The following is a 273,377-nucleotide window of genomic DNA, read 5'->3' on the forward strand; positions in this document are numbered from 1 at the left end:
CACAATCACTGCTCTGAGCTGTTGTACCCTTCAGTGACGGATGGGCAGCAGTGCTGTGAGGTTGTCCTGCGAGGACTAATTCTTTGCTGCAGCTTTTGGCTGTCATTGCCACACACGCTGACCAGGTACAGAGCCAAGAGTCTATATAAAGTAAGGTGAAGCTCAGCCTTGCTGAGGAAAAGCATAACCACAGCTGTAGTTTATGTCTCTGCATACACTTACCTATTACGCATGTGCCTGGTAGGTAGGTATAAGTCCCAGTAAACACTGTAGTACAGAGAAGAGGTCTCAGCTTCTTCTTCTCACAGTTCTGGAGAAAACTAAGGAATTTTACTTTGATTTACATGCAATTTTCAATGTAGTGGGCAAATCCAAGTAACAGCAGCAGCTGAAGTTACAATGAGCATGGTAAATGGGATTTACTTGATAATGTGCTGCTTAAACTCCGTTCCTGCCATAGGGACGTGGGACCGGAGGACGTTAAAATAACGGTGATTGAAAACACCTCATTGAAAAGAGAGAGGAAAAGAGAGTCAGAGGAAGGCCTGGGGTAGGGCAGACCCAGTCCATCTCCCCTAGGATCTTGCTCCAGGTTACAGCCTCCCTAGTAGCTAGATCAGTACAAAAAGCTCCAATATTCTTCCAGTTGTCACAATTCACTGGGTGTCCCGTTGTGCGGGTGTGCTGTAAGCTGTATGCGTGAAACGACCCGGGTTATACATGGCCCTCCACAGAAAACAGGCAAGTTACACTCTGGATTATTTCACCAAACTATTTTACACTGAGCCCCAGAAACAGTTGTGCTGGTGCCACTGGCAAGGGACAAGGGACTATGGGGATGGAGGAGGCTCCCACTGGTGGACAGGGAGCATTGGACCCTTTCCCACTGGCTCTGAAAAGATTGTAATGTTTTTGGGTGATCAACTGAAATATTGCTTTGCTTAAGTTTTTGGTCCCGGGAGCACCCAGCCCTCTTAAAGTCGGTTGGCAGACGGAGATTCCGCAGAAGACCTGCAGAGGGAGATCCAATCTGTTCTGCTTTACCTCGTTCTTTCCTCACGAACAGTTGGAGGTTTGGCACAATCTCAAAAGGCAGTCTAGTCTGTTCCTGAGAGGTGTCTGTTCCTGTGATGTGTCACTCTCTGCTGTGAGTACAGGGATCAGCAGATACCATGAGGTCCCTCAGCTGTAACTCTGGCCCGTGCAGTCTTCTACGGGCAGGCACCTGCTGTACAGGTGCTGGTGGTGGTGGTAGTCTTTTGTGTAACGCTCTGAACATTGGAACCAGTGCCACAAGGAGCTATTTTGAGCACCGGTGCAAATAAAAAATTGCTTCCATGTCTGGAAAGAGTCAGGTCAGGTTGGGAGGGTGAGTGGCGTGAGTGGGATTTTCCAGGCTCTTTATGTGTGCCAGGTCCACGGGAACTGTCCAAGCGATTCCTCCCAGGAGACTTGACTAAAGCCTTAACTCAGGATGTTCAGAGTGTCCTAATTCCAATGGGGAGTAGAATCCACAGCCTCAGGACGTGTCCCAGTGACTTGGCTAAGTCACATCCGTGTTGAGGGGAGTCTCCACCCCACCTAACTCTTGAAGCCAGACATGCAAGAGTCATAAAGACTGGCAGAGAGCAGACAAGAGGCAATGCCCTGGTTAAGTATTCAGCTATGAAAGGTCCTATGTGCTCAGGGTGGTGTCTGTGTTTCTCTGCAGCATGGTAGTCTGCTGCTCAAGGCGGACCCAGGAGCTGAATGCCCTGATTACTCATCTTTTCAATCAAATTTCCTATTGCTCATTTTCTATGTTGTTCCAATGAGTCCTGTTGGTCAGGAAGGGGTAAGGGATGCATATTGGAGAGTTGGTGCTTTTGCTGCCTGACAACTTGATGATCTTAGTGTCAGATCTATGGGTTGTTCAAGCAAAAGGCTTGGTAGAAGCCATCTTCCTCCATGGCAGGGTAAGATTCCACAATACAAAGTACTGCTGGGCTGCAAGTGAACACTAAAACCAGACGTCGTCTACTGCGAAGGCTGTTTCTCCTCTGTCTTTTGCAGCTTCTGTAGAATCTGGAGATTGAGCAGATGATCAGCCTTGCAGCAAGGATGTTTGCCCGATATGTTTCAAAGGAGTTTTACTCTCAGCTGCCAGATTTGGCTAATTTCCCTTCTGGTATTTAGTAATAGTCTTTTTAACAAATGCTAGGAAAAGGAAATTTCCCACTTTTCAGAGCTGAAGGGAACATAACAACAGTTACATATCCTTTATTCTAAGGATAAAAATTGCCCACACATATGCCACCCTCGACTTAGCATCGGACCAAGGCCTAAGATTCTGGTATGAAGAGATCATATTGCCTGCAGGATGGACATTTGCCTGGGACAGGTCAATGACCAGCTCCTTAGCGTTCGTTTGGCCATAGTGCCTAAACCATTCTTCAGAATAAGTTCTCGCCCTACTAGGTGTTGCCAGTTACATGGTATTACACAAAAAAATAAGATCAAATAGGTTCCACGCAGCCCTCCCCTTCACACACACACTGTCCATCTGTCCAGATGCTTCAACCTATGTGTTTAGAGACGCCTTTCATTCAGTTCCAGGCACAGGCTTCTCACTGTACCTTCATTCCGCTTTTTGGGAATGTCTGCTGCCTCTTTCTTCCCCGTATCTCACTACTGGCGTCTTTTCAGTCTCCATATGTCTTCTCTCCCAGCTTCAGCACATGAAGAGCGATGAGGGGTTAGGAGCACACCTTCAGGTTTGCCCTCCCTGGTCCTCAGCTCCCTGGGTGGATCGGGAGCTGATGACATCCACTGGAGAAGGAAGAAGGTATGTCTTGCCAAAGCGCTGTGGTCTTTGGAGGGCCATGACTGAATGCAGCTGTGATGTAGGAGGTGCGAAGGAGGGTGGGGAGGAACTGGTGTGGCACGGCTGCTGAGCTTGTGATGGGGCCTGCATCATCTCAGACTCAGCACGTACTCAGCACTGGGTAGGTCAAAGGCAGGGACGTACAGTTCCCTTAGCTCCTTCCACAGGGAGCCCTTGCTCCTAGGGGGTCTGAGCTGTCAGGATGCCCAGTGTCCCAGTTCTGGTTGGTTTGTCCTCACTGGCTGACTGTTTTCCCAGCTGCTGTCCTCTCCACTGGAGGAGCTGGTGTTTTATGAGTCATCCCCTTCGGGAAAGAAACCTCTGGGTTCTTCCCCCCACGGTGCGAGCAGATGAGGGGGAAGGTATCCATAACTATTTTATTTTCAAGGTCTCGGCTGGGGGCAGGAAGGTTGGAAAATGCAGGCTTAGATTCTTAGCTTAGGGTGTCACTTATGAATAGGAGTCGGACAGAAGTGTGCAGGAAATATTCTCACAGACTTTAAACTTGAAAGTTAAACAGTTCTCAAGTTAAAAACAACACCAACTTCTCATCTTTTTTCTTGCACAGGATGGTCTGGTGGGACACAGGAGATCTGAGTTCTATTTCTGGCTCTTGTCCCCAGCTTCCTATGACCTTGGACTAGCTGCCTAATCTCTCTACGTGCCTCCATTTCCTTCGCTGTAAAGTGGGGGTGATCACATTTACCTGCCCCGTGCAGACACTCTTGCGACTTATTTCATAGCATAAAAATATAGGAAGGGCCATACCAGGTAAAACCAAAGACCTGACTCACCCAGTAGCCTTTCTCTGGCTACACAGGGGAAAAGTAGAAACACGGGGCTTGACTTTTGCTGTCACGGGCTCTCTTCTGGTCTTTCACAAAATAAAACACGTACGGAAAACGTGAGGTAAGTGCGTAGGGAGGAGGAATTCATTTCTAGGCTAGTCCTGGATGGCACAGGGTCAGGGAAGGCCAGCAGCCGCGCTGGCAGGGCAGATTCCTGCAGCATCCTTAGCCAGTGCTGCCCCTTCCCGGCTTCCCCGCCCTGAGCGCTCCGTGCTGCCGGCAGGGAATCCGTGCTGCTCCGCCTCAGGCCCCGCACAGGGCAGGCTGCCCCGCCGCTCCCCCTCCCCGGGGGAAGACGGAGAGGGGACCACCGGGGCACGACCAGCTCTTTGGGGCGCTCCGAGCATCGTACCCGGCAACCGGGGAAAGGCTGTCGCGGCACCGGCCCGACCCGGCCCCCGGCCCGGGAGCCGGCGACGGCATGCGGGGGCTGCCGGGGTCTTCTTGCGGAGCAAGAAGCGGACCCCCCCCCCCCCCCTCCGCCCCAGCGCTCAGCCCTTGGTTCGGGAATCCCAAATCCGCTGCTCGCCTTCCCCGGAGGAGCCCGGCGGGCGGGCGGGGGACGCGTCCCGGGGAGGGCGTGCTCCCGGCGGAGGATGTGGGCCGGAGTGGGGGGGCGGAGGGGTGCGCGGTGAGGGGTGGAGAAGTTATAAATCAGCGGAGCTGGGGCTGCTCGGTAACTGATGTCCGCGGGAGGTGAAGCTGGCAGGGCGGCTCGGCAGCGGACACTCCCTTTCCGCGGACCGGGGCGGGCGGGGAGGGCTCGGGGGCTGCTGGATGCGGCTCCCCCGCCGCTTTGCGCCGTTATCTCCGCCACCGCCGGAGGAGCCCGGTACCGAGGAGAACCCGTCGGAGCCCAACCGGCGCCTCCGCCTCCGCCTCGCTGCCGTCGGCAGGGGAAGAGCCCTGCGTTCCCGCGGGCAGGACCATGCCCCGCCAGTTGCTCTCAGGGACCGTGCTACTGGGAGCAGCCCTCCTGCTCGCAGGTAAGGGTCCGCCGGGACCCCGTTGCCCCATCCAGCTCCCGTTCTGCGCCGAGCTCTCCGCGACGTGCCCCTGCCCGGCCCCGCCGGCCCCGGCTTGTCTGCTGGAGCCGGCGGGCACCTGCCTCCCCTCCGTCCATCTTCCCCGGGGCAGGGTCGGGGGTAAGCGATCCCCGCTTTTCAGAAGGTGGCGAAAGCCTCCGGATCCCCGGGGGGGGTGCCCGCTCTCCTCCGGGCAGGGCGGAGGTGCCCACGGGGAGGCGAGCCTCCACCGGGCACGGGGGACCAGCCGTTCCGGGAAGATGTCCGAACCGGTGCATCACGGAAAGAAAGCAAATCTTGCCTGTAGGGCAGGCTTCTCTAAGTGCCAGCCTCTCCCAGTTCTGCCCGTGAAGCGGAAAAAGTGCTCTTTTCTTTCGCAAAAATCCAGCTCCTGCTGCCTCCCGCCCGGGTAGGACGGCGGAGCATCGGTGGGGGCTGCCCGCGGGGGATGACCGCTCCGGTACCCGGCGTGGGTCCCCGCGGAGAGCGGGATGGAGCTGCGTGTGCCGGGATGAATCAGCTCAGATTTGCTTTTCTTAACGGAGTTTTACTTTACTTCGAGCGAGGAGCCGGCCCGGGGAGGGAGCGCGTCCCAGCCTTGCGTGGCTGGTCACCTGGGAGCAGGGCTGCGTGGGGGGGGGGGAAGCCGGGGAAGGGCCGGTCCCGCGTGGGTTCATCGGACCCCATCGGATCCGCCGACCTGTGGGGCTGCCCCGCGGAGCGGAACGGCGGTCTCGCCCCCGCAGCCCTTCCACGCTGGGCTTCCCCGTGTCCCACACGGGACTCCCGGGGGAGCGGTGGTCCTCGTTGCGCGGCCGCGGAAAGCTTCCGCGGGGGACGATAGGCAGCATCGCCGGCCTTGGCGACCGCCGGCTGGCAGCCAGAGCAAATCCCGGGTGGGGAAAAAAACACCCGAGCTCCTCACCGCCCCCCCCCCCCCCCCCCATCCCCGCCCCGGGACAGGCTTCGAGGCCGGCGGCGGAGCAGCGCGGTATTTCCGCGGTTAGCGGTGCGGCCGCGGGACCCGCCGTCCTCCCCCGCAAAGCAAGAGCCCGGGGGCTCGGTTGGCTCCGCGGCGGCGGGTCGGTCCGCGGGGGCGGCCCCGGCGCGGTGCCCGAGGCTGCCCGGGGCGGAGAGCTGGCGGGGCCGCTCCGACGAGACGTTTTCCTGCTCGGGAAGTGCTGATTCATCAACTTTGATATAGACATATAGGTATTTTTTTTTTTTTTTTCCCCCCCCCCTTTCTTTTCCCCAGGAAAGTGCTAATTTCCCCACATTATTTGTCTCTGCCAAGGAGGTTCTTATGCCCAGGATGAAATAGGCACAGGCATGGGACACCCACCCTGGATACAGGAAATGTGGGTTCAAATCCTTGCCAGGCTTCCTTCACAGCTTGAGCTTGAACTTCGGCGTCCCGCTCCCACATGGGCTCCTGCGGTGACCAGCTATGCTTGGGGACCGGCTTCCTCTTTCCTGTTGGAAAGGTTTTCCATTGTGCAAATCGTGGCAAACCCACTGCCCAGGGAGAAGGTGGACTCTGTGAGCCAGGGGCTGTAAAAGACCCCAGTTCACCTTCCTGTTCCAGGGACTGTCAGGGACATGCGCACCCTAGACCAATTCCGATGGGAAAAAAGTGGCTTGTTTAGTGGAAAACCTGGAGCTCTGGGTGCTGGGAATGTACATCCCGGGGTCGGCACCGGAAAGATGCTTCTCTGTAGTTGGGCTGAGTGCCTTTACAACTGTTTTGCTGGAAATTCATATCCCCCCACCTTAAACGTACACAAGAATTTAGACTTTTTCAAACTCTTTGCTTTTGTTCCATTTTCTTTTTTTGGAAAGAAAATTATCCTTGCATGGCTTCGTTGGGACAACCCAGATAGGTTGATCATGCTTCTTCTGGGTCAGTGGTAGAACTCTCCATACTTGCATTCGCACGGAGAGTTTCAAAGTTATTGGTGAAGCGGTGGGATGTTTTGTACCATGCATCTCTCTATGTTTTTCTTCCCATTTCACCCTCTTTCACTGCCTATTTACCTAAAACCCTTACTCAGGCTGTCCAGCACTTCCCGTTTCAAGTGTTCTTGATGAAACTAGATTCATCACCGCCGTATGGTCCACTCTTGTAATTCAGTCTCTGCGGGCGTCTGCTGAGCTTCCATTTAGTGACAGGTACTAGAGGAGATTCACAGAAACAGTCAGTGGTTCGGGAGTTACTGGAGAGAGCTTCATAAGGAAGCAACAGAAGGAGAACTTTTAGCTTATATATGTCTATTTAATAATTTAAATTTCCCCAAAGCAACATGCAAGCTACAAGCTATGAGAGTGCCCATTTGAAAAATGAGATGAAGAAAATTATGTTTCTTTGACATGTGAGTGTTGGGCTCTTTGGCTCTCTTGTATTTCTGTGCATGTGCATGTTTTGGCTATCATGGGAAAGAGCAATACTTTTTTCTGGTTTTTGCATAGTACTCGCATATGTTTCCTTTATAGCATGTATATATTTATTCCACAAATTGTATTGCATACATTTATGCTGAAGACTGTACATATAATGGTCAACATGCAAAATGTTGTTGCCGTATTAAGTTCAATCTCCCAATCCTAGACTTTGTATGAAAATAATTTTAATTGGTAGTGTTAGGGAATGTGAAGGACTGGGTTGAAACCCTGAAAAGATCAGATTCTGCAGCCTGGATCGAGGATTATGTGGCCACGTTTCCAGAAACATAAGCTGATAATTTGGCTGTATTTCCAGTTTTCCACACAGAAGCAACACCTCACAATTAGCGGCTAGAAAGTAAATAGACTCTATTACAATCTTATCTGTGAACAGTGCTATACAAATCTCAGTTATTCCAGTTGGAACTAGATCATCAAAATCCCCAGCGAACGATGGACTTTTCAATTTCACGGTCAGCTGGAAAAAATGAAGGAAGAAATTCCAGGTCAAATCTAATCAGCACTGAGGTTAATTTCTTGCAATAACTCACCTGCTTCTCTGAAAGTGCTATTCAGACGGAAGTTCATACATTAAGGTTTCAATTTGATTTGAGTACTCACTGAAACAGCCGCACAGACACACAGCTACAGTGGTCTAATTCAGGATTAGGGCTGGAGATCTTAATGGAGTCCAGAAAAACTGGTTTTCCCACTTCTTCTGGATCTTTGTGGAAACTGGGCTCCCTTCAAAATTCCAGACTACATTCAGATAAGGCAGACGAGTTAGACCCTGCTGTATAACACAGGTTTTTAGAAAATGTATACATGGGGTTTAAGTATCACGCTTTCTGGCATTGCTAAAGAAAATCACTTACATCACTTACTGATGTTTTACCAGACAGGTGTTTTGCTCGTATGCTCTACACAAAGTTAGATTTCATTCTCCTATAGCTGGTGTAAATCTGGAACAATTCTATTGGGCTAGGCTAGCATCTTCTAGATTTATGGTTCATGCTGGAGGAAATCAGGGCCTGTGCCCTAGAAAAGATCTTCATATCCAGAAGCACCTGATACATTTAAAACCCTAAAAATTTGCCATTGGGGAGATTTGAGGATTTTTTTGGTGGTGGTGAGTTGGGTTTTTTTACATATGAACAATAACAAACAAGCTGAGCCTATTTTTTGTCAGATGCTTCAAAGACTGAAACCAGTAGCCCTTCATACTGCGTGGGTGTGTAGGACAAAAGGAAATTGTCCAGATTTTCAGGACGGTTGCTAAGTCCTTACACTTTAATGTGGTTTGGAAACTTCAAGCACAATGTTTATCAACTTGCTAGTTTTCATGTCCGACTGAGATTGGGAAAGGAAGAAGCTCAGCAGATGAATGTTAAGGTTTGGCATTTCAGAAGCCTGTGTCCAGCAGGGCTGTGGTGGGGCTTTATCAGCAAAATTGTTCCTTTGAATCCCCCAAAGTTATGGGTTGGGACTTCCTGCTGCAGCCCCAGAGGGAATGGAAACCGAGACTGCTGCAAGAGTAGCTTTGCCATGAAGCGTAGGATGCCCAACCACAGTCACTTCTGCTCTCGGAGTTAAGTCTCTCCTATTGGTATGAGACCTGCAAGAAGCAAACTGCTCCCTCCACAGACATGCTGTAGCTTTAGATCTCACTTTCCCCCTAGCAGTCTCTTTTTTCCTCTGTCAATATTTGTAAGAATGTGGGGAAACGTTTCTGTGTATATTTGAGTACGAATTCCACCCATGGACAGCATCAGGCTCTTCTCTCTTTGCCCTTGTGCGCCCTTACTACACATATCCCTGCAACGGAGAAACAACCTTTCCCAAGCATTCCCAGCTGGGAACGGCCTGATTTCTTAATCCACCATGTGGGAACTGCTCATCCTGAAATTGGTCCAGTGATTGTCAGGAAGGTGCCCACACAGTTTTCTCCTATCGAGATGCCGAAGTTCAGTTTCATTCCCCCACAGTTGGAGGTCAGCACTGCATAAATCCTGCTGGTTAAAAGAAGAAGAGTTGCTGCAAGCAGCAGTTTGAAAAGTGAAAATACAGACATTAGTTCTCTCTCCAAAGCCAAGCGTGGCACAGTGTCATGCCTTTTGTGACTGGCAGAATGAATTCATGCTGGAACTAAGCAAAGCCACAGCAGATTGAGAAACACAAGGGTGTGGGGGAAGAGATTCGAAACTACATTTCAGAGGTACTTTTGCCTGAAACTGAAGTCTTGAGCCGTTGAGATGTATGGAGAAACTTGGACTGGGAGTGTGGATGACTGTTTCTTCTGTAATAAGTCATGTTTGGTATTTGGGGTTTTTTTTGTGGCACGCTGGGTGGAAATGTGCCGTACTAAAGATGGAGAGGAGGATGATTTTGCTTGTGATGCATCTGTATTATTCAAGACCATTATAGATGTTTGTGAAACAGTTAACCGATTTATTCATCATCTTTCCCAGACTTCTGTTTGGCTTGTGTTAATGGAGAAGCAAAAGGTTCATGTTCACGATGACCTGATTTTACTACCTCTTGTTGTTTTTCCATCAAATCCCAGTTGATTTTCATTACCAAAATCAATTTTTCCGTATCCACAATGTTAAGTCACCCTGTAACGTATTTAGACAGAGCACAACCCGGCGTGATGCGGTTGACGCCGATTTCTGTTTGCATGACTTTTCTAGATGGTGGGGCTGCTCTTCCAACATTCACTGGTACGTGGCACTAAGCACTCCTAAATGCAATCCCTTTCAAGTCGTGTTCCCTCTTTTGGAGCCATGGCCTTGAAACAAGGTGCTCTTTGCCGTTGGAGCAGCTGAAGGATGGGGAAGTGGTTAGAAGGAAGCTGTTCCTAGCACTTCAGTGGGTTGAAGATGCTGTGGCAATGCAGTGACATTATTTCCGCGCCGTGCCCAGAAGCAGGGGTGGAGCGGGCAGGGCACGGTTGCCCTCACAGAGCCGGGGACCCGTGAGCAGATGTCTCCGCTCCTCCGAAGTTCCCTCAGGAAGCCCATGCTCTGGGAACGGGACCCCCTGCTTAGTGCGTGGGGAGCGGCGAGGGATGAGCGTGAGGGCGTTTCATGAGAGGCTTTTCACAATTTCACATAGTTCGCTCAAGCGTCCTTCCTGTGGGATTCTTCCCTGCCACGGAGCGAAGGAATTTGCCCCTTTTGTTCCCATTGTCGTTCCTCTGTGGAGAAACCTCTCATCAGGATCACCGTGGACTAATGTTAACAGAAGCGTGAGAGTTGCCGTCCTGGATCAGACAACGGCTCTATTTAGCTGCGTGTCATGTCTCCGGCAGTGTCCAACATCTGATCTTCAGGGGAGGTTCAAGGAACCTTGCAGGAAGCAGTTATCTGATAAAATTCTCCAGAGAGGAAATTTTTTTGTAGTATGATCTAAAATCCACTATTATTTACTGAGAAACCGTGGGATTGAGGGTCAAGGAAACTAAAATTAGTGTCTGCCAAAATTTAGGTGTTGTCTATGCAAATGGATATAACATAGTGGGATTAAATTGCATTATATTGTATAATACTGAGAATTTTCTTCGTCTGTTGTGCTGGTAGCGTTTGGGGTGAAACCCCACCTTTCTTTGTTTCATGCAGTGCTGTTATTAACGTTCATCCTAATCTATTTTATAAGTATTAAGGATTATAATTCCCCAATGTAAATTGAGCCATAGGCAAGCTTGCCAGAAGCTTTCTGCACGTGCACCTACCTTAGACTTTGTGGTTTAGATGTCATTTAACTGTGGAATGGATTTAGCCTCTTGAGCCATTGCAAGGGATTCCTCTGTGCAGACTGTTCTGGTTCTTCTCACCTCTCTAGTTTAAATTGTTGCGTTGCGTTAGTTATTTTCTCTTGTTTTGAACCCAAGGCGTTTGCTTGTAGATCTGTTTTACAGGTTTAAGTAGGTTGGATGGAAAGTCAGTTCCCAACTTTGTCTTTTTTTTTTTTTTTTTTTTTTTTGTCTTGGAGCATTACAGGACAGTTTAGCCAGACAAATGCATTACAGGAGCATCGGAAATAGTATCGGCAGCCTTCAGCGAAGTGGAAATACTGTGAATTTGCTTTACATTTTCTTTTATATAGTTCCTAATTTATTTCTGTGTGCACAGCTTAATGAATAGTATAGCCCTAGATGAATTTGACAGGCCTGCGTAGCTGGCTGAGTGGGCAGGTTATGGGCAGGTAGGCAGTTTGTCTGTCTATATGAAATAGTCTTCCAATTCAATCCTATTATATTACTGTATTTGTCCTGCCAGGGAATCTGTAACAAATCTTAAGTATCAAGTTGGTAAAGAAATTTAATTTGGTCAAGAAAATGTACCCCTTACTCTATATAGGAATTCTAAATTATGGCTTACAGATGTAATATGGGTAGGGCTACCTATACTCCTGTAAGCAGCACAGACTTAAATGTGTGTGGAGGCACGAAACCATACTCCGGGATGAATGCCAGTGGCCGATCACACGGCGTCATTTTTGGATGGGCAGATGATGGAGTCACGACCACTTCTCATCTGCAATGGCCTGAGCAGGATCTCCCCGTAGGGGCCAGGACAGGGACGTCAAGGTGGAGGGGTACGTGAGCCACACGGACCCATGCCGAATGTGGCTGTGGAAGTATTGCTACAGCCTAGCTCTGCTATAACCAGTTCTTGCTGAGAACAGCCTCAGCAGACCTGTTTTTTTTTTTTTTTAAGCTGGGCATTCACTCTGTTGGAGTGATATTTCTCAACGCACACCATATATATGTGCGCTTTGCCCCCTTGGTGTAGTTTACCAAAGTGATGATCCCATGAGGGTTCATAACGGATGCGTTAGACTGTACATTTGGATTCCCATTTACAAATCCATATGCTCAATGGGAAATAAAATGTTTGTGATTATGGCTGGTTTTACTTCTCTGTAATTGCTTTCTCCTTGTATAGCTAATGAAATGAGCACCTTCGCCAGCCTAGATAGTGGCAAAGGTGCTCATTTCAGATGCTAAGTTTGTAGAGTCATTAAAATTGCATGGTTAAGAGAGGAAACTAAGACTTTTTTTCCTCTCAGGTTCTCTGAATGTTAAATTTTGAAATTTATTTTTAACTGGCATTACGTAAAGTGCCCATGCTCATGCCCAGAAGTCACCTGGTGACTTTAGGGCAGACAGGACACAATCTTCTGATGAGCTGGTGATGCAAGTGCCTTCACGCAGGTGTTGTGTGGGCACAACGCGCTGAACTGCATGGCCTTGGCTGCCCAGGTATGATGGGAAATGGTAATAATTCCTATTGGCAGCAACAGGAGCTAAATTTATTTCAAATAACCAACTGCGATTTCAGCTTGTTAGACTTCTACATCTAAATTTTTAAATGAACAAAATCCTCTGCTCTTTAATAAAATGGCTTTATCACAGACTTCTGTAAGAACAGCCTGACTTAGCTAGGGCAAATACTGGCAAAACATTTGGCAATTATTGGGGAAATACATATTTGTTTACATTTACAGCTATTGACCATATTCGCATGATAGCGTGTACTGCTCAGAGGTGTTAATGAAGTGCTATCAGAATTGTACCTGCTCTGTTTTTAGCTACGGGGTGCTTTGCTTTGCCTCTATAGCATCTATTCTTATATCGGTGTGTATACACATCTAGGGACAGCAAATACATACAGATAGTAAATAAACTCTTATCGCTTGCTCTGAGATCCAGAACTGAGAGGGAAAGGATGCACTTGCTCAAATAACAGACGTACATATTTTTCTGTGCCTGTGAAGGCCTTTCTTGGGCAGTAGCATACCCATTTGCCCTGCTGACTGATTTTTAGTTCCAGGGCATGGGGTCAGGGTCAAGGCCTGCCCAGGACTCTTCTAATCTACTGTGATAAACCTTATGGTGTTGAGACTCTGTTACGACGCTGTATCACACAACAGCCCAGCTTTCTCATCCATTAACCTATCCGTTTTCTTGGCTGGCTGTTATGTCCTAATGGTACTTTAAATTCTTAAATTACAGTTGAGATTAATCAGACTTAAGCATTTGATCCAGAAACCACTTGGCATGTGTTGTAGAACGTCAGACTGGATAATCGGAATGTCCCTTCTGGACCTGAAAGGGACAAACCAATGATTTGATGATTTTTATGCATCGACGTTGTAATAGCTTCCGACAAGTTTCTTGATCTTGAAAGCAAACGAGAACACCTTTCAGTCACAACAGAGGCACGTGTGAGTGATAGATCCTTTGAGGAGTGAGACAGCTTGAGCTGCTGCTTCTGCCCGGAGTGTGTTTCTGTTTGCCAGCGGTGTATCAGCACACGTGGTGCCTCTTCGCACAAGAGCCAGCAGGAAACAGGGACAAAGCAACCTGGCAGTCCAAGGACCTATGTCTGTTAACTCTTGCAAGTCCCCGTGGCCCTTAGTTGCCCTGCAAAGTTCTGCTTCGGCAGCAATAGTGGTTACATTTTGCTGCTTCAGATCATGAGCTTGTGCATCTGGACAATTGTCAACGTCAGCGTGGGACAAAGGCATACCTCCTTGTTCTCTCACAGATAAGCTGTCCTGGTTTCTCTTCTGCGGGCTTCAGGTGTGACGCTTGGATTTGCTTCAGAGAAGTGGTGTGAAATTAGATGTATGAAGGACCGTGAGCTCCCCTTTAGAATGGGGACCTAGGTGGCATGTGAAAGACCTGGAGATACTGCTTTGAATCTCAGGATGGCTCATGGTTTGGCACTGTAGGTCTTTCCTAGGGGCTGTTTCTAAGTACAGGCAACGGAGATGGTGCTTTTACCTCTAGGTGCAGGAACCAGACTGCGCTGCCTGCTTTGCCTGTGCCTGAGCGCTGGAAATCCAGGTGACATAGATGAGACGGAGGCTATTGCTGCTGTGGAGATAGAAGACTGTCTTCTTCCAGTAGTGGTTCTCCCCAGCCACCAGCAGTCACAGAAGTAAACAGTTTCGTTATCCAGGGTGATCCCTTCTCCCTCTAGTCCTGTGGCAGGACCAGACCAGACATTCACACTTAGAGCAGGGAAAAAAAAAAATTTTTCCAATCACCACCCAAATTTTGAGATAACTCTGCCTAAAAGGTTTCCTGTCTTATAAATGCAAGTATTGATGCTGATGAGAATCTCAGCGTTGATAAAACTAGGAGGACCTGTTGGTCACCATTACTCCTTATGGTCAGATGTAAATCAAAACTTTAAATGGCCCTTCAGAGTTGACCACAAGTTCCTTTTTCGCTCTTTTTTTTTTTTTTTAAATAGAGTGATTTGGTGTAATGATGCAATTGGAATTACTATAGATAGGTACAACTGTTTGACCAAAAAAAAGTTATATTTACTTGCAGAGTGGCCTGAAGTACCTTTAGAAGAGATGGTAATACAATAGCTTGTCAGGAAGAGCTCTGAAATAAAGAAAACTACTGATATCCCAGGTTTCCTTACAAAATGGAGTAAAGCCGTATATCCCATATGAGGTTAGCTGGTGGCCATATTCTGGTTAAGGCAGTGCTGCAGATCAGAGTCAGCTCATTTGCGCTGGAGACGCACTGAAGCTCAACTCACTGGGTATTACCACGCTCCTAAGCATTTCGTCTGGATTCTGCAATTGCTTCTTAGTTGCGCGCCTGTGGGTATTCCCATTCCCTTCCATGGAATGACTCATAAGGAAATGCTTATAAGCAAGAGTAAAGTCCTGGGCTGCATTTGAACTGAATGACCCACGTTTTAAGGAGCAGAGGGAGGTGAAGACCCTATTAAGACATCACGTGCGCTCTCTTTCCAGTGCAGGAGTGTCCTCTGCAAAATACATTTTTGCTGAATGTGTTTGAATCAGGAGGAAATGATATTTGATGGTAAAAACCACAAAGGGTCGGTTATGTTTAACAAGCCTTAAAACATGTGCAAATCTAACAATGACTGAAACAATTACTTCATGATGGATAACTTTATTGCCCACAGATGGCACTTTAAACCCAGAAGGTCAGATTCCTTGTATACACTGAAGTAGCAAAGATAAACTGATCATTCTCCTTAACCTCTCATTGTGCAGGTGAAAAAAGATTAGTCAACATGTTCAGGATAACTGGAGTGGTTGGAAGACAGTCACTCAGCCTCAAATTATGAAAAAGATGTTAAAAGTAAAAAGCCACCAAGCCTGTTAACTTCAAGGAAATTTCTAATAACTTCTAATACTGTATGTTTTTTTTAAACTAAGTCTTAAAGCTAGCTTTTGGGTTTACTTTCTTTAGTCAAAAGTAGCACAAATTCAGTATGAATGAAAGGAAATTTAAAAGTAAAAGCTGGAGAAATCAGAGTGGGGATAATAATCCAGAACATGGTCCCGATTTTGAGTTCAGCAGATCTATACTTTTAAGAGGAATCAAGATTTAGCTGAAATCAGTGGAAGGCTGATCATGTGTGCATGGTTACTCATTTGTCTGTAGAACTGAACTCACATGTCATATTGGAAAAATGAATGCATGTTAATTTATTTTATCTTTTTTTTTCCTTAATTAATTGTAATCAGTGTTTTTGATTAACAGATAATTCAAATTTTTGTTTACTTCATTCAGGAAGAGGATCACCTTTTTTTGCAAGGCAGAAAATAACTGAAGAAAGTTTATTCTTTTGTTCCCTTGTAAATTACAGATTATACCCTCTGCTTTCTTAAAAAAAAAAATACTTGACCTTCCCTTATTTTAGACAGAATGGCTAACTTTCGCAATCTAAATTAATGTTTGCCCATTAATTAAGCAACCCTGTTGACTGACTTTCACATGTATCTAATAAGCCTTCCGAAACAAATAGAATATGCCCCCCCCAAATCACCCCTTTCCCTATGGGAGGAGATTCCTCAGTTATCAGGATTAATTAGTTCTCTTGTTGTCACATGAAAAGAAGTTGCACCCCCCAATGTAGGTCAGTGTGAGGGTAGGCTGCTGATGGTCGCTTAGTGACAGGCACAATGATAAGTGAACGTGTCCTGTTGAGCCATGACCCTTCAGAAAAGACAGTGTCAAGTAAAATGCCCAGAGAAGGTACATAGAAGGCATAATCCGCTTCTAAATATTGACAGTAGGAATTTCCCTGCTATTCTCCTTCCTTTTTCTTTCCTGGTAAACATGTCAAACTCTATCGCATTTGTACTCTGCATCAGTTTTGAAGCATTTAAAAACGTAAGGAAGCTAATGACCCATGAATAGATAGGATGTCAAATAAAGCTATTTTTCTTCAAGACTTAGCATCTTGCTGGTAAAAGCGTTGTCTCGCATACTTGTAAAAGCATCAATATTGGCTTGAAATAAGGTCTTTTACTTCAGCTTTTTGTCAGTGAAAAACAAAATAAATGAATATATAACCAATCTGATACATCATGCCAAACACATTGATGTTAGGTCTTGAATATTAATATGATTAACTACTGGAGTTAAGTGTCTAAAATGTACTTGAAATCAATTATAAAACTGGCTTTTATCAGTGGGAGCAAAGTTAGACAAACACTAAGCACTCCTTAAGATCCCACCCACAATATTTGCAAATACTGCGGTGTCTTTTCGATATACGTAATATGTGTAAAAGGGCAAAAGCTTGAATATGTATCCAGTATATCTGGGTTTCTTTTTTCCTGCAGGATGGGATGAAAAGATCTGGGTTGGTTTTTTTCATTTGATTTTAATAACTCTGAGGCAGACCTTCTGACATATGGGCTTCCAGGCTGTCTTGGTTTGTATGCTTAATTTAAGATGGATCTTGAGATTTTCATGGGGATGTCTTTGCTTACATCACTGTAGAGTTGTCAAGAGAAAAGTTTGTAATATTTATAATGGTTTCTTGCCCTTCACCTCTGGCAGACTTTGAAAACAACAACAGCCCACATTCCCAGGGCTGGTCTCCTGGTCTCGGCATGGGGCATGGTGCTGCATGGCTGGCTTTGCTCCTGGGCAGGGTGCCGGTGCTGGTGCTGAGCAAAGCCAAACACTCAGCACCCCAGTCATGACCGGGCACCGCAGACTTGCTCTCGTGGCTTGCTCTCAGTGCCTGTCACTCACAAGGATTTTCCACCTTTCCATCAGTTTTATGCTGGAAGCAACCTACATGTTGCTCTCTAGCAACTGGGTTGAGTGTTGCAACTCTAAGAGCTGGGCTTTGATCCCGGTGGGTTCCTCTGGCAGACCATTACTGATGTTTTTTTCATACATATTGAACTGTTTGTAAACATCGTTGCATGCTTTTCAGCTTTTCTAGAGCCTGAAATAAGGAACAGCTCAGGGAAGCTTGAGGCCAGGTCCCCCCCTGAAGTAAGGAAGAAGGTTCATAAAGCTGGATATAAACGCTGCCTTCTTGGGAGAGCATCTGAGCCTCTAATTCTGGGATGAGAAGAGGAATATGAATGAAATGCAGGAACATGGTAGTTTCATGAAACTGTCAGATTGTTTAGTTGGAGGACATTGGCAAACCCTCTCAACCAAAGTGCTTGTGTTGCTCTTCAAGAAGCTGCCTAAGCTCTTGTAAAGTCTTATCTCAATTTCTCAGCGTTTAGCCTCAGGGACATTATTTCAGAATGGCAAATGAGTAGACTCAGAGGCTGTAAGCATCTGTGGGAGACTATCCCATAAAATCACGTGCACTCTTTGGGAGACCCAGTGTTTCAGAGGTGAGATCCGTAAATGGTGGGTGAGAAAAATGTATGTTTGCAATATATCACATAACAAATTGCTTCTTCAAAGATTTCCTGCATATTTTGTCTCCCCTCTTAACAGCTGGCAGCATATATTCATTTCTCGTTAGAAGTATGATTGTCTAGACAAATTGCAGAGGAAGTCTGTGTATTTGTATGGTATCACCATTCAAATTTCTAGTAATATTTGTGGTGCAGTTCAGAGGACCTCTTTATTCTGAAAACTTCTTACGCCCTTGCTTGAAGCCTGTTCAAGTGAGCTATAATTTAGTTTACGTCTATGTTTAAGTGTACCCTTTAAATCTTGTTTTGAATAGGGATGGATGATAGTATACACAGGAAAACTATTTGAGCCACAACTTAAATAAGATATACAGGGCTAAAAAGAAAAATGCAGATAAATGTAACTAACCTAGATGCCAAAGGTTAGTTAAAAGTTAGTTAACTCCTACAGTGTACATTTCCTGTATTGCTAAGGAAGGGAACAGGTCTCTGAAGACCTCTAGCAAACAGTTTTGCCGACCTAATCAGCTCTTTGCTTCTTTTCATGGATTGTGCTAGGTAGTCCCAGATGGTGATTTAGACCTCTTGTCTCTACCAATATTACAGGGAATCAGTAGGAAATACAAATGGAGCACAGCCGGCTCTTCAAAAAAAACCAACTCAAAAACCAGCAGATGAGGGCAGTGCCTCTTTACCTTTTGTATGAAACCCTTGTACTTTTAGCATCTCTTTCCATAAGCGGAGACTTGGCTTCTAGGCCTTTCTCGGACTGAAGGAGTTCAAGTCCACATCACAGAACAAAGTTTTGATATTCAGCCTCTAATCTGAGGCTACATCTGCTGCTGGGTGAAAGCTGCTGAATTTGGAGCAGCCATTGACTTTGGAGGGTTTATACAGCTGAAATTTAGTTGCCAATCTCAGCCGGAGTTGGTGTCCAAAAGTTCCTTCTATAGTCAACAAAAGAGGGAGGCCTTTCCAGTGCGTGATCCATAGCAGCCAAATAAGGTTCACGTATTTCTACTATGTTTGGTGCATACAGCTGTTCATATTTGGCTGTGGCAGGGACCTCCTGGAAGGGCTTAAAATAGCTAAACTGAAACTCTGTTTGACTGAGTTCTAGTGGAAAATCTGCATTACCCTTGTTTACATGATGCTGCTTCCCTCGTATGTTGACAAATACTTTCTCTTGGAGTAAAGTGATCTGAGCTACTCTCTGCTCCTCTCTCCCAACACTGAAATCTTCACACATTGCACTAGGGTCCAGATTCAGACTTAAAACTGGTTTTCAACTTCAATTGTTTCAAAATATTTTCTTGTTATGTTCCTAGCTTCTGGAACACTTCGCTGTCAGTGTGAGGGCGATGGGATGGATCGAAGACTGTTTCTTCCCTAAGGCATGAGTTTCTGTCTGCTTGCCATGAAAGCTTTTGTGGCAATAGCTATTATGGGGCAAAGATAAAACATTTTGCCTTTTGAGCACTTGCTGGCTTGATGAGAGGGAAGGTCTGGTGTTCCTCTAGTCTTCTGACCATGGGTTTTTTTCATGGAATTCCTAAAAATTGCCTTCACATGGCCTGTGAGAAGCCTGCCTGGATGTTTTCAAGTGTCCTAAGCCACCTCGTGTTATACTGATGCCCTGGGTTTCACCCATACCAGAATGGTCTGGCCATGACTGGGGCCATGTTGGCATACTTGCCTTCTCAAAAAGCAGCAAATCTGGTCTGGAGGTGCCTTGATCTTGTTCTCCAAATTTATTGTAGAGCTGTCCAGTTACCTTTTGACACCACTTCACTGGAAGGAAGCCTGCAGCTGGTGAGGGACCGTAGGTAACAGTGCTGTGACCTCCAGTCAGGAAGGGAAGATCCTCAATCCCCTTTCACTCCTTCCAGAGCAGTTCCAGCTTTGCAGCAAGTTGTTTGAGTGAGAGTTCGGTATCTTAGAGGTCAATACGTGGCTCTTGCCGTGGAAGAGGCTGACTTTTGCCCTTCCCATTGAAGGGGCTGCCATGGTGGTGTTTCCTAAGGAAATGCAGCCAGTGGCGCTTGAGGGCACGCTTCCTTGGTTAGATGTGTAGCCGCAAGGTCCTGAACTTTCTTCATGGTATGCTCAGTGAACAATTTGAGAGCAAAGTGTTTGACCGAAACTTGCATAGCTTGCTTTCTACTTTCTTTCCTGAGTAGTTCTCATGGAAGATTGTGTGAGTCCTGAGTCAGGACAGCGGGATTTTGCTCAGAGGAAGAGAGCATGTATGGGTGGGGGGGCAACCCATTTTCTTTGCTTTCCCCTTCCAGTATAACATCATAAATGTGAGTGGACTGGGAACAGGATGATTTGTCATTGTTAATGGTTTTTTTTTTTCTTTGTTTTTCTAGGACCTAGTTCAGGATCAAAATTAAAAGTTCCTGAGCTGAGTATAAATGGCACACAGCACGTTGTTCAAGCAGGCCAGACTTTAAATCTCACCTGCAGGTAACCAGCTGAGTTGGATTCTGATAATTTGGCTGGGAGTTCATACACCTGACACCTTCTTTTTTTTGTAACTGAAATTAGAAAAAAATGAAACCTTATGTTGTGGGGAAAGGTGGGGAATGAACTTCAATGGCAATTGTTTAATAGTTCTTTGTTGTTTCTGTTGTTGTTTTTGGAAAACAAGATAAAAGAGAACCCCAGAAATAGCCTGATATAATAAAAAGAAAGCTTGGGAACTGGAGCTATATAATTGCAGCCCAGCATAATTGTTTCTGCTTCCTTATCTGTATTTGCAGGGGGGAAATGGTTCATTCATGGTCTTTGCCTGAAACTCTAAGTAAGGATAGCAAAAGGCTGAAAGTAATTAAATATGCCTGTGGAAGGAATGGGAAGCAGTCCTGCAGCAGTCTGACCTTGAGCAGAACTCAAGCAAGTGACACTGGAAACTATAGCTGCAAATACCCAACAAGTCCAGCGAAAAAGAAGAAGGAATCTACAGTCTATGTATTTATTAACGGTAAGATTACGTTTTTTAACACTTCTTGGTACTTGCACTTCAATACAGCAAAATGGACAAATAAGGCAGTTCAGGGTTTTGAATGGTATTTTCAGCCTTGCAAAATGTCATGATAATTTACCAATTAATGTATAAAATCTGCTTTCTCAGAGCTTGCAAATACAGATGCTAGAGTTTTATCTGTTAGGAAGAAAAATGAAGAAAGGAAAAGACCCAATCCAACCAGTTTACTGGAGTAAATAGAACTCCACATGGAAGTAGACTAGAAGTGAATCTGTGAAATGTGTATCAGAGAAATCATACCTTACAGAATCAGATGATGACTGATGAAAATCATATAACTGGTACAACATCCACTTTAACCTGTCTGTGTAAGATTCTAGGTTTCTAGGCAGCTGAAGGATGCCAAAGCTGTCTATCCAGATCACTGAATTATCTCATGCTGTAGAAAATTAATATTTGCTTACTAAGTCACATTCCAAAATGTACTCTGTAGTCCACGTTACACAGATTGTAAAAATCTAGAATAAATGGAATCAAACTAAACACAGAATTGTGTTCAGCAAACAAGTATCATGTAATGTATGGGAAATGCTGGAATTAGGTCAGTTAGGCTATAACAGAAATTTCTTTCTGATCCTGTTTTCTTCCAGGATATTAATCAGACACTTCCGAGAACAGTTGAATGCAATAGACACAATAATAAAAGAAAAAATTATAAACACGTTAGGGATTTAGTTTAATTTTATATTTTAGTTTTTCTTCATTTTTACAGAATAAAATTGATAGATTACTGCAAGATATCAGGATTCACAGATTTTGAAAGCCCATATTACAGAGAATGTGCAACTGGAAGTTCTCCAAATTATGTGTCTGCTGCTTCTAACGAGTTCACATCAGAGTGAATTAGCCTTTGTTTTCATTTTGTGACACAAAGAGTGGGACTGGTGCTGTGAAAAAGCAGAATGAAGTGGACCTCTCACTACAGTGATAGGAAATAAGATAGCTCCCCCCATTATTGTGTGTTGCTTCATTGAGAATTATTGAATAATTCATGCTATTCATCCTGCTTTCCTTCATCCGAAATATACCGCAGTGTTTTTCTCACCCAACTATTTCCATATAATTCACTGGATATCCAACTACAGATGCATCCATAGAAGCATAACCAAAGTAGGTTATTCATTTAGTGACCAACATTTCCCGCTGCCTAGGAAAACTTACACTTTTCTCGGATGACTTTTGCAAGTTTCCCATCATGGGACCTTCTTGAACCTCCCACCTTGGATGTCATCTCTGTCTGAGATCTACCCACGATCCTCTCCATTCACCACATGAGAAGAGCAAGGATGGTTGTGTCTCTGACTGAGAACCTCTCTGTTAAACCCACTTTATGATATAAGAGATTCCTTTACGTTCTCTTGATCCCTTTCCTGTTTGAAGTGTTAATTTTTCTGGATCCTGAATTTTTACAAATGGAAGACATAACCAGTCTTTCTAACTCTTGACTGCTTCCCGAATTGTATGTAGCTTGGTTGCATCTGAAAGAGATCCTCAATTAGATCTATGTGAACCAAGGTTATCTGCCTAATTTGCATGGTGATGGAAGAGAAACATATCATTGGAGAAACAGGTTTTTTTGGACAGTTGTCTCCCCGCCCCCAATCAGTTAAGTAAGACCGCCCGGGTGTTCTCCTCCTACCTTAGTTGCCAAAAACCAGTAAAATATTTAAGGGACAAACCTGTATTAAGCGTAGACCTCTTTGGCATCTTAATTTTCTGAATTTGACAATCCTTTTGCTTGAAAACCAATTTCTTAACACTTAAGTGTTGATTGTGTCCTACTAAGCACGTATGAGAGTTAGGGCAAACCCCTGATGATGAGGGAGGCTGCAAGGTAACTGCTCATTTAATGCCTATTGAAAGTGTCACTCTGTCCTAAGGTGGGGAAAGGTATACTAGTCCTCCAAAAATTTACAATTTCAGGAAGAATTGTTGAGTAAGTTGAAAAGAAACAAGATACCAAGTACCCAAACTTACCCTTTCTGATCAGTGTAGTGTTAGCATTTGGAAAGGAAATACTTAAGGAATCTCTTAATGTAAGTCATTGTTCCTGTGAACATGCATGAAATTCAATTATCTGGCGCAAGTGGAGGTGAGATGGGAGTGACAAAATCCTCTGTCAAGACTACATTTCTTGAGTTTAGTTTTATTTTAAATGACTTTGTGGGTGCTTAGGAAATAAACATTTGTAAAATTTGGGTCCCTCCTAGTTTTGTATTGTTTCCTGTGGCAGGACGTTGTGTCAGTCCATTTCCCATATTAGCTCCATGTGGATCACCGAGGTGCCTGTTTCCCATGTCTTAGCATGCTGCAGATGAGAACAAATAGTTGCTATTTACAAACACAGAATCCGAATCAGGAAAGTTGATATTGTTTGTACAGGAAGTCATCACTTATTGTTTTAAAAATGTTATTCATTTCCGTAATTAGAGTGATACTGAATATGAACTGGATTTAAAAAAAAAAAAACCAAACAATAAACCCAGTAAGTCCTTTGGGTCGGTAAGGAGTGTATGCTATGGCAGAAGATGAGCTTCTATAGACAAAACCAAGATGCAGGACGATGAGAAGGAGAATGCAGGTCCCAGTGCCCCAGGATGACTTGAAACGTTCCTGAAGAAGCCCTGTGTTTGGGTGATGGAGAACGGGCAGGCTGGTGACTTCTCTTGCAGGAGCTACTCCTGACACCACCCTTCTTTCAGCTGGAGAGGTCACTACTGAGTTGCACGGGGGAGTGAGCGCGCAGTATGTGCTGCAGCAACTCTTGACCACACACAGCTCAGGAATTGAGACATCAAGTGAGGGAAATGAATTCTCTTAAGAGCCTTGGACTTTGCTCTAAGAAAACTGATGGCCTGACTTCCACCACAAGGCATGGGAAAAAATCTGAAATGAAGCAAAGCCTCTTTGCCAATTTCTCCACTATCTCGGACCCAAAACTGCTCAGATCTTTGTTTTGTTACACAACTGCAGCGTTTAGTGGTAGTAAAATGGAAAGATTTGTAATGAACACTCACTGCATATGTTGGAGTGAGGCATGGGGAATTTTCTGCTTGAAAAGAGATAATTATGGAATAAAGACATTCAAGAAACACCAAATTATCAGCAGGCTGTTTTGAAACCTCTGTAGATTTCCCTGGGGACAGTGCTAAAGTCTTTTATTTCTGCCTGCCTGGTATCTCCAAGACACTCTTTTCCAGTTGCTGGAGTTCATTTGCTTTCTTCAAAAATGTGCATTTCTCTTCATTCTCTCATCATCTCTTGCCTTCGATCAATTATTCCCATGGTGTGACAGAGGAAAAGCGTATAGGTTCAATTACATTGATATATCAAGGTTAGATTTTTGCAAGAATTTAAACAAACTTTGATTCAAGTTGAAGTGTTGCTACTTCCTGTGCTGAAGACAGCTTTCAGCTATTAATATATAAGAGTAATATCTTCTGCTGCAACAGAGAATTCTTCTCTAAGTGAAGTTGTACTAGGGTATTAGCTCATTTCTTAGTGAATGTTCTCCCTCTCCTCACACTCCTGCTGCGCAAGCCTTCTGACCACACACTTTTCCTTGCAAAATGAGACATGTACTGGTACTTCAATCAAGCACCGTTTAAAATATTCCATTTTAAAATCAGACCTCTAGGCTGAGTGAGTTGTCTATTCTCTTTCTGTGCTTAACAGAGAGAAGAAAGGACCTTCTGGTACGTGTTTCTCATCACTGACTTTACAAGGTGTCTGGAGAACAAGCTTAGAATAGATGTCTTGCTTTGAGATGATTTAAGTCAGGTGACAAAAATCAGAGCTGGCTAATTAGAGGTACAAGTCCTGAGAGTACTTGTACTCACCAATGCCTGGAATGTCAAACATGTCCACTAATTTTGGATATTTGGCCTGAGATGTGTCTCAGGTTGGACAGTCCAGAATGAAGGGCTTTAGCATTAGTGAATGGTTCAAAATGTAAGCCTTCCAAGTGCCAAAACATCTGGGGTTTTGAGTGCCTTTTCGAACTCTAGAGTTGTATTCTGCAAGTGCTGACCGTCTGGCATCTCCTTGGGAGGTCCACTTGTTGACAGATAGCTGGATCCAGCCCCAGAACTGACAGGGATTTAAGATTTAGCTTGGATGGATTGACTCCTGTAACCCTAAAGGTACTGTGTTGCAGAACAGGAAGGGTATCAAAAGAGTTCCCCTAAAGGGTCTCTTAAGATCAGAAGCATCAAAATCAAAATAATTCAACAGGTGAAAAAAGCAGTAAGACAAAACACCCTGAAAGCCAACAGAAAGGGAGATTTTCTTCTTCTTTTTCCTTTTTCTTCTTCTTATTCAGAAATAATGTACTGACAGAAGAACCTGCTGAGGCCTGGGAAACTCTTCCTCCCCTGTGCCTTTTTTCTGTCTTTGCTTTTGGCACAGTTTTAGTGTATGAGCGGTACGGTTTTGGCTTACACTGTCAGAGTCAAAAATATGATAGTGCTCCTGTTACGAAAAGGAAACTAGTTGAAATTAAACTATGCTACAGCTGTATCAAGTATGCGGACACATTTTTAGTGTCTAATGAGGTTCCTGTTACAAAACAGAGCCCTCTAGGACTTGCTGACGTCAATCACCTATAACTGCCATGCTTTTGTCATTGCGTGTATATGGACTTCACATCATAGTACACGGTGTTGAGCAGAGCACGTGTGGATGTCTTGGCAGCATCAAAGGCCATGCACTAAGCCCTCCGAGGTCCTTCTTCTTCACCAAAGTTTATAGCTCCTACTGAAACAGAAATAACATTTCCAAGATGAACCATCATGAGGGAGGGATACATCTGAAAAAGTGTTCCTAATGCCCAGTAGCATTTCTAGACATCGCTTTCTGGACATAGTAATTGCTCTAGGGTGGATTTCCTGGCTTATGTGGGTAAGAAAGTTTTTCCTTAAGAGTTTTAACTGTGTTTTTTATGTGTGTTATGGACCTACATTGATGATAGCATAGTATAACTAGCCCCAAAGGAAAACAAACCAACCCACCTAAAAATCACTGTACAATTATGCTAGCAATGCTTTGTGTCTGAATGTGCTCCAGATATAAAGTATTCCACGCCTTGTTCTTTTTATTTTTTTCCTGGACTTCTGTGATTATTAATTTATATCTCAAGCCTTCCTTCGAGGTTTAGAAATCGTTTGAATTTGAAGAGTATTATTTTACAGGCTAAGAGGCAAGAGTGGAAAAGCCCTTCTTGCACATAGGTGGTGTGCTTCCAGAAATACAAAATGGGATTTTTTTTTTTTAAGGAACATAGAAGCCTATATGTGAGCAGGTTGAATAGGTGTGTTTCCTAGGGCATGATTAATCTCATTGTAAAACAGATGTCTAAAACAGGTCAGATGACTCCCATGGTTTTCCCCGGTGACAACACTAACAGTTTGGCCACGTAGCTTGGTGAGAAATGTCTATATTTTAGATGTGTAAGTGGGATGAGAGCCACTCTTGGTGCACAAGGTTCTCCTGAAATTATTTCTAAGCAGCCCTACTAATTTAGCTGGGATAAATAAAGTTAGTTAGGGTGAATCCCTACAATGGAAAGGGGAATTTGGCAATTTGCCTATTAACTTTAATGAAGTTTGCATGTCTGTACTTTAGTGAAGACTTTGGTCCTCTTCACGTGCATGAGGGAAGAGAGTGGTATGTGAATGTGAGGAAACTCTTTTGGCTCTTTTAGCCTGAAAAAAATCTTAATGATGAGCCAAGTGTAAGTAGGTATTTTGGAAGAACTTCAGAAGACAAACTTTCAGAGATTTCAAGGAGCTCAGATTTTCCTGCAGAGACTTTTCTTCTTGCAAATGTATGTGTAAGTAGTCTGACTCACATAGCTCAGATTATTAAAAACAAACCAAACCCAAGAACAGTAGCTGAAGCTTGTGGAAATAAAGAACCTCTCCACCTTTTCTGATTTTGGCATTTCAGTGTTGGCTGATTTAGTTGTTTGTGCAAACCCCATAAATAGTCTAGACAGGTTACTGATACCAGACATAATATTGCTTGTGTTAAGCCTCCTATCAAGTTTGTATCTGGCTGCCAACCAGCTTAATAAAAAGCTGCTATTTATGTTCTTTAACAATATAGCAAGTGACCTTCATGGATTTTGTGATTTCATGAATGCTCTTTGTGGTTTCACATTGATTGTAACTGAGAGATATTGTAAGGAACACAGTCAAACCAGCACACAGTCATTAATTCCAGGCACAATTTAAAAATACACTAAACTGACTTTTAAAGTAACCTTTAGCATATGCAAATATTCTGGCTGTCCATCTTTCATTTTGCTACCCTTGCAGGCAGCTCTGAAGCAAAAAAAAAAAAAGCAAAAGCAAAAGCAACCAACCAACCAAACATTTTTTTTAAAAAAAGGTCAACCCTCTTAGATCTTCCATTCTAAATCCTGATGGACATGAATGTGTAACTTGGATGTGGTCTTCAAGATAGGTCAATCCATGATGTTCCTTTTATGTCTAGAGGTTTCTGAACATAAAAGCGAGTGAAGCTGGCCAGAAGACTGCTGGCAGGAGGTTAGGTCATCCCAGATGCGCTGCCAGCCAGCTGTTCAGGGAAGGATGGCATTTACCTCCCCTCAGGAAGGAATTGGGAGGAAATGTAGCAGGAGCCACTGGCAATACCTAGGACTATGATGGGAGGGAAAGAGGGGAAAAAAAAGACGCAAGAGTGCTATTATTTGGGGGACAGAAGGTTTCCACATTGTTGGCATACCCTGCCAATGTGGCATAACCTGCCCTGGTTCTGCTGTGGGTTCGGCTTTGCCTGATCCAGGCTGGTAGAGTCTGCACCAGATTCTGGTCTTGAGGCACCGAGAGTATCCCCTTATGGCCATTAAGACGGAAGGAGAATAAAATCAAAGGGAATCAGGAAAAGCCTCCACACTCATTATGAAAACAAAACTGTGCTAGGAAACATGATGCGTATTTCTTTTAATCAAAAGCAGGAAGACATTTGGAGCACTTGGGGCCATCAATTGCCCTCCGGCCCATGGCGGAAGTCCCCGGTGATGTCAATGGGAGCTCTGCACGCGAATAACAGGGGCATGGAGACGCCTTGGCGTACCACCGCAGGGATTCTCCCAAGAAAGGCTGTGACTGAGCTTTAAAGCCTACTGAGAGCAGCCAGGGCTTTTAGTTGACTTTTACAGAGCGCTTCATTGACTTCTCCAGGCTCGAATGTGCATTTCCATTGAAGAAGGAGGAAAAAAAAAAAGCCAATCGTGGTGTTTTGTGCTTGTTTCCTGTCCCTGCCTTCGGATGGGCAGGAATTCTGCGAGGTCTGAGCCGCACAGCCCCCACTGCCTCAGTATTGGCATCAGTCAGTGGTGACACTGTGTCTGCAGACAGCACCGGTAGTCCCCAGAACAGCTCTTCCTCACGCTTGTAATGATCTGGAGATTATGATACAGGAAACTACTTTGCAAAGCTTGCTGGTTTTGGGCAGGAGCTCTTAATTTTGTGACAAAGACAAACGAGTCTTTGGGGAGTAGTAAATCTGTTTGTCTGGTGATGTTAAGGGGTAGGTGACCTCTTCTGTGGCTGCAGCCCCTGAAACAAAAAAGGTTCTTTTCACCGTGCTACAAACAGGTTCATTCTTGGTCTTTCCTTGAATCGTACGGCAGAGGAAATGTCAACCTAACAAGTCCTTAGGGTATTTTTTATTACATACGCATCCCCTATTACTCATAAGTTCCTTTTGCGATTTCAGTGGACATTTAACACCTATTATTAAATAAAGCATTGCGGCTTTCATTTCAGAAAGTTTGTGTAACAGTTTCATTAAACCCCTTTAGGAAAACTTTTTCTGTATCCTGGGGTACACTTGAGATCCTCTACCTTAGGATTCTCCCCAGTATAAATTAGAGTAGACTTCGCTTCTCTTCCTGTTTGATATCTCAGACAAAAATATTATTTCATACAATAAGAAAAGGAGATCCTAAGGGCACGACAGCTTTATGACACTGGGAAGTGCAGATCATACTTTTGAAAGAGAAGCAAAAGTAATGTATTTGGAGAACTACTTGAGTGAACATAGGTCAACATGCAGAAGTCTGGGACCAGAACACTTGAATAAAGTATTACAATTTGAGGTTTTATAAAGGGTCAGTTCTTGCTAGCTTTACTCATTTCTTATCCAAGAAAGATTTCCATTGTTTTTTGTAAGGTTTTTGACTGATTGAAAATAATAGGATTTGCCTGAAAACACATTGGAGCTGTAGATAAGGGCAGAACTAAGATCTGAATGTTCCACTTTTTTAAGAGTTAAAACCCAAACCTTATGTGAATTTTGAGGTAGTCTATCTGCGATGTGAGTCAAACCGAACCTTCAGATCTGAACACCTGCAAAGAAGATTTGGAGCCAGAGCCTGTGGCTTGAGCCCCTCTTTGTTAAGTTGCCCAAACAATAGCAGCAGCAATGTTCCCTGTTCCCAGCGCAAGCTATTTATGACAATGCCCTTTGTTACAGGGATTGTTCAAGGGACGGTAAATTACTCTGCCAAGCTTTAGTTATTGAGTCAAAAGGAATTAATGTTTTCCTGGCATTTTCATTTACCTTGTCACTTAAAAAAGAGACATATAGGTATTGTGATAGTGGGAAGGAGGAGAATAATTAACTCTCGTTAGTTCATATTCTCAGAGTTGAAAATATGGCTGGATAATCACAGTAGATTCTTTCTCCTGGTGAAGTCAACGTGAGTTTTCCCCATCAGTTTCCTCGCAGAGAGCAGGAACGTGTCCTGTGTAGCAGTTTCCTGATAAGTGAAGTTCAGCTCACTTCCCATATAATTACTTCTCCTGGTGATAATAAAATAGAAATGCCCTGAAATAAAAAACATATATCTCAGCAGTAGAGATGATGCTGTAATGGGAGAAATGTACTTCAACTGTCCTGGATTTTAAAGGAGATACCAAAGTACTGCTATTGATATTGAGTGATAAACTTATTTTCAAATACTTAATAATATTTTGCTGAACTTGTCTAGATAAAAATAAACAGAAGATTGATTGGAGGACTTTGTCTAGTTTTCATCATGGACAGGGTTAGTCTGTTTTTTCAAGGCTGTATGCACCGTTACAATTTCCGCACACTGTCTTAAGATTTCAGATATTAACCTTTTCCTTTTTCTTCTCCTGCAGATACAGGCAATCCATTTGTGGAGATGCACAGTGATATACCTAAAATAATACACATGACTGTGGGAAGAGAAATGATCATTCCATGCAGAGTCACAGCACCAAACATTGCTGTTACTTTAAAAAAGGTACCTCAATCCAAGCATGCTCTGGAAGTGTTATTGTGGATGATGCTTCTTTTGTTTGTTTGTTTACAACTACTGTCATTCTTTTGAAATATTTCAACAATTTAGTATTTCTTAAACAAGGTTTCTGGGTGTCAGTGTGTTTAGAAATATTTCAACCCTGGAGGCTTCATCTCATATCTCACAGAAGGGCTTCATCAAGTCTCTTACACTGGCTGAGAATTTTCTGAAGAAAATGAAACTTTTCATACCATTTTATTAAATCTTCACTGACAAAGGTTTCTTAAGCCCAGGAAGGAATTTCTTGTTAGGAGAAGAGATTTCCTCCCACCTCTTCCCTTGTCCTTCCTCCCCTTTCCTCTTCTGTCCTCTGGAACAGCCGGTAAGTGCAGTCCCTGGAGATGTGCTGGGGCTGTACAAGGATCTCTCAAGCCTTTGCCCTACCTCACTCCCACCAGCGACTTTGCTGCTTTCTTTTACATGTGAGTGCACTTACCAGGCAAGGGATGGCTTCTCTTTGTAGGGAAACGTGCAGAGTTTGAGGCAGTGTGGCCAGTATTAGAAAACCTAGACATTTTTCATGTTTTGGGGAAACCATTTCTTTCCCAGGTGCCTTGAGAGTTACGTGGACAGGTAACTGACCTATATGTACGTAGTGAAGTACCTGGTATCAAGACAGGGAATGGTGCTCCTTTTTTTAAAGTTCCTTTGTTTGCCTTAAAAATTAGGTAGAAGTGCCAGTGATGTTTTGTTTCTAAATAAAGGGAGTTCTGTACATAGTGGCATAAATGCTCATCATTGTCACAAGGAAAAGAAACTTGTCTTTTTATAGAATAACATGCAATTGCCAAATCGTACCACTGTAAGATGCTTCTCTAGATCAATACAAGTCTTTGATTCCTCTTTGAATATAGACTTTTACACAAGCCACAGATTTGATCCTGTGTTTTAACTTGACCTGGAGGTTTACAAATTCTATCCAGTGCTGCTTTGCTAATAGAGATACAGATTTTGCCTCTTGGTTTCCACCTATTAAATCACATGAAAGAAAGCACAATGCAGAGACAAGAAAGTAATCTGACCTAGGATGTTACCATATGTGTGTGTATAAACACACACACACACACTTCTGCAAGAAGTGCACCAGGGGTGGATGATGCACAAGATTCTGTGGCTATAGAATCAAAAGTAAATGAGGTTTGGCTTTCAATAAGGTGGGTGTTGTAAAGTGGGAACTTATTTGGACACTGTAGTGTTGCATCTGAAATCTCAGCATATTAAATTCCTAACTGAGAAAATTCCTGTCAGGTTTCTCTCTTATTGAACAATATAAAAATAATTTTTTTCTCCTTATTTGGAGGAGATTGAGACATATCTACTCTCTTGTTTCATATCAACTTGCCTTTAGCTTGAGGTTGTGGTGTAAGGCACATCTTTACACCATCAAAACCAGATGTAATACTCTGGGAAGGAGAAAGAGGAGGTGGAGCCAAGTCTTGAAAGAAAGGATTGGTTGCTTACATGTTTTGCATTCCAGGAAAAATAAATGTGTTCCCTTATTAATCGCAGAATTTCCTGAAGCATGTAAGCTACAATGCATTACATCATATCTTACTTTATTATTATCTGTGCACCCATATATGAAGATTCCAGCAAGTTTTTGCTCACATAGCAATTAAGAGGTGTGGTAAATGCATTTCACAGCTGCAGGCATACTACTTCTGGAGAGCTGGCAAAAGCTATTCTGTTTTCCATTCAGCGATAAAGGAAGAAGTCAGTGTCCCCATAATGCAATCCCACGGAGCTGGAAAGAAAACCCCAGCATTAGAGTCATTAGGTTCTGCATTCCCTATTGCCGGGAAATAAAAATATGAAATACTTTTTGGTAATCTCTCTCTTCCGGAAGGACTTGTTACAGATGCATGAGCACTGCCTCCAGCATTTTGTTCCTGTGGAGTGCTACTTCTTAGTTTTAATGGACCGATGTGGGAAAGGTTTATTATCCATCTTCAACACTACAAATTATTTTTTTACTAAAACTGGATCTTTACCTTAGTCAACCCTTTTGAGATACTGTGTTGCTCTTAACTTCCAGGCTGAACATCTGTGCAAATTGTATTCTATAGCATGGCAATCATATACAACATAGGAGGAGTCTTAAAAATCAAGCAGCTAGTAAAACAGGGCTTGGGAAATGGGGATGGAGCTTTTCATTCCTATTTCAAATTCAGGCTTCAGGTCCTGTTATAACCTATATCTGCAACAGCCGTTGGCTCTTTCTCTTCCTCATCATATGAAGACCTGTGGAATCAATCAGTAGATTTGATCTAATGCTTAATAGACAGATATCTAGAGCCTCTGAATCTATCATTCCTATCAATATGATTCTGGAAGCCTCGTTCAAGATCATTAAAATAAGATAAACCTTATTGCAAGTAAGGCGTGCACTTCTCTTGCCTCTTCATTTACTCTTATCTTGCTAAATAGAGAAAGCATCACCTTTTGGTACAATGGTTTGATCCCTCTGTTTATTCTCCTTTTGGATTCTCTGTCATAAAGTCAACAATGACATTCATGGGAATAGAGGTAAACAAGCTTCAGCATAAGGAATAAAGAGAGGACAAAAACCCAAGGATGTTGAGAGTCACACATGTGGACAGTCTGAATTCTTAATAATGTCAGTTCATCCTTCCCAAGTTGATGGAAGGGGAAACGTGAAAGAAAAGACAAGCATTCAAAAGTCTAACGTACATTTTTACTATACTTTCAGCTACGTCTTTCCAATACAATCTGCCTTTGGAGATGTGGGGAACCATAGCTTGACTATATACTCTTGACCATACGTATTGCCCCAAACCTTGTGGTAGTACTGTGTTAATGCCACCAGGTACCAAAAAGGCTCAGTGGTTGGTGCTGAGCAAAGAAGGAGGCACAGCCTATACCAAAAGAAACTGAAGTCTAGTTTGAAACAAAGTACAAAGAAGGTAAAAGGCCAAGACTGCCTGGGAGCCACAGCAATGTGGTTCATGCAGATAAGTATGTAGACAATAAATTCAATGTTTACCGCAGCCATCGCAACAAACTGAATCTTTGAATGCTTCTATTTGCTGGTACCCATCTGTAACCTATCATTTTGGCTGGATTTATCCTCTGCTGCTTCAGTGGAAATCTCACTGTTCCAGCACTGTGTTTCTTCATAGGTTTTCTACTTCTCTCAGTGATGACCAATTGGCCAAGTTTTTTTACAAGACCCTGAACTACACTGGCCCTGCTCTGCATGGGGGATGGACATCTAGACGTCCCTTCCAACCTAAATTATTGTGTGATTCTGGGATTCTCTGTCCTGTACCATCCATGCAGTGATCATCATGGCGATGATCCGTGTCTCTAGGTGGTGGCCTGGAAGCTGGTTTAGGGCAGAGCAAAGCAACTGTGTTTCTCTGAGAATGGGAAGCAGGTCATCTGAACTGGTGGGGCTGGCAGAGGAGAATGGCGTGGAGGAGAGCTGGGTAAGAAACTGAAGCAAGGAGAGAGGGTAGAGCTGTGAAAAGCTGTGAGGGTGAGCACCCAGCCACTGCCCTTGTTCTCTTCTGAGACAAAATCCTGGTATTTCTACCCTCTGAAAGGGACTTGTTGCAGTATTTTGTTTCCCCACCCCCTCCCAAAAGACTTAGCCACAGACCGGCTGTGTCACAGTGGTCTTTTGCTAGTCATAGACTTCAGTTTTCTAAAGTTTTCCTTACAGTAACTTAAAAGTGTCGAGTTATGCTTTCATATGTGACTGCATGCGACTTCTTGGTCTCGAAGCTGCAAAAATTTACACTGAAAAGTGTAGCTCTAGCTGTTTTTGAGGAGTGTCAGATAAGTAAACTGTGCAGGCAAAGACTTGCCTCCCGGGCAGGTGAGCCTGTTGGCTATACAGACAACTCACAACATTAGGTGTTGCAAAACAGGATCGTATTTATGAGCACTTTATTTCCAAGACCCAGACACTTCCTGGGTCTTTTGGTTACTTTCCCATTCCTGGAGTAAGGCTAATACAAATTCAGTTATCCATCAATTAACTAATTAATGTGAAGGGAATGCATTCCCTGGGAAATGTCAATCTAGGGAGGCTCTGAGGCTCTGACTTGACTCTTTCTTCATGGTATATATGAAAACCTGTAGAGGAATATGCGCAGAAACAGTTTGGCTTCTACCAACGCAGCAAGAGGATAAATCCAGTTGAAGCCCTTGAAAGCATAACTATGAACTAGTTAAACCAAAGCTTGAATATTTGTTTTATTTAAACAGGAATGGCAACAGAGCTCTTAGAGTCCAAGATATTGTTGAATGGTAGCCAGCAGGCTGTAATGTAATGGGCTTTACTTGTGTGTGTAACACACACTTCCCCTGTGATTTGCATGCTTATTATAGCGTCTTATCAGTTGTTGTAAAGATAAGGAATTCTACCACAGCATTTTCTGTTCTCTAATTATTGTTCATTTGATTCATCATGCATTTCTGTTGGAGGAAATGGCATGAGATGAGTGGAGGTGATCTCAAGGGTAGCTTTAGGCGTGCGCTGAGCATGCAGCGTCGAGGATGCCGGGTTTTGGAAAGCAGCTGTACCACGCAGGAAAGTGCCGGGCAGCCACATTTCCCCCAGCCTCTGGCAGCCACCCATGTTGGCTTTGGCCATAGGAAGGAGAGGGCTGGCCAGCGTACAAACCCTCCGCTCAAATAAAGGGGAAGAAAGAGATGAAGGGGCCATAGTGAGAGGTGATGGGCTGCAAGGTGCTTAGTTGTCCCAGAGGTCTTTGCTTAGGGCATTAATTCACTCAAACTCTGCTATGTGCCATTTTTTAAAATATATTATTTTTACCATAAAAGCAGGCTTTATAAAAGTAAAGTCACATCCAGGCTTTGTACTCATGGCTGATATCTGTGTTGTCCAAATGGTGGCATTTATTCCGTTGATATGGCATAACAACAAAACCGTGATGTGAAAAAAAGAGGTCTTGTCTGAACTTCAATGCCTATGTCATGCTTTGCCTTTTCAGGGTTTTCTTGATACCTTATTAAAATGGGGCTTAAAACTCAAAGGCTCCTAATGTAAAATATAATTTGTACTTCTGACAAAGTGAACACATGATCACACATGGTAATATTTTAGTCTGTATTAGATTTCAGGTCTCAAGTTTAAAAACACCAGATGGCTTTATACTAATTACTTGTTGGGCCCTCAGCCTCTGAGGGACTTACAGATGCTAAATTTTTAAAATGTACTGAATACTTTTTCTGTGGAAATGTGATATATTTAGTGTTTCAAGGCATCCTTTCAAAATCTCTACTCAATATCACTTTTGTCATTTAGTATGATCAGTAGTTCTCAATAAAAATGCCCAAGGAAGATTCGTGGCTTTAAAATTTTCACTTCATGTCATATGTAACGACTTAGAGACATGTACTCTGTGACCTGTCAGCTTTGGAACAAGCATTCATGTCCTTAACTTTTTTTTTTAAAAACAGTCCAGTCCTTTAGACAACATAAACGTGAGAAACATCAGATTGAATCCTGGCAGGAATTTGTTAAAGCCACAAAATGATGGCAAATTAAGTCCATTTGTCACCTCCATTGAAAAACGTGTATTTGTGTCTCAGTGGTAAAACCAGGATACTTAATTGCAAAGGTTCGCCAAGATGAGCACTTTAGCTGCCAACCAGGAGCCAACAGAATAGCAGCCCAAGTGCTGAGGCTAATGATAGTGTCAATCTATTGTGTCATAAATTACATCCTGTTATAAATAATGAAATCTTGGAAACAAATAAAACATTCACATTCTTCACCCAGATTTTTCCTCTATTTTGTGATGAAAATGTGACTTGAAAAATCTGCATAATTAAATGTCATCCTTTCTAATTTGATTGGCATTTTTTTAGGGTGTTTTCTCCCATTCCTTTTTATTAGGCTGCTTTGATTAGAGAGTGGCATGAGGATGAGTTGTTTTTATGATGCGTGTTTGACACTTCCAGATTCCACGCGAAACCCTAATTCCTGATGGCAAGACAATAATCTGGGACAGCATGAAAGGCTTCAGAATACCTAAGGCAACCTACAAATTCATAGGGCTCCTGAGCTGCGAGACAACCGTCGGTGGACACAAGTATAGCACAAAGTACCTAACGCACCGAGAAAGTAAGTAGTGTTCTCCACTCCCCGTCTTTTCATTAAGCACTCTGCCCTGGTGACATTATTCACTTTTCTTTCTCTTCGTCACGTGCAGCCAACACAATTTTTGATGTTCAGTTAAGCACCCCGCGTCTTGTCAAGTTGCTGAAAGGAGACAGCCTGGCAATTAACTGCACCGTCACCGCAGCCTGGAACACCAGAGTGCAGATGACGTGGACTTATCCTGGAGAGGTGAGTGCTGTGGTTGAAATGAAGAAACTGGGGGTTTCCCATAGGTCACTCTGCATCTAGCAACCCGGGAGGAGTTCCGCCTCGAAATGCTCGCTGTGGTTTGCATTCCATCGTTTTGACCCTTGCTGACATGTCTTTGAAGGCTTCTTTTTTTCTTTCTGGTACTTAATTGAAGAAGTAAACATGTTTACACAATGTACTCTGGTTATATTGCATAATCGCAAGCAAACGCTAGAATTGTTTCATCCCTGGGAGCTTCCTTTTGACCTGCAGAAATGGTAGAAATTTATCACCCAGTCCCAGGCAGGGGCTCACTCTTGTGACAAGAAAGTTTTCAGCGAGGCTGTCTTTCTCAACACATCCATTTAAAAGACTGGCAGACAGTCAGGCACCCGACTCGAGCATGTTTAGAAAAGGTATTTTTATTTAGCTAGCAAAAATCTCATTTGTTAAGTGTCACATGAACAATCCTCTTGTTTTGACAACTACAGGAACGATCTTGAATGTGCTTCACCTCCCCTCACATTGGGGGCATCCTCATAAATATTTGTCGCTCACAGAATAACTGCCAGGGAGTCCGTGTAAAGCTGATAAGAAATTTGACATTATTTTAAGGTTTACAACTCCCATTCCTTTCATGTCAATTTGATTTATGCTGGTGATTCAAGTCAAGCTCATTTATTATGTCACTCATTGTGCCTAATCACAAGCTGAAATTATGATTACATTATATAGGGAAGATTAATGCAATTGTTTCTTGCATACTGTAACCATTTTCCCTGGCATTTTTTCACCTCAGAAATAAACAACTTAGCAACAAGAAATGCTCCAAATATATTATATTGCTCACTGCTGCCTTACCAAGCCCTAGCCAGGCACCACACTTGTGAAATTCGGCTTTGTTTTCATTTGGATGGCAACTGAAGGGTGCTCAGTGTTTATAAGACACCAACAATGTCCTGGGTTAAATAAACTTTGAGGCCAAAGGCTGAGGGGGAGTTGCAGGAAATAACTCCTCAGACTCACATTATCTTCAGTTCCACCCTGTTATTCCCTTGCCAAATCTAGTCTCTTTTCCATCTATAGCGTTTCCAGAATTCTCCCCCTCTTGTGTTGATGTCCTTTTCTTCTATATGTCCGCTGTCTATGGACACTGAATCCAGGCACCAAACCATGTGCTGCTTTTCGTATCGTGGCTTCGGGGATTTTTACAGGCAATGCTGGACAAGGCGCAACGGGGATCTGGGCATGTTGGTACGGCAGGCCATATAGAAGGGATGATCTTTGTCTGGAAAGAACTAGTTTGGATGCTACTACAACTTTGGTGAAGATAATAATGAATTGCCATGTAATGTTACTTAAAATTTTTATTGTTGACCCTCTGGAAATGTTAGGCATCTTTTGCATGTCTGTGCTGCACAGAGGGATATGGATTTTTTTTTTTTTAGGTATGGTGGCAGTACCTTAAAATAAAAATCTTAATAAGCATGAAAATTGGTTTGATTAAGCTCTTTCTTGTTCATTTTTGCTTTTATAGGCAAGGAAGAGAGGTTCTGTAATGCAGCGTATTGACCAGAAGAATACAGAAGCCAATATTTTTTACAGTATCCTCGTTGTTGACAAAGTGCGTGATATTGATAAAGGCCAGTATACCTGCCATGTGAAGAGCGGGCCATCAATCAAAGCTGTTAACACGACAGTCATTGTTTATGGTAAGAAGTGTTACAGATTTGTACAATACCGAATGCTCATGTACCAACTTCAGTCATACGATAGCTTTACATCTTGACACAAAATGGAAGTGAATTTATAGCACGTTTGTCATGGCCAGAAAAAGGAGAGAGACCAGAGAGAATATGTACCTTTTGCTCCATGACTGTTTTGTACTGTTGGCGGTAGACATGTTAATATTCAGTTTGATCACTCTTGTCTGCAAAACACTGTGACGACCCTGTCCTCAGTAGTTCTGGCAGAAGCAATCAGTTAAGCTATATTTTGCAAAAAAAAAAAAAAAGTACAAGCTGAACTTAAATAGAAGAATCCCACTTCCTCTTCTGTGGTACTTATGCATTATTTTCTATGAAAAATGAAGAATAAATAGGTATACTAGCTCGACATGGAGCAGGTAGCTGCTAGACCATTCAAAAAAATTAAACAAGCACAAGATACTGCAACTCATTAGTATGCTTTTACAGTGGGAGCTCATTTAAAATGAGCTCCCCATGGTCTGCCTGGACCTTCTGTGAATTCTGGAAATTTCTGGTGTTATTTCAATTTTATGTGAACTAGGACTTTTGTGTGTTGGGCCTCTATGAAAAGCTACCTTCTTTGTGCCATCCTATTACAATTAGGGCTACCCAGGATCTTTGGAGCATCATCGGTATTAAAGACCAAGTGGTTGGTGGGTGTCCTCTACGACAGATGACTCTTGGTCAGAATATTGATTTGTTCTGTGCTTTCAGTGGTCTACCTTTTCTTTCTCATCTGGATGTGTGGACTAAGTACCCCATATTGGTATTCTTAGAGAGTATTTAAGTCCATTTTCTCTATTTAAGCCTTGTACTAAGTCACTGGGAGCACAGGATGAATCATGATATCCACTTATTATATTCATAAACAGATAAGCTGAAGCTGTCAGAAACTAAGTTTTAGATTAAAATTAAAGTCAGAGAAGCTGGAACTGTTGAAGATAGCCGTTAAACTCTTATTCATATAAGCAGCCCTATCTATGAGATACCCATATTAGAAAGAGCCCGTGTGAATAAGGGTTTGCAGAATCAGGGTTGTATCTTTATAACTTGATTTGTGTAATCAAACTACTGGTTTGCCATGTGCATGTTATTTTCAATGTACGTGGCAAGTGTGATTAAATATTGCACTTGTTTAATAGATACCCAACATCCTTATGCAGCCCATAATGTGAGTAAATATTGCACCATAGGTACTATCAAAAGGACACTCAAACAATTTTTCATGTTTTGAATGTTTTATTTTGCGCAAGTGCAGTTTGAGGGAAAAAAAAAAAAAGAAAGAGATTTTCCAATGTGTTGTATGAATATTGTGTTTTATTGCCTGTGGTAAAACCCATCAACTTGCCAAAGAGTTTGAAATATGGGGCAGTACAACTGGAAAAGAGCAAATTCCGGCAGGTTGAGATTGTTCCAATGAAGTGATAAAGACTTGTTTGTTTCATGAAACAGCTGTTTACCAATGATGCAGAAAGTTTCTGCCTTTTCCTTTGCTGTTTCTCTGAAGGTCCCTTAAATCCTCTCTGGCAGAATATTTTCTTTTGGAACGTTTGTTGATTCTTGGCCTTTAGGAGTGGAAGGGTCATCTGATCATCTAGTTCAGCTTCCCATGTACCAAAAACCACCTTATCTCTTGTGCCTTTTTTTCTGACTGAAGAACAATGTGAATTTGGCTAGAGTGTATCTTCTCCAGGCAGATTCATGGCCTGGGAACTGTATCTCAGTTTCTTGTATATTTGTGGTATTCTTCTCTATATATTTTATACATCTCTAGGATGTTAGTCTTTATTCTTGCTGTTGCCATGTAAGAACACCAAAATTATTGAAGATAATTTGTATTTGGATTCCTGTTCTCTTTAGTAGAACAAATCTTTTTGCAGGCTGAAAATCAGTAATACAGTACACTTTTTTTTTTTTTAAAGATAAAATGTTCATTAATTTGAAACGTCGAAGAAAAACTGCGCTGGAGGCTGTAGCTGGGAGAAAATCCTATCGTTTGTCAATGAAAGTGAAAGCATTTCCCTCTCCAGAGGTTATATGGTAGGACAACAGTTACTTCCACATATACATACTGGACGTCTTCTTAGGTGAAAAATAATATATTGGTAAAATATTCAGATAATACCCCTTGAACGGCAACAAACCGGAGACAATACAGTTGTGGAGTTTTACTGGAAGTTTCAGGGTTGTCCTGGGTTTTAACAATTTATGGGAACATTATCTCCATTTTGCAGGTGCAAAAAAGAAGATCTGGAAATTTTAAAGCCCAGATCCTCAAATATGTTAGATATGTCTTCTATTGAAACCAATGGACACTCTACAGCTAAATGTCTCTACCGACCTCCACTGAAGTGTTGCATCCAAGTTCACTCAGAACTAGACATGAGACCTGAATTTGCTTTTCAGACAGTAGGAGAAAGAAAAGAAGGTTTTCATTAAAATAGCTGACTGAGTTGAGTCATACAGACATGAGCTATTAAAAAAACAATGGAAGTTGGTTTTATTATATGGTAATCTGCAGGTTGTAGATCTACTTTAGTGACTGGAGCATTCACTTTGGCTCACACATGCTGTGCTAAAGTTTTTCATATTAACCCAAAACACTTTTATATAAAACAATGTTATCTCTTCAAGATCTCAAGGGTTTTTTTGTTTAAATCATTTTAAACACCAGTAGCTCTTGCTCAATTCATTGCACTTTAACAAAGGGTCTATGACAAGGCTGATTAAGAAAACAAACCATATATACAAGAACAGTGAGAGTTCATGTTACTCACAGCCAAAAATTACTTTTGCTCCAAACGTTTTGTTTTTCAAAACCCTTACATTTATAGCTCCACATGGAAAATTAAGGGGTGAAAGCGGAGCTGATGCTAGCCATTTATACAGTGTTTTCTGTTTCTTTAATGGTTGGCCTTGCTGACTACACATACAGATCCAAAACTTCTAAAATACAAAAAAATCCATTAAACCAAGAAATTTTATTTATTTATTTATCTAGTTAGTTAGTTAGTTATCACTGTGAGGTTGGTCAAATGCTGGAACAAATAGTCCAGAGAGGCTGTGGAGTCTCCATCCTTGGAGATATTCAAAACCAGACTGAAAATGGTCTTGGGCAAGCTTCTGAGCTTGCTTTGAACAGGGAGTTGGACTAGGCAATCTCCAGAGGCTTTTTCAGCCTCAACTATTCTGTGGTTCTTAAAAAATACAGGTACGGTGAAATGCCCAAATCCATAGTCCTTAGACCCAATTTTTAGTGCCCCTCTAATAACAGTAATAGTTGTCTGTAAATACTTGCTAAAACCTGTGAATCATTTTAATCAAGCCCATCATCATAGTGAAACTCTTTTGCACTCTTCTACTAGAATCTTGTCAACCTTCATACAGCAACCTACCAAAATGTGCTTTACGCTGTATTTTAGACTTTGAAGAAAAATGTTGTGCTTCTTCAGGAATCTGTGTGTGAGCAACAGTTAGTACTTTCTATGTTGATTTTCTGTTATCTTTAAAAACATTCACATGATAGCAGGATATCTGATTCTTAAGCGCTTATCTAATCTACTTACTCTTCCTCTTCCTAAAATCACAGCTGTGCTGAGGCTACTGTAATACTTTGTCCCGGGATGTATTCTGAGGTCATAAAGAAATGGTCAGTGCTGGATGATGCAACCTTTATTTCTGTGAATGACTTGGCCAAAACGGTTGCCTTCTAGACTAAATGGTGGCACAAGCATGGAAAACTGGGATCTTTAGAGACAAAGTTGCAATTTTCAGCAACTCTCCAATACTATAGAGCCCTGTCAGATCCTTATAAATTTTGATATATAGAATGGTATTCTCCAAAGTGCTTTATAAGTATCAGCAATCTTATTTGTAAGGGAAGGATAAGCCTCTGGTAAACAGAATCTCGGACTGTAAATTCAATTATTGGCCAAAGATTGAGAAATGTGAAATGAAATAATGCAGGCAGTTTAAGCAACATCATTTTTCAAAATTTTGATTTCTGGAATTCTTTTAAACAGGTTAAAAGATGGGCTACCTGCTGCTGAAAAGTGTGCCCGGTACATGGTTAAAGACTATTCGTTAATCATCAAGGATGTTGCTGAGGAAGATGCTGGAAACTACACTATAATATTGAGCATACGACAGTGGAACTTGTCTAAGAATCTTACAGTCACTCTTACAGTAAATGGTAGGTTTACAGCATGTTCCCACACTTCTCCTGAACATGTAAATGCTAAATTTTCATTGAGCTAGATTTTCGTTGATCTTGCCCAGTTTGGGTCACTGTGGGTTTTCTTACTGACTTTCATGGACCCAAATCCAAGCCCCATATGCATGGTGACAGGCCCATCTTGGAATCAGAAGACGGACACTGTTTTTCATTAGAAGGGTTTCTGTCTTCCATGGTCACATACTTGTTCCTGATGACTTAAATGTTTTACTAACCGCTCATCTGACTTGACTTAGGCCTGCTGTTTTTCTTTGTTTTCCTGGAGATTTTTCTTATTACTCACCCTGCAGGAATGTAGTATTTTCATGATCATGATACATTGGAAATGAGCTGGTTTTAATTGCTTTCCAATTTTTACCCTTTACAGTGAAACCCCAGATATATGAAAATGCCGTATCATCATTCCCTGATCCCAATCTGTATTTACTGAGCAGCAAACAAGTGCTGACATGCACCGTGTATGGTATTCCTCAGCCTAAAATTACATGGATGTGGTATCCCTGTAGAAAAAAACATTTTAAAACAAGGTAGGACAGCTTCCTTACTTCTATTTAGCATGTCTTCCCTTACTATTACATTTAAATATTTACTTTTTTACAAGAATAAAGCATGCCATGACCATTGCTTAGTTAGTAGATTTTGTACACTTTTAATCAATGTATTTTTTAGTCAACATGTAGGCACAGCGCAATTTTTTCTGCATCATTATTTGAAAATGGAGGGCAGAGTTGTTACTTTGTATTGCTACTTAGATTTATTTACAGTTCACCACTATTATGCATGCAATGTCCAGGGATGATAATTGGTTTTTAATTTTTATGAGGGAAGCCTTGCAGACAATGTCTTGCAAAGTTCACATGCTTTCTCATGGAGGAGGTTTCCATGCTTTCCCCCTTGCTTTCCTCCACTCACAGTGATTCCCCTGTGTGGCTTCTTTTGAAATTCAGCGGAAATAATCTTAAAGACTTTTTCCATTATGAAGGTCAAAACTCTCTTATGATATGTTGACTCATAGATTCAGTTCAGCAAACCAAATGTGTCCACCGTACAAGCTTACTTGATGCTGATGTGGCACTTAACTAATCCTCTTTTATATTTAAGCTTTCTTTTGAACTCTGTTTCTTACGATCACAAGTTTGTGTGTTGACTCATTTATCCAAAGCTCTTCCTGCATCATGAAATCTGACACAATCTTAATGATTAACACTCAACCTCCACAATGGCATTAGCGTTAAGCTACTATTGGAGGGTTCAACCATGGAAGGTATTTGGATCACGGCACAATGAAGATATTTAAAAACCTAACAAAAGTTTAGGAACCAACACTTTCTCAGTTTCAGTTGAAGATAATCACTTCACATAGGATTTAACTTCTTTAACGCTTTCATAGAATTGGGTTTTAGTGCCAGTCCAGCCAAACATTTAAGCACATGCTTAACTGCAGGGATACAAGACTCCTCATTCAATTAAATAGGACAAACATCTTATTTCAAATTAAGGGTGCTTGTAAGTGCTTTGTGATCAGTGAGAGAGTGGTCAGCACTTCCTAGAAGCACACAGTTTTTCCAGTTATGCCTTGCCTTGGGATTATGCTAATGGGTGCCTTTCTGTGCCTTTCTCACCAAGAGGTGGCACTAGCAATCTCTCCTTTTGCTGGAATAGGTATACCCTGAAATTCTCCATTTCAAGGACAGGTGAGGGCTGCATTTCCTCTATCTGCTATGTTACCTTCGAAGGACAAGTTGCAGAATTCTGAGTATTAATTTATTTTTGCTTATAGGTGCAAGATGTAAGAGAAAAGAAATCACAATATCTTAAGTAGAGAAACCCTGTGAAAGGCGTATATGAAAATTTTCAATCTTTTAGTTGCTTTCAAGGGTTTATACATCTATGCGTACTCTGGATTGAAATTACAGTGTGGCACTGATAAAACAGTTGGTTCTTCCTTGGGAGTTGGGGTGGTGCTTGTCCATTGTCAAATATTTCCTTCAGTTAACAAGCACAGATCTGCACTACAGCACAGGAGAGAGTGTCGTCAGAAATAGAAATTAATATCCGCAAGCAGGTGTTTAATAATGTGCTAAACTGTAGACTCAATTAAATGCTAATTAGAAGTGTGTTTCAGCAGGTGATCAAAGGAGAAATGTAACAATTTGAATCAGCTATTGGCTCTGTTACAAGGTTGTTTCCAGACTTGCTTCCAAATTGCCTTCATAATTGTTCTGTGACGATTCTCTTTAACCCCCTCCCCTTCCTTCTCCTTTAAATGCTCATTGAAGAAGTAGTCTGGAGAACACAGTTTTTAATGCTTTGCTAAGAGGAGTGGAATGACTCCCTCTGAATAATATGGTGACAATTAACTATCGCAGAAAGGCAGAAATACCTGAATAATTACATTTTTTTCTCCTGCTCGGGGAAGGGAGCAGAGCGGACTCCCTTGGCAGCTGGCATGCCTTGCTCAGGCTGATGTCTGTGCCAGTTCAGGTGTTCGCCCTGAAGAACTGGAGAATCCTTTAATCCCACGTATTTCCCTGTAATTTCCTCTTTGTGTGAGGGAAGGTTTGCCTAAACAACAGATTTAAGGTGCGTGTACCTTGTGCAGCAGATAAAAGATGTACCTTATTCTGCCATTACAGCATTTCTTTGAATTTACCTGTCCAGTATTAGGTTTCCAAGGCTAAAATGTTGCTTTGTGTGTGCTCAAGTAGTGCCTATTTCTGTGCACAGATGTATCTTGTACCTTAAGTTGATAAACCCCCACAGGTTACCATTATTCAGTGTATGGCGGTAGGGATTCTCATCAAGTTTCTGAGTCCCATGCCATGGGACAGAGCATGCACTCCGAGTAAAAAGATGCTGTTGCTGCAAAGACCTTGCAGTGCACAGATCCATTTGCTCCAAGATTTACATATGTGCTTAACTTCATATCACTTGAGTACTATCACTGCAAGCTGGGGAATGGCGCATAGTGCATAGATTAGATATTTTTATTTTTGAAGGACTGTTGCCTATGGGCTCCTTAATAGAAACGATTAGGTTATCTGGCTGCTTCTTTCAATTTCTGTTCCAGACAGTATTTCTGCTTCAAAAATCTAAAAATATCTCAATGGATTCCATTGCTTTTAAATAAAATGCAGATAAATTTTAATGCTTTGTGATTGATACAATCAATTTGCAAAACTCTCCTCTCTACTTGTAATCTCCAATTACAGGAGGCCAGCCAAATCAAACAGTTTCCATAGTTTCCTGGTAGTAAATCTAAAAAAAAAAAAAAAAAGCTGTAAAATTGCTCAACAAATGTGACTTTTTGGAATGTGGAGTCACCGTCATTAAAATTCCCCGTTCTTTTTTTTCTGTTAAAATTACTTTGCTTAAACCAACTCTATTGCCATTAAATAACCTTTTGTTAGGTAGCTAGCTAACTGGATGGATAGGTGGAAAGATTCTCTTCTGATATGCTCCCCAGCAAGCAAACATAGAAGAGTCAAGAAAAAAACTGTCCGGGGCAAAAAGTAATTTTTTGGGGGTTTGTAAAGCTTATGCAGGGCTAGTAAATTCGGAGATAGCAGGCAAAAGACAATAGAAGAGGCAATGAGAGTTAAAATAAAATGCAATTAAAAAAATTGAAAGACTAATCTTTCTTAAATGAGAGAGGAACTTTTTTCCAGTGCTGTCTGAGTCCAGCTTACTGTGCTGCTCTGTAGCGGAGACATACATTCCCAAGCTGGACAGCCCCCAGTCGCTCAGCGGGTATAGCAGAAGACACTTATCGTGCAGCGTCCATCAGCCTCCTTGGCCTCTTCCCTACCCCCCCGGAGTTATTCTTTCTGGCCTTGTTTTGGCTCAGGTTGGGCTGTCAGCGGAGGCGTGCGGAGGGGCCGTCGGCGGCAGGGCTTGCCGAGGGTCTCCGGAGCCAGCCAGGCTGGGCTCCACCTAAAACTCATCAGCTCCGAGGCTGGCGAACGAGCGCCGGCACGCTGGGAACATGCTTGTTGTTAATGGTTTTTGTTCCGAATCTCTTCGGCAGATTTGTGTTTTGTCTTAAATGGCCTGGCAGAGATTGCCAGGACAGACACGTGGGATGCTGGGGTTGCTCCGTGGAAGCGCTGGTTTCCTCAGCGGTTGTGCAGTGTCGTTTAGGGGCAGTTTCTCTCTCTGGGCATTTCCATGCGGGCAGTTCAAGAGATATCTTCATCGTGCTCTGCCCAAGGTTTGACCGATTTGCCCTTCAGAAACTGCAGACAGATGCAACACTGAAATTTTACCTTTGGTGTTCCAACTCTCCCATCACCTTGCTGCCTCCCTCTCTCCTTGAGCTATCAGTTTTGTTTAGCCTCAGACTGAATATCAGATTATTATTTTACAACCCTGCTATCACATCAGTCTGCATTTTGGGGCGGGGGGTTGTTTTTTTCTCTGTGTGTGTGTGTGTGAGTGCATGAGGGAGAGAGAAATGTGGAGATGCCTTAAAAAAAAAAAAAGTAATTGGAAAAACCGGTACCTGATTCTCTGCCCCCCTGACTATGGTGTCAGGATATGAACTCTTCTTGGTGGTAAAACCACCTGAACGGTGGGATTGGGAATGAAGGGCTGAATACATGACGTCGGGGACAGAAGCAGGCAGCAGGGACCAGAGGCTGTGCAGCAATGCCTAAGCTGGTGCTGCTGCCAAAGACCTCATCTCAGGAAACCACGACATCTGCAGCGCTCTGATGCTTGGGGGTCCTCATTGAAATCGCTGCTGATTTAACACAGAGTGATAAGAAGGGAATATTACCTCCCTTCGAGGCTTGTCTGCAGCGTAAAGGTAAGGTCACATGAATGATTTCCTACGGAAATAACTCTCCAGCACTACAGAGGGAGGAAGAGGAGTGTGTTGTGGATCTCTGCGAGGCAAAAACTGGAGGTTTTCCTCAAAACTTCTGCAGAGATATAGAAAGACTGAAACCACCGTAATGATAGTGCATGGCCAGACTCCCACCAGCTTCAGTGAAAGAGGAGGCAGACCCTGTGTGCATAGCAGTCTAATTGCATTTCTGCATTGTTTATGTCACTGTATTAATAAGGGATTGAAAGGCAGAATCATTAGGATGTGCTTGGATAGATTATCAGGGGAAACCAGATTTGGAACATCAGTGAGGTATGTAAAATGAACAAGTAAAGAACAAATGTTAATTGCACTTAATTAGAAATGTACTGAACCACCCAAATTTAATTGTTGGATGTCTGCAAACATTGATGCCCATTAGTTTGTCCACAGTGACTGTTTTTGTTCCCCATGCCACCTTCTATTTTCGGGAAGGGGAAGTCTGAGTCCTTAGAGCTGGTAAAAGTAGGTCAGATGCCATTAATAAACAGGTAGTTCAAAAATGCCTTTGTTTAATTTGACATGTGGCCAGATCCTCAGCTCTAAATTCACACTGGCTGAGGATCTGGCTGGTGGCCTTCTTGCCTTCCACTCTCTGCTACGAGAAAATCTTACAGCGATCTAGTAATGTAAAGGTACTTAAAATGGGTACATCAAAAAATACGCTAGCTATTCCCTTATTTTGCTACGGTTGGGGAAATGGATTAGTGCAAATAAAAATCAGACTCTATCTTTTTCACATATCTTTCAAAAACTGCAGAGGAACAGACATGAGAGTACTTTGCAGCAGCGTGGACTTGCAGAGAATTTGAAGCCAAAAGAAAGAGAGGAGTGAAATAGCATCTGATCTGCTTCAGCCTGAGCAAGCAGTGTGCTGAAGCATCTCATTCTGCACTCCCACTGTGAGCCAAAAGTCAATGCTTGCTTGTGAACACCTTCTATCCTCTGAAAACAGCTAGTAGGGCTGTTGTACCCTTGCCCTCAGTCAGTATTCAGCATTTTTTTATGTTTTTTTAAGATTTTACTTAGAAAATGCCATATGAATCAGACCTGGCATATACACATGGATAAATAAGCTTGACACATACATGCTATACATTGAGTTTGCCACAGTCTGTCCTCAGGGTAACACACTGATGAATTTATTCTGCAAGCTGTAAATGGTTTGATTATGGGTCTTAGCTGAACCAGAAGCTCAAGCTTTCAAATTTTGATATTGGTAGTTTTCAAATCACTTTAAATAAGTTTTTCAAGTTTAATAGGAAATGTTTTAAAACAAAAGGCATTATATTGCCCAAGTGATTTTTTTAATTGGTCAGTGATCAAACCTAAAGCATAAGGACTAGAGTAAGATTCAGATGATCAGGGGTGTTCTGTTTAGCATCACACTTTTATCCTCACTCGCCTACCTTTTTTTTCACTTGCTGTCCCTCATTCCCCCCGCCCCCCCAGTTTCTTTTTTTCTCCTTTTGTTGCCTTCCCAGGGTGGTCTCTTGCCTTTACAAGGCGCAGTGTGACACCCAAGCTTACGGAAGAACACGTAAGGGTCACGCAGACGGTGGGACGTTATTGCCTGATCTTTTACCCGCTGCGGCCCAGCCCATAGAAACTGGAGCGTGTGACGGGCTGTCCGTGGGGACTGCACGTCGTGAGCGGGGCCCCGCGCGCCGGCAGTGTCCGAGCCAGTGGGACGTCCCAGCTCGTGGCCAGAAACCTGCTCCGGCGCTAGCAGGGGCTCTTGGCCAAAGGAAGGCACCAGGTCAAACTCTGTGTGTGCTTAGGAGTGATTATGAATGGAGTACTATTACTGGATCAAGTACACCTTTTACAAAAATATACAAACTTTAGCTAGCATCCTTTTTCCTTTTATGTGTACGCCTTTCAAAAAGCCTTTGCAGAAGGCTTTGAACAGACACGGCGTATGAGGTAAGATCGTGCTCAGAAAAAAATATTCAGTTAAAAAATAGAAAACAGAGGTTAAGAGGGAACAGCCGGTCCTTGCAGCGTAGGGAGGTGACCAGTGAAGTTTTTCAGGAGCTGGTTCTGGGGTCTGTACTTGTCAACATGTTCAGAAATAACCTGGAAAAGGTGGTAAGGAGGTGACAGAGTTTGCTGATGATACTAAGTTATTCAGATTTGTAAGGATGAGGGCTGATTGCAAAGAAATGCAGAACTATATGAATCTGGGTATCTGAGTGGTAAAGTGGCAGATGAAATTCACTGAAGATAAATGCGCATGATGCGAAAGCGGGATTGTTTTTTCTTATGTACATGTAAAACGTCAGTGTAAAAAGGCTGTACGTGTAAAAAAGGTTGTTGGCTGATCATTGCTAGCACAAAGAGGGATCTGGGTGTCATGACACATAGGCTTGTGAAAGCGATCACAATCATGAGCAGCTCAAAAAGCAAATCAAGTGTTAGGAATTACCAGGAAAGAAATAAAGAACAAACTAGAGAACACCATGATAACTCCACATAAATCAATAAATTACTGACATCTTTTATACTATGAGCATTTCTGATCCTTTCATCTCAAAGGATGCAGCCAAACTGGGAGGCACACCAGGAGGGGCAGCAGAAAAGATCAAAGGAATTTCAGGGAATGAGAGGAATGTGTGAGGGACGAGTGAGGAGGGAGGTCAAGGCTCTGCAGACCAAAAAAGAGGTGACCTGGGGGCTATACGATAGAGATCTACAGACTTGTGAAGGACACACATGTCTGACGATCAGTTGTGTATGTCTTTTCCAGTTCAAGAAGTAGGGGCTGTTAAATGAAGCCAGGAGGAGCACAATTTGGAACAGAAAGAAGGGATGGCTCTTCATGCAATGGGTAGCAGATCTGTGAAACTCCTTGCCGGAGGATTTGGGGGGTTTGAAAAGTTTGCACAAAGTCTTGGAAGAGAAATCCACTGAAGTGTAGAGACGGCCTCCGTTGTGGGAAGTTCCTGAGCTGATAATAATTGGTGACTGGGGGAGTATTAGGAGGAAGTATCTGAAGTTAGTCCTGCTCTTACTCATCCCCAACCATCTGCTTATGGTCATTGTTGAGACAGGATATGGGGTAGATGGATCCTTGGTCTTATATCCACATCTGTCAGTATTTTCTCTTCCTGTTTTCCCTCTAATCAACTCCCCTCTCCCCTTAAAAATGTTTCCCTCCATTCTTTCTCGTCCCTTCCTTGTTTTCTGCCTGCACTTCCAGTCCCTCGCTCCAGTCAGCCCAGAGTTGCTCTCAGACCCCTACTTGCAGTGAAGCTGAAAACAAATCATCTTGGAAAACACAACCTCAGTGCAGAAATAGCTCTTTCATCTCCTCTGCTGATCACTGGAAAATGGAAAGGGAGTTCCATTAGTTGTGCTTCCAGCTTATCAGAAAGACAGGGAGTATTAAAAACTGCATAAATAGATTGGTAAAGAGTCACTCCTTTCCAGAGCCAAGAGGATCAAGTCAGACCAGAAAAGGAAAGGAAGGGAATTTCGGCATTATGAGAAGGAAGGTCTTGGGGATACCTGGATCTTGGAAGGCTATAAATGTGAGGTTATGTCTAGAAGTTGAGCGAGCTGCTAGGAGTGGCTTGTGCATGGAAAATAACTTCTGCTAGAAGGGTCTGAACAATATCTTGGACTTTATATACAGGGAACATAGATTGGAAACAGAAATGGAGCGCAGGAGTGGACGTTGTATGTAAAGGTTTCATGGTCTTTCTCTTTAGGTTTCTGACTGCTCAGCCAAATCAGAAAACACCTCTTCCTTTCAGTACTATAGACTATTAAAATCACACACTTTTTTCCCCTGAAAGAAATTCTAGGTGCTTGTGGAAACCTCGTGCTTTGAGTGATAATTCTGTAGGTCCAGCCAACATCCAGCTCCTCTGTGGAGGACATGGTTGTTGCTTTCAGACGGAGAAAGTGGAGGCTGAGTCACAGTGACTGCATGGGAGATGAGAGTGATTGCAGTCTAGCAAAGGAGGGAAAGGAGACGGACAAGAAGGAAGGAAGGAAGGAAGGATTGGCTGAAATACGATGGTATTGTGTGTCCATGAAGAATGCTAAGCAGTGTGAAGTGGGAAATTGAGGATCAAGAAGCAAAATATAATTATCTGATAAGAAACTCAAGGTGAGAAAATTTCAGGTCACCTCAGGATGTGCAAACACCTGAAAAATTACTTTTAAATGCTGTTATGTTCCCTAATGAGCAGGGGTCTCAAGTACTGGCAAAGAAGTTGGAAGCAAACCGTGGGTTTTGGTGACCCTCAGCCTCAGGCATTTGCCTTTTTTGCTGTGAATAGCTGGTGTTGCGGGGTGTTCAGGTGTGCAGATGTAGAAGTGATTTTTTTACTGTGGAATTGTGAGCATGGGCTGATGAAGGGTTGAAGGGTGGAATAGGTAAGACTTCTGTTGATCTTACTGCTTCTTTTGAGATAGTTCGGGTCAATCATCTTTCTGTGGTAGCATACTGGAATAGTTCAGGGCAAGCCATGTTTGGGAAGGATGAATGTGAAAGGGAAACATAATCCATTTGTCTGGTTGCATGTAGATAATAGCAAGAAAGGCAGCGTGCATCTGTCAAACACTTTCTTTTCCCATAGAGCCATGGCAATAGGCAACAAAGCTATGAATGCCACATACCCTACTGGTTTCAAAGACGCTCACCAGGAGGATGAGGCATTCAGGACATCGGGCATCTCCCCTAGAGATTGTGCTTTCCCTCTGAGTATCTCCCCTCAGTGGGGACACAGAGCATCCTACAAAACAGAAAACAACTCAATCCTTACTCTGGCAGCTGAGAAGTTCACCAGGGCCCCAACCCAGCCTAAGGCATGGAGGCCACTGAGAAATCCTCCAGCCACGCTGCAGCTTGTCAGTGAATAACTTCTCAGCACAGCTAATACTGTCCTTGGTCAAAAGTTGCTCCCGCGCTGGAAACGGAGGTTGAGGAGTGGCAATGGAGAGTTGCTGCTCTTTGAGAGTCATGAGCGTGTCTGAAGTGAGATGGGCTGGTGACGTCCCATCTACTCTTGGTGGGCAAGTGTTGACACTGCAGTGGGAAGCAGTAGGGACCAGTGACAGTGAGAGCAAAGATGTGAATGAGACACGCACCGGAGGAACTTGCACCACTTTCACCAGGATTTCTTGTTTGGCATTCCTCGCTAAGCTCCTAAATAAATATAAATAAACAAACTACAATATATGATGTAAAATGTATCCGGCTCCTACCATTTGTAGAAGATTTCCTCCTAGGCCCACTAACACGTGTATCAGGGAAGGTGCTTGGGATGAACTCCCAGCTGGCTGCAGCTTTGCCACCAAATGCACTGGGGCCGGCATTTCAACCTCTAACTGATTGTTTTTGACCTAGAGCAGGAATGCTTGGCCCGTAGCTCCTTAGAATCATAGAATCACATCCACAGCCAAAGCTCGTGGAGCATGCTGGCGGGGGGCCAGCACACGTTCTCCCCTTCCACCCCCATAAAGCACGTTTCACAACCTGTACATGCTCCCTGCTACTATTTTCCCCGCTCTGTTTCCTGCCTCAAGTCGACTCAATATTCCCCAGGACACGTGGCTACACCAGCCCCGTGCTACCAATCGCACGGCGCTGGATGCTGAGGCACGGAGCAGGTGAGGCAATGTCATTCAGATTTTTTTGATAACTTCCAAGTGGAAAACAGTTTCTATATATTCTTTACAATTCCAGGAATTTCCAGAGTTCCTGTCTTAAAGTTAGTGTTGTCACCATCGCCTCTTGAAAGGCGTGAGTCAGCCCAACTTGGATTTGTAATAACATTGCCCTAATGCTGCTAGAAATTGATTGCTGCCCTAAAAAAAGGATAGATGCTGAGAAAAATACTGTGCCTGCCATTAATCACTCTCAAAAATGGTCACCGTCAGTGACAGGATGGTTTCCTCTTGCTCCTAGTACTGGTGCAATTGCCAAATACTACCTCAGTAAATGAGAGTGTGATTGAGGCTGCCAGTGGCTTTGCCAAGAGGAATGCTTAGAGAATTGAATGGGATGTTACACGAGGGAAAGGTTGCGATGGCCTCTGGCATCACACAGAAGGGTTTGGGAGGGAGGAGCTGAGAAGGTGAGGAGACAGAAGATGAGGATTTTTCCAACTGATATGGGGATCGAGGCTGCTCTTCTGGTATTTGTCACCGTACTACTTGAACTGCAAATTGCAGAACTGTCTCCAGGATGGGGAAGAAGATGGGTCTGGACAAGCTGGGTCTAGGGCTTTCATTTAGGACTGTCTGATACAGAGGGTCAAATCCACCCTGTGAATAATTAGATGAATCCCTTACCTCAGCTCCTATGCTCCACTATAAATCACTGGGGTGACCGCAAAACCACTTTTCTTCTGAGACCAGTGGTTTCATAGGCAGGACTTTAGCTTGGAGCTGGTTTGTAGTTTGATTTCAGTAAAATACATCAAGATGATGACATGAAGTACACTCTTACCCTGGAAACTTTTCCCCGTCGACAGTTATAAATATACCACGCTATTGTGCTTGGCATGCTGTATGCTAATAGAGGTGAGGGCTCTGAAACTCATTAGGAAAGGGAGCGGGCTGCGGAGCAGAGTGAGGACAGTGTGAAGCTAAGGTTGATAACCACGGCCTTGTCCAGAATAGGCCATGGGAGTTTTCTTATCTCACTTTGGCAGGAGGTGCTGCTAGCTTCCTGTGCGAAATCAGGAGCATATGCTGCTTTCCTCTTGTTGTTTGGCTTCCTCCGCTACACAAGACGGTTCCCAGCACTGTGATTATCTTTGCATCTTCAAACATGGCACACTCTGCTTCCTCAAGGGCTTGATGTATTCTTGAGAAGCGGGCTGGCTCCCCTCCCCCAGGCCACTTCTCCAGGGCCCCCGCCGGTGCCAGCTCTGCACATCACAGACCTTTTCTAAAGCTGAACTGACTTCTGCTTGCATAAACCGCTCCCAGCCCTTCCAAAGAATCGTAAATTCCCAAAGCTAAGGGCGGCGAGCAGGCAACGCGTGCTGCCGGCTTCCCCCGCGCTGGGCTTCTCTCGGAGGATTCTACGGAATTCTCCCGTAGGAGAATGAACGGCTTCTGCTGTTAGAAAGGAATAGCCGATTTGCCAGGCTCTCGACACGAAGGACGAAGCCTGCCTGCGGGTGCGTGCGCGCAGGCAAACGCGCATGCGAGCACGCACGCAGGCACACGGGAAAAAAACGACTTGGGGGGTGAGAAATCTGATTACTCGGCTTCTCCCAGCGCTCAACTAAGACAACAGAGTCTGATTACCTTGCTCTGAGGTTGCATAATGTTTATAAACGTACATTTGCACACCTCCCCCCCCCCAGCACTTATTATATAGGATCTCTACACGTGCCTAGTCTTACCCACAAAGTAGGGACGTGAAAGGATCCGCAGGGAAACAGGTGTAAGAAGTGCTTAGAAATGTGCTGGCAGGTTATCAGCTTGTTTATCAATCTCTGTGCACACTGTGTGCTTTTTCATTAACCTGGCAGTAACCCTGCTGTAAGCTTTGCTGAAGATGAAAAGCAATGCAGCTCATCCCACAACAAAACATTTCAGGAATTCATGCGCTCGGGAGATAACGAGGAGTAAGATTCAGATACCCCAAATTCAGTGGAATTTCCCTGCAAACACAGGCAGTTCTTGCTACAAATAGGATACCCTTGCTATTTTACCAAGTGGATAGTTTGAAGTAACTTGTAATTTCTTTACAAAGCAGAAAAATATGTAGCTGATGTTATCTGAGGACACACACAACGAAACATCAATTGAATTAATGGGAAGATGATTGTGTATTTTAATCCCAGCCAGAGTAAATTTTTACATTTTCATTTTTCTCTCTTTCTTTCCAAGCATCTGTACTTAAAACAAACATTTGGTTTGATGACTACATCTAAGTTCAGCAGAGCCTTTTCTCTTTCTGTTGTTACAAAATGCCTGTCGTTAGAAGCTGAAGTTAGGTTAGGAGGCAGGACTCTGAATTACTCCCATTTGTTCCCCATCTCTACCCGATGCTGCTGGCTTAAGCAGTGGCTTCACGTGGCACCGCTGGCAGCAGCAAGAGGCAGGATGACTGAGTACTGACCTGAGTAACCAGCTCCGGAGGCTGGAGGTGGCTCGTGTGCTGTCCCTAAGCCGCGTTAGTGTATTTGAGGTTAAAGTGAGACCGTTTGGCAGCTGAGGAGAGAAAGCATCTGGTTCTGCATCCAAAGGGATGAGTCCGAGTCTTGTCCTAGACTTTGCCTGGCAGCCACGCTGCAACTGATTTCTAAATGTTTGCTGATCCAGCAGACCGTGGAGCCGAAGCGATGCGTATGATGGTACTCGCATCTCCCGCTGTGTACCGTGGGCTGTCGGATAATGTATTCTCAGCTTGATTGTGACTCCTTTTTCTCCTTTTTTATTGAAACCATGGACAACAGCTATTAGGTGTATTCGATTTTCTACTATAATATTGTAATCGGCAGTTTGGAGATAGTATGGTATGTGAAGTCAGTAGAGTTCACATATATGCCTCCAGGGCTAATATTTCATCTAGGCTTTTACATGTGTTTTTCTTGTTATTGGGATGTTATTGTAATTATGATGGTGGTTTGTATTATGGTATTAATGGGTAATCAGCACCTCATTGTGCTAAGCATCAACAAAGACGTAACACTGTCCTCATCCATAAGACATTGCAACCTAAATATATAGTCTTTTTTTGAGGAATTATGAGGAAGGGTATAATAATAACTAAGCCTGGGGCCTCCAGAGCTGCAAGAAAGGAGATTGGAGATGCCTTTCAGACATGCACAAGCAGTTTCTGAATATGCATTATACCTTCTTTCTGTCCTTTACCAAAATAAGTGTCTCTGTAAGGCCTTTTATAGTAAAGAGCACAAATTTTCAGCATTGTAACAAAGAAATATAAATTCATTCTGTGGGGAAAGGAAAAAAAAAATTTAAAATTACTTTTTAGTACGGGTGAAATGAGATTTTGGGGTCCCTGTCTTCCTGTACAGAGATTGCCCAAATATCCAGTCACAAGACTGTGCCTTTGATGATGCCTGTTTGTGTGCCTACAGTACTGGCATCATTAAATAAGTTCTGATATCTGCTATGGCATGAAAATGTTATCAGCTTGCCAACATTATCATGTCTTCTGTGTTCTAGCCTTGTTACAGAACCAGACTTCTTAAAGCATTAAATGTGCAAAGTAAATGGCATCTACATTTCTGAGTAATTTTTAACCATTTTTTTCCCCATCTGAATGCATCAGTTGTCTTAATGCAGCTGTCTTTCATCCACTCTGGCGTCAACAATCATGTATTAGAAGTTGGCTTTTAAACCAGAGTCTGGTTGTGTAGATACGGCTTTCTTGCCATGCTATTGCTCCCTGTCCTGCCTCCATGCATGAATGACCATGGCCTGCTCCTGTTTTCTGGCTTTTTCAGCTCACTGAGCCTCTCGATGCACATTAAGAAATTTGAGCAGACAATCATCTGTCTGTGCTAATGATTACAGCCCAAGTTAGTTTACATATCATCATTTCTTTAAGCTGTAATATCTGCTAAGACACTGGCCAGTTTTACGCAAAGCTACACAATTAAAAACAAGCACGTAAAGTTAGTGTACCATTGATATTATAAACAACACAAAGTTGAAGCAAACTGCACAGTTAGCTGAAGGGAAATGAACCTCATTCTTTGGTCAGGATTGCATCACATGCCGTTACCCAGTCACTGGGCTTTAAAGGTCATTTCTCCAAACAACTGATATACATGTCAGAACTATTTGATTACAGATACTACAGTCATTATCTTTCAAATCCATGGAAGATCAAAGGAACATATTGTATTTGAAAGAGCTTGACCCTGCTGAAGGGTTAAGCTCTACTGATGAAGCTGGAATTGAACAAGCAACAGCTAAATTTTGGATGAAAAGCAAAACTAGATATCCCCACAGAAGAATAGGGACAGACAGCATTAAAAATGCATTCCAATGTGTTTATTTCCATGTGTACCAAATTAGGCTTTGGGAAACAAATTAGCTCTACCATGACCACACCTGAATGTTCTGATTACAAGCCAATTTGTTGCATAAGGCAAAAATATTTTTTCCCTGAGATTTCCATTCATTAACATGACTTGGATTTTTTTTCAGATTAAATGAACATTTAAATCCCTTTGGCAATTAGGTATAGTTTTGTTTAACTTTGATTTGCTAATTTGCAGGATTATGGTTATTTTTATTGTGTCTTGTAATCATTGAACCCCACTATTGATATTTTGCCATTTTGTAAACCGAACTAAAGAAAACATTCAGAAATGAGAACTTGCATCATTTTTCATGGTAACAAAAAGAACCCGCACATAGTGCAACAGCATCCAATACATTACGGAATGAATCTTGAAACAAATATAACTTGGCTTGAATTCAAGGCTGAAAATAATATGAACTCATGTTTGAAGCTGAGCCTGAACCATGACAATGGCTGCAAACAGGAGCATTGGAAATAGAATGCTGGTCTTGCAGAGCCCTATAATTAGGCTCTGACTGTAAATTCTGACCTCCCAGTCCTCAGTGGGTTAAATGTTAACACTGATTTCAGAGAGCTAATATTCAAGGAGGAGCTGTAGAAGTGGATCCAATCATCAGGCCCCAAACCTCAAGGTTTAATTAAAAGTAACTATACTTGCCTGGTCATCACAGCACCTGCAGTTTCCCTGACTGATCACTGTTTCTAGAAGAATTGCTTTGTCTTATGTGTTGAATGTTTCAGTCTATCACCAAAAAAAAATTTCAATTTTTGTTGTCTTCAGGCATGGCTTTTGCTCTTATACTGAAGGATCTTTCATCCTGAAAGCTGGCAGCAACATAGGAAACAGGATCCAGAGCATCACTGAGCGAACAGCTGTAATAGAGGGCAAAAATAAGGTATGACTCCTAGGAGCAGATAACCTTTCTGTATGACAGCATGTGTTGAAAAAGCACTGTAAGATGCTATCGAGGTGACAGTGAAGAAGCCAGTATTTTTATATTGTTTAGATTTGAAGAGTTGCATATGTGCAAATAACTTTCATACTTGGTATTTATCTGCTGAGATGTAGAGATGTACTTATTTCTGCACGCAGTCATATTAAGGTAAGTGACATGCCAAGAGAGTGTATCAGTGGGATTCACCATATCTGCTCTCGTAGAGCTGGTCTGTAGTATCTTGGGGCACCTCAGAAGCACAGAGGCAGGGTTCCAGGCCATCTTTACTTCATTTTGTGACATTGCACAATTTCCTGTTGTTTTTTTCTGTGATGTGAATTAAACAATTTACTCTCATTAGAGACTTTATTCACAGATGTAGTCCTAGATTATTAGATGACCAGGTCTTTTCTTGCAATAAAAATTTTATAGGGCCAAATGAATCCAGATTACAGAAGGATAGTTTAAGAGAGATCTCAGTCAGAGACGGCATGGTGGGGTTCATCCCAGTGGCATTAACCGTCTAAATGTTAAGTGTCTAGTCCAAGTCAAGCATCCCTTTATGGGCCGTGGGGAGATGCAGGCACTTCTGAAGGACGAGCAGGCCTGTAGTCTGTTCGTGTCTAATGTGGGAGAGAAAGCCAATGAGATTAACTTGCCCAGGGCCATGGAGGATTGTCTATCATCAGCTAAAACCTTCAAATCAAGATGTTTTACTGAAGGGTGCCCTAGATCAGCTGCACTTCCCTGGGTTAGACATGAGACTGATTTGGTGGGGTTGGGTAGCCCGTGCTACAGAGGAGCTCAGGTGAAGATGCACGATGCCATGCCACTGTGACAGCATCTGGTTTCACAGGTAGTTCAGTTTGTGGCAGTAATGTCGGAAGAGATTATAAATTTTAAAGCCTACCTTATTCTAGGCTTGTCATTTTAAGGATACTGAAATGCTTTTTGTAATTCTAAGGGCACTGGGGATATAGGTCTCCTTTCCTGGATGGCGGCCTTCAGTCTTCTGCATATGAAAATGGGTATAAACTGTAGTTATTCTCATCTTAGGGCCCTTTCACACACCGCAGAATAAATAGGGCTTTGCGTGCAGCCAAGAATGAGGCCTGGGACTGCATTTTCTCCTGCTGTTGTATTATTTAGAAAGTACCACAGGTGTTCGTGGCGCCGTTCCAGCGCATGGGAATGGGCTGGATCCCAGTGAGGCATTTGCTCTATTTAGCTGGCCACCTCTACGTGCTTCAAGATCAAGGCAAAGATGGGAGCAAACAACTTCCTAGGGGAGACTATCGTAGGAAAGCACACGAAAAATGAGACATAAGGAGGGATTTGAAGGAGGAAAGGGAAATCATTTCAGGCACAGGAAGACACAATCTATTCCAAAGGGGGAATGATGAATAAAAGATGATAAGAACCAGTTATTTTCCAGAAGGTGTCTAGCCATGCTATGGGTAAAGTCCTACCTGCTCACAGGGTGCAGAAGGAGCTGTCTAATACCAGATGTCATTCTCCTTGTGTGCCATGCATTTTGGAGACAGCGGAAGAGGAGTGGCTGAAATGTCAAAGCAACTTCCAGTCAACAGCAAATAAATTCCTCCCTGGAGGAAGATGCTAATAATGGGTCCTTGCAGCAGAACTGCAGGTTTTGTTTGAAGTCTTTGGCAACCAGCCCCTTTTTAAAAATGTGCCGAGAAATGAACCAAGGAATGGTCTCTCCATGTGTTGCGTGGAAAGTTTTGCAGTGAAACTTAGCGGTTCTCCTTGGTATTCCTTGTCTTCGTGCTGTTTACTTCAACTAAGAAAGGTCTACCTCTGCATTGCTTTATTCCTTTCACTCCCTATGGGTAAGGGGAGGTTAGCGAAACAATCTCTTTGCTCAGCTTTTTCACAGCTTTTTGAAGGTTTCTTCATTTCTGCTGCTCTTCCGTAGCTTTTCAAGCACAGCTGGATTGCTATTGTAAGTAGAAAATGCTCTCTAAGCTTGGGTTCCTGGCCAAATTGTGAGTTGCATGATTTGTGCACACACAGCTGCTCTAGAGCATCCAGGATTTTTTTTTTTTTTTCCATGGGAGTCTATAGCTTTTTACTCTTTGCAGTCAGAGTCATTCTTGGTCTCCTGGAGTAAACTCAAAGGGACACAGTTCAGACAAAACCCTTCCTCATCTGCTGGGATATTGTAAGACTGTTAATAGCGCTGAGCTCACTGAATGCAGCATGTCATCACAAGTGTCTGGCTCTGATGGACTGCTACTGTGAGCAGTTCTGCTACTGCAAACAGCTATGAACAGCTCTCTGAGGCACTTCCACATCAACGGAGTCCTGCAATCTAAACAGAGTGTCTACCCCACTTCCACATCCAAGCATAGTAAGCATGGTAAAAACAATCTCAAAGCTCAATGGAAACAACAAAGACATAGGAGACAAAGCAGTAGGAAATGGATGAAGAAACTCAAAAAGTTGCACATGGGTTAGCATGAAAGGAGAAATGGGGGTGACCACAGGATGAGATTACTGTAATCAAGGGAAGAGATGAACAAGGAATGGTCAAAAGATTTCTTTTTTAGCAATCAAGGTAGCTGTTTTCACCTTGCTTAAAGACATTGTGCCAGTTCCACCCGTTTCCTGTATGTGCAACATCTGAGTCCCTCCAGTTTGGCTTTTCGCTGTGGTAGGTTGATTGGTTGTTTGTTTGTCTGTGGTTATCAAGGTAGCCACAAGTATATTTTTAAAGTTAGAAAAACCTCAGACCCTGTGTCTGTACGGTTAAAGTAGTGCAGGAAGCCTGTGCTACATTATTCTTCTGGTGACAGAGAAAACGTGAAAACAACAGTGTTTTAGTAACATTTCCGTTGAAGCCTCTCTAAACGAACATTGAGAAACTTGCGTGGTATAATGGAAGAACTTTGTAACATGAGCCATAATACTTAGTCGTAAGACAACTTTTGAAGTGATTTGATTCCCCCACCCAAAGTGTTCATTCTCATTTTGTTGGACATTTCAGTGACTTTCTACAAAGTTGGGCTGTTCTTAGGCTTATCATGTAAACAGCTCGCAGACTCCCCTGTCATTCAGCTGCTAAAAAACATTACTTTTCAGTGTTCCCATCTAAAGCCAACTGCCATGTATAACTCAGAGCTAAAAATGATTATTATTATTAATCTTAGCATGATCAGCGTTCATTAAGATGTCAATCTGTGAAGGATCTGCAATAATGAGGTACAAAGAGCTGGTGCATTCATTGGTATCAGTGCATACATATTGGGCATGTGTTCTCTTCTGCGTGTGCAGGTACGCGCTGGTTTATCAACAGCTTTGAAAGGAGTCAGTACTTCTTGTTGGGGGGTACAAGGGACAGGTACCTGCAGGAGAGGTGGACAAAGATCCTGGGCATGGAGAATGTGCAGAAGAGTGCTAAGAAGGCGAGTTCAGATGAGAGAGAGTAGAAGGTGTTGGCCAAGAAGAAAGGATGTTAAATCCAAGGGAAGGGGACAGTAGACAGGAGGGCAGTTGACTACAGGGAAAAGTTGGCAGGAGTGGGACAAACCCACCTCGTTTTGGGGAAATAACCTACTAGAGCCACGTTCTTGAGAACCTGAAATGGAACAGAAGGCCCCTGACTGCCCCATCCCTCTGCTGCTAGCAAATGTTGGGGTCCCACTGACAATAACAGGTACCATGAAAGTTGGGTCTGTGCCACAGCACATGCCTTCAGGAGCTGTGTATAAAGAATAGTAATGCATGAAGTTGTGGTTTATCATTCATATGTGTATGTGTGTATATATATGTGTATGGCCTTGTTTTCCACTGAATAAATACCTTACTGACACAAGTTTTTAGTGGCCCCATCCCTTGTGAGTGACAAAGCCACCTGACTTCAGGGAAAATGGAAAATAATGGCCTTGTAACAGGATTCTGCAAGACCAAACCTAGGCTCGCCCTTGTCCATCTCTGGTTTGGCTGGCAATGATGGGTCGACCTGACACGTGCTGACTGTGGGTAGTATTAAAAACTGTGACCATTCGACATAAAGGTGGAGTGCTAGGTAGTCAGAAGAGTCAATCCTTCTTGGACATGACTGGTAAGGTGTGACCATGCAAAATAGGACGGGTCCAACTCTCCTGCATCTTCTCTGCCAAGCCCTAAACCTCTAGCTCTCTTCCATGTCCCCTAGTTACTGATGAGACGAGGAAGCATGTGTTGTGTCTGTTCTCAGTCCCTACACATGCCAGCTGTCTGGCCAGTACATCTGTGCCGATTGGCCATCTGGAACCCAAGGCAGAGAAGAAAGCTGTTTAGTTCACTACAACAACACTCATTTTGATCTTTCTCCTCTACTCAACAGCTGGTTTTCATGAAATGTATGAGATTTTATGAGCTTTGAGTTGCCTGTCAATTTTGGTTGAAATTGGGCAATAGATTCAAAAATTACTGAGCGCATTGGGGAGGAGAGGATACTGGCAGACAGATGGACAGACAGTGTGATCTTCCTAGGAAGCCAGGCTAAAGATAGAAGTGGGAGCGTAGCTTGCCTCTCTTTCAGCACATTGTAACATTGGGGCCTTCCTGAGTGCTACTAGAATCGCTGTCAACACTATTAAACAGATCGCTGGGAGGTGCCGGCCCAGCCGAGCCCTTCGTGGGATGAAAACCAGCAGAACTTGGCACCTGTCTCTGCCGAGCTGCGGCTCCCTCCAGCTCCTGAAATGGATCCCCTCCCTCGGCGCGCGAATCGAGCTCTGCCTCGCTCTACCTATGGCCCTGGGGAGGAGGGCGGGGGGGGGTCCACGGCACGGTTCTCTGGAGCATCATCTTCTCACGACTCAGCTGGCTGCATTCAGTCTCATGGCCTGTTTGAGCGGGACGACACGGGATGCAGAGGGAAACCACAGCTCTGCTTGCTAAATAGCAGTGACTTGCCCTTCTGCATGTATTCGTGTCCTGCTCTTGAAGATATTTTGGTGTTTGCTCTGTGGCGGTCCTGAAGGTGAAGCATGTTGCCCAGATGTTTTGCGCTGATGCTCCTTGCCAACGCGTGAGGCATGCAGATCATACGTCTTTGGCATAAGCAGACCAATCCAATGGTGTGCTGCCAATATTTCAATATGGGTCTTCCTAAATAACATATAAAATAATAAATTCAAGGGGTTGAGAAGAGCATATTTTCATTTATTTCTGTTAGTTTTTTTTTAACAAATACATCTTCAAAGCATAACTAGGAGAGAATCAAAAATATTTGGCAGACTTGCACTAACTTGCTCAATGTTGATAGGGCAGTATTTTGCTTTTTAAATGTATGGGCTGTTTGGAGAAGTTAGGACAGCAATCTCTGAAGGGAGCGTGTTTATGTCAATGTCTGCAGAGACCTTCTAGAAGTCAGGCAACAGTCAAGTTGCCAACCATTTTCTGAAACCTCTGCTTGCTTCTCTGCCATCAGCTGGAGCAGTGGGAATCCTCTATCTAATCTACTTTGAGACAAGAGAAATTCAAGCAGACCCACCAGGGGAAAGACCAGCCTACCCTGGCTCCAATCACAACAATCATGCCAGTTGCTTTGCACTCTCTTCCCCCCCCCAGTCTTCTCGTCATCAGTTTCTACCACAAACAAATCCATAAATTCCTCTTCCATCTCTCAGGTTTTCTGCTTTACACCTCTTTTATTTGCCAGCAGAAGCAGCAGCAGTATGGGATCGACTTCCCTAGCCCCTGGCTTTGAGAAGAGCCTGTAGCATAGTGCTTCAGCTTAGATGATGGGTGCAGAAAGGAGGAATCAAGGATCAAAGCTCTGGTGGTAAATGCGGTTTGTGGACAGATGATGCTCAAGATGCCGAGCATGCCAGGAAGGATTTGCCCTGTTCTGTCTGCTCATGGCAACTGGATTCAGACTTTCTGTGTATAATGTGGCTGCAAATCCAGGGCCTGAAACCTTCTGCTGTGAAGACAGATGATACAAGGCTGTGAGAATTTTTCTCTTGCTCCTTTTGCAGCAATAGCTGTATAGAGGAACTATGCAGCACAGACTGGTCTCAAACAGCCATAATTGCTCAATAAACAACAACATGCCAGGCTTAGTTTTGTACACATGTCTTCTCTGGTGGGTTTTGGCTGGTATCCACAATGCAGAACACAGACTGCACCACTGGAGGGCTCACAAACTATGTAAAGAGATGTTATCTTATCCTTATGACTAATTTATAAGCTAAAAGATTTATGCAGAGACATGTTGTCTCCAAAATACTCTGTTCTGTTGCAAAGTCAGTCTTGCTTTTTCCTAGACACTAAGGCTTTCTCTGCCTTAGTCAAGTAAACATACCAATGACTGCTCTCTGGCACTAAGGCCTGTGTTCATAACATTTATCTCCCTCGACCTCCAAAAGACGTTGGTTGCATGGAAATTGCCTGTTGAAAGTGATCCTTGGCCTGTGCTAGAGGAGTATTTGGGACAGTGCAAGTTGGTCAAAACCAAAACAATGCTGGGGAAAAGCTAACAGTTTAAATCACTGAATTTCAGTGCTGAGGAATGTTGTCTAGAGCCATTCAATACACAAGAAAAGGCATAATCCGTAAGCACTGTGGTCAGTAACTGCAGTCATACTGCTTTAGTGTAACTGTATGTGCCACCCTCAGTGTAATAAAAGTAATAATCACATCATAGTGAGCTGGAGCACTAAAACTCAGGTAGACCCATTTTTTCATTAAAAACTAATACCTGATAGTGTCAGGACAAAATACACTTTGATACTACCAAAAGCTTTCCAAACCATTGGAGTAATTGTGGGAGAAATAACTGAAATGTATTTTCCAGGCTCAGAAATGCTCTGGTTTTGGGTATAGTAGGATAAAGACAAGGGTCCTGGAGTCAGAGGATAAGAGCTTCATTCTCCTTCACTGTGCATTTTAGGTCACTGGTTTTAGCTGAGCAAAGTTGCTGTAAGGTAATACCAACTAGTGCAAAAAAGGCTAATTTTGTGGTGGAAAGTCTGGGATGGCAGAAGCAGTGTTTAACCGCCCATGTTAGCCCTCTGGCAGATGTTATGGGACTTCCTTCCGTTATGAGTTCGTGTTGATAAAACGGCTGCAGGAATCCTGGTGCTGGGCCCTGTGTCCACACTTTACAAAATTATGTTTAAAAACTGGAAGGAATTCAAAGACTATGACAAAATATAGACAGGGCTGGACCCACGCTTTATAATTAGGAGTTTATAGAGGTCAGCCTACTGAATTTAGCAAAAAAGGATGAAATTTTTTTAAAGGGCTGTAATTATCTATCTGGTATTACTGAGCCTCTTTCATCTTACAGAAGAGCCAAAAAGGTAGGTTAGAAAAATTCTAGCTAGAGATAAGGTGTAGTTTGTTAGCAGACAAGTAGCTGACCATTGAGACAGCTTAACAGGGTAGAGGTGTTGTAGGCTTGAATTTACCATAGGGCAGCTTTCTAAAAGAAATAAGCCAAAATCAAACTACATGACTCCACTGTGTTTTCTCAAGTAGTGGGGAAAGTAATAGACTCTCTCTACTGAAGAATGTTTTGGGAAACCAGAAGATCTGTATTATTTTGGGGTTCAACAAGGAGCTTGGGAATAGCCATGAGGTCTCTGAGTAGGAGACACAGAAGCAGTGCAAATGTTCAGCCAGTGTTTACATAGAAATGAAGATAACTGGTCCTTATTTATTACTGACTCACCCTCTTGTGTTTGTCTCTGGACTCCAGCGATCAGGCAGACTTAAAAGAATGTATTAATTGCAGAAAAATGATTTTGAAGGTTTTTAGAAAAGCCAAATAATTCCAAACCACGGGATTCTGCGGCCACACAATTTCCCTTCGTCACTGTCCCAGCTCTGCCTGTAACTGCAGCCAAAGCATGTTTTACAGAAGCAGTAAAATGGAGACAGAAAGACAGAAAATTAAGCTACCAAGTTGTATCTGAGAGCACCTCCCATTACTAAGCTCCATGTGCATGCCCCATGTCTCAGCTCCATATCAGAATGACACCTCAGTTGTTTCTGCATAACTCCCTTCTTTGACTTAGTGCTCAAGCCATTAGACCATGGCTTTCCATCACTGTGAATGTATAACTCTTACTATTTTGATGGGTTTTATTTTTCTGAAGGCACATCAGGTGTTGTTGGTCCGTGGCCTTCCAAGGCCTTATCTTGCAAGTCATATCACTTTGCGAAAATATTTAGTGTGCTGAACCTCTTAAGGTGGTGTTAGAATACAACATAAAGAAAACTGACATATTATTATTTAATAATAGAAATATTAAGTCCAAGAAGAGGAAACAGTCCAAAAGAAGATGAGTAAACATCTCTTTTGCCTCTGTCCTTTCTCACATGATACGTATGTGAGAAAATTAAGGAGAAATAAATGCACTTAGTGCCAAATGGAGTTACCTTTTCCCCAGCATTATCCAAGTGCCTGAGGTACACCTCACCTATTCCCTTTGCGGTCTGGCTCTCCTACAGGCTGCTTATCTCCTCGGGTGCACCCCGTTGTGTCATGCTTCATGTTTTGTAGCTTATCATTACATCAGCAGCAAGAGATAAATCAATCTGAAAGACACATTCAAAGATTTTTGGTTATGATGGTTCTGATAATATAAAGGTCACCCAAGGAGCTTGTTTCCTGTTATTCTTCCACCCTTTCCAAAACCGTATATGGTGACATCTCCTTTAAATAGCCCCAGTGGTGCCCATCACTGAACGAATGGAGAAGGTGGATCATGGGACTGTCAACGGTGACTTAGCAAAAAGAGAAAGGAAGCTTTAACCGAGTTCCTGAGCCAACAAGAGCTAAACCTCTTCTTTCTTTCACAGACTGCTAGCACTCTCATTGTAGCTGAAGCCAAATCTTCTGGGATCTACAGCTGTGTGGCATCCAATAAAGTGGGAAAAGCTGAAAGAAACGTCAGTTTTATTGTAACAGGTAAGATCTAGTCCCCACTAGACCCAAACGTGTTTCCTGGTCCTGGGATTATAACCGTTAGGCTGTTGTGGCTTTTTCATATACCACAGTTTGAGAATTGTTGTAATGTGTGCATCTGTAAACTCATACCACGCTTTTGGGTGATCCTGGAAGGGTTTTTTCACAGCAGCTGGTCTGGATATCTAAGAAGGATGCCAAATTTGGTGAATGACTCATCACTCCATCAAGTATCCTGCATGACACAAATTACTCACAAATATAGCAACCTGTAATTCCCCCTTTTAAATCACCTAGTCTCTGCAGTCATTCCATATGTGAAATTTTACTGTAGTTTCATATCACCAGTAAGCCAGTTTCATGTGTGATATTGACAGTGTCTACAGCCTCATCCTGCTGCCAACCAGGAGGTCTCACAGCGTAGTGTCCAGAGCAGCACCAGTGTCTGCAGGCAGTGTAGTGCCAGAGGAGAGATGCCTGGGGTACCTGGGCAGCCCCTCGCAGCAATCAGAGATTATGGCAACTTGTAGTTAGAAAAGTGGCAGGGTACAAACTACAGAGTTTTGTTCCCTCTACTGAGAAAGACAACCTTGGATGTCATTTGGGCCATGGCACTGAGAAGACTTGTGTTAGCTGCATGTATGAGTATGCTTCCAGTTATTTTTCCATTACTAGATGTGTTTAGATGTTTTCAGGTTCAGAAACAAATTATTAAATGTTTGACTTCAGGAATTACTGAAAAAAACCACAATGAGATTTCGAGAATAACTACTGCATGACTTGGCAGCATAATGTCTATACATGCCATTACAGAGGATTTGTTTTCTGGTGGAGGATTTTATTTTGGTTTTGTTTGCAAAGTGATAGTTTATAGAGCACTTAGGCTGATGACAACTTTCAGGGTAGGTCATTAAAGAAATGTAATTCATTTGGAAATATGAGACAAGACAAAAAGTTTAAAATATTCTGACTTTAATTCCCAAATCATAATCTTGAAGCTGAAAAGGAAAGGTAATTTTAATGGATGCCTTTTAATTTTTGCTTTTTCTTATCTGTTTTTTTGTTGTCAATCTCTTGCTTATCATTCTTATGAGTGATTTTAGTGAAACTCATTCTGTTACTATAGTGAGAGATATCAAAAGAGAGTAGACACATGATCACTAGATTTGTTTAAAAAAAAGGAAGAATACTTCTTCGAAAAATGTCCACTCTCCCCATTTTGTGGACCAAAATTTATATTTTTTCAATATTCTGACTAGCTGCAATAGCATCATAGAATAACAGGTTGGAAGAGACCTCAAGGATCATCCGGTCCAACCTTTCTTGGCAAAAGCACAGTCTAGACAAGATGGCCCAGCACCCTGTCCAGCTGAATCTTAAAAGTGTCCAACATTGGGGAATCCACCACTTCCTTGGGGAGATTATTGCAATGGCTGATTGTTCTCATAGTGAAAAATCTTCCTCTTGTGTCCAATCAGAATCTCCCCAGGAGTAACTTGCACCCATAACCCCATGTCTTTTCCATGTGACTCCTTGTAAAAAGGGAGCCTTCCATCTTCTTTGTAGCCACCCTTTAAATACTGGAACATGGTGACAAGGTCTCCCCTAAGCCTTCTTTTCTCCAGGCTGAACAAACCCAGTTCTCTCAGCCTTTCCTCGTATGGCAGGCTTCCCAGTCCTTTGATCACCTTTGTGGCTCTTCTCTGGACCCTCTCCAGCCTGTCCATGTCTCTTTTGTATAGTGGGGACCAAAACTGAACACAGTATTCCAGGTGTGGCCTGACAAGCGCTGAGTAGGATGGGATAATGACTTCTTTATCTCTGCTGGTGATGCCTGTGTTGATGCAACCCAGCATTCTGTTGGCTTTCTTTGCTGCAGCAGCAGCAGCACACTGTTCACTCATTGAGCCTGTTGTCCACCAGGACCCCCAGGTCCCTTTCCACAGAGCTGCTCCCCAGCTGAGTAGATCCGAGCCTGTGCCGCACTCCTGGATTATGTTTTCCCAGGTGCAAGACCTTACCTTGTCCTCGTTGAACTTAATAAGGTTCTTGTTAGCCCACTCTTCCAGCCTATCCAGGTCTTCCTGCAGGGTGGCTCTCCCTTCCGAAGCGTCCACTTCCCCACTCAGTTTGGTATCATCAGCAAACTTCATCAGGGTACACTTGACACTATCATCCAGATCACTTATGAAGATATTAAACAGCGTTGGACCCCACTTGTGACAGGTCGCCAGTTGGAAAAGGAGCTATTTACCACCACGCTCTGGGTGCAGCCTGTCAGCCAGTTCCCCACCCACCGCACGGACCACTTGTCTAGACTGTAACGCATCCATTTCTCTAGGAGGAGGCTGTGAGAAACAGTGTAGAAAGCCTTGGAGAAATCCAAGGAGACAATGTCCACTCTTCACCGCGCATCAGCTGAGCAGTTATTTTGTCATAGAAGGCAATCAGGTTTGTCAAGCGCGATTTATGCTTGGTGAATCCGTGCTGGCTTTTCCCAGTCATGTGCTTCATTTGACTTGTGATAGCCCCCAGGAGGATTCATTCCATAACTTCAGGGACTGAAGTAAGACTGATGGGCCTAATTTCCTGGATCTTCCTTTAAGGCCTTCTTGTAGATGGGGGTGACATTAGCCTTCTTCCAGTCTTCTGAGACATCCCCCAGTCTCCACGACTTCTCACAGATTATGGAGAGCAGCCTTGCAACGATGTCAGCCAGCTCTCTTAACACCCTTGGGTGGATATTGTCAGGGCCCATCGATTTGTAGGGGTCAAGCTCCTGTAATAGTTCACGTACCAACTCTTCCTTCGCTGACAGTGGGTCTGTGTTTGCATCAACCTCAATTTTTGTTCCCAAGGTTTGGGGCCCAACAGTGCTAGTAAAGACAGAGGTGAAGAAAGTGGTGAGAACCTCTGCCTTCTCAGTGTTGTTGGTGACTAATTCACCTCTCCTGTTTAACGGCAGACCAATATTTTCCTTCTGTTTCTGCTTGTTGTTTACGTACTTGAAGAACCCTTTCTTGTAGTTTTTGACATGCCTGACCAATTTCAATTTGAGCCGGGCTTTTGTTTTTCTAACTGCATCTCTGCACACCCTGGCTATGCCCTTGTAGTTCTCAGCGTGTGTTCATCCACTTTTCCATCTCTGGCACGCTTCTCTTTTGGTTTTGAGCATACTCGGAAGCTCGCAGTTAAGCCAAGGGGGGACTCTTGCTCTGCCCTCTGCCTACTTTCCTTACCTTTAGAGAGGATGAACAGGTTTTGTGCTTCCAGGAGAGCATTCTTGAAAAACTCCCAGCACTGGCTAGCTCCTTTATCCTCCGTAGAAGCTTCCCACAGAATCTCTCCCAACTGAGCTCTGAGCTCTTCTAAAATCTAAAATCTTTGTCTTAGTACTAACCTTCAACTTGCTCAGCAGGATCCCAGACCACAATATTGTGATCACTGCAGCCAAAGCTATCACTAACCGAGATATTACAAAGCAGGTTTTCTTGGTTTGTGAGTATCAAATCCAGCAGTACTTCATTCTTGCTTGGCACATCTAACATTTGTATGACAAAGCAGCCCTCTATGCATCCCAAGAACTTGATGGATGACAGGTGAGCTGCTGTATTGTTCTTCCAACAAATGTCTGGGTAGTTGAAGTCACCCATAAGAACCAGGTTCTGTTGACCCAAATATTACTTCGTTGGCCTTATCATCTTGGTTTGGAGGCCTACTGTAAGATCCCCCTTGGAGGCGACCCCTCTGATCTTGACCCAGAGGCATGTGATAGGGCTTCCACAATCACTGTAGTTGACTTCTATACATTCAAGGTTCTCCTTAACGTAGAGCGTGACCCCTCTTCCTCTTCTTCCCTGCCTGTCTTTACAAAAAAGCCTATAGCCATCAATCACAATCCTCCAGTCATGTGAGTTGTTCCACCATGTTTCAGTTATTCCTATGATATCATAACTTTCTGACTGGGCATGGAGCTCCTGTTTGTTCCCCAGGCTGTGTGCATTGGTATACATACACTTGAGGTGGTTGGTCTTCTGGTTCTCATCTTGGGAGGCAGCTAAGGAACATTTGTCACTGCTCTGGTTGGCCTGGCTTATTCCCCAGTTGGTTGCAATGGCGTGGGCATTGCCACTTTGGATCCCACCTCCTGAGTCCTTCAGTTTAAAGCCCACCTCACCAAGTTGGCCAGCCTGCTGCCAGAGATTCCCTTGCCTCTTCTAGACAGGTGGATCCCATCCCTCCCTAACAGGCTATAGTCATCAAAGAATGTCCCGTTTTTATAAAAGCCAAAACCCTTACAACGGCACCAGCCACAAAGCCAAAAGTTGATTTGCATAATATGTCTATTTCTGGCTGCACCCTTTCCTCTAACTGGTAAAATGGAAGAAAAGATAGCTTGGGCACCAATACTTTTCGCTTGCACCCCCAGGGCTTTGTAGTCTTCCTTGATTCTGCCCAGGTTCTATCTGGCAGTGCCATTCGTGCCCACATGAGAGATTAGCAATGGATAATGGTCTGTGCTCTTGACAAGCTGTGGCATCCTCTCAGCAATATCTCCGACCTCAGCTCTCAGAAGGCAGCATACCTCTCGTGACTCCCTGTCAGGCCAGCCGATGGGTGCCTCAGTGCCCCTTAACAGAGAGTCACCCACTACGAGCACTCATCATTTCTTTTTGCAGTATCCACTGTGTGCTGCTGGTACAGTTTCTCCTTGCAGACCTTGCTCGTGGGTGTCTACAACTGTTAAAGCTTCATATCATAATACACTTCCACATTTAGAAAGTGCCAATTATCTGTAAATATAGAAATTTGGTAACAAGCATGAGACGTGTACACAGATAAGTGACACATAAGCAGGTTGGTTGTTAAAATACAGAAACAAGAAGAATATCTCCATGTTCTATTAATGGATGTGACAAGAACATTTGCCACCTTGAAGATGACTGCTGTCCCCGCTCTCAAATCACAGATTTGCTTTTGTCCTATCCTTACGTTGTGTCTGTTTGGACAGAAAGCTAAACAGCAACGCATAGTTCTCCATAAATTAATGTGCCAATGGCACTGTATTCTCATCTTTATGTGGGGACTTCACATGTAACTTTGAGCAGTCACTGATAGTCACTCACTGAGGCTATTCCTCTTCTAATGTGCAAGATGCTGAATTTGGCCTTCTCTAGCTCTTAGTCCTCAGTCTTCAAAATGCCACATGGAAGATCCTGAAAACAAATGAAGCAGTGTTTTGATGGGCCCCATTCACTGTATCCAAATCTCTCTTTCAAAGTTTTGCTGGTGGTTTCAGATATTTTAGTGCAGTGACGTGAAGGGGTTAGTTTCCCTACTTAAATCTCACATTCTTAGGTCTTGACCAGGGATAGAAGGAAATCCCTCTCCTTGATACCAAAGCTTGCATGAGAACATACAGAATATTATGACTTTCCTTTGAAGACTCTTGTATTGGCTGGTGTTCAGAAAGAGTAGTGGCAGCTTTATTGTGGCTTGGAAATCGTTAATATCTTGACTGGTGGCAAACTTTCTGTATAGGGTGGTGAACATGAAATGCACTTGTCCTTTTCCTGGAGCTGGACACTTCAGTTGTGTGACATGGAAAATCCTGATCATCCGCTGATGCTCAGTTGCACTGACTGAAGGCAGTTGAAACAATACTGCTGTTTTGTCCTTACAAAAATCAAGTTAGGGTCATTCTTCTGTTTTGTGCACAATAGTGCATCAGTTGGGCTCACATGGTGTAATCATAATTCTCCCCCACCAGCCTGAGCCCAAACTGCTGTGGCTGGGTAACAGCCTGTGTTTCACGTCAATGAAACAAACATGTCGAGCATTTGCTGAAAAATACACTGAGGGAGTAAAAAAATGAGACCCCTAAGTTCTGATGGATGTGAACAGGACACTGCAAAGTATTTCCTTCTGATGAGTCCAAAACCAATACTTCAGGTCTTGTGTGACAGCTTGGGGCTAGTTTATCTTATGTTGTTGGGTCTGCTGGCGCCGTATGAAGCCAGCCTGAACCACACAAAAGTAAGTGTCTAAGAGAAGTGTCTAAGCAGGACGGTGATCCCTTGTAGGAAGAGAGGCTGCTGCCCTCTGTAAAAGGGACAAGCCAGAAAGGACTCCAAAGAGCAGATGGAGACGAAGCCTGTCCTGAACAGGAAGAATCCCTTTCCTCGGAGGCAATGTCCTCCAGGCCTTGTCCTGGGGGTGACAAAAAGCACGTGCTCCAGTGAAGTGGCTCTGGTGGTGTGAGGAGTAGGCAGAAACCACTGGGAAGGTGGTGGGAAGGCAGAGCTTGTCCCAGCAGCCCTAGTTTGGCGATGGCATGTTCCACCCCTTCAGGGAAAGGTAGATGTGAGGAAATAAGTGCAAGAAGGTATAGTAGAGAGGACCCAGGAAGAACAAGTCCTTTCTTAAGTTATTGTAAATCTCATTATTTCTGGGCTTGAAGTGCAACTTGCGTATGTGTTTCTGGGAGGTTTGAGAGTGGTAGAATTCTATACGCTCTGTGCCTGAGGGTGTAGGGTATGAAGTCCATAGGCTCCGGAGTAGCTTTTCTTTCCTATGGCCTCTGTCAGATGAAGGGCATTTTGGGGGTATTGTCACACTGACTTATTTCTAAAAGCAAATCTCTGGTCAGGGCACAAAAGTAGCTGTGAGCCTTATATAAAAGCAATGTAGAAAGGTGATTTCTGAAAGCCCTCCTGCTTGCTGATACAGAAACAGTCTCTGTAACAACACCTTTATGCCAAATTTAACTGTGATAGCCCCCTTCCCTCCAGCCTGCCCCTTTCCCTACATTTTGGGCTGTTTTGCTGGCACACAGCAGGCCTATGGGTGTGTTTGCAATTACAGAGGGTGAAACAGGAACAGCTCTGCCTTATCTCCCTGGTTTCCCAATGTCACTAAGCGCATTTTATTTTGAGATTCCTGATGGTGCTTGGCAAAGATAAACAAAATCTTCCATCAGGAAACCTGGGAGCTATTTCCACAGGAAGCTTCAAATCACTAAAGTAAATAAAACCCTTTTACATTATTCCCAGCCACATTATTTAGCTAGCCTGAGCCTGTAACAATTGGTGAGAGGTGTCATATATTAGGGGGCTTGTAGCCTTTAAACAAATGATTCTCTTGGAATCCTGTGCATTTTGCTTTTGTCCCTGGATTTATTCAGAAAATAGTCTTTCTTCAGAGAAGACACATCTAGGAAGAGCTCCAGACCTGACAACATGGAAGTAGTTGCAACTATATTATTCTGTTGGCACGCTATCCTTTTACGTTAAAAATAGTTCATTTGCCTCAGTCCCAGAGGATCTTCAGTTTCATCTTAAGAGTTTTGCTTGGCTCTTCCTAGTTTTTACTGAGTACTGGCATCTGCGAAAGCCAAAAATTAGCACTATTTCAGACCCGTGCCCTGGCTTTCCCAACACATATCAGAACAGTTTGAGATGTACTGTAAGACGCAGCAATTTCTTTCACCCAAATACTTACTCACGATTAAAACTTTGGAGCCTTGATTGGTTTTAAGTGTGTCTGAATTCAATGCTTTTTAACAGGATCAAGCATAGGATTCACTTCATCTAACTTAAGCCTTCAAGTTAGGTATCTAAGCCTAAGCTGGTCATGTAGAATCTCTTCATAACTAAGTGTGATGGATCAGGTTCTCTGGAATTTGACTCATCGTGAGGCGGTGGGTTGCATTGCCCTCTGGAGGTGCCTGTGTCACTCCACGGGCTGTAAACTTTTGCCCATACACAAAACAACTATATTAAAGTAGATGTCAACATTTTGATGGCTTAGGCTAAATATGCTGTACCCCATGTAAGGAAAGGTTTCGTTTTAGTAGCACTTCCAGTCAACATGTTCTTAGCTGAGATCAGAATCTGGCATAATGCACTCTTACATACCAAAAGGATGCTGATGATAGTCACTCATAGATGAGTTCACTAAATTTAAAGATTTTTCTTATAGTTTTGTTTGCTGGACAGAGGGGAAAAGGGGGTCCCAATGAAATGTAAGAGGAACAAGTCAACACAGGCTTTAATATCCAATTCAGTATGTTAGTGTCACTGCCTCCCTTAGGTTGATCTTTGGACTACACACGTGAACTACAGCTGATGACAGGCACACACATTGCTCCCACTGCAAGGGCATGGTGAGTTCAACCAACAGAAATCAGGCCTCTCCCTGGAAGGCATCTACAGTCAATGGAAATTTCAATCCAGGACTTGCAGGAGCTCGTTTACCCTCGGTTTAACACTCAGGGCTAAGTGTGGAAAAGAGGATATTAAGGGGAGCAACTGATGCCAGACCCTCAACAGGCAGAACTTTATTTGAAAGGCAGCAGTGAGCAGGTCATGTTCATGGTCCCCCTGGGAAGGCAAGGCAGCTCAGTTTGCATTGTGGGCATTTAGGGAGAAGCTTTCTGGTGGATTGGTCAACCAATGAAAGAGGTTACTGAAAGAAGATGTGGGATATTATGCACTGGAGATCTACTCTTTATGTGTCCCTGCTGATGTGACATTGAACCCAAAGCGACATTGGTAAGCCTGGAATGGGATGAAAGTTGGCATTGAGCTGTTCATGCTCTAAGAGACAAGAAAAGAAGGCATAATTCTCCTGTATGAAAGACAAACCCATTCTTACAATTTTGAGACAAGTTCACAGCCAAGTGCTGTAGCAATTAGCAGTGAAAGAACAATTGAAAATGGCCAAAGTCAATGTCACTTGACCGAGAAGAAGGAAATGACTTTATCAGAATATTGGCTACAAATAAACCAAGAGAGGTTGCACTCTAGGAGTAAAACTTGGAAGTGCTTTCTCTCAGGAACTTGCTTCTACTTTCACTGAGGTCAGTGGCGTAATTCTCCCTCGCTGGAGGGATGAGCCCCAGGTGGAGGCACCGCCACAGGTCTGCGCCGCTCCCCAGGTGGAGGAAGCTGCGGTAACCTTACAATGAACTGCAAACATGACTTTTTTCAAGTATGACTTTTTACGTGCCTGAACTCTCTGCTCTGAAAAATCCTTGTGAAAACTTAACTTAGTAAATAGTTAGTGCAACGATCCTTGATTTCTCTCAGGTGGAAATGTTGTTCACCTGTGTTTAATGCCAAGCAGCCTGAATAGAGTGATCTTCATCTTAGCGCTTGCCCACACACAGCCGACCACCCAGGCTAGAGGGTACTGTTTCTGCTTTCCTCTTGGGTGGCTGACACACTTTAAATGCATGGAGGGTAAATACCTCTGTTCCAAGGGAAATCTCAGGCGTGTAATCACAGATTCAGTAATTTCTCAAGATTTGAAGCATTTTTAAGAAATAGACATAATTTGTCTGAATACTTATAAATAACAAGAAAACAATATAACCAAGCGTGATGAGCTGCAGTATTTTTCTACTGTGCTCTTGAGATTCGTTTTCTCTCATGCAGTTCACAAGCTGGAGCTGAGATCAGAATTTTCCTCCTTTTTCATAGTCCCACTGTGCTGTCTTTAAATAATTCTGCTTCTGGTACCTTGCCCCAGTCTGTCTTAACTTGGCATAACATTTATACAAACTCATTACTTCCAAGAGCGACTTCAGTTTACACCAACTGATGTCTGAGCCCAAGTGTCTCATAGCTCCAAGACAAATTACAAGAATAGCTGGAGCCTAGCATATGAAAGGAAAGATTAGAGACTTCAGCAGGAAGACAACGACATTGATCAGTTCAAAGGCTTCCTGATAAAGGGGAAAATATACGCCGTGTTAATTTTGGCTCATTCATTTCATATAAACTAAAAAGTGTTCTTGATTTTTGACAGATGTACCAAGTGGATTCCATATTAGTTTGGAAAAAATGCCCATCGAAGGAGAGAATTTGATATTGTCCTGTTCAGCCAACAAATTCCTGTACAAAGACATTGCTTGGATTTTACCGAGGACGGTCAACAATCAAACGAAAGCAAAAAGGTCACTCAACAAGGAGTACTCCATCACCCTCACTCTGACCATCAAGAACGTTTCCCTGGCACACTCGGGCACCTATGCCTGCCGAGCAAGGAACATATACACGGGGAAAGAAGTGCTTCAAAAGAAAGACGTTACAATCAGAGGTGAGCACTGCAACAAAAAGGCTGTTTACTCTCGGATCCTCAAATATAAAAGCACAAGGAATGATTGTACAACACAAAGCAATGTAAAACATTAAAGGACTCATTAAACAGTAACAGGTGTCTCATATCATCTTGATTTTTTATTACTGTTGCTACCTTTCAGGCCCTGAGGTGGTGCACATTCCCCCATGGGTTGGACGTAGGAGGAATAGCAAACAAAATCGTAACGCGTGAGCTTCCAGTTGAGTTCAGACGGGTGTTTTCTGCTTTGACAAGGCACGTGGAAGCTGGGGTTTGGAAGATCCCCTGTGCTACATTTTGCATGTTGTTATTTTTTCTCTTGCTGTCTCCTACTGAGCGATAAGGAAACTTTGGATCAATCTTTTCTTCCACTTTGATATCGGCCTCATCAAAAGTGTCAAAGCTGAATAAACTGATTAACTTTAAAAACTGCTGTTTTCAGTCAACAATGGACATTTAATAAGTTAACTTGAATGTGCGGAATGAGCACAATTCAGTTTGAGATTGACTGGACTACATATTTTTTATTTTAATCTGATCTTGATGGACTTATAAATATTACCTGCTGAGCAAGTTCTAATGCTTATTTATTTGAAATTATTTTCTACACTAAAGTACATTAATCTTAAAAAGTATCTTCTAAAAGAAGTATGCAGGGAAGAAATAAAAATGTTGATATAATGCACAGACCTATCATATCATTTATAATAATGATGATTTTAAAACTGACAGACGTGAACCATGTTTCTCCAAATAAATCCAGGTAGACTTCCGGTTGCTGTGTTGGTCAATTTTTAAAGTCAGTTCTGCACTAATGTAAAAAGCTACTGATAAAAGTGTGAGTATTGCTCCTGGCCTGAAGATTCAGGAATTTGTAATGTTGTAATTATTTTATTAAATGAGAAATATTACACTAACATGACTGACAAGGTTGCAGCCAGCACAGTGAGTTGTTTAATATGTTTTTTAAAATACAAACTCAAAATTGAAGCCATTAAAAATATTCACTGCTTTTGGTATGCAAATGACAATTGGATTTATTATGGGGATTAAGAACCAGCCAAACTGCTGAAGGAGAATTAAGGGCAACCTAAGACTTCCTTGTGAGCTTTTCCCCTTTTTTTTCCTTCGTCATGATTTTGCTATGAGATGTTTCTGTGTATTATAAATTCTGTATAAGGAAGAAGTTACTATTTTTAATAGATCTGATAACTTTATTTTTTTACAATACATAGCTTTTATTATTTTTGGTTACATTTATGATTGATCGTTTATATAGCATTTACATACGCCATAACAAAACAGACCGTAGTGACCAAAATAGCTACAGCAAAGGAACAAAGTGGCTGTGCTTTTAAAATAGAGGGTGACAACATGACAGTTTCTTGCGCTTGGGAACTCACCAGACTATTTCCTCCTTTAGGTATCGAGCCTGTGTCCCACGGCTAAACTTGTCTTTCACGTGGGAATTGCTTTTGTCAAGTGTGAAAGGGTAAACAATAGCATTTCCCCATAATGCCAGTTTCATGGAGCCTAAAATGCTTAGAAAACAATTGATAACCTGGAAGTTGTCAGAGTAAAGAAAAGAATAATCATTTATATCTTGAAATGTCACCTATAGCCTGCTTGTATACAGTAGCTCTTTTGTTCATTATTAGTGTGATGGCTTCCAGAAACAATGTGTTCTTGCAAAGGGATCTGGCTCTCTTTTTTTCTAAACCATGCCTAAAGAGCAAGCGAAATCATTGGTGACTGCTTAAAAATGGGGCAAGTGCGCTCTTTAGCATTTGCAAGTCTTCAGAAGAATTACAATACCGAATCCCCCTTTTTATGAGGCTATTTTGTGAAAAGACATTTGATGGCAAGGTGGGTGGTGATGACAGGACATTATGAATTTTCCATGGCCTTGGGAGCCAGAGCGCGATGACTTGTAGCAGCCAGTTGCCAGGCAATATGAGTTTGGGTCAAAAAAAAGAGACGTGGTGATTAGTGTTCCTCTGTGAAATTGTTGTGAATTTGTGCATCACTGGTGGGTGGACGTCCTACCAGCCTGGTCTCAACCAGCGCTCGGAGGGCCACGCTGTGCAAGGGTGTCGTAACATCCCGATGTGGCTGCCCGTGTTGGGAGGCACAGAGAAACCTCACTGGAAACGTTTGAGGAAAGCAGTTCTTGGTGGCCAGATAAAAACTGCTGACGTCACTTTTGATGTCCTCAGATGACTGGAGAATCTCATCGGTTTGGGGAGTTTCTCTGCCTTCTGTTGTGTAATATATTATTTAGGGAGAAAGGTGTGAATTATATTTCTTTTTTTTTTTTTAAGTGTTAAAACTAAAGCTTGTATTTATATTTTTGTACTGATTAATAAAAATAAGCGAACAGACAACATAATCATAACAAAGGGCAAAAATGGACAGAACGCAAAAGTAAACCCCCAAATGAACAAATTGTAATGTTTTCCCCTTGTTTGCCATTGTTTGCTTTTGGAAATGCAAATTTTCCCTCCTTACCACCCTGGGTTGGCTGAGTGCTCTGACACCAGCAGCCCCTTCTCCCCTCTGTGCCCCCCCCCGTCGCTCCCCTGGGCCAAACTCTGCCTACAATGAAGTTCCTCGGTGTAACTGAGAGCAGAGTTTGGCCTGGCAAGGCAGCATTCACGGGCAGGCACGAGGGCTGGGGACGAGCCCGGGGGGCTGCCCTGGGTGCTGAGCCCTGCACTGTGCACCCTGGTGGCCAGGGCAGCCCCTCGGGTTTGGGGCGCACGGAGCCGGGCGTTGGAAACTGCCCCTCTTGGCTTCACTGCAAAAATGACTGGGAGAAAACTCAGGTTGACCAAGTCCTTGAAAAATCAGCTGATTGCAGCAGGGAAATTATTGAAAGTATGTGAATGGTGACTTAAGTTTTAAGCAAAAAAGTTTTTCTTAATATGAAAACCCATCTTTAGTGTATGGCTATAAACAAATTAAAATTAATCACAAATAACTCACAGAACGTGTGATTTGCCTTTGTTGTGTCATCTTGTCCACCTTCATTTTGGATGTCTGGGCTGGGGTGTCCATCAGGGACTGCTGATAAATGTGAACTGTGGAGCTCTTCTCAGCGTGCATATGTGGACATGCATCAGAGGGTGCCTGTTTGTAGACAGTGTTGTGAAAAATGAGAACGGTGAAAAAATTGAGGCGAGGTATCAATGAGAAGAGGGCAGTCTTCTTGGCTGCAAGGCAAATATTGTTGACCATGTCATTGTGTAGGTATGTGATGAAGAATTTACTTTACAGCCTCTCTCATGAGCGTTACTGTTTGGGAAGAGAGACCAAATTGTCTACTACACTGTAAACAAAAAATAGCATTGCCCATGGAAATTACAGACTTGCAGCTCAGGAAAGCCCAAACTGGTCATTGCAGGGTCATGACTATGCTGGAGTTGATTTCAAGGGGTAAGAGCATAGCAAAGATAGCCTGCTTTAAAAGTGCTTTTAGTGCCACGGGGTTCATGCACACTGCATAAGCTGGTGGTACATAGGTGCTTAATTTTTCTGGAGAGTTTTTATTTACAGCTGGTAACAGAATGATTGTGAAGATGGAAATGTCTGATAGTTTTTTCCGAAAGGATAGAGAATAATCTTCCAAACACAGAATGTCAGAAGCTCAGCTGATACAATACTTGAACTAGGTGTATCAGTATCTATTGCCGTCTAAAAGAAAATATTTGAAAGAGTTGGTTCCTGTTTTGTTTTGTTTTGGTTTGTTTCATATTTTGTAATGTGTGACTTACTATGTTAGTAACTGCTGATCCTGGCAGTGTCCTTGAAGGGAAAGATTGCAAATAATCGGTTCTTGCAAGACCAGGGAATTTGAGGGAATCGGCAGAGTATCTGCATCTGTGAGATTGCTCAGGAGCTCCCTGGATTCTCCATCACTGCTTTAAAGGGACCAAAATACCAAAAAGGATGATGTGAGAGTTGCAAATGTGACAGAAGGATGTTGCCATATAACGTGCATAAACGTTGCAAATACCTTGATCTTTGTCAAAACAGCCTTCGGCTCTGTATGAAATGGGAGAAGGAGTGGCAAAGGGTTGAAACGAGGATGAGAAAGATTCGTTGTTTTGCTTCTTTCAGGGATGACTTTAACATGATGTTTTTAGAGTGTTTTTGAAATGCCCTTCTGGGAGGCCCTTGAGCAGAAGCAGAACAGATGAGATGCGCTTCCAATACTCATTGTCACTGACTGTCACGGAAATGTGTTTTATTACATTGCGTTCGTATGAATGTCAGTAGATAAAAGTAAAACAGGAGCAGTGTTGCTATGCTGTGCGGCCTACTAACACTCAGCTTCGGCCCCTGCCGTCAGGGTTTTCAGCGTTTGTGGGATGCCAGAGGACGTGGGTGCACTTCTCACCAACGCAGTTTTGGCAGGTGGGCTGTGGTGTGGTTTGGCCAGGCCTTGTTACGTTCAGCCAAATATGTGAAATGCAAAAGCGGAAGAATTCATGAAGACTTTGGGACATGTAACACAATGCTTTGGTGCTTATGGTTTCTGGTTTTAGATGACGTGAGTTTACTGAATATGATTTGTAACTGTACCCTTTAAAGTAAGTAAATGATAAAAGTCACATTCACAGGTATCGTGGTGTACAGAGCCGCATGGTGCTATCAGTGATGCAGAGATACTCTGCTACAAGGGTGTCCTGCTAATTGTTAAAAACTTTGGTGTCACGGTTTGTTTCTCTTGATGCAAAACTCTGAGCTTTCATAGAAACTCATTGTTTTCGATAAACAAATGTGGTTGGTAATGGAACTGAGGAAAACTTTTAAACAATGTCATCATTGGGTCTTCACTGGTCATCATAACCTGCTATCGCTGAGTAACGGGAGTACTCTTTACACACCAAACACTGTTAAGAAAACTGGAATGGTAAATAAAATCTGTGAACAATGAACTCGGTAGAACAGCCATAGCAATCTCTAACATCAGTAAAATGCTGGTAGGAAAAATAATTAAACCCACACAGTTACAAGAATGTAAAACGGAGGTGTTGTTTTGTCTTGTAGCTCAAGAGGCACCAGCCTTGCTGCGGCACCTTATGGATCAGACCGTGAACACCAGTAACTCTGCCATGTTGGAGTGCCAGGTTCGTGGCATCCCCGAGCCCCAGATATCCTGGTTCAAAAACCATGAGGAAATACAGCAAGAACCAGGTGAGAGCTCTGTGTACTCGCCTACCTTTTACAGCCTCTTTATTTACCCATCTGCCTTAGGTAGCCATTTGCAGAGTCATTGGCATCGGTACCCAGGCGTAAGGAAAGAGTATTGCCCGGGTATTACCGGCAGGCAGCAGCATGGGTGCTCTGGGTTATTCTGTCTCACTCCAAAACCTCAGCCAGGCTGGAGGTGTAGACACAACGGGTCTCTGTGGTGGAGTCAGTGGAAAAAATATACCTCTCAATATGCATCTTAGAAGAGTCATCTCCAGAGAAGCATATTTCTCTCCATTTACTATAGAGGGAGCCTAAGGATCAGGTGTCTTGGCCAGCGTATAAATAGGCAGGAGAAAACCAAGCTTGCGTGATGTGCGTAGGAGTACCAGGGTGAGTCTGTGGTCAGGCATGCAAAGGCTGTTCTTGATTCACAACCTAGCCACCAGACTAAATCCGTACCTGGGGTGTCCAAAACCGAAATGCGTCTGCTGGCAGCAGAGGAATCCAGGTCTCACGCAGCAGAAGGGAACAGTTTCCCAGGTGTCATGCTGCAGCTACAGGAAAATTCTGGGAGATGTTTACAGCTGTGTCTGGCATGTGGTTTCAAAGATCAGCTAAGGCTACATGTCCAGCTCTGCTGTCACCACGGTCATGGAAGTGTTCCTTGGAGATTACAGGTGGAGATGAATGATGGGGGAAAAGGCAAAACCTTTCTCATGGGAATTCATCCACATTCAGATCAGAAGCACACAATGAGCTAGTGTTACAGGGTCAGCAAAAATGTTCAAGGAGGTTTGGTCTGTAGGAACTTGAATCTTAAGTGTAGTCTTCAACAACAACGTTTTAGAAAGTTTGTGTTTGTGGTTCTGTCCTGCATTACTGGAAATTACTATAGCATGAATAAAGGCAACTGGGAAAAATTCTGAGGAATTCTCCAAGTGAGTTATAAGCCCCTGCAGACTTGCAGCCCAGGCACTGAACGTAATCTAGAACCAGATTCCATGAAGGTTTACAGTGACCATGTCGTTGTAATGTGCATTATTAACACTATCTTCTAAAATGAATGTTGTGTCTAACTTGGGTGTAATGTAACACATAAAGTTAGGAGCCAGGAAGATATCTCTAGAGGGTAGGTCAGAGCACTTTAGTTAGGTGCCTAAAATAGCTGGTGGGAATACATTTTGATGGGACAGTAGTTTTGATGGAGCCAAACACACAAGTGTGTACTTGACTACACATTTCCTGGCTGCACAGTGCCTTAGAGGCAGTCCTGAGGCCAAATCTGCTCCTTGCCTCTTCCTCACCTGCTGGAGCATTGCCCAGGCTGGCTTCTGCGTTGACCTAGCTGGAATAAACAAGATGTTGAAAACTTTGGGTAACAACTCCTATGTTTTAAGGTCCACCTCATGGGACCTCTCTTTGCACTAGCTGGGGTCCTTCTGCGAAGGGGCCCGTTGTTCCATGCCACATGGGCAAGTGAGATTTGAAGCGAGTCTGCTGCCCATAAGGCCAGTGTGGATGCACAAAGCTGCGTCTTGGAAGTGCTTTAAGCTTGAGCTGCTTCTGGGGCAGACGTACACCTGCAAGTGCGGTAATCAGACCACCCATTTTCCAAAAGCTGGAGACATGCTGAAGAACTCACCAGGATGAAAGTCTAGGCACAGCACTAATCAATATACAGAGTACCAAGTGCTCCCAAGATCACTCCTTTAGGCTGAGATTTTTCACTCGCACAATTGCTTTGTAAACACTGATTTCCAAAAGATTCCCAAAACATCCAAGTGTATTTGGCTTTCCTGCAGATAACATTGTGCTGTGCAGTCTGTGGCTCAGATTTCTTTCGAGAAGAACTTGAAGCAGATATTATTACACAAGGGCCTGTTTTTGTTTATATCCTGGCTCCCTCTCATTGCAAAATATTTCATTTCACAGGAATAATTTTAGGGCCCGGAAGCCGAATGCTGTTTATTGAAAGAGTAAAAGAGGAGGATGAAGGACTTTACCAGTGTATAGCTACCAACTTAAAAGGGTCCGTGGAGAGTGCGGCGTATGTCACTGTACAAGGTAAAGGACGACATTAAATGGGAAGAGCAAGCTTGCCAGGGTGATGTTCCTACTGAGGCTGGAAGGGCGGGGGTATGACTTGGGGCTCATGTGGTGATCTCTGAAGGCAGCAATTTGAAGTAAGTCCTAGCAAGGGAAGCATACCAGGTTGGAAAGGAAGCTTAGCAGGAAATGCTAACTCAGAGCATGTTTACACTGACCTAAAAAGAAGAATTGCTTCAACCCAACAAAGATCAGGTCAGGGTAGAAGACAAATGTAAATTTAGTATCGTCAAAACAAACAAAAAACAGAATAAGGAGCACTCTCCTACCCACTCATTTTCCCAGTTCAAGTTACTTCCATAGAAGTTAGAGGCCTGGGATATTTTCATTTGTTTATTTTCAATGTAAAGTGAACTGCCAAATTGGACTAGAAGATTTTAGCCTAGCGATAGCTACACATGCATTTTTCAAAGGTACTTGTAAGAAGTAGGTATGATCTAGTTATTTCTGTAACCATTGCTTGAGTTATTTTGCTATTCATTTAAATGTCCAGTGTTGTTCTGCCTTCTGCCAAGCTTGACTCAGGCCTGTGGCAGTGACTTCTATCAAGTAATTTTACATTGCATAAAAATAAAGTTTATTCAGTGACTTTTCAGTTTCATTGAATACCCTTTTGGTTCATATACTATGAGATAAGAGAAGTAGGTTGACATTCTCCATGTAAGTCAGTGCCATGTATGAACTGAATTTGACATAACCTTTCTTATTGGTCTCATGTGTTAAGTAAAAGTCCCAAATACATTTAGTTTCTCTTTATAGAAGACAATTTGACTACCACCAGGTCTCTCAGGCTGGGATTATGTCTTTGTGGAGGTTCTCATACAACTGCTAAATGTATATGAATACTACTGAGTATTTGGATACTACTCTACAGCAGAAGACAATTACAGCTGGTAAATCAGTATTGATTTTCTGCCACGAGTGTGTTAGCTGTCTCAGTTAATGGTGATCACTGGTGATACAATGATGTTTTTGCTTTAAAAGGTCAGGGGTAAGTATATGTACCTGTGGGCTGGCCTAACTTGTGTAATCAAGGAGTTAAAAACACCTATCTCTTTATGGATAATGCTAAGGTTTTTACAACTGTTATAATAGCTAAACTAATCCTACCAATTGATAGTCCTGGACAATGGAATTCATTATTGTATTGATTTTTAACATCATTGTAGCTTGGCTATTTATTACAACCACAAGCATTCTGTCAGATGGCTTCAATGAAGTCATATCTCCCGGTGCGTGGTCCAGAGGAGAGAAAAGGGAGCAGCCAGGAAGGTTTCTTCTCTGGTTACATGTCCTGAGGGACCACTGGCAATGTTCTGGTGTGACTCCCGTGGGAGCTCTTAAATAAGCAGGAGATGAAAGACTACCATATTAAAATTATAGGTTTGAGACTGGATGAGCAAAAGAGAGAGAGTTTGTCTTATCTACTATGATCGAGGAAAATGTCTTTCCACCCTTTCTCTTCCTACCACATGAAGGGATGTCACTGGAGGGTTTTTCACTCATTCCTACGCTGATCTGGAGTGTCTGTCCCTCTCCCAGGGAACGGCAGCCTTTCACTCCATCCCCGAGCCTGGCGGGATGAGACCAGGGCTCAAACATGGGGCTCTCTCTAGGCTTTGCCACTTGCTTGTCTTTCTGAGAAATACAGACCCCGCGACTGCCTCTGCGAGCACCAAAGCCTTCCCTCTGTCCCGGCAGCTCTCGGAGCGTGGGGCCGCAGATCAAAGGGAGCGGAGCAAAGCCTCGTGTCGATGGCCATGTTTAGCAGATTGGAAGAGTAGTTTGTGAATGAGTCAGGAAGGAAACTGTCTGCTCTCTTTATTTCCTCTGAAAAAACATTCTTATACTCACAGATAAAACAATGTGTTATTTTTGTACCCAAGATGGATGAATGGATGGTGGAATCAAAGGGCCGTCTTTAAATAATCGCAGCCCATGTTTGGTTTGGAAGCCACGCTTGCCGGGCTGTCTGAGGAGGAGAGGGGCCGCGTTTGTGGACATGTCAGAGCAAACTGTCCGCTTGCTCTTGGCTGAGGAGCTGAAGAGGGAGTGAATCTGCAAGGACAGAACGGGAACGGCAAATGGCTGCCAGAGCACCCAGCAGATGGAGAGGAGCGTGTCCCTAAAAGCCTGGGGACACAAGCTGCTGGGCACAGGGGGAACACAGGCTGTCTTGGGCAGCTCTCCTTCGGGGGGTCACCCTGCTCGCAGAGTGGATGACTTGCCATGAAAGCCTTGCCCTGCTTCTCCTCCTGGGGACCCTCGCGCTCCCCCTCAGCGGGAGCCAGTGATACAGGTAGTTCCAGAGGTGCTGCACCATTTGAAGGGGTTGTGTTGACCAAGGAAGGCGCATCTTTTACAGCTCACGCTCACTGAAATGCGGATGTATAACAAGCAAATGAATACAGCAACATGCTCTGTCTTAAAGCCGATGCTCAATAACTTAACGTGATCCCTGCTGATGAAAAGGAAAGCATTGCATTTATTAAGCATCCACCGAACTATTCCAACACTATGAAAATGGTGTTTGCTTTTTAAATAACTGCCTGGTTTTCTATCTAGCTACCTTTCTGACTTTGTATCTCAAAAAGTTGTTGCGCCTTTTGGGTCAGTCTGACTCTGCAGTCATCAGGAATGTTTCCATGAAGTTTAACTGGAATTTCCTCGGCTACAGAATGAGGTTCAGCCTGGGTTATGTGGGTGACCGTAAGAGAAAATTTGAACATCAGGGGACACTTAGACTCGTGTTACCTCAGAAGACCACCAAAGGGGGTTGGAAAGGAGTCCTGGAGGTCTCTAGTTCAACCTCAGCTCAAACCAGGATCATCACCAACACTGCATCCAGTCAGTGATGGCTTTGTCCGGCCAGGTCATGAAAACCTCCAAGGATGGAAATTCCTCAGCATCTGAGCACCCATCCCAGCGTTGCACTGCCGTGATCATGGGATCACACGGATTAAGCAGGGTAGATCACGTTGGTGTAGGCCTGAAGGATGCTTCGGGTGCAGCAGAGTGGTGTTGGTGCCCCAGGCATTGCTTTTTCCCTGATTGACACCTGACGCAGAGCCGCACCTCGATCTTTAGAGCTGAAATTCTAATGACAGAGCCCACGCCAGCCCAAAGCTTGAGCTCGTGCCTGGAGGGGGTCAGTGCATTAGTCCAGGGCTCTCGTCCCCATGCGCCTGCACGGTCCTGGTGGCTCCTGTGGCTGCTGGGAGAGAGAAGCTGCCGCCGGTGGCACTTCTTCCCTCGCCCCCTCCTCACCCCTCTGCAGCACTGCAGAGACATGGGGTGCTGGGGGGGGGGGGGCTTTCGGAGGGGCTCTGGGGCAGGGAGGGGGCTGCTGCTCGCCGCAGCGAGGCAGGCCGATGGGGCAGAGCTGCACCCAGGGGAAAGTCTGTGTCTGATGAGGTGGCTGGGGGGTAAAGGTCTGGGAGGGGTGTAAGGGGGAAGCCAGAAAACTTGGGCTACCGGGCAGAGAGAGGGGGATTTAGTCCTGCTTACAGCCTCTCCAAACTCTGCTAATCCTAAAACTTCTGAGTGTTCCTGCCTGTTCTGCCTCAAACCAAACTTTTTCCTACCCAGCTGAGAGGCACGCAGCCAGCTCTGGCTGCAAAGCTGTTAGCAAGACTAGGAATCTGGCATTTGATAACCCAGCCCAACCCCAGCCTGGAGAAATGCTTTCTGGTTGCCTAAATTTGCTCGGACATTTCAAAGACGGCACCTTCGCGTCTCTTCGCTAGCTCCTGGGCAGCATACAGTAGAGGTTAGGGAGTTGCTGCCTTCTACTCCAGGACTGGCCGTACTGTGCCTCACGTGTTTTCTGAGGCCTGCCATATGGAGCAGCAGCAACAAATGAACCTTCAGCCCCTCCAGGTTTTGCTGAATAAATGTCAGAAACTATTACTCACCATCTGCATGGGTGCTGCTCAGAAGCAAGAGAAGAGTATCCATATGTAAAAGGAAAACCTGATGCCAGGGGGTAGGCAAGCTGTATTAGGCTGTATCATTTATGCCATCACTATTGTCCCATATCTAAATCAAGCCTTTAAAAAAATAATTGTGAAAAATAAACAGTCTTGGTATGTTTGAGAAATAGATACTTTATATCTCCATTTGTAGTTGCGGTCATATTTTTCTTCAACGAGCTTTATTCTCAAAGCTCCAGAATACACATGCCAGAGGAATCTTAGATATAGGGCATGAACACAAGTCTGATTATCACCTTTAGAGAGGGAAGATATTATGCTAGTTAAGCTACAGCTACAGGAAGCAATTCAACCTCTGAGAAAAGCTCTGTAGCCTTGTCTAAAACGCGGTAAACCTACCAGCGAGACATCAATCATCCCTTTTTCATGTGTCAGGAGTAACACTGAGCTGCCTGGGGTCTGAAACTGCTGCAAGTGCAGTTGACAAAACTACTGTGAAATCATGCTCAGAATTACTCCTCCTTGTCCTCTCCTGTCTCTCTGGAGGGTGTATCAGAATAAGAGGCAGAGCATCGGGGGGGGGGGTTTTGCATTTGCTACCAATCAGATGGAAAACATATTGTGGAAAGTGTGGTATTTTGACACAATCACAATATTTGCAAAACAGACCGCTTTGAAACCATTTTATGAGTCCCTAAATATCGGTCTGAAGTGAATTTTATTTTGGCTGCTTTTTTAAGATCTGTCAGTGGGCTTTAATACTCTCCAGATTTCTAATGTTCATGTTTTCTTGCTGCTCCATTTTCAGTCGTCGCCGTTGTTTTTCCCTTTCTGTGCTTAATCTGTTCCCTGGTTTGGAGAGCTCTCCCAACTCCTTGACAGCTGGGTTCTGCGAGGGGCTGCTGGGCAAGGAGAGGGTCCCGTGTCCCCTCGGCGAGCCTGGCCCCGTGCTACTGGTGTGACTGGCAGGAGACCTGAGGGCACGGAGCCTTCTGGGGGACCAGCGGGTTGGGGGGAGCACTAGACCCTATGGCCCAGGTTCCTGCCCGGTGGGGATGGGGCTGAAGACCCCCATGCCACGCTTTGCATGAGCTGAGCTCACAGGTGCCACAGCGGATCCATCCAGGCCACGTGAAGAAGAGCTCACGGATTCCTGCTGGTTGCACCACAAGCCTCCAAGGGAGCCCCCGGCTCTCCCCCAGCGAGGTTTTTGGTGAAGGCTGGTGGGTTTCCAGCATAACTGGGTTGGAGGTGCGGGCTGCAGGGCTCAGCCATCAGCACGGAGGAGCTCGCTGAGCTGGGGCAGAGCAGGCGCTGTGCCCGAGGAAAGGCATCAAATATCCTGGACAGCAAAATCCAAGCAGCAGGACCTCTGCTCCTCTCTTGGACGTGGGCTTGGCCAGATAGGTTTTGCTTTTGGGGGGTGGGGAGGGGTGTGAAACTGCATGCACAGGCCCACGCACATTCTTACACAGAGAAAATTTGGCTAAAAATACCCTGCAGCTGAATTTCCACCTCAAAAGGAAATTATTGTCTGACTGGCTACCCTCAACCTGGTTTGCTTCACATCCTGCGCCCCAAAGAAGAGCTGACTTTTTACTGAAAAACTTAGGGGTGGATCAAATGCAATTTTGCTGTGTTCAATACAACGGCTTTGCTGGGGAGACCATTTTTTTTTCCAGGCTCTGCAAGCCAGTCCAAACAGAGATTAATACCCCATTGAAAAGAAACTGGTCCTTCCTGGTATTTTATTTTAATGGCAAAGAAACATAAAGTGCCCTTGCTTTGCAGATCATTTTCTAAAATGTTTGCCACTTGATTTTCCCAGGCACATCGGAGAGGTCAAACCTGGAGCTAATAACCCTGACCTGTACCTGCGTGGCTGCGACGCTCTTTTGGCTTCTGTTGACCCTCTTCATTCGCAAGCTGAAGAGGGTAAGAACAGACAGGGAGCTCCTGGCAGCACCTGCATCTCCTTACCAGCCCTTTGCTCCTGTGAGAAAATCCTTCCCAGGCCACTGGGATTGCTGAGTCTACAAAAAAAAAAAAAAAAAAAAAAAAATCTGATTTACTTACTGGTTGCCTTTGTTCCCTGTGCAATCGCCAGGCTGCTGATGGGTGCCCAGGAAAGCATGACTCACAAGGCTGAGTATGAGTAAGCCAGGAAGAAAAGCCTGGGTGGGGGCAAGGCTCTGAGACTCACAAGCATTTGGGTGCCTGACTCCCACCAAAGGCATCCCCAATCCTTTAAAATCTGCGGGGGTTTGGCATCTTAATGTCTTTGAAGATCTGAGTGAGTGGGAATGACAGATCTTCACAGGGCGCGCTGAGGTCTGGTTTGCACACAGTGTCTGCCGTAATTACATCACTTCCAAAGTGATATTTTACTGAAGTAGTTTTGGCGGTGCAGCCTCTAGAGCAGATGATCCTGTATCGGCAGGACAACGTGAACCGCCCCTGCGGCTGACCCTCCTTCTTGTCCAAGGCTGACCTTGATGGTTTAAAGCCCCTTTTCGCCGACAGCACCGTGTCTGCATTGCGTGGTGCGCGCAGGTTAAACCACAGCAGCTCTCATAAGCAGAAAATACGGTTCCTCAGCAGCGCGAAAAAGATCTCGGAGCAACTTGCAGGAGCAGACGGATTGGAGGGAAGGGAGGTATCGGGGCAGCGGGGTGCACATGCAGGACATGAGGTGAGGAATGGCCGTACGTCCCCCTGTCCCCTCCTTGTCCCATCCCGCGCGGTACCGCAGCGCGGCGATGCCGGGATCAGCTCACAGCCACCGCGGCCGAGAACGTTCCGGCTGGCCGAGCGCCGTGACGATTGCTCAAGGTTGGCTGCAGCCCGCCAGACCATTTTATCTCACCCTGCATTAAGGCCTGCCTGTGTCTTAGGTTTTACACTGAGAACTTCTGTTGACCGATGGGAAAGCAGGGCCAGACCTCCGAACCAGGGCGGCATGGCAGCAGCCGCTCTGCCTGCCTTCCTACTGCCGCAAACTTTCGTAAGGAGAAAGGCGTGGAATTTTTGGGGGTGGAAAGAGAAGTAGAGGTCAGCTGAAGCTGTGGAGAAACTTGGTAGCTGTAAGAGAAATTACAAAGCAAGGGGTACCAGTTCTGTATTGCTCACCAGTAATGATGAAGCAATTCATAACATGACTGCAAACCCTTGGGAAAATATAAGTTTTAAACGTAGCAAAGGGCTGCAGATTTTTTACTTTATTTTATTTGTCATGATACCAAAATTTGACATGCGCTTGTTAGATTGTTACAAGATATTAAAAATAATAATCATTGCTGTAGAACAAGGGACTTTAGATGACAGGTGAAGGTTTCTTTCCAGGTGAGCCTTTCCAGCTAGAGCTGCTCAATGTTTATGGTCTTCTCTGTGTTTCTGTTACAAACCCTTACCCTCATGGATTTGTGTCTGGAATTAGCTCTAAATTAAATTTCATATACAAATTACTTTGCCACAACAGAAAAAAATACTTACGTGCTTCTCTGAGAGCATTTCCTTAAAGCCTGCCTGTTACGCATACAGGGATAAACAATATACTTAACAATTCTTCATCATTCAAAATATTGTTTCAAATTTCTAATTGTGCCAAAGATTTGGTATTCAGTGTATCTGAATAATGAACCATAGGAAGCTCTCCACACCTTCGCACTCCCCTATTGTTTTTTCTGAGATGGGTACACTTAAAAACTCTTCTAAAGTGACTGGTAGGAGCAGTCTGATACACAAGTCTCTATCAAGAAATGCTCTTTTTGGAGCACCACATGCTTCTGTTTCTATCCATATCCCACTTATCCATGTCCTGTCCAGGGTCAGTGGATGGTTTGGAGCCAGGCTTTATGCCACCTGACTTTTCCCCAAGCATCAGTGCAATCCTTCTTGAGACTAACTTTCTGCTTATTTGGGATGGTGAAATGCAACTGAAAAAGGAGCTATTAGCTACTGCCATTTTAGTCTAGTTATGTTTGTAACTAAAGCATACACACCTAGTAATTTCCTTCTCAAACAAATGCCTGGAAATGCATATATTGGGGACATATTTCCAAGCTGTAGAGAGGAAAGTTGAAAGTCACAGGAGGCAGTTAAAGCAACAAAAAAAGAATATGTAGATATATCTGTGTGTTTGTATCTGTGCCCATGTGCTGTTTCCATGAGTTTAGGAAAAGCAACAGAGAGTCTTAGTTCAACAGATTTCCCATAAATTCCAATGAATAGCCAGGAAATCAGAGCAAACACTAGACCTTTTCTATAGAAATATAAGTACTCCTGTGTCAAGAAAAGTCCAGCGGATTAGCATGGCAATCAAGGTGATCTTTGAATGAAAACATGTTTCAAAATGGAGGGACTGCAGAGAACTTTGAAATTACGTTCATCTTTCCTTACATTTTGCATGTGAAGTGGATAATCCATTTGCTTAGTAGCAACTGAACTTCTGGCAAATTAATTTGAAATTATGTGTTTGAAATTATATGTTTGAGTCAGGGTGTTTATGAATTCCTCCAAACTCAAATAATTTCAGTAAATTTGTCAGAAATGATACCAAAGAAACAAAAAATTCTGAAAATTTGTAAACAGTTTCTGAAATGTATAATGTCTAGTCTCCTGACAACTAGTCTTGCACAACTTCTAACCACGTATGACCTATCTTTGCTGGGTATATGGAAAAAATAAACACTGGCAGTTGAACTCCATCTGTTGCATATGGCCACTTCTTGCTTTGCACAATCATGAAGGAAAGTTATTTTTATCTGCAGTGTTTAGTCATTTGCCGAAAATATTTCTCGACTGCACAGAGGGCCTGTATCATAACACCACATGTTAATACAGATCCACATGTATTTCATTGAAGAAACCGATATGTCACATAGCAGGATAGCTAGAGGAAGGCATTTATTTTACATAAAAAGTCTTGCAATATATAAAAAAGCCAAAGGGAACTTAACTAAACCATCTATTGGACTGTGAAACACTCAGTCCCATGGACAGAATTAACTTGGAGCCCTTGATCCAAACAAGAAGATGCTGACAGATACCCTTATCCTCTTTTTCATTTTGCAATATTTTTTGTTTTCTAGCCTTATTCCTCTGAAACGAAGACCAACCATTATCTGTCAATCATAATGGATCCTGATGAAGTCCCCTTAGATGAGCAATGTGAACGTCTGCCTTATGATGCCAGCAAGTGGGAAATTGCAAGGGAAAGGCTTAAACTAGGTAATATTGGCATACTTTACATTGGGTTTGCAGTGACTGAATAAGATGTACCTGTAACTACAGGTAAAGAGGAGGTGGGTGTGTTTTAGACACACAGCACAGCGTACTGCCAGGTTCAGTGTGAGCTATTCCATAGCAAGTGCCCTGGTCCATGACTGAATTACAGCATTTAGGACTGACTGACTGTGTCTACCTGACTTTCCATATGCATATTTTGACTCCAGGTAGGAAAACCAAAATAGAATCATAGACTTATAGAATCATTTAGGTTGGAAAAGACCTTTAAGATCACCAAGTCCAACCATTAACCTTACACTGCCAAGTCCACCACTAAACCATCTCCCTCAGTGCTACATCTGCATGTCTTTTAAATACCTCCAGGGATGGTGACTCAACCACTTTCCTGGGCAGCCTGTTCCAATGCTTGACAACCCTTTCAGTGAAGAAATTTTTCCTAATATCCAATTTAAACCTCCCCTGCCGCAACTTCAGGCTGTTTCCTTTGGTTCTATCACTTGTTACTTGGGAGAAGAGACCAACCCCCCTGACTCACTACAACCTCCTTTCAGGTGGTTGTAGAGAGCGATAAGGTCTCCCCTCAGCCTCCTCTTCTCCAGACTAAACAACCCCAGCTCCCTCAGCCGCTCCTCATAAGACTTGTGCTCTAGACCCTTCACCAGCTCGGTTGCCCTTCTCTGGACACGCTCCAGCACCTCCATGTCTTTCCTGTCGTGAGGGGCCCAAAACTGAACACAGGACTCGAGGTGCGGCCTCACCAGTGCCCAGTACAGGGGGACGATCACCTCCCTGCTCCTGCTGGCCTCACTATTTCTGATATGGGCCAGGATGCCGTTGGCCGCCTTGGCCACCTGGGCGCACTGCTGGCTCATGTTCAGCCGGCTGTCGACCAGCACCCCCAGGTCCTTTTCCACCGGGCAGCTTTCCAGCCGCTCTTCCCCAAGCCTGTAGCACTACATGGGGCTGTTGTGACCCAAGTGCAGGACCTGGAACTTGGCCTTGTTGAACCTCACACAGTTGGCCTTGGCCCATCCATCCAGCCTGTCCAGATCCCTCTGTAGAGCCTTCCTTCCCTCAAGGAGATCAACACTCCCGCCCAGCTTGGTGTCATCTGCAAACTTATTGAGGGTGCACTCGATCCCCTCATCCTGATCATTGATAAAGACATTAAACAGAACTGGCCCCAGTACTGAGCCCTGGGGAACACCATTCATGACCGGCCGCCAACCGGATTTAACTCCATTCACAACCACTCTTTGGGCCCGGCCATCCAGCCAGGTTTTTACCCAGCGAAGAGTACACCCGTCCAAGCCATGACCAGCCAGTTTCTCCAGGAGAATGCTCTGGGAAACAGTGTCAAAGGCTTTACTAAGTCCAGGTAGACAACATCTACAGCCTTTCCCTCATCCACGAAGTGGGTCACCTTGTCATAGAAGGAGAATACAGACAAGAATGCTGCACTATTTTTTGCAGTCTGATTTACTTAAAATACAACATAAAAACAGCGCAACTAAGGCTTCCAAATCAGATCGCTGGCTTGGATGCTTCTCTCTCTAGACTCAGGAGCCTGACCTTTGCCATTTGCTGTAATTTTTCTTCCCTTGTAACCTGGTTATGTACTCATTTGGAAAAAAGCCTGTGCAGAAACGAGTCCTCACAGTCTACCCTGTACCCCTCCCTGTTTCTCCTTTTCCTCCTCTCTCCAGCATACTCTCCCTGTTTCCCCTCTGTGCTGCAGATTTATAAACATTCTCGTCGGTGCACCATAAAGTGCAAGAATGTGACAAATGAGCCCACACATAAATAAATAAATAAATAAATATCCATGGAAACTTTGACCCTACAGCTAGCTCGCCTACAGATGCCCCAGTGAAAGGCATGGGTTTGGGAGCGTTCCTTACTTCTGTAGCCTAGTGTGGGGCTGACGACAAGGGCAGGGGGGTAGGGACCAGATTTTGAAGTTGAGGAATCCCTCCAGAAACCACACAGATTTTAGCAAGAAGGTCAACGTTGAAATATCAGTGATAAGCTCAGCCTGTTGCTATAGTGCTGTTTGTTCTTTCAGGCATGCACTACATTTGTCTTACAGCAAGAACTTACTAGAAAATCCCTACATTTTAGCTAGGAGCTGTAACAGATTCCTTCTTTCCTCCAGAGATCCAGGACAGAGGGTGATTAAAATATGCATACAATTAGGATCACACTTAATTCACCTGCTAGAAGTCACAAGGTGACCAGCTGTGGATAAGCACAGCTGGAATAGATTGCTAGCAATTTATAATTGTCATACACAATTCTGGGAATGCTGAAACATAACCTTATGCTGGAGTGTCTTCAATCTTCAAATAGTTTTCTTACAATGATGGAGCAAGAGCCTGATGTACAGACAGTGTGATCACTGGTTTATGTGGTGCTTTATTTGTGTGTAAATCCCACGGAAAGAATCAAGCAGAAATGGAATGTAAATACCAAGGAAAAACTCACATTTTGCAGTGTTGGTGTTTGGAGTCTGGAGGTGGGGAATGATGACCCAGAGAATGAGTTAAAAGTGGAAGAATTGGTGTAAACAAATAAAGAATGCTGACAATGAATGAGAACCAGATTCAGAGAAGTTGGGTATGTGCAGTAGGCTAGATTGGCTCAGTGCAAGTCCTGCTTACATGGCAGTTGGCTCAGTCTTTGAGTAACCTTGGCAGTCTCTGAGGATTAGCGTCTCACAAACACAAAATGTACTTCTATGGTTTTTACAAATATTTTTACTTAGAAATGCAACCTCTTCCAGCATCAGATATGTCTGTTTTTCTCTTTCCACCTACTTATCCTCCAGGATACATATTTATTGTAACTTTTGCAAATAAATCTCTCCTTTCAGCCCACATCTCCTTTGCTATGTGTTCCTCCAACATGCATGCATATAGCCCACGGCTGTGATGCAATGCATCTATAACAGGACTCCCTCTTCGTCTCTAAGAGCTACAGATGTTACAGGAAATTTCGTATGGGCACCACTGAAGTCAGGATAATTAACATTCAGTATAGATTAGTCTGACTGAGAGCAAAATGTCATCTTTTCATTAGGCAGAAAAATGCTGGTGCTATAAATCACTGCCAGTGTGGTCCGTGATAACATTGCAGTCCAGCGTAAGTGTTAGCTGAGCTATCGTGTATTTCTCACCTTATTCTTGGGCTTGACCTTCCTAATCTATGAGAGGTCACACACTGCTGATGCTGTGGTGCAGGACCCCAAGGGAGTGTTGCCACATGGCTCTGGTGCAATGACAAACACGCTGGTGGCAGACGGCTTCCGCAGCCCCGCTCCCTCCTGTGCACTGCAAGCCCACAGCACTGGCACCGAGCAGAGCGCTCTCCGTTCTCCTTCATGGGCAGAGCTGTCGTACTTAACGTAATGGAATACATGAAGCCACGTGCGGGGAAAACCCAGGTGACAAATTGCGGCAAAGGACCTGAGAAACGAACACATCTTTGAGCCTCTGCCTTCCCACAGACTTGCAGTCTGCAAGAGCTTTTTGCTGATGCCCCAGTCCAGCAACTCACATGCTTGAAGGACCCTGCTAAAATGGGACTGAAATGGAAACCTCCCGATCCAAAACTTCTTGACTGAGGGTTATGTTTGCTTTAATGAGTTCTGAGTTGCCCCAAGAAACCAAAGTCAAGTGCAGAAAATTTAAATAGAGCATTTTGCTTCCTTGGTCTGGATGTAAATGCTGCAGCATTTCATACCTGAGCACTACCCCAAACATGGCCAGTGTGGCTGCTTGAAGGCTGTGACAAGTCAACTGCTCAGATGGTTGGGCAACTTAATATTCCTCTCTTTAACAGCTCCATATAATAATTTTGCAATTACTTTGTCTGTCAATACAAGGGGCTTTTGCAAGAGCGATCTGTTATAGTCATAGACACAATGTATGTACTAAACTGTGGAGTTCGATCTATGGGCTGAAAAGGTAAAGCAGCCCTATTCTGCGCTAACATTTAGCACGGTACACACAATAGCGAAGCAACAAAGACTAATACATCAAGTGTTATTACAGTTTCCCATTAAATCACAAGCGTTGTTTAGAGAAGGAAGTGTTGTTTCCAGTGCTCATTCTTCTTTATGAAAGGTTAGCAGCTTTGTGTAGCTTTATGAGCTAACTAACTGGTGTGTTTTCCAAGTGGTGACTAAGTAGGTTGTCTCAATGTGGGAAGTGAGTTAACAGTGATGGAAACAGATTAAAGCTATGGATTAAACAAAGGTATGATGGGTTTTAAAGGACCTCAAACTGCACCTTCATCTTGTAGAAACCATGAAGAGTCAATACATTAAGGACTAAGAACGTCAATTCACAAAGAAAACTGAGACCTTAGTCTTTAAGTTGCTTCCCTTATACATCTGCTAAATCAAGAAGCTATATGCAGTAACTGAAAAAGGTGACTGTAGATTTTCAAAGATGTACGGTGATTCACCTGTATTTGCATGTCAAACACTAAGCAAGACCTTCACAAACCAAGGCTTAGTCTGTTGATGCCTTTCAGTCACGTAGAATAAGTTCTTCGTTGTTTTTATTTGTTGTAAAAAATGCAACACTTTTGCACATCTAGGGGGGAAATACATTTCTGGGGGTTTTTTTGGCTTAGCATATTCCACTGCATGTTTCCATTGCTTTGATAACATATGCTATTTGCTTCTTCTGACAGACATACTGAGAATTACAGTTTAGAAATGTGATACACATATAAAAGGTAGTATCCATTTAATTTAGAACTGACAGCGGCTCTTTTTCTCTGCTGGTGAGTGTCTGGGTAGGATTCAGCTTTCACTTAGACATCAACAACGTAGATGTCCAAGTGAGAGGTAGTCAAACAGATGTCCATCATAGGAAAAGGAAATTGTCCTACAGAGATGGCTACATCACATGTGCATATCTGAGAAATAAATATATGGCACATGTTATCTTTTGCTTTTATATGAAAAGCTGGCCTTTATTTTCTGTTCTTCTCCTCTACAGCACAAAGCCTGCTGCTGTACTCTTGCTAGCCGCTTAGGTGCCTGGGTTCTGCTGAAGGTGAGGCACAAATACAATCTGAAAATAGATACTTGGAAATAAAATTTATTGCTGGCTGATATGCTGATAAGATGTCTCTGATCAAAACTCTGCCAGCCGCTTGAGAATGGCAGGGGCAGCCAGGCCTGTCCACGTGAGCACAGTGTCAAAGAGGTAGACAATACTCCGTGCTTCAAACACTAACAGATCATGAGGGAGGCTGTGAAGATCATAAGATTTGCATAAAATGTCATGAACTCTAGAAAAGTTATAACAGTGCCCTTGGAGTCTTACCTGGTTCTGAACATGAAGGAAGAAGACACTCAGCTTCTACTGCTGGAGAATTTTATTGATGCCCACTGATTTATCTCAAGAACCTCTGGGTGCTCCTCCTGGGGTCTGCTCAGCAGCAGCAGGATGATGATACAGCACAAACGTCTGCCCTTGGAAACCTGGAAGCATCGTACCCACCATGAGCAAAGGCATAATTTGTCACTCCAAGTCCCCTCTTGCTGAATCCCCCCCGAACCTCATTTTGCAAATGTAGAAGTCTCATTTGCACAGATTTGCAGCTTCTCACCATTCCACGATCTCAACCTACAAGGGCTTGCTAGGGAAGAGCATCAGGGGGTTGTGCACGTACTCCAGGGGTTGTGATGCAAAGTTGCTGCTGCATCCCTGGAATGAAGATAATTTGAAGGCACGTTATTTGAGAAGGAAGAATTTAATTTGTAAAAATTACCAAAGTCTGTGGCAAGCTGCATCTCAGTGTGTGTGCGAGATTAGGCAGAGGCCCTGTGTTATTGAGAACATAACTAGCAGCATCACAGCCTGCTGCATGGTGCTGTGTGCTCAGGGAAAAGAGGAGCAAATCTTTCTCTGGCAGAGCTAGACTGAAAAAATTGGGTCAGAAGCCAGTGTACCTCCACTAAATGGTTGCATTCATTTAGCATCATTTTCAATTACATCACTTATTCCCTCTGATGACTCTGTCTTCTGGTTTGTCTGCTTACTCTTAAAAAAAAAACCAATCCAGCAAACTAAAAAAACTAAAACACCTATATGTTGGAAATATACATGTGGGACTCATTGTAAAGCACATTTTTCAAGTTACTATCTATGAATCCATTTGCTGACAAGATTTCTTTTTTACCAGAATGTATCTCTCCAATTTATTTTCTTTACAGGAAAGTCCCTTGGACATGGAGCTTTTGGAAAGGTGGTACAAGCATCTGCTTTTGGAATTAAGAAATCACCAACGTGCAGAATAGTTGCTGTGAAAATGCTGAAAGGTATCTTGCTGCAAAGCTGGGCTGGAAAAAATGATGCCTTATGTAGTTTCCCTCTTCTAATATGATTCTGTCGAAAGCAAGAGTGTGTGATGTTATCCCCCCACCAATAACCCTCTGAAGCTTCCAAAATACGTACACCAAATTTCAGCTCCACCACAAGTGAAATGTCAGAAGTATGAAATAAAAATTACATTCACAGTAAAAAGGGTGATAAATAGTCACATGATATAGGAGAAAGTTTCAGATGCAATGAGAACCTGATTGCCTAATTTTTTTGAAAACCTGGTTCCAATTCTTCAGATCCCAGAAAGAATGAAAGAGTCACTTTTGTAGGATCAGAAGGGGCAATTAGATTTCTTGCATACCCTACGTTGTACCATTATGCTAGACTGACCCTATACTGAACATCGTAAATGAAATTTAGCTGAAGCATAAAGCATCCACCTTAATGTGAAGACACTCCGGTGGAAGCTTTCATATTTTCCTTGGTCATTAGTTCCGATGGTTAATCATCTCATTGTTAAAAACAAATGCCTTATGTCTAATTTGCATCTGTCTGACTTTCACTTTTCATTCTAACCCTCTCCATTAGATTATGTAATGATTTTTTTTTTCATGAAGGCCCTTTTATTAAGCTAAACAGATTGAGCAGTATAAATCTTGGAGCTGTTGTGCAGGTGTGTCCCCTCTGAACCATCTGAAGGCTCATCACACGGTGCTTAGGATGCTGACACCCGGGTTGTGTAATGGATTTGCCAGCGCTGTTCATACACCAGCGCTCTTCCCAAAGTGAAATCATCTCCCAGCTATTCACTGCCACTTTCCTCATCGGAGCAGAAAGGACAAAGACCCTCATCGATTTGAACAGGGCGCTTGGGAAGTTAGCAGGCAGGATGATACTCAGCCATAGCCTGCAGCAGCTGTGGCTGAAGTCCCTAACCCAGAGTCCTGGTGGTATCCCTTCCTATGTATTTAGCTTTTCCTTGTTTATATATCTAAGGATCATAGCAGGCTTTTTTTTTGCATTGCCCTGGGAACTTATGCTGAATTGCTTCTCTCTCTTAATCTCTGAATCCTTCTCCGTGTCATCCTCTGCCAGGACACATCCCCTGTTCTGCCAGCGAGGCTTGGATCCCTGATGCTCTCAGTTGGCTCCGTTCAGGCACAGTTTGAATACATCCCTCTTACCCAGTGGCTTCTAGCTTCACAGCTGCTTACTTATCAGTTATCGGGAGATCTGTACATGTCCCTTCCAGCCCTTAGAGGGGCACGTGCGATACTTTCAGACCTACAGGCTGTCCCTGCAACACTCAACCTGAAAGAGCTTCCATTTCTTGCCAGCGATGACCTGGCAGCTGTACTCCATGTAGGATGTGCCCTCTTGATATTGTCCTCGCCAGGCTTGTTCTGCAATAGAACGTCAAACGCTTTCGCAGGGGGTGGTACGTCCTACTGTGATATCCAGGATCATCTCCAAGGAAGGAATTTGCAGCTGAGAGGGTTGCGAACCTTTCTCCTCTCTCTTGTTCCAGAAGCACCAGAAATACCCTGTCGGCCAATGCAAAATGAAAAACTACCCTGCAGCAAGCATGTCTGGGAAATGGGAGGAAACTAGAGCTTTGGTCCCTGTCCAGACCTTCTGCAGCAGTGGGCCAATAGCCATCTGTGTCACTGGTTTCAGTGGATGGCCTGTCACCTGGGTCATTGCCTAACCCCTGGTTAACTGAGCTGTTTTGCCAACATGCAGACATACATGCTGGCAGAGTGGTGTGCCAGATTCAATGTTTCTTTATGTACATCAGCAGGCTTCTTGTGCCAGCCAGCACTATCAAGGCACCAGGCGCTGCTCCTGGAATAGATGGGAGCAGACGGCAGCTGCGAGAAGTCTTCATGGTGGGATTCACGTGTGCGTGTGCAGGGTAGATGCTTGTATCTGAGATAGTCACTCAAATTCCCTTTATTGTCAGTGGTGAGAAACAACAGTTCATGCCATCCTAAGGCAGATCCCCGCGTATGGTGAGCTGAGCGTTTGTTTAGCTGTGCTGACTATCAAGAGAGCCTATGGTGACCAGGTCCTCTGTAGGTATCTTCACTATGGGCACCTAAAGTTAGGGGAGATCTGCCCCATTCCTTGTGTCCTCATTAGATTACCCAGGAACTTTGCAGTCATTCCTGGGCTTTGTCCTCACAGAGTTCCCATGAAGTGGAGGGAAAGTGTCACCACCTATACAGATGAATAGTGGGTCACTGGGTAGATGGCAAGTTTTGTGTGGGGCCACCAAGAAAATCTGTTTCCATTCAGATGTTGAAACCAAGCCCTTTAAGACCTAGCTCTAGGTTCTTTCCACTGGACTGTTCTTCTTACTCTTGGTGTCACTAAACTGAAAAAGTCCTTTTGGGTCTACACAAAGCAATATGTTTTTTCTTGCTTTCATACCAAAATAAAATTCTGCAGAAAAAAATTTTCTCAGAGGGAATTATAAGTTTCACTCAACACTAAGTAGAATCTTTTGGGTTTAGTTGTGGGATTCTTGTATCATTCCTATTACTATTATTATAACTATTGATCATAACTAGTAAGGGTGTGATGCAGCCGTCTAACTTTAACCAATTAAAATATGCTTCCCTCGTCTATCTTAATACTCTAGGCTTCCTCTATACTGAACGGAACCAGACAAGCATCGACAAGGGGTGGCTCATCTCTTCCCTATACAGATGGCTAAAGTTGATGGCTGCATCAGCCTCTGGAAATGCTTTGCTCTTGCCACCGACTCCTTGAGACGTTGATTAGTTCAGGCTAGTACATAACCCTTAGACAGCTGAAGTCAGGTCAGCTGAAACCTACTCTAGATAGAGTTAATTATAGTCTTGAAATCCCTTTTTATTTGTTCTTTCATTTTTTGGCTGAAACGACAAAACTATTCATGTGAAAAAAATTTCTCTCAGTTCTAAATATAACAGAGTCTACTGGGAGGAAGTTGAGTGCCTAACTCTTTTTATGGGTTTTATTGCGAATAAGAGGATGCTGAGCAGGGAGGAATAGACAAAGAACATCAACACATGAAGTACATCCAGTAATGGAGGTTATTTCAATGGAAAGTAGCAAGAAGTGGTAAAGCCCAGCAGGACCAATTCTTTGCCATTTCACATTGACTTTATTTTGCATTTACAGAAGGGGCCACTGCAAGCGAGTACAAAGCACTGATGACTGAGCTGAAAATCCTGATCCACATTGGTCATCATCTCAATATTGTGAATTTGTTGGGAGCTTGCACGAAAAATGGAGGTAAAAAAATCTACGCTGCACTGGAGATGGGTTTGGATCACCTCCCAATAACAGTCAGTTGGCCGTGTTGTTTTTCATCCAGAGGTCAAGCTATTAACTTGAAATATTTGAGCTCGTCCTGTGCTTGGTGAAAAAAAGAGGAAGAGAAAAAGAGATTTTTAGTCACTTAATGAAGTGATTAAACATTTTCTTTACTTAAACTCTCTTTTAGTACTAATACGAGAAGTGTGATTTTAGGGCCATGCCACTTGTTGTCCTTTATCTCACTCACTTCACTGCTCAAGCTCAAGTTAAACGTGATCTGGAAAGGCTGGGAACAAGGGATATCAACTGCTGGGCCTGAACAATGAATCACAAGGCAACTGTTGTAAAATCCTTCGTGATATTCCACTAAGAAAATCAAAGGGCCAGTATGAGTGCTTGTTTGTTTTAGATATGTCACCTATTTTAGTTCAACAAGTGTGTGTGGGCTGCGGGACTCCAGTCTGAACGCAGACTGCCCGAAGAGGAAACGGAGGGTCCCTCAGGACTCAGGTTCATGACCCAGCTTTCAAAAATTAGGCCCTTCCCTGATTTCCAGAAACAGTATTGTTTTGCTACCATGTCCAGTGTCCTTCAAGCAGCCTTCTCCTTCATTAGGACACGTTGTTAGTTATTCTGGTCTCGAGTTATAGCTGCAGGCACGAACAACTATTCTTCTCAGAACTGATGCCGCCTTGTATTGCTTTATGCTGTTCATAATGCACTTTCCTTTTGCCCAGGGCCTCTGATGGTGATTGTTGAATACTGCAAATATGGGAATTTATCAAACTACCTGAAGAGCAAGAGGAATTTTTTCTGCCCTAACAAGGTGAGGCGACAGATGCCTCTGGTAGGGTTCATCTTACCTAACGTAAGTGTCGGTAACGTAGATGTCAGACTCTGAGCTAGTCTCCTTCTACCGAAGGAGAGAAACGGGTTTTGGGTGCAGTTCACTTGACCTATTTTAATATTTGGTGTGGGATGTGTTATACCGAGAAAGGACTCATTTCTCTCCCCTGACTGTGCAAGGAGACTGCTGGGAGTAATTTGGACGGAGCCATCTACAGCGAGAGGAAGTGAATCCTATCCAAAGTGTCCCCGCATGCTCTCGCCCCACTGCTGACAAACCCATTCCTCGTGAGCTTGGGGTCACTTCAGAGGCTGGTGTCAGCGAAGCCGAAGGAAGTGGTTTTGCCCACTGATTTCAGTACTGCTGGGAACGCAACTGAGATAATGCCATTTACAGCTCGTGTTCCAAGACACCCTAATATTCTGAGATTTGCAAATAATCTTATTATTGTGCGAGGAGAAGGGCTATCAAGAGGAAAAGAGATTAGAGTCTTGTCCTCAAATCCCACAGCCCTCTGAATCAAATCTACAGTGTGTTTCTTATTACAAACCTGAACCCAAATATGCCAATTATATCCCCGCTTTTGCATTTTCAGCGAAATCCCCTAAAGGATTAAGGGCTCTGAAGTGGGATTTAGGAGCCTGGACCCAGAACGGCAGTCCTCAAAACCCCCGCTCAGCTGTGCCAAAAGCTCAGCAGCATCTCAGGGGTTTTTTGGGAGGGCTCTGCAGGAGGGCACGCTTGGCAGGACCTCCCCCTCCAAAGGGCTTTGACTGAGTCTCTGTTCCCAAGACTGTCCGTGTTGGACTCCAACGTGTGGTCGTTGACGTAGGAGGCTCAGCGGGGAGCATGGCCGTGCGGGGTCCACCCTCGGGGCAGTCGGTCACATCTTCGCCGGCGCTCCGGCACCCTTGGGAAGGGCACCCAGGCCAGAGGGAGGGAGCCCGGCTCTGTACCAGGACACACAGGGGAGAGAGACGGCTGCAGGACAAGAGGGAAGAGGGGGCAAGAGCATGGCGAAGCAGCTAGGCTGCTCTCCGGGTAGCAGTGGGAAAGCATTTTCCAAACAGCGCGTGTCCCATTAAACCGCCGTTGGCCGTACCATGAAAGCATTGAATAAAGGCATTGGGGAAGAGAGGCAGTCACTTCCAACAGGAGCTGTGTTTCAAACACGAAGTGCCCTTGCTCTTCGTTGGAAGGGCTTACAGCCCCACGCCGGGCACTGTGCAGGGACATAGAGGCAGGTGCCTTAAGCAGCCTGGGACAAAAAGCTGACGCTTTAGTTTGAGAAGGCTGTGACACCTGCACTGTGGGCACATCATTCTCAACTCATCCCACCATGCTCCTTCTCTGGCCACCGGAGAGAAACAGGCCTTTTCAGATGTCTCATTTCAGGCTGAGATGAGCCACAACCCAGCGGACGTGTCCTTCCACGGACCTTGCAAATCCTCACCACATCAGAGGTAGCCCACCCCCCCAGGTTGCCCCAAAATCATGTGCTGGTGCTCCCAAGCCACCATATTTCTGCCCTCTGGGGATGGCAACCTCGGTGGAGCGCAGCCCAGCCACCAACCCCCGGCTGCCCCAGTGGCACCGGAGACCCGCACCCATGGGAGACGTGACCGCGCGTGCCACGGACCAGCCGTTTCTCCCGGCGGAAAGGCGACACAAGTCTGACTCGGTTCCTCTTCCACCCCCTCCATCGCTCTGATGTAGCACCTCTTCTCCTCTGTTTGTTTGAAGGACTCCCCTCTGCAAGGAGAGCCAATGAAAGAGAAAAAGGATATTGAGCCAGTGGAAGGCAAAAAACAAAGGCTGGCCAGTGTCACCAGCAGCGAGAGCTTCGCGAGCTCTGGGTTCCAGGAAGATAAAAGTCTGAGTGATGTGGAGGAGGATGAGGAGGGTAGGTATTAATTCCTTCCTGTCCCTACACGGTCTGTGATATTTTTACAACATACTGTGCATCCCTGAAATTTTTTTCCTCATTTATCACCCTAATAAACATCCGTGGGAGACGCTCACAGGGTCATGTCCAGAGGGTAGAAGATTTAAAAAAAGATTATTTCCAGGGTTACTAAATCTGACAGGAAAATGTGTGATTGTTTCTTCTGACTGCTCCTTATCTTTGGGGAAAACACAGCAGTGTCCGAAGCGCGGGGTATAAAGCAAGCATTATTTTTGTTTCCAGTGACAGTGAGTTGACCTTCGAATACTACTCTATGAAGACTGAATTTATGGGAGTAATAGGGTCAGTAAGAGAGGGGGAAAATAACTGCTTTGTGAGCGATCTCAACAAACCGCATTTTGCACCTTTGCAGATGCTGATGAGCTCTACAAGTTGCCCCTCACTATGGAGGACCTGATCTCTTACAGCTTTCAGGTGGCCAGAGGCATGGAATTTCTCTCCTCCAGAAAGGTGAGTTTTGCGTTGGGGATTTTTTCCCTGCAGAAGGATGGGATTCAGAGGTGAAATCACGTCTACGTTTTAGTGACACCTTCCTTGGGAGAGCTCCCAAAGGAAGAGCCGCTTTCCTCTTGGCGTTATAAATATAACGGCGTGTTTATCCAAGTCACCATAGTCCATAAACACAGGATCATGGCTGAAGGCAGTGGGTCAAGCTCATTCATTCAGGGAAGATCTTTTGGGTGTGGTGGGTTTTTTTCTTCATTTCAATATATATTAGGTAGGGAGCTCCAAATGAATCAGCGCTTTCCCTGCAAATGTCAAGGATCTTAAAAATTTATCATTTCTGGACTTAGGAATTTTTTTTTTTTTTTAAAGAACTGCCACTGTTTGCAGTAATTTCATGTAAACTATAGTCAACTTCCCTAAAGAAATATTAAATTGATCTCTCAAATAATAATTTTTAAAAGGATATGGGAGACAGTCAGGAAATTTGTGGGCAGGATTAAGGAAATGCAGTTTGATTGTGAAACTGTTTTGTTATAGTGCATTCATCGTGACCTGGCAGCCAGAAACATCCTTTTATCTGAGAACAATGTCGTGAAGATCTGTGATTTTGGCCTCGCAAGAGATATTTATAAGAATCCTGATTATGTGAGAAAAGGAGATGTAAGTCAAGATGCTGTTTATTTACCCAAATGTTTATAACATATCATTTCAAACTGTCCACCAAAATGTTCTGTAGACATTCACATTTCCTGAACTTAAAAGAGCTTGAGAGCTATCACGGTTTTTATGTGAAGATGAGCTATCCAGATGCGTTGTAGAGTTGGAAGGCATTTCTATCCTCAAGCACAAGGCTTGGACACGCTAACGGTTTCACAGCTCTGCCCTGTTAATACTTTAGATATTTTTTAGGCACGTTTCTCGGCTGGCTCAGCATAACGCCCTTACTCAGTAAATTTCCTTCAAGGAAACCGGTCCCTCCGAAACAAGGTGCGTGTCCCCACGCCAGGACCAAGCACCGCTTGTGGTGCCTCAAGCAGCCGACCTGGACTCGCTGCCTCCAGCACCTACTCATTGGGTTTTTTTTTTTTTTGATTCTGCTGCAAACAGCAGGCAGTAAGCCCCCTGCCAGGCCTGCCGTGAAGGCTGGGTCAGCAAACCGTGCCTGTGCCCACGGATGCTGTGGGAATTTGGTGTGGGCATTGGGGTCACACAGAAAGTCTCCTGGAGGTCTCACCCACCTGCCAGCTATTCCCTTGGCCATAAATAGCTTTCAAGACTTATAGCACTACATACTAGCTGGGAAACGTTGTTCACATAACTTGGGTACCGCTCAGGAGACCCTAACAGGCTGCGCTGAGGGGACTTCAAGGGTTGCTGATATACTCCTGCAATTCAGGCTCTGAAAATTTCCCCGAGAACATCTCCCGGCACCATCACACAATGATTTGCGCTTGGATGGAGGGTTTTCTCCCCTGTCTCTACGATGCCGGCAAGATACTTCTGCTCTTGCTTGTCCCCACATCCCCGTAAAGAAAAGGCCTGGTCACTCTGGTCACAAGTTTCCAATGTCTGCTGTTTTGTGCCACACGTATTTTAAGAACAGCCTTTTACTCCGACAATTTGTTAAGAAAGTGTCTGAATGAGTGTGGGTTTATCTTGACTGCCTGTAAGGAAATCCCACAGGTTCCTGTTTGAATGGTAATTATTTACATAACAATATATAGTTGATTCATCTATGATTAAATTCTTTTAGGCTTTGAAAATAATAGTCAGGTTTGTCCCTTTTACTCCAGGCTCGACTTCCTCTCAAGTGGATGGCTCCAGAATCCATATTTGATAAAATCTACAACACAAAAAGCGACGTGTGGTCCTACGGAGTCTTGCTGTGGGAGATATTTTCCTTGGGTATGTTAACTCTGCACCCCGGGAGCTGGACTCAGCAGCGGGGACTTCAGTCGGGGAAAAAAAAAATCCATTACCTTCAACGAGCTTTTGCCAGGTCTTTAATAAGGAAAGACCTAAATCAGGCAGAGGTGGGGTGTGAGGGTAGAGGGGAGAACTGTGTGTATCACACCCCTGTGAAATGGAAATTTTGGTGCTTGTAAGGGCACTGAAAGCTGACCTGCCAGGCTGAAAGCCTTAATGGATAGCAGAGCTATCTGAGAATTTTACCACGTATTTCTGCCATGGGCAAAACCTAGGCTTCCCTTTTTTCCTTGTAGAAACCCTCGGTAGAGATGCAGAGCAGCACAGCCAGAGCAGTCACGGTGTTCTGTCTGACTGATGGTGCAAACCAGGAAAATCGAGCAAATATTTAAGTGTTTTCATTAAATGTGGAACCCTGTGGGATTACCCGGAGCTGTGGGCCTGGGTCGGCAGCTGCCAGGGACGGAGGCATCGCCTCCTGTGCCGCAGATAGCATTCCACACGCCGAGTGCCATGGGCTGGGTGCTCCCTCAAAAGCTTCTTGCTTCTTTTGTGGGAGCAAGGGAGCTGAACGTACACAGAGGTTTTTGCAGGTCTCGGACTGTGTCACCCCCATTTCCAGCCTGAGACCAGGGGGTCCCCCCAGTCCAGGAGGGACCCAGCACCCCCCTCACCCCGGGCCGCTGGACGCAGCAGATGAACAAGCATCTGCACAGATGCCACAGGATGAACTAGAGCATGCAATCCAAAATTAAAACCCAGTGAAGCTTCCCCCCCCCCCTTTCTTTCACGTGGAAAAGGCAGGATACAAGATGTACACTGAGTGGAAACAACAATGACCATCAGAATAGAAGAATCTTAATTGGGTTCAACATAGAGGCTGACAAAAGAGGCGAACAGCAGAGGAAACAATACTATACAATTCTGAGGACAATCAATCATTTATTAGTTCAAATACGTGTTACTGGTCAGCCTGCCAACTCTTGTAATTTTATGGTCAGCCTCATAATACCTGCTATTTTTTTCTTAAAGCCCCAGCTCCTTGAACCTGGCAACTGTCTGACACTCTGAAAGGTCTTTTTTTTTTTTCTTTCTTTCATTTTCCCTTTCCCTTATGTTTTTCTGTCTACAGAAAAAAGACCAACAGCACGATCAGGCTGCATCTTAAAAACACAGAAACTAGAAAAATAATGCAAATGTACTGTGATCTGATTTAAAACCATGATTTTATTATTTTCAAGGCGTTTTGAGCATTTGGGGTTCGTTAATACTCTGCTTACTAGAATTTGGGGTGGTCCAAACCAATCGACGGATCAGACTTGGCTTTTCTTGAGGGATACTTTTCAAGTCAAATTCATGTGTATTTTTTTGCATTCAGGCCAGGTAAGCACCGCCAATACCGCTGGGTTTGATCCTGCCCCGCCGCTCTAAGGAGAGGGCTGGGAGCACCAGCAGCAGCAGCTCCCTGCCTGTGGCACCCGGCAGGGGCCAGACCCTGCAGGGGGGGACACACACGACCCCAGACTCCCAGCTCTGCAAGCAGATGCTGCACACCCCAAGCGTTTGGGGGGGTTGCGTGGGGCCAAGGCTAGGTCACGGGTACCCAACCGAAGGCACGTACGACCCTCTTTCTCCCGATGTCGCCTTCAGGTGCCTCTCCTTACCCCGGAGTCCAAATAGATGAGGATTTCTGCAGCAGACTAAAGGAAGGCACAAGAATGCGAGCCCCGGAGCAAGCGACCGAGGAGATGTAAGACGCCTTTCTCTGCTTGCCTTGTATCTTCTCGCTGTCGTCAGCATTTCTCGCATCCCACCCCGCGCTCCTTGGCCCCAGCGTGGGGTAGGAGAGGGTGAGGAGGGACGTGGACCCGAGCGCAGGGCATCGCCGGGGCTGGGCTCCGAGGGGAGCTGAGCGAGCAGCCCGGAGGAGGAAGGTCATTCGTTCCTCTCCAGGTTTAATATTTACTGACGTGCACACAGATAAGTGCTGGAGGAATGTGACATTATTAACGTCGTCTTGACTTAGGAAGCGGCAGCGGAGGCTTCCTCGCAAACACTCGGGTGACACGGGTACACCCTTTCCCGGAGACGGTGTCTGATGGCAGAGGAAGGTGACGGGGACCCGCAGCCTCCCAGCCCGCGTCGCCTGCGGGGTTTGGCTCAGTCCTTCCACCGCAACGTCAGTGTTCCTCCCCGGTCCCCTGTCTGCAGGTGCTGCTGCGTGGCCAACACCTTTTTGGAGGCCTGGGGGGGGGGGTGTCCGAGGGAGACCCCTGAGTTTGCAGCCCTTCTGCCCGGGGAGGCACCTGCAGCACGCCAAACGTGCGACCCGTGGCACAAAGCATTCAGGAGCGTGAACGTATCCAGGGTATTCTACCTCTGGAGGCAAAATCAAGTATGTGTAGGTGTCTTTGGTGCTTTTTTTGAGTGCTATGTCATGAGTCTAAATAGCAACACTTACCAAAAAAATAGTTCTGGAAGAAGAAAAAGGATGCGAGCCAGCCATGCCTATCTGGGAGTATTACCCACTGGCTAATTTTATTATCCTAGTGACAGTAGATAAGAGCTTTTTTTTTTTTTCTCTTCCACATATTTTATTGCAGGAAGGAAAGCTTGACTCAACTAATACGAGGAAGTGACACATTCATACAAGTCATCTTAGGATGCCTTAACTTAAACTTTGCCAGTTAATAGATGTTTAATACAAAGGTTTAATGCTTAATTAGGAATAAAAAAAGAAAGTATGACTAGTTGGCTAAATTATTCCTTTGATGTGGTCTTCCCAGTGTCTTGCGGGAAGAAAGTTTTTTTCTTTTTCTGAGAAAGTTTACTCGTTTACTTTTAGTAAGAGGCCTCCGTGGTGTTGGAGAGCATCTTTGTAAAACCAGGCGGGCTCAGGAGTTAACTCTAGCGACGACAAGCCGTCAGAGACTGCGCTGCCTTGGATCAAAGCGAGCTGTAACCCCACCACGTGCTCATTCTGCTTTTGTCCTCGCAGCTACCAAATCATGCTGGACTGCTGGCGAAGCAATCCCAACGACAGACCAAGGTTCTCCGAGCTGGTGAAAAAGCTGGGCGACCTGCTGCAAGCAAACGTCCAGCAGGTACTAACATCACGACCACGTGCTGCAACCACGGCGGGGGCGACCGGCCACATGGTCCCAGGAATAACGCTTTCTTGTTTGCATTTAGGAAGGCAAAGACTACATACCCCTCAATACGATATTTACAACGGAAAGCGGGTTTCCCCCTGCATCTGATCCTTTGTGTAATGAAAATTTTTCTGTTACGAGCTCAAGTTGTGGAAGCACTGAAAACATCAGGTGAGATGAGCAAGACTAAGACCGAGTTTGTTTGTTGGGTACTGTAGCTTGCTGCATAGGCTGGTTTGCACCTGGATGGAAGAAAACACTCAGAGACACCCCACGTGGCTTGAGTGTCCCTCCAGCCACCGAGCCGCCACCGCCGCCATCCCGTTGGGCTGGGACAGTTAGGCAACTGCTTAAAGAAACAGAGAAATACCCAGTGCTTACGCACTTCACGCTCTCACCAAAAATTGTCCCGCTTTTCTTGTTCAACAGATACATAAACACTTTCAAAATAAAACCACCCCAGCGCATAAAGACGTTTGAAGAGCTTCCCATCAAGGAAACGCTTATATTTAATGTAAGTGACTCCTGGGCCAAATGGTACGCCATTCATTTCTTTTTATTTGTGTGACAGATTTATACAGAGAGAATCAAGATGGGGTTTTACTGCTTCGTCAGCTCTACTGATAAGAGGTGGAAGATTAGCTGTGCTTGCAGCATAGCGTTATCCCACCGCCCTACAAATTGGGGTCAGCAGATCCTCGCTGACCATGCCATGGGCTACGAACACTCCTTCCCTGATAAGAAATGGCCGGTGCCAGTAGGCGTACAAGGTACAGCTGCCAGAGTCCCACCTGAGTCCCACTGGTGTGGGAGAGCCACTTAAAATCCCTTGGATTTGTGTTTTCATCTGAATAGTAGTGCGCAAATGCGAATTGTGAGTCACATTTCCATCAGAGGTCCCCAGTAGGAACAAGTCCTGTTATCAGGTGGACGAGCTGGGGAAATGTCTACTAACGGGGCACACATACTGCCCTGGTGGGGGTGGGCACGGGTGAGAGGTTGGGGGAAGCTTTTAGTGACCCAGTTGTACGCATTAAGCGGTGCAAGGCGGGAAAGGCACGGTTGTGCTCGCAGGGTTGAATTAGCGGCTGGCCAGAACCTCACCTTGAGGGTAGACATTTTTTTTTTTTAGCACTCTGTATCTGTGTTAACAGCATGTGTGTTTGCTGCACCCCAAAGCAAGGACAGTTTGGAAAGGCACCATTAAATACCTGGGCACTGCAGCACCTCCAGCAGCACAGAGCCGCTGCCTCCTAGAGCTCTCCAAGTATAAATGACCAAACAAACGCTGGAAATCAGACCGAGGAGGAATTGAGTCCATTGTAAAAGTAACTTTCTACAATTAACACCTAACAGGATTGCATCTTTCTTTTTTCTTCAAGGATTATCAAGCAGACAGCGGGATGGTGCTGCCTCCAGAAGAACTGAAACGCTTCACGTGGACGGGCAGCAAGCAGAAACGGACGCTCTTTGGGTCTGTATTTTATGTTTCCCTTCTTCTGCTTCATGTTTTAGAGGGCAAAGGAGGATTCAAGGTCCTTGTGCTAAATCATGCCTAATGAAAGTAGCTGAGGCGTCCCCAGTCCCTGCAAACACTCTTGCTGAGGTGTGTCCTGATGGGTTGAGTCAGCAATCAGTCACCTCCCACACCTAACCCTCCATATGCCTTTGAGGAAACAAATAACACTCAACCCCTTCAATACACATCACCACACGACTTATTACCACTCTGTTGATCAGCCTGAGCCTCAACTTAACGCCAGGCTGGACAAGTGAGTGCCAGAGAGCACTAAACCAAGGTAGAGGTAGATAAGTGTAGGAAACAAGCCCTTGGCAAGGGGGAGGAGGACGTGTGGCTGTGAAGGATTTGCGGTTGTTTCTGCAAGTCCCCAAGGGCACCCCAGCTGAGACAAGGCTCCCCGTGCTTGTTTTTGCCCTTCTTTTCCATGACTCAGCTAAGCACGGCCCATTTAACACCCATGGGCTCAGGATGCTAAAGTGGCAACTTTACAATAGATGGATGTGAGAGCCTCACTTCTCTTCCTGCCTTTAAGCACTGTAATATATTGGCCACCTTCCTCCACCTAATTCCTGACAGCTGCCCAAGCAGGGAACTAGGGCTGCTCTAAGAAATACGTTGCACTGACATGAACTCTCTGTAAATGGGAAATGTTTGTTTTCTAAACGCTGGCGGTGTCTCAGTTCCCAGCCGCTGTGAAGCTGGCAGTGTCCGCGGCTGGTTTCGGCTCACGGCTCTCAGCCAGCCCGGGGACTGCCCGACCCAACCCATCGTTCATCTTAACACTGGCAGGAGGTCAAGGCCATCCCGCCATCCTGCCTGTGCCGAACTTGTCAGCAACTTGCAGCTGGGCAAGCTGGGAGGTGTAGTATTGTCTCGATGAACAATTGGAGCTGGCTGAAACGTGTGGTCAAGGCAGAGAGGGCTCGCTTCGAGAAAAATTCCAGTGACTAAGAGGGCGTTGGTTGAACGCACAGAAATACATCTACGAGAGCGTGCACGCTCACACGGCCAAAATACACGGCGTGCGGGGTAAACGTGCTGCTGGCAGGAGTCTGCGATGGAGCACTGCTCACGCGTGGCAAAGCCGGGGCGATTCAAGCCACTCCAAACGGGTGCTGGAAAACCCTTTCTCCTGCCTTGACGACTCACATTTCAGAAAAGAGGCTTGTGAGCAATTTTTTGGTACTTTGACTTTATCGAGACAGTTTTCCATACTCTCTTTTGAAGAGCCGGGTATTACAGAGCTTGGAATGAGTGTGGATATTAGATGGCTCCAAAGGATGTGATGTTTCCTACAAGTGGTTTAGCCTGTCTTTTTTGTGTAAATGTGACATTTCTGAAGGCTGCTGTCAGCCGCAGAGACAACATGGCAAAATCTCCCCAACTGAAATGTATGAAATGCCTTTTTCTTTGCGTGGCACGGAATACATGGAGTGTATCCCAAGCACCACTCTGGAACTACTTTTAAGGAGCATTTTCAGCTGCAGAAGGAAAAGGAATGCTTGGACAGGAAAAAAAATTGAACTCAACAGTGGCTGCTACAACGTAAATCCTTGGGGAAACAGAGCAGTTGGCTGAGAACATACAAGGTCATCTGGTTGCAAGCTAAATGAGTGGTACTGTACTGCTATGCCAAAAAGCAAAAAGCACTCACGTATGTGAATGCACGCAGTGACCCTTTAGTCTGCACACATTGCTAAAAGTGGTAGCTTCTTAGCTAAGCATCCTTTACTTAGGCTAAATCGGAGCAGTAAATAAATACCCCTGAAAGTAGCAGTAAAAAGGTAGAGCCCGGCGGGGTTTGACACACGTAAGCTGGTCTAACCAGATGCATAATTCTGCTTCCTCCCTCGCATCTCAAGCATCATTCTCTGTGGTCCTGCCCCCTCTCTTGCGCTGACATTTCTGCTCGGCTTGCCTTGCGGAGAGCTGGTTCAGGTCGCCGGATTATCGGAAGAACGGCCCCCGAATAGGTTCTGAGGGAGCAGCAGCAGCTGGTGCCAGCGCCAGGCTGAGGAAGGGGTCACCCCCCTCTTAGCAGCAGCTCGCAGCTCCATCGCCTTCCCAGTAACGCCCAACCGCTCCCAGAGCACTTAACCATCAACGCTGCAAACCTCAACGCTGCACTTTAGGACAGACACGCAGACGCGTGCCCTCGCACCAGCGCCTGGGTCCTGAGCCGAGTTCTCGTGCTGGTTCCCCCCCTCTTCTCGCCTGCGTGGTCCCGCATTTCCCCGCTGCCCAGGGCAGAACGATCGGGTTTTTTTTCTCACTTTGAAGCATCTGAAACCCGACGCGAGCCAGCCGGGGGGGGGGGATGCTTTCGGACCAGCAGAAGGGCGCGTGCGTGCCCTGCGGCGCGGCGTTAAGAGGATTCGGGCTTGGCGGGGCCACATCTGCCACGGCAGCGCGGCAGGACCGCGTAGGGTGGAAGGAGCCAAACCCGGTGCATCCTACCCGTCCCCAGAAGCGCACCCAGGGTCTTGTTTCAGAGGAAACTAATCGGTTGAGCCCAGAAGAGAGCCAGTGCGTGTACCGGTCCTTACTCAGCGTGACCAACCCAAGAGCCAGGCCCCGGGGAAAGCGGCGCGGGGAGCCAGCTTACCCCCCGACCCTCCCCTTGGATTTCCACTGCTGTGGAGGGAAAGACCAACACATGAAGCTCGCCCTTGGTTTCACTACAGGGCACGAGCATCACCCCGAACCCTGGGGAGCCCCTCAGGCCCAGGTGGTGGCCAGGAGCACAACAGAAATGGTTGCTGCATGTCTCTGACTTGCTATTGCCGTTGAGATGAAAACAAGTGATACTGTGACTGGCATAAAGAGAGATAACTCTTTACTAATGTAAGGCCTCAGGTAACAAGATCCCAAGATCCCAACGGAAAGGTTTGGGGGCAGAGAAAGAACAACCTTCCGAGCTCTGCTCCTCTGCAAGCAGAAAGGATCCCAGTTGCAACTCTCTTCTAGCTTTTCAGTATTGGCGAAAAAGCCCAACCCAAGTAAGCCAAAATCTTTGGGCTGAAGCAAACCCCTGAGTCAAAGCAAATTGCTAAGCCAGAAAAATGGCCAAGAACTGCACCACTTGTGAGCTGGAACAAGCGTCTCAAGAGCTGCAGCCAGCCTCTAACCTCACTCAGTTCTGGAATCTGTCAGGAAAGCAGCAGCCGTTTCCTTCAAGAAACGATCCCAATTAAAAACCAACTAGACAGAGTTTCTAATTTACATTCCTAGAGTGCAAAGGAGATAATCCACAGCTAGAGAAGCCTTTACTGACTGTAAGCTCAGTCTCAAAATGAAGCCTGACCATGCACGGGCTCCCTCAAACCTCTCTGTGGGAGCGTATGCCCAGTGCACTCAAGGTAAAAATGAGTAGATGCAGCTCTACTGGTATAAAGGTTTATTAATTAAAGTAGAAGCCAAGTCTAGCTCACAAGAAAATTCTCAGAAAGCAAAAGCCTGATGATGAATAAAAGGATCAAAGCATGATGATTTTAAGGCTCATGACTTCGCACGCACACTCCACTTTTGCCAGCCCACTGCTCCCTATGACTCAAAATTACAATGTACATCACAGAAGCGTTTCTCTTTAAACCCATCACAAAAAGTCCATTGAGTCTGTGACTAACCTTGTCACACAGTTATGGAATTTATCCCAAGGCAGTTACTTGTCCATCTGCCAATAGATGCAATATAGAATTACGGGATGCATCTGCAGTCCTCATCATGAGGGCTCCTCATGAACTCCATCCATCTACAAACAAACGTAATGGGCTGGTCTTCTTGGGAGGACCCTCCAATTTCCTACAGTAGGACAGACGACAGACACCACACTCCTCAAAAAGCACATAGGCTTGTGAGTTAAAGATTCAAGAAACTGTGAAATCTAAGAGAAGCTGTTACTTCTCCATTTCTTAATCAGGAAAGGCCCTGTGCACTTCACTTAAAGATCTAACAGTGCAAATTAAAATGAAAAGCAACAAAACCCTGGGCTCCAAAAGCCTCAACAGATGTTCTGACTGTCTTCTCTGGAATTCAAGGCTAGTGCTGCCAACGTTCCTGACCTTATAAACGGAGAGGGGTGGAGCATCCATGAACTTAGAAAAATACAGAGGAGGGAATCTAATTTTAGGCGTTGCGGTCCAACATATGTTTACATTAGGATTTCACACGTAATCAATGACGGAAAATGCCCTGGCCTGTCCTTTGTCTAGAGATCAGTCTTTGGTATCTAAGTTCAATGGTGTGAAAGTTCTTTGCCTTAACTTTCGTCATTATTGAAAGGGCCCTTTCAAGCACTGCACTCTGAATACGGGTGAGAAAGTGCTGCGAGACCATCAGTGTCTTAAGAGTGGCTCAGCTGAGATGACATTAAACCCCTTTCGTAAAGGGCATCTTATCAAAGGCAGCCTACAGGATAACTGGTCCTTTGTGGGAAAGGAAAACTCTAATTCAAACCAGCAGTTCACGTCTACTGCTGAGAGAAGGCTAAAAGAGATATCCAGACGTTGTGCCCTTCCTCACAAACAACAGCCATTTATCTTAAAAATGCATCCCAGCATTAGGCTTTGGGAACACCTACGCTAGCAGCTTTCTGCTTTTGTGCCAAGGCTCGAGACCTTTTATTACTTCGCTCCTGCTCAAAAAAACCCCAGTTCCCTCAGGAAGAACATTTAAGGGTGGGGACCCAGAGCCCAGCAGCAGCAGAGATGCCAGACACTCCACACTGCCTTTGCCCTGCAATGACATTTCGCTCCCTAGCACCTGCCACAAATGAGCAACAGATCTTAGGCCGAGTGATCAAATATTCCCTGTAAGCGCTAAGGCTCAATACTTAAACACAGCGCTTTAATATGAGATGTTCAGTCACAGCATCTCTGGTCAGAAGGGGACTCGAGGGAGACACAGGAGGGCTCTTTCAGTCCTCCGTTCCGCTCTCCCATTGAGCAATCCCGTCTGCATCGATGCCATTCCCATCATCTGAGAATAAACAAAGCTGCTCGTTGTGATGTGGCTTTGCTCAAGTCATTAAAACAAATGCCTGTACACATTAAATACGCTCACAGTGATGCTGCTCTGTTACAGCGTGAAAGGTGCCAGCAGGAGCAAGGAGTCGGTGCTTTCTGGAATAACCAAGCCAAGAAGCTTCTGCAGTTTCAGCTGTGACCAGCTCAGTGACGCCAAGCAAAGATACACATACGGTAACGCGGTGCTGGAGAAAATGAAAGCGTGCCATTCTCCCCCTCCTGACTACAACTCTGTCGTCCTTTATTCTCAGCCACCCGTTTAAGTACTTCTAGGGCAAGATTTAAATATGCATTTAATACAAAAAGGTTCTTCCGAAACACTGTCAGTTTAAAAACTTTGACCCAAATCATTTTAATTATCCTAAAATTTAAAAAGATATCATTGGCTTAATCTCAATGATCTGCTTTTCTACAGACTGCATCAAGCGTATACAAAATATAGCAAAACACTAATGCTTAGGCCTTACCTTTCCCAATGCTGAACATCAACAGCTGCCACTAAAATTGCCCAGTGCTTCTGAAAACCTGAATGGTCATCATGACAGAGAAAACCAGTTTGCTGTTTGGTCCCTGGCAGCAGGATGGTATTTCATGCTCTGGTCACCCAGCCTCTGCTCAGCCCCCGCGTCAGGCACCAGGTGAATTTGCAGCTTATTGCTGGGGCCTGCGTAGTGCTGGAAAATAAAGGACTCTCCAAGAAGAGAGAAACAAGAAACAGACCACGCTCTGTGGTTTTTAGCGAAAACTCTACTTTGAGAAACTTGAGGGAAGGCTAATGCTCCGGGGAAGCTGGATTAGCTAGCTGGGGATGGGGCGTTATACGGCTCTTACCGCTTTCGATGGCGAACGCGGTAAGGAGTCTTGCGAGGCAAGCATTTCAAACGTGTGTTGCAAAACATAATTGGCAAGGATAGAGGAGAACTAAGATCAGAGCCAGGGCTGCAACAACAGGGAATACATATCAATTCAGTTTGGACAAGCCTGCTGAAATCAAGTAAACGTTCTTGAAGTTTTGCACTTTGTCAGTATGCCAACACACACACACTGGAACCAAACCACAAGCTAGATATGTTAAAGCCAAGCTCTGTCCACAAAACCTCGTGGACCTTCTAACACTGCACTGATTATATTTTATTTATGGGAATCTGTCTGAAAAGACAGGATGGCTACTAAACTGCATATACTTTAAAGGAATTGATCACTAGAGAGTTTGAAGAGATTAGTTAGAAACAAGAAGACGATCTCCTTGGAAAGTTAGGGCAGCTTTTCTATGAAGACAGTTGAACTTCCAGGTTAGTTACCAGTATACGTACAGGAATAAAAATGTATCATGCATTTGCAACCAACTTTTGTATAGCGTCTCAGAAAGGGCATGAGCGTTCTTTGTTCAAGAAACGTAAGGATGCACCATCCCCTTTCACCTTTGAATACAATATTAAAATGAGTTGGCCATTTAACACAGTAGCACTGACATCTTCCAAATCAACAACTACTGCCCAATATCAGTTTCTTGTGGTCCAATATAAATATATATTAACTAAAATGCTACCTATAATATGGTTCTGAACTCTTAAAACTCAGCTTAGGAGCTGTGAATTTAACCCACTAACCGACTTGAAGGTAAATGACCTTTTAAGTATTTACAAAGGAAACTGTTCTTGGATATTCAAGTAAAAGAAATACGTTCCGCTACTTCTAAGCTAAGTATCAATTCCAGATCTTCCTGGCCAAGAGATCATTAGTTTTAAGTATCTATTGCACTGTCTCTTGCTGGTAAAGTATATTTGATCTTCATCAAAACAAAAGGAAAGTTTAACTTTTTCTTAACTCCAATTGAGCAAAAATAGTTATGGGATGATGCATCTCAAAGGAAATGTTTGCACAGTGTAAATATATAAATATGCTTTTTGTGCATAAATATTTAAGAAAAATGGACTACAAAGATTACTTTTATATGAATCCCATAAGTTTCTTCAGATGTGAATAACTCTTATTTTGTCTTGCATTTTCTGTCTTCATATAATGTATTTGACTGCTAAATTCACATAATAAAGTTTGCTTTTGAAAGAATCCAAAGAGTTCTGCCAAATGACTTAGTCCAGTGTCAGAGACTTGCTGCAGCAGATGATTCAGCACTGGGCAGCACTAACACATCTGGCGAACAATCCATCCCATGGGTCAGTTTTGTGAGCAAGGAGAACATGGAATAATTGCACGGAAGGCACACTTCTCACACAGCAAAGCAGATACAGTGATGGACACTCGTACTGCTCCCTGTGTGAGTGACATCCCCTAGATTCAGCTGATCTAAGAAGTGCTGACTGCTGTCTAGAGGCAAAAAAATTCAGCTCTGCCTCTAGAAGAGGCAAGGTTTCACGGTGGGGGAAGACAAAGCAGCCCACTGACGAACATCCATTCCACTGTCCCCCACGCCCGGTTACTTCTGCAGCTAGAAGATCTGGTACAGACTAAAGGGCAGCCAACAGAGCCGAGGTGTCCCCAGCAAAGCCTGTTCTGAACCGTGACACCCGTTAGCACCTTAAGCCTGGTAGATGCTGCTGCTTCTTCAGAGAACCTCCACATCCCCACCCCATCCATCAGAAGCTGCGGATGCTGCCTCCAGAGGTGTTCAGCTGAGTGCTCTCTGCTACACAGCATTTTATAATCTGAGGGGAGCTCCAAGCCACACTGCAGATAAATTACGCACAAGTGCTGGAAGGAAGCAGAGATGAAAATTTCTCTGGGGAGGCAGAACGTAACGGGATCGCCTACTGCCGCAGGAGTTGTGGAGCTGTTGCTGCACATTACTAAGAAGGAAACTGGAGACCAGGCAAGTACATCAATCAAGCTTACTGCAGCTTATGTAATAAAAATCCTAAACCACTGCAATTTAAGGGATAACGACTCCATGTTAAATGCATGCAGGGAGTATTGACAATTTCTCATATATTGCACAAAATTTCACGTTACTTAAGCGTGGTCAGGATTGGATGGCTATAGGAAATTTTACCCCGCCAGTAAATCATCTCACCTTTGCTGGTTAACAATACAGAAAAAAAATTCTGGGAAATGAAGCTGTCAGGACTCCACATGCAAATTCTCGGAGACCTTAACATGCTTTGTTATTGGGCCAAAAAGCTCAATAAACATGAAAGTAAGGGTACTTCAACAGAGTGTTCAAAATTAGGGCTTGTCTAGTAAAGCAGACCTGATCCGTCAGAAGCAGATGGGACTTGGGAGATAAGGAAATGTGTATTAGTACGATTCTAGTCAACAACATCTGTAAGTTTTAGGACATCCGATATACTGTAAGTGGCAAGCACTAAATGCACTTTGCGACTCATGATTGTTTAAACACTGCATTGCAGACAGAGTGAATACAAAAGAAATATGATAGAATGAAATACAATTCCAGCACCAAAGTTGAAATGCCCTGTATCCAAATTCAGAACTTGACATTGTCAAAATAAGGCCACATTATTTCTGGTATTCTTTATTAAAAATACTGCTGTACACATGAAGAATGAAAACAGGATTAAAGATGAGTAACACATATTGGGATCATGACATTAGAACTTAACATACTGGTGCTTTTTAGGGGAAGCAGTTGACACCTGAATTACTGAAACAAGGGCAAATCAAAAATACATAGGTACCCTCAACAAAATATTTACAATATAGTAAATACAGCAACAGAATTTAAAACAGGTACAAAAATTAAAATGACCAACATCAGATGATTTCAAAGGTTGTCCCTTCTGTGCTTTTAGCTGTAAAAAATAGGAAGGTCAGAATTAAATTTCCCATCTGGGAGGGCACATCCTGGTGGCTCTTCTTTTTAAATACAGATACACAGCTCTTCCTATGAATGGATCAAACTACAACTTTAGGACAACCTTCTAAATGGAATTAAAATGGGGTAGAAGGGCTCTCCCCAAAAAAACACCCAAGCTGAACTTCAGACTGTTCAAATCATTCCCAAATACGGACCAAATGAAATAAATAGAAAACAAAGCTCAACTTTTTTTTTATGTATTACCTGACACCAAATATTTTCTGGCTGACATTATGTATGAAAACTTATTAGCTGTCTACCTTTTTATTTTTAAACCAAGTCCTGAGGTTACTAGGGGCTGAAGCAAACTGACATTATGCAAATACACACAGGTTTGCAATTTAGACATGTCTTGCAGAGGGTGGTTTGCTGGTCTAAAAAGGATGAGAATTCAAGCCCTATTTTACCCCTGCCTTACACTTTCACAAAATATTGGTCCACAAATTAAATTTTCAAAGGTTCCCAAACCCCACAACTGAACAGATGATCCCCTTTCATTTTCAAAGAAAACAATACTGGAAAAAACCTCAGCCCGCTTATAAATTAAGCATTTCATATTTCTTCTAGAATACAAGTACTTCTTTTTTGTACAAAAGAATTACAATATGATTTGTCAAAAAACATATAAAAGACAGCTGCTCTTCCTCAAATACATGAGCTAATGATAAAAGACTGTTTTGCATGTTCACTTTTCAAAGTTCCTGTTCCTTTTATATTAAAAAGAACACTCTGGCAACTGTTATCGTTTGAATATTAAACATTATGTTCCTTTTAAAATTCATTCGATCAAATGCAACAATAATCGTTTTTTAAACTCAACAACTGATGCTACCTAATGTGGATTCAACCACATTTTCTAAAATGTGTAAAGCATGTCCCTAGTCTTCAAAGCTTTCGATGTGAAGAGAGTTGCTTTTTTCTTGATGCAAGTCTCAAGGCGGAGAATCATTTTAAAGCTTATAAAAGTGGACAGAGAAATATTAAAAACTTCTCTGAAAACTACAAATATTGAGAATTATTAAAATTGATGTCAGTAACATCAGTTGCAAGTGCTTAGAGTCTGTCCTGACCTTTTGAGTTTCCACATTTTCTTCATGGTGAGCACCCAGTGCTATTAAAACATTCAGTGCTGGGAAAGGATAGATACAGTCTTCACTACTGCTTTAAGAAAGGAAATTCCTACATATTTGGCAGTCTTCAGTATCAAAGTGTAGGTGTTTAACTAGAAATCCCATGAATACCCAAGTTTGGAGACAACTGCATGTCCAAATATTAGAAAGGTAATTGAGGAGGAAAATTCCAGACTTTTGAGACTGAATTACTTCAGGAATATTCATGTGTTGAGTATTATCAAAAGTAATATTACTTTGGGCTAAGCAGTGACTGCAAAGGCACAGCAGATCATTATCCCTCCAGATTCAGGCTGTAAAACTTGAAAAGCTCTTGATGCCAGACAACTGCTGTGTTTAGTTAATCTTCTTTTAACAGTGTCTTTGTATCTGTATCCAGTGTAGCGTACCATAATAAAGCTGTGGTTCAAAGAACAGAACTTTATACAAAAATTATACTGTAAATAACCTAAAGTAATACACTCCTGAAACTTCAGGCATTTAAACAATTTCTTTAAAAAAAAATCTATTAAAAAAATTGCATAAATGTAAATGCTTCTGACTAGCAGGAAAACGTACAAACAGTTTTTAAAAGGCGCTGGTTGTGTTTAGAGCAAGTTTGATATGCTCCTTAAATTATAGATGTTTCCCATTATGCTATTTTCGTCACTTCGCTTAGACAAGGTTTAAATCAAATGACAGGGGACTTTCTTTCCTTTTTTGTCAATTCACCAATACTTCACTTGACTGGTTTTAAAAAGTTTCCTCTTCTCACATTTCTTTGAGCTAACAGTGGGTGGCATACAGAGCGCATACAACACACTTTTACAGAGGTTACGAACTAAACGGTCATTAATAGAACACAATTTCTATTAAATTATTTACCTGGTCCTTTATGCTATTCTGGGTGCAAATAATATCAAAAATGAATAAATTTTGCTATATCCTCAGTGACAAAAATGTATCCCAGAAATGTCCTTGCAAAGAGTTTCCCTTAAGTATACAATGTGGCAAAACTTCAGAGATCAGAAAAGTCTTAAAAAAATTAAAATTAGTGCATATACAAGTGGAAAAAATAAAAGCAGGAACATCATGCACCTGATGTGTTCCTTAATCTAAAATAAATTCTTCACAGATAAAGCCTCCAATGGCAGCCTTAGCTCTAGGATAAGTGAAACATTCTTCCCTTCAAGTAACAGTGTACCTGACTGAAGTGCAAGCAGCTTTGCTCATCTCCTGTTTGTTTCCCAAATGTGAAATGAGATGACAACAACAATTCAGCTGTAGTGCAATTTGCTATTGGTTAAGTTCCTCAGCAATGTCCTGCATGCTTTCAGCAAATACTACAACTGACCATTTGCGGCTGCAATCAGTTCTTGAAAAGTATTTTCAAAGCAGCGTTTTAAATCGCTGTAAGTTACCACAAGTACACTCTTCTCATCTCTGGAAATGAGGCTTATTTTTTCTGGCACACCAGCATCTAACTGCAACAAGAATGCAAAAGATAAAATAAAAGAAGTGTGAAAGAAATGGCAAAACATTTCCCCAATAACAAAAGCAATCAATTTCTTGGCAAGTACATTGTTGTGGTGCAGTTCAAATCTGCTAACAACACAGAAAGGAAGGATCTGAATCGCACCACAACACTGTACTTGCCAAAAAATCGAGACATTTTGGTCTTAACCTGACGGACTTTTCAGACCTTTGGACTAGGTTACCATTGTTTTCTTCCCTTTCGACAAAGCTAATAATCCTGCAATACTATCTTCCCCTGTGTAGAAAGCCTAGCAAAATTTCCACAGAGCTCCTGACGAACAAAACCACGTTTGACATGACATTTGCACATAAGATCCACAAGCCTCCACGTAGGGTAGGTAAATTACTTCTTGCCCACTCTAAAATGAAATAATGGATGGATCAGCCCCAGGTAGTCTGAAAACCGGTAGAAACCCAAACCTCACATTTTTGGCAGTACTGGAAACAAACTAGTTCCTAAGCTGTATGGTACATTTCATCCCTTATGCTAAAAAAAAAAAAAAAAAAAAGAAAAAAGAAAAAAAGAGATTACCTAGTTATAATCCATAAATAAATAGATAATTTGAGGTTAAAGATTAAAGTCTGTTCCACATTCGCTTTCATGTTTTGTTCTGACTTCTCTAATTCAATATTAAAAAAAATCGTATGTTACGCTATGTACTTTAGAGATGTACCACTAAATCCTAAACTGGAACAGAGGAATATCCCACTTTACAAGCTGAAGTCCCTTCCAACACTGTGTCTTATGTTCTCCTCACTTTGCAAGAAATGTTCATCAATGGAGAATTGTCAGACTGTCTTATAATGCAAAACTTTTGTAGCTCTGTTTTAGTTGATAGGTATTTAGGCATTATTTAGGTATTTCCAAATACTTGACACTACAAACTTTCTTATTCCAATACAGAAGGTGGGGCAGAGACAAGTGGGTATGACACTACCGAGACAATCTTTGGAAATACAACCCCAGCAGGATTAAATAAATGTATTATAATGTTGTATTGAATAGCAGAAGAACTGTTAGATTTGTCACTGAGGTGTTCCACTAGCTGCTGTCTGGAGCAACACAGCAAGTTAGCAATTTCTTGCATTTGTCTTCTAAAATAATGTTCTGAGTATAACCTTAAAAGATGGAACCTCCCCAATTTAAAGTTCCTGCTTTGTGAATAGCTTCAGAAGGACAAAAGCAAGCCAATTAGCTTTTAATTATTGTAGAGTAGGATAAAACCACCAGTCTCTTCCAACATCCATTACAAACTATTATCACAGGTAAGGTGTTTGTGAAATATTGTCTACTGTTCCCATTAGCGTCATACAGGAAATCAGTGAATGACCTTAATGAATGTAGGATATGGAAGATCTGTATTAAGAAAGCCACACAGCTAACTAGAAACATTAATATTTATGGCTTTGTTTCTCTCCTCCTGTGGAGGCATAAATCAGTATTCTCAGCTGAAAAGATCCCCAAAATGCCACATTGTCCAATCGAATAATTTTCATTCAAAAGGAATGCTTTTGGAGTGTACCAGGAAAGCCCAAATAACCGCTTCTAGTAGTACACACTACAGTTTCAGAAGTGTTTTTTAGAGTGTATTTCCAAAGTAGAGCTCTGTAAGCCTTACATTTTTTGTGTGCTGAGCCCACAACCACAGAAGAGAAGAGCCTCTGTTTAAAAAGGTAAGCCATGAACATTTATAGAACAAGGCATTCTTTGACACCATCTCTTACCTGACCTACGAATTCAGGACTGTCCCCTCTTGCTACAGTACTGTACGGGTCACTGCTTTCAAATCATGATGGCATTTCACTGCCTATTTGAATATCAACATGCTTTCTTTTTGATTTAGCCTCAATCCCTTTAATGTCCTTTTTAAAGTGATTACAGACACCAACCAGAAAGATAAAAAGGAGGTTAAAGAAATGCACAGCAGTGGTCTAATAGGAGATTAAAAGCCTTGACAATTTAGAAAAAGATTTAACTGTAGTTAAGTCAGTTGTTACATGTCAAAGGACCTGTATAAATTCAATTTCTTCTGGAACAGAAAGTTGGCTATCCTAATCCTAGAAATAAAATACTAGCCACTGAAACTGTATATTGTGTCTGCATCACCACCATTCTCTACAGAGTGAGTGGAATGACCCAGCAGCTACAAGAAAAAAAAAAAAAAAAAAGAAAAAGAAAAAGGAAGAAGTAGCATCTTAGTCTCCTATGAATTACTGAAGTCTGGCAAAACAATGTAAAATAAGTTGAAAGCTGATCTGCCAATTAAAAAAAAAAAAAATCAGCTCACGCACGTACTTTTTTAATTTATGGAGCAAGACAAGTTCTACAACTACTGAAGATCCTGTGGTCTCTCACACGTCTCCTGCTATTAATCATGAGAGTGCTCAGCTAAAATTTTGCTAGTGGTGCAGCTCTTGGAAAACTGCAAATAGCTTTGTTAAATCAACCTTGGAAAACAAAGGGCTGGAGAGGCTACTATCAGAAGCTGACTTAACTTTTGAAGTCACAGAAATTTTCCAGCACTGTCCTAGATGGTAAGGATTTTGCACAAATTTCTATCGCAGTTTCCCTCCTGTCTCCTACTCTGGTCAGCACAGTTTAGGAATGGATCCTTTTGCCTTATGACCATCCTCTGTGATAACTATATCAGCAGAAACCTCCCCCAGTTAAAGGGGTTTTATGGATCCTTTATGCTGTGTTGAAAGACCAGAGTAGCATAAAGGGACCAGCATTGCTTATCCACAGTATTCAGTGCATTCTAGGATGAAAAGTTAATACTGTATCTCACGCTATATTACCGAATTCCAAGTTTTAATATTAATGTACTAAGTTTATTCAAAATATCCATAAATGTTTGAATATTAGCTTAGTGAATACATTGTGTTCATCCAAAACAGGGGGAATATAACCATCAGTTAAATCAACAGAATTAACCCGCCAATGCCAACTTGCTTTGAAGTGGAATATTATTTTAAAGGAAGTTAACCCAAACAAATTTTTAAAAGCTAACCCAAGTACAGTGTACCTTGTTAAGACATGAGATAATGTGACTGAGGTCAATCCAAGGAGTACCCGCTTCTGTCACCTGATGGAAAAGGTGATCTCGAAAGAGCTTTAGTAAATACCTGTCTCCAGTTTCAGACCACGTTGGGTCCTTCTGAAACCTGGTGTAAAACAAAGGCTCATATTAAAGCTCAGAAAGTTAAGAAAAATCAAAACCCACAGATATACATGACTCTTCAAACTAAACTGAGTAATCTTACTGGTCTGCTAAGCTACCTGTTACAATTTGCAATTAAATTACAGTCTCCCTCCTGCCACAAACAGAAGATAACATATTCAAAGTTTCTCAGCTGCTGAGGCACCCAAAGCTAATGCCTACAAAGGGCCACAGAAAATTAATGGAAGAAAGCAAGATTTATCTTCAACAGGTTTAACATGTAAATGTTAGAAACCAGCATTACAAATAGAACTCAAGTCTGTTGAATAGGATGGAAAACAAACCATGAACACTTCATTTTTATGTAGCAGTCAATAAAAAAAAGCTGAAAATTAACTAGCTTAAAACCAGTATCTACACCACTTGCTACAGTTAAAGCAAGCTACGGATTTCCTCAAAAACTACTGTCACTCACAAGATACTGCTAAGAGAAACCATACTAAAAAAAAATGAAGCAACTTTGGCATATCTATTTGTAGGCGTCTCTTTTATTTAAAATTTTGGTCAAAGTTGCTTATCTTATTTTTCTCAAGGCTTCTTAAATACTCATTTATTCAGGGGAAAATATGGGGAAAATGTTTAGCTTAAATTTATGAGGGAAGAAACCTTGCATTGCAAACTGGGTTTTATATACTCTACACCATGAAAACAAGCATTTCTTACTCTGGCCTCTCATTGATTGTTCCCAATTTTGCTAGAAGCCTAAACAACCTTCCATTTTGCACCTCCTAGAAAACAAGAAAAGTTATTAAATTTCTGAAACATAAAATTAAGACACTTATTTGCAAAAGATATACAGTCGTAATGCCAAAGAAGCACTATTCATTACAATGATTTATTTATTCAAAGAGTGTATAATTTTTTCAGAAAGAGATCGAATGCATTATACTGTGTATCAGTAACCCAAAGCACAATTTAGCACTTCATATTCAAATTATAACGTGGAGCACTGGATCAGGCAATCTATTTCTTTGTGGAAACATAAGTCTAGTCTCTTGCCAGCCTATGCTTACAGGTATGCTAAAATACAGTAAGTTAAACAAGAAGAATATGTTAATATATATACACACACTTATCAAGACCTGTAGAAGGATATAGTGTAATACCTTATGTCAGGTAAAGATGAGAAAGAACATAATCTACCAGATTTGTTTTTCAGAAATGCTTTGTAGGCCATTATTAGTAAATATTTAGCAACAATAGAATCAGACTAACATTCAAATTACAATTTATTCCAAATATAATTTTGAAACAAGTTTTTCCAACAAAGCTAGAATTTAAGTCTTAAAACAGTATAAATTCTGAGTCCATCAATGACAGAGATAAAGCAAGGAGAACGAGCTCACACAAAAGACAGAACATTAGAATTATAGATGCTTAGAATACATGCAACTGAAAAATTGATTTCATACATTTTTCTACATCACTTAGGATACAGTAAAAAGTTACATCCTAGCTTACATTACACTGTGGATTAATCTTTTAAGTAAAAGCTGCTCAAGGCTGGCAGGAAAAAGATTCTCTCCTGATATTATTCATATTCTCCAATGGCCCAGCTCTCCAACATTATTCATGCTAAGCTGCACTTCATTCCATGCATGATCATATTGATTTCAAATGAATTCAGTCTGGAGTAGATTACTGTGCACAGCTGAGTACATAAAGTAGGTCAAGGTGATAATAGCTTGACCTCAGACAACCTATGGGTTGCAAGACTTCTATTACCAGTCTAAAAACACACAGCAGAACACCTTGTACCACAACAGTAGCTACACTTAAAAGAGTCTGACAGGGAAGACTTACCTTGTCCAGCTAGCAGAGGTCTATACAACCTCCAAATAATTTTTTTGGTGTGTGGCCAAACACACAAAAGCCAAAACCACATCTGTGCGAATGCCACTGCCTTGCAGATTCCCAGTCCATGGTGACACAGATGAGCAACACTGGCACTAAGTCTCCAGGTGGCCTCTCTGCAGGCTTGGTAGCCTGTAAGGCAGGGAGCTCTTCTACAGAGTGGATTAGAGGACTTAAAAAACTGAGGCTTTGGATGCTGTGGCATATAGATGATGGGAATATTAAGGTGAGGAAGGAAAGGGATCACATAATGGGGTCACTGCTATGTGAAACATGAGTGTTATGGGAGTAACAAAATATTCATGGCTTCAAGAAAACAAAGTTATTAACTACATACAAACCACTTCCAGCATCAGAAGCCCCTAGGCTACAGATGACTGTGTGCTTGGAGAATACGAGGAAAAACATCACACGTGATAGTCTTGTTCTAATACTCTCCCCTAAGCATCTGCTTTGGGGCAATAATGAAGAGAGGGTACAAGGCTAGACTTAAGGGATACTGTAGCTCAGAGTTTACTGAGGATGAGATAGAACAAACAGGTTATACTATAACAGCTAATTAGCAACTGCTGTTTATCGCTGCCAGGTAAACAGCTATTCCAAATTGTGGGCTATGCAACACCCTGGATTTCTAGTGGCTTTGCTCACCTGCCAGCGATAAGCAACTGATACAAACAACCTGACTGAAAATGTGGACTGCTTAATGCTGACTACAGGACAATCTCCAGCTTTGTTACAGGAAAAGGTCCACCTGCCCAAATTTGTGCAGGCACATTGGGCCACCTTAACAAGAAATGATCTTAAACATCCTCAGAGCAGGAGTAGTGGTTGACTCTGATAGAGTGGGCACCCATCATCTAGAGCTCTGCACCCAAAGCAGATACTGCCTTGCTCTTCTACAGCTCTTTGTGTCTGATAGATTTCCCTATCTTTCACTAAGGAGGGGAAAACTGTTATCCAACAAGCCAATGGTGGAGAAATTAAGAGAACCAGTCCATCAGAATCCCAACCATTGGTCTACTGCCTCTTAAAATAAAAAAATCTCTCAATGAGGGCATATAATGGAAAGGAGTCACAGGACTTGATTAAATCCTTCAAAACTTAATACCCTATCCCACAACTATCTCCAGCATCATGAAAGCCTTCTGTAACTTATCTCAGTCTTGTTAGAACATCCTGTGATCAGTGGCTTCTGATGGGCAGACACTCACTCTTTCCTGTTGAACAAATACACACTAACATGGGACAAAGTATGTATTTCCTTTGTAGCCAGCACTTGATAGCTTGACTGAACTCGATAAGACTAACCAGACCCCCATAGCAAGAGGTGCACACTTCAGGGAAACTGAGGATGGCAGCCTCTACCTCCATGATCTAGCATTCATTTGGGAAGGAAAACATATGAGATAAGTAAAGGGACACTGGAATCCAAATCTGTCCATGAATTTAAAGGCAACATTTGTTGCTGTATAACCTGTAGCACGAACTACATGATCTAGTGTGTGATGACATACATGGCCTTATTTACTCAGAACACTTCTTTTTAACCATTCTATAAAAAACACCTTTTCCCCAAGTCAGCTGGTTGGACGTGAAGATGTTACTTCAGTTAAAGCCCAGCTAAGGACATCCTAAAACTAGTGGTTCTTGGAGCTTTTGGACTTTCAATGCCTTGAGCTCAGAGTTCTCAAGTCTGCAGGCAGATTACTTAGGTTGCTAAACAAACAAAAGGAAAAAAAAGCAGTAGAAAACATTCCCTGTTAAGGTACAGCTGTAGGAATACTGACTATAGGTCTTCCTGTAGGAATTACTAAATTATTTACCTTTGCAAGATCTTCCTCTATAACATCATTTCGCATTTGAGCAGCATCCAACTGAGTATAGAATCGTGCACCAATCATAGGCATGATATCATTTACACTGCGAAGCCTGTTTTGGTCGGTCAGCAAATACCTGCCAAAATATCCCCACCCCCAAAAAGATTACTTAAACATGCTGCAAATGCCAGAGAGATCATCCTGTTACGATTTTATAACTATTTGACCCTTATGTCTATTTAATACACAAAGTTGACAATTGCAGCGTTTCTTAAAAAAGACATTAACAAAGAAAACGTGTGTTAACTTGCATGTATACATCCAGTCAGTTATTTATACAAGATAGGAGTGTACTTTTATGGAACTGCGTAGTTCACCCTACTCAAACAGCAAGAACATACTCTAAAAGAGAGAAGATGTGAAGATTCAGACTGTAATGCAATTGTTTTTCAAATGAGGGAGGGGGCAGAGATTTCTACTCTTCCCTCTTAGGCTGCAAGAGGAGAAAGGCTGACTATACTAAAGAACACCACAAAATAATGTGCAGCCAAGAAAAACTAGCACTTAACCCTTTGGTCAAAAAGGCAATGTGCCTATTTCTCAATACCTTCTGAAACTGTAAGATAAGGCTAGCATATTGCTATGGTAGATAATAGGCAATGAAGCCCAGTATTGAAGACAACTTAAAATGCTTGTTTTGTTTAAGCTCCTAATTCTTATTATGAGCTTTAACAGCACTTAGTAAAGAAAGGATATTGATTTCATTAGACATCCCATGAAAATACACATTATACAAACGAATTTTAAATTATAATGTTTAACAATGCATTGACTGTGCAGACAACTCAATGACAGTAGTTACATCCGTAATCTTACTTGCATCTAAAAATACCATTTGACATTTTCATTTGTATGTTTAAAAAAAGTAGTAATTTCCTTTGAAAGATTTATTAAGCAAACTTACAAAATCAGATTCTTCAAATCAGAGGAATAGTTGATTGTCACCAGTTCCATTGCTTTCTGCAAATTCTCTCTCTGAATTCCTGATAAAGAATTGCAAGCCAAAGCCAACACAACTTTCCCCAGGGAGATCAGATCTGCTTGCTAACAGGGAAAACACACAGAGATAAGATTCTTAGTATAGATAAACATTACCTATGGTACTAGATGGTGTTTAAAAAGAAACAGTTCTTCAATAACCTTAGAAGAATTTGAGCAACTAAAATAAGCACTATCCAAATCACAGTTCAATAGGACTGTCCAAGTTACAGTAGTTAAAATGTACAGAGGAAAACCTGTCTTGATTTTCTGTCCTGATACCTAGCAATTTCTAAGTACTATGTTTATCTTCGAATGCTTAAAATTTACCTATTTTTAGCTTAAGGATAGTACCAGAGAGAACTCTTGTGTAGTGAGCAGAAGCTCTGCAAGGAGGTTCTCCTAACCACCCACCTGCTCACTTCTGACAAGTCAAGGAGCTGGTGGCAAGCAGAGCAAGTCTTCTCAACACAAGATGCAGAAATACCCGTCAAGGATTATTTGTTAAAACAGAAACAGTATTTGCTGGACTCATATCTCTTCACACTGGCCATCCACACCAGATTCTAGCAAATGATGTTTCTGTTTTAACAAAGACCTCAAAGATTTTCATCTCTGATAGCCAGTGTGAAAAGATATGAAGTGCCTGAAATAACTAGACAGGAACAGGCCTGTATGGCTGACAAATTGAGCAGCATCGCGTTTTATGAAGACATCCTTAGTGTTACTGAACACTTCCCTTAAAAGTAGAACTGCTCTTAAAAGAGGAATGCTGCATACAGGCTGCTTTGCCACAACAGAAAATTCTGCCAATTTTAATAGACAGCCACCAGAAATTATTTTGAAAAGCTACACCAGATTTTAAAGCCCACTCCTAAAAACAGGAGCCTAATTTAGCAGCAGACAATGACATCCATAGCAAAAGCTGCCCCAATTCTTTCCATAAAAAGGCTTTTCAGCAGCACACAACTTGGCCAAACTTGAAACAACTGCAGCTTTTCATGCTGGATGCCTACTTCAGACTGAATTTAAGAGTCAGCTAGAGATACAAATTTAGTATTTTCGAGTTTTTTTTCTGAGACAGTAAGATATTTTTGCAAAAGTAAAAAAGCAAAGCTACTAATTATCAAGAATGTCAGCTCCATAGTCTAGAGCAAGGCTATGCTGTTTAGCAAAGAACGCAGTCATACAAGGAATACACCTTCTGTCATTTCTGTAAGAAAGGCCAAAAATTTGACAGCACTGCAACATTAAAAGTTCTGTTTAGAATTTGGCAGCTTTAGAGAAGTGCTGTGACGGCGAACGTGCCACAGCCCCTCACAGCTCTTCCACCCGGAGGGGTAACCATGCCTGCTGCCTCCAGCTGAGCAGAGCTTTCCCTGCAGCCCCATCTCCCACGCGTTGAGGGACAGAGTAAAGAAAACCTTTCCAGGTCTCTCAACGTCCCCGGTGTTTCCATATCATGTATGATTAAGCGGCACAATTTAAACATGGATATGCAACATGGCAGAAGTTAAAAAGCATGGTACTCTTGTGCTAATGAAGACAGGATGTGGAAAATGGGACAGAAATAAGAAGGACAAAGTGGTGGAGAAGGAGATGGGACTACCACTTGCGAGACTCGATTTCCTAAGGAACCTGGAATTCCTGAGTATCAGCATTCCTTTGTATTTTGGTAAAGAGAAGTGAAACAGAGCAACAAACCCCATTTTGGTGGGAACCCACCTGCTTCCACTACCAAGTAGTCCAATTTGAGCAGCAGAGGACACTACTATAGCACTGAACAGAGGAATCTTTCTGATGCAGTATCTATACAGAGACTTGTGTCACCTGGCACAATGGCATTTTTATTATTTTTTTTTTTCTCTAAAAGACTCAGAAGAAATATATAAGTATTTGTACTAACCACAATCTTCCTTCTTTCTGCAGTCCCCTATTTTACTCTTAACACCTTCCAACTTTTACTAATTCATAAAGATGTATGCTATATAAAGTCTCTATTATCACACAACCCTGAGACACCAAAAATAAACAACTTCAGGCAAGACCCTATGAAAACACAGTCTTCCTTCATACAGGTGTTTTCATAATACAGATTGCATTAGATTTTAAAAATGGTTGACAAAGAGTCTTACATTAACATCAGCCAGGAAATTGTAAATTCAGGCTTCTAGTTTTTTGAGCATTTGACTCGCAACCTTAATTTTTGTTTGTTTTGAAAATTACATCTAATAGAAAAACCGGCAGAGATGATACAACACACCAATGCAGCCTCCAACACACACATTTCAAATTAGTCAATGCTTAACTTGTTTTAGTTGCAAAAGTGGCTTGGCTTCATCCCACTAATTTTAGGAACTTAAACTTCAAGCGATTCAGTTAAAAGTATGATCAATTTAAGATATCTGTAATTCTGCAGGACAATTCAGATTTTGAGTGAGCCGAATTGCTCTCTGGAAGTGCCTCACTATTCACTGACAGCTGAAACCCTGAAAAAAATGTTATTACAATGCCCAATGTTTAAAGTTTTACAAGTGCACAAAGACAGGCAGTAATTTTCCTGTGTGATAGGGGAATCACAGAGTATCTCAAGTTGGAAGGGACCCATAAAGATCAGGATTTATGGAAGTCAGATTCGTATTTTGGAAGGGACAAAACTACCATTCACTGACCAACTCTATTCATGCAGACAGGGTACACAACTTCCCAGAAGTTTGAGTTTTTCTTCCCAATCCTTTCTATAAGGAAGCAATTCACATATGCCTGTTAAGCCCTAACCTCCCGTCTGAAAACATCAACAGATTCAGCTCTCCCTGCTTTTAGACAGAGAAAGTTTAAAGGATGCACACCAGAACTACTAGACCTCCCTGGAGCCGGGAGACCAGAAATAAATGCTGTATTCCTGGAGTAGCCTTGACTAGCGCAAGGTACAGATCAACATTAGGTATGATCATTTCCCTGTTTATACTCCATATCATGCTTTGCACGTATCTATGGATCACACCAGTTCCTTTTGCCACAGACCTGCCAGAAGACTTCTCCTATGGTAATTATCAACAGTGACTATTAAGTCATACTTTCAAGGAAAAACTTTACACCTTTTAAGTAGAGGCTGCCTTTTGTTCAAAAATGTACCTTGCATGCAACTAATGACCATTTAATTAGGAACTCAATTCGTAACTGTAACCTGTACCAACATATCTTTTTATCTTCTGAAAGCTTTGCTAGCAAAGATTTTATCACCACCTAGTTCATTGATAGAAATATTAAATAGCATTAGACTAAAAACCAGCCCCTAGGAGATAAACACAGAAACAGCCCTCTTCATTAATGTCTCCCTGTTATCAAATGAATTTCAACTATGTCAGTGAGCAATTTAAAAGTTAATTGAACAGGTACCCTTTCCCTTCTGCATAATTTTTTTTTTTTTTTTTAATATTAAAAAGGTATGTGCTACTACGCCAAAAGCCCTGGAGATACCTCAGCATTTTATACACTTGGCTTTATCAGCCAGACATGTAAACTAGTCAAATAAATCTTATTTTTGACAAGATCCATTTTCCATAAACTCTTTGAAACTGACATTACTCTTTTGTTTATCCTGTTCTACTGCTTTGCTTGGATCAATATCAGCTCATCCACTCTACAATTCTGTGGATTCACTTACCCTTTTAAGTTCTGGAATTGCCCTTAGAAGTGCCTCCAAGTTCCTAGATTTTTTTATTATTTCTTTTTTCAAAAGTCAACATTAATACTTCAGATGCCTCTTCAGCTAGTTTCTTTAAATTTGGGGAGGTGCATGTGAAAGTTATTTTGGTTTGCTAAATTAAAAATATTTACTTTGAGCAAATGTAACCTTATAGCCCTTGTTAAATCAATAAAACTTATGTTTTCTCTTCATTTCGTATGGAGAGGACTCACTTTCATTTTATTCCAAATACAGAAATATTTATTAAACCTTTTTACCGTTTCCTACATCACCATTTACAGTTTTCCCATCTGTATCTCATAATTGGCTGACACAGGACTTAAGGATTGGGGGGTGGGAAGTGATGTGCCGGAATTTATATAGGTTTAACACCTTGTATTTAATGCAAGTGGCCATTCATATTTCATTTACTTCTTTTTAGCTTCCCTTATTGTTGCCTTTATTTAACTCTTAAATGATCGTATAAATTAACGTGTTTAACACAAATTGTAAAGAACAATTGCATTCCTTTTACATAGACCCTCACTGTTCTGGCCAAACTCTTTCCTATCTATATTAATAATGAGAAATAGCCAGAAAGTGACAAACGCTAACAAAAACACCTTCCTCCATTGAAGACAGCAACAAGGAAATGCATATTAGCTGGGCAGCTAACCAAGAGATAACCTACATTTTTAACAGTCACAGGAGTCCCAGAGGAATTCAGGAACTGGGTCATGGATCGAGAGGAAAAAGGACAAGCAGCAGCTGTTATTTTGTAATTTTATCTGGCTAGGGCAAACAAAGGTAGAGGATGATAAATCACTCCTGAATTTCAAGGAATGAACTCAGTCCAGAATCTCTGAAGGAACAAAATGGATAGTGAAAGCCTAGCCCTTCTAGAGGAAGTGACAAAAAAGACGGCAATACTATATTTTCTAACTCTAGTTTAGAACTTCCAAACTATATATTTAAGAGTACTTCTTTTCTGGTTTAGCTGTGATACCTCAACAATCTGGATACTTACAATGTATAAAACATGCATAAATATCCCCCTAAACAAAACTAGGCATTACCAAGTAAGCTAGTTGCCAAGTCTTGGGCTGCTATGGTGGTAAATGCTTTTGACAGATTCATGTACCTGTGAGTATTTTTAGATTTGTACCTCCAAGTACATTAAACGTTTTGCTTTAAAATTACTTGAATGTCATAATATCTCAGGAAGATCTCTTTCCCAGCTGCAATTAAAATAAATTTAAAGAAGTATTTAGATTAAAAAAAAAAAAAAAATCTCATTACATTTTTAGGCATGGAATCTCTCACTTGCATGTATTCCTATCTTCTCTCAGTTGTTTTCCACTAAATTATTACAAAAAGCCCATTGATATGTAGCTGGGGGAGGGGAGCAGGGAATCCTTTGATGTACTACTCAAAGTACACTGAAAATTGCTTTACTGTATCACTCAGAAAAAAGAAAAAGTTGCTATGTTCCAGGACATGGTCTCCAATAAGCTAGTTTCTGCCTGGCCAAAGTTCAAACATTTCATTTATTACTGGAAGACTCTGAATGAACAATTTTCTCACATTGAATAAGCTCAATTAATGAAAATAAATTAAATCCAACTCCCTGCTGTAGTCTTTCACTCCCAGTACGGACAGGGTATGCGATGACTGCTGAAGCAATGTACTTTACCCTGAGGGGAAGTTAGGGAAAGAAGCACTCCTGTACACAGTGATGCTCCAGATCACTGTGGAACAGATTTTGTTAAATCTAAAGGGATTCTTCTTAATTCAGGAATTATGCAGAGTCCACACGTCAGAGAACACCAGGAGAGCACAGAAAAACTAGGAGCCTAAAATAAAGATACACCAGAACCTTTTAGGAGCGAGGAGAAGGCCTAAGTGCAGTTATTTGAAAGATCTCTTACTCCTCTGTGAACAGGTATTCAACACTTAGTTATTTTTGTTAAAATAACAAAAGAGAAAGCCAAGCAAAAACTGTTACTGAACCATTATTTTTTGATCTCTAACACTAAATGGAAGATTTTTCTTCTCCTTCCTTTAGAAATTCATATTTCCAACCATTTCTGACTTAAGTTTGTTAAATGCTAACAGTTCAACCTGTTTGGTGAGTTTGCTGAAATTTTAGAAGCAGAAGATAGCAAAATGAGCATTCATATTTCTAAATTACAAGCAAATTTGAATAATGCTTGGCAGAACCAAGATCAAATCAGGAATGAAAAAATACAGTCATTTAGAGATAGGATATACTGGACTACAGTTTAATTAAAATATTTGTCTTCCAAAAGGAATCACACTGCTTTTCAATACTCCCCATGCACTGGCGCTGTTGTCTTACCTGAAACTGAGCCATTAATGCCAGTGGATTATTTTGACTGTTGTCAAATGTCAAAACATCAAAGATTCCAACACAATTAACTCGTAACCTTTAGGAACAAGACGAGAAAATGAAGAAGTGCCATTAAATTCTGTTGTTACTCAATTTTTCCTCTAGCATTCACTGGATGCTTTGATATGCAAAAAAAGTCATCAGTACTCAGCAAATTACTATGAAGCAGAAAATACTAATTTTACTATTTGATAAAATGCAACAGTCTTCAGTTTACAAAATAAATCAGCAAATGTCTAAATTGTCAGTAGTGGAGTTGAACAATACTTTGAGGATCATGCATAAGTCTTCCCAAAATATGTTTAAAAAGAACTTTAAAAACAATTTACAAGTTTTAGCACATTTCTCTGTAAAAGGTGCACAGTCAGCAGCTACCACGAATACAGATCACAGTAACACAGTGAGAACAAACACTTTCATTACCTTGTTTTGCCTGTTACTAGAATCTTTGTTGGATCCATCACTCGGCACGCCAGTCCTGCCGTATGAATAGTCCGTAACGCAGAGCTGAGCTGCACAATGTATGCCCATATCAAAGACTCTGGAAGCAATCCAGCATGCTGCCGTGGTAGAGGTCCATCATGCTGACCTAGAAATAAAACATTGTAAGCATCAATAGAAGGTTACTGCGCAAAATTCACATTAGAACATTTTGCATTATACAGTTAACTCACATATTCATTTCATTCAACTCTTAACAGTCCTCGAAAGACATATTTATTGTGCTTTAATGGTTGGTTTGGGGTTGGGGATTTTTTTTTGTTTGGTTTAGTTTGGGTTTTTTTGGAAGGACACCACATTTTAAAATGCTGACAATTCATTAGGCATTATTATTTTCACTCTCATATCTAGGAAAACCATGCTGATTTTTAAAGTTTAGGATGAATAATCACTACAAAAAGAGCACTGGTTAGAAATTGCTGAAAGTGGGTGGTACATCAAATATGCAGGTACTTCAGAAGTAAAAATGCCAGTATTCTGAAACAATAGCATCTACCACAACAGCTGCAACAGATCCCATTTTACCTCTTTTACTGTAGGAAGGCTTACAAATTAAACATTCTCTATCATCTGATAAGACAAAGAAAAAAATAACAAGCTAGTTTCAAATTACATGGGCAAATCAGACTGTAAGATTTGGAGGCTAAACATCACTGAACACAACTTCACTTCAGAAGTATATTCTGCTGTGACCCAGCTCCCTGACAAGTCATCACAGCATGACCCCTGTTCAATGGGCCATCTGAAAGCAATGCATCACTCCTCTTCCAAATGGATTTAGTGTCCTCCTTTCAAAAGTAAAACTAATTCTTTGCAAACACACACCCAAATTCTACACTGCAAACAGTTTCTGAGTAATACTGAGCCAGAGATGAAAAAATAAAGATATAGATAACAAGTGTTATTTTTAGTAAGATGCATGTAATACAAAGAAGTTGCTACTGTTTGCGCGGCACAAAGCTGAAGTAGAAGAAAATACATCCAGAGTAAGACAGGGCATCTCAATTTTACAAAACGTGATAGGCATTTCATGAGGTTGCCTCTGTACTGATTTTGCTAATTTTGAGACCAGTAATATCATCAGTATTCAGTAAAATCATGTAAGCATCCAATTCAGTTGTAAACTGACTGCACTCCTCTACTCCAAACATTTGTTTCTTTGGGTTTTGTTGTTGTTTTTTTTTTTTTTCACTCTCCCTACAGGAGCATATCAACATTTGTGCACTTGCTCAAAGTAAGTTTGTGTGTGTGTGCTTGCATGTGTATACACAAGTATATGCAAGAGTGAAAAAAATGAAACACATACTGAAAAATTTTTACTTAGAAATTTTACTGATTTTGGGGTGATGGACTGGAAATGTTCCCAGCTTTCATTTCTGAGCTTTTGTTTGTTTGTTTTTAAGCTTTAGTTCATTTTTCAGGTTTAAAGTGCTTTGGTTTAGATTATAAAGACCAAGACACTGACACCTTTAAATAGCAATAAGTCTGTCATGTCTACTGAAGGCTGAATACAATGAGATAGTCTTTGTTTTTTTCTGGCCTCCTGATGAATCATTATGCAAATCACTTCCCACAAACCAGCATACCAGAAGTCTCACGTAGCAAACTTTTTTCCCCGCATGATTATCTCTTCTTCAGCATGACAAAAATTATGATGATATAAAATGATTGAGGAGATATAACCTCCTTTATTAGTCGAGGCTTTCTCTAGTTACTACTTGCTATAGAATACACTTTGTATTTGGTAAACAGCAATGTGTGTGATATGTTTAACAGGAATGCGTATGGACACTGTAAGACAGAGTTACATCTGTGTGAAATAAATACTTCCAGAACACAAATGTTGCCATAATATCCCAAAGAGAGAGAAAAGCCAAAACTTGGGAGTTATTTTTCTGCACGCAACTTCAAAACAACAGCACTTGCCCTTTGATTTCCAGATAAAGGCCATGTAACCAAGAGAATATTCAACATACACTAAAAAGCTGAAAGATCAGAGTTCAACACAGCTTCTCCCCCGCTATCAGAAAAATCTCAACCAAGCAACAACATTATTTTACTACTGGAAAGACTTGCTTGAGGCTACAGCCAAACTAGGCTGCTGCTTTCAGACTGGTTGGCTGCACCCCACGTTCCCATACACTAAAGGTACAAGCTAGAACACTGGAAGAATCGGTTTTGAAATGCCTTCTTACATATCTGTCTGTTCAAAACAAGTAAGATTAAAAGCAGTTCAGTTTGCTGCAATGCTGACTATGAAGTACGTCCGATGAGGTCCATCAGGCCTGCCACAGATAGCACTTGAGCAAGGACCCAAGCACATGAGACCCAAAAGCTCGCTCTTCAGGCAAAACACACCGTTGAAAGCTCTCCAAACGGTGCTGAGCACAGTGGAAAACATCACAAGAATATAAGAAAATGTTACAAAATTTATCAGAATTACTTTACTCCAAAAAGTGGTATTTTAGAGGTTTCATGGTTGATTTGAAAAAGGCTTTCCACCACAGGTTGAATCCACAGCCACAACATGCAAAATTTCAGATTACATTCTTCCCACCTACCGCAGGGCAGACTGACCTCTCCCACTACTTTCATCTCTCTGAGATGCAGAACATAGATACTAATGGAGAAGATTAAAAATGTAAGAACCGCCATTTCAAAAACACAGGTTATCCATTATTTTTCCTTGCCACATTAAGATAAAAATTGTTGTCAGCATTTTTATTTATTTATTTTTAAGTTCTGTGGTATCATGTTCTCAATGGAACAAAAAGTGTACTCTTTGCACTGGTGCACATGTGTATACTTCTTTTTTTGTTTAAAAAGCATTCAAATGAAATTCAGTTCCCCAGAGCAAGGATAAAGCCAGGGATAGTCCTGGGATGGGAAGGAAGAGCTGGGACCACTGGCAGTAGAACCTGTTTTACATCATCAGGAACACTGCAGAAAGCATGCTAACAAACAGCAATTATCATCAAACAGTTATGGGAAAAAAAAAAAAAAAATCAAAAGTCCAATGAAAGATGTAGCTGCTTACTACATTGAACCTCTCAGGCCTGTAAATCAGTCTCTTACATTGAGAACTGTGAATTGTTCAGTGTTTGCTTGGTGTTCCTGCGTTAAAGTACTGAAAGTAAGATAAATGCAGTAGCCTTCATTTCTCCCCCTTCTCCAGGGAAACCTGGGCTTCAATTTTACACTTCCCAATTCTCAATATACAGAAAGGTTCTGAACTACTACTGCAGCACTACATTTTGTAAAAAATCTGAAGATATTGAAAACTTGGATTTACTTTGAAAAAGTTGCAGCTTTTGGCAAAGGTATTTTAGGATAATTATTAGTCACATATTTTGACCTTAACAACATCACATTGACTTTCGATATTCGTATATTCTTTCTCCTCATCACAGTCTAAGTACACAACTTATTTCTTTTTCAATGGAAAAGGTATTTTATGAAAAAACATTCAGCAACTGGGGATGCAAAAACTGTAAAGTTAGCACTGAAGTCCACTTTTGTGCATTACATACTACTATTAATGTGTCCAAAGGAAAACAAGGTCCAGGAAACTTGCCTATCCTCATTAGAAAGTATTTGTTTGCTGAAAAGCAGAATCTGTGGTGCTGCAAACTACTATTAACAGCATGTACACCAATGTTTAATTACTCAGAGTGTTTTTAATAAACAGACCAAAGGACATATCAAAGGCACACTTATCTCTGCCAACCACAAAAACCCATCAGGACAAAGAAAAAACCTTACTGGCAGCAGTGGATAGTTACTGTTAATTTGCCAGGACTTTCTAGCTGATAGTTTTAAAGTACTTACATTCAAAATGTGGTTTACCATTTAATTACTGGACTGTTAAGAACATTTCAGTACTTTTGGGTTAACTTGCTAATTTAAAGAGAACATCATTTCTGCAGAGATAAATGTACTAACATGTACTATAAACTGAAGCTGAGCAGTATCAGAAAGGTGGAAGAAAACAAACAAGTTCCAGAACAACAGATTTAATGTTTAGACACTTTTGATAGAAATAAGTGTAAATGAGAATCAAACAAAAAAGGAACTTTTCAAATAAATGTACTCCAAGTAACAATTAACTGAAAAGTCAGACTCCTGATTTTAAAACTTGTGTAAATTCAGTAAAATATGACAGAGCAATGTCAGATTATCACACTGTACCACCCGAAGAAAGAGGGTATCTCATTGCATAAAGAACACAAGCAATAAATTCTATAGCATTCAGAAGTAACAAAGCCATTAGTTTACAGTATAAAAATAAATGTAAGCTGTTTTTTTTTTTTTCCCCACACCAAATCTCTTCCAAAGTAGTTCTGTAACAGGGTCTGTAAATAACACGGCAAAAAGAAAAAATGCAAGACTGACCACACTGCCACCAGTGACATGCAAGACAGCTATGTAACCCATAATCCTCATCTTTTAACTGTCAAAGTCTCACGTTGCCAACTGGAGTGTTCAACATAAATAAGGTTGCATACCTGAAATCAAATTCTCTGAGTTCACTGATCAGGTTCACAGTGTTGTGCCTCCTAAAACCTTTAAAAGCAATTGTACTAATCTGGGCCTCATGCTGCAGAGTACCCAACTTCCATCCATTCCCCTGCTTCTCTTGGGAGTCTCCTCTAGGCAGGCAGACGGCCAAGAAACTCTGTGAGGGGATGGAGAAAGGATCCATGAAGGCAGGCAATTCTGAGAAATCAAGTTATAGGTATGCAATCTTATTTTTCTCTCTTAAATTGCTCCTTCTACTGAGGACCAGACTAGAAAGCAGCAGTTACCAAAAAAAGAAAGGCCAAAGCAAAGATGTGCAGAAAGATTTGGCAAAATTTGGGAATTTCAGGTGACTTTTTTTCTAATTTATCTAATAAAAAGACTGGAGGAGCAGGTAATGAGAAGTGCCATAGACAGGAGAGAGTTATCTTCCTTACAGACCCCTCTAAGTTCTGCTGCAACAGTTCATTTTAATTAAAGAGTACTTTGGTTTGGCCAAACAGAAATTGATGTCTTATTTCCAATTTCAAAGACCATCCCTGCCTACAGAAGGAAGTAGTAGTTGGTCAAATAAATGGTCCAGATAGCCCACTAGCCTGTTTCAAAGACACATACACTAAAATTAGAACAGTAGCTTGCAATGGATACCTGACCATACAAATATAAACAAACAGCATATTCTACTAGCCTCCAATGATTTGCAGCTCAGAGAACTCCTGAGCTAGAGATAGTGTCTTTGCAGTTAACAGTCTTCAAGTATTACTCCTCCATGAGTAAACCCACTTTCCCCTTGAACCCAGGCAAATGTCCACAATAATCTGTGATAAAGTTCCATGGCTTAATTGTCTTTACACAGGTTTTGAATTTGCTAGTTGGCTAGTTTCATTTGTCAGTCCCTAGTTTTAGGCTGGAAGAAATAGTAAACTATTGTTGCTTATTCATTTTTTCTTTATCCCTGATGATTTTTCAGACACCTGCCATATTGCAGTCATTTTTAATCCCATCATACTCCTGTCCATCTTTAAAAGCATGAAAAGTACTATTCTGTTCTTCATACAGAAGCTGTTCCATGCCTTTGATCATCCCTGTCACCTCTTTCAACTTCTTTGCTGTTGTTCTACGCCCTTCAAAATGTGTAAGGAGGACCACAACTACAGACAGGAGTCTATGATGCACCCACATCTTGAATACAACATCTTCCATTTCATTGTTTACTTTTTTCTTAATAACCTGCAACAATCCATTTCCTATTTACTGCTATTCAGCAAGAGAACAGTATTTTCCTTAATCTACTTAACTATAGCCCCAGATCTATTACTGAGTGGTAACAGCCACAACAGAGGCCACCATTTTATGTTTAAAGCTAGAGTTATGTTCTCCCTCAGTCACATCAGTTTACATTATATCACCTGCTAGATTACTGCCAAGAGTCCCAGTCTTGTAAGATCCTTCTGCAATCCATCACAATTGGCCTTTGTTTTTAAAAACCCAAATAATTTGGTATTATCAGCAAACTTTGACAGACCACTGTTTATCTTCAGTGAAAATAAGTGAATGTGTTAAGAAATAAAACTCCCAGCACATATTCTTTTGAGACCCCATCAGTGATCTCCCTTCACTGTGACAATCAACTGTTCACTCTCACTCTGTTTCTCATCTTCTAACCAGTTATTAATCTAATGGAGGACTTTCTCTTTTATCTCGTGGTCACTTAAGTTTCTTTTAGAGACTCTGATGGACTTCATTGAAGACCAAAGATCCCATCTACTAGATCTTCCTTCAAAGAACTTGGATATATTAATGAGACATGACTGCCCTTTATAAGAGCAAAACTTAATTCTTTTCCAGTGTGACAAAAGAATGTGTCCCCAAGAATTTTATTGTAACTTCTATTATTTTATCGAGAACAGACATCATTCTTCTGTAATACTCTAGAGAGGTATAAAAACATAACAAGGACTGATTTACATGGAAATTGAAAACCATGGGTGGGAGACACTCAGAAGTCTAGTCCTGCACGTAACAGTCATTAACCTGGCAGTAGGTGTTCCAGGTTTATCCTACCAAATTAGTTTCACATCAGGCTCACTGAATTTCTAATTGCATTCTTCGACTTGCCACAGGATATGACAAGTCAAACTAGGGTTTCCTCTGCCTGAGATATTACCACCAAAACCAGTGGCGGAACTCAAGTTCCAATCTCACTTATACCAGTCAGCTCAGTGCAAAGCCAGGGGGAATTATTCAGTATATAAGGGATCTGCAAGCCTTTGATTGTATTCACCCACTAGCAATCCATTATACTCTGATCTACCAGATAGCCAAGTAAAGTTTTCCATGTCAACCTTTGAAACAGATTGAATTCACAGCTAAAGGCTCTAATTTCAAAAGGCACAAGAACGAAGAAACCTTAGCTCCTACTTCTCTTTATACACTGGCAGCCTAAAGATATTTAGGGAACACCTACTCTAATAAAACAAACAAGGCCAGGTCATAGTCCTCTGGTCGTGGATCTCGTTTCAGGATTGGTCCTGCATCGAGCAGGAACTTGGGCCAAATGAGCTCTGAGGGTACCCTCCTACCCTAAGAATTTCTGGGATTCCATTCAGCTTTCTCAGCATGGCACTGGGCTCTACTAACAGCTTTGGCCTGTTGTGTTCCAGACCACACATGGATGCAGTCTGTGGGACTGCATGGGTCACAAACTGGTCCTAACAGGCAGAATGACTGGCGGCATACTGTTTTGGAGGGGAGGAGGCTTTAGCCGTATCCATGTGAGCTTTGCTGGGCGACTTGCTGAATCACAGACCATGCTGTGACAGATTTTATTTATGAATGTAGATGTAGCTTTAGTGACTCCTTTGAAGCCATAGTATAAATCTGAAAAAAATCAGACCATGATGTGAAGTTTGTGTCTGAAAAGAATATATGTTACAGGAAATTTTCAATCCATTTCTTGTCTTAACTAGTACTTCACATTCAAAACATTAAATAAAACACTGTCTAATTAGTCCCCATAATACTCCATGAGGAAAAAAAAAATTTTAAGTGGAGGGCACCTGAACAGCAAGCATCAAATTGACATAACATATGTCTTTTACAATTTTGGAAACATCTCCATTAAGCGTCAGGTGTCACCCAGTGACAGACCTGCAATTAGGACCCCAGAGTTCTTGGCTCCCAATCCCATTCAAACTTATTTCCCTGTCAAAGAACTGTAATTCCCTTACAAACTGATGTCAATTTTGCATATTAGTCATAAGTCAAATGTGACCAGAAAAGTAAATTGTTCACTGTTAGACTTCTACCTTAGCTTTTAACTCTAGTTATACTTTTCTGTTATGTCAAAAAAAAAATTATGTTCAGAAATTTTACAAATAGGAAGTGAAGAAGAGTTCTCTGATCCCAATCAACTTATATGACAGAACTGATTAGCTAAAAAATTAAGTTGAACGACTATTTCTGACCACCTACTTACTGCTTAAGTATTGGAAATAGTTTACAGAAGTATTGTACGATAACGTATTTTCCTTACCCCATTTTCGTTTTGTGAAATAGGCATCAGCACTAGGGTCATTGAAGTGTCTGCTCATCATAGTCTCTCCTCCAGCATGAAAATCGTATGCAAACACAAGAGCTTAAAAATAGAAACATGTGACAATTACTAACTCAAGCATATTTAGAAAAAAGTCTCAACACATCAGTTGGGAAAAAAACCCAAAAAACTTACAATGTTCTCCAAACGCTTTAGTGGTAAACACTTCACGCAAAGTTACTATATTTGAGTGCTGAATTTTTTTCCACATGTCAACCAATACCATGCACTTGGTGTTAACAAGACGAAAACCTAGAAAAGAACAAAAACCATGGTTTAAAATGTAATTTTTTTGGGGAGGATTTTTTACTTTGACATTTCTTCTGAAACTACTGAAAAGCAACCTGACATTAAAATATCACTAGCATGCTTCGGAATGCTAGTCCTATCGAGACAACTCAATTTTTCTCACCATGTATCCTCCGAAGGCAATACGGCAGGTCATCTTTACTATTTACAGCTTTATAGCATGATGTAATGTACCCAAAGTTGCTTGTTTTCTGTATCCGATTGGGTGGTGGCAGTGGTTCCAAAGGAAAGAGACTGTGGTAGCTGTCCACTTCCGCAGGAACTGCTAAAATCAGTTTATACACAGAAACATAGTAGGTGTCAGCTGACTTTGAGAAAGTTATTACAGTAGCAAAGAAGTTTAAAATGACTGCAATACATAAATTCTTTGCACCATCTTTTAGATGCATGTAAAGTTAAAATTCACTATTTTAGCTTTAATACCAATATATAGGTTCCTGGAAGAGATTCCACAAAGCTAAAATAACTGTCTTCAGAAAAACAGTTACACCAAGTAAAATCAACAGAATAGATGCACAGTTCCATCTGCCATTTTCTCATCTGCCTTAAAAATTCACCCTTCTGAATGACCATTCTTTGGTGGTTTTTTCCTGCCCAGATTCATAAATAACCACCAACTTCCATAAAGACTTCATACCACTGTAAGAACCCTGTCTTCATCACAAAAAAGCAAATCTGGATCTTATGTGTTTTAACATACTAGTTTAGAAAACAGAGAGAGGTGCTGAAAGTTTACAAATCAGATTAAGAGATTACCCTTGCAAGACGAGATACACTTGTACTTCATCTGCATTAGTAAACTAAATTGCATTTTTTTTACTGTATCATTATCATGTTAAACACACATTTGAGAAGTAAAGATACTGCAACCACAAAAAGCAATCTGTTTAAATCAAGTTGAACACAGTCAATTGTAAATTCTCCAAAAGCCAAATTACAATGAATAGTATATGCGTCTCTTGCCTGACAACTAGTATGCCAGCCAATTCACTTTAAAACAAATTAATTTTCTAGTTTATATACAGCCTTTGAAAATATATGCATTCTTTAAAGGAATACCTAATAAGTACAAAGTAATACACTACTGTTCTCCATGCGGCTTTATTGCCTTCATGATTTTTCCTTCCTCAGCAATTTTAAGTATTCCCAACCATTAAGGGGTTTTAAAACAGAAGAAAATCAGAGAAGAAAGAGAAAATAGAAGCAAGAAACAAATTTCCTATTTCTGAAAAACTTTGTATCTGATTATCCACAGCCCAGGTTGATGATTAAGGCTTCATGAAAAATTAAAAACAGGTGGTGTTCTTTGCAAGATGTTGTTAATATTGTTGAATATGCATGGTTGCAGAACAATATGATCACAGTTTACGTTATAAGAAACGCTTACTTACCAGGAATATCAGCCTGATCAATCTGGGCCATAGTTATTAAGTGTCTGTTGATCAGTTCCTGAAGAACAAATTCAGTCACGTTTTGAACACTATAATTCAGCTCATCAGTTTTGGTAAGTTAACAGTACACTGTCTTGAAGTTCCAGCTACTTGTACTAAAAAAGGGAGTTGATGCAAGTGTCCGGGGAGGGGGGGGGGGGGGGTGTGATGAAGACCACTAGGCTTGAAAAGATTAATGACAAAATATATAAATTCTTGAAGGAAGGAACTGCAGAAGACACATTAGCTAGAGCTAGCATTAGCAGAGGCACCTACTACAGTAAAGCTGAAATAAGCAACAGTCACAGCCAGCTCTCAGAGAAAGGCTCATCAACTAACACCTGCATACACTTTCATTTCAGTGAAAGACTTTAAAACTGGATAGGATTATAGCTTAAAGGAATGCTACATAAATGAACTCATGCATACCAAAACAATACACGAGAAGTAAGAATACTTAGCTGAACAGTAAATCATGGCATGCAGATTAGATTGCAGTCACGTATGTTGTAACCTGCCCCCACCCTCTGTGGTACTCCACCCATTACAGAACTTGATTTTTTAAATTCTCCACAGGGAAAATTGACTGCAAGGACTTTGAGTGACTATTTCTCTTCTACTATTAGTGATTTTCTAGTTTTTGCCAAGATATGAGATTTTCCTTTAAATTCTCTATCATCTTACCTGTCTGAGCTCATCTGCCATGAAGAAGGAAGGTGCATTTGCTTTTGGCTGCATGTAAGCAACGTGAGGTGCAGCTGGATGGTAAATGTGGTAGTTTGGAAATACCTGAAAACAAAACATTTTAACAAGCAGTTTAAAACCCTTAACGATAGGGAAAACGAAGAGTTTTGTCACCCTTTTAGTTTGAGCTACTGAACTACAAAGGCTTCATGCACAAGTACATGTTACAAATCAATTGTCAGATATACTACAATTTCCTTATGAGATATTTACTACTAATGATTTCAAGGGGGTGTGTGTATGTATGTACATAGTTATTTTAACATTTTTGTAACTGCCTTTTCCCCTCCACTGTAAATGGAAGGGTTATTTAACCCATCAGAAAAAAAAAAACCAATCTGAATTTTTCATGTTTTCTCCTTATGTATGTATCCACTGAGATATACATAAAATGCTTTCTTTCTATTGCTGTATAAAAAAACCCCAAAACTCTCCACAGAGGTAAATGAAAAATACATATAAAATTCTCTGGTCCTTAAATTTCAGTGATTTTGAAGAACAATTACAACAATTAAAAGGCCAAATCTTCATAGAGAATAAGGGTTTCAGAGTGCTTAGAATAATCTCTGTAGCATCAACCAATTCAGCATTTGGCAACTCCATATATACTTCTGTATCGAAAGCAAACATACCATTCCTGTGAGAGGTGCTGGAGTTGTATCAGTGTAGAAGTACGTTGTTCCACCCACTGTTTCCTTCTGGATCACCTGGCCGGTAGATGGAGGCTGAGAGACAGCATTAGCAACAGAAGCAGAGGCACTAGTAGGCACCATATAGTTTGCTGGGTTAGGAGTATGACTTCTTCTTCGAGGAGCAGGAGATGTATGAGGAGTTATTTTGGGGGAATGAAGAGGAGAAGATCCTGCTGACAGTGACATTCCTTCAAGAAACACAAGAAGACTCTTGATCAAATCTTTGTCATCCAAAAAAAAAAATTAGCCATTTGAAAAAAAAAAAACCAGCCTTCACTACCAGTAATATTCTGAGCAGGTGAGATGCTTAAGGACTGCTACATCTATATGAGTGGTAAGAGGTAAAACATTAAGAGCAAGACTGAACAGATACATTTTCCCCCCAAATCATGCTTAGTTCTGAGAGAAAGGGCTTGGGAACTTATGATCTACACAGAGAGAACTGGAATGAAAGACACAGAAGAAGTAGAAAGGGGGAGACAAATCAAATTAATGCTGTGTCTAGAAGAGAGTTTATTAAACCACAAAACCATAAAATATTAACAACTGCATGGTAAGTGAATGTTTACATAAGTTACACGAGCAGTCAACGGAGTTTGCCGAGCTGTAACTCTTTTCACCTCATTATGTGTGTATCTTTTACTAGAACCAACTCCACAGCTGTGAATCAATATTGCAGTTAGATCTCCAGTAACTACAGCATACAAATAAGCAATACACAATACGCTACTTTTAATAATTTCAGAGGAGAAATTATTTATTTTCCTATAATTATTGTATTAAAAAATTATCCTCCAGAAGATCTATTTGGTATGCAAAGACAGGTAGCTTCTCAGAATATGAAGTCTGTTAGGCATTCATGCTGAGATTTTCAAATTTATTTCAAATTATTTTATTGACTGGTGTTCACTCTCAATATTAGACAGGCAACTCAACTGAAACTTGAGAAGCTCAGCTTCTAAACAAAGTGCATCAGTGGGGAAAAACAAGGGCAACCTTTTCTGCACACACACTTTTTAGTTACCAAAAATTAGTTTAGTTACTTCAAGAGTCATTGTATGCAGAATTCTCAGATATGCTTATTTATAAAAGTTTAGATGTCAAAGATGTGAGGAAGGGATTACCCTTCAGAAAACTCCTAGTATTACTAGTAGAAGATCCTAGATATCTACGTATTCAGATTAATACAAAGGAGAGCATCTATGAAACTTACTGTTGCTCAGTTCAGATTGGGATGTACTTTCTCTTCCTTAAATCAGAACTACATTAGCCATACTACATTCTTTTTTTGAAAGGACAGAAGATACACAACTTTTATATTTAATGCTCTATGGGCAGCTGAGAATTCTTCTCTAATTAAGAATTCAGTTAGTTGGTACTCAGATATTTGCTTGAATTACTTCCATTTATAACCTTTAGTTACCACAGCTTATAAATGGAAGTAACTTAAGCAAATATCTGAGTAACAAAAACAAGAACAACTTTTTTTTGCATACACAATTCTTAGTTACCAAAAGCTAGTTTAGTTACTTCCGTCAGGGGTTATTGTACGCAGAGTTCTCAATATGCATCATCAGTAACGTGTAGGAGTTTTTCTTTTTTTTTTTTAACAGTCATGTCTTGTCTCTACAGTAGTCGCAATCCTCCTACATCTACTTTTTTTCTTTTTTTAAACAAACCACAAAAGCAAATAACAATTTTAGTATTAACAGTTTAATCAGTAGGTGGGGAAAAATTATTTTGAAGCTGTATTATCCTAATGATATTAGAGTATTTGTAACCTTTCATTTAACTCCAATAATTTACTTTTTTGACATCTCAAAAACTATGTGTATTTATTCAGCACAATATTTCTTTTGTTCTTGAAAAGTGAATAGTTCCAACAAAACAAACAAGACTTTTTAATGTAAACCAGAAGAAAATCTTACACCTTTCTCTTTAGTTGGGTCTCTTCAGTCATTTATTCTTTTTATAAAATATAAAAATATAAGAATTTAAGAATATAAGAATTATGAAAAAGACTAGACTTTTCTGGGCCAGAACTTTTCTTTATATTAATATAGGTACATGTATGTGTACATACACCTTACAGAGAAGCAATACTGTGGAATAATTGCTTGCTGACTAGTGTATTAACTTAATAAAATGTAAATTATAATAGCCACTTCCGAATGTTTAAAGTAGTTCTGAATGGTAACAGAAGTAGTGTCCTAAAAATCCGCTTACAAATCAAATGTATGACCGTAAAACGTTACGCATTGTGATAGCACTGGTTTATGCTACAAAAGAAAGTAAGTTTCCATTAAAGTAAAAGTTGCCTTGAGTGACTAACACTTAAAATATTTCAATAGCTACTGTATAGATGGTTACATTTTTAACAAAAGACTAAAACATGAATGCATACTTAATCCACTGTGAGAAAAGAGCAATTTCAAAGGAAACAATATATTACTATTAAAATTCGAAGGATGGCTAATTAAAATGGCCATAAAACTGGAGCAGCTCTACAGTTTGTGTCTATGATGTTCAAGGGATTCTCTTCACCTAGGGAAAGTTATTGACGTGCCTTTTTCACTCTGTTCCATTAAAACATAGAATTAACTGAAGTCCTTCCAAGCATATAATTTCTACCCAGACAGAAGTAACTGGCTTCAAGAAACTTTTTTTTTTTCCAATAAAACATTCAACTGTAGGAACCAGGAAAAAAAACCCAGCAGCCTTCATATATACTAATGAAAAATTAACCGAAGACTCCTCTACTTTTAAAAAAAACCCAACAACTGTACGTACAAGACACAGTATACTGTAAATCTTATCTTAAAAATCAAAGTGATGACTTGCAACCTCGCTGAAATTATATTGCGACCTTCTACTGAAAGTTTCTCAGGAAAAAAAAATAAATCTGTCACTTGCAGTTCTTACTGATACAATTTCAAACAATTTCCACGGTAAGATTTACTTTTTAAAAAATTTATTCCTGCCAAAGAATACTTACAAATAGAAATCCTTAATGCCTTTGCTTGGATATTAATGCAAGATTGAAAGAAAAGGAAGACAGTTACACAAATCTTTTCAAACGCCCTTCCAGCCTCAGTTAGGTCTGATTTTGGAAGAACATTGAGGGTTCAATGAAAATCATCTGATGGGCAGAACATATAGGCTTCTCATTTGCCAATATACATAGTAAGTTCAAGGCATGAAAGAAGCTTGACTACAGTTTGGTTTTATACTACTAGAACAATATACTACAAGTTACAAGAAAATTGCTGCTAGTGCTGCGGTAGGTACCAACAGGCTGAGGCAGCAAATATTCAAGGTGATAGATTCTTCTGGGAGACCTGCATTAAATTCTGCAGAGTCTAAATAAATAAGTATTAATTATGAGAAGTCCAATATCACATAAAAAAGAAGAAAATAACTTTTAATACAGTGAAACTCATGCATAGCCAAGTACTTATGGAAGCAAATAATGCATGCACAAACTCAAGCAGATCTCACCAACTTCATTAGTATTTCAATCAGTTAAAACCTTACCAATATTAATATTTACCCACAACAAAATAGAATTAGAAGAAAATAAAGGAAAATGGCTATATGAAAAGGTGAACATTTATTCCTACTGACTCGTACTGAAGGAAAAAGATGGTACTGAACATGATAGTAACAATGTGGTGAATATGGAACCATGTCTCACAGAACTAGACATGCTGTTTTCAATAGCACAATTTATATAAACGCTTATTCACCCGAGGGCCTAAGAAAAAATGGGGTTTGAATAATCTAATTACGATTTTTATCTATCTCTCATACCAGTGATCCTGACAAAAAAAACCCAAACATTTTTAAGCTTTCCCTACGAGACAGTTTAGTGTTCCCCTATAGCATTCCTGTTGGTATTTTAATAAGACAAACACCAAAAAGCCTGCTTCAAATTGTCCTTCCTTAGACTTATCTACTAGTAAATGTGGCTCTCCATTCCTGCCTTGGTGAATCTTAATACCCTTCATGAAGAAGTCAAATACTGTCTTGAAAGGTAAACTGCAAGGAGAAAGAGCTTCTTTCACCTCAAAATTATTTACATCTAAAAAACGGTGTCATGGTATCATCTCAACATTGAAAGGGCTGTGGGATTTGAAGGTCTTTTCACAACATTCACAGTGACTGTACAGGCTACCTACACATACCTGGAGCTCCTGCTGCTATTCTCATTTTAGGTAGAGAAAGAGGTCATATTTACATATCCCTCTTTATTGTTGTATTTTCACTTCTGGTATTGTTTTTTATTTTTGAAGTTTCATTGCGACTGAGGAAAGGGAAGTGGTAGACTTTGCAATTCATTTGAGACAGTACCAAAGATATTTTATGAGATTAACACTTCTAATAAAGCTTTGTAGCATGCAATGTATTTGAATTAAAAGCTAGGCTGTATTTTGAATATAAGAATTCATGCAGATGAACAGGATCAAAGAAAGGGCATCAAGCATGAACTCTCATTAAGGACTCAGTGTCTAGTTTTTTGGATTCAATGGAAGTTTACAACTTAATGAAGCAGGATTTCATTAAGCTCGTGTATACAAATCAGCTGGTCTACAACATAAACACTTTAAAAACCAGAGGAAACCAATAAATGTTCTGTACATACTTTCTTACCTTTGCCTACAAATTTACTCATCTACAACCATATATCTATGCCTCTAAGGCTCGTAACACATTCAGAGGTCAAAAATTAAGCATTTACCATTTTATTACTATAATGTTTTGTACATTAGAGACACTCCAGACTACTAGGTACACTTTTAGGAATGACTAAACGAAGTAAATAATAAAACCAGACTATTTTAATAACTTCTTTCAAGCAGCACCCTTATATTATATATAGGATATTATATATGTCCTATATATTTCTTTCAAGCTATCAGGTCATTAGCATTATAGCTGTGTATTTCCAAATTGATTACATCTGCTTAATACCCTAAACAACTTTAGAGTCGTAAGTTCTTTCTCCTCAATTTTATTTGGGATAAAACTAATTTTACAGTCTCTTTGCCTTCTTCCTCTCTTGTATTATTCTGGCATGACTGTGGAACTTTCTCAGCAGAATGGCTGTACCATACTTGACGCAGGAGGCCAAAACAAGCTCTCGGTGCCTTAGGCCACTCAAACCACCTCAGCTGAAAGTGGTCCATTTCCAGCTGAGGTCCTGAGCTCCAAGAACTACACTCTCGTAGCCCATCATGAATGGAGATGTGTCAACTGGACACAAGCACATCACCTTCATGCTCCTGGCTCCTAAGCCTGCAGGTTCAGGCTGGCAGCAAAAATGGGATCTTTTACATTCTGCATAAGTTCAGAGCCTATCTTGGACCAAATATAGAAGTAACAGCAATTTGCTGTCATTTCCATCGATGACAAAGGCATCACTCTTTAGCTATAACCTAGCTTAAGCAAATCCAAGCCAGACAAAGGATCTTCTCTGCTGGGAGCTATACATCTGTTCTCTCTCAAATTTAACACAGCAATGATGTCTTATCACTTCGATGACATTCATTAATTTCTTTCATATACTTTGTTGCATATTTTTATGGCGTTATTACTCGGTAACTGCTACACAAACCTGGATAAGATAAGCTTGTTAGCAGAAGTACTATTTGAAGATTGTCAACAACTCACTAAATTTCCCATACAAATGATAAACAGGATGTGTTTGCTAGCAAAGGAATGGGAGGAGCAAAAATAGGGTATTATCCAAGGGAGCTTACGGAAATAAGGTTTCGAGAGGGTGAAGGAGATCTGTTCAAAGCTCTTCAACAGGACAATTTTCTCCAGCTATTTGTCTAACTCACATTTTATCTCACTATGTTTCCATATTCTATTAAAGGCTACCAAGATGAAGGCTGACTGTGTTGAGATTATGCTAGAAAGCACTTACCTAAGTAAATACACATGAAAGTAAGACTAACCTTCTTCCATGCTACGCCCTAAGGGATATGTCAGGAGTGGATACAACAAGTTATCTATTAAAGTACGTTAGGTTTCAGTTGTCATTTTTTCCAGTATTTCTGCAGTACTGTTGATAAGACAGGTGGAACAAATATTTTCCAGGGACAATTAATTTTGTGAATGGTTATCTATGAAATATTAGATGTCAAAAGTGGTTTTGATTTACACCTACCTTTAGCGAAATCTCAGAAATCAGAGATGTGAAAGAACTTCATTTTTTCCATCCTCAAGAGGGAAATCAAAGGATTGTTCTCATCATTTACCTACTTTGTTACAGGTGAATCAAACTATGGAACTTTTAACAAATTATTCCTACTACATTTCCTTATTTCTTATGAAATATTGATTTCCTCCAGTACCTTGTAAGCTCCTATAAGCAACCTTAATCTCATGCAAATGCTTAAATCTTACGCGTTTCCTGAAAGTTATTCTACTGGAGAATATACACCATTTAACTGGAAGGAGACTTACCTTTATTTAAAGGAAAATTCTTATAAACTCTTTAATGGGTTTCATTTGAATTTGTTTCCACTTATTGAAAGCTAACAGATCCCAAGAATAATTTTTAATTAGCATTTCATAACACATTTAAATGTTGGGTTTTTTATTCTGTTATCCAGTATGACCTAAATGGTGACGTTTTCCCACACATAAATACTGCTTTCTTATTTAAGAGCCTAATCTTTTAGAAAGAGCACCTCCTAACTCACCTTGAGGTAACAGAAGGGTTTTTTGGATGTATACTATTGACAGCTAAACCGTTTAAATAAAAATAAACGTCTAGGAGTATTATTTACACAGGACATTTAGATTCACAAAATTCACTCAGTGTAGAGAAAGAAGCTTCTAGCGAAATTAAGAGCACCCAACCCCGATCCCTACTCTGAACTATTCTCTTTTTAATTATACAGGAAGAGCAGGGAAACAAGGCAACTTTGCCTGAAGTTAGCTCTTGTGAATTCTCCCCTATCCCTCTCATCCATAAACAACAGTATTTGAACCTAGCTAGTTTTCAGCATTGGCATCTATATTTCTAGGAGCTCAAATTGTTGTACGAACTTCTTTCATCAACAGAGTTATCCTTTCAAGTATTACTTACAGATAGTAAAGAAATTGGACTGTGAAGGATCCCTCTCAGATCCCACTGGACACTTTCCAAAAGCAGATCATTTTACTGTATTCTATTTACTCCTTTATACACTTTTCAATCCAGGTGACAAGGCTGAGAGGCATATAAACACAACAGTTTTCCAATAAGACTGTACAGCACAATATAGTATGAAGCAGACACAGTACTGCAACATGTTAATTTGGTCAGCAGAAGCATCATTCACTTTCCTAGCCTGTTCCAATAGTTATAACATGCGAGCTAAGTGCTGGCTTCTTTCACATTGACACTGAGATTTATCCCCTGGCATCAGGAGAGAGTGAAGTTCCGTTTAAGAGATGGTAAGTGCCAATACTGGTGTAAAAAACACCAAACAATTACAATATCTGCCCCTCTGCCTTTTGGCAGCTTCCTAATGCTTCTTGTCCATCGCAAGAGATTGCCAAAGGTTTAAGTAAACATAGAAACTCGCTGAAGGCTCTGCGATGTGCAATATCCAGATCTGCTGATGGTTATATCTTAAAACTATTTAATTTTATTTAAAAAAAAATTATTAGAATGAAGCTAACTTTTTAAGATCAGAAGTCCAAAAGATGCGTGAAGAGCTTGAACTTCTTAAGTGTGAAAAAAAAAAAAAAAAAATCTTGTCACTCACTCAGAATTGTATGACTGCATGGAACACATTTCAGTAAGAGTTTTAAACGTGGGAAATATAAAATCAGTCTTAAAAGTGAGATTACATATGACAGACACAATAACAATTAACACTACCTTGCAAGACAAATTATTTTAGAACATGCTTATCTTCTACTTTTTAAGTCCTCATACACACTCATTAACATTGAAAATAATTACTTCTAGATTATGTACTCTAGTACTCTAGAAACAAATCAAAAGAGCAGATCAATGTGTGATAATCAGAGCACACATTCGCTGTAGACTGCAGTGCATTTCTAGACTAGGGGTAGTTTAAATGATCTTCAGATACTGCTCTGGCAAGAACCCCATAGAGCACAGTACGTGATAGCTCAGCACCCCTTTTCCCCAAAAAGGGCAGGGTAAGTTAGGCTGAGTTCATTTCAGTGCTGCTGTAGCTGAACAGATTTCACAGCCTGCAGTGTGGTTTCTATACTACTGGAAGATAAATCCCAAGTTCCTGCACTTTTATATGCTTGAAGGCTGTCTTAAAATTAAAAACTAAAGTAGGAGGTGGCTACATTTGTACCCAATAAACCTGATCACTACCTATACAGGGTTATGTCTGGCATTAAGTTAAAAGAAGCAACTGTACTGCAAATCATTACTCTCAACTTACCTGGTGCTAGCCCAGCAGTAGCAGGACTTCCCATGGAGGGGTGAGAGAACAAGGCTTGAGAGAAGGCAGACATACTTGACTGGGATACATTACTCAGCCTGGAGGTTGATCCTCCTTTAGGAATAAACTCACTTGCAGAAGGATTTGGTGTCTGTTTAAAAACAAACGTAAATTAAATGTTTATTTTAAGTGTGAAGAGATGGACAGTGCCTATTTGGTAGAAAATACTTTCTAGGCAAGCCTACCAAGTGCAGAGGATATTTTTAAGATACATATAGCTTGCTGACAAGAACAGCAAGTACTGGAAGCTGGTCTGCACAAACTAATTTAAAGGTTTTTCTAGCTTACATCTGAAGTAGCATTAGCAGTCTTTCCATATGAACAGCTGATGTATGAGCTCATATAAACGCTTTGCAAAAGGCTTTCCATATGCATTACATTATAAAGTTGGAGAACAGACTTGACACCAAGAAAGCCTTGCCACTGCTGCACAGACTGTTCCTACATGACTTTAGGGACTTCATCTCAAACTAAGTAGCAGTTTCAAATTAAAGCAGTAAAAATGATTCCTACTAAAGAAGTCATCCCTGCCTCCATTTCAAATAGGCTTTTTTCTGAAGTTAACTTCTGTTTTAATCACCTATTCCACTTACATAGCACCTTAATAAAGAGGTTTAATTTGGTACCGCAGAAACAATAGCAGCAGAGTGACCATCAAACACTCATTATCTATTAGTACATAAAACATAGCACACAATCAACTTTTAATTTCTATTAAAATCTGTGCACAGGGTTTTGTAGTTTTGGGTTGGATTTTTTATTTGTTTTGGGGTAGAGAGGGTTAGAAAAAGAAAATCCTAATTAGAGCTCAAAAGGCAAAAAGCTTATTACTGGACAGCCAATTATAAAAGACATTAGTAGAAGAAAAAAGAAATTAAGCCAAGAAATAAAACCAATTATTACATGAACACACTGAAAAGCCTGAAGATTATTAACTGTCAAAGTTAAGTTTATTAAGTAATCTTCAGAGCACCTCTTAAAAGCATCTAAACAAAAGTAGTAAAATGAGAAGATATTAACAACTCCCAATAGACAAAGGATACTGTCAAGATAATCCATAACGGTTTTTTAAAGCAAATTATATTGGATCACTTTGGGTTTAGGCAGTTTTAAAATTACCAAATATATCAACTGTTAGTTAAATTACCAATATTGATTTTTACCAATATGAATGAAGTAGCATCAGAGAAGTTAACTTAGTGCCAAATTAGAAAAGTGTGATTACAGAAGACTAATTTAGACTACTTTAAAAGAAAATTATTTGAAAAGTATTCTTTTTTGTGTTAATTTGTTTTTAATATCTTTATTTGAATACTTCAGCCAAATATCATACTACTAATGTATTTCAAAGCACCAGAAAAGAAAGAGGATTCTAAGAGCCGTAAAATTAAAGAGGATGCTCAGGTTTAAAAGCAAATGGTAAGAATATTCCACCTTTAATCACACAGTAAATTTTAACCACTAACCACCTTATGATGTTATATATTAGTCATGTGCATGAGTCTGAATATTCAAAGAACACCTATAACCAAATATGTACACTGGTGAAGTAAAACACTTAGATTTACACGGGTAAAAAGCTCATAAGGATCATAAAACTCTACAATCACATTTAGTTAAGGAAAACTTGCTAAGGTATACACTAATGCAGCAAAACAAAAGGTAAGTTGCATTATACAGACTAAAAACAAATAACTGATACATTTAAACTCAAAAGGTAATATTCTGGACTTATCTGAATTTTAGGTACAGGAATAACAAAGAGAATGGTGTTCCTCTAGATAAAATCTGGCATGCAACAATTCAGCCAAATCTGCACTGAAGATGGAGAAAATGACAGAGGTGGTAAAGAGCCAAGTATAATTTGTCCAGGTAGGAATACAGCTGAAAAGTCATCATCAACCAAAACAAGAGCAAGGGACAGAACTTGAAGCATCTTGCTAAAAACACAACATTTCAAAGAACTACATGAATGTAAGTTTTCATACTGCTAAAACTAGCCATGACACATGCACAGCCCTACCACATCTAAATACTGTGTCAACTGGGCAACAAGGGCAGGACATGGCAAAAAAAATTGAAGCATGCAAGTGGAGAGAAAGACCTTCTAGAAGATAACCTCAGCATTTCCTAGAGCAACTGAGAGAGTTCCCAAAATCCCATCCACATCATTCTGGCTAAACTCTTGCCACTTTCACCAACGGATTCAAACAATGCCTAGAGAACAGGGCTGCTTTGTATTTCTAAATGCATTCTGCAAGTTTTCGTAGACCAGTTTTTGTCTCTAAAAGTTACTTAAATATCCACCATCATTTTAAAATGAAGTTGCTTGAGAGCTCCACTTTAACTGGTAGGTGTTTTAGTTTATCCAAGTGAGAGAGTCAAACCCAGGAAGCTGCTAGAGCAGTTTGGGTTTATGCTGTAGAATTATGAACAGCAGTGGGTCAAGCCCGATGGAAATTCAGTTTGCATTCCATTTTTTGGTGTCACAATTCAGGATCAGAATCAAAGCCTGATAAGATTTAAGTTCTTTCTATATAACTTCGATGAAAGCATTTTATATGAGTAAACAGCTTTGATTTGCATAGCTAGACCCTTTACTATAAAAGCCTGTTTTACTTCTCTGTGATGTTACAAACATGAAGTTGTAATCCAAGACTATCCCCATTGGTAAAAAAGTGATTTAAATTTTTGTGCCAATTTTAAAAGATCTTTCCACTTTCAAGCTGTTTTCTATATACAGAAAAATTCCTGAACTCCACAGCCACCAGCCAGAATGAACTAACCATAAACTAGTACAACAAAATTCAGTAATTTGTGGCCAAAACTAGTTAATACTTTGTCAGAAAATTTGAAGCTCAGGTCTCACGCCACATTTAAATACTCTATATCTATGTGAAGTTGCAGTTCTTAATACGTTTCCAAAAGCACACAAGTTTTCATCTGAAGTGAAACACTAATTTTTCTGTATACACTTTGCTTCCAACAAAATAATAAAAAAATATATCCCAAACACTTTCATAGCATGTGGGCTAGAATAAGTGACTAGACTAGACTAAGCAAGGGAATGGAATATCACAACAGTTCTTTAATATTTAATCTTTTCATTATTTTTCAAACTTTGTAGACAACCTACTCTGCACCAATGAGCATTCAAACATGCCAAAATGAGGAAGCCACATTTTTAAAGGCCAATGATTCAAAAAAATATATTCCTGGCCTGGAAAATCATCCTGCTTTCACTCTGGCAACTTATAACACAAAGTGTAAATTCAGTGCTAGTTTTACATTTGGAACAACGGTAAGCTTGAAAATCTGTCTAAAAGGGGACTACGCTTTAAAATCCTACAGGGCATTTTTACAGATTTTCTGCTAGAATCTTACCAAACTTCCCAAAATGAAGTCGAGTAAAAAAAACTTTAATTTTTATAAGAATGAAAATAATCTATAACTAATCAGTGAAAAACATTTTCTTCATTCTGTATTATGTTTAAATTTCCTATAAGCACAGCTTTAAAACAAATTTCACTTAATTAGTCATTAATTCCTCACCTCAGAGTAAAGTAATTTATTCATGCTAGACCGGGCTTAAAATTTTAAATCTGAGTAAATCAGGATTGGTAAAAAAAGGTAGAGAAAACAGGTATTGAAGACTTTTATTAGGCCTTGGGAGTAACTAAAAGAATGGAGATGCAAGAAACACTTAGAGGACATGTAATCAATTATGCAATACTGTGATGTTAAAAAAAAAAGCAGCAAATGCATTTTCTAAAGCCCAAACAAGAAATGCAAAACCAGCTAGCACTGTCAGCACTATGCAACAAACTAAAGACTGCATTTTCAGTTTCAAATGCAAACGTCCTATAAAAAGGCACATACAAAATTATTTCAAAACATTAATATGTTTTCAACAAACAGCATTAAACAGAAACAAGTACAGCTTTGTCAGCTGTTAGATTTGCCTAGAAACTCACCTAAAGTAACTTCCAACTCACACATTTACTAAAACAACCACCATTCCTTCTTCCGCTCAACCTGGCCAGTTTAAATCTCATCCCCCTTCTTCCAGTACATTCATAAAAATACTGTCAAACTAAAGCAGGGAAGCAAATTCCCTAGGCATTATGTGCATTAATACTTGTATCATGCATTCTTACCAGAATGATTCCATGAAGAAATTTCACCAAAATACCCTATCTTCAGGTGCTTTATGTCTGTACTCTCTCAAAGAGAGAAGAGCCTCTTTTCAGTCAGCTTTGCAAAGAAACTTCCGAAGATAGACCACAAAACTGAGTCCATCCAGCTTCACATACAAAAACAATTTCTACACTTCTGTACATCAGAGAATGCAAGATGTTATAAAACACATACAAATACAGTCCAAACAAAGGCTGAATTTAGTCATGATGCAATTAGTAAGGATGGAACCACAAGAGAAATTAAAAAAAAAAGGTGGGGGGGACTATAAAAGAACTCATTTTTGTCACCATTCAGCACAGAGTTTATCTGTCTAGTAGCTTTTATGCTTTTAAAGATATAAAAGGAAATACAATTAAAATATAGTGTGGAGGGGAAGAAACAAATATTTCCTGGGTACCACTGAAAAACAATTCAAGGCTCCTTAAAGGAAGGTGCAGATGAAAGTAAAGAGCAAGCCAAGGATCTCAGCTGAAGACCATTGCTGGGAGGACTACACAGCAGCATGCAGCATGAGGAGTTGCACATATCAACAGATTTCCGTAATACAGAAGTAAAATGAAAAAATCCCTGTTTCATCAACTCTCAATACATATAATTTGTTTTTATGCTCCTCAGTGATAAGCTCCTGAGACCCCACTGCTGCATTCATTCATAAATGAATCCTTGAAGTGCCATTAAGTACAGAAGTATGCTGTAACACAGGGATGCACAAGTTATAGAGCCTTTGGAAGGTCATGCAGGGATCCCACAGTAGTATTGGAAACCACCCTTTTCTCTCTCATTTCCAGCATCTCACCCCACCACAGAGAGCTGTACAGCAGCAGCAGAGCCACCACCTCAGTTTGGTGGCTGTAACACTACTTCGTTAGATCAGTTCTGGTCCCACGTTCAACCAAAGACAGCTACCTAAAGCAAAAAGTAGGCCAATTTCATTTTATTTCGGAAGAATGTGGTATGTACTTACCATTCTAAAAACTGGATACAAGCCTTCTTGTTCTCTTTTTATGTTCTCCTTCACCTCCAAATTCATGCTGATCTGTTCTGACATCCCAAATTGCATAATCTTGTAATGGTTACAGAAAACCACTACTAAACTATGCCCATGCTATAAAGCAGGGCAGTCCTCTACCGGTCTATTTTTGGCATAGTTTTCAGAATATCTCTTAGGAATCCAAAAACATGCAAAAGCGTTGCTTGGGTTTTTTATGCGTAGTTATTTTTTTGTTGGTTTTGAGGGGTTCTTCATTGTTCTTTTTAAATTGGCAGATGTCCCATACAAGGAGCTTCACTTTACGTAGAGAGCATCATTGCAACCCCTCCGTTTCCAGGATTCCTTGTTAACTATGACATCAGGGAAGGACACATTCTGTGATGTCAGAGCAGCCCAGCAGACACTGGAGGTCACCAAGGGCGTCAAAGCAAGTCTCTTTCCCTCCCACTACTGAATTTGTGCAACATGCTACCTTATCACAATTACTGTGACAAGTCATCACATCACCCGTACAATAATCCCTAACAAATTTCAATTCAACAACATCATTAGCCATATTGTTCTACTGCTCTTGCAGAAGAGTTAGAGACAATTTCATTACAACTGGGTAAAATTTGTTGGCTAAAGATTTATTTCTTTTTAAACCAGAACATATGCTCAGACAAATAAATCTACTAGCAAAGTTTGTTACATTTGGCAAGCAGATCTCACTAAAAAGTAAACTTTTAAAGATTTGGAATAGTTCCACATTTCTTTACCAAAAATCCTTCAAGGAATTGTAAAAACTCTAAAGTTTTAAAAGTCCATGTTCTTGATGCAAAATATTTGAAAAATTCATTTCTATGTGGGTTTTTTTTGTTCAAGAAACAAACAAAAAAATTAGTTATTCATGGTGCTTAAGAACTGATCTGTATAACTAAAAGTGTATCTATTCCTACTATTTTAAGGAGAATTACCATTTGCTATTATAATATGTATCATGTGGTGGTGTAGTAGCTCAGGACATTTCCTAATATAGGGTAGGACATCACTGTAGAACAAACTTTGGTTTGTTTTGTTAGGTTTTTTTTGGTTGGGTTTTTTCGCTTTTTTAATGCACAACCCAGAATACAATTCACTCTGTGGACTTCACTTTTAATCATGTAACACAGTATTTAAAGAAAATGGATCTGGATTATAAATTCATAGCTATGCAGGAGAAACAGTTGTACTGTTTTAAAATGCATGTTGTAAACTACCTTGCTTTTTAAAAAAGCCACTTTTTGGACAAAAATCTCTAAACATTGCACCATGAAATAGTGTATTCCCACATCTTAAAATCATATATTTGGAAGAGTGGACATTCAAAGAGACACAAGAGCTTCCATACCTGCCCAGCACTGCAAGCCCTCAGCAATTTTGAGATGTAATTCTGCTTTCTCATCTTCAAACACAAACAAAAAAACATGCCCTCAAACAGATGTGCCTCCATCATAATTTAACCTTTCTACTTTTTGCTTTGCACTCACCATTGGCCAAAATTTAGTTTGTATAACCTATATTCACACCTGCAAAAATTTCTAAACAGCCTGTATTTCAAAATACGGAAGCGCAACGCTCTCTGTGGATCACATACATAATCAAGTAGGAAAAAAAAGGTCAATCTGAAATCTCAGTATTAAACTACCCATTTTTACGTAGTTTCATGTTCCAAACTTTGCCAGCCATTTTTTGTGCTTTTATAATTAAAATTTCCTATTTTTAACAATTCTCAAGCTTTGTTTTAACAGTAACTTAGAAAACGTTCACACTACAATATAAAGATTTACAATGATCAGAATGAAAACATCAAGACAAAATTTGGTTTCTCATCTATGCAGAGCTTTATATCCTCATAACCTCACCTGCAGCCTGTTTTTACACCTTTCCCCATTCAGTCTTGCCAGACTTGTGTTTCTCTGCAATCCCTCCTTTTTCTCCTCCAATTCTATTTCCAATAGCTGGAGCATGCTTCTGTTCTTATTTCCACCACATATGCATATACATGCTTTCCTTAAGTCCCACATCTCCATGAGAAGCTATGTAATTGTACCGTATAATAGAAAATCTTACGCTGTACATAGTTTAAATCAATTACATAGCTGAGATTCTGGCACAATAAAGGAGCCTGGAATTGCACCCTTGAAAAGCCACGTGCTCTGCACCCAATCCCAAGCTATTCCCACTAATCTCAGAAAGCCAGGGGACCTTGAGCTTCCCTTTGCCACGCTTCCAACACAACTTTGGAGGGCACAGGTACTGAGAAGACAATTGCTCCTGGCCAGAAGCTCCAAGTCTCACACTACTGGCTCTCCCGCCTCCAGAAAAATTAAGTTGTTCTGCTCTACTCTAAGTGGAGTAGATCAATGACAAACCTTGCAGGGACACTGAACAGCAGAGAAGACAATGCAGGGCATGAGTACAAATGAGGCTTCTCCTGCCCTTTAACATCCACCTGAACTTCAAAGACCAATTCCCTGATTCTCTCTTCTCAGAGCAACTGTCTACTAATTATGGTTTACACTCCCATTAGATACACGATAAAGTCAATCTGTCAATCTTCTCTCCCTTGAGAAAAGTAATGCTTCACAGGCTCCAGCCACGCCTCTGCAACCTTACCTGGTCCTTCTACCAATGTTTCTTTTATGCTTCATTTTTTCTCCACCGTTGGCTGTGCTGCTGCCCCAGCAGCAAAAGGGCCAAGACAGACTTGAGCCTAAATGTCCCTACACAATGTAGCATCAGTTTGCCTGCATCATGCTGCCCATGACTCCCAATTCCAGTAACACAAAGATGTCCAAATATCAGGTAATCAATACTGATTTTGCATTTGGCAGGGCTCCCATACTAACTTCATGTTGGCCCTTACATGGCAGAAATTTAGCGAACTGAAAGAAACTCTTAAGGTGCCACAAATTCTAGTTATAAGTCTGTTGCCAATTTACCCACCTCACTCACTCAGAAAACATCAAAAAGAACACAACCCTTATAGAAAGACTAAAATAACGATCTCTGGAGAATCAAAAGCACTGCACGAGTGCAAAACAGTATTAGCAGCAGTGCTGCAGTTCCCACCACTATAATAATTTCAATCTACACCCCATTTTAAGGGACATGGAGCAGATTCCTCCTAGACTAGAATTATCCTTCATTATCATCCCAAGGATAACCTGCTACTTCTGTACAGAGATGCTCAAATCCAGCTGTACCTTCCCCCCTCTTAAGGAGCTGAAGAAAATTCAGGAATAAAGTAACAATAAAGTTTAACAAACAAGTTGAGCAATATAAACTATCCCAACATAAAAATCAAGAATTTACACTTTCTGATCATGGTAGTGACATCTTCAAATTCTGTACTGAGTGAACTTATTTGCATTGTGTCAATCATTTTAACAAAGATTACTCATTTTGCCAGTAGAAACCTTCCTCATGTGATAATTAAAATAAAAGGTTGTATTTGTTTGCTTTTAGAATACATTTAGTGATTACTTTTGCTCCTCCTCTGGAGATTATAACATAATCAAGCAAAGTACATAGCACAGCAATGGGTGAAGAGAATAAAACATCTCCGAGTCACTCTCCTGGAGGGCCACTATGCCTACTTTGTGAAATAAATATTTGATCTGATCTCAACCCGTATTTGGAGTAACTGCTTCTAACATTGTCCAAAAATTAAAATAAAGCATCCAAAATACTGAAAAAGTGACTAGTAAAAAATAATTTTACCTGTAAATTGTTTTCTGTGACTCTGTTCCACCAAACCATATTGATGGGTACTCCTGTTTTACACCTGTCAGCCAGACAGCCGATAGGGTTCTTTGATTTTCTTGCTTTTGATCCCACCGGAACTATCCTCTCATCCAGCATCCCCAGTCGATACTTCCTGGGCTACGAAAAAGAAGGAGAGAAACCAGGCCACTCCTAACAACCCTCATCTAAAGCTACACTAAAACAGGTATTACACTGTGATATGATTTCTGGATTGGTGGAATAGGAAACAATTTGCAAGTAAAATTTATCTGAGACTGTTTCCTTTCAATCCTGACTATTTGGTTATAATAAACAATACTTAAAAAAAAAAAAAATAAAATAACCTTCAGGGACTACTAATTATTTGCAAGCAAAACTGTCCATCACAAGTCAGCCACTGAAATATGAGTATAAATTGGAGAATTCTGTAAAAATGAGGAATTGTTTAAAAAATCCATATTTCTCAAATAGATACCTTCAATCACATCATAATAATGAACACTTCCCTTGAGACTTCTATCAAACAAGAAATTAACATTGGCTTTTGTATGCTTCTTTTTAAATTCAAATTCGCCAAGACTCATATCCTTTTAAAAATCAGGTAGAACAGAGTAGCCAATTGCAGCAGAACTCAATGAGAAAAACATTTCTGCTCAAGTTAATATTCAAAAGACTAATGTCAGCTACTGTCTTAAGTGAAAACAGACAACAATTACCATGATAAATGCACTGGAAACTGACTTAAAATTGAGAAAATAAAACATGCTTGAGGAAGTGAAAATGCATGAGGTACTTGCACCTCAATAGAAGTAACATTTCTATTACATTGGCAATGATCTCTACAAATGAAACTATTTATAAAGCATGATATGAACATTAAATTACAAAAGCACACTGTAAAAAAAAAAAACAAACCACAACAATCTGTTAAAGGCTTTCAAACAGCTAAAGTACAGAAGCTCCCCGGGTTGCTCTATGCTTGCAAACCTACGTGTATCTACCTAGATAGCAAATACCACCAAAAGAAATATTTCAGTATCTATGCATATATAGACCATCAACAATTGGACCAAATTGCAGGGGTTGGTCTGTTTTTCTTTTGCTGTGGGGTTTTTTTTGAGTTTTGTGGGTTTTTTAATGTGAAAATGCAACTATCATCATCTGGATATAGACCACTTTTTAAGTAATCAAAACTTAACTTACCTTTATTTAGATATCTACTTCATCTGGCACCTTAGAAATCTTAGCAACGTGTACCTTGATATGCATTTTAAAAATTGTTCCTCAGGAAACAAGGTGAGAATCTAATTGGAGAAGATTCCCTACTCACACACAATTTGTAAAACACAGGACAAAGCTACCATAAAATGGCTGCAAAAACAAAACCTAAACAGATTCCCTCCTCTACTTCTAAAAATGAGCAGAGTCACTAGTACTTCATTTGCCAAAAAAAAAAAAAAAAAAAAAAAAAAAGCCAACCCCCAAAAACCCCCACAAACCACCCCAAAACAAAAAAAAATCCCCACACAACGAAAAGCCTCCAAGGATACCAACATTGACTATGAACAACAAAGGCAATAAACTCCATGAAGATCAAGTTAACCAACGTTAATAACAACAAACAAGACTGAATTTTGCCATACCAATTAGAAATTTCGCAAACTGTGTGATCAGTAGTACAAAGTCCTGCTATAGTTCAAATGCAAACCTGATCACGGAAAATCTTAAATATTGGTTGTTTATTGGAAGAATCACTCAACTATTGGGCAACTTACCACCTTAGTAATTCAGAAGGACTACTAATATCATAACTCCAAAGCTGTAAGGTCTGAGAAGCCAGACATACAAATAATGCTGGACTTTAGGGCAGGGTTTGTATGCAGTATGAGTTTTCCTTAGCCTGGCTATTGGAAATAATAACGTAATGAAGAGTAATAGTTTCCCTGGCAGCTTCCCCATCTCTCTCCATGTTCTACCAAGTGCAGGGGCACAGAATGCCTCAGACTACTGGACTACAACACAGTATCCAAACACAATCCTATTCATAAAGGGTTCTTTTAATCCTCCATAATAAATGGTGATCTATAAATATTTTGAAAAGGAGAACCAAAACAAAAGAGGAACTGAGCCAATGTGGAGGGAGGCTATTTCGGTTACAATGGGATTCAGATTCCAGGCAACAGAATGAAACTGTATTTTAGGCTTTATGAAGGACCATACTGGGGGGCTGGGGGCGCAAACAATGGTCAATTCTATGCCATAAAGCAACACAGAGACAATATGAGTTCACATACCAATAGTTCTTGGCCTACCGGTATGAAAAAATTAAACTAAGAAGTGGGTGAGACTAAATTAAAATTTTACTTTCACTATCTACTATAAAACATCACCAGGGGATTACTAGGCCAGAATTTTACTGTTCAGACAGACATTAGAAGATGGAATATACAATATTAACATTTGGAAATAAATGTCAGCCTATTTGCATCAAAGTAATTCTAAATTACACTTGTTTTCAATGAGCAAAATGGCATCTGATTCAGAAATCCAATCTGAGTTTAGAGGAGACCAGAAAACACAGAAAAAAGTGTCTGCCAAGAGGAGAGGTTCAACAGAAGGGTTTGAAAGGTCAAATAGATTGAACAGTTTGAGTAAGTGTATCAACTTTGCTACATCCCTGCCCTCTACACAGAGCAGCAAATAAAGCAACAGAAACAGAACAGTTCATCTTGAAACAAGCAGGAACTCATCAACCACTGATTGTTTCTGAACTAAACTAATACATCTACCTAAAACACAGAGGCATGACAATCTGGACAAACCAACCCAACTTCTTGGCATGGGGACAATTTCTCTTGGACAATTACTAAAGTGATTGCACTTTTGCCTTCCCTGAAGTCTTTCTATGAGGTAAAAAAACCTGTTCAGCCATACAGATGAAGGGATAGTTCAACATACTGAACTTTTTTTTTGAGGTGGGGGGAAGGTGGCTAAAGCATTTAAATACTTCATAATCCTTTAGCAAGTTATTTCTCAAACTAGGTTGCAACTCCCAATATGGTTACAAGTTCCAAATGAGTTGTGGAAGGTCAAAAACATCACAATTATTTTTAAAAGGAAAAATAAGGTTAAATTACAATAATTAAAATGAATTCTAAGAGAAAGAAAAAAACCAACAAAACCAAATTATTACAAAGCATTACTGGAAGAGTTCAGTTCCTTCAGGGCAAAAAGTGTGAAGCAGTAGCAATTACTGGCTACAAATGTTTACATGAGGCAGGGAACAGCTAACTACCTTTAATTGCTAGTAACAGCTTGGATCCCCAGGGTGAGAAGGGTAAGCATTTTCAACCATAGCTAATAATTATAACCCCTGCCCTGTAGAACCAAGCTGCTGCCAGCAATTAATGGTAGGAAGCCATTGGTTGGCATGATTAGAGGGAAGGTGTTATATTAGGAAAGATAAACCCCCAAAGTCTGAGAAACATTACACTTGAACGAAAGAAATCCACTCTAAAACCAAAAAGGTCCTTCCTGAGTAGCATCTTCACAACAGAACACTACCACAGATGAGTAACTTAATTAGCCCACACTAGAAACTATTCCTCAAGTCAGCTTAATTATTTGCTTCCCATTCATTCAACAAGAAGTCTGGGAACATGTTTAGCAAGTCTATTTTCTTGCTACTATTTGCTCTAACAGTGTCTTTGCCCCTAGTTCCTCCTGTTCCATGGACAGTGGGCAATTCCTCCTTCTAATTCAGGGTTGGACATACTACTGGCATAAGACATTATAAGGCTATTGTAGAGGAATACATCCAAATAAGAAAAGGTTTACCTAGATTCAAACTGTATAGACTCCTCCTGTGTAATAACTTCCATGTAATATTTGTCTGGATAAGCTGGCAAATCAAACTACACAATTCCAAAGTTTTTTTCCACTGAAGACCTGCAATTGGATTTTTTCAGGATCACCTGTATCCCAAATTACATTTCTGTTCCTTAAAATGCACTTATCTCTGGTGGGCTTTGAATTTTAGATTTACAAGATATTTTGTGTACCAAAAAATGCACAATTAAGTTTGGCATGCAAACACATGAGCAGGCTGTTGTGTTTCAAAGTATTGTGAACAATCTGAGCTACGGTAATGCTGTCTATGTACATATACTACTGAAGCAAATAGAAGTGATCTTAAGCCTTTCCCATGGCAGGCTAAATTAAGCAGCATTACCTTAAATTGCCATAGCTAAAAGGTATCACAGTAGCATTAGCTAGGGCTCATCTGTTGTACAGGGAGTTGACTGTATCTGCAATGTACAATCAGATTATAATAAATATTACATTGTCAGACAGGAAAGATCAGGTATACAATATCATATCTTCCTTGTACTACTTGTAACAAAATTAAGCAATAGATGCAATTTAAGTTTAAACATTGATTTGTTTTGTAAGACTTCAGTTTTTCAACAGAAGTTAGTGGCAAAGAGACCATTAGAAAAAGGTGTTAAACACTCAGCTAGGATGCTAGTCTACTGAAAAAGAACCAAGTTTTGTTGTATTATGTCTTGAAAACTAAAAGTTAACTACAAGCCGTTGGTATCATCATTGCTATTTTCACCCAACAGCCATAACTAATTAGCTGGAGTAAGACAGTACTTGAAACACGCAGCTAAGCTATGGATATGAACTTCAATATGTTATTGAGGGAAAGCACAAAAGTCCAGGCAGAATCCCTATACAGGCACAATCAGCTAAGAAGCATCTTAATTGTGATTGCAACTGTGTAACTGGATTTAGTAGTGAGTTCTACAAGGTGTTAGACCTGAACATTAGGTATAGTCGCCAGGAGTATCCTAACAGATTTGCAAGCTGGTAATATGAAAGCAAGAAGTTGTCTTGTTGTTACTTTTTAAGTTTTATGGCCAATAGAGGTACAAAACCCCTTCCTGTGGTTTGGGTTTGTTGCTAACCGAGATACTCTTTCCTCTTCCATTACAACCTCTCACTGGTAGAGAGGCAGACAATACTCGTTTTCTGTATCTCAACTTCTGATGGTTGAAACCAATTTTTTTACTTTGATGTCCACAAAAAAAGGCATAGGAACCTGGTCAACAGGTTTTTTGGTGTTTGTTGTTGGGTGTTTTTTTTTTTTTTCTTTTTTATGAAAAAAGGAAGAGTATTGCTAACATTTATAATGTTTATATGTTTATAATTTTTAAGTTTATAATGTTATACATTGAAATTACATGAACTTACAGACTAGCCACCCTTCCATCTGGAAGCCTTTTTTTAAATTGTTCATGAAACCCTGGGTTGGGCTGGGGATAAAACAACTTTCACTAGTTGAAAAGTATCATGCAGAGACAAACAAAAAAGATTCTTCTACCCAAAGAAAACTAAAATGTGCAATTTGGCATGGAAATAGGTCTTATTCCAAAGCAACATACATGATCACTGCAAAAAAAAAAACAACCATACATTCTCAGTTGAATCAAATTTGAGAACAAAAGCTGCAACAGATCAGGCATTACATTATGCATTTTAAACCATAGCTAAGTAAAACTTTTCAGGTGTACACACTAAAAAGTGTATTTCATGAGCATGTATGCTGAAGACATGAAAATCTTGAAGCGTTCAGAAGGAGCTAAGGAAAACTGACATATCTAAGTCAAATCTTTTCTCATCAATTCTGCAGCCTAGCAAGGTTGGATGAGGTATAAATTACCACAACAGCTAAAACCTAGCACAGATGTAGTTATACTAAGTTCTTTACTAAGAAAATAATACCACCTGCTGAATTGAAATAAGCTGGTGAAAAAGCAGGCTTTTTTCCACCATCATTAGAGCAGATCTAACTATGTAGTGAAGACTTGCCAGAGTACCACTACCACAAGATATACTTTCAAAAACTCCATTGCTAAAGGGGCACCCAGTGGGCAAACTACAGGTTTTTTATGTTTAAAGGTCTCTTTTCTAATAGGCCAGAAGTTTTTATATTACTTATAAAAATAGTGGAAAAGTGATGCACAGTTAAGAATCAAAAATACAGCTAAAAGAGAACTAAAGACTGATGCAACTTTTACTCTGGTCTGTACTAAGCACATGATTTCTGAAAATTGGTATTATTTTCTAGCTGCTTTTAATATTTTCATAGTGTCTTCAACAAATGTGTGCACAAGCTTAAAAAAATCTTTCAATTATTTTACTGCATATCACTCTTAAAGACTACATACACTTTGGCATACAAAGAATCAAATAAAGCTTGTAAATGTAAGCAAAAGCATCTTGCACATTAAAGTTACACTTGTAGTTAACTGCTTCAGCTTGTAAGTTGCACCTGACAAAGTCTAGGTGGCCAACTGTAAAGTTATGCTTTAAAAATGGGGAGGGAGGGTAGCGTTTAAAGTTTTAGATGTCTGTAGGTCATAACATATATCTGACCTGCTTAGATACAAAACCAAAACAAGCACAGGTCTTTTTAATGCAATTCTAAGGTAAGTGCTGCGCTATGCAGTCAACTTATTCTGCCCTTTTCCTTCAAATACACAATAGGATGAGGCAACAAAAATATGACAACTCCTCATCAATGTCAAAATGTTACATATTTCTAAAAGGAAGTGCTTTAATAATTTGATTTCTTACATAACACAATGATCACTAATCCGTACACAAAAATGAATGTGAATAATATATTCTCTCATGTCACACTTAAAAACGAAAAATACTATGCAGTAATTACTAAGACAGCAAGAGCACACAACCAAGGAACAATTCCAATAACTAACTATTCTAAAGAAAAATGTTAAATGATATCATACCCTTAAAACACATTTTAGACCAAGGTAAACATCATACTACCTGCAAACATTTATTAGTTTTCTCTAGAAGCATAGTCTGTCTTTCTATATTCCTGCAACAACTTTTTTTTGCATCACTTAGAAACTGTAATGTTTAATTATTGCAGTAGGGGTGTATAATCCCAGAAGGAAAATTTCAAGTTTGAAATATAAATTTAGCCCAGGTACATTATAAAGTCTGCGCAGCCATAATTCTGCAGTTTACAACACAGTGACATGACGTGGTGTTTGGTAATGACCCCTCAACTTCTCAGAACACGATTCACGCTTCTGAGATGGTATTCAGGAGGCTATGAAACACAAACCAACTGTCTCGGCACATTTTCATTAACGATAAATACAGCAAGACCAAACACGGCACACATGGCTTTTCAATGAACACCACTGAGCAAGATAAAGATCAGGTATCAGAGGTGTCAAGATAGAGCTGGAGATGGGAGGCTGGAGAGAAATACAGCTTCCCAACAAGTAACAAAACTAGATGGAGGACAGGACACTCAAAAATAAACTAGCAATAGTTTAGGTTTTAAGAATGTGGTTTCCACAGGACCTGAAGTTAGCCTTATTGTTTTCTTTTAACATGAGAGGGGAAATTCTCCTTGTACTCGTTAAAAAGCTTGCATTTATGCAGACTAGGCTTACAGGCAAGTCTTTTGTTTCAAAATCATTTTCTCTGCACATTTATGACTGCTGATCAAAGTATACAAATTAAACAAGTCTGCTGTCCAGTCTTACTTGCTGTAAATCTCCATAGAGAGCACTAAACAGCAGCACCCTGTTCTGGGTGACTTTCAGTCCAAATAATCTCTCTTACACTTTCCATTGTAATCTAGTTAAGTCTTTTGGTCCTGGCTTTTACTCACCTAAAACAAATGGAAGGAGTCTAAAAAAAAAAATATTTCTTCAAAATACATATGAAACAGCATTCAAATTGTATTGAAAGTTGTTCACTACAGCAGTTGGTTTACTCCTTGCAGACTGTGGACTAACAATGGTTCTCACCTTAATCGCCCTCCTCTAGGTGTGACTGAACAATTAAAAAGATGAAATGGAAATAAACCAATGTTAGGAACTTTTCAGAAGAGTTCAGTTTTCATGAGGATTGAAGGTATGAAAAAACAAAGCAAAATGTAAAAGCAATGCTTTTCACTATCCTGTAAGGCTGACCAGTAACAAGTAGGGGAACCCTTTAGCCTGGATTGGTGGCAACAGTCTCAGAGCAAATTCAAACAAAAGTTTCATCACATATTTTCTTTTTAGTGCATTAAGCTGCCCTTCCCTTGGCAACAGATTCCAATCGGTTATGTCGCACATGTTTTTATCAGCTGTTTACCAGAACCACCAAAATGAATGCAAGGAGTTTTCCAGCCAGATCGTTTCAGGGTTTAGAGGGGAGCATTTTTCTAGATAATGGCTAAAGCCAATTTAGGAAAAACACCCAAGAAGTTCAAGTTCAAAATGCAACCCTACTTTTAACAAGCATAACATGTATTTGAAAAATGAAGTAAGTGTGACATCATTATTCTCAAGAAAGAGGGTTAGTCTATTACTAACTCTAGCTTTTGTTCCATGCTTCACAAATCCTATTTGTGCATTGTAGATTAATACTTACCTGGAAATCTCTTATAGGAAATTCACTTTAAGGTTGCTTGTCTTACTGCATGTGGAGTTACAACAAGCGGACAGTAAATCCAGAAGGTTTTATAGTTGACAGAACCTCCACCAAGGCTCCATCTACAGAAATACTTAGCTCCTTTGATTTCATTTTAAGTATCCTATAAAAATGTCTTTAAATAGTAATCTTAGCTTTCCTGAAATCTAAAATTGAAATGCAGTTTAATAATTTCTAAACAGAGAAAATAACCTCAAGAATGTTCATAAAAATTCAAAGACTATGTTTACTTTTTAAACAAGAGGTAGAATGTCTTTAAACATCAAAATAATCATAAGCAACTTAAATAGCCCAGTCACACCAGCTAGGTTCAAAAAAGCTGTCTAATTAAAAAGCAAAGATATTCACAATTATAATCATCAAGTCTTATCTTTAATATTTTATTGATATAAAATATTTATGTCTATATGGCTTGCCCATTGTTAAAGGGCTGCCAGGATAATATGATCAGCAATACCCAGAGACAATAAAAGTTAATAAACTTAACTTCCTTGCTTAACACACCTACATATTACATGCTTTTACAGAAACTATTCACGGTTTTACACAACACAAACATGCAGTTTTTACATAGTTGCAAATAACTTAATAGTTCTAAATATTTAAAATATCACAATTATAATTTGTAAATGAAAGTGATCACTCTTTATTCACTTACCAAGACTGTATTATATCTGTCCTCCAAGTCAGTGATAAACGAAGGAAATGCTGGTTTTGCCAGCTAGGTCAGAACAAACAAAACCTTAGCCCTGGGCTTTTAGCAAGAAAACAGAAAGGTTTTTTTCTCAAATAGTAGATGTTGTAAACATCTACATTTGAGCTAGTCACCAAGGCTCCCTTCAGAGTCAATGAACAGAAGCATACACTTCTAGCAGGCTATCAATCTTGTGTTACAGCAGGCATCAAGCACTGGCCTGATAAATCACATTGCTCAAGCTCTAAATAAATTCCAGTTACTGGGGTGGGAAGAAATCACACAAGACGTTAAATACCCAGTACTAAAGCATTTAGTGCTTTTGAGGAAATCACTTTATTCAATTTGAATATTGTACTCAAAAAATACTAAAAATATTAAGAAACTACATCCACGACTATTTGCAATGTATCGTCTGGTAGTAAAAGTCAGTCAGAAAAGTGTGATTGATTTCTCATAACTTTAGCCATCAATTTTTATCCACTTAAAGGAGTTACTGACATCTAGTCTTTCCCAAGATACTTTTCTCAGTGTGAGCTGAACGTTCCTTTAAGCTGCTCATCTCTCTCTGCTGACTATAGAGGGAGCCTGGATGCCTAGATTTTAGACAGCTCAATCCCCATTCTTAACAACCTTTTATACAAACTTACATTACAAAATAGCAGTCATAAACAATAAATTATTAATATGCAAACTAAAATACAAACCTTGTTTAATTAATGCCAGTTTAGTCTGAAATATTAATTGGAAAAAATCCAAGTCAATCAGTTTCACAGCTAGATCTTTCTCTTGATACTATTTTAGCAGCAAGTGGCTTAATTTGCTGATTTTTTTCTTGGGGATAAAAGGGACCAAGTCAGAAAAGATTCTACATTAGTAATTGAGCTTTTGAGTTATTTGAGCTTTAGACTCAAACACTAATTGGTTTGTTTTCATTTTGTACTGTTAATTAACTTTGAAGTAATTTTTAGAGGCAGTGGTCACTCCGGCAATACTTCTGTATGATAGTTCATTTTCTTTGGTGCATGTGGTTTATATACATAAACACACACACACACATGCATAGGGGGTGTGTGTGTATGTATATATATAGTTCTTGCAGACTGTGTTAAAAAGGACTGTATGCTTATTTTCATTCTTACTATCCTCAGTAAGTGCATAAACCAACACATTTATAGTTGTTTACATCCAACTTCCAGTGTGCTATACTGGCATTAAGGAAAAAGGCAATTCAGAGATTCCATGTAGTTTGGATACATCATAATATTAGGAAATTAACATTCTACAACAGCATTTCATTTCAAGGAACATTAATCTGATGGGCCAGCGATGGTAATTATCTTTAAGCTCAATCTTCACCTGCAGGAATGATACAGAGCTCCCAATTGCCAACACACAAATGAAGCTCTATGAAAAGTCACAAGCATGCTGATGTAGCTCGCTTTCAGGACAATGCATTATCAGCTACAGGAAAGTTCAGGATCATGTGGCTAATAAGAAAAGTAGTAAATCATGAAAGTCAGTGAAAGTAAATTTGATAACTGGTTGGGACAAGACAATGTCTTTTTTTGATAAGCCACAGTTTACAAAAATGAGAAAGAACTCTGGTGTAACCAAACTTTTGTCTCTTATTCCAGCCACTGCATTTGTAAGTGCATAATTGGAAAACACCACAACCTGTGTCGGCGCAGGTCAAAGGTGTCTGAAGATGCTGTCTAGCCCTCAGCAAGAGAGAGATTTCTCAATACAGGTTAAGAGGGGGAAAAAAATCCCAAACCCCAGTTTCCCAACAATATCATAGAGTGTCTTTTAAACTAAATGCATTTCAAACTGTAAGAATTACTTTCACATTATGTACAAATAAACGAGGTAATGATTCTTAACGTATTCAGAACTTGTTGCCATAAAGGCTTGCAGGTGGCTTGTGCCTCAGTACAATAAAAACAATTTGTTTTCAAATTCAATGGGCTATGTCCTAATTTTCATATCCAAAGCATTCTTATAAAGTTCAGTTTACAAGTGCTTGGAATATTTCTTAATAGCAGCAGCAGTCTGATCTGGTGTAGCAAAAATGAAGTAGTAACATCTTATTTATATTGGCAGCAACATATTAAAATAAATCTAGTAACATTAGAAGAATCATCCTTATTTCACCTAGCATTTCAAGTTATTCCAGATCTTCCTTCCCTGTCAACTCATATACAAATACGCTACTTAAGATTTAGTTGTTGCCTACCTTCCTCCTTTGAGACACGCTGAGGGCAGCAAAGTCATTAAACAAGGATGAATTTGGTGAAGTTAGTGGATCTGTAAAAAGAATGTAAACCAACATGTTATATATCTCTAATATTAAAAAGAAATTTTACATTTTTTAACTTATTTCTGTATGGAAAAAATCCTTTTGATAAAACTAAGTTTAGCAACCACACTATTTAACGTCCATCTAACATTCCAAAGCCTTCATCTCCAGTTACCTGAAATTAGTAATCTTCTGTGTAACATAGTCTTACAACTAACGATGCGGATCTTACTTGTCCTGTCACTGCTCTGCACAAATTTAAATCAGAACTAAGGGTAGCAGAAGTCTACATTCTGTTAGTAGCTTTCTGTTGCTTTTTCTTTGTCCCTATGCATCCTTTCCAGAGTTGAAGCACCAAAAACTGAATAACAATCAGAGACGCAACTTAAAACTCCAAACTGCATGGGCAGAGCTGTCAAATTAGCAGAGGACTGCCAGCTGTAAACATCAGTGTTTTGATGAAACACTTTCTTCAACATGCATCAATACTCCTTAAAAGGGTAATTCTGCAAGTGAAGCACAGCTTGGCAGGGCAGGAGGCAGGGGGAAGAAAAGGACCTGAGACACAACAGAATTTAAACTGGTTTCTCTCCTTCGCATGCATCACCATCGCTATTTGGCCTGTCACAGTCAAACTCCAACTGCATTTAAAACTGGAGATCTCCACTGCCTTGAATAGCTAATTGTTCAGTGGGACAAAAGAAGCAGAATTAATCACAAAACCTACTGGAAATGAACCAGGAGGAAGAAAAAAGAAAAAAAACCCTACAAATTTCGACTTTCAAGCAAGTTAATTTTATAGTAGTTACTACCATGCTTAAAAAATTAAAACCCTAGTAAGTAGACTAGCTGCAGGGTCAGACATGCAAATGGAGTTCTAGAACGTCATTCACACAGCAATTTTCAGAGCAGAAACATATTTTAAATGCATGCCCTTGCCAAAAGGGAGTAGTACCCTCTTTAGTGAGTATGTAGGCCTGCACTATAGAGACATTTTGTTCAGTTGAAAACCATGTTCCCTGTAGCAGGGAAAAAATTCTAAGAGGTAAAGTACCGCTTACAAGACAAAACTTAATACCTATTAAAAATCATCAGTTATGTGATACATTTCACAAAACCCGTATACCCTGAATTTAAGAATAAAAGCCTGTACATTCATTCCACACAATAATTTACTTGAAAAGCACAAGTTTTATTTTACTTGAAAAGCACAATACTATTGCGGAGCAACATAACTGCTCAAGCTATCAGTGCTTTACAGTGGATAACCAAACTAGCATTTCACTTGAAGTGACAATGATAACATCAACAATAATGACTTTTTTTTTAGTTTTTCCCCACTGGAGCAAAGAGAAGGCTGGAAATTTATGAGTTCAGTAGCACTTCAGATTTGTATTAAAAGTAATCACACAATATACTACTGTTAAAAAAATAAAGTTCTACTGCATCTCACATCAAATCAGAGGAGAAAAAACAACTCCCTTAAACCTCAGTTTTGCGAAACTGAATCTCAAATTTGCAAACATACTTTTATATGTATTACTTTAAAAGTACTTACCATGGCCTGCATACTGCTTGGCACTGTCATTGAGAAGGCTAGGGGAACTGCTGCTATTTGTCATCCTCTGCAAAAATAAAACACAAAAGTGTACATGTAAAATAAAGCTATAAAAGACTAAGCGAGGGCATTGGGGATGACATTTAGAAAGTTTTAAGAACAGACTACAAAACCTATGCTCATTTCCCATTTAGTAAATACTCTAAGCAGACAGTGATTTGCAGTTGACAAAAACATTTAGTAAAATAAAGCATTTCACAGGAGAGCAATGCAAACCAAAAATGACTGTATATTAAAACAAAACACTATCTTCATTAACTTCTTCTAACTTGGGAGGGTCTACCAAACCTATGGTTCTCTTCCTGTACGTTGTCAAAATGTTAGATAAGTAATTGGCTTATCTCCTTTAAACATTCTTTCACGCTGTTACTCCTGAAACAACTCCTCCCTTTATTATACACTATCATCACAACATGAAACTTTTCCAAGGAAAAATACTCAAATTAGTATAGCATTTGACAGATTATTTTTAAAAACAAAAGAACCTTTTGAGACCTTTCAGCAAAATCACGCGATTCTTTTAAGCCAGCAGGACACCTGAAACCCTCTCAGCATTCCTCCTAGGCTCCACCTGCTTCTCCTACATTCCTCTAGAGATATGGGCTAGCAATAAACTGGACTAAGTGGGGCAGTACTGCTCTAAGAGCTACCACTGCTTTGATAGAGAAGTTCAAAAGTGTCTCTTCTTATTCCTGCCTATTATTTTCTTTGACCACTCTCCCAACAGGAAGAAAAAGTGTGAGAAGAAAAGCAAGGCAAGGTCAGGAAGTGTTCTCCATCACCGAGAGAGACAACCAGTAATTTGTTAAAATATTCCCTGGCATGCTTTTGGCCCACATCAACCAGGAGTCTCCCCGCCAATTTCCAGGCACTATTCAGCAGTGAAAAGGTTTGAGATCCCTTCAAATAGACAGTTTGCATGCAGCCTCTGCTTTACCGGGTGAGTTTACACCAGCACAAACAGGCCATTTTGTGCCAGCTGGCCCTAAGCATCAAGGAAAGTTTCCAGGCATGTTTAATTTAGTAGTCTACACACAGACTAAGACTCAAAACTGGTCACTGGAGTTGCTCTTTATGCTTATGTTTTTCCACGGCCAATCTCAACGTTGGTGGCAGAGGGCAAGAAGCTTACTACGTTATACTTCAACGCCATTTCATCTAATTCTTGACTAGAAAGACCAATATTCTGGAGTAAATTTGGTAAGAACAGAGGAGAACCACCAGAAGCTGGAGTGTTATCCAGTATGGTAGAACTGTAAACCTACTGCAATTCACGTTTCTCAACATTTTCAGTTTTCATACTACCACTGACTTCACCAGAAGCTGCAGCTTTTAATACTTGCATCTAAAAGAACAAATAGATTGTGTAAAGTAGTTTTTATGGGGAAAGTAAGTTGTAAAAAAAATAGCCTGCACTATTAGAAAAGTAACTTGAAGGAAGTTTTGGTAAAATTTAGGTACTTCAGCAGGTATCTTCAAATGTTATCCTCTCAACATGCTCAATCCCTCAATGCTTTATTCCCCCATGTATTATTGCCATTATCTGTGCTCCATTGCTACAGCAAGCTTTCTACAATCATTCAGGCTTCTCTGATACAACTCTTCATTCAGTACAAGTACGTAGTACTGTATGAAGCAGAACTATAGCACATGCAGATGTCCTAGGGCAATATGTGTAACATATGTACACATGTAAATACTATGTAAACCTTCAGCTTTTTCAAGACTTAAATGAAGAAAGCTGTTTGCTATATGCTCTTCCCTTATTTTGATGCCACGTGTCTCGTTCCTAAATATACTGCACTGACACCGACACAATGTAACTCTCACTAAGAGGTTAGTGATCAACAATTAAATATTTACACAAAAGGGATGCCTCTAGGGAAACAAAGTTTACTTATTTCTACAAAACAAGGTAACACTTTGGGAGACCCACACTAAGTTAACAATCTTGCCCAAGTTCAGGGATGTTCATCCTACTGTCCGCCATCATCAAAGTAGGAATAAAAATACATCAAAATAAATAATTTCTGGATTATAGTAGCTCAACTACTCGTATGTCATATTTCCTTCCTGACTAAGCAATGGAAAGAAGTTAAATAGTTTTTCACATATATTTGAAAAGCATCCCTATTATGCATCTTTTCTTGGCATTTGATACATCCACACTGATCCTTAAAAGAGAGAGTGGTTTAGGAAGAAATTTCCTAAAGGGAACCTTTCAGATTTGCACAAAATTTGTCCAGGTGTAGATAAAAATAGTGTTAATGTCCATTTTATACCACTCAGATTTTCATAATGATTTTAATGCACAAGGTAATGGTCTGTCAGAACGGGGATAAATATGATATTGAGATCTGGGTTGGTATCAAAGATGGTTAAGCGTATGGCTTAAACGTGGAACCAAGCACTTTCATGCCATCAATATTCTACTTCTTCAAGTACAGGAGTTAAACATTCAATCAACAGACTTGCAATGTTAATAGGTGACTGTGATGATGAAAATCAGTGCTGATATGATCACTATAAACATATAGTGCACACAAGACATTGCTATAGAACACGTTGTTCAGAATTCTGAAAGCACAGTACAAACAAAGCCTATGAACATGAACCGTGCTTTTAACAAAGTCAAGTCTTGTTCAAGGTGCAAATGTATTTTACATGAACCAGGATTCTGAAAAACCAAAGCTTCTCTCACCGTTCATGGGCAGCTCTTGCTTTAAAAACTGCTTGTAAGCTGCACCTTGAATGAGGTTAAAAACCTCCCACTTCACCTCTCTCTTTCATGAATTTTTCATTTTGCTCACTTTTATTACACATGCACAAGCTTCTATGAATAATGTTAAGGTAAGAAGACCTGCATGTAATCAGGAAAGGATTTTTAAACTGTTTTAATATTAAAAATTCTACCACACCCAAATACATTTAGTCTTAATGAAGGTTATTCCTGTATCTGATTTTTATCAAGTCACGCTGAATATGTCTTAAAAGAAAGAAAGAAAACCCAAGTACTATTTGTTATTTGTGTTTTCCCTGGGCAACCTGTGTCAGTGCTCAGTCACCCTCACAGTGAAAGAGTGTTTCATGACACTCAGGGCTAACCTCCTGTATTTCAGTTTGTGCACATTGCCTCTGGTCCTGTCACTGGGCACCACTGAAGAGAGTCTGACTCCATCCTCTTTGCACCTTCCCTTCAGGTATTTATATATGTTGATGAGATCTACCCTAAGCCTTCTCTTCTCCAGGCTGAACAGTCCCAGCTCTCTCAGCCCTTCCTCACCGGAGAGATGCTCCAATCCCCTCATCATCTTCACGGTTCTTCAATGGACTCTCTCCAGTATGTCCCCATCTCTCGTGTACTGAGAAGCCCAGCACTCCAGGCGTGACTTCACCGGTGCTGAGCAGAGGGAATCATCTCCTTTGACCTCTTAGCAATGCTTTACCTAACGCAGCCCAGGATCGCGTCCTGGTTTTGGCTGGGATAGAGTTAATTTTCTTTCTAGTAGCTGATATAGTGTTATGTTTTGGATTTAGCATGAGAATAATGTAACACATTGATGTTTTCAGTTGTTGCTAAGTGGTGTTTATACCAAGTCAAGGATCTTTCAGCTCCTCATGCCCAGCCAGCAAGAAGGCTGGAGGGGCACAAGAAGTCGGGAGGGGACACAGCCAGGGCAGCTGACCCGAACTGGCCAAAGGAGTATTCCATACCATGTGACGTCATGCCCAGTATATAAACTGGGGAGGAGTTGGCCAGGGGGGACGATCACTGCTCAGGAACTAACTGGGCATCAGTTGGCGAGTGGGGAACAATTGCATTATGCATCACTTGTTTTGTATATTCCAATCCTTTCATTATTACTGTTATTGACATTTTATTAGTAGTATTACCATTATTATTACTTTCTTCCTTTCTGTCCTATTAAACCGTCCGTATCTCAACCCACAAGTTTCACTTTTTTTTCCGATTCTCTCCCCCATCCCACTGGGGGGGTGGGGGGGAAGCGAGAGAGCAGCTGCATGGTGCTTAGTTGCCAGCTGGTGTTAAACCACGACAGACACCATGCACCTTCTTTTCAATACTTCCTTGGTGCATGCAGTATGCTAGGAAGAGAAGTGTTACAAGAAATATTCCCACCTTCTAAAGGTATACACCACCTTGCCTCCACCCTTCAGTGTTCAGTAGCAAACCCCAGAATTATAGCCGCACTTAAGACAAGTTCGCTTTGCTTTCATCTCCCTCCACTAAAGTATATAGTGACAAAATTCTCATCAAGATAGAGGATGAATAAAGCTTTGCTGCACACAATTAGATCTAGTTTTACATAGCTTATGTTACAAGACTTAACTCAAGTGAGGGTTTTTGCTTTCTTCTCCACCATTTCTTCCCCCCAAAATACCTAAAAGATGGCATTTGTTCCCTCCGTCTCCATATTCCCCGCCCTAGCCCTGAGAAAATAAGCATTTTCCTCAGGGTCATTCCTGTGCTAAGTGTGTTATCTCAAAGTATTTTGTAGTGTGTCACAAGCTATTCTCTCCATCTTCGTACTGTTCTACTGGAACCATATTTCAGAATATTTCTTTGTAATTTTTAGAGTAATGTTAATTGGACTATAAAAGAAGTCATCCTGCAAAAAAATGAGATTGTCACAACCAAACAAATCATTGTTTAGTTGTCAGATTCTGTGACCTACAAAGGGTGATACCTTTTGGTTTCCTTTCTAAACAATCCAAAACTTGTCTTTGGCAGTTAGCATATTTGGCACCATCTACAGCATGTTCCACTCAACTGTTTGAACTAAAGCAACTGGATTTCTTCAGAAAGCATTATGTAAACAACTGCATAATTTTATATTTAAAATAGCACGTCTGTAGTTCCACTCAGTTCTCAATGGTTAAAAATTGAAGACATTTACAAGCTTCTGTGCTGTAAGGAGAGTTTTATTACTCGACTCTTGGCAGATGCAGCAATGGGAACAAAGGTCTTTGTGTTTATTCAGCTGCAAGGCTTTGAAGTGAGCATGGTCTCTACTTCTCAGGCTTTTCAAGAATGCTTAGTATACCAACATTAGCATGGTGAAAGTAAGCAAGACCAATTCTTCTCCATTGCTTGGCCTTGCCAACTTTAACACTGAAGACTATTACCCCGTTTTTTATTTTGATTAGGGTGATTAATTGAAAAGTTGTGATTCTTACTTTCTACATAACCTGCAGTCCAATGGAAGCCACGTACTTAAGAATCTCATCCCATCAAAATAAGGAAAACCTGATTTCTGTGAAGCAACGTGCATGAAGACACCTTCCACTGTTTTATGCTCTTACAACCAAATTACTCAATTCTAATAGGGCATTAAGTTTTAACATCAAGATACTCCTCTGCCTCATCCTGCTACAATATCCTTTTAACACCCCAACATAATACTACTAAAGCTCCTTCCCACACCACCTGTATCTTTGATCAAGCCACGAGCTAGTCAAGGGGCAGCACTGATGCCGGAGGAACACAGACGCCAGCCAGCCAAGTGGCACACGCAGAGCGACTGAGCGAACAGCCAAGCATCAGAGGCATCCCGGCCAGCCAGCTCCTGACTCCTCACTGCTGGGAAAGCCAAAAGCAATGAGCTGCTTCTTGAACCACACCTCTGACTGTCTCTTGGCAGCTGCTGCTATGCCAAAAAGAAAAAGAACAGCTTCGAGGACAGCGTGCAGCCTGTGGGCCATGTGTTGTGCAGGCCTGTTCTGTTATTAGTTAGAGAAGGGGAAAACAGAAAATACACACTTTGATAAGCTGGAAGCCAATATGGCTAATGTAGTATAGGAAAGCACATGCAGATTCAGGGAAGAAAAGACATATGAAACAAAACTGTATTACAGGGAAGCGCAAACCAATGAGGACAGGAGACTATTAATCAATAGGAAACTAGTTAGTAACAACAGAAGAGGCCAATGGGGGGCAATGAAAGGTTGGCTAGCAGCAAAGACCTTTGAGGCTGGAGGAGTGGAAGGACGAGAGAAAGAGGTATTTCTCAGAAAGGAAGAAAAAAGAAGAATTAGAGCCATGGCCACTTCAAAAATCCTGCCTCTTCCGAACTGTACCAAAGATTTTTATGCCTTTTTTCCACTGCAAGCTGATAATTGCCATTAATTGCATCTTGATCACTAATCTAACCCCAATGAGATGTTCTAGATATTGTAAAATATTCTTCAACACATACAAATGAAATCTCAGAGTCAGAAATACCCATTCTGCAGAAATGTTGACCACTAGTCACCTACAATATTTATGATCAAAGCAGCACATCCTCTCTCCAATTCATCATGATACAATCCACTTTTACTTTCCTTCCTTTTGCTGCTTACTTAACACTGTAACACAGATTACGCACTGCACACAAAAACATGATGATAGCAAAATTTGGATATAGCTTTGCTTGAGGCAATTTGGCTCCATTACATATGTGTTATGATAACCCCAATAAACACAATCACGTACTCTTTTCAACAAACCTCAATTTTATTTGCTGCACATGACAAATACATTCTGGAGATTAATTAGGAATAGTCAAGAAGACTCATCTACTAAATCCCTGATGATTATGTTGGAAGGTAACTAGTGAATAAAGCATGGACTGCAGAAAGATTATCTCACAGTAAAAGAAAATGAGTGTTACCGAGAAGAGACTAACTCTATTACTATCTTTGCTAGATTGAGGCCCATTAAGCAACTTGAAGCAAGCTTTCTACAGGTGGTCATTAACTCCATTCCTCACCTTCCAGCTGTATGTGTTAGTTTCAAAAACTCTGGGGTCTGTAGTTTGCCAGCACTGTTGGGGGCAGGAGTGTTGTTTAATTGCCATCCTTTTTCTTCCCATGCCTCTATAAAATGCAGACTACTTTATTCTTTCATAAGGGAAGCGTTCCACAAAGTTGGATGCAATAATCGTAACCTGCACAGGAAAGCACACTGCCAACTAACAGTCTTCACAAGAAGGATGTGAACAGCATGCAGAAGTAAGGCATGGAACTGTAAGACGAACGCTTAGACTATCAAATGGATGCTCATTACACAGGCACCATGCATCTTGTGTCCTGAATAAGTTCCACTTATAATTTTCCCACTGAAAAAATTATACAATGTTATGAGGAATACAACTCAATATATAACCTCAAGGCTGCGTTGGCAACTTATCATCTAACTGTATCTCACTAGTGTTTTTCTAGCGGTGTGTTTATTTGCATGTTTGTGCAATTTCGCAGTTTTAAAAAACAAGCAAAAAAGTTTCCCCATATTGCATCACTGATGCATCTATTTGTGAACAGCACATATCCACCAGAGATGACTAAGTCACTCATAGATGGAACTGATGTTTTCAACTGCAAAAGCAAAACTGAGAGCTAATGAGATATTTTACAGAAAACTTCTGACGTCTCATCGATGGCAGAACATTAAATTTTCAGTACCTTTAGTTTGATTCAAGGACCTGGAGAGAAATAGGCACATGGATTTGCTTTCTCCACCCTACTTTGCCCCAGCTTCGCATTATGCCAACTTGTTTTCTTTGGCCGAATTTCTGTGTATTTCACTTGTGCAATTCCAGTCCCCATTCTGTGAGTGTCCCACTAACGTCTCCTCTCGGCTTCAGCCCCTTTGCTCAGTCTTTCCTAGTGCCTTACTCACTTATCTTCAGCTCAGTTTCTCTAAGCCCACAGCGTAAGTCTCTTTTCCCTTATATACCCCTCTGTTCCAATTAACACCGATGCAGCTCTCTTTTTCATTAAATACAGATCCACTTCCATGCTGCTTCATTCTGAAGTGGAAGGAAAGAGGGAAACGAAGCAGATCAGCATTCCCGCTCAGAGTTCAGGCAAGGCCTAGATTAGGCCAGAGCTGTAACTGTGAGAATGTACTCAAGCTGGAACATGCCAATGCAGACTACATCTTTGGGAAATTATCTAACATCAAGGAAGTCTCCAGTGGGTCTATATAAACCAGTTTTGCAAAGGCTTAATCAAGTGACAAAAATCTGGGCAAATTTCAGAGAGAGTGCAAAAGGTATATCTTTGACACAACTACCAATCTATCAGATTTAAAGTCTCTGTTCCAAACCATAAAGCGTTAGTATTATTTAAAGCAAAAGTCACTAAGTTTTTTCCCTCGCCTTGTTCTCCAAAGGGCTGAATGACATGGAAAACCACATTCCAAGTGGCTAATCTTTGTCTGCATGGACTTAATTTAGAAGCTGACACATAATCAAAACAGACAGCGTTACCATCTTTGCCTATGCAAACAAGACCTTAAATTACATGATTCAAAGGAAAAAAAAAATCAATATAAGAATGCTTTTTAAACTGTAGTTTAATGCCTGTAAGCACTTTCTCAACACTAATGAAATCCTTCTTCAGTAGCAATTTTCCTTAGCCTTCAATAGGTAAGAGGGACATCAATTTCTTCTCTTTTCTCAGAGAAACACAATGCCTTGACTGTAATCTCACAGGCATTAGTAAAGTACTTAAAAATCCTATGAGCGTTCATGTTAGATGCATGCCTTATTGCCTTTCTAGAGGAAACAGTTATAATGAAAGACATCAGTGTTGCTGTAGAATACAGCTTAAGGATACAAAACATAATGACTTTGCGCTAAAAGGATAAAATTATTGATCTCAGTGATACCAAAATTTGCAACTTCCAGCTTCAGTAGTACACTTCGGGATCAGAGGTTAAAGTTTTTCTTTTTAAATCATGCATCACTGTCAGTAATAAACATTTTCATACTTTAGCAATTCTGTTGAAGGAGAAAATCCAGGCTTCTTGAAAACATGCAGTTAAAAAAAAAAAAAAAAAAAGGCAACAGACCTAATTATTTCCCACCTTTTGCTAAGTTATTTTTCAATCCATAATACAGCCACAACTGAGATCAAAGTAAGCTCATAAGGAGAGTTTCCTTGATATAAAAGAAGAGAGTCATTGTCAGGACTCAGTGTGAACTGTTTAACTTGTGCTCTCTTTCATTGACCAGAAACTGGTTTGTTAAACCTTTGAGTACAGGGAGAGACCATCTTCTTCTCAGCTTTTAAAAAGCATTAACAATTTGAGGGAGATATTGTAGTACTTCATGTTTTAATTCAGTAGATACTCATTCAGGTTTTAAATAGGACAGTCTTTTGCTGTAAATTTTGCATAATACTAGCTACACAATAAATTCCACCTCATGGGAGTTCCTATGCCAACATCTACAGAACACTATAAATACAAGAACACATTTAAGAATATTTAAATGAGAATTCAACATCACTGAACACCACCAGAGACTGAGTTTACAAATTCTGAATTTTTTGCCTAGTAATTTACAGGTTTGACAGTTCACATTTTGCTTCAGTGACTTTTGATCTTTGAAATGTTTCAAAATCTAATTTTTATCTGTTTAGTAAATGGCTATCAAAATTAGCTATGAGCCTAAAGAGAAATCTAGGAACGCAGCGCTAATATATGTGGCAAAGCCCAATGCAACAGCTCAGGTAAGTACCAATAAAACCAGACTATTTTTAAAGCAATGATATTGTTCCATTTCTATTTGCACGAATAAAGTGAGTATATACTCTGTATATCCTACCAGATGACACATATCAGAAGGCTCCATTTTTCCTGCCTCTTCAACAGTTTTCCCTTCCTGGTGTTAACGCCAGCCAGAACTAATAAAACACTATACAATTCACTGCTATTACCTGCATCATGGGATACTTTGTTTCAGCGGGACTTCCAAAGCCATTAACGCCAATGAAGCTGGTGCTAAAGTAGGAATCTGTGAGACTAGCATCAGCTAACCCACCGCCATCTATTCCGGGAACTAAAAGAAGAAAAGAAAAATGTTTCAGAAAAAATTTAGTTTACCATGGGTTTATTTGCTAATATCTCTCACATACATTTTTTGGCAGGGGGGTAGAATAGGACAAGGTTGGTAATACCGTATTTCAAACCTATCTTCTCAGCAAAACAACTAAAAACGTATTAGTGCACAGAATTAAAAAGAAACTTTATGAAAGAGATTGCTAAATGGCAGCATATGCAGCGTGAAGTTACAGCACAAATGCAGAAAGAGGCAGAAAACTGAAAAGCTTTGACAGAACCGATGAGGAGTTTGAACTTTAGAAACAAGAGTAACAAGGAAAGTAATCATATCAGAAAGAAAACAAAGCAACTAAAAAAACCTGGAAGGCAAGCTTATTTTAAGAAAACCTATATTCTTGCATACCCATCTTGGAAATATATCTGTTGAGTAGAGTTTTTAACTGGATGTACTGGTTCTTTTAAAGGGTAACACACAAAAAATGTACATTTAAAAATACCTCAAGTTCTTTCACGCAGAGCACAAACATTTTAGAAGCTTCATTCAGAGCATAAGACTATTTTCATTACCTCATACTTCATAAAGCGGCAACAATTTTGTGAAATGTGGCTGAAAAAGTCTTTTAGACTGCAAGCGTGAAGGATCTAAGAAATTAATCCTCTGTCTAGAAACAAGGGCCTTGACATACAAGTACAGTACTTTAACCACAAAAAAATTAATTCAATACTATGAAACTGCAGAGCACAACAAGAAGCAGTCATAACGAACACAAAACACTCAAGCAGGTATTACTTCGATAACAAAAAAAGAGTTTACAATGGTACACAAGCTGCACCTCAAATTAAGCTTCTGCAAAAACACCCACAGCAAATTATAAAGACAGTAATCAGTATGGCCAGGCCACTGCAAGCCAACAGGCATGAGTAATTGGTAGCTCCAAGGTAAGAAGGCACACATCCAACTCAGAAGAACATCCTGTACCAAACTATCCGACTTGAACTTCTGGGAGGACTCGCAGCCAGCCGGTGACACCCGGAAACAACTTCCTGATCCTAATCCTCAAAGGAAATAAAATGCACCTTTGTGGCGGAGCTAAAGGAATGCAGATTTTAACCCCTCAAACTTCATCAGAATGGGAATTTTCCCTCCAGAAGAGGCTACATAACCCGGTGAGCCATTTCCATGCTGTAGGCACAGGAAACACAGCAGAAGAAGTACAGCCAGATGAAATCATAGGAAGGGCTGGAAGAGGGGAATGACTAACAGCACCCATACTAGACAGACGGAAACGCTGCCCAGCTGCGCTCCCTGAGACTGGAGCGGTACGAACTAGCCAACTAGGGCTAACACCAACAGCACCTCAAACAAAGAGCTGTATGTGAGAGAGATCAAATAAACTGAAATCCGCAGTGGCAATACATACCGGCTTGGCAAGTGGAAAAGATTCTTAAAGTCTTGCTGCCAAATCTACAACATTATTTGTATACTCTGCAGGTTTGAGGAAGACACCTAAGGAACTTTAAAGATGCTAATTACTTATGAATTACAACATTTTTTTTCTAAGTTTTAAAAATTAGTTGAGAGAACAGGAAAACAAAACTCCCTCCACTATCCATGCCCTAGATCCTCCTTCATGATTTCAAAGAGCAGCCACATAGAAACTTCAGAAGTCCTCTTGCTACAGCCCTAAAAAAGACAAAGCTTTTTCAATTTGTCTTTTAAGCATCTGTCCCTCTTTTGCCTTCATTTGGGAAATTTATATTCAAAAGCCTAGGAAAAGTATTTTATGGTTGAACTACTGTATCAGGGAAAATACTAATGTCTGCAGTAACGCCAATTACTGTCTCATCCTACCTGCTACAGTCAGTCCCTAACTCGCACTGTGAAGGTTAGCATTTTAACACAATCGTTTTCAATGAAAAACACTAGGACTCATTCATACAAGAAAACAAAACGATATCAAATCCATGTTTAATTATGAGTAGTTTCAGTCTAGTTTGCCCATAAATTATTCAGGGTTCACACTGTGGTTTTTTATTTATTTTAAAAATGCATTTCCAATATAGCTTTCTCTGCCTGCATTTCAGCCATTACCAAAAACTGCTGCAGTTTTTGTGCTACATCTTGACTGTAAAAGACTAAGAAAAACTGTTTAATTTCCAGGCACAACCGTCATTTCAAGGTACAGCATATAATTTCAGCAGTATATCTGCTATTTCATCTTATGCTTCTGTCAGAAACTCCAGATTCTATCCAATTTTTAACAAACTAGCAAGCAACTCCCTCAGATTACACCATCAGCTTTACAAATCCTTCAGCCTCTGTTGAAGAATTAAGAAACAGCCGATTCTTTCTGCTTCTCCCGCTGCTCCTCGCTACGCTAGAGTCAACATGAGAACCCACATACCTTCATTTCTCTGTTGGACACATACAGTTAATGCACAATATCCTTAAAACTAGAAAGAGGCAAGTGAAAGCTTACAAGTTTTGCCACATTCAGCAGCAAGGCATGTCAAGAGCCCCCCTGGGTATGAAGAAACCCCAGAGCCGACCTCCCATAACTCCAGCCAGCTGGTACAGCCGCAGTCACCCATTATCCAAAGCAAGCACTGGAGCCGGCGCAGGTAGCCTTGCTAAGGCACAAATACAGCACCAGATGCTCTGCTCCTAGTCCGGCTGAAGCATCCTCAGTGCCAGGCAGCTCCAGCTGCAAGCAGGAGCAGGCTTCGGGCAGCAACGCGAGCTGAGCAAGGCTAAAGACACTGCTGGGAATTACAAAGTTGATCTTGGATGCTGCTGCCTTTCTACTGCTGGTATTTGCTACGCAAGCCTATCCAAACCACTTAAAGCTGCTCAAAGCTACAATTTAGGCTTTCTATTGGCACACTCATATCTAACTGGGCACTCCAGATAGCAAAAGCTACCCCAGAATGTTTTCTTTCATCTAGCTGTATGAAGACCATCTCTCTACTGAAGTGCAATGGTTTGGCCATACCGATCAGCCTCCTTGTGCCGTTACTACAAATTGCTATACTGCAGGGCTGATCCACCTTCATACCACTCAATTCTACTGGTACCACAGCAATTTCAAGATGGCTTTCAACTATGAGGCTTTCTGTTGTACTCTTCCAAACAGTCTAGAAACACACCTCTAGCTGAGGGACCAAGACCACAAGAAAACATATTCCGCAGGAAAAATCGAAAGAAAACCATCAGAAGAAAGCTCAGTGGAGTAGAGGGCAGTTTTCTTGGCAGTAGCTCATATTTAGAACAGAATTCTCTAGAAGTGGTAAGTATAACTACTGCCTTCAAAAGAAAACTCAGCGCTAGCTTCCTTAAACCAACTTCCCTATAGTAACAAGCAAGAAAATTAAGACTAACAAAAAAGATGCAGCTTACATAGGTACAAAGAAAAAAAAAGTAATTCCTGCCTTGCCTATAGAACCAAAAGAGTGTTCACTACATACTCCATTTCTGCTCAAAGAAGGGACATTCAGCTGTTACAGTGATGAAAGCTCAGCAAATACCTAAACAGCCAAGGCAGTTTTACTGTATTTGGCCCTGTCCTTCTCCATGAGAAGTAGAAGGCTTTTATCCTCCTTCTGCCAAACATCTGACAAATCATAAATTCTCACTTGCTTCTGGAAGACCACAGTAGTTCAGAGCATGAAAAAAAAGTGATTTATCATAAGCAAACCATAGGAGAAGATCTTCAGAAGTGGGCACACTTTACCAAACAAGTAGTGTGGTATTAAAAAAAAAAAGTCATCTAAACTGGAAAGAGAAGCTCTTAGTCCTTATGAAGTTTTTATTCTCATGTGTTTACTAATTCACATCAGACCCTGCATTCAATTTGTCTATCCAGATCTTTACTACATAACAATTGTGAGCACACACTTTCAAATACTCTGCCCACAGAGCTCTTAGAATGACAAATAAAAAACTTCTTCTGAGGTTTGTCTCTTTTCTCTTTTAAAGCATTAATTATAACTTCAGGTAAGTAAGTTTTGACAATTTTAAGAAAAGTCTTGAACTGGCTATTTTTGTCAAAGGAACATGCCTTTCTGTTGTGTAACAGCACTACCCATGCATTGAAGTTGTACATATTTTCAACAGGCTCTTCCTTGGAGAGAAGCAACAACTTCCTTATAAAAGTAGAACGGTTGACTAGGCAGGTCTGAGAAGAAAAGATGGACATGCGAGGGAACAACTAGGAAACCAGTGGGGAGAAAAAAGCTAACACGTTATGTAAGCACACATGTAAAAACAAGAAGAAATTTCTAAATTCCATCAATATTAAAGCCAGAAGTTACATCCTGGCAATTCTGGAAAGAAATTAAATAAAACATCTTGAGAAATTCAGAAGATGTTTTCTACTTTTTATATGCGCATTATCTAATAATTTCTTGCTTGGTGAGTAACACTGCAGCTTAATGTGACAACTGCAATTAAAAATAAATATCTTCTTATATAATTCTTCTCCCACAGAATTTTAGCAGAAAGTAGGCTTCCCGTCAGATGCAGGCACCAAAGAGGAAAAAGAAAACAGATAAGTTATTTTTGCCTTACTTGTTACAAAGACATTTTTCAGGAACAAAGGATCTCATCACAGCTTAAGTGCTTGAGTACTACTGTGATAAACTCAACACACATGCTTCAACAGAACTGGTGGGGTTTGGTTGGTTTTCTTGTCTAACACTAGCACTATCTGAATACTAATACTAACACTATCTGAAAAGATGGTGTTTCTGCTATTTTCATTCTAACATTTTACTAACCAGTAAACAAACACTGTAATATCCCATAGTGCTTCTTTTATGAACTTAGTATCAGCACTGATCATCTCAGAAACTGTTCTTAATATTAAAAAAGCATCCTTTACAGTAACGTGACATATTGCCCCAAAAATGAATGGGCTAAAGTAAGATCACAACAGATTTTTGTTGACATATTTTTCAAAACAACAATTTAAAGATTTCTGGTGAGGTAATAAAACATGGATTGAAATCATTCATTCTGCTATTACCACTGCTTAAAAATCGTACTACAATTATTTTTATGCTGGGGAAAAAAGTTTATAGAGAGGGTAGTCTTGATTTAAACTCCCAGCACTGCAACAGCGCAGGCACTCGTCACCTCAACACAGCCTGGTAAACTGAATCATAGGTCCAATGCATACATGTGCATACAAAGGACAAGGTGTTATCTCAGCTAAATATAAAGCAGTAAAAACTACAGTGCCATATCTCCAGTGGAATTTTACATGGAGATAGCTAACCTAATATTGAGACAAGAACAATAAAACTTTTATACAAAGCCTATCTATGGCAAGTCATTTAAGACTTGTGTCCTTTCAGTCTCCTAGAAGCACGGAGGTATCAGAGGAGCTTATGCTTGTCCTACTTTGTTTTGTACTGACATGTTTGTATCAGGAAAGAATCATGCGCTTGTGGTGCTAACCTCACTTGTACGCCTCTGTTAACAGTTCACAAGCACTACACATACTAGTATGTGCATCTCAGTGTTACTTTCTCTAGAGACCACTACTGTTGCAACTTGTTAGGCAAAGTGGATTCTCCGGTGGTTTTATGCCTCTCTCATTTAATGCAACGTTTTTGAAACGCAGGCTAGGAATCACTGAAATAGAGACAACAGACAAAGAAAGTGAACTACACCCCCGGGCACGAGAGGCAAAAGTAAAAGCACACGCCTGGCTTAGGATGCCGTGACGGAGAGTGCAGTTGGAGGGCAGACAGCACAAACGAACCAAGTTGGCTGAAAGGCAGACAGGAAGCAAAACAGTTTGGGAAACGCTGCCTTATTTACAAACACTCCCACTAGGCGATGAGATATTCATGGGCAAGCAAAGGAAAACAGCAATCTTTACCATAATATTAAATGTCTGAGCTGTCTTTTTTTTTTTTAATTTCTCACATATCATAGAAGCATCTGATAAAGACTGGGGAAAAGGATAGGTGCCATGCTTTTGCTCTGTAAAAATCTCAGTACAGAGTCTAGAGCAGCAGGACTCCTCATCATGGACCAAGTCCAAAAGCACAGTGATAATACAAATTAAAATTGATACTTTTTCAAAAAAGTCATCAGAACTACTCTGTTATCAGAAACAGCAATTCAAAGTAATGCAATTACTTAATATCATAGCTTTCAGAGCTAACCCTCTCCAAAAACTTTCACAATTCCTAATATATTGCATCAAATTATTCAATAAACTGCATCAAATTTTTCAAAGCATACATGTTTAAGCTTTTGTTTTTAATAGCCTCCCTATACCTAAAACTCAACTTTTTTTAATATAAATAGTTGTATGAAATGTGTCAGGCAGATAACCTGAACAGTGTTTTTCACAGCAGTGGGGGAGAACGCGTAAAAGAAAGGAAAGGTCTTCCTGCCAGTTGCATCAGCATTAGACCAACTGAAGTTGAGGGAGTCTACCCACAGACTACAGAAATTACATATCACATAACCACCCTGACAGCAACTTGTACAACGCACGTCTCTACTCTCACTTTTGTATATCTGTACTTTGTTCCTAAATCCCTATTCTCAAATTAAAATAAAAAGGTCAGGAGTAAAAAGGCTGTTAGGAAGCAAATTAAAAAATACAAATAAGTTCTAAGCACAAAACACCTCTGAAGATCAAACAAAACAATCACATAATTGGAACTTTTTTAACTCCTGAAAGACTTATGGAACAAACACACAGGCGCACGCGCACACACACACACACAGAGTGATCTATTCCAACTCATCTCCAACACACAGGGATTCACCACACCATTTTTCTGGCGGTGTAATGCATGACATGTTTACTAGAAAGCAACAGATCAGGAAAACATCAGCCACATCAGCTTACTATCTAAATCCCTCCACTGACCCCCTTTTCATCAGCTGCCTCACGACCAAGATTATTTTTTCTGCTTTTGAGGTTCCACAGAAGTGCTTCTGCCTGTGTTTATCACCCCACCCTCACTTACCATTTGTCCACTTTTCCCGCAGCAGTCTAAATTTGCTTCTAGGTGGTTCCTTACACATGGAACTCTTTCTGAGCTGGTCCCCAAGGTCACTATTTTCTGGGCACTCAAATCCTTCCTGAAGGCCCACTCCTACAGTGATACCTACAAAAAATCAGTTATCTAACACCTGCTAGATAGAAACTAAATGGGGATGCTCTGTATCTTAAAAAACATTATCAAAACTTCAAATTATTAAGATATAGCATATAGAGTTTGCTCACATAACGTAACTATCCCCCCACACACACTCCTTTTCATCTCTGCCTTTGAAGCAGAAAAACAATTACAACAGTAATGGTGCTTTCTTTACATTCTTCAATACCCAACACAGGGTGGGTACTACCAGAAACAAATAATCACCAGTACTTCTCAGGCATCTGTAATTCCTGTGGAATATTTGGACTTTGAATGATTTCCCATACAGTAAGGAAAACCCACAAAGTATATAAATGGATATAATCAGTTTCAAAGCCAATTAGTAGTGTATTTTTTTTTAAAGTTTCATATGCTAAAACTGCCCCTCAAAATCCCATGTAACTTTGCAGATTGAGAAATTTTTCCTTCCCTCCTTTCTTCTTCCTTAGCTTCCCCCAATAATTTTCCTCCCTAATTCACTTCCACATGAAACACGTAAAAGTGAAAAGAAAATCCATGTCTATAATTTCCTGATTTCTGGAGTTGACATAGGAGACAAAAAGTGATTAAGTGAAATCAGTAATTTTCATTTTCTCCCATGCATCTCTAACTGGCTACTGTTTTTAGTCTTCAATTCTCAATTGTCTCTAACCGTCTCCAAACATCCCAAATGTCTCTTCAATTCTTGGAATTGCCTCCTCATTTCTTAAAAATATTCAGAGCAAAACAAGATGAAAATTGTATCATCTATCAACTCCTAGAAAAGGCATCAGGGAAATTAAACAGGAAAACATCTCTCTAAAAAGAAAAAACAGAGGTATACAACAACTAATACAGCATCACTCGCAAGAAGTACAAACAGGTTTGGAAAAAGCATTCTCAACCATACACCTTTACTATAACACCTATTTTCTGTATACAAGCGAAGAAGAAACAAACCCAGGGAAAAGCGACCAGTATGTGACATACCAGAACTATACTTATAATTAAAAGTTGGATGTCTGCTTCTAAATACTTCAAGCTGTAAATACTGAAATGCTACCAAAGATAAGAAAAATCCATATTTAGAATAATCCTGATCATTGTTTCATTGCATTAAGAAGTGTAATCCAACAGATTACCTTCAGTATCTGTTTTGCTGAATAGCTTTATCTTTTCATTTTTTTCGTCATCCACTGCTTCATTTTGTTTAAAAAGGAATGGACTGGTAAAGACTTAAACACCTTTTAAAAAGCAGAAAATATACAAGTGTATAGGACTTTCCACTCCAAGCCTAGCGTATTTATGGATTTCACAAAACCTAAGCTGTAATGCTCACTAAGCTAACCACCCAAGTGATTGCATACAGAGCTGCTACGGCGGTAGCCACTATCCACTACTGCTACTACTGGCCGTGTAAATGCACAGTTGGCGGGCTGTGAAAACGGCCACGATGCTTTTAATCGGTTAACCCAATGCAACCCAAGCCTTGACGCCCCTTTCCACCTCCTCACGGGCTGGCAACAAAGTCTATTCACAGACAGGCTTTCTCAGCAGCCGTGGAGAAACACAGAGGGAGGCTGCTCGGGGAAGTATTGTGGGCACCTCGTGGAAACACAGGCCTGTATTTCGACTACAGATTTCCTAGGAGGACTTTGAGAAAGGCTTTCTGGTAGAGAACCAGATGAAAACATCTCACGAGGAGAGGGTGAGCTAACCTCTGGCATGGGGATCTCGGGCAGCAGCAGCAGCAGCAGCACTGCTGCCGTGGCCAGCTCCTCCGCCGGCAGCTCGGCAGACAGCAGCACCCAGTCACCGCTGCTGGGTCCGCAGAGCACCTCGAGCTCCTTCGCTCAGCACCTCTGTGTTTTGGTCGCATTTATAGGAATCGAAGAGAAGAGGAAAGAGCGAGCGCTGTGTATCGTGTACTTTATGGCAAAAAGCGGGGTGGAAGCTAGCAAATGTTTAGAGCCGTACCTCAGCTCGTATCTATTAATACATAACATGAGCTCTACACGCAAGAGAGTATTACACCTGTTAAACTACTCAAAAGCTAACAAATGCAACTGCAACTTTAACTTGTCCAACTTGCGTATAGACAAGATACACTTTAATACCACAATGACATTTTTCTCTAGACCCTCCCTCACGCAGCGTCGAGAAGGGACAGTGCCCTAGGAATGAGCCAGCAGCATGCAGCAAAGCAGGCTGCTGGTTTGCTGCTTCCAGAAGTTGGAAAGTGCCAGAGAGAACAGAGAGCAGATACAAGAGGAGAAATTTTTCATGCTATTATGCCCCCTACCCATCCTTCCCTGGGCTGTTCCTTAAAACCCTACTAATCAATCCTACCCTTGCCCCTAAATGCCAAGCAACAGTCACTTCCCCACCTCTTCTCAGATTCGGTACTGCTGCCACTGCAGCTCACTGGGCCGACATGCGGGACATACATCTATTAGAAAAGCACCATGTGCAGATTTTGGCAGCTAACAAATCCAGAGGAAAGTTTTTTCTGTTTTTTTCTTCCCTTTCTTTGTCACAGGGGTCCTATGTGAAAAGGTTTTTTTTTTTTTTTTTAATCAAACTTTAGACAGGTAATACCAACTACATTTCCTAATTTGTGGACAGTCAGCAGGCCACCTTACATACGGAAGGTGAACCACGCCGAAGGCCGAGCACTCACAGCTCTGGGGGAAAGAAGTAGAAACGGTGCTTTGAACACATGTGCTCCAAATGTCAAGTAGTTGGGGGGTGAGGGCCAGCAGTGCTATCTTCTGAGAGCGAGCAAAGCTCATCGGCATGGTCAGTCTCGTTCCCCAAGAACGGAAAAAGCCACACAGTCAGGCCAAACCCACATTTAGCCCACTACCTCATCTCTGAGGCTGGACAGCAGCAGGTTATGTGGACAAAAGCATAAGCGTGAGGCAAGGATAAAGCAGGATTTCCCAGCAGGCTCTCAGCCATATGTAGGGGAAGATGAGTCTGATTCAGAGATGATTTTTTTCACATTTAATAAGCTCAAGCAGAGTTTGCTCCCAAGAATATCTGATCACTTTTGGAATCCCTGTCAGATGTTAGTATCCAAAACATCTATGACACAGAATAGCTTAACCACACATGGTGCGAGAAACTTCTCCTGGTTAGCTCTGAGGAGGTCACCTGCTCATTCCACTTCATACCCTCATATTGAAATACTTCTGCACTGGAGTATTTCTTGTATTTTCACTGTTCATCTTCTCATCACTCCATGTTCCTATCACCTATGTTGTGAAAATAAGTTCAGTATTTGGGGAGCCTTTGTGATTACCACAGAAAAACCTATAAGTAAATTAATAATCCTGTACTCAAAGCAGGATTAGAGTAACACGCATGTTAGAATGAGGCACTGACCCACTTTTAACAATAAATAGGACTACACAGTTAATTAGTCAATGAGCATTATCTGCTCTGTGCACTGAATGAGGCTGGGGTCCAGTGAGGAAGGAGGAAGGGAGGGTGGCATCCCCAGCCATGTCACTGAAGTCTACCAAATACTTCTGAATCAGGTAAGACAGCCAATGAGGCTGTACAGGCAGGTGATTTTTGGCAATTCCCAATTTCATGTTCTTAACCTCAGAACTTTATTATTTAACACAACTTTGTGTATTACTTCCTACATCCATAGAAATAAAACTTTCATTCCTTCCATTTGGAAATCATACTGTTAAGACCATGGGTCATGAGCAAGGTAAGGATTTTAGATATAAACTTGTCAGTACCTATACAGATCAACTCCAGATTTTGAACAACTATTCTCCTTATTCGTTTCACAAATGCATCCCGAAGAAAAGCAGCTTAGAAGAGAAACTGGGGCCGCTCCCTGGCTCTTCAACTTTAATTTCTCTCTCCTTCCTTTCCTTACTCTTTTTTCCTAGTTAGTCTCCTTAAGATCATCTTCTATCAGTCCAAGCTTTTGCCTCCTGTAACTTCAAGTGAGGTGGCTTTCCCAGCAGGCAATCGCTGGTAATACCGGAGTGGGTTTGTCCATTCTTGGTGCCCTCACTCCTCACAATGGGTGCAACTGCAGAGAGCTCTATGTAGCTTTAAACCTCGGACACATTCAGCAGAAGCAACTTTTCCAAATCATTTAACTGTTCAGCAGCATCAACCTCTGAGCATGCACAAATTCTGAGGGTTTCTTCTTAGATTTAGGGCTTGGGCAAATTTTGGAACTCTTTCTTACAAGAGCAGCCTTCATATAGGAGCTTTTACCGCCAAGCCAAATTATGCACCCTCTCCCCAAGCCTGAATCCCCTAGTTCAATAGATTTTAGTGATTTCCTTTTGCATAGGAGAAAAAGTGTATTTAGTGCCTGGCTCTGTCCAAAAGAAAAAAGAAAAAAGATTGACTTATTGTTGCTGAATCTCTCCAAGACATTTCTACCCGTTAAAAAAAAAAAAAAAAAAAAGGCAAGAAAGACCTCAGCTTGACAACTGAAGTTTGAAAAACTGATCAAAATCTGCAAATAGTGTCCTTTAATAGAAAGCATTAAGCAATTTTATATTATAGGCTCCTCCTGGAATGGTAGGCATGAAAGTGCTGTGTTAAGGTAAGACACTGACAAGCTACCAACTACAGAGATAAAACTGCTCAGTGGCACACCTGGCAAAATAGCAGTTGCAGGTTCCTGAAGCGCATATCGAGCACTAAAAAGCTATATACAGGATGTTCAGCATGGCTGCATCTCAACTTCAGAAAAGATATGGTCGTGACCATTTAGTAGTCAAGTCATTTAATGTAAACAAATGCCAGATTTATGACAGAAATCAATAATGCAACCAAGCTTAATATACTGATTTAAAGGGGCAAGACTTTTCTGAAGGAGCATCTTTTCCTAGCTGCCAAGTGCTGCTTCACCTACAGACGGAATGGTTATTAAAAATCAGTTTGCTGCAAACACCACCTAACTATGGGACCGCACATTAGGAAGACGCGTAACCAACCAGCAACGGCAATGTCGCTCTGCAGGGCATACAGGCAATCTGAACTCTCACCATTTGAGAAGGGGCTGCGTATGAAGGCTGAAGAAGCCTTGGGGGAAAGAAAAAGGGTTCAGAAGCAATTTCTGCTTGCGGTAGCAGATAATGTAGATATATATAGTTAGTTATAAAATTAGGGTGGGTTTGTGTTTTTTTTTTTAATGTAATCTTTCAGCTGGAAAACTTTAAACTTCCAAGAGCTGAAACTCAGCATAGGTTCTCCGGCAGAGCCCATCCAAGGGTACTACTACTCCGGAGAGCGCTGCCTCCCTCCTCCCGGCCCCACCGCGGCCGGGGGGGTCCGGTGAGCCCGCACCGAGCCTAGCGCTGGAGTCACCCACGGGTGCCCCCCCCACAACGCCAGCTTTGGCGGACGGGGAGGGGGGGGTGCCCTCCCCACACACACCTGCCCAGCTCCTCCATCCCATCGGTACCGGCCGGGGTCCCTCTACGTGCCCCGGGGCGCCGGGCACAGCCCCGTCCCGCCCGCCCGGGACCACCACGGCCCCCAACAGCGGGCCGAAACCGGGGAAGGGGAGGCCGGCAGGGCCGGGCCCGGGGGACCCCCGCCGCCACCACCACCACGGCTCTCGTTATTTGTTTCCGGTAGCACCACAGCGTGTCGGGGAGCAGGAACAACGCGCCGCCCGCCACCCCACCCCACCCCACCCCGCGGGCCGCCCCGCCGCACTCACTCGCCAGCCGCGGGCCATCCAGCCCCCCGCCGCCGCCACCGCCGCCGCCGCCTCCGCCGCCGCCTCCCGCCCCCAGCTCGGCTTTCTTAGGCCCCACCACCGCCGCCGCCGCCGCCGGGCCCGGGTTGGCCCCGTGAGGCGGGTAGCCAGGCCCGGCGGCGGCGGCGGCGGCGGCCGGGGGGATGCCGAGCGGGAGCCCGCCGAGGGGAGCGGCGGGCCCCGGGCCGGCGGGGGGTGCGGCGCCGGGCTCCTCATGCAGGAACTGGCACTCCTCGCCGTAGAAGCAGGTCTTGTCCTTGGCGTAGTAACGGCAGAACTTCAGCTTCACGGCGCCGCCGCCGCCGCCGGCTCCCGCCCCGCCGGCCGCCGGCCCCGCCACGCCAACCGGCGGCGGCGGCGGCGGCCCTACCACCGGCGACGGCGACGAGCAGGGCAGGCCGCTGCTGTTCATGGCAACCGCCCCGCCGCCGCCGCCGGGGTCGGCACCATGGGGAAGGAGGGCGGGAAGGGGCGCGGGAACCGCCGTCACCCCGGGGCTCCGGCTCCGGAAGAAGGAGGAGGAGGAGGAGGAGGAAGGAGACGGGGGGGGCGACTACCGCGCCTCTTAAAGGGGCCGCGCGGCCCGCGGCGGGGGCGGCGGCGCCTCCTCAGTGGTCCCGGCGCTCGGGGTTGTTTATGCCATTTTCCTCTTCCTGAGCTGCCGCACGGCCGCGCCTGCGCCGGCGCGGGGCACGCTGGGTAGCGCCGCCGGCCGCCGGGGGAAGCCCGCCCGCCCGTTCGCCACGACCGGGGCCGGTGGTTGCGGCGGGGGCCTCAGGCGCGGCGTACCGGCGGGGTGAGGGAAGCCGGGGGCCGGTCGGGTTTGGAGCGGGCGGGGGTTAACCGTCGCTTCGACGAACGGAGCGTTACCGCCCGCTCCCGAGGGGCAAACGGCGGGGGCGGGTGACCGACCGACCCCCCCCGGCTTCCCGCTGGGGCCGGGACAGGGCAGGGCCCGAGGCCGGGGCCGCTGGGCGCCGGTGCTGTCTGTCAGGCTGGGTCTCTTGCCTTTTCCCCCTCAGGGAGGGTGGAGGTCGAAGGACCGGCGGTCCTACCGGCGTCTCAACCGATTCCCCCCCCAAAAAAAAAGTCACGTACCTCTTTCCTTCTGAAAAAAACCCACACGGCAGCCCCTTCGCTTTTCCCTGCCCGCTGTGGGGGAACGGAGCCTGAGGGATTCTGCCTCTCCGCGAGTGGAATCGGCATCCTTGCCGGTTTTAAGGGGATGCTTGAAGTGTTTTCCCCCTGAGCGTGGAGAACTCTGTTACGTGAATTTTCAGTGGCTCGCTGGCAAAGCTGCTCGAGATTTTTGTTTTATTTTTTTTTCTGTTTTTCCTCAATCAAATTGTTGGCATAGCTTGTGCAGTCACTGAAATAACATATATGTAGTGGAAAAAATGTCATATGTTGAAGTGCACTTGACATTATTTTGGTAAAGAAAACATTTACTGTAGAATTCAGATTACTTTTTGTCTATCGTAGTCTTCTCTCATTAAAAATGAAAAGAAAATCGGGGCCTGTCTCCAAGATGCTTTGACAGTTTGTGCCAAAAGAAATTGGGGGGAAAAAAAAGAGTGAGCTTTTAAATGTCACATCGGAACAAGTCAAAGTCTTTCTTCCTCAGATGAAGTCTTTAAAGACTTGAAGAAGGAAGTGTGCCTTAAGCTGAAATCTCAAGATCACCGTTTTTGCAGTCAGAAGCGTGGCTTCAAGCTTGTGAACCAGCTGAGGAAAAAGGTTGCTCTGCAAAAAAAGGTTGGACAGAAAACTAGAGAAGGGCAAGGCTACAAGAGTCAGGGCTCCAGTTCTAGTCTGGTGTCCCGAGAAGACAAGGTGAGGGTATCATCTCTCTGTCATTCCCCAACAATTGTCAGCCTTTTGCTTCCTTTCAACTCTATGGCAAAGAACTCACAGCAGCTTCTGTGTTCCTGCAAGTTTAGAAAAGTAGGCAAAAGGCTGGAAAGATCCTGTTGGATTCTCCATTAAAATCTCGGGGTAGGAGCTCAGACAAACTGCAGCAGATTCCACAGGGAAGAGAATCCTCGTAAACGCCCCAACCATGGGAAACGTTTCAGTCCCAACTTGTGCCTTCTCAGACCACCAAAATCGGTTTGCTTTAGTACGTGGAACAGAGGTGGTCCCAGCTGCTTTAGCTGAGGTGCCCACAGCACTACTTAGTTCTGTATTACTCAGCCCCCTGGCATTAGTATTACACCTCTGAGGAGTGAAACCAAGGGCTTCTTTCTACTGTGAGCTGTTGCAGCTACACACAGGTGCCCACGGGTGACGCTTCCCTCAGCTGCTGCAGTGGGGAAAGGGAGAGCGTGGGAGTGCATTGTTTTGTCTCCCTTTATCCTGCTCATCCGTGCCTTGGGAGGATGCCGGCACAGGGCAGAGGTCTCGGGCAGGTGGGGCCTTTGGGGTGCATGGGTTCACAGAGGGGAATGGGAGGTAGAAGATGTTGTGTTTGAAGTAGTTCCAGGTGTGGGGGAAGAGAGGAACCCAATATCGCCTTCTGATGAAGTCCGGTTACCAGCAGTCTATTTATCATCCCTTATTCCAGGTATGATGTCCCCTGGAAAAACGTCCCTTCCCTCCAGCAAGGTCAGAGTGAGTGAACAAGTTATACGTGCATGTGAGTAGGTTGGAAGGAGCCACAGAAAGATGCTAATAAAGGGAGAAGAAAAATTTCAGCTTTCACCCAGAGCTTTCCCAAGCTCTGTGGATCTTTTATCCGGAGCTTTAGTACTGTGGATTTAATGGTATCAAGTTATCTTACAAGAGATTTCATGATACACATAGGGTAATACCATTTCTGGGTAAACTGGTTGAACATGAAATGAATTCTTCCAAGCAAAGACTTCAATTGTGTAACCACTCCCATCACTGAAGTGTATTCTAACCTGTGTTTTCAACCTTCTGAATCTGCTTTTCCCACAGCTCTTTTGCTGATCTATGCATATGTCTAATATTACATATACACAGTGAGGTTAGGAACAAGGACACAAATGGGCTTGTGTATACACGACCCACATTTTTTCTGTCTGCACGCTGTAGCTCGGGTTGAAAACATTCCCACTGGATGCGGGAAGAGCTGAGATAGCAGACTGGGCAGTAGCACGTGATCCTGCCAGCCGGAGTGCCCAGATAACAATGAGACATGCAGTACGGTGCCAAGGGCGTTTGGGTTCTCCCCCACCCAGTGTAAGTGAGCCGCTGAGCATCAAACCAGCTTGGAAGTGTCCCTCGTCTTTTCTACGTTCTCTTGGCCAGCAGAGCAGAGCCAATAATGGGAAGAGGCTCAAGATGGCATGAGCCTCTTTTCGTGGCTCTGGCAAGCTCTCACCTCCGCTATCTTTTCATTTCTGTTAACTATATATAAGCACTTGGCCTAAAGACTGACCTGAAGCTACTGACTGTCCATATGGGAGCCTGACACCTTCTCATTAATCATAGCCACGTGTTCCCCTCCAGAATTTTATTTTTATTGCCTGTTCCTGCTGGTCAGCCAGCGCGCTGAGGAGTCCTGCTGGCCATTTGCTATCCATTTGAACTTGCCCCGCTGCCTCGTGCAGTGCACAGAGATTTACTGGGCATTCCTGCAGAGTAGTGATTGATGATGTTATCATTTTTTTTCACAAAACTAGGTCCCCTGTTAATTGAAGCTGGCACCTATATGGAGAGGGCTGCTGTTCCTCTCCTGGGCACATAACCAGATTTACTTTGCATGAGATCCAGGGAGTAAGACGAAGGAGAAACAAATAGATACCCCTGGGTCTTGTCCCACTTTGTAGTCAAGTCATAACTGCGGTGTGCTTTTCGACCCAGAAATGGGGAAATACTCCTGTATGCACGCATGCAGCCATAGCCAAGTGACAGAGTTTTTATAAGCTCTGACAGAAAGGCAGAACCAAACATTATGAGATGAAAAATAGAGGGGGGGAGAAAAAAGGAAATCCTTGGGAAGGAAGGCCCTGCCAAGAGCTCTTTTCTCCAGCCAAATCAGATCACAAGTGCCAAATAGCTCTCCCCTAACATTCAAACCAGTGTTGAGAAAGCCGTGTCTGCTATTGAGAGTGACAGTTTCTCTTTGTGTCGACCCAAAATTAACATGTTTAATAGATCATGTGGAAACAGATCCTGAAGTGCAAGCTGGCATCTGATAATGCGAATAAATAACAATACTTTTTGAGGGATAGAGTTATTGTAGCTGTGTTGGGGTTTTTTTAAGGCGTAGGAAAGGCAAGTTTTGTAGGTAGGAATCTTGTTAAACCAACTAAGTAGTTGGAAAAAGTAATGCCTGAACACTCTTTTTTTCAACAGTACCAGTTGGTCTATTCAGAGATGTTATCTCCACTTACAAAACTGGCCTTGCTTAATATTGTTGAAAGAGATCAAAGGAAATTCTTCTAAAAAAAGTTTTCACATAATCCGAATTTAGCCTTTAAAGTCTATCATTATAGTATATCATTAAGGAAAAAAAGTTAGCAAGATTTACAAAAATGTCAGTATGATCAGAGTCCACAGTCATATTAGATGAGAATTGAGCATTTGTTCATTTATTTTATGAAGGAAGAGTAATAAAGCCTGATAGTTCAGGATATACACCAACTGCTGTCTGAAGTCTAAGGGAATTGCTGCTCTTGAGGAGATTATTCCACAAAACTAGGGGTTTTTTAATCTTCCATTGAAGTGTTTGAGAATGACTAAGATGGCAGTCAGGATACTGGATTGAATGGACCAACCTGCTGTGGCAATACCCATGGGTCCCTAACTAGGCGATTGTCTTTACTAACAGTCTCTGGAAGAAACCAAATGTTGCTCCTAACCAGACTCCCATTCACATGCAAAAAGAAATTCATTCTGACTCAGTGAAATTTTGAATTCAAATCAAGTAGCAAGTCAGGAGTTGACCCTGAAGTGCTCCTGCTCACACCTACGTTAATAATGTATGCTAACACCTGTGTTAATAATGTATGGGGGGGAGGTCTAGCCCTAAGCTAGAGTTCGTATTAGTACAAGCACTAAAATATAAGTCTAGTTTCACTGTGCTGGTAATTCAGTCATACGGCTAGAGAGTTTCTTACCATGTGGCTACTCCCACTGGAGCTAGCTTTATCTAACTGTTGCAGTGAAGGCCAACCATGATGTGACGTAACTTGGATAAAATACTTGGTAACTGAAGCCATTCTCCAGTGGGGGAAAAAACCCTACTCAGTCAGAAGAATGCTTTACTGTCACATACATGTGTATGACACATTTGTAGAATGCCCTCCACCCCCAGTCCAGCATCTTGAGGAATAAGTTAATATGCCAGATTTTATATATTTATTTTGGCTTCATCCAGTAGATATGAACTGTCCTAGCTGATGGCAGCTTTCACAGAAGCTTTTATGCTGAAAACATGGCATGTACATTAAGACTTCTGATACCAGATCAGCTGAATCACCAGCGACAGATTCTCATGATTAAGCAAGTTAGTGTTAGTTTCTCCTTGTCTGAACCACAAAAAGGCAAAGTATTTTCGGTGGAATCCCAGCAGCTTCCAGTGCTGAGTGCATCAGGTGGAAGAGAAAACAAAGCACTTTGCTCACTTGCCAATTTTAAATCAAAGGGCTCAAAGGACAGGCATCCACTGGTTTAGTATATATGTAAGTGTTCGGACAGGTCATTGCCGTGCCACCTGACTGCCCACGAGCAGTAAGTGTTTGGCATAGATGTCTGGTACTTTCAGAACAGAAGCACAAACTGTCTGCACCCTGGTTTCTGAGGGCAAAACCTGTATGTAGGTGTGGTGTTGAAAGGGATACAAGAAAGTACAAGAAAGATGTGGACTTACTGGAGTGAGGCCAGTGAAGAGCCATAATGATAAGGGTATCATAATGATAAGGGTATGACATATGAGGAGGGAGTGAAAGGGCTGGGACTGTTCAGCCTGGAGAAGAGAAGGCTGGCGGGGATCTTACCAATGTGTATAAATATCTGATGGGGGAGCCAGACTCCTTTCTGTGGTACCCAGTGACAGGAGCAGAGGCAATGGGCACAAACTGAAACACGGGAAGTTGCCTCTGAACATCAGGAAACACTTTTTTACTGGGAAGGTGACCAAGCACTGAATAGATTGCCTGGAGAAGTTGTGGAATCTCCATCCTTGGAGATGTGTCAAAAACTGCTGGATGTGGTCTGGGCAACCTGTGCTAGCTGGTTGTGCTTTGGACATGGGGCTGGACTAGGCAATCTCCATAGGTGTCTTCCAACCTCATCCATGCTGGGACTGTGTATCAGTGAGGGCTGTGGAAACAAAAAGGCAACCTGCCAGCCAGGAAGGCTTGTTGCCAGCATGGCATTTCCCTGTTTGCAATGATTTCTCTAAGGCCTGTGGAATCCTACGCTTCCTTTCCAGGTTTTTGCATCCTTGCAAATATGTACCTCCCTACTTTTCCTATCGTTTCAGCTCCTTCCTTTGCACTGCATCACATACAAACTTGTCTTCAGCACCAGAGGACAATGCTATGGCCTCAGTCTGTATTTCTAAGGCAGTTTTGTGAGAGGTCATGCGCTCATCTTCGCTAACAATGCTGGCCTCAATGCCATTTCCCCCATTGCTCCTGCAATTACCTTTGGGACATTTTCTGTGGCTTCTTTTACCTATGATACGTCTGTCTAGTTCTGGTCCATCTACATGTTTATTTAATCTTCCCTAATGCAAAAGAAGCTATTTACCAGGTATCAATAAAAAATTAAAAAATCTAGATATCATCTGTGGCAGCTTTCTGAGAACACTTCACTGACGTTGCATTTATCTGCGTAGGGATTCTTTTTATCCAGGTTTTGTACAATTGCAGAATGGATGCTTAGTCCCTAGTAAGTAAAAATATAACAACTGAATGAATAATAAAAATCCCCCAGCATATCCTGGGGGATACGATCCAGCTTATCCCTTAGAACTGGATCCACTTTCTACCTGCAACGCACAGCTGTGGAAGCTGGGGAGATCCGTGGAGCCCCTCTGCGGTGTCCTGTCCTGGTACAAATCAGGGGACCTCGCTGGGGCAAGCAACTTCAGCCACCGGCCGGCTAGTTCAACCCTTTACACACCAGCGACCGGGAGGCAACGAGGAGGCAGGTCCTGGAGCCCCACGCTCCGAGGGAGGCAGCGAGCGAGGACAGGCAGGCGGACCCATGTCCCTGGAGGCTCACGTCGGAGGGCAAGCCCGGAGGTTTTTATTTTTATCCCCTAGACAACTCATCTGCGAAACGGCTTCAGAGCAGCTGTAGCTCAGTTTGAACCTTCCTGCGGACAGCGCTAGTTCCCTATTCCCCCTCGAATAAACACAGCCCCGCGCTGCAGACCCGCTCCCCGACCGGCTGGCAGCCCCCTCTGCTCTCGGGGGTGACCGCAGCAGGTCCTCTGTCACCAGCAAACCAAGTGCTCGCCCAACTCCGGAAACCTCCCTCGGCTCGCCACGACAGATGAGGCAGGGTATTCCCATGGCGCCGCGCAAACTTCATCTGGATTTTTGTTTTGAGCTCTTCAGCTTGGCAGCGCTGCTTGCTCTTCCCCTCGTCGATACTCGGAGAAACCGTGCGGACGGCCAGCGTGTGAAAGCAGAAACTTGTGACTGCTTCGAAAATAAGAATTGGGGTGAGACAGCAAAAAGTCAGCTGCACCGAATTTACCCGAGAAAATATGTTTTTGTAGAAGCGTGAGCGGAGGGCTGAAGAAGCAGGCGAGGGCTGAGCAGCCGGAGCGGAGGCAGCTGCTCGGCTTGGCGGAGGCATCCTCCGACAGAAGGAAGACACTCCTCGACCCCCAGAGAGGCCCTCTTCTCCCCGTCCCGCAGCCGTTTCCTTCAGGCTCAGGTCTCGGGCCCCCACTTTTGAAGAAGTGGTTGCACTGCGGGCAGTGACGTGCGCTCTTAAGGCAACCACCTGCACGGCTGGGTTTCACTCGCTGGGGCCAGGGGACTGCAGGGCATCACCAGCCATGGCAGCGGGACGGCTCCGCGGCCGCCCCGCGGGGAGCCGGGTTCAGCTCGCCGGTAAGGTCTCCTCACGCCGCCCCTCGGACCCCGTCCTCTCCCTTTCCCCGTCTCGCTGCATCCCTTCGCGTCTTCCCTTCCTTTCTCCTTTGTCTTCTTAAGCATTCGTTTTCTCCCGCATCTTTTATTTTCTGTCCCACCTTTCTCCTCTCTTCTGGGGATGCTCTTCTCCCCCCCGTCACCCTCGTTGTTCCCAGCCCAGCCTGGGTCTTGCTCTCACTGCACCTGATACGTTTCATGCTCAAGGCAAAAAGTATTTAAATGTACTGATTTTTTTTGTTTTCTTTTTCCTGATGTAAATGTGTTTCCTGGTGTTAATGCTAGCTTGACCTGATCACTTTAAACAATCTATCTGCAATTTCCCAGCTAAATAATCTGTGAATCAGATATCTTGGTAGAGTGAAGTATAATGACGCATCTGTATCTTACTAGGTTTTGTTGTTGTCGTTCAATGATCTAAATAGAAGAAGGCATGATACTAATATCTAGAAAGTGCCTTTGTTTTGTTAGAGAGGAGAGTTTTGGATTTTAAAGCGTGATTTCCTCTATTGAAAATCATCCCAACATTTAATCTTAAGAGAAAAGGAAACAACATTTGCTCCCAACTCAAATGCCTGAAACTATTTTTCTCTAGCTCTAAAATAAATGGCTTGCTCCTATCATACATGATCTTGCTGATTCAAAATCCAGGACCGAAACAAAAAGAGAGTGTGGTTTTTTCTGATTGACGCAGTTCTGATGCATGCCTGGGAAAGTTATTTAACAATATGCAGTCCATTTTCAGCTCTGTATACAGGGATAATAATATTTACTTCAAAGAGCAATTGTTAGACATTATTCATTCATGGTTGAAAGTCTACGCGAACTATTTGAAGAGAAGGTGGAGTGAAAATGAAAATGAGTATTTTATGATCTCCTGCTTTGCATGACTGCTGATACTACTACTAAGCAAACCCTGTCAAAGAGGGATTTCTGTGTTTAACTGAGCTTCGCTAGTCTTGCAGGCTGCATTACAAAATAAATAAAAATGATTAGCATCTGGGATGTGATGGTGCCCAAAGGCCGCTGCAAGGGATAGACTTCAGTGCAGCTAAGAGAGTTCTGCAGAGAGAGAGCAAAAGGTATGAGAGCCCGAAGGTGTGATTGTCCTCCAGGAGGACTGGTGTTCTTTCTGTTGAGATATTATTTAGTCAGGGCAAGGTATATAGGGAGGCAGTGTTCCTTCTTGTAAGGCTACCTGTTATAGCGAAAAAAGTCAAATGCTTTTGGACATACAAACCAGCTAGGATTTGAAGGATCAGAGGCATAGCTGACAGCAGAAATCCTGAGAACTGCTAGCGCCATAAATCTCTCTCTAGCAGACCATGCTTTAAGAGCAATTTTGATGTAACAAATATTAAGTATTTAATGAATTGTATATAATTTCTTAAAAATGCGTGTGTTCCCTTTAAGAATCTATCTGTTGTCTAGAGATAAGACGTAGTAATAAATTGTGCAGACGACAGACGGTATCCATGTGATGAACCAGAATCATCAGGAACTGCAACACTTAACCAGCAAGGAAAATCTTAACTGTAATAACACCTAGAGGAGAATCTCCACAACATCTGTAGACTGAAGGCACCAGGTCTGTCTTTAAATTATAGGCTCAGAACTGCAAAAGTTGCAGGAAAGAAAAAGCATCTTGCCCGTGTTATTTGCTGGAAATAAATGTTCCCCAGCAGCAAGGAATGTAATCCCAAGAGCTTTAGAAAACATTACATAAAATACAATACAATATATATGTAAATACAGCTATATATATTAAAAGCACTATTCCAGTTCCTCATCTTCTTAACTTTGTCTGGTCATCCCAAGCAAGATCTTGTGGTTAAAGAGAATATTATCTAGCGTACAATTCGCCTTGCATTAGTGGATGAGGTGGGAGGATGGATGGGGCCTGGGAACTGAGGCGCTATCATAGAATCATAGAATCACAGAATGGTTTGGGTTGGAGGGGACCTTAAAGACCGTCTAGTCCAACCTCCCTGCCATGGGCAAGGACACCTTCCACTAGACCGGGTTGCTCAAAGCCCCATCCAACCTGGCCTTGAACACTGCCAGGGATGGGACATCCACAGCCTCTCTGGGCAACCTGTTCCAGTGCCTCACCACCCTCACAGTGAACAATTTCTTCCTTACATCTAATCTAAATCTACCCTCTTTCAGTTTCAAGCCAGTACCCCTTGTCCTATCACTACCTGCCCTTGTATGTAGTGGTTTGGGGTTTTACAAATTGGAGAATTTTGTGATGGAGAGAGACTTTCAGTGATCTTTCTCATCAGGGGAAGTTTTCCATTAACAACTGCTCCTGCTCCCTTTGTTTATGTTGCACCCTCTCTTAGTAAGAGCTGTTCATGGCATTACCCACAGTTTCAGGGCACCTGAGAGAAATAAAACTGTGAGATGCTGACTGAGATCTCTCTGTGGCTGGCAAATGAGAGGAAATTTTATATGAGCAAGGACTGCAAACTCAGGCCCTAATGAGCTCTGGATTAGATTATGGTGTGTCCGGTTGCACAAAAACTGTAGGACAATACAGTTGAAAAACCCCTCACAGAAAACACAGGTGTCCATTACATTCCTGTGGCAGAGACCCAGGAAAATAGGAGATGGGCCAGCACATTTCTGCTTTTTAAGGAGAACCCCAGAAATGCTTGGGACCCAACCGCCTGCAGGATCTGTCCATCTCCCAGCAATACACCAATTTCTCTCTGACAGACATTCCAGAGCAAGTTCAGGCGCCGAGCCCTGCTAGTGGAAGGAAAGTTAAATCGATGAGCACCCCAAGGGGAATCAAGTTTGATCCTGACTACCGTCTCTTTCCCAAAACATGCAAAAGCCTGGGTGCAAGCCGGCTGTGAATGCTAGATAAGGCCAGTACGTGGTCTGCTTACTCAGGGAAACAGTCGTGCCCAGCAGAACATATTTTCCTGGTCATCCATCACCATGTATTTCATGGATCAGAAGATAAGGTATCGCTTCTGAAGTGAAGATTCCTGAAGGTGGAAGGATTGTGCAGGGAAAGAGTTATTTTCCAATGGAAGTAAATGCAACTTAAAACTATGGGTGTTTTATTTCTTTTGGGGTTTGTCCCCATTTGCTTTCCCCCCGCTTTTCTCTAGAAGATTCCTCAGGTTACCCGTATTTCAAGCAACCGAGAAGCTGGAAGATGCCCCGAGCGCAGCCCGACTGCCAGGGCCACCCCATCTCTGCCCAGCAGCGCGTGGGTGCGTGCTGCAGGGAGTGCTCAGCGGCGGAAGGTTTGTGCCGCTGCACTGCGGGCATCCTGTCTTTCTGCAGCATCCCCTTTGAGAGCCCTTCCTATAATGACCCCAAAATAATATAGCGTAGAGCGCCTCTTGTTCACGGGTGTCAGAAAATGTGTCTTTCAAAAGACCTGAAACTTCATGGCATAAACTCACCCAGGTTTAAGATTCTGCACTGTTAGCTGAGAAGCTGGTTTGGGTCATTGGGTTGAATTAGGTTTTCTGAAAATCTTCATGGGAATGTTCACTGCAAAAGGCAGGGATGAAGAAGTCCAGCAAACAGCAGTGGAAATAAAATTGGAGAGTAAAACATTTACGAACTAAAAATGTGGAAGGGCAGGAGTGGATGACTGATGAAGGCAGAAAGCAATTTCAGTTTTTTACAGTAACACTAGAAAAGGACCAGGACTGTTTAATCCTGGTGATCACACACTTTTAAAAGGAAAATACAGACCAAAAAATCAGTCCAGAGCCCACAAACAGCAGCGTTTCTCAAATGGGCAGGAAGACCTTATTTCCCATATGGCTTAACCCTATCGATGTTAATGGAAATATGTTTAAGAAGATGCTATAGGACTCTAAACTGAACTACGATGCAAAATGCTTCCTTAAGGAATCTGTAAGCCTTCGAACACAGATAATACCCTGAAAATTCCTGGTGTGTTTGAAGGATAGACTCCTCTATATTTAATGAGAAATAAGATGATGACAAAGCTAGACAGATAGCTGGATAAATATTGTGTGCCTGTTTCCCATCCAAAGGAAGGAACGGCTCCCTAATTTTTCTAAGATGTTTCCTTAAAAACTGCTGGAAATACTGAACCGGGTAAACAGAAAAGCTAGCTTATCACCTGGATATTTAGCTCTGTTACTGTTGTAAAAGTAGACATTATTTACTCCCTTCTTTGTAGTCTAGGCTTAATTGTGTAGATAAGATTTCTAATGGGTGAGATACAAGGGCTGGTTTGAAAAGTGTTTTATTGTTACAACATGCTCTTTGAGGAGTACGTTGGATTTTACATTTGTACAACTGCTTGGGAATTGCAATTGTTTTTTAACCCTAACCTCATAATGATACAAGTGAGAACAACTAGTATTTCTTTTTTATTCATTTTTATGAAATTTGGTGCCAAATACCAACTACCATTTTTATCAAAGACCTTGGATTCCTTTTTATCTTTTCATATTTTGTAGCAAAACCATTCTCTCCCACTCTCCCTCTTTCTGTCCATCCTTCCCCCAAACACAATTCAGGCCTTCTGTGTTCTCTCCTCCCCTTTCCCAGCAAAGGAAGGACAATATACTATAGTTAGTTGTGGAAACTGTTGTTTTCATTTAAAAGGGAAGTTTTACAATACTAGGATGACAAGTAGTATCATTTCGTTATCTGCCATCTTCTGTTTTCATTTCTCTTTCGAGCAGATCCTTTTCTCCTTGTTGATGAGGTGCCAGGAATCTCATACCTTTCCCTTTAGGTACTTAAATAAAGTAGCCCTTGCTTGCAAGAAGTTAGTAATTCCACTAATGTCAGTAGAAGTGCTAGAGTGTGTCAGGAAATGAGACTGGACTACTTAAACACAAAGCAGTTTAAAAAAAAAAAAAAAAAGGAGTTAAAGCAAACTTATTTAAGTCATTAGATGAGACGTATCTGTTTGCTTTGCTTCAGGGTTGTCTATCCAGCTTTTTAATGGCACACACATGCAATTCCCATCAGCAAACATCCTCTAGAGAAAAGTCAAGAACAAGGACAGCCCAATGCCACTTTCCGATTCGTGGGGGACCTCTGTGGTGGCATCGCACCAGCGCTTCTTTGCTCACAGGATTGTCCCTTTGTTCACGGAATCACAGAAAGCTTGAGGTGGGAAGGGACCTCTGGAGGTCAACTGGTCCAACCTCCCTGCCCGAGCAGGGCCACCTAGAGCCAGCTGCTGAGGACCCTGGCCAAGTAGCTTTGGAATATCTCTGAGGGTAGAGACCACCACCTCTCTGGGCAACCTGTGCCACTGCTCGGTCACCCATATGGTGAAAAAGTTTGTGCACATTGCCTCTGGTCCCGTCATTGGGCACCATTGGAAAGAGCCTGGCTCCGTCCTCCCTCCAGGTATTTGTACACATTGATGAGATCTCCCTGAGCCTTCTCTTCTCCAGGCTGAACAGGCCCAGCTCTCTCAGCCTTTCCTCATAGGAGAGATGCTCCAGTCCCTTCATCATCTTTATGGCCCTTTGCTGGACTTTCTCCAGTACGTCCACATCTCTCTTACAGTGAGGAGCCCACAACTGGACACAGGACTCCAGACGTGTCCTCGCCAGTGCTGAGTGGAGGGGAAGGACCTCTACCTGCTGGCAAAACACATCCTAATGTGGCCCAGGACAGCATCGTTCACCATAGTTAGTGGGGTGGCAAGGTTTGGGTGATGTGGGAGCCAAGAAGAAGCTCCCTTGAGAGGACGGAAGATGTGGGCAAGAAGCAGAAGAAGAACCAGCCACAATGTAGGCTCTTCCTCAGAAAGGGAGGTTGCCATGGTAGCTGAGGTTCGCTGCCTTTTCAGCCACTTTTCAGCCACTTCCCAAAAAGGGGTGTCCTCAGCAGTCCCAGTTATTCTTTGTAAACTGGATCACAAGTGGCTGGAATGGCCCAAACTGTGGGTAGAGCAGCAGGGATTTCGGTGAGCTCCCTGTGAGCGCCAGCCCGAGCAGAGATCACACCATGGGATCACAGTCCAGGGGACCTGTGGAAGGGCTGTCATTCATTCAGCTAGTCCCATGCAAAGCAGACAAAATGAATAATAACAAGCAAAATAACAGTTCAGCTGTTTGAGCAGTGCCTTTATCTCAGACTCACAGGGAAGGTAGATGGAGTTATCTTAGTGAAATGAAAGGCAAATAAGGGCTTGCATACAAAATGCAGTCCTTCCTCACCCAAGCCCAGGTAAACAAAAACCAGAAGAGGCAGGACAGAGAGATAAAACGGAGTTAAATGCCTTGCTCAATTCAGCCTTCAGCATTTGCTTCGTGCTAAGGAGATAATTTTTTTTTTTTTTGATTAAAACCATGAGTTACTGACACAGACTGAGAACTCAAAAAGGTGATTTCAAAGCAAACCTATAAATTAAGGAGCAACGCGGTACTAGGGCCAGATCATATTTAGCAAAGAAGCCTGCAGCAGCTGCAGGGGTTGGGCTGCTCGTAAACACAATCCCTCACCAACAGCAACTCGTAGCCGAAGGAACTGCAAGTCTCATGTACTCAGGTATATGATTAGGAAGTCTGAAAAATGATAGAAATAGATAAATAAATCGAACTGGATTGTTATTCATCCTGGCTTAAATGAATGCTGAAATCACAATATGAATCATAGAGCACGATTTGGCTATCAGTCTGCAATAAAGTCGATGGCACAAGTAGTCAATAAGTTGGATATGTAATAGTATCGTGAAGAATGTGCCTGCAGGTCATGTCATCGTTAGCTTATTTTTACTACATAAGGCACTGAAGCAAACATATCTGTAAGTAATCAGTAAAAAAGCAGGAGTAGCTCTGCTGATCCCCAGCTACCTGTTCTGTTGGAGAAGTTTTTGTTTAGGTCTCTGACAGAGGAGTGTAAAATACATGCCCAGTGTGATTCCTGATTTTAAAGATTCAGCCATCTCATTTATTCTGTCTTAAAATCTCTATGTAATTTATAAGCTGACTGCAATGAGCCGTAGGCAGAGCTGCTGACTGTTCTCCTCTAAGAAGAAAGGTACCGGCATCGAAAGGCATAATTTTATCGAAAAGATGAAGTTTGCTAAAATCTGTACCAAAAATGTGTTAGGACATAACCAGAGAGAGAACAATTTCTTGGAAATTATGGCCAAGTCATTAGATATACAAAAAAATGCGAAAGAGTGAATTCCTTGCAGCTGTTTTCATCTGGGACCTGAAAATGGAGGTTGAGGAAAAGATGAGGACAATGAAAAATATAGAAAATTAGTTTGCGGACAGTCTTCCCTGCTGCACATGGCAGACTATGTTGGAGTAGGCAGGTCTTGGCAGTGATGTTCCTGAGGCAGATTGAGCAAACTTCTTCTTTCTTTCTCATACGTTGAAAGGAGACCTTTTAGATTCAGGCATAGATTAAATTGGGAAGGACTGGGGAAGTGAACGCCCGAGGCAGAGGCCGTGTAGTTTTACTACGGAAGCTGACATAAAGTGAATAAGTTATCAACCAGCAGAACCCTTCGCTGGCACTTGCAGTGGATGAATTAGAAATGGTTATTTGCTGTGACACCAAGTTCTGGATGAATAGCTCTTCAGAAGAAACGCTTTTGAGACCACTATAATAAATAGGGACACAACCCATTTGAAGATGTTCTACTGAGTAGGAAGTTTTTACTGTATATACATGAGCTGTTCTTGTGCAAAAAATGCCTTTTTTGAATTTTTTTTTTCAAAATGACAGAATTGAGTTAGAATCCTATCTGAGCCATGCAAGGATGGCCATGTGATCTTCCCAGAAAGGGTCAGTATTTTTTAAGCTTCCTGTCTTTTTTAATAGAAAATCAGAAAAAGTTTGCTGGAGACCCTGCAGAAGAAAAGAAGAAGAAAAAAAAAATCAGTCATCCATCAGCAATGATTTAATTAATATATGAAAGAATTTACAAGGAATCTTTCTTTCACGTTTCCTTTCCTAAGAAGAAACAAATGCAGGGGCAGCTCCTTCGCAAGCAAACAGGAGACAAACTGGTCGAGTTAGTTACTGGTGGGGGAACTACCCCTGCACTTCAAAGGGCTGAGTGTGTGTGTGTGTGTGCACACGTGTCTGTGTGCGTGTGTCTGTGTCTGCGTGTGTGTGTGCACACGTGTCTGTGTGCGTGTGTCTGTGTCTGTGTGTGTGTGTGCACACGTGTCTGTGTGCGTGTGTCTGTGTCTGCGTGTGTGTGTGTGTGTGTGTGTGTCTGTGCGTGTGTGTGTGTGTGTGTGTCAGTGTGCACGCGTCTGTGCGTCTCTGTCAGTGCGTGTCTCTCTGTGTGCGTGTCTGTGTGTGTGTCAGTGTCTGTATGTGTCTGTGTGTCAGTGTGTGGGGGGCTGTCAGTGTGTGTGTGCACGCACACATGTGTCTGTGTGTGCGTGTCTGTGTGCGTGTCTGTGTGTCAGTGTGTGTCTGCGTGTCTGTGTGTGTCTGTGCGTCAGCATGTGTGTGTGCGTGTCTGTGCGTCAGCGTGTGTGTGCATGTCTGTCTGCGTGTGTGTGCGTGTCTGTCCGTGTCTGTGTGTCAGCGTGTGTGTGCATGTCTGTCTGCGTGTGTGTGCGTGTCTGTCCGTGTCTGTGTGTCAGCGTGTGTGTGCATGTCTGTCTGCGTGTGTGTGCGTGTCTGTGTGTGTGTCTGTGCGTGTCTGTGTGTCAGCGTGTGTGTGCGTGTCTGTGTGTGCGTGTCTGTGTGTGTCTGTCTGTGTCTGCATGTCTGTGCGTGTCTGTGTGTGTCTGTGCATGTGCGTGTGTGTCTGTGTGTGTGTGTGTCTGTGTGTGTCTGTGCGTGTGTGCGTGTCTGTGCGTGTGTGTGTGCGCGTGTCTGTGTCTGTGCGTGTCTGTGTGTGTCTGTGCGTGTCTGTGTGGCAGTGTGTGTGTGCGTGTCTGTGTGTGCGTGTCTGTGTGTGTGTGTCTGTGCGTGTCTGTGTGTGCGTGTGTGTGCGTGTCTGTGTGTGTCTGTCTGTGTCTGCATGTCTGTGCGTGTCTGTGTGTGTCTGTGCGTGTGTGTGTGTGTGTCTGTGTGTGTGTGCGTGTCTGTGTGTGTCTGTGCGTGTCTGTGCGTGTCTGTGCGTGTGTGTGTGTGTGTCTGTGTGTGTCTGTGCGTGTCTGTGCGTGTCTGTGCGTGTGTGTGTGTGTCTGTGTCTGTGCGTGTCTGTGCGTGTGTGCGTGTCTGTGCGTGTGTGTGTGTGCGTGTCCGTGTCTGTGTGTGTCTGTGCGTGTGTGCGTGTCTGTGCGTGTGTGTGTGTGCGTGTCCGTGTCTGTGTGTGTCTGTGCGTGTCTCTGCGTGTCAGCGTGTGTGCGCGCGCGCGCGTCCCCGCGTGTCTCTGCGCGCGCGCGCGCAGGCGGCGCGGGGCGGCAGCGCCCCCTGGCGGCCGCCCCCCCTCCTCCCTCTCCCTCTCCCGCCGCCGCCGCCCGCCGCGCCGTGAGGCCGCTCCCTCGGGCAGAAGCGCCCGGGCAGAAACAGCGTGTGGTGTCACGGCCCGAACGGCTCTCGGCTGGCAGACGTGGCGGGGGGGAGCAGATCCAGGCGGAAAAATAATTCCGAGCAAGTCCCCGGGAGGGTCGGCGGCGACGGCAAGCAGGAGCGGCAGGTGACGGTAGCCTTCCAGGACGCTGTGTAATATCACTGTTGTTTCTCGTTATTAGTTTTTGAGTCGGTACACGGAGCCTAATTAAGCAGTTTCCGAAACAGCACGGCCTGCCCTGTTCCCCTCTTCTCGCTGCTTTCCTGCTGGGAAGCCCAAGTCTAGAGATTCTTGGTTCCCTTCCACTAAACCCTCCTCAAGAGCTACCGCGCTCTGCAGGCTTGTTCTTCCATCTCAAATCTCAGTCGTGCCTGAACACGACTGTGAATAACTAAATCACGTCACGTGATGTTTCTTGTAATTAACCGCTAAGACCAGATAAACGACTGGTCCTGACCTAGACGTACCCCATCCAGCGTTAGAACAACTAGTCACGATTGGCGCGAGCTGCAACAGAGGCAGCTCGTCCCCCGCCTCGCTTGTTAAACCTTGTTCTAACACGGTTATTATTCCGCAACACAGAGCGACACCTCTGGCCCCATCATCATGTGAGAATGAACTCGCAGGTTGCATTTTTTTTGGAAGCTGGGAGGTATTTAAGCTGAGAGGGTGAAGACACCGAGGAAGGACGGTGTGCTAAAAGGCGGGGAAGGAGAAAAGTTAAGTTTGATGGGAGAGAAATGAGATATGGGTAAAGGGTAGGAATTCATTTAAGATCAGTTCTTTCTACCTATCCTGCCTCCCTCTGATCTTTATCATATTTATATTGAGTAAAATTCTCACTTCAGAATCTATCGCTTTGGAAGTGATTTGAGAAAAAGGCGGCCACATGCAAAGGCGTGGGGTTTTTTAAGAGTTAATGCATGCTTATTAGGCTCATCCATGTCACCAGTTTCAGAGATTTGTTTCTGGCACCACATGACTGTGGGAGAACTATAGCTTTCCTGGAAAAAAGGCTCCTTCCACCTTCCCTGATCAAGAAGAAAATTTCCAAAAGTTGATCCAGAGAGTCTCACCCAGAGAAACCAGTCAGAAGCCAAATAGGAAGCAAAACATAGTTTGCTTTATGTAAGTCTCCTGAGCTGTAAAGCGGAGTGGAAGATTGTTCTATGTCTAGGAAAGGCCTGACTGCTATGTAAAATACTAAGCACCCTGAGCTGAACACAAACACAAGATGCATCCCTTGATCCAAAGAGAAAGGTTTTCTCTTCATCCTTCACAGTGCTCCAGTTCCTCAGCTATTCTCTTGCTGATAAACTCAGACTTTCAGCATATTTTGGAGTGGCTTTCCCAGTTTTCCAAAGGCTACTTTAGTCATCCCCATTTGAAAATTACATGTTGTAAGCAGTTCCATTAGGTCAACCATCTGATAGCTGAATTAGCTTAAACATAGCTTCTTGGTTTGATAACTCTCCAGTAGATTCAGCCCTTTCTTCTCAGCCCTGTAACATGGAGCAGGTCCAGAGGAGGGCCACGAAGATGGTCAGGGGACTGGAGCACCTCTCCTATGAAGACAGGCTGAGAGAGTTGGGGTTGTTCAGCCTGGAGAAGAGAAGGTTCCAGGGAGACCTTACAGCAGCCTTCCAGTAACTAATGGGGGACTACAAGAAAGCTGGAGAGCGACTTTTTACAAGGGCATGTATGTAGTGATAGGACAAGGGGTAATGGCTTGAAACTGAAAGAGGGTAGATTTAGATTAGATGTAAGGAAGAAATTGTTCACTGTGAGGGTGGTGAGGCACTGGAACAGGTTGCCCAGGGCAGTTGTGGATGCCCCATCCCTGGCAGTGTTCAAGGCCAGGTTGGATGGGGCTTTGAGCAACCCGGTCTAGTGGAAGGTGTCCCTGCCCATGGCAGGGGGGTTGGACTAGATGGCCTTTAAGGTCCCTTCCAACCCAAACCATTCTGTGATTCTATGTAAGTCCATTTTTTGACTTGTACAGGCATTTCCCCATATATGTGCCTACACATCTTGATGGAATTCTGACTCGGTTTATGGCAACTAGAGGTTTGTCTGACTTCAGTGAGAACAAGTTTTCTCCTACTGCATTTATTTTTGTATAACCTATAAAAAGATAATGAAGATGGAAAGCAGGCATAAACAAAGATTGTTCAGAGGCAGCAATTTATTTCCATTCCAGCTTCGCTACAGTTCAGCAATACACAATATGATTATGCACACTACATATTTGATATTCGTTACCCAGTGCTTTCAGTCTCTGCAGTTCTTACTTTGGGCTTTCGGGAGGATGACTGACATGCAGACCATAACAGCAGTCCCTGAACGGGCCAGTTAGAAGCTGAAAGATCAAGGTGGTGAATCAGAGCGTTACCATTTTCCCAATATTTCTTTTCTTGATTCTGCTTCTTCTGAAAGGCTCATTCATGCTCTCACTTTCTATTTTGTCAATGTAATGTATTTCTCGAAGACCTACGCAAGTTTAGGCCACTCCGTGTCACGTAAATGCTTCTGACTATCACATTACTCATTTTTTCTCACTGTAAGGCAAATGGAATCATCTTAGGTTCAAAATATCCTTCCTTACCCTAAAAACCTTCCTGATTTCACAGGAATAAAGGCAGAGGACAGCAGTGACAAGCTCTAGAAATTAACAGGACAGGGAGTCCCGTTTTCTCTTATACCTGAGGGCGTCAGGGTGCTCACTACTCCCTCTTCCAGCATATACTCCCATATACTGTCCTTTACAGATGCAGTTCCAGTTCATCAGACAGCTTGTTTGCATGTCTCGCTCACAGTCTGGTTACTACATCTGTCTGCTTCTCCCTAACTCAGAGCTGCAAATCTTTTCCCTGTTGGTGTACAAATACATCTTTCCCTTTCCTACTGCGGCATTAGACATCCTGCTAACAAGGCGATGTGACTGAAGTGGAGTAATGCCGGGGATAAATTGGTTCAGCTTGTACAATCAGAAAGTAAAACTATTTGCAGATCGGAAAGCTGAAGCAAGGGAATGCTCAACAGGCCAAACAAGTTGAACTTTTGAGGTCGTATTTTCAGGTGGTTTCAGCTGGAGTGTCTTGGAAATCAGTGGACGTAAGTGGGTTTCCATCAGCCCCTGGCTGTGCTCCTGTCAGATGGTCTCTGATTTGAAAAGGGTAGAAGATAAAGTGGCCAACAAACCAACAGAAGTGGAGAAAGCTGAGCAGAGAAGGACTTGGTGAAAGTCCTTTCCTGGTCTGGAAACCTGGGTGGCATCGATGGGGAGGAATTCAGCATGCATGGTGTAGATACCTAACGCATACCTGCCTTTCAGCCACGCTCTGGCACTCGCTGTCTCAAGAATTGCCAACATTATCTTTCTAGCAATGGAGGGAGATACACATCTCCATAAAGAAGTCCTGTTCACCTTTCTTAGGGATGACAGACGGACGGACGGGATCTTCCTCAGGAGTCTGCAAAAGCAGACCATTTTCTGTGTATACTGTGAAAAGGTGGCACCCAAAATGAAGTGTGTGCTAGGTGCCTGAATGAGAAGGACACAGTCTTAATCCACATTTGCCAAGAGGGTTGAGAAGAGGTTGTTGAAGTGTTGCCAGCTTAGCGCTTGGGCAGCTCCAGAAGGCACAAACATCAAAGAGGAGATGGCAGCAACTCTTACTCATTTCTTCCTTCTTCCAGTTTTGCTCTTTCCATCACCTGCAGAAACAGTCTCATTATTTTCACCCTTCAAGCAGTCCCTGATATATTTACCTTTTTTTCTCCTTTCAACTCTGCACCTTGCTTTGTGTCCAACCATCTCAGGAGGTAAGGGGCGGGGGGGGCACAAAAAACCAAGACCCGAGGGCAGAAATATTCCAGGTCACCAGGAGAGAAATGTTATTTTATGATTCATTGCTTATTTGTACTGTTGAAGGTTGGCTTTAGGGACTTAATGGAAATCAGACACATTTCACCCTGCCAGTTGTGCAGTCTTACTTCTGTTTTTCTTGTTTATGTGCAATGGTGGGGGCGTGGTTACTATATAGCTCCTTTAAGGCTAAAAGATGACTTTTCAAGCTGCAGTCCCCACAGAAAGGCTCATATGAAGCATTCCGGAAAGATGATGCCTTTGAGGCACCAGAAGCTTTCCCACACTGCTCCTTATGCATAAGGAGAAATGACATTTGCTACTCCTGCCAGGGCTGGGAGCCAGCAAGTGAGCTGCCCGGGCTCTATAGGCTATAGAGGGAGGTATGGAGGAAGGAGAAGGCAACAGAAAGCCGTGGGCTTACTCTTCCCTGCCCTCCACTTTCTGCATCTGCTTTCCTCAAAATAGTGGGAATTGCTGCCTTGTTTGCTTCCCGGAGGGGAAAGAGCACAAGGCAGCTCCAGGGAAGAAGCATCTAACCTGGACCTCACTTGCGAGCTGCTGGGGTGCACAAATCCACGCCAGGAAGGCTCAGGAGAGTGTTCGGTATGTCAGATCACATACAGCCTGTCCTGGAGAGAAGGGAAAGATCAACTAGATCTTGAGTCCTTGGGTGAGCTGAGCGTGGGCTCTTGGAGGCAAGTTGGAGGACTTTATTTTGCCATTGCAAGTTGGAGGACTTTATTTTGCCGTTGCACTGAGCAGGAGTGAGGCGTGCTCGGGGAGTGTTTCTGACTTGGACACCTCCTTAGTGCCGATGGGAGGGATGGTGCATGATCATCCTCCGGCTCACGACGGGCAAACGCTGACCTGCAGCTGCAGGGTTTGGTGCTGCAGAGCCCCTTCACACACACTGATGCAGAAGCGATCTGCAAGAGGGACCCTGTGTCTTATAATGTAGTTTCTAAAGGAACCTCCATAACACATAGAGGCTTTTGTCTTTAGACGTTTTATGCAATATTATGAGACACACTTCTAAAGTGTGATGCATCTGTGCTTTTGAAAGGTTCTCCGAATAGTGCTTCCACTCAGCTTCACCACACAAATGCAGAGTTTGCAAATGCACACGATATATCTGCATATTCCTTTTGCCTTTTGCTTTTGAAAAGATGTAATCTTTCTACAGGTTTGTTGTATTTTAATTTTACTGAAATGATTATCCCTGAGCAGAGATCTAGACATGATTACATTTGTTTTCTATTTCTGTTTTACAGTTCTTGTTATGACAGCAGTTACTTTCACTTCTGCAATGATTCAAAATACATCTGAGATTACATGTGTGTTTATCAGCCAGAAGGATGAAGGTTCAGGAACACCAGAGACATTGGTATCTCCTAAGGTAATCTAACAGAGAATGAGCTGCCTATAAAATATTCCTGTCCATTCCAGAAATACCTTCCCAGAAGCTTACGACACCCTAAACCTTTAGGCTGTGAGGATGTCACAGTCAAAATAACCAGGGTTAGGCCAAATATGACTACAAAGGTTAGAGGGAAATACGTACCATAATTCATACTTTGAAACTGTAAATAAATAAGTACCAGTTTTCTCTAAAACCGATTTTTTAATTGCTGCCTTGATGCTGTCTTACATCAGCATGCCTGAATATTGCTGAATATTGCTGGAAATGTATCAATGTAAAAAACTATGTGCCCTTAAGAGGGGATTGCCAAGGCCACAGTGTGAACCAGTGGCCTGCCGCGGTATGTGTTTGCCACAGCTGCTGGGACTGATGAGGAAGCTGTACCGCCTTCTATTCCCACCACCAAAGCCCATAAATCCCTGCCTGGTCTAAACCTCGACTGAGACACCAAAGCTGGATAGTGAATCAAATATCTTTTTTTTTTTTCTTCTCCTCTGACTCAAAATGGCAGAAGGCCAAGAAGAGGTGGTGTGCAACTAAATTATAAAGCAGCTGAGACCCGCGATTAAAATATTTCCTGAGGATTCTTGTTTCAAATTAGTCTTATGAAATTTTTTTCATTCCTGGACAAGTAAATCAATAATTCAGATAACAAATGAAGGTATACCAGTCAAAGCTGTGCTGTCTTTGTGTCAGACAAAGCACAATATGGCTGTTATCTCTAGATACTTCTCAGATCAAGGGAAGGGACAAAGAAGGAGCAAAGAAGAAGAACCAACTGACACAGGACAGTGCAGAGCAGAGGTTGCAAGGAGCTCTGTCCTTTCATAAAGTTATACTGGATAAATTTCACCCGCCAAAGTAAGGGAGACATTTAGAGCTACTCTTCACATGGAACTATTTACTTGCCACCTCTTGCTGCAGCTAAGCTTAGAGACTCATTAATTCATCGGTGGTTTTCAGAATGACTGTGGAATATTCACTTTCTGTTTGCGATTCTCCTTTAACCATATGCAATGTTGAGGAAATGAAAGATCTGAAGGCGCCCAGCCCAAATGTTCCTTGCCTAGTAAAGCCCCCAAGGAATTGAGGAGCAGTCTACCCAGATGATGCAGTGACAAGCAGTGGGATGCTAAAAAAAATAATATTCTGGCCCTGCCTTTGCATTGAGGTCGCAAACAGAAAGGTTGTATTATAGTTCTATGTCTTCCTATGGTTCTACATGAAAGGAAACAAAAATGAGAGTAAAGAATAGCCCACATCACTAAGGGAAATTATCAAGTTTCTGGCTAAAATTGTTCTGTGATGTCTGTCTAGAGAACAGAATTAACTAATTCAACAGGAATCCTGTAGTGTTTCCTCCTGCATTAGAATTTGACATATTTATGAATGAATTGGACAGTAGAAAACCAAAAGTAAACAAAATGAACGTATGATGAAAGTGTTATTTCAGTATAATCTGTAGTCATATTTGGGCATTATGAGGCATTATTAATTTATGAAAGCTTTTCCAGAAGAGCATCCTTTAAAAATATTTGAATGCAAAAAAGCAAATAGAGCTAATTGCTAATAAATAGATAACAATCTGTCCTCTTGCATTGCAGTTTTCTACCATTTTGGAAGATCTTGGGTGTTACTTGAATTCTCAAGGAGCAGAGAACATCTATGAACCAACTAAAAATGTGGAAGTCAATATGTTTGAAGATATTGAATTAAGAGTGATAATGAACATTTCAGAGATCATTTCATGCTTTTGGTTCTTTAAAGAGAGCAAAGCTTGTAAACCTTCATTGGACCCGGAGAATCGGTAAGTCAAGGGATGTACTGGATCAAAGATCCTTTAAGAGATCATTTGGGTTTGGATGCAAATGGAATATTTTCTGTGACTCTGCTTGCGTTTGGTTTCATGTAATACATTATATTTTTAAAACTTCTAGTCTTTCTTAATTGTTGTCACCTGGCAGCACATTGCTGATTGTCATTTAGACACATAGACACATAAGAATCTTAAAGCCAAAAATAGTTTGAAATAGGCTCGTTCCTTTAAATTGTATAGCATCATGCATGGTATTCTCCATGGACACTCTGATATTGATCAATTTGAGCTTTGCAGCGCTCATGCGAGGCAAAATTATGATTTTATAGTCAAAGAAACAGAGGCGTGAAGAATTATGTGACTTGTTAGGGTCACACTGCAGATCAGAAACAGCAGCAGCAGCATCCTAATTCTCACAGCCAAGCCTGGGCTGGAACCTGAGGCTGGATTATTGCCTCCCCCTGCAAAACATGCAGGATGGGACTGTAGGTAAAGCATTTCCCTGTGGACCTCCCCAGCTGTCCTAACGTCAGGAAGACCGTCCTTCCCCACGCTCAGCATTAAGCATGTGGTACCTGTGGCTGCAAGTTGCTATGTGCTGCTTGTGTAGGAACTTACGTGATGAAAACACTTCAGGTTGAAGGGTGCTATGTACATAATGAATACTAGTATCTCTGAAGGGATTTTGCAAGAGCTGAAGAGCTAACATTTTATTGTGCGTGCTGCATATTACCTTCTAGATAACAAATACAGGTTTACTTTCTGTTTTATAGATATGTTACGTCTTTGGCTTTTTCCCAAATAAAAGAAGGACAAGCTGGAAAATACACCCTCTCGGTCACAAGTAAAACCAGCAATTACACAATAGTTGTGCCTGTTCTCATCCGAAGTAAGTATATCTATCTCAGATGAAAGGGGTAACTCCATCAATAGGTTCAAGAGGAGAGGTTCAAGTTCATTCAAAGCAACGAAGCTCCCGCGTGCTGCATTTCAAGCATCTTCCTAGATTTGCATAGGACTTGGAGCTGTCTTCAGAGGCTGAAGTCAAAACCACAGACTGCGTGAGAGTCAGCTTTCGCTAGTCAATAAACCATGCAAATGAACAAATAAAGATGTAAATGCGTGGCAGCCCTCTTCTCCCCTATGAGAGATTTCCCTCTGTACCAAAAGGGACAAATCGAGGGCGGCTTTTGTGTGCTCTCAAAGCTCGCGGGCTAGATTTGTTTGCTTGCATCTTAACCTGTTTATCCTCGGTGTTGCCGGCTGGGCTGTTATCTGGACCAGATCAGGACATCCCTTTTATTTTCCGGTCTCTGGCGCTCCGAAGCGATGCTTTGTCCCACTCTGCCTGCCTCCGCCTGTGCCTGCCGCTGGGTCTCTGCGCTTCTCTCATAGCTTTTCCTTTTGCTGTTCTTTGGGCAGCAAGAGGCACCACTGAGGGATGGGGAAAGACAAGGTCCCTTTTCTCAGTGCCAGCCTTTACTTGTTTATTGGGTTTTAGGGTAAAATGCATCAGTACTGCAGCTGCTCAGCACAAGGGTGCCAGAGAAGCTGAGATTTTAACTGCTGTTAAATGCTCATGAAAGAGCACGTGGGAGGTGCGACTTTTTGAAAGGCTTGCAGTGGGAGCAGATTTGATTGAATTTTCTCAAGGATCACACAAGAGACATCTCTGATGCAAAGGCAACTGCTGCAACAAAGTTCAAGCTTCTGTTTCTAAGTAGGAGTGTCCAAGAACATCTTAAAAAAAAAAAAAAGACCCACGTTGACATTTTTTTTAACAGAAGAGAAACACTATATTATTTTGTCTGGAAAGCACCAAATTCAAAGGTAAAATTAAAAATTTCAAAAGAAATTTCAAAGAAAAGAAGGCAAAACATCAATCCGAACAGCTAAAAGACTGGCAGACCCTTCTAGAGACAGGTTTAACAACAAGCATCATTACTTGCCTTGTTTTTAATAAACTGTGACTAATCAACATTTTTTATTCCCTCTTCATTTGTTTTTAAAGTACTTCTTCTGTTTGACTTTTTTTCTCTCTCAGGTATCAGAAGTGTCACCTCCAGTCTCTCTGTGTTTTATTTGAAGGCCTGTTGTATGTCCCAATTATAATTTTAACAGCTTCATTGAGGGGACAGAGTATTAAATCTTTAATTAAAAATTACCTTCTCTACTATATCAATTAGGCTTTAGAGGTAAAAAATGTTAGTATACGTGCAAGCAAGAGTAGTTTGAAACAGCCTTGATAAAGTTCTTTTCCATATCGATTGCTTGGACTGCATTCTCTTTGCTCCTGTGAATCTAATATGATAATTACATCTCTCATAAAATCCTCCAGGCTAGATGTGAATCCTTCAACTGAGATGTGACTCTCTATAGGTGAAAAAAAACCTTTTAGGCCCAGCTTACAAGAGATAAATGAAGAAAGAAATTAAAAAACCAAAAGCATTGGTTTCACCTTAGCATGTCACCTTGCAGGCAATGGAACTATGTCTCTAAAGAAAATGTCACTCTTCTGTGTGGAAGCTGTAATTTCATTGCAAGATGACCTAAAACCAGACTCAATGCTTTTCATTTTGAGTCAAATCTTTCGCAATTTTAATACATTAAATTTTTGTGCTTAGTCCAATTCTGTGCCTGACGGGTTCAGGGGACTGGGAGTTGTCTAGGAACCTTTTTCCCCTGGGTTACAGATATAGGATAGAGAAGTCTGCTGGTTATCAGAAGTCATTATCACCTGTTGTTTTTCCATCGTGTATCTGATCTGACTGAGTAGTATGCAAGATCCCATTTTGTGTAGAGACTTTGTAGTCTCAACAGATACTCCACCAAAGGCCACGGGCTTGGGATGTGATTTCGAAAGGTATCTGTGCTCCTGCCCAGTGAAATGAATAGCAACCACAGCAAATTAACACCTTTCAGTATCAGTCTCAGGATTATCCTCTGGTGTATAGAGGCAGGCCTTTGATATGGGGGAAGCTGTGCATTTAGCAATCAAGGCTGAAAAGCTCATGAGACCAACCCACAATATTCCTAGGGCAGAATCATTTTCTATTCCCTCAGTGCTGAAACCTCCTGAAACAAATCACAGCTCTGTAACTTCATGTACTGCCAAATGAGCAAAACACTATTTCAAAATGATTTCAGCATTCTTAAACATTTGCATGATTTTTTAACAGAGAAACCAGGCAAACCCTATTTCAGGAAAAGGGAAAAATCGGATGTTATCGAGTGCATATCTGAGAGCTACCCCCAGCCCTCTGTGGAGTGGATATTTTGCAAAACACCTGAAAAGAGGTACAGTCTATGTTTATATGCATGTTGAATCTCTAGACTGAAAGTTTACCATCTTCTGAAGAAGAAGGGGGAGGCTTTGTACTGCTTAGTGTGCCTAGTGAGCCGTGGAGATAACTGAATAAGAGATTTTGGGTCAGAATTTTTTGGAGTTGGGCTCTGCGGGATTGCATACCTGCGTGCTAGTTGAAAACCTGTGTCTGCATGATCCACTTCTGGAGTGCTGCAACACATTTTTCTTAGAAATTTTAGCTGTTGTGCTCTTTTGGAAACTTTCAGCTCTTGGACTGAAAAAAGTTATTCCAGATTCTAGTATTTTGATGTCACAAGAACAAATCAAAGATACCTTGTTTCCCTCCAGTTTTTCATAGTTTTTGGAAATGTGAATCATAGAATGGTTTGAGTTGGAAGGGGCCTTTAAAAGTCATCTAGTTCAACACCCCTGCAATAAGCAGGGACATCTTCAGCTAGATCAGGTTGCTCAGAGCCCGGTCCAACCTGATCTTGAATGTTTCCAGGGATGGGGCATCGACCACCTCTCTGGGCAACCTGTGCCAGTGTTTCACCACCCTCAGCCTAAAAAATTTCTTGCTTATATCTAGTCTCAATCTGTGCTCTTTTAGTTTAAAACCATTACCCCTTGTCTTACCACAACAGGCTGTACTAAAAAGTTTGTCCCCATCTTTCTTATAGGCCCCCTTTGAGAACTGAAAGGCCGCAATAAGGTCTCCCTGGAGCCTTCTCTTCTCCAGGCTGAACAATCCCAGATCTCTCAGCCTTTCACCATCCCTCTGATCATTCTTGTGGCCTTCTTCTGGACCCGCTCCAACAGGTCCACGTCTTTCCTGTGCTGGGGACCGCAGAGCTGAACACAGTACTGCAGGTGGGGTCTCACCAGGGCAGAGCAGAGGAGCAGAATCCCCTCCCTCGACCTGCCAGCACTTCTTTTGATGCAGCCCAGGATACGCTTGGCTTTCTGGGCTGCAAGCACACATTGCCAGCTCATGTTCAATTTTTCATCCACCAATACCCCTGAGTCCTTCTTCACAGGGCTGCTCTCAACCTCTTCATCCCCCAGCCTGTATTGATACCAGGGGTTGCTCCAACCCAGGTGCAGGACCCTGCACTTGGCCTTGTTGAACCTCATGAGGTTCACACGGACCCACTTCTTGAGCTTGTCCAGGTCCCTCTGGATGGCATCTCTTCCCTCAGGCACGTCAACCGCACCACACAGCGTGGTGTCATCTGCAAACTTGCTGAGGGTGCGCTCCATCCCACTGTCTATGTCATTGATGAAGATATTAAACAGCACTGGTCCCAGTACGGACCCCTGAGGGACACCACTTGTCACGGATCTCCATTTGGACATCGAGCCGTTGACCACTACCCTCTGGATGTGACCATCCAACCAATTTCTCATCCACCAAACAGTCCACCCATCAAATCCATATCTCTCCAATTTAGAGAGAAAGATGTTGTGGGGGACTGTGTCAAAGGCCTTACAGAATTCCAGATAGATGACATCCATAGCTCTTCCCTTGTCCACTGATGTAGTCCCTCCATCATAGAAGACGACTAGGTTGGTCAGGCAGGACTTGCCCTTGGTGAGGCCATGCTGGCTGTCTCAAATCACCTCCCTGTCCTCCATGTGCCTTAGCATAGCTTCTAGGAGGATCTGTTCCATGATCTTCCCAGGCACAGAGGTGAGGCTAAAATGTCAGTAGTTCCCAGGGTCCTCCTTTCTACCTTTTTTTAAAAGGGGTGCAATGTTTCCCTTTTTCCAGTCACCAGGGACTTCACCTGAAGCATTAGAGCTGGGCAGATGTTACAAAGAGTCATCATTTTCTGAGCTAAATGATTTTTTTTTTCCGTTCTATTAATATATAAAGTTGATTCTATTAACAGCGGGAATAATGCCTTTCTCTGCAGCACGGCAGTTTGGGATCTGGGTCTTACAACAGCTGCTGGGTTTGCACCAGCTCCCACCACCAGCAATTCGGAGATGTGGTGTGAAAGCTCGGCCTCTATGATTTCACTCTTGTCCAGACTGTAGTCACAGCATTACCTGCCTATGAGCCAGTTTGAGCATTCAGGTCATTTCAGCTTATATTCCTGCCTAGGCTGTGACATTTTTATTTTCTTATCTTCACCTTTCCTAGTTCCTTTTTATTCAGCTATGTAAGATCCAGTTTTCCCACTATTGTTTGTATATTCTCATGGCTTGGAGATTTATCAGATTTATTTGCTTGAGGTTAAAACCAAAAGAGTCAATGAATAATTGTGCTTGTAATTGCAGTTGCCCTGATAAAATGCATGAAGAAACTGGGGAAATAGATGGCATACAGAAGGTACAACATGAATTATTTCAAACTTATATATGGTGCTGTGCAGTTAATGACCTGGGCAGAGAATGTGCCAGCCTCTTTACAATAGGTAACTTCCCTCTAAGGTTTACTTCCATGCGAGCTGGATCCTGCCGCTGTAATTTCACTACTCATCTGAGTACACTTTCTGGGCTAAGCTACTTGTTTGTAATTAGTGGAACAAATCTAACAGTGAATATGATTGCTCTGTCGCATGTTTAAAGCCTAATTCTAATAGCTATTTGTGGTCTCTGTAAAAAATGTCCTGCCCTTCTACATTTGCTAAATACCTTTTAGCTTTTTCTTCATGCTTTTAGGACTGTGTTGCATGGAAATGCTCTTCAAAGTGTTCTCAAATATATACATTTATAAATAATTATAAATTAATAGATACATTCAATTTGTTTTTTTAAATAAACCTGACCTGAGCTAAGCTCTGTGCTGAACTGTGCCCTATAGATATCTTGTAAATTATGACAAAATTCGGTTTGAGACATCTAAATCCATCAAATTTACTCATTTCATGATGAATAAGTAATTTTCCCAAATTTTAATTATCATTACAGTGTAATGATGGATGTCTATACAGCATTAGCAGAAAAAATGTTCATCTGACTGAGCATTTTTCCAGGCAAAGTGACAGTTGTTTCAGTGACTATGTTTTGATTTTGTAGATTTAAATGAAAGACAACCAGCACCTTTACCTGAATTACTTCTTAAAGTCGGGGAACCATTGCTGATCAGATGCAGAGCTGTTCACCATAATTATAAATTTGGAATAAAATTATCTTTTGAAAACAAAGAAGTTGAGCAGGTAAGAAGACAGGACCTGTTTTAAAATGGGTAATATTGGGCACTATCAACTGATTAAATGGGAATCTCTGTTGAAAACTAGGATCGCCAGTTTGAAGGATTAGAATATCAAACAGATCACTCAGCAGTTCGGATCCAGTATGCATTTGCTTCAGCGGCAGGAAGAAGTGATAGTGGACATTATACCTGTTCTTCTACCGTTCATCTGAATCAAACTGCTTTGGTTACAGTTTTAGGTAATTCCAACCCCCGCTGTTAATTTTGTCCCTCGGCTGGTTGTTTTGCTTTGTTTTCCATGTGGCAGTTCTTTGCTTGCAGGTATGCAGCGAATGTTTACAGTTCCTTTTCTAAGGAGAAAGTCTATTTGCACTTACTGGCAGTCCAGGACAGCCAAGAGATTAATCTGAATCAAGTCATTCTGGACCTGAAGATAATCAACCTTTTCTTTATATTGCTTTTCAAATAATTCCCCAAAAAAGACAGCGCTTTTAGAAGTGAAATGAAATGGAGCTGTTTAGAGATCTAGTCTACATGATTGTTTCAATGGTATGTCTAGAAACACAGGCTGGAATTCATCTCACGTTATTGTAGGTGACTCTCAGCCAGCGTGACGCAAGGCCATGGTGGCTTTTCGTGGGGACACGAAGCTATAGGGTCCCCAGGGACTATGCCTTCGGCTTTCTGGGCAGGGGGGAGCAGTGTAGTTGTTTAGCCCTTCTCTGTGCCACCAACTCAGATTTTGGCAGCTGCAGAGCACATACAAACAGCTAGAGGTAAAGCACTGCAGAAAACACTGTTTCTGGAGCTGGCCAAGAATATGAAATGCATGACCTGCCCTGCATGTTCAGCTGTTAACGCTCCATGTATTAGTTTGGCCAGAGTCTGGAAGGACCAGTGACTGGTTTCAACTAATGTGAGACAGAAATGTCCTGCTGTGACTCCAGTATGGGCTTTGAAAAGCCGTAGCCGTGGCCTCAGTCTCCACCTTACCACTCTCTCCCGCTGCATCTCCCTTTCGCTCACTCACGTACGACACCTCCACCCCACCTTTGCTGCACCTTCGGAGGTGGGGAGGTAAGGCAGAGGCTCTCGTGGCCTCTGCTCTGCTCTTTCGTATGGTCCCTTCAGGTGCTCATTGCTCTGATACAGAAAAAAGCAGATACAAAATCCGTACCAGACCTGACCTGGATCCGACAGGAAGGAATCAAGCAGTTGCAAGTTCTTGGTGGTGGGCTCTCCCCCTCAAAACCCAGAACAAACAAGAAATAACTCTTTCCGCTTATGGCAAGGGAGTGACTGGCAAGTGGCCATTTGAGTTTGCCAAATTTTTTATGGGAAAGTAAATCTGGGGAAGTATTTTAGCTCCAATACTGGTAGCAGAAAAGAAATTAAACTTTTGTGTTAATGGAGAATGTAAGCCCAGGGAGATGATGAATAGCAAGTGCTGCATACAGAAGTGCTGCTGCAGCTGTGATGGATCTGAAGGAAAACCTGAAACTAGAGAGACAACTACTCCAGCGTTATTGGTTGTTCTGCCTGTCTCCTGCTTTCCAGGCACTGAAGGGAACCATCCTCCTAACACCAAGCTACACAAGGCCTGAAAATTTTAAAAATCAAAAGCATACCAAAGCAAACATCACTCTACTTAAGCAACATGTTGATTTAAAAGCCAGCGGTGTTGAAGTTAGACCAAAACAGCCCCGACTGCAAACCTTGTTTCTCAGGTGGAAATAATATACAATAGGCATAAGTCTGGAAATAAGGCATAAAAAGGAAAGCTGTAGTTAGAACGGTGCTGCTGGAGTAAGCACTGGGAGTAGTTTTCTGACTGGCGTGCCTGGAGTTGTAGTCTGTAGCCCTGAGAACAAGGCGCTCTGAAGCACTCACCACACATTTGACCATAGATGTAGCTGCTCTCAGAGTTTACAACACCTAGGCTAGGAAGTGAGAATACTTACCCCAGTCTCTTCAGAAATTACTTTCCCAGTGCAATATCCTCTTTTCAGCTTCTACCTACCACTGAGCAGGAAGTTCTCTCATCATTTACAATAACTGAGTACGATACCTGGGCATTTTTTCTACAGACATCTTCATAGTAAACAGGAAGGTAGGGGTGAGGGGGCAGCGTAGAGGTAGGGCAAGATCCTGTTCTTTCTCAGCACTGATGCCCAGTTCAGAAATAGTGGCTTCTTGGATCCATAAACTATCAGGTGTGTGTATGTGTCACAGCAACAGGGGATATTTGAGTCACTGCCCCCGGAAGGCTGTATTTCTGAGTGGGGTATTTTTTGACTGAGATACGCCAAGCCACAATGATTGTCCTTAATACCACTTAAGCCAACAAAACTTCTGAGGGCTCATTGGCTTTGCTGATGAAAAAAATCTGTTTGGTTACTTACATGGTGGATTAAAGGGGGAGGATGTTGTCATACCTAGCTAACAGCCGTGCTTCTCTCTCCGAGGTTATACAGGTATATCCTGTGCTTCTGATCCACCCCAGCCTTTAGCCTAATGTATTAATGACAACCATTGTTGGTGTGAATTTGTGCTAGCATCCCAGGTTCAGTTTTGGCAGTGATACAGATTTCACTCAGTTGTCCATGTCATAGGGTTGCAGTTTCTGAAAGGATCAGTGTCCTACCTTTAAACCATCGCTGTGCGTGAGTCAGCAGCTATAGCTACACTGGGAATGGTCATGGTGTAACTTAAGCAAGAGAAAATTGATTTGTTTGGCACATACTGCATTGCCTGGGGAGCCTGGCTAGCATAACTACGTTGATGGGTGGTCTTCTGGTCTCTAGTAACGCCTTGCAGCCAGACAGCTCTGGTTTGTTCTTTGCTAATTGATGCTTCAACCAACTTATCCCATCTTGTGTAGCTGGTCAGGTCAGGCAGGGTGGTTGGGCCACTTTAAAGCTCAACAGAGATAATGCCAACAGCTGCAGCTGCAAGGCTTTTTGTTTCTGCACTTCTTATGCTCGATTTCCACCAGAGCTGACTAAAGAATTTTTAGCACTACGCAGTCTTGATTCAGGAATATGCAAGCTATTTTGCAGCATGTTAGGTTTAAGGCAACAAATAAACAAATACAATAAATACAGAGACTTGAAAGCTTTGATTCCAGTCTCAATAATTTCATGTCACGTCTCTGTCATTGCTGAATAATCATGTTCACCGTTTCTCTGGCAGAAATACACTTAAACCTGCCAAAAAAATGATAAGCCAAGCAATAATGTGCTATTTTCTTTCTCCTTCAAGAGAGAAACTACTTTTTCTGAGTTGTTTTCCAGAGAAATGGCATAGCCTGCTCCAAGGTCCTTGTGCGCACTCTGGAGAAAGTCTTTACTCTTGGCTGGTTGTGTTGTTAACAGTACACACAGAGATGACATTCTGCCTGGAAGGATGAGGTCTGAAAGATCATTCAAATGATGAAGGTCCAATTTATAAAACCAATAAGCCTTTAATATCAGAAAGTAGGAGAACAGTCATGAAAGGAATTGCTTTTTTTTTAAAAATACTGACATTTTTGTGGTTTATATGGGAGTTTCCAGATAGCATTTTTTAAACCAGTAAGCTAGGCAGAGATAAAACGTGCCAAGCAGAATATAGGGTTATAACCAGAAGAAAAACACTCAAAAGGAAAAACCTAGTCCAGCAATATTTCCACAGGGCAGTTTTTCACCATGTGGCTGATTAAACACTGGCACAAGTTTCCCAGAGGTTGTAGAGTCTGCTTCCTCGGAGATACCCCAAACTCAGCTGGACATGGCTCTGGGCAACCTCATCTAGTTGGACCCGCTCGGAGCAGGAGCTGGACTAGACATCTCCAGAGATCTCTTCCAATGCATATGATTCTGTGATTTTTACAGAGCTGATCCTAGCCCCACTGATGCCTCTAGGGCAGCCTCCTCCCACTAGTGTCTGCCGTTCAGTCTCTTTGGGTGGGATTCATTTCATGTCATGAGACATCTAGCCCCAGCAATGACTTTGGTTCCTTCAGCAGTCTGTGTCAAGAGACAGATACTTCCAGAAGCAGTTCAGTACATCTTTGTTATCTTTGATTTTAGGATGGGATACATCTGGACATGCCTGTCCCATTCTACTGAGTTTATCAGAGGTCCAGACAAGTAGCTTAGGTGGGTCGCTGAACTTCTGACAGCTCCATTAGGTGAAACTAATCCCACCCTAGCAGGGCAAGTACCAGCAGCTCATGGTTCATGCACATCTTCAAAACACTTTTTCATGTTGCTGTTGTCTTGCATCAAATATCTCTAATTTAGATGGAGAAATAAAGGAGCAGCTACAAGACTAATTTGCAAAATCTTCAGCTCATTTCAGGGAAGGAGAAACAACTACTATCAACATCTGATTATGCTGGTGGTGCCTCCTGGTTTTGTTCCCTGTTAGAGGAAAGCCAGGAGATGCAGCTGTTAACAACTGGAACACACACCTAAAACCAAATAAATAATGGTGGTGTTAGCCCTGTGGCTCTATAGGGCAGGCTGGGGAGAAATGTCGGACCATTTTGGAAGGGCTCTGGTCTGACCAAATATGCAACTTCAGCAGGTTCAGATCATTTGTCTGCAGCTGAACACAGTGACATCATTTCAATACTATTTTGAAGCATTATCTTATTTTGATTAACAGGGTGCTTTTTGTGATGTAACATGGTGCTTTTTTTTCTTGTGATAACCAAAGTGAAAAACATACAGATGTCAAAATTCCTTCAATAAGCAGTCCAGCCTTTGTAATTTTTTTTTTTTTTTTTCAGAAAAAGGATTTATAAATATAACCAACTCTAAAGACGATTTTGAAATTGGTGAGGAAGAGTTTTGCTTTGAAGTTAACTTTACAGCATATCCACCAGTTAGATGCATGTGGCTATCTTCCCAAAAAATGTTTCCATGTAAACAAAGTTACAGTGTGGATGGACGCAGGTACTTGAATATTTTGGAATAATTTGATATAATAATTTTTCTTCTTTATATCTCATTTAGACTGCTTACTGTCCATGTTTTGTACTCTCTTTGTGTTTTTAAAATGTGGATGGGCCATGCGATAAAGCTGTGTTAACAAAAGGCACTCAAACATTATTTTGGCTTTCAACAGCAGTTCATGTAGCTAACTTCTAGGATCACTTTATTCTCCATGTTATACTGAACCCTTTGGTAAGTTATGCATCTAGCAACCCTCTAGTTAATATGCATTTTGCCATTCCCCTTCTCTCTAATATAATTTCTCAGTTACAGATCTCTTGCAGCTTTCATACTGGATCACAAGTTCTACATGTTCCCCTTTTGTCATCCTGTTCTTGATGATGTTCCCAGTGTCTTTCAAACTGCTCAGATCAAGTCCAGGGCCCCGTAGTTTCCCAGGCCGCTGTTAGATCTGTTCAACTGTGCCTGTGCTGCAGAAACATACCGTTCTGCTCATTACCCAGGTCATGTATTCTTCCACTGCTGCAAAACATGTTTTGAATAAACCTGTTAGTTATCTACCTTTTCTGTTATTTCCTACAATGAAGTTCTGGCATGAATCCTGTTTAAGGCTAATGTTTTCTCCATTCCCTAAGCTTTCTAATTTCTTGATAACATTATCTAATTTCCTTCAGAGTTTCTTTCAGAGTAGTCCCATAGCTTTCAAGGTAACAGCTCTTATTCACCTAAATGAAAATAAAGGCAAGCTGCTCTTTAAAAGTTTTAGCTTTAAACCCAAGCAGGACCTAGGCAGGAGTTAATATGGCTGCACTGATTTCTTCTCATATTCTTAAAACCTCTCTCAGCATCTGCATAAAACTGTGTCACAGCCTTGATTACACTTTTCATCATTTCTTTCCGTAGTATTTTGGTACACTCAATTTTATCTGCTATCTTGTCAAATCATCTTTGCAACAGACTAGCCTTTTCATCTGCATCAGATGGTGTATCGGGGTCAGACTTTCATGAGGTTCAGAGACAGCTCAGTTCAGATTAGTAAATTGTCATCTCCTGGCAATGGCCACAGGAACTCTGTCCCTGCTGATAAAGAGAGGGCTGTCAGCAAACTTTGATAGCGTTGGGTGGGTGTTAGTGACTAATCTGCAATGCCTGACATGGGCTAGGCAGATCTGTTCTTTGTGGTCAAGACTGATTTTGGAAATGATGTCTCAGAGGACGGCCACGAGCGCTTGCTCATCCTTGTCCGGTAGGCACCTCCCTCCAGCTGATAATGCCGAATTGATTTGCTTTGCAGCTGGCACGGACCTCTTCTCACTGCTTGTAAGAGCAGGAGTCAGTTTTGCTTGGATGATTGACAGCTGGTGTAAATTCAATCCAGATAAGAAGAAGGTGCCAGGGACTGGGCCAACAATAACAATTTTGAGAACTCTTGAAATAGCTTAGGAGACCCTCATTAATCGGTAAGGTTGCTGGCAGCCTGGGATTTATGAGTAACTTCAGATAGCCTTTGCAGCACAGCAGTAGCGGTTGCTGAGCGCTGATCCCCATCTGCCGGGCAGGGGAAAGTCCGGCCGCTCTCCCTGGAGCAGCGCGTCCCGGGCTGGCTCAGCCATCGCCAGCCCCGCACCGGCCACCGGCCACCGGCCACCGGCCACGGCCGCCTCACCGCCCCAAGCATCGCTGGAGCTCGGCCTGAAGGCTGCTTCAAACAGATAACTCGGCCACCCTTCTGACTGCGCTGTTGATTAAATAAATCTTTTTTTTTTTTTTTAATGTTCATTCTAGGTAGTTATACTTTGCATTTATTTATCAACCTATTTATATTATGGAAAAGTATAATTGAGGGAAGAATATATGAATTTAGCGATTATTTCATCTGACAGCTACATTCTTCTGTACAGACATCCCTCACAGCTATCCAGTTTTGGTTGAATACTAGCATTGGGTAGACACATTCCACCTGAGGAAAAAGAGTAGAGGTAGATATTTCATTCAGTTTGAAGTGCCCAGAAGCAGCAAGGGGTAGGGAGGTTAGGAGATTCTGCCTGCAAGCTGTAGCACCACAGATTTCAATGTGATTTTAAAGCAGAAAGTTTCTTGAAACAAAACAAAAAAGGTCATCACACATCTTAATGTATTGTGAGTCTAACTTTGCGTATTTTAGTTGACTTCTGTGTAAATGCATCTCCCAACACTTCTACTTTATTCCTTTCATATCCTTTTTCATTTCCTATTTTTCTCCTTTTTTGATTTCTGCCATTTCCTTATCAAATTGTTCCTCCTGATTATAGATCATATTAAATTTTATTAATTATCTCTGTCTACTGCTTTAGCTTTTAATTTCAAGTCCCAGGGATTCATCTCTCCCGTCACTGCCCTTACGCGTTTACAGACATTCCTTCAGAATTTCCATTTTCTATTTGCTTTTGTTGTCTCTCTGTTTTAGCACACTGCTGATTTTCACTTCCCTCCTAAGAGCAAATGAGTTTTCATACACAGAGTGACCTCTGTTAAATTTATAATACTCACATCCTCACATCCCCTTATATTTTCAGGTATCAAAGACACACTTTTAAAATTATTTTCTAATTATTTCATTAGGATTTAATCCTTCAGACCTAGGATTTCGAAAGCAATGAATGATTTGTAGTTTCTCCTGCCTTCAGTATCCATTTTGAGGCAACTTAAAAGGAATCTGATTTCAAAAGGTCCCTGAGTTCAGGAACATCTTTAAGGCCATTTCAGGTGAAGACATTCAAAAGTCAATAACCGTATGGAGGTGTTGCCTTAGTCAGAAGGCAAAATTGCCAGTGGCTTTGATGTGAGTTCTCCTGCTTTAGAATTGTGAGGTGATACTTAGTTCCTTTGCATTTATCTTGCTTAATGAGAAATACCCTGGGTTTAGTTCTCTGGATTTCGAGCTCATTACTGCATTCTCTTACTTTGGAAATTGCTGGTATGGGCTGTCTTTTTTTCTCTCTGCTTCAAACTCCCTGCTTGCCTTTACCACTAAAACTGAGTTGGGAGTCTCCTACCCGGTGATCCTTGAGCAATCGGCCAAAACATCTGCCCCCAATATGCCAGCAACCAAATCTAAGAAGAGATTTTCTTAAGTGCCTTCTAATGTTGATGAACTGCAATAGCTACCATTTAAATCTGACAATCATCCTGACAACAATAACCTAGTCAAAAGGACAGAAATAGGATGCCATCTCTGTAAGATGATATATTCCCTTCATGTCTCATCCCATGTCCCATAAACCAGTGACTCAACAGGTCAGATGTGCATGAATCTTCAAGTCTCTGCAGTCCTCCGTTGTTAGCTTCTGCCCAGGGACTTGTTAGAGCTCTCCCTCCCCATTTCCATTGTCACAAGCCATCTCCTGCATGGTCTGGGTCTTGGTTTGCTGCCATCGCCATAGGGGTTAGTAGAAGGCTGGCCTTCCTCCTGCAGAAGTATCTTGATGGTTGGTGCTTTGTCCCATTGACAATGAACTTCTGATGGTGATCTCATTTCTGAGTTTCTGTCAGATCTTTCCATTTGGAGAGGTTTACCTCATATGATCCTACCTGTCATTGTAATTTCCTAATACTGTTTATCACATCACCTAGAAACTCCCATCAAAATCCTTTGGAGAGTAGAGAGTTTGATCCTTTGCTGGTCTTAGCACCTGTGCCAGGGTGTGTTATATACCTTGTCTTCCAATGGACTGGTAACAAAATCACAACCTGACAGACTAGAAGCACTCCATGAACTGTGAGGAAAATTGCAGAATAAAATCAATACTGCAGGAAAAAAACAAATGCTCTCATCAAGACAGTTACATTCTGGTTTATATTCTCTAAGCAAAACCAGACAGGTTTATATTCTCTGAGCAAAAATAATTTTGTCTGGGTTCCTCGTTAGAAGATGTTGAATTGTTTCAAATAGATATATATGAGTCTTGACTACATTTAAAATCTTTTTCACGTTGGTCTTTTGTCCTTTTCCCTCCTTTTCTTTGCTCCATAGCATTTCGTCAAAGTTCTGCAACCATCAGCACCAGTCTGGGATATATGTATTTTATGCCGAAAATGATGATACGGTTGTGACAAAAAAATTCACTCTGTACGTGAGAAGTAAGTGAGAAAATAATCCCTGTGAATATTTGGCAAAGTCTGGGATTTCGCCACTGATATAAATGGAGCTAATATGTTGCTTTTCCCTTGGTACTCCCCATTTCATTTGCATAGATTTATTGTTAAAAATGGAGGAGCACAAGGCAAAAACATGATTCTCTTCACACTGCACTCCACTACTGAAATCCAGGCACTGGGTCAGAGAAGGATGCCGGCTGCTTGTGGGTCATATTTCTTGTGTTGGTCAGGGATGGAGAACAGAGGAAGGAGGAGGAAGTTATTAATTTTTTTCTCTTCCCTTTAGTCTGCCATAAACAGAGAGGACAGAATATGAGGAATTAGTCATATACTGAGAAAACTAATACTTCTTAAGAAAACCACAAAGCGTAGGAGCTCTGTAAACTATAGTGACCCCATTCTAACTCTACAGAGCTGGAATATATGTGACTGCTGTAGAGACCACATGAGATACACAGCGAGAGGAAAGACTTATCCTCATTAGGTGTTAGCTTTCTATGGTGTGTTTATGTCATTATTTTTTTTCCTAATGGCATTTGTGAGTTAATGCAGTTATTCTGGAGACCCTTTGGTGTATAACACGTATGTTAGAGCTGCAGTGCCTCATGTGATTCACACCCACGCACAATCTTTACTGATGCTCTCAGTTATCTCAGTTCTGCCACGTGACTGCAGCATCTCAGCCTTGCTCTAGGTCAGGGAGCGTTATTTATTATCTATTATTTATACAGGGAGCCTCTGCGCCCATTTTGTACAAGCTGGACACCCGGAACTGGGGTGCAGGGGAGTCCTAGGGCCGAATGCTTGCTTCTTGCTTCAGAAAAGCAGAAGTCAAGACTTCTAATTTTGGCTCTGCCACTGTTTTGGTCTGGCTGTGCCTGTACAGAGAAGTGGCTGCTCCCCTCGCCTTGCCCATGCTGCCGTCCCGCAGAACCGGGGTGCGGGGCTGGAGGAAGGAGGACTGAGGGCTGCACGCAGGTCTCGCAGGGACATGCGGGTGGGTTATTTTGAAAACACAGAAGCAGATCTTGGTCTTGGCAAACGTAGCATTGCCACATAAATGTAAAGGATTTGGTCACTGAAGGGCTGACAGAAATTTGTCTTGTGTTATCTTGCTGCAGGAAAGCCTGAAATAACGATGCAGTTGTTGTTCAAGCAGATCTCCTGCTTCGCTGACAGTTACCCTGCCTCATCCTGGGTTTGGAGGAACTGTCCCAAACTGAACTCATCCATGTAAATCATTTTCCCTCTTTTTGATTCATTGCAAAGACCATATCTGAGCTATCCTTGGTTAAATGAAGACTGGCCTGTAAGAAACTAAGTATAAAATGAACCCTCAACCATTTGTACAAGGGGATGTGGGCCCACCCCAGGGGAACGAGATCACCAAAACTAGGGGAAGTTTTCAACTTTTTTATTGGCATCAAATGAAGTCTATAAAGATCAGTATCTCAGGCTCTTTACACTGAAATAAACCCCACTGGGTTTATATCAACAGTTAGGTAGTTGCAGAGTCTAATCTAAGTTTTTCTCTTGGCCTGTCAAACTTAGAGGGCATTCAGGGAATTAATTGGTAAATGGGGGCTTGATTAATTGGTTAAGCTTTGGTTAATACAGCTCTTACAGTGACATGTTACCAAAGCTAATAAAATCAGTGAGAGTGTTTCCAGTAAAGTTAGTGAGAGTGTTTCCATTTCCTCTATTTATTTAGGGCAATGAGTCAGGCCCTAAAATTTCAAGAGATGCTGAAACAGCTTTGAGCTGTTTTATGAACTCTGCATCTTTTATTTTAGATATGCCAAAGAACTAATAATCCCACGGTGCAGAAGAGTACTGGTTCAAATTATCTTTTGGAAGATTGTGGATAAAGCTCTAAGTATTTTAACTAGATATAAAAAAATATCTAGACCATTTTCTCATCCATACCTCTCAAAAGGCTTCCTAACATCAGTCTGTGCAGAAATGGAAGAGGAAAGAAAACATCCAGCTAGTGAGTTTAAAATACTCCTTAAAACAACTTTCTGGAAAGAAAATGCTGTGACATTTCTTTTCTTGGGAACTTCCACATGTAGAAGCTAGTACTATGTGTAGAGCTGAATAAATTTTGTTTATTTACTTACTTTCTCATTTATTTATGCGGACAGTAAATTAGGCAGTAAGCTGATGAATGATAGAAAAGCTAAAAGTGAAATTATCTCTGTGTTGGCTTCCTTTCCCTCAAGTATAACGTTCCCTTTTTCTACATATCAGGTCTTAAATAAGTCATTAATACAGGGTGGATGCTCTCCATCTTGAGTGACGGAAACTTCAGGTTGAAAGCACATACCTTCAGGGAAAGGAGTTAGAGCTTTTACTGTGGGTTCATTTTGGAGTTATTGTTTTAGTAGCGGCTCATTTGGAACTGCTCAGCGGTTTGAGTGTTTGAGGCAAAGGTGAAACCAGTGGGAATAGACGTGGTGGCGGGGGTCATGTCAGCTGTGAAATTAGTGGAGGTCCTGGAGGTCAGGGGTTGCGGGTGCCCTGCCAAGGCAGTGATGGAGCGTGGGAGTAAGGCCAGTGTAGGAGGTGGGGAGCCCAGTTCACCCCCTGCTGACCGTGCCACGTCCATCACAAAAAAATAAGACTGGCGACTGCTCTGAAGCCTCACTCTAACAGTGACAAATAAAAGCCAAACCCATCTATCCCTCCCTCCTTGCCTCCCTTCCAACACAGACGTAAGACGTGTTTTGAAGCATCCCACCTTCTCCCCTGGAAAATGCCACCATAAGCCAAAAATCAAAACTGGTCTGCTTTCTTTTTCAGCTGTACAGAAGAAATCACTGAGGGGATTCACAACTTCTTGCCAGAGAGGAGATCCCTGGGGTCGTGGATTTCAAGCAGTACTTTAGAAGTAAAGGAGACAGCAACAACCTTCTCCGTGGAGTGCTGTGCAAACAATTCTGCCGGTTCAGCCTGTGAAAGGAGTTTCATTAACCTGTCAGGTACCATAAGCCAGTGTTTTAGCACAGGTTTTCTCAATTAAAGCTGGCATGGTACAACTTATGGTATTTTTTTATCTGGCTAAATGGCTGACTGTGCAATGGCACTGCAGGTAAAACACAAGCGCTGTGTGTCTACAGTGTGGGAAATGGTGGGTGAGTGGGAGACACGTGCCTCTTTTCTCTGGTCCCAAAGCGGGGGCCACCCTCATTAAAATGAGCAGAAATTTAACACAAATAGGAAGTGCAGGATGGAGCCATGGCAATGCTGGGGTCTGCTTTTTTATTTCATCTCAGTAATTCCTACCTGAAACCTGGAGGCATCAGCTTTGGGAAGAGCTGAAGCCACTTTGGTAGCTGGTGGCAGACGTTGGCTGTTGTTCCTCTCCTGGAGGTCACTGTGGTGCTGCCAGAAATGCCCGTGGGACCTCTCCTCACCCCATAGAGGTCATTGCACGCCCAAGCAAGAGCGTGACTGAACCAACAGAGCCACTCAAGAGTCAGTCCCTGGCTGGGAAACAGGAGTGAGTACCGGGGGAGAGACCTTCTTCAACTGCTGTAGGCAGGTGGCAGAAGGCTAAGCCCTGGTTTGGGAACTGCTGTGCAGTCTCTCTTCTTGTCAAGGGCATGAGAGATTCTTTCCTTGTTGAACAAGAAAGTCAATATGATTATTTGCCCATGCACTTTATAGTTGTAACACCATATACGTTCCACAGGGCAAAATATTTCAGGTACAGGGAACATGCTGTGGCATCTGGGAAGTGTTTTAAAGCACCCAGATGTCTGCAGTACAGAGATTTCCTTTGTCATGGATAAACAAGCTGTTTGGTGCTTTTGACTACAGCTGGCAGAAGCTGTGACTACTGATAGAGTTTGAGCATTCACGTTGAAATTACAATAGAAAGTAAGCATAATACTTATGCTCTTAGAAGCTACCAGAATATGAGGGTAGGTCTCATGTAATGCTCACCTACCCACCGGCGCCTTCTAGTATGGTCTTGGCTTGTTAAGATTGCTCCTGGCTGAGCAGCAGAGCCGTGCTCCCAGCAGATTGTGTACAGCCCACCCGCTGCTAACTGGTGCTTCGGTACCTAACGTACGTTGCTCGGGGGAAGGCGCAAGGAGAGAGGAGGGAGATGCGATGAGAAGAGGAATTAGTTATTCCTGTTTATGCTCACAAACTCCAATCCATGGATCACACCAACACCTCTGTTCACTTAGATTTATTAATTGGTGTAGCATTTTTTTTTGGAATTAAAACAGATGTCAGAATTGCCCTGCACGTAACACCTCCTGCCCAGCTCCTTGCTTTGCATGTGGCTCCATCTCATTCCCGGTGCAGAGGAGGCTCAGGCATGAGAGGACTGCAAACTGACAGAACTGACCAAGCCACCACGAGTTCTCCTTGCACCTTTAGCTGTATACACAAGCTCTCATTCAGTGGGTAGTAATATGTATCTCTTAAAGTTGCAGGAGCTGTTTCTTCCCCCCCGGACAATGCTGCATTCTATGTCTCTGTTGGATTTTTCCTCCTATTGATCGCTTTTTTGTTTGTATTCATTTTTCATAAATACAAAAAGGTAAAAGCAAACATAAATACTTGCCCCTTCTTCTTTTGTTCTTACCAGGCTGCTGCTTCTCCTCTAAGATTTATTCCACTGTTTTTTTCTTCCAAAGCAATTCAGATATGAAAGCCAGTTGCAAATGATACAGATGATAGGGCCATCGGATAACGAGTACATCTACATCGACTTCAGAGAATTCGAATATGACCTCAAGTGGGAATTTCCCAGGGAAAATCTGGAATTTGGTGAGCAGTCTGTAAGGCAAACACCAATGCTGGAGTAGTAGCCTGTGCTGTACCAGCTGCAAATAATATTGGCATATTGTGTCTTGTAGGACAGGTCCTCGGTTCTGGGGCTTTTGGGAGAGTGGTGAATGCGACAGCTTATGGAATTAGCAATGCAGGAGATTCAGTCCAGGTCGCAGTCAAAATGCTAAAAGGTACGATAAATTCTGGGTGCCTTTCACAAGCAGTGATGTATTCTAGCGGCTCCAAAGCAGAAGCACTGTTGGAAATCCCTTTATATACAAACTTTTAACAGTTACACCTCACAAATACTTGGTTTCAAAATCCTTTCAAAATGCTTTCAAAATCCTGTTTCAGTTTGGAAAGGTATTACTGAAGTGCCTTCTTCCTGCAGCATGTTGCATTTTGTCCTACACACCAGAGAAGGTCTGCGTTGTGTGGGGAAGGATGGAGCTGCTCAGCTCTAAAGAGGATGAATGCAAATTCATAGTGCAGATTAGCCTGCTGGTCACATTGGTGACTCTGTGGACTTTGGTGTAAAATCCCTTTTTCCCATAGTGCTGTCTAGCTGTTGCACTCCCCTTGCCTTCTGTGTCTGAGCTAGCTTGTTTGCAAAACTTCCAGCACATCTTCCTGTAGTCTTCTTGATGACACAAAGGAATTTCTTTCCATCCCTCCTTATGGGTCAGGCTTCTTAAACCTCTAATACTCCTTGCTGCTTTGCTCTGGCCTCTCTCCAAACTGTCTTGACCCCTCATAAAAGCAGTGACCAGGAGCAAGCCTCCCTGGCAGCAAGCAGAGGAGGAGGGCTGCTTCACTGCATCCCAAGTATCACAACCCAGTTCACAGAATCATAGAATTATAGAATCATTTAGGTTGGAAAAGACCATTAAGACCATTGAGTCCAACCATTAACCTAACACTGCCAAGTCCACCACTAAACCATGTCCCTAAGCACCACATCTACACGTCTTTTAAATACCTCCAGGGATGGTGACTCCACCACTTCCCTGGGCAGCCTGTTCCAATGCTCGACAGCCCTTTTGGTGAAGAAATTTTTCCTAATATCCAATCTAAACCTCCCCTGGCACAACTTGAGGCCGTTTCCTCTCCTCCTATCGCTTGTTACTTGGGAAAAGAGACTGATACCCACCTCACCCACCTGTTGATACATAATGGGATGAGCTTCACACCAGCACCAGCACCCTGCTCACCTGTTTGCCAGCACAGTCCCTTCCTGCCAGCACTGCCATCGAGCTCTTCATCCCCTATTTGCATATGTGCATCAGCTTTACGCTTCCTTGGTCTGCTCCTTTGCGGTTGTCTTTATGGAAGTTCAACTTGATCGTTTTGGTTCACGTCCCCAGTTCACTGAGATGACGAGGACCAAATGCTTGCTGAAAAACAAGGCTAAAGCTATTACTGAAACACAGTGTGGTCTTCTTAGCTATTGGTTTGCAACTGGTTGCATGCCATATGTCTGTTAAGACTTTTTTTCTCATAGCATTTCTCTCCAACAGGGCTGACTGCCATTTTTTCTGTGCTTGTGAACACCTTAATACACTGCTGTCATTCCTTGCCAGCCCAAGAATGACAAATATTAACATTTTATGACTGCTTTCCCAAGCATATAAATGATCCACACTCACACATTTACTTTCCACCTTTGGCTAAATCTTTTTATACTGTACAACAATTTTTTAGGATGTTCCCAAATGTACTGTCAGTCCAATGAATTTGAAATGAAGACTCGCATGTGACAAAGCATCACAACCATTTACATTTTTTATTTCTTTGCTGGAGATTTCCAAATCTGTGTTATTACTTTTACAGAAAAACCTGATGCTTCAGAAGAAGATGCTCTAATGTCTGAGCTGAAAATGATGACTCACATTGGAAGCCATGAAAATATTGTGAACCTACTAGGAGCTTGTACTGTGTCAGGTAACTTGCAATTGTGGCAAGGTAGCAATTAAAACCTCCAGACCAACAAGGACTCCTGAACAGAAAAGAATTATCAAAAATTGATTCTTGAAAGCAGTATTAAAAACATCCAAGCCATAATTAATCACCTATTCCTCAGGCTGCTGTTTCTCTCTTCACCCCTGAATCCTGTCTTTTCCCAACCAATTTGGCTGTTCTGTGCTGGCCCAAAATAAGATGAAGATGAACTGAAAGCAAAGTTAAGGTCATGCATGTGTACAGAAATGAGTCCCTTCTAATTGTACTTGCATGAAGTGATATAACAGCCCTTCTATAGAAGAGGTTTTCCTGTTACAGTGGTGATGGCACTGATACAGGCCAGTTTATTAAGTGAAAAGGAAAAACTTATCTGGTGTAAGTTACTTTTGTATCCACGTGATTATGTTCAAATAAGAAATCATAATTTATTTTTTTTCTTAAATTGTGTGCCTTGCCGTACAGTGAGGTTGTAGAAGAAAACGGGAAAATAACTAAAAGCTAGACAGGAATGAAAAGAAACTGAAAAATAACAGAGGCAGGCAGGAGGGACACCCAAAGAAAGAGGAGAGAAGTGAATAATGAAAAGAGAGAGAACTTTTTAAAGGATTTAATGTAAAAATAAAATGAAGATGGAAAGAACTAAGCAAAGATGGACTAAGATGAAAGCGGCAAGGTATTTTCACTAATTATACACTAAAGTTATTGTGTAACTCATGTTATCATTGAGGCAACGTACACAGATATTCTTTTCCCACAAACTCCTTCTCTGGCCAGTCCAGCAGTGAACCGGAGCAGATGAAGAGAGGCTAAAGAACACATCACCTTGGGGAAAGGGTAGGGGTTTACCCAGTGTTTGTCCATATAATGAATTATAACATCTGCCACTGAAAAACTTGACAGATTTTCTGCCATAGATATTTTTTAAGTCAGAAAGACCAAAGAGAACAGTTAACTCTTGTTTCCCCAGTTTGCATCAACAGCAATACTGTCGTGCAAAAAACATTTAAGGCATAAGAGGAAAGCAGAGAAGTAGATTGGTGGTGGTGGCTTTAGCTGATTTGAAACTAGGCACGCTGCCACTGCCTTCTGCAAAATTCGGCAAGATGTGATGGCAGGCAGGAGAGCTGCAGGGAAGACCTGCTTAATCTGGCAGGGTAGGGCAGGAACACTTCCAGCCTTATCCAAGCCCCATGTTCAGAAGCATTTACATGGGTCTCAAGACATTCAAATCTATCCTCTGAGAGACTTTACAGGCTTTTTCCAGCACGCCCTGCCTTGCTTGACAGGGCCCTTCTGGCAGAAATGTCCACAAATTCGTAGTCAGTCTTTCTGAGCCCAAAGTGGTGATGACGGTGTAAGGCTTTGCAGGGGTGATGTGTGACTGCTCTGAGCTCCTGGGCCATGCGTTCTGCTCCCGCTGGCTTGTCATGGCTGTTCTCTGAGCCTGCCTGGGTCAGGAATTGGAGGTGTTTTTCTTTTCCTGAGAAAGTGGCCTGACCAGTGCTCCACTCAGACACATCCCCTTGCAAGGTCTTTCCCTCCTATAAGTCATCTCAGCAAGCACACTTGGGTTTCAGGTGGCCTTCGTGGGAAAAAAAGGGTATTTCTAGAGCATGAAGGTAGCGCAGATAAATGAAAGGGCATAGGTCAAAGGATACCAATTCACACCATTGAGATAATTAGCAGGGGTCATCTTTTGCTTGAACCATGTATGGTTTAGACAATATGTTGCACCTTTATAGCCTGTGCTGTCCTCCCCAGTGCCATTGGTATGGGGAAGGATCTTTGTGCCTTGACAGGGGTTTGCAGTCTGCCTTGGGAGATGCACCACAGGGATGAATCAGCTACACAGACTTTCCAAAGGGACATTACAGTCAGTCAAGATTACCTGCCCATCAGTACAGGTTATCTACCTGGGAACGGGAGATGTTTGGGATGTTTAATACAGATTAGTCCTGGGAGAGGATGAGGCATCATTAGGGTTTTAATGGGGAGATCGCTATAGATAGGAGGTGGCATTTACATTTCCAACTATTTCAGGACCAATCTACTTGATATTTGAATACTGTTGCTATGGTGACCTTCTAAACTACTTAAGGAGCAAGAGAGAAAAGTTTCACTGGACACTGACAGATATTTTTAAACAGCACAACTTCAGCTTTTACCACAATATCCATTTGGACCAAAATTCCAGGTAAAGCATTCGGCAACAGTTTAATACTTTATAAAGCTACTGTCTCTGTCTCTTTTTAAGCTGCATTCTCAGCTGTGCTGTAAACTGGTGAAATTATTGAATTCTTGACAATGTGCCTTCACATACTTTAATAAGCAATGGCTTGGGAGGAACTGAGATTTGATTCTCCTTATGATGGAGCCTTCTCACTGGACAGTGAAAGACAAGCAATCTCTTGTTTCTCTTTCCAGTTTTGAGAAGACTCATGTCTGTGCCCAGATTTTTAATAGCAATAACAGATCATGCTTTTTCACTGCAAAACAGTTTATGTGTAGAAGATTATGTGATACACTGTGTGTAACCTTTGAAAATGTGTCATCCACTCTAGGAAGGGAACTCACCTGAAGTACAGTGTGAATACGACTCTGTGCAGAGAGGATGAATTTGAAATCACACAAAGAAGTCAAAACATGAATGTGACACCTGGATCAAATGGGATTGCGCTGTATTCTGAGGAAGGTAAGAGATTAACTGCTTTTATCTCTAGTAATTCTGTTATTATTGTATTTATTACATTATTGATCTAACCAGACTAGATTCAGTGGCACGGGTGTGCCCTTTCTATCATATGTCTCTCTTCCCTCCTGGCAGAAGTTTTGCTGGAGAAGGATTCAACAACACTTAAGACCAGAGGCTTCTGTTTCTGGTCATGCTATACATAGTACTTGAGTATTAAAATACCCTTTCCTTTATTTTGTGTCTGAGCAAAGGATGCAAAAGAAGGATGTTCTTTGTGCTGTTGTTCTCGGTAGGAGCACGTGAAAATCCTTGTGACAGTCAGTAGAATTAATCAGAGAGTGAGGAAGACCATGGAAAACTCATACTCCTGGCTATTTTTCACAGATAAAATTAAGCATGCAAGCAGACAGATGGATGAAGAAGAGGATTTTAATGTGCTCACTTTTGAAGACCTTCTTTGCTTCTCTTACCAAGTTGCCAAAGGAATGGAGTTTCTCGGGTCCAAATCGGTATGGTGAAGGGTAACAAACTGTTTAGATAGAAAAGACGGCAAAAATACATGTGTCTATAAAAGGCAGGCTGAGGAACAGAGCCACACAGTGGCAGGCTTGAACTATACAACCTTCCCCTGCTTTATGGCAAAGTCTGTCTTGCAATATCAGACGTGGCCCTCAGTAAGAAGTGGCTGCACGCTTCTGCCTGCTCTGGTCCTGTCCCTTGTCACGAGCAACCGGAGACTGTCCAGCTTGTTCGTTCTCCGAACTCCTTAAGTGGAAAGAGGCAGCAATTCGGAGAGCTCTATGTGAGACAAGGGAATTATGTCTTTCTGATACCGAGCGCTGCAGAGCATTAACCCTTCCTTTCCTTCTAAGTGCATTCACAGAGACCTCGCTGCCCGGAATATACTAGTGACCCATGGAAAAGTGGTGAAAATATGTGACTTCGGCCTTGCCAGAGATGTAGTGAACAACTCCGACTACATTGTCAGGGGCAATGTGAGTTGCTGAGTGCTCTCTATTTTGCAAACTGTGGTAAGAATTATAAGGAACCAAGAAAGTAAAGCTTTTCATTTTCAAATTCCTTCTTAGCTTTATAGATATCTGTACAGGCAGTGCAGAAATCTCCCTTTTTCCTACCCTCGGCAAATTCAGATTCTTAGCTTATAATTAACCTAATCAAGCTAGTACTGTAAATGAGATGGTACCCATGTCCTTTTTAAAGTACACTGAAATCCATCGATGGAAAATGCTGGGAATTGCTTACCGTTGTGGACAATAATATCATAGGGACAATAGCATATGTGTGGGGTACACCCGATCCTCCGGCTGTATGATGAAGTACAGAGTGGACATCTCCATCCGAGCTACTCACTCTGGAAGTCAGAGGAGGAAAGGGGGCTGTTTCAGGGCTGAGCTCATCTCCTTTAATAGTCATCTAAAATGGATGAAATGAATTGGCTCCTCAGAAGTGCCTAATTCTCTCTTTAAGGGAAATTTAAAGGGGCTGCTAAGGGAGGCCCAGCTTTTCACGGTAGCACACATGAACTGATCCTACTCAAGCAGTGAGAACTAGTGAGACATCTAGAAACCCTGTGTCACAGCATGACCTGGCCTCCTTTCCCCCTGTCTGTACAGGCTCGTTTACCAGTTAAGTGGATGGCTCCTGAAAGCCTATTTGAGAGGACGTACACAATGAAGAGTGATGTCTGGTCTTATGGAATATTGCTGTGGGAAATATTCTCTTTGGGTATGTTCTGTAATGCAACAAAAGAGCACTGCTTGGTTTTGGCAACTTCTGGATTAACATGTATTCCCCAATATTTTCCATAGGTGTAAATCCCTACCCTGGTATTCAGGTTGATACAAAATTCTACAAATTAATACAAAGTGGATTTAAAATGGACCCACCGTATTATGCTACAAAAGATGTGTAAGTATATTTTCTGACTGATGTACAGCATAGGCATTTATATTTACTAGGTCACTGTTTGTATGACCTTTTATTTATTGTACACTGTAGTTTGCTCAAAAAAATCACACAAGGTGAAATATTCCTCTAGCTCTGAAAAAGGCTGCTTGATCCTGCAGGTCTTGTCCTACAACAGAAGTGATCAACACTAAAGGTTATGTGTGTTTGAAAGGACTAATTTATTATCTTCATTTAATTGGGCCTTCCTTTCCCAGGGAACTTCTTGTTCTCAGATCACAGATTTGTTTTTTCTTTTTTCTGTTTTTTCTTTTTTTTTTTTTTTTTTTTTTTTGCAAAAGCTATGTTATACCATATTAATTTTGGATATTAACTAAATCTTTGGTGATTTTTTCCCTAAACTTTCTTTTTTTTTTAAATTGAGCTTTAGCGTGTTTAGTTCAGTTCCAGGAGGCTAGGGATCCTCTTAGAGAAATACCCTGCTAAGGAAGAGTTAGGAGGAGCTATTCCTGTGCTCTCAGCACATGATTTTCTGCCTGTGCCTGGGTGGACTCTGCCTAGAGGTGGACCCCAGGGGACAAAAGAGAAGGTGATGGGGACCTACGAGACCTGGAGCATGGAGGAAAGGGAAGGACTTTGGGTGGTCTGAGCTCTTCTGGCAGATATTTCATAGATGGTCTAGGGACTCAGTGCCTTGCTAGGACACTACACTGTTCTCATCCTCTCCATGTAAAGAATGTAATGGCATTAAAGGTGCAGATGAATCTGACAGATTGACCCATGAAATGTTGCTGTGGGGCTTATAAATGTCAGGGAACCTATTGACCTAGTAAGTTTTCAAGGAACTCTAGCAGACAGGCACTGCACCGGTCCCTGATGAAACTGTAAAATCTCTAAGGTGGCATTTAAACTTCAGAAAAGTTTTTGTGATGTCACCTTACATAAAAAGACTCACTGTGAAAAGTGTTCTCAAGACTACAGAGTCCACAAGGCACAGGTTCATCCCCAGAGACAGACAGGAATTGTCTTCCAACCATTTTCTGTATGGAAGCTGGAAAACAAGGTTAGCATGCCAGCATGTGCCAGCCAGGGTGAAATCCTGGCCCCAGTCCTATGAGGAGGATTTTACTAATGACTCTGGTAAAGCCATGTTCTTCATTTCACCCTTTGTCCTTATCTCTCTGTATCTTTTCCTCTGATGCAACATGCTAAATCTGGCCTCTTTCTATAAAATCATTCTAGTGATTCCCATCCAAATTCTGCACTTCCAGGTAAGTCACTTACAGAGAGACCAACAGCTAACATGTTTTCTGCACCACCTCTTTGGTCCTACAGCTATCGCGTGATGCAGTTCTGTTGGGCCCTTGACTCCAGAAAAAGACCCTCTTTTTCTTGGCTGGTTTCCTCTCTTGCCTGTCAGCTGTCTGAGGCAGAAGGAGCAGTAAGTAAACACAGAAAGAAGAAAAATGTTTTTTGTTTTTTGGGTTTTTTTTTTTATGTAGCCCCATAGATCACAATGAGCTGAGAAATAGTCTGGTTTCTATTCAAGTGCACCACTGTGCTATGGAAACATTTCCCATGGATCTATGTAAGAGTTTGGGGATGTTTTTTTCTGCCATCAGAAGGAATCCTGACCTCCCTGATGAGGATATCTTTCCTCCCACTGCCTGCACTGGGACTCTGGAAGGCTGAAATCTCTCAGCCTGTGCTATGGGAATGTGCTTCCCTTGCGCAAGAGCCAGTGCAGTTGGCTTTGGTGGTGCTGATAGCTGCCATTGGAGGGGAGCTGAGCCTGGGCCACCTGCCAGGGATCTCATGGGGGGCCACCAGAAGTATGTGCTGCCACGTCCTCACAGACGGAAGGCCTTATGTCAATCTCAAAGGTCAGAATAACAAACAGTATCTGAGGAAGTCATAGTCCATCCTTACCAGACGGTGGTCTCTTCCTCGGGGAGGATAAGCAACTCCTTTCTAAACTACCGATTCCTACCTGGGTATCCACTCTGGGCTAGACACACTATTTCCCAGTGCAGTGTCCTTGCGAACCTTTTGGGATGTGGGGAGCTATGAACGACTCTTGCCTTTGCAGCCTTGAGCCTCTCTGCAGGCTGTTAACGTGGCAGAAGCTGTCAAGCGTAGAGGCAAACTAATGAGCGACTTCAAAGCACTGTACCTGGAAGAAAAATACTCCTTTGCTGTCCAGTGCCCTTCCTCAACCCAGCTCTTTTTGGCTGGATTAGATCCATCTCACTCACGCAGTTGTCTGGACTCCCTCTGGAGTCAGGGGGAAGGAAACAGGCAGATAGATGTAAGAGTGATTCTCCCTCAAGAGGAGGTGAGCTGTACCTTACAAGTGCCTGCTTCACAGGGAGAAAAGCAGTTTTCCAAGTACAGTAAGTAATGACAGAAGATATCTTTTATTTCCTCTTCCCAATTGTAGGTTTACCAGAATACGAAGAAGAATGTTTCTACACACAATTTCAGCATCAAAACTAAACCACGTGTAAGCAGGGATGAGGAATCTCTGCTATCCCCGACTGTACTCCAGCATGAAGACTCTGAGGTTGAAAAATAATCTGGGTTCTGGATTTGATCTCAGTATTTTCATAAACTCTGTGTAGCATAAATGTTTCATATGACCACTAAGAAAAGAAAATATTACCAACTGCTGCTCTATTCACATTTCTTATGGGCCAGTCCGTATTTGTGTTACTTTGAGGAGAAGACACAATTCATTTCTTTGAATTCAGCAAACACATCTATCGCAAGACAGAAGCAATGGTCTTTTCTCTGTTTCTCTACAACTGGATATCTATTTTCCTGGTCTTATGTAAATAGCGTCTAATCAGTGCATTGAATTTGGACTGTTCTTGCCACATTGCAAGCAAACACAAGAAAATTCATGGGTTTTTAGTCGACGTTTACAAGCACGGATTATGCATCTGAAGAGAACTGGTGTGATTTCCAGAAGTCCTACTCACGTCTGCATCTCCAGATGTCAGTGAGTGTTGGAAAAAAGGCCATTGGAGTAGCCAAGTTTAGATGCCCAAATTTTAAAATATCAGCCTTGTTTTACAAGGAACTATAAATCTGAGCGTGTGTAACTCTTTTATCCTGAACACCTCCATTGCTGTGAAGTTCCCAACAGGTGTCCGGTTCAGGTGAGTTCATTTCATCGAGCTTTAGGTACTTGGGTGGTCTCTAGTCATCCAGGCTACATTCTGCACCTGCTGATGAGAGCTAGGCACCTACAGTGAGTGATTCCTTTCTACCTAAAATAGGCATCTAAAACAAGCAGGAGGAGTAATATTTGAGGATGACCTTCTGCCTCTCTGCTCTGGAAAATCCAGATGGCAGACTCCAACTGGAAGTCTCACTTTGGCTGAGTTATAGCTAATTCCATTCTTTGGGCTTTGTGTGTTTTAATATCAAATAAAAATGTTTAATTTAAAAGAAATTATCTTCTGTAGCAATTTAGGAGTGTAATATCATCACTCCCAATTCCCAGAAGTTAGCCTGGGTGTATGAACCCTGCTGCAATAAAATGTGAGTACATCCCTAACTTTCTCCCAGACTCTCAGGACAATAACCAGAGGCTTGATGGGTTTTTAATATAGATAAAAAGACATGTTATTTTCATGGTGAGGTTTGGGGATTTGTAAATACAGCTTTCATAATGATTAACAGGACACCTTTGTCTATATCACAGTGAATCAAGATGAGAATATACTGGTTAATAGTTTTCTTTTCTTTTACATTTTACAAGATGCTAACTGCAGTTAGGATTTACAGTAGCAAGTGTTATAAGTGAATAACTGTTTGGGTAGAATATGCTATGACATAAATTGAGCTGCTCTTTACTAACATTGTCTGAAAATGATTAATGTAATACAGCGATTATGATTTGTATTTTTTTGTTAACATTGTTGAATTAGCAAGGAAGCATTGATTTTTTAATCAGATATAAACTGCTGAAGAATAATTTGGAAATGTGAAGATAGAAATAAAACTTTAACTTTGCATTTTCTGGAAAACGTATATGACTTTTAACATACTCATAAAAAAATTTTCAAAGTGTTCAGCAACGAGATGTCACTGTTCAGCACCTTTAAGACATAGCCTGCACCAGCTGGAAAGTGAGAGCTGAGAATCTTGTGCAGACAGGAGTTTTCGGCCCTCAGAGCTAGAGGAGCTTAATGCTGAACTGGTTGCATCCAAGCCTAGCTGGCCCTGGAAGCTAAGCAGATGTGAATTTGGCTCATAGAGGAGCAGATGGGAATCCCATGTGTTTTAAAACATGCCAGGGAGTTGTGTCAAATGTTTTTCCACTGGATTAAAAAAAAGGAGTGGACAGACATCATCTGGCCCCATCATCGCTACTGAGCTGAGACTCGGGAATATAGAGGCAAATGGAGAATCTTGGAGCTAACACAAACTCCTCGTGATGCACACATGAAAAGCAGCTCAGGCAACACAGCACTCCGTGAAAAAGTACGGTCAGGAGAAAGACCCTCCTGTAAGGGCTGGACACGTGGAGCGTTGTGCATCTGCTTCTCCACACAGCGGAGAGGGTTGGAACAAAGCTACAGGAGGTATTCAGTGAAAAATAATATCTTTTAGGAGCACATTTCCTTTCCAGGACGCTTCCAACAGAGCTGGTCCATTCCTGAGGTTTGTGCAGAGCCACAGCCAGTGCTGTTTAAGGAGCCATTTCATGATTCTTGAAGGAAAATGCCCACATTTCTCTTGTTAGGACCCAGACCCCTGCTCTCTAAACTCTGGAGCAGGTTCTCTGGAGAAAGTGCTAAATTCCCCCTGTAGTGAATGGAGAGAGTTAAGCTTATTTGAAGACCTCCAGCAGAGATGCCATTAGTCTAAGCTAGATGCATTAAGTTAGGCAGAGTCTGACAGAGATTCAGTAATCATTAAGCTGGGAAGAAGAGGAACAGAAGGGGTTGAGGTCAGCTCAGAGTGCGGAGTGGCCCTCTCCTCGTTAGCACTAACAGCAAGAACAAGAAAGAAACCTTTGACAACCCCCACCGCAAGACAAGGCGCCTTGAGGAATCGGCCCTAATTTTCTTTCCCGTTTTCCCTCCCGAAGCACCCCTCGGAGCCAGCAGCCTTCTCCCGAAGGGACCTCCCCGCGGGATGCCCCCACCGGGACGGCCCCGGGATGCCGCGGTCCCCGTCCCGCCGCCGCAACCGGCACTAGATGGAGCCCCGCCACCGGTGGAGAGGGGACCGGGGGGGACCTGGAACCGGGCCGGGGCTTGGCAGAAGGGCCAGGGCCAGCCCAGAGCTACGGGAACCCCGGGGAGCAGGGCTGGGGATGGTGGTGCCGGACAACGGGAATCCACGGCCAAAATCCTTCTCGTAGCGTTGAGGGAGTGAGGCAGGCACCGGCGAGAAGCAGTCAGCTCCCTCCCTCAGTGCGTTCTCCCCTGTGTCACAGGCAGAAGACACCAAAAAAAAATGAGGCCCTTCTCTGTCCGGTTCAAGAGAAACCAGAGGCGTTGCTCCAGTGCATCTTGCCACAGGTTTGGGATACCTGGGGTGGGCTCTCTGAGGTCCCTCTGGGAGAAGCTGGGGCTAATCGTGCGTTAAACCAGAAGAGGAGAGACGAAGTGACCCTGTCACGCAGGCTGGCAGTGGGTGTCGGTCCGCATGTTCATGGAGGGATCTGTGAAAGGGGATGAAGAAATCCAAGGTCATATTTGCTACAGAGCTGTTTGCAGATAGGTTGTTTTCTAGGTGGCCACACTTCTGCTGGAAAGTATTTTGGGGGTGTAGAAATCAAAGCAGGCTGAAGATGACTGGATTAGGGCATTCCCCATGCAGCTGGGCACACCAGATCTCAGCCCCCTTCTGCCGGACACTGAACTAGAAGTAGCCAGTGGCACAGGGCTCCCTCTTCCCCACTAAATACACTGCTGCGCCGGCGAGTTGCTGCCTCCTTCCCTCCTCCATCAATGACTAATTAATTAGGCCACGCAAAGTAAACCAGGTTTAAAAAGAGGCACAAAAAGACCCACCCAGACTCGTGGTTGAGGAGAACACAAATCACTTCAGAAAGAGGTGAGACCCTGGGTAAGCACCTCAGCGCTGTGGTGTGGTGGGGAAGGAGTCCCTGCCAGCCAGGCTGTCTGAGACCTGGGCCGGATTCGTGTTTCCTGACATGCTTTCCGGTGGATGAGATAAAACGGGGTGGGGGAGCTGCTCAGGTCAGGGATCCTGCCTTACAGGTCACTGCCACATTAAAATTTAGGGGTTTACGGCTGTGCTGGAAAACTGATAGAGCAACACTCCTAGCAGAAGTGTAGGTGCCTTGGGGTACAGTCCGGATGAGGTCTCAGCTGAGAAGGGATTTTGAAGACCTCTGTTCTGGAGAGAGGTGGAAAAGCAGTGATGCTCCTGTGGCCACCTCCACAGAGGCACACGAAGACTGTGGTAGGATTCAGTTCATTTAGATACCGCTTAGTTCGGATGAAAATCCATGGGAGATCCTGACAGTGACCCACTCCTCCTGCCACGTGCTACCTACACCTATTTGTGATCCTTTGCACCGCAGCTAAGCTTTGGCACTTAGCTGTGGCTGCCCATATGTGCCCAGAGGTGACTCTTCCCAGCTGCACGACGGTTCCCCTCCTGCCATGCCCTATGCCGTGGGGATGTCACTGTCTTCCAGCTGAAGACAGCCCAGAAGTTACTTCTAATGACAGCCCTCCAGTCCCATGACATCCCCATCCTCAGAAGAGGGTTGGAGGCTTCAGATCCTAAAAAGAGGGAGGTGCCTACCTCTACTTTCCACCATATTTCTCCTGGAGAAGTGACTACCTACCTGATGTGGACTGGGATGTCCTTTGGGAAAGCCTCCTGTGCCTGGGGGTGTCCTGGCTGCAGGGGGGCTGTGGAGCTAAACCGAAGTGGAGCCAGACTGGTCCCCAGGAGCTGAGCCACGAAGCCAGTGGCCAGAGGATGGCAGTGTGGGCCACAGCCGGGAGCCTGGCCCTGAGATCTGGGCCTGGCCCTACCTTTCACTCCTTCGGGAGCCTCTTTTCAGAGGAGGAAAAAAATGGGGTGAGAGTCCCCTTCCCTCCCAGGAACTAGAAGAAGACAGCTGGGAGCAAATGAGAGGTGGTGGAGAGCAGTCAGGCACCAGTTTCTCCTTGGAGCCAAAAGGACTGAGGTTTTGTTTGGTTTGGAGGGAACAGGTTTGCCTGCGGAGGAAGAAGAGTCTTCCTCTGCCTTCTTACGGCCCCAGAATAAAGACAGGTCCCATGTGGGAGCCTCAGCCTGCTCCCTGCCAGGCCAAGGAAGCGCTTGGCACCTGCCTGCCTTGGACTCCCACATTGCCTAGCATGAAATATTATCCACCAAACACCACGGCCCTGCAGGGATGTGTACAGTTACGGCCTTTGAAACCTTCGGCCTCGCAAACAACAAACCGTCTACGCGGGCCAGAGTCACCCTTGTGCCTCTGCTGACTGAACAGGTTTGCTGGATCGGTCCTGCCGTGAAACGCAGGCTGAGACCGGGGTACGGGGCAGCCACCCCGTAGAGTCTTGCCGTGGAAAGCTCTGGAGTGGGGGGGGATAAATCGGCAGGACTGGACCCGCTGAGACGTGTGGGAGGACACGGCCATGGGGCGTGCATCACCTCCCTGCCAAGGTTACATTTCAAAGCTGGGAGATGTAGGAAATGAATCAGGGAGGAAGGCAATGAAGACATCGGCCTTTATATTGCTTCTGGGGCGTGGGGGGGGATAGCCCGGGGGGCTCGCTGGTGGCAAATGTGTGCAAACCATTTTGCAGCTGGAATTCGATGTTTTGCTTGGCGTGGGACTCAACACGTGTGTTAGTGGCACCGTCCCGCCAGCTGGACTGGGGCTTGCGGTTTCCCCGGGAGCGGTGTGGCTTTGGGTGAAGACTGGGGGGACCGGAGGGCACCCCGGGGTGGGGGGGCTGTCCTCGGGGGGGGGGGCAAGGGCGATAACAGCCGAGCCCTGAGCTCCCTTCCCTGGAGCGGGACCGCCGCCGCCCCCGCACGCTGCCTGCAGACGGTTGGGGAGTGCACCGCGGCCCGGGGTGCGCTGCTGCGGCTTTCCTTCCCCTTGCCATTAAAAAAAAGATATTTTTTTTTTTAATTAAAAAATAAAAAAATCCAGCCGGGGTGGATTTCGCCGGCCAGCAGAGGTGTCCCGGGGGGGGGGTCAGGTCGCGGTGCACTAGCGGCTTCCCCCCACCGCCCCGTCCCTTCTTCCTTCCCAGCCACTCGAATCCGCTCGGGAGGGAGCGTTTAGCATCTAACCCGCTCCTAGAGGCATGTGCTTAAACAAGCCGAGTATCAACCCCACGATAAAAGTATTGGGTTATTCTGCGACGTAATCTACATCAAAGCCTCGGGGGCTGCCGGCTTGAAAAGATCCAAGATGTTTTCTAAGTCCTTATCATGTCTGTGCTTAGGGGGAGTCATAAATTCCACAGGTCGGACTAACTAACACACGATTCCTCCTTCCCTTCTCTCTCCTCGGCCACCAAAGGGCTTTCAAGCGAGCCTTTTTTTTTTTTTTAACCTTGCAAACAAAGCTCCCGGTTCCGTGTCGTTAAGGTGGGGGGAGAGGGGAGGATCCCCCACCCACCCCGAGCTTCTCCTAAGTGACAGAAAAAGAAATTCCTTAAACCAGAAAACGATTAGAAATAAAGAAGAAGCTGAATTCACATCCCCGGGGATGCAATCGGTGGAGGAGGGACCGCGGGGGCTGCTCGGCCCGTCCCGGGGCTTACAGGGAGTTCTCTGGCCCCGGACGGGGGTCCCCCGGACCATGTTGCCCGTCCCGTAACCCCCCAGTCAGCCCCAGTCCCGGGGCTCCAGGCGACGATGGGCGCCGGCTCCCAAGCGAGGTGTCCCCTCCAGACCCGGGGAGCACCGGGCACCGGGCACCGGGCACCGGGCAGGGCGGGCAGCGGGGCCCTGCCCCCGGAGTTTTTCACGCAATCATTATCGCGGACCTGGCTGCCCCCACCCCGAGGGGGGCAGATCCCCTCGGAAATAATTATTTCAGTTCAAGAAGTAAGGCTGGGGCTGAAGGAGAAAGGCGGGGGGGGGGACCGGCGTCTGCCCGGGCCGGAGCCCCGTGTTGAACGGCCCTTGGGTGAAAATACGGGGGTCAGCATGGAGGGGGGGAAAGAAAAAAAAGATATTTCCCTGCAAACGGTGTCCCCGATCAGGCATTTGTCAGCTTGAGAGGGGTTGGGTCGCGTTTCCCCGCTCAGGATCTAACGAAATAGGGGGGAAAAAAACCAAACCAAACCAAAAAAACCCGAAGGAAGCAAAGAGGGAGAGATCAGGGCTTCGCCGGCGCTCTGGGCTCGGGGTCCGCTCCCGGGGTCCCCGCTCTTTTCCCGGAGCCGGCGGGAGGACCCGAGAGGGAGGCAGGGAAGGAGCGGGAAGCACCCAGGCTCGGGGTATGGGCGGCTCGGGATCCCTCTTATTTTAAGGAAAGAGGGTCCCGGGGGCAAAACGTCCCCCGTCCCCCCCAGCCGCCCGGCAGGTCCCCTCCGCGGGGACCACGGGCCTTGTCCTGCTCCTCCGCCGGAGCCCCGGGGTTTTCGTCCGTCCCCGCGGGCGGCGGCCCCCAGCCCCACCAGTTCGGGCTGCCGTCGGGTCTCAGCCCAAAGCGGTGTCACCTGCCTGCCACGGATTCGTGGATGGAGCCTGAGACACCGAACAGGGCTGGTTCGGGGTTTGTGGGGGGTTTGGTGAGTTTTAGTAGAATGCGTTCAGAGTTTTGTCATTTTAATGGTCCCTTCCTCCGTTTATGGCATCATCAAATTCACATCCGCATAGATCGGCTGTGTCGGGGCTTATCGGGAGAGGCGATTACACTGAAGGGACGCGATATTTCTTTTCCAGAGTTACTTTCAGTCTCCTGCGGCAGAAAGCGCGGGGGGGGGGGGGTGGGGGGGCTGCAAGCCCGGCTCCTTCTCCCCGTTACCCCACCAGCGGGGCGGGGGTAAAGGCATGATGGTGGGAAGGGGCAGCAGGGAGAAGAAATCCCCTCCGGAGGAGGCGGCTGGCTGGCGTGTGTGTGTGTCCCCCCCCACCGCATCCCTGCTGTTGTGCTGCTGTTACCGTAGGGTCGCAACGGCAGCCGTCGGCGACAGTCTGCGAAGGACAAGTGACGGTGTGGGCGCAGACACTGCGTTACCGGCCGTGTGTTGGGGGGGGGGTACCCCGTTCCTCGCAGCCGGGGTACCCACAGCGGCTCCGGTGGCTTTTCCCCGGGGAGCGATGCTCCGTCCTTCCTTCCCTGAGGGTCCCGGTCCCCCGGGGCCACTGACACGGGACCTTCCCGGATAGTGTGGGAGATGTCGCTGAATTAGTCCCACTCGTGTTAAAGCACAGCTCCGCAGCAGCCCCACGCTCAGCACCAAAGGGCTCGGTGGAAGGGGGCGGGGGGGGGGAAGGAGAGGGAGATTTTCGGGGAGTGCGGATGGGAAGATCTGCTTTTGCAGAATTGAAATCCGCCCTCAGCTGCAAAACGCGGCGTCTCAGTGACCTGGGGAGGGACACTCCTCGGTCTGCAAAACAGCCGCCCACGGGGAAGGAAAAATACCCCTGGGACACGGCCACTCGGGTCTCCTCACGGAAGCCCCGGGACACGCGTGGGGGAGCCCCGGCAGACCCCAGCCGCCAGCTCCCGGGAGAGCCGGCGGGGACGGCCGGTGCTGCGCTGCTCCGGCGAACCGTGCTGGGAAAACGGGGGGACGCTCCCGTCCCCATCCTTTTTTTTTTTTTTTTTTTTGCCTCGGCGGGTGAAAAGTTTCCTCGCTGTGTCATGGGAAAAGATGCGAATATGCAAACGTCGTCTGGCATTGTCCCCGCTCAGGGTGAAAAGTTAAAGCATAAAAGCGGCGGGGGGAAGCTGAGAGGGGGTCGTCTCTTCAAAGGGGGCTGGCTGGGCCGGGGGAGCCGGCTGCCGCTCGCCCGGGAGCCGCCCTTCCAGGGCCAGCATTTCCAGCGGGTTTCCAAGGCGTCGGGGGTGGGAAAAAGCGAGTGTGCGTGGAGGGACAGGTCGCCGAGTTCTCCGTGGGCTCGGCCGCGCTACGGCGAGGGAATCGCCCCGCGGGGTGGTGGGCTCCGGGCAGAGGCGGATGGTCCCCCCGCTCCCTGGGGGGGGGACCATCCCCTGGCTCGGTACCCAAGCCCCTGCGGACGGAGGGATGCTCGGGCATCCCTCAAGCAGAGGGTCCCGAGGGCAGCGGGTGTTTTAAGCGAAGGTGCCCCCGGTACCGGGGCCCTCGGGGGTCTGGGGCGGGGAGGGTGGGCAGCGCCTGCCCTCGAAGCTCTGCAGGCGCCCACTCGGGGGGAAGGAGGCAGCGCCCTCGGAGGGGGGGGGGGGGGTGGGATTTCTCCTCTTACCTCTCCTTCATCGCCCGTGACCGAGTGGGAGCGGGTGGGAAGCGCGTTAGAAAAAGCAGTAGGCCGTCGCGGTGGGGTTTGTTGCTTAAAACAACCGCGACAAAATGGCTTTGTGGATTTTTAATCAAAACTCCCTCCTCCTCCGCCCCTTCCCCCCCCCCCCCCCCCAGCCCCAAGCACGGAGAAGAGCTGGTTAAAGTGCTGCCTGCAGATCGGCCGCGATACACGGCTCCCATATTCCCACCCTCGCCCTTAGATCTCCCTCCCTGTCTTTTGCAAGTCTCTTGATTTCATCCTTTGAACCTGTGATTGGAGGTTAAAGTGCACCAGGTTGCAATGGAAGGAGGAAGCTCTTAAACAATAAAGGCTTGAATATTTAGCTGTGATCAGGTCGCTGCCCTCTCCTTATCTTTTTAAATGCAAATCGTCTTTTAGGGGTAGTAGCTATATACCCAGCGCCTCTCCACGTCACCTGCCTTTGGTGTGTCTGGGCCATTACTAATAGAGCCTTGTAAACAATCGTTAATCATGTAAGTGCTGCCGGCCCATTGCATTGGGACCGGGAGCGCGGAGCGCAGCGCGGGGCCGCGGCCCCTCCGCCTGCCGCCCCCCCCGCCGCTCCCCGCTCCCCGCCCCGGGCAGCCCGTCCCCAGGCAGCGGGCGGGCCGCTGCCAGAGCCCCGAGCAGCATGCCGAGAGCCGCCGCCGGGGCCCCGCCAGCATGTACGTGAGCTACCTCCTGGAGAAGGACGGGCCCATGTACCCCGGCCCGGTGCGACATTCGGGGGGGCTCAACCTGACGGCGCAGAACTTCGTGGGCGCCCCGCAATACGCCGACTACGGCGGCTACCATGTGAACCTCGACGGCGCCCAGTCCCCCGGCCCGGCTTGGCCGGCGCCCTACGCCGCTCCGCTCCGCGACGACTGGGGGGCTTACGGCCAAGGGGCACCGCCGGCCGCCGCCTCCGTCCACGGCCTCAACGGCGGCTCCCCCGCCGCCGCCGTGGCCTACAGCCCCGCCGACTACCACCCCCCCCACCACCCGCACGCCCACCACCACCACCATCACCACCACCACCACCACCCTCCCCACGCCGGCCCCGCTCCCCACTGCTCCGCCGGGGTCGCGCAGCCCCTCAACGCCGCCGCCGCCAACGCCGCCCCCGAGCCGCTCTCCCCCGGCGGGCAACGCCGCGGCCTCTGCGAGTGGATGAGGAAGCCGGCGCAGCCCCCGCTCAGCAGTCAGGGTAAGAAGGGGTCGGGGGGGGGGTCGGGGGGGGGGGGGGGCTGCTCCGCCGGGACGCGCCGTCGGTGGGTGGGAAGGAGCCCCGAAACGAGCCCGCTCCTCGGAAGAAGGCGGGGGGGGGGGGGCTGCCGGCCGGAGCGGCCGCTGCCGGTCCCGGTGGGCCCCTGCCCGGGAGGAGCAGGGTGGAATGGGCCGGGGATCCCGAGGAAAAGCTCGCTCTCCCTCCCGCTGCTCCGCTCCTCCGCTTATAGCCACTTCGAAGATTTTTATAACCAATTATAGTCATATAAATCATCGGCCGGTGTCGCTCCGCATTCGTTTCTGAGTCACTGGGCGCCTACCCTTTATCAAGGTCTGCCGTGCGGCCGGGCCTCCCTTGCCGTTGCCCACCGACCCCTCCGGGCTGTGTCGTCCGGTGGGGCCGGGAGGTGCGAAGGCGTGCCCCCCCCGATCCCCCCCCCAGCCCCGGTCCGCCGGCGGCGGGGGGGCAGGACGGATCAGGCCGTGGCCGGCGCCGCGCTCCCTTGTGATGTTAATACCCCGCAGACCCTCTCTTTTATTCCCCCCCCCCCCCCGCATCTGCCAGGGGAGATGAGTGTCCCCTCGCTTTGCTACACGCCTTCCACGACTGTCATCTCCCCTTTTTCTTCTTTTTTTTTAGTCTTTTTTGGTCTTTTTTTTTTTAATATTTATATCTCGGGGCCGAAAAATAAGGGTGGCGACTCGTAGTAAATGACGACCGCTGGCATTTCTCTCTCATCCCCTGCTTTGAGCGACGGCCGGCGGGGCCGGTGGGGGCTCCACGGGCGGGTGGGGGGGTCCCGGCCACTCCCGCGACCGCCGCGCCTCGGGGGGAAGCCCCGGTGCCCCGGTACCGGCCGCTGGCACCAGTTACGCCCCGGGTGGCGATGGCGGTGGAGCTCTCCCAGGCCCGTCGCTCTTCCCACAGCAGCCCGTGGTGTTCCCACAGTTTGGGCTTGTGCGGTGGTGGCCGGTCCCTTGTCTCCATTCAAATTCTGCCTTTGGAGCCAGTGTTTATGTTAATGTGCAAGGCTGGGGGGATGAAAGCGCCTGCCGCCATTTGTTCAGTAGTGGTAATTCAAACAGAATGTGGCTGTCATTAAGGCTTTGAGAAGGGTTTTTCTTTGATAAGATCTCCTTGTCCTGCATTGTTTGGGATTGTGTTCCCTATTCACTGGCTCTGGGGAGTTTTCTCTGATCAGGCTTGTATCTTTACAGGGTGCTTTTGTTGTGGTTTGCAGAGAGTTTACCTGAACAAAGTTAGCCTGCCAGCCATTAAGCACCTTGGGGGCAGAGACTCCCCGCCTCGGCTCCCAGGGGAACGGGAGGGACGGGGACACAACCAGTTAAACAAGAAACCCTCGGGAGAAAGGCGGGCAGCGGCGATGCGCGCTCGCCGGCTGCCGCTCGCCTTCGGATTTCCTCGGGTTTGGTTTTTCGGGGAGGGCGGCCGGGGGGGGGGGTGAGCGCTAAAATTGCACGTCGCGCTTCCAGGGTCACCGAGAAGTCGCTGTAGCCGCTGCCCCGAGGCCGGGGGAGAAGCGGGGGGAGCCGGGCCCCGAGGGGCCCCCGACGGCCGCTCCCGGTTCTCGGCGCTTAGCTCGGTGTTTCTCGGCTAGAAACGAAGCCTCCGTGCCCTGAACGGGGCTTCTCTTGCTTTTCCCTTTACCTTTCTCTTTGTAAAAAAGTTTGTTCTGCGTACGGAAAGCAAAACAAAACCGAAAGCCGACAACAAGTGCACAAGAAAGTTGTCCCAAGCGCAACGCGGAGGCTGGCAGCCGGGGCCAAGAGCCAGCTCTTGGCTTGCCCTCACCGCTGGCACGCCAGGCGTTTCTGTCCCACGTCCCCAAGTGAAGCCCCGGGCAGGCAAAGGCGAGCAGAAAGCCGGGGAGGCCTCATCCTGCTCGCCCCGCACCCGCGGAGAGGAGAGCCGCGCTCCACCCAGGCCCTTCGGCTCTGCCTTTCCCAGCCCCGGGCTTTGTTCCCCGCAGTTAAAACCAGGACGAAAGACAAGTACCGCGTCGTGTACACCGACCACCAGCGGCTGGAGCTGGAGAAGGAGTTTCACTACAGCCGCTACATCACCATCAGGAGGAAAGCGGAGCTGGCCTCCAACCTGGGGCTGTCGGAGAGGCAGGTCTGTCCCACCCGTGGCCCTCCCCACGCCCGCCACGTGTGGCCGGGATGCGGGGGGGGGGGGGGGGGCGGGATGCGCGGAGGCAGGGATGCGCAGGGGGCTCGGATGCGCAGGGGGGTCGGATGCGTGGGGCCAGGGATGCGTGGAGGCAGGAATGTGCAGGGGCCGGGATGCGTGGGGACAGGGATGAGCAGGGACAGGGATGCCCGGGGCTGGGATGCGCGGGGACAGGGATGCGCAGGGGCCGGGATGCGTGGGGACAGGGATGCGTGGGGACAGGGATGCGTGGGGACAGGGATGCGTGGAGGCAGGAATGCACAGGGGCTGGGATGCGCGGGGCTGGGATGCGCAGGGGGCCGGGATGCGCGGGGATGGGATGCGTGGGGACAGGGATGCGTGGGGACAGGGATGTGTGGGGCCGGGATGCGCGGGGACAGGGATGCGCGGGGCTGGGATGCGCGGGGACAGGGATGCGCGGGGCTGGGATGCGCGGGGACAGGGATGCGCGGAGGCAGGGATGCGCGGGGCTGGGATGCGTGGAGGGAGGGATGCGCGGAGGGAGGGATGCACAGGGCAGGGATGCGCTCCCGCTGCGCCCCTCCCCGCTCCCGGAGGGGGTCACCCCCGTGAAACCACCCCCCTCACTCTCCTTCCCCCCGCCCCCGGCAGGTGAAAATCTGGTTCCAGAACAGACGGGCGAAGGAGAGGAAGATCAACAAGAAGAAGCTGCAGCAGGCGCAGCCCGGGGGCGCGGAGCCCCTCAGCCCCGGCGCCCCGTTGCAGGGTCCCGCGGCGGGGGCGGCCGCCGCCGGGCTGGGCCCCGCCGCCCCCCAGTGACAGCGGCGACGGCGGCGGGGGGGGGGGGAACCGCGGCGCAGGGACTGCTGGTGGGCACCGCCGCGGCGGGGCCGGGCCGGGGGGGGCACGGTGGGAGCAGCCCCCCCCCCCCCCGCCTATGCACTACACGGCCCCGCCGGGCCGGCCGTGTGTACAGATGTACAGTGTATGTGTCTCGTCGTCCCGGGGGAAGCGTGGCCATGGCTTTATTAATATTATTATTATTATGTTTGGGTGGGTTTGTTTTTTTGTTTTTTTTTACCCTGGAGTTTGTTAGATAAAAGGGGGGCACTGCCTGTCAGTCAACCCCCGGTGAATCTCAGGGATCGGTCAGAAAGACCTTAGAAATGTTGTTGGGCTAACGATGAATTTTAACAGGAAAAAAAAAAATTAAAGCACATTTTTTTATTTTATATTTTATTTTATTTTCTTCTTGTAACCGTGAATATGCAAAACGTTCATCCTGCCCTAAGGGCCAGAGCAGACAAGATAAGGCACTGTTTAAACGTTCAGAAGTGAATTGCTTAATGTTAGGCACTTGTAAAAGAGCCCATAAATCCGATGCTGATAGTCATCCAGCCAGATTTATTAGCCACAGTGCAGAGAAACTGGAAGAATGAAGTCTCCTGTGAAAAAGGTGTCCTGTCACACTGGAGTGGGGAGCCTTGCTTGCGTGCGCAATGTCCCGTCGGTTGAATTGTGTGCTGTTTCTCACCTCCTTACAATTTTTGCCTTGTTTGGAGGTTTTTTTCCCAGTTAGTTTTCCAAAGTCTCCTTGGTTTTATCAGCTTTATGTAGGCTTCATCGCAGCCCCACCAGGAGCAGAAATCCTCGGAAGAGCCCTGGGCTGTACCGGAGCCCACCTTGCACAGGCTGTGGCCCGTTTCCACATGCTGGCTAGATGGTGGGGACCAGGATAGAGATGCCAAACGACTCGCGTAGCCAGAGATGAAAACAAGAAAATTCCAGTTGATTTGGCCAAATCGCCCTGGCTCTTTGCCGTATGTACTTCTCACAGCCAAGAGAAACCCCACTGAGAAGCAAGACCGTGCAGCCAGGCTGGGGCTGGGTGTTGGGCCAGCTTGTGTGGGCCTGGGCCCCGGCAGGGATGGGAGCACTGTCCAGTCCCAAACACGTTACGTGGGTTTCTGCCTTTGCCAGCATTTGGCCCCGTGTTGTTCTGGTTTTCTCATCCAATTTATTTAAGATATTCCATTTGCCGCCTTTGGGGCACTTGCATTTTTTTTCCTTGCTGACCCTTTTCTCGTCTTTTTGCTGAAAGCCAAATGCCAGCAGAATCTGCGGGACTGCACGGGGAGGATTGGTTTGCCAGGGTCTGGCCCCGCGGACAAGGTAGCTCTCTCTGCCTAGGAGAGCTTGGGGAAATGGTAAGCACCAACCCCAAAGACTCCGCACCGCGTTTTGGCCACGTGTAGCTCCATGGCTTGCTGGGCCAGGGGCTGGGTGCCAGCTGGCAGGCTGACAGCGGCCGTGCGGCCGTGCAAACGTGATCCAGGGCTCCTGCTCCTGGGGGAAGACCATGGTGGGAGGCAGCACCTTCCAGCGCAGGGAACCTGCTTGATTTTCTGCCTCGTGCGTCATCTCTGAAGCGGGTCTGGCCAGAAGACATGGGTGCAGCACCCAGGCAGTTATGCTCATTGCACGTGGGCTTGACACACACCGCGTCCTGCTGGGTCCAATGTCCATGGTTCGCTCTGGACCAGCGGGAGGCAGGAGCCAGATCCATCCTTCTTTGCCTCTAAAGGGTCCTTGGATCTTTCCGGAGGAGCTGCTTCCCTAGGGACACCTAAAGCTGAGCAGCACTCATACTGAGGGGCTTGGCTCTGCAGCACCAGCCTTAACACCAGCCTGAAACCAGAAGAGAGCAGTTGCACTGGGGATGGCCAAGTTAAAAGAGCTTTGCAGGCACCATGACCCACTCCTTCCTCTGCGCTCTCCCCAAGAAGGCACGAGGGCTCTCGGGGGGGGGCAGCGGCCATGCCGGGATGCGGGCAACCCCGGGCGGTGCCATCCCTTCGAGGATTCC

The 273,377-nt window shown here is 43.0% G+C and overlaps 4 protein-coding genes across 14 annotated transcripts; 3 read left to right on the forward strand and 1 right to left on the reverse strand.

Annotated features, from left to right (window-relative positions):
* The first annotated feature begins 4,356 nt into the window (after positions 1 to 4,356).
* FLT1 (fms related receptor tyrosine kinase 1) lies at positions 4,357 to 120,552 on the forward strand. Of its 2 annotated transcripts, XM_030042843.2 has the most exons (30): positions 4,357 to 4,697; positions 20,231 to 20,327; positions 20,624 to 20,844; positions 30,081 to 30,205; positions 36,218 to 36,380; positions 36,469 to 36,605; positions 38,143 to 38,317; positions 40,276 to 40,393; positions 42,376 to 42,545; positions 42,955 to 43,114; positions 58,266 to 58,380; positions 67,240 to 67,348; positions 77,156 to 77,446; positions 82,520 to 82,666; positions 84,599 to 84,730; positions 90,533 to 90,639; positions 93,795 to 93,933; positions 100,184 to 100,288; positions 103,461 to 103,574; positions 104,336 to 104,424; positions 106,189 to 106,348; positions 106,764 to 106,861; positions 107,396 to 107,518; positions 108,652 to 108,763; positions 110,435 to 110,534; positions 111,783 to 111,888; positions 111,977 to 112,107; positions 112,366 to 112,450; positions 113,319 to 113,410; positions 118,541 to 120,552. In XM_030042843.2, exons 1-30 carry the CDS (start codon positions 4,640 to 4,642, stop codon positions 118,743 to 118,745), a joined length of 3,984 nt encoding a protein of 1,327 aa, XP_029898703.1. In that variant the 5' UTR covers positions 4,357 to 4,639; the 3' UTR covers positions 118,746 to 120,552. The 2 variants fall into 2 exon arrangements, with proteins under 2 accessions (XP_029898703.1, XP_029898704.1); XM_030042844.2 differs by lacking the exons at positions 82,520 to 82,666; positions 84,599 to 84,730; positions 90,533 to 90,639; ... (12 more) ...; positions 113,319 to 113,410; positions 118,541 to 120,552 and adding an exon at positions 77,610 to 80,447 and having other exon boundaries at positions 4,407 to 4,697.
* A 1,407-nt stretch (positions 120,553 to 121,959) lies between these two features.
* Positions 121,960 to 204,787, reverse strand: PAN3 (poly(A) specific ribonuclease subunit PAN3). 10 transcript variants are annotated; one of them, XM_041118407.1, is made up of 21 exons: positions 204,068 to 204,787; positions 198,205 to 198,345; positions 191,088 to 191,209; positions 181,302 to 181,368; positions 179,681 to 179,751; positions 177,409 to 177,471; positions 168,198 to 168,359; positions 159,203 to 159,353; positions 150,720 to 151,000; positions 150,028 to 150,132; positions 149,305 to 149,362; positions 148,017 to 148,175; positions 147,740 to 147,856; positions 147,545 to 147,646; positions 139,414 to 139,579; positions 138,940 to 139,027; positions 132,819 to 132,958; positions 131,861 to 131,990; positions 128,847 to 128,911; positions 127,989 to 128,127; positions 121,960 to 124,910 (listed from the first exon to the last, which is right to left on the reverse strand). In XM_041118407.1, exons 1-21 carry the CDS (start codon positions 204,516 to 204,518, stop codon positions 124,770 to 124,772), a joined length of 2,919 nt encoding a protein of 972 aa, XP_040974341.1. In that variant the 5' UTR covers positions 204,519 to 204,787; the 3' UTR covers positions 121,960 to 124,769. The 10 variants fall into 10 exon arrangements, with proteins under 10 accessions (XP_040974341.1, XP_040974342.1, XP_040974340.1 ...); XM_041118408.1 differs by having other exon boundaries at positions 121,960 to 123,846; positions 148,017 to 148,178; XM_041118406.1 differs by having other exon boundaries at positions 148,017 to 148,178; positions 204,068 to 204,786.
* Positions 204,788 to 212,093: 7,306 nt separating this feature from the next.
* On the forward strand, positions 212,094 to 259,610 carry FLT3 (fms related receptor tyrosine kinase 3). The gene is made up of 24 exons (XM_030043262.2): positions 212,094 to 212,148; positions 226,793 to 226,917; positions 228,546 to 228,748; positions 229,531 to 229,646; positions 231,937 to 232,054; positions 234,348 to 234,484; positions 235,089 to 235,228; positions 235,310 to 235,463; positions 239,999 to 240,164; positions 244,177 to 244,283; positions 245,423 to 245,534; positions 247,104 to 247,282; positions 248,747 to 248,859; positions 248,957 to 249,089; positions 249,179 to 249,283; positions 250,923 to 251,033; positions 253,092 to 253,245; positions 253,613 to 253,743; positions 254,128 to 254,252; positions 254,616 to 254,738; positions 255,378 to 255,489; positions 255,573 to 255,672; positions 257,005 to 257,110; positions 258,110 to 259,610. The coding sequence occupies exons 1-24, from the start codon at positions 212,094 to 212,096 to the stop codon at positions 258,242 to 258,244; spliced, it is 3,060 nt and encodes a 1,019-aa protein (XP_029899122.1). The 3' UTR covers positions 258,245 to 259,610.
* Positions 259,611 to 267,810: 8,200 nt separating this feature from the next.
* CDX2 (caudal type homeobox 2) lies at positions 267,811 to 271,330 on the forward strand. The gene is made up of 3 exons (XM_030042900.1): positions 267,811 to 268,336; positions 270,348 to 270,493; positions 271,163 to 271,330. Exons 1-3 carry the CDS (start codon positions 267,811 to 267,813, stop codon positions 271,328 to 271,330), a joined length of 840 nt encoding a protein of 279 aa, XP_029898760.1.
* Positions 271,331 to 273,377: the final 2,047 nt, after the last annotated feature.

The sequence above is a fragment of the Aquila chrysaetos genome, chromosome 19, assembly GCF_900496995.4.
Source record: "Aquila chrysaetos chrysaetos chromosome 19, bAquChr1.4, whole genome shotgun sequence".
NCBI lineage: Eukaryota > Metazoa > Chordata > Aves > Accipitriformes > Accipitridae > Aquila > Aquila chrysaetos.

Bases quoted from the DNA above. Each gene is read 5' to 3' on its own strand.
- FLT1 (XM_030042843.2), top strand. From the start codon at position 4,640: ATGCCCCGCCAGTTGCTCTCAGGGACCGTGCTACTGGGAGCAGCCCTC. The intron at 84,731-90,532 runs GTAAAGGACGAC...TGATTTTCCCAG, and splicing joins GGCGTATGTCACTGTACAAG to GCACATCGGAGAGGTCAAAC. The intron at 106,862-107,395 runs GTGAGTTTTGCG...GTTTTGTTATAG, and splicing joins AATTTCTCTCCTCCAGAAAG to TGCATTCATCGTGACCTGGC.
- PAN3 (XM_041118406.1), bottom strand. From the start codon at position 204,518: ATGAACAGCAGCGGCCTGCCCTGCTCGTCGCCGTCGCCGGTGGTAGGG. The intron at 149,363-150,027 runs GTAAGATGATAG...TTTGTTCTTCAG, and splicing joins TGGCAGATGAGCTCAGACAG to GAACTGATCAACAGACACTT. The intron at 147,857-148,016 runs GTGAGAAAAATT...GTTCTTTTCTAG, and splicing joins TTGCCTTCGGAGGATACATG to GTTTTCGTCTTGTTAACACC.
- FLT3 (XM_030043262.2), top strand. From the start codon at position 212,094: ATGGCAGCGGGACGGCTCCGCGGCCGCCCCGCGGGGAGCCGGGTTCAG. The intron at 226,918-228,545 runs GTAATCTAACAG...CTTGCATTGCAG, and splicing joins AGACATTGGTATCTCCTAAG to TTTTCTACCATTTTGGAAGA. The intron at 235,464-239,998 runs GTAATTCCAACC...TTTTTTTTTCAG, and splicing joins TGCTTTGGTTACAGTTTTAG to AAAAAGGATTTATAAATATA.
- CDX2 (XM_030042900.1), top strand. From the start codon at position 267,811: ATGTACGTGAGCTACCTCCTGGAGAAGGACGGGCCCATGTACCCCGGC. The intron at 268,337-270,347 runs GTAAGAAGGGGT...TGTTCCCCGCAG, and splicing joins GCCCCCGCTCAGCAGTCAGG to TTAAAACCAGGACGAAAGAC. The intron at 270,494-271,162 runs GTCTGTCCCACC...CGCCCCCGGCAG, and splicing joins TGGGGCTGTCGGAGAGGCAG to GTGAAAATCTGGTTCCAGAA.